Below are 288,358 nucleotides of genomic sequence, written 5' to 3' on the forward strand. Positions count from 1 at the left end.
CCTGCATCTGGGGAGGAACAACCTCAGGCACCAGCACAGCCTGGGGCTGACCTGCTGGGGTGCAACTCTGCAGAGAAGGACCTGGGGGTCCTGGTGGACAACAAGGTGTCCATGAGCCAGCAGTGTGTCCTGGTGGCCAAGAAGGCCAATGGATCTTGTGGGGCATTAGGAAGAGCATTGCCAGCAGGTCATGGAAGGTGATCCTGCCACTCTAATCAGCACTAGTGAGGCCATACCTGGAGTGCTATGTCTAGTTTTGGGCTCCTCAGTATAAAGAGACTGGAACATTTCTCTTACAAAGAAAGTCTTGGGCCTGATCAGCCTGGAAATAACTGAGAGAATTTATTATCAGTGTATGTAAGTGTCTGAAGAGGATGGAGCCAGTCCATCTTTGATATTGCTGAGCAACAGGACAAGAGGCAAAGAGCAGAAATTGATGCACAGGAAGTTCACCTCAACATGAGGAAGAACTTCTTTACTATGCAGGTGACTGAGCCCTGGAACAGATTGTCCAGAGAGCCTGCAGATTCTCTTTCCCTGGAGATGCTCCAAAGCCACCTGAACACAGTCCAGAGTTCTGAGGACCCTGCTTAATTAGGGAGGTTGGACTATATGACCTCCAGTGATCCTTTCCAAGCTTAACCATTCTGTATTTCTGTAATTCTGTGAATGGAAGTTCTAGTCCTTAACCCCTGCCTATCCCATTGGATAGATATCCTTACTCTGTGCCATGTCTCAGCATGCGGCCTTTGGGTTTCTGTTGTTGACTGACACATGTTCTGGTGCCTCACATGGCAGTGCTGCCCACATCTCCCAGAAGTGCTCAACATAATTTCCTAGAAATCATTCAGCAGCAAGACTGTGGGGATCTGCTGAACTGGACTGTCTTCCTCGGTACAGCAGTTTTGAGGATTTGCAGCTGGTGAGGGAGATGTTCACACCCTGTATCTGTCTTTCAGAGATTCCCACTGTGTGCCTGGCTGTTTCCTGCCTTAAGAAAAAACTGCAGTCTTTGAATTCCACTAATTGTCAAAGGCTCAATGTGCTTTATTACATTGTCTGAATCTGCAGAATGATAAAATGGCAGCAATAGGTTTGAAGGTGAGTTTGGCTCCTGCATACTGTCTGTGGATGAGATGTTCCAATGACAGGAAGCCTCGGCATTTGCCTTGAAGAGTTAAGCTTTTAGGAGAGATGTAATGTATGCTTTAGTGTCCCACTGTAAATAATTCACAAAATATCAGCTGATGTCAAGAAATGGAAACTTTTCAACTGAGATGATCAGTCATGTCTTTGCTTCCAAAGCAAGGCTGGTTATGCAGGAACAATGCAAAGTACTTTAAATATGCAGACTGTATAAACTTCTCATCAATGACATTAAATTGAAGAACACTCTCTTCTTTCTTCCCCTACCTCCAAGCAAATCCTTTGGCAGAACCTCTTGCCTTGGTGTCACATACAATTGGCAAAATCCTGGTGCTGTAAAAATTTAATAATGCAGGGAAAAAAATCAAAGGCCATAAAACACTTAAAAGTGACCCTTTAAGCCTTCTGTCTGTTTTTAGAACACTGTCAGGCATTGATTCACTCATCTGCCTTTCACCCAAGTGAAGAAATCTTTTTATTTTAAAAAACCTGGGAGAAGAAATCAGTTCCCAGCTTTCAGGTCTCTGCTTTCTTTCTTGGGTATCATACAGCTGGATCCTCTAGAAGACTTGGGCCTGCAGCAGCAAGAACTGAGGCTCAGTGGTCAAAAACCATGGGGAATGATTCTGCAGTCAGCATAAATACAGAATTGATCTGTTTTGTAATATGGCCACTTAGACTTTTGGCATTTTTTGCCAATCATATCCACACCAATTATTAACTCTTAAGCTTTGTCTTCTCTGCATTTCTCTGCCTCTGAATGTCAGCCCTCCAAATGGCTGGTACTGTAGGGGCTGGGCAGCAGATCTCATTCTGTCTCCTGATATCCCTTAGATAACAAAGTAAAAATATGTTTCAAAAATGTATGTCATTTTCTCCCTTTCAGTACCAAAAGACAGTGGCAATTCTGTGAAGCAAGGATCATAAAGTAAGGCAATTTTAAAATACTGTAGCAAAAACCAATACTTTCAGTCAAGCTCCTGCAATGCCAATTTACAAGTGGGTTTTGTCAAGTCTGTGTTATGTGTCTCCCACCTGCTTTGATAATCTGCTGCTGCATTTAATTTCTATAAAAATTAAAATTCTGCATGTAAATTCTGCAGGAGGCTTTCATATAACTGGAGTTGAGTGCTCATTGATCAAAAGGGCAAAATCGAACTCTCTCAGCTTTGTCTCAGCTTCTGCAGCATGCTCCACGCCAGCTGCTGTGAGACCAGACCAAGGCTGTGCCAGTGTCTGCCCCCAGTCCTCCAGTACCTGCCTTCACCCAGGAATGGTGGCACTGTCTTTGTCCTCTTCCCCTCAAAGGACAGGCTGCATGGGTTTCCCAGCCAGCAGAGAAGCTGTGAGAGCCTTTGCCCCATCTTTCCCCTTGCCTTGTAAATGACTAATTGTAAACGAGCTGCTTGGGAGGAAAAAAGGGCAACTGACTTACTGACCCACTCAAACAGTGTTAGCAAACACTTGCCCCATGGGCAGTGCATAGAGTCATGATTGCCCTGAGACATTGGGCCAATTCTGCTTGTCTGAAAACAAGCATGTTTGAGGTGAGGAGCCTTTATCTAGGCTGTGCCATCAGCACTCAGGAAATAGTCACAGACTGGAGGATCTGTGTGTCCCTCATCCTGACAGGCTGGAGGTGGTGCAGACTCACAGTGTGGAGGACTGGCTCTACAGCCTTCTCCAGGAGCCCTGGGGCAAAAAGGGAGCAATCGAGGCAGAAGCAAAACTCTTCTGGTCGCTGCTAATGTGACTTGAAAGGTGCTATTTCTCAGAAGGAGGTGATTCATAAAACTCCCTGTAGCATCCTACTGCTGAGAGAGGATGAAGATGGTGGCAATGGAAGCCTTGTGAGAAGTCAAGGGGCCAAAGAGGCTATCTAGATCTCACTGTCTACCCCAGGCAGGGAGCAGGAATCTTGCTGTCACCACACACCATGACAGCTTTTTAAGAAAAGCTTGTTTGCTGTGAGCCTGCATACACTGCATCTGCAACAGCAGCTGCAGGGCTAATGGAGTTACTGTACCAGAAGATGTTGCTCAATGATACATAGCATTTTTTATCACTCTGATCAATGGGTATCAAGAGAAACTGCAGAAGCTATTTGAAGGAGAGAAGAAAAAAAAAAAAAAGGCTCTTTGAAGGAGAGAAATAAAAAAAAATAGAAACATATAAATGAAAATGATTGGCCTGACAGTAAATTCAGTAGGGTTTCTGAGAAACTCAATGCTACTGGATTACATTTTTATTATAGTCTTGCAGGGACTGCTAGAGCCAAACCTGATTTCAGAAAATATTTTAAATGTTAAAGTTGTGTATGGATTTAATATTAATAAAGGAGTAGAGAAACAGGTTTTCATTTTCCCTTTGTTTCTATTTATCAGAAAGACACCAAATCCCTAAGAGCTACAGTCTTTGTAAGATCAGTTGCATTTCTGTATCTGTGTGATACATAATTGCCATCTGGAAGACAAATTACCTGCTATGTAGGCACTGTCAAGATAACTGAACAAAAATCAGCTGTGTAATTGTTCTGTATTTTTTTGAAAATGACCTTTTGATATCACTTGAAAATTTGGCTCATTATGTTTAAAATGGAAAATATGAAAGGATATTATTTTTGGATGTTTGGTATGATAGAAGAAAGAACACAATACATGTCATGGACTTGCATTAACAGCATAATAATCTTCCATTTGCAAAGATACATTAGAGCAAAGCAACACTTAGATCACATTTCTATTCTTTGTGGTTTAGGAGGTCGAATAGCTGTTGTGATTTAACATTTGCTTCTAAAACCCTTTACCCTAGTTTGCTCTTTGTGCACTACCTGTGTCTTTTAATAAACGAGTGAGTGGTCTGCAATCTCAAGGTATGGTGGGACCAATATTAAATCCATTACACATCACCTACCTTTTCCAGTTTTTACAGGAGTAATTGCTAATAAATACTGTCTGTAGACTAGAAGAAAGGTGCATCACATTGACTGCAGTAATGAACAAACTGGCATTGAAGGTACTGGGATACTCTTCAGTGCCATATACTGTCTCACCCTTGGGAAGGTACAGAAAAGGCCCTGGAGACCACCCTACCACCATTCCAGTAGGCTTAGTGCTGTGCTTTTACTAGGTTAACATTTAATCTTTACAAAAGCTCAAGCTTTTAAGATTCCCACTTGTCTCAAAGGCTGAAAACAGAAAAACAAGGAAAATTTTTGCTATGCAAAAATTGGAACAGTGGCAATACACTATGGTGCCACAAAATCCCTCTTTTACTTTGCTCTCTCCCTGATGTGCTTTCCTGATTCTTCTCTCTCACACCTGACCAAACTGGTTTCTTTCCCTCAGGCTCTGGTAGTAGTATCTTATTTTCACATTGACTTAAGTCCATAATCACCTTTTATCTTCGCCATTCTAGTGCAGCTTGGTATATTTGGCCTCCTCTGATGTATCTCTTTCTTTTTTCTTGCTGTGGCTCTGCTGGGGACTGGGCTGTCTTGTTTTATCACCTTGCTATACCTGTGGGCAGCCTTCATTGTGTGCTACAGTTGGGGTATGCTGTGGCATACTCCATAAAAGTACAGCAAGCTTATCTGAAGGAGCAGAGTCTTGGGATACATTAACTGATGGCAGCAAGCAGTGCATAGGTGTGTGCCTTCTGTAGGGTAAGTACTTTAATGAATAAATGAGATGAATGAGTACTCATAAAGCATGTATTCCTGTCTGCAGCTTCTCCTGACTGTTTTAGTTTCTTGATTTGCATTCTGTTCATTTATTCTAGCCTAAATCTGTGCAGTAGGTTCATTGGCAAGAACAGCAATGATAATAAATGTTGGCCTTCCGGCTAAGTTTTTTGTCCCAGATTTTTACAGGCTTTTGCTTGATTTCCCACCCAGTTACTCTCTCCTTCTCACTAACTGTTGCCCATATGCCCTGCAACCCTATGGAAAAATCAAGTTAGGGGCTGTTGAGTGGAACAGGGTATGTTCATGGCCAGCACTGGCCACTAGCAATATGGGCTATCTGTGTCCAGATAGCTGAGTCATAGGATTATGCCGTGGAAATCAGCCTGGTAGAGAGCTGGCCTGCAAAGACTGATGGTGGCAAGGCAGAGCATTATGGGCTCATAAAATCAGTTTAGAAGCCAAAAGGTAAACACTTGCTCACAATCAGTTAAAAAAAAATTGGCAGACCTGTGATGATGAAGACAGTCATAAATGTCAGTCAGAAATGGGTCTTAGCTCTCCCCCACCATTTTATAGTGAGGTATAAGACTGGCAATCCGCAAGAAAATGCACGGAGATCACAGATGGTTTCTATATGAGATACCCTTAAAATAGCCTTAGGACTGAAAATGCTCTGTCTTCTCTCAGTGTGTTGATGTTTTGCCTCTAGTCCTGGGGCTTGGTCCAAGAACAAATGTTTTATCAGCACTAAGCAGCAGCAGAAGAGATCTAGAAGGAGGATTCTGCATTTGCTTACTGTATTCTTCCAAGGACAGATGATGATAATTTATCACTTTCTTTACCTTCTTGATACATTAATAGAAGGGACATCAATATTCTATTACTTTTTCCAACAGTGTCACTGTTTTGAATCCATTTCAGTATATATTGTAGCTGGTTGGCCTTGGAATCCTTTTTCTGTCAGTTAAATGCAGAATTTTGGAGTTGCAGTCAGTTTTTACATATGGCTATGGTTTTTGTACAAAGGGCAAAATATGGAACAAATAAGATAAAAATTTATTTCTCTGCCTGAATTATTTTTTAAAATATGTAGATTAAAAGACCTGTAATGCAAGATTTCTATTGCAGATCCTTGTAAAACTAATCCCCTTTCAGAAACAAAGAAATTTGAAATGACTGTGATAACTTGATTAATGAAAACCTAACAGGAAGCTCGAGTTCATGAGGAACATGCTCCATATAGTACAGATCATCTACCATGACAATGCATGACCAGAGACAGTTGGAAATTTCCACCCTTGTATTTTTATTTCTGTTTAATAAGGCTGTAGTTAAATGTTTTTTGTTTGAATGGTGGGGTTTTTTTTATTTTTAAGGAAGATACCATTTTAGGACAATAAAAGAAAATGGAAATAGCACTTGATAATTTGTCATCCTTCACCATTTTTGCATCTGTTTAATGTATTGCTATTAGAATTTATTCATAAGTGAAAAATAGAATTTTAGGATTGCATCAAAAGTGGAAAAAAGATGCAGACTCTGCATGTAGCTTGTATGGGGTCTGGATTGATTGTCAGTGATTGCTTTAATTTCTTTGGTTCTCATAATGTAGACTCATTATTTATGTGCATATCTAATTTAGAAAAGTGAATAATTTAATTTAGAGGACTACTCACACATTTAAAGCTAGTCTTGTGACAGGGTATCATTTAGAACCAAAGAAGTAAATCTGAATGCGTGATCTAGTATTTTTTCTCATTAATAAAATATTTTCAGTATGGGATAAAAAGTACTTCTTTACTTCTATCATTTGAATGGCACATAAAAGTTTGAAACAGAAGGGCTATTTTTATTTACAAAAGCCACCTCCAAGAATTTGTTCTCATCTCATCTTAATACAATGTAGGGAGGCTAGAATGTACCGGGGAAATAAAGCTCCAGTATTTCTGTATTTCCAGAAATAAAGAAAATTAGATATTTAATTAGAAGAAAAGACAATTTTTTGAAGAGTGGTAGACAGAAGGTTTACATAAGTATCCAAACTGACCATCCAAAGTTCCTGAGAAAAAAAATTTGATGGAACGTGTCAAAGTTTCATTTTATGAAGCAAATTAATTATTTTCCTTTGCCTGGTTTCTAAGGGTGTTGAAAGGACAGAACCTAGACCTGGATCCATAGCATGCTGTTCTATTCATTCCCTGGATTACACCCATAATAAATCAAATAATTATTTTGTTAGCTATATTTGTTTTTTTTAAATCACAAAAATTAGCACTTTAGCAATCTATTTCAGTAGTCCCACACTGCAGATTAATATCTATATTTACAGCCATGAGACTTAGAAATGGTCATTCTTCTACTAGCTGCTCAGTTTGCACAGAAACAGTCTGCATGTGTCATGCATAGGCACAAAGTAAATAATATTTTGAATATTCACTACTTCAACAAATTGGTGACACTGTATCTATGACTCACTCCAAACTAAATGACTAAACTATGACCTTGCATTATTTTCCTTATTAAAATAACTGCTATTGCTGACAAAACTGTATTTTTAAATGTTTCTTCATTATTTGCAGATGCTGACAGTTGTCTTCAGGTGGATCTTGAGGTACTCTTCCAAGCTCCTAGCAACTGAGGAAATGTGTGGGATTAGATATAACCCGATGTGTTCAAAGCTGATGGAGTGCCTCCTTTTTAATAACACTGGAACTGCAGACCCACAAGTTACAGATATGCAAATGCATTTATTACAAAATCTCTGTTCAGCAAAACCATCTTGTTTTCTCCAAAAATTTATGCCAAAGATCCTAAAACTTGTATTAGTACATTAATTGAAATTAAATACTGTACATTAATTGAAATTAAATGCTATCAGACACACTGTACATTAATTGAAATTAAATGCTATCAGACACTAAGATTTCTGCCCTATTTTCAATGTTGCCTGCAGTTCTTCCTTGCTCAGTTGGTTTTGCTTTGTCTGCTTTCACAAATTCAAACAGTTGTTTTTAGCTTTATCCCCTTCAGCTCATGTTTGCAGAAAATTATATGGTACATTGACTTATCTTGACTCCCTGACATATTTAAATTACCACTCCTTTGATTTTTCAAATAATGTTTTAATAGTCCCAGTTGCAGGAGGAAAGAGAAACTGTAGTGTGTAGTCCTGCCTGGATCACCTCCTACAGAGTATTTCAGACACTCCCATGCATCTTTGAGAAATGATTGCTCTTTGTGTGTGTTTGGTTTGTATGGAAATGATTTAGTAGTAGGAGGGGGATAAGAGGGGTGGCTTCTTGTGAGAGGATGCCAGAAGCTTTTCCCATGTCCAGCAGAGCCAGTGCCAGCTGACTCTCAGATAGACCTGCTGCTGGCCAAAGAAGAGCACATCAGCAATGGTGCTAGAACCTCCAAAATAATCTATTTGAGGAGGGTAGAACCTTGAGTGAGAGGCAGAGAGAGGAGTGAGAGGAGAGAAACAGCTCTGCAGACACTGAAGTTAGTAAAGTAGGAGGGGGCAGGAGATGCTCCAGGCACCAGAGCTGAGATTCCCGTGCAGCCCCTGGTGCAGACCATGGTGAGGCAGCTGTGACCCTGCAGCCCATGGAGGACCATGGTGGAGCAGAGATCCACCTGCAGCCCATGGATGATCCCATGCCAGAGCCATTTGATGGTGGACTGTGACCCCTTGGGGATAGTGACCAAGGAGACAGGCAAGGGCTAAGACATCTTATCTATGGCCTACACTATGTACCCACAATCTTTGAAGATGGAGATCTGCATAGTTTCCATCAAGAACTATCCAACTGAAATTAATTTCTGTTTCTGATAGTGCTGAATTTTTGAACAGCACTGTTTGAAGTGACTATGTTGATGTCAATGGTGAGTTTTTACACCATCACATGTTGGTATTCATTTTAGATGGAGAACAAAAAAAACACAGTTCAGTGTAGGACTGCTATCCTCTTGCTTGGTATGGATCCAGACTTCATGTAGTCTCTTTCAGCTGGCAGTCAGTAAAGAGGGAAAAATATAATTAATTGTTTTCTAATAGATGTTTTCTAATAGATGTTTTCTAATAGATGTTTTCTAATAGATCTAATAATAATTAATTTCTAATTCTAATATAATAATAGATCTAATAGATTCTAATAGATGTTTTCTAATAGATGGTTTCTTAAACCAGAAAAATGCATTGCCTCCTTTTCCATGTTAAAAAATAAGACAGTAACATGGAGCAAATAGATAATAACTAGGATCTCACATTGTGTCCTAGAAATTTTGATGGCAGGAACACTCTTCAAAGATCAGCTGCTGCTCCTTTTTTTTTTGCCCCCTGCAATCCCTGCTCCTCCCAGGCAGCGGACATCCCAGTGCTTGGTGGGGCTGGGGCTGCTCCCCATCTGGCATTCCTGCTGAGCATCTGGGCACCTTGGGCATTGGCTTGGCAGCTCTGACAAGATGCAGAAACTAGGAGAATTGGCAGTGGAAAGATTGCTGATCTTCAAAATGTAGATGGTGAGCTTTGCAATTGCACTTTCCAGGCTGGGATGCACTGATGAATCAGGAACACAGCAGGGGATGGGAACATGCAGGAAGTGCCCACATCTTTTCCCTTGTGTCCATTGCACTATGAAATATCATCACCTTTGCTACCAACAGTAAAGCCCAGCAGAGCTTTGGGGTTGCCTTTGGGGTCCATTATTTTGATATTTAAGCTGACTATCAGCCATTTTTTTTGGCTACATTTCTAATGACTGAATGACATTAGATCTTTAAAAATCACTGGAAATATATTGTCACAATTGTAGTAGCTATTGTTTATGCCTCAGTGGAGAGTAGTTCTGCATTTGACGACGTAGCACGGCGATGATTTTTGATCTGGTTGTTATAGTCTTTGTAATACAGTATGTGTAATCAACACATCTTTCTTGCCATTTGGTCTCTGAGTCTCTTGTGTGTCTCTTCATCTACAGCATCCCTGTGATGTTTTCTCTTTGATTACTGGGTTACTTATAGCCTACATAAAAGTGAAGATAAGGTTATCTGTGGAAATAATTGCAAGCAAGGAAGGACATAATATTGGTAGCATAGTTCTCAGAAGGAATTGAGCTAGGGGAAGTAAAATATTCCACTCACGTCTTCAGACCACAGGAGTGGTGTGGTTGTTGGATTGCTGGGGAGAATAGCCAGCCTTGACAAGAATATTGCAATTGAAGCCTCACTGTTACAAAAAAGTAAATTCAGTTTGTGTTTATCACAGTTTTACATTAAATCTCCAGATTGAAGCATGTACTTACTGTAAACAGTCTCACCCCATGTCATCTACATGCCAGGCTTTCTTGCTTTTTAACTTGGACGGGCACCTAATTGTCACAGTGGAAATCAATCCTTCATTAGTTTTGTGTCTTCTGGGATTTGTGCCAATCTTCTGTGTGAATAAATCTAGGCAGGGTAAACAAAAGACTACAGAGATTCAGCAGTGCAGTTACACTGATGAGTATTTGAACAAATTAACTGTTAATACTGAACAAATAAATGAAAGGATAGCAAGAAAAGTTGTTAGAAGGTGAAGGCATTAAGATAGCAGTGATACCTGTGCAAAAAAACCCAGCCTACTGGAATTACAAAGGCTTTTGAAAACTGCCTTCAACAGTTTACTATAGGAAACATGTCTGGGAGTGGTTGAGCTTCTGCCTACATCATCTTCTGTCTCGATGCAGATACTGTGCAGGCAAATGAGTCAGCACTACCATAAACTCTGACAAAGGGATGGTGAGTTTGGGTGCCTCAAGCTATCCATCTCCACAGATTGCAGAGATCTGATCTTGCATAGGACAGTGATGACTCAGTTTTGAGGGAGACACCCAAAATGATGCCTACTCCTAGAAGACCGAGGTGTGCGTTCTGTATTTGCTCAGAGGGATCAGATGTGGACTTGATGAGCCCACAAGACAATATCAGTGCCACAAAGGTTCACACAGCTAGGCATGAGGGCCCCTGACACCCTGCCAGGCAGCATCATCCTTCTAAAGCACAAGGCAAAAAAAACTACTGCAGGGGAATGTGGGTGGGGGAAGTCAGATTTCAAAAGATCACAAATGCAAAAGCCAAAAAGCCAGACATTTTCCTGTTGAACCACAATGTATGTCTTATCCTGGGAGCTCTATGCACCCATGTGATTAACAGCTGAGCATTACAGCTAGCATGTCGATTACTTGCATTCCTTCTGTATTGCCATGTAAGAGTGCAGAATGACAGACCTTTGGCACTGGCATATGACCTGCTGTCCAGACAGCTGCTGAGTCAGACAGTCCTGAGTCACATCTGATTGTGCCCAGCCAGCGAGCCTGTGGCAAGCACAGCAGAGATGCCACATTTTCTGAGGAGGGAAATGGGACATCATTGCCATGACACAGCAATTTTTTTGCCCCAGGCTGTACACATGTAAATATCTTGATAGCATCATTTTGAAGATTAATATCTGCAGCAGCAGCTCTGGGCTCTTTCTCTTCAGACACTGGAAACCTTCTCTGTTAGAGAAAATGTGCTAGGATATAGCATCTGAGGTTGGTGGGGATTCCCTCTAGAGCAGCAGGTTGTTGGCTGCTGGTGCACACTGATTGTCCTGATTGTCAGAGTGCCTGGCTTTCAGTGCATGTAGTACGATCATGTGGTGTTAAAGCTTACAGCTCATCCCTCCTCTTTCTAGTGTACCTTACACACTGCATCCAACCTAGCTTGAGAATAGCCTTCTAATTGAAATTGTCTGAAAAATTAGGCACTTAAATAATGATACCGGTGCTCAATTCTAAGAGAGACTGCAGAGTGCTTGCATGTTCTCAGGTGAGAGATTCACTCTCCTTCTCTCAATGCTCTGCTTGCAAATTAAAGCCTAATACATTACTGTACCCTAAGAGGATTAAGAGAGTGCATGTGAGGTACATGGAAGCTATTGTCTCAAAACAAAATTTAAAAAAACTTCCAGCAGCCCATCTGAGACCCAGAATGTTGTAAGCCTTATTGACTTAGAAACAAGAATGCATAAAGGGTACAGCAAGGATTTCCTGGTGGGATCAGGTTGGCAGATCATGCCCTGCAGTCTGTGTCCTGCCATGGTGATGTTTATGAGAGAAGTTTATGAGGCACAAATATAAGCCTCAGCCCTCCCTCTCTTTTCCTTCTGTGGCTCTGGTATGAGATATGTTGGTAAAGATATCTCTGAGCCATCCTGTCCATCTGTCCATATAAAACATTTCCCACCGTGCTGATGCTGTCTATCCCAGACCCCTGTGGCAGCAAATAACAGAAATTACTAATTGTTTGGTAAGGTAGGACTGTATTTCATGTGGTTTAGGCTTACCTCCTACTGATTTTACTGCATGTTTCTTAATTGTCTGACTGCCTGACATCCACAGGGAAAGGTGTTACTTGTCCACCAGAAAATCAGGTACTACAAACTAAGTTCCTTCCAGCTAAGGCACCTCTGGCAACCTGAGTGTGGTTGCAATGTCTTGTTGGCAGTAAATCCCCCTGACCCTCCTGCAGGTGAGCTCAGTCACCTTCTAGGAGATCCAGCAGATGTCTGATCTTCTTGGTGCCTCTCAGACAGTATTTTTGCTCTTAGAACTCTCCTGAAGATGCCTGAGTATGTAGAAAGTAAGAGGGTAAGTTTCGCATGGGCAAGGTGGTTTGGTTGCCTCGTATCTCACATAGAAGAACTGGGAAGGTTGGTGAACACTCATGATCAAGACCCAGATAGGAAATTCTAGACAGCACTTTCATTCTGGGGCTGTCATTTTGACTGATCTTTTTATTTCACCTAGAACAAAGGGATATCTTTAAATGGTTCTCTCTATTTTCTCTTTTGTTTTTATTTTCTTTTTCTATTTTTTTTTTCCTTTTTCTTTTTCTTTTTTCTTTTTTCTTTTTTTTTTCTTCTTTTTTTTTCTTTTTTCTTTTTTCAGTAGTCTTACTGAAGCACATAATGGAAGGGCTTGACAAGACTTTCTAACCTGCTCATTTAGTGTCTTAACCAGAACAAGAAATACAGTTTCCCTAAAGTTCCAGACCATTGCTTGGGCGTAGGTCAAATATGTCTAAGGTGTCTTGAATGCTTTCCTGAGTTTTTTTCTGCTCTGCCTGATACATCTTGTTCATTCCTGAAAACACAAATCTCCTTCTAATCAAATAACTTTTTTTACAGTCAATGGTCTCCTCCATCGTGTAATTTTGCTTGTCAGATGATCTGGTTCTTCTTCACTGCCTCTGGAGTTTTGGAGTAGGGAAACTGCTTTGTGCATCACTGCCACAGGAAACTGGAAGTCCACCAAACCCAGCATGCTGTAGGAGGAGCAGATCTGCAATTTGAAAAGCACAGCATCTGTGCTCCCAGCACTCAGCTAGGAGGTAGGCCAAGAATCACCAGATCACCCCTCTTCTTCCCTCTTCTAATCTGAGCAAATGAAAGGAAACATGAAAGCAAATTTGTCAAGCAACACTGTGTGAATTCTGCAAGCTTTGCAGATACTTGTTCTTCTCACCTCAATTATTTGAGGAAAACCACCTGAACTCAGAAGTGAGACTTGCACAAAGTGTTGGCATTAGTCCAACTGTCACGGAATTTTGCTGACTCCACAGTCCTGGTGACACCAGGGGTTTAATTGCTGCTGTCCAAGAGGGGTTTCCTTGTGTTTTCATATTGTTATACATTTGGCACAGTTTAAGCATGTACTTACTCTTATTTGAAACAGCTGCTTTCATTCTGTTTTGCAAAGAACTCATAGCTGTAGCCGTGGCTTTCTGACTTGTCTTTGCTGCTACAGGGATTTCTATGGCTTGTGGTGACACTACCAAATGAGATCAGCATGACATTAATGTGCAACCTGTATTTATAGGGCTGCTTCAGATTGCCCAGTGCCCTTGCCATGCAATCACCTTGTTACTGGCATTGGAAAACTGCATTTAAAGTACAATAAATTAGTGTAATTTTTTGCAGTACTGAACTCATTAGAAGTCTGAAGAGAAAGTCTTGTTATCCTTGTTTCAGAGTCAAGGGTACTTGTTTGCAAATGTGATCTTTTCTGTTAGGGAAGAAGGTTAAATTTCATGTGCTGACTCATAAAAAAACAACTTATTTTCAAGACTGGGCTTTTACTAGTGTTCTGGTGACTTGGAGTCACCATGGAATCAGTTCCAGCTGGACTCAGACAATGTTTGAAGATGAAAGGCGTAAGTGTGCTTTTGGAGGGTTGCTTTGCTTATGGACATTGATTCTGTGACATGCCTCCATTCTGCAGTAAAAGCACTGGTGTGCTTGACACAAGCAGCTGTAGCTACAGCAAGAGGTGTCATACACTGTAGGAAAAAACTCCTTGAGACATACTGTTTCAATGAGCTCTGCTCCCTCTAAAGAGATGAGAGCAGAGAAGCAAAAAATACTGAAGAGTTTGCTGTGCATCTCCTAAGTGTGAAAAGGTTTTCAGGTCTGAGCAGAGCTTGATATTTTTTTTTGTTTCAATGTGGAAGCAGTTTATAAGAATTCAACAGGCGGTCATGTTACCAATGTTTAATCTCTGACTGTTCTTAGGGCTGAGACTCTTTATACTCCTCGATCCTTATGGATTTCAAGGAAATCATTCTGCTACACTAAGTACCACAGAGTAAGAACTGCTATTTCAAAGCAGTTACCTTTATTGCAGATTGAATAGTGCAAATTCCTCAGTCATGAAGGATTTGCTCCCTTGCATCCCAGAGGGCAGCAGCCAAAACTGTATTAATCAGCTGGATCCTTGACTCAAGCACACAGATGATCAGTGGATTCTGCAATTCTGCTTCTCTTAGAAGTGTGACTGCATCAGCAACAGCTAGATCACATATTAATAGAAAGCAATGTGCAGAAATCTGATCCCATGAAGGCTACAGTTATTTTGGTTGGATTAAGAAATGAACATTATGCATAATTACAGAGCAAACTCTAGCTGTTTTAAAAGATACTGAATTCTGTGAAAGGCCTGACATGGAACAGATGAATAAGGCAATCACAGTAGATGAGAAATGAATGAAACTACAGAGAGCAGTGACAGAAGGGCTTTTGCAAAAAGCTACAGTATTATCTTTTAAACTGTTTTCGCAGTTTAAAACAAGCAGAGCAATAGCCCTGAATGTCTAAAGCAATGAAATTTGCATGAAAATTTTCAGCCACTCAGTAACTGTACCATCTTGCAAATAGACTTTTCATTATATTCAGGTTAGAAATTCTCTCACAACACTGAAGGTCACTGTGTCCTGTTACTGTGTTTGGGTGTCCCAAGGGAGACGTTCATGCACCCTTTTATCTCACCATCAGGCCAATGGCAAAGGCTAGGGAAGAATGCCAGCTATCAGGATTGCTCATGGGGACTGCCAGGACTGAATCCACTTGGATGAAATATATGGGATTCATTGGTGGCAACCACATCTGCACTGACACACAGTGGTGCCAGGGCTGGGCAGCACTGGGAGAGGGCAGATGTGCTTTGTCTCTGCCACTTCTGAACTTCAGGGAGTTTTATACTTTCCTCTTCAGCTCAGAAGCAGGTATCTGGGGTGATCTGGGAATGAACCAAATTGGGATGTCTGATTCCGGTCTATGTGGAGGGCAGTGGTGCTGGCTGTAGACACAGACCTCTCTGCTTTAAATGCTGCTGGTTGCCCACTCCTTCCCTTCAGATGTTAAACGATAATAATTCAAGCTTGAAGCCACAGATGACTGGTAAGATAAGGAAAATGAAAGCTATCCTTTATCAGCCAAATATGAGCCAGGACTACTAATTCAAATAGTGCAAAATGGTATCCCCAAAGTGTTCTTGGAAGTTAAGGACAGCAATCCAGCTTGACGACTTTGTGTGTGATTACCATAACCACAGTAGGCTGAGATGCATACAGAAGAGGCCATGCATGCAGAACTGAGAAATGTTACAAGACCAAGCATCAGTGACATCCATTTGAAAATTCATGCTCAAACATTCCCTATTTCCAGTTCCAGACTTACTGATTAGTTAATAACCTGTTCAAAAGTTTACTCTTCAGCCAGAGAAAGGAAGCCAGGTCCTCTGCCAACATAGTGAGGAAAGAACAACTTGACATTGACTGATCTTGTATCCGGAAGTGAATCTCTGGGACTTCAGAGAAGCGAGATTTGTTGGGGGAGGACAGCTGGATGTTACCACAGGACTGCAATGTGTTAATGACCTTCACTGGTACACTGGGGAGAAATCACAGAAAGGAGATCTCTGGGCTGTTTTCTCCCTTAGAACCAGGGTTTATCATCAATTTTTCAAGTGAATTTTTTTGTTTTGTTTTGTTTTGAAGCACAGTCTCATTTGTTTAATTGCACTAAGAAAAGGTAAAAGACAAATAGAAGTGAATATACAATGTTAGAAAAGGAAAATTTTCAGCTGACCTAGATAAATTTTTTTTCTGGAGTTGCAGTTTGGGGAAGATAATGAGATTTTAATTTTTTGCCTTGGAGAAAGCTATAGCTTCATTAAAAGGTTGAAACTGAAGGAATTACTCCTTGTCCCATTGTTCTAGCATCCCATTCACCCAAGAGCAAAGATGGCCCTGCAACCAAGTAGTGCATCGTGTTCCAAACCTCCTTCTCCACTGAGCAGGAGAAAGAAGCAGCTCAGCCTGCCCTGCCCTGCCCTGCCCTGCCATTTTTGGTGACCTGTTGGTGACCTGGTTAGTAATAATGCCAGCATGCAGACAGGAAAGAAGGGTTGTGCTGGCCTTACCTTTTTCCACAAAGACTCAGAGCAGAATCTAAGAAACTTCTTACAAAACCATATTTGATAGGAAGGTGGCTCATAACTAGCTTTTACAGGACAGAAGACAAGTTAACTGAAATGCAGTTTCTTTCTTGTTTATCACAGGTGGCAGGATTTGTGCTATGTGGGAATGATGAGAACCAGAGCTGTTCCTTTGTATGGTAGATCAGCTTCATGTGGGAAGTGGATTTTTTCTGCACTCAGTTCAACACTGGCAAAACAACAGGGTGTTTGTTTAACAAGACTAAACCCATGTCTGTTCTCCTGCCCAAAAATATCTCTCACAACTTATCTTGTGACTGAGGTCAGCCTCAGATAACTGAGTCCTTGTTTGTGCCTTGCTATGGTGCGAATGAGCAGGCAGGGAGGAAGGTTTGCATTTATTCCCTAAGTTCCCACTGGGGTCTCTGTGGCCTATGCAAAGCAAATGTGTCATGTGCCCTTAAGCTCCAGGGAGAAATTCTTCACTATTCTTATTTATCTAAGACCCCACTTCATTTCAAACATCACTCTCACCAAATTAAATAAAAAACAAACACAGGAAGCCTCAAGCTCTTGCTTTTTAACAGTGCTGCAGTACTGCTGGGGTATATGGCACGACAAAAAATAAGGCACCAGGAAAATACATCAGCTGCTTTAGCTGATAATTTTCAAGAAATTTCACCTTTGAATTTTTACATGGGCTTTTTTATAGATACACTGAGTAGCAAATAACTTCTGAATTAATGCTGCAGAGATTAAAGCACAATTTCTTTCTGAACACAACCTTTCCTTTAGCAGAACACATATGTGGATAGACCTCCCTAATAGAATTCCTCCACTGAGCTACATAAGTAGATAATAACTATACAGTTCTGCAGCCAATATAACCTGAATGGTGATTATCTTCTTTCATTTTGCAGTAAAAACAACAGTATAGAATAAGTCAATGCCTAGGTCTTGGCTCTTGTTTGAAGAAATCATATTGCAGATAGCATGCTGTGCCTAACTACAAAAAGTTTTCCCACTTAGAGGGAGATTGTAAGTAACTTGGTAGAGGGTTGGAAGTCTCTTGAAGCTTGAAAATAGGATGAAATACCACAGAAATTTTGGAACTCCATGCCTTTCTCATCCTTAATACCAGATCCAGTCATCTAGTTGGATGGCAGTCATGTGTTTGCTATGCCTTTGAGACAGACAACTAAGACTGCCTAGTATGCTTTCCTTGCCTGTACATTTTTGCTGGAGGTGACTGTGGAGAAAAGACATCTTGAGGATAGATCAATAAATAGGAAAAGGAAGTAATCAAATCACACCTGGGCATGTAGCCCTAAGTGACAGTGGCTGGAGAGGTCTTTGCCTCTTTGCCTAGCCCTTTCTAGATGCAGAGGGATGTCAAATAGTTGCAACAGAGATGCCCTGACACAATTTAGGCTCCTCTCCTCATTCACTTCTACATGTAGTTTATAGTATCTGCTTTTTGCTCACAGTGAAGGAAACATAACTGCAGCTTACCACCATGATAAATTGGTATGGCATCCTTGGCCAGGATGCAGTCCTCGGGACCTAGACAGTCTGATTTTTCAGTTGAATGTCATCAAAATCCAATTAGTTATTTCACATTTTCTGAAACACTGGTACAGGGCTGAGCTGGGTTCAGTGCTTGATAACAAAAAGTGTGGGGCAGTTCCTATGAATAGCATGCATGCTGATCTTCTGCTAACTAGCACACATGTTCAGGCAATATGTTTGTCGTACTGTACGGATCAGTTTGGTCCGGCTTCTGATGTGCTCATTTCTTTGGATGATATTATGTGCACTGATGGAAATTTCTCTGAGGAGATGGGATTTATCAAAGACAACAAGGTTGTTCCTGGTATTTAAAGGGAGATTTAGAGCTCAGGCAACTCCCCTTCAGTTCAGGGGAAAAAAAGCAATTATTGACTTTTATGAAGTAATTTCTACCTTCTTTTTCAACCAGTGTATCTTTTGCACAGCAAAATGTTATTCTGAACACATAACTTTTAATTCTGCAGAAGATGGATATTGCTCTGAAATTCTTTGAATACCTCTACACCAGAATGTTCTTCCTCATAAGTCTGCTAAAAATGCTGTGAAGGCCTCAGATTTTAAGCCCTCATTTCCTAATGCACTAGAAGTGACCATTTTAATGGACGAGAGGGAATATTTCAAACTTCCCTCATTACAATTCACAGACTTTAATGAAAGCTAAGTACATAGTGGCTTGCTGTCCAGAAGGACACATGTCCTTATTCCCTTGTAAATATGCCCAGGGAGCATTTCACAGGACACCAGCCTGAATTTTATTTCTTCTGACAGTGATGTCAGAATGAGCAAATACTGAGGTCATCGACAAGAAATGCTGTCAGCATGGCACAGCAGTGTTCAGCTTGTAGACCCATGCTTTCCTTGTCTTAAGAAACAATAAAGATAGCAGAATAGCTGCCTTTCAGCTTTATAGTGTAATTGTGTGAGCCTTTGCCTCTGGCTGCAAACAGGCAGGGCTCCCTGGATGCCTGCCTGGGCCTGGGGTTGCTTCCTCTGCTTGCTGCCAAAGGAGTCAGATGCCTGTGGGAACAAATGACAAGGGGTGAGGGCAGCCTATGACTCCTGGCAAGGCTGTCTGCAGTCCTGCTGCCTGCCCTGCCTTCCCTGGGGTTTCCTTCTGATGCTGCTTATGTCTTATGTCTGCAGGAATTGAACCTACAGTGACCTGCTATAGTATTTTCTGTGTTTCCCACGTATTTTTGTTCCCTTGAATTTCAAAGAAATTGAAAAAGAACCTTCTCTGATCTCTCTTTGACATGGGACCCCACTCTGCAAGTGGCCACCGATAAAGGTGAAGTTTGCCCTCCAGGACAGACCTGGATTTAAAGTCTCTTCTCCACAGCAGCATACTACATAAAGTACAGCTAGGTAGCAAACAGCTTCCAAACACTGCACATCCAGATGTTGCTGGGAAGCCTGCAATATTGCAATATTCAAAGCCCAGTGAAGCAAAAGCTAGGTGAGGCTGAACATCTGGGTGGAGAAGTATGGTCTTGGGCATAGAGCAGGCTGCGCACTGATGGGCTGCCATGGAGCGATGGCTGTGCTAAAGAGCAGGGTGCCTTGGTTCTGAGAGAAGTGATTGCCCTGAGGCTAGACACGCCTGCAGTAGGGCTAGGAGCTCAAATGGCATTCTCCTGTCAGTTTCAGGGACAGTAGAGCAATGGAGGGGAGGCAACGTGCAAGAAGAGAGGAATGGGTTTCATCCCTTCTTCCCCTGCCTCTGCCTGGCTTCATTCACAAACAGAGCAAGCATGTTTTCTGCACAGAGTTGGCCTGCTGGTGATGGGTGGATGTGCCTGCTAAATTTGGTTTGGGGTTTTGATCATTATCCCAGCAGGGAGAGAAATTTTCATCATAACTGCAAAGCTCAACTCTCTGCTGCAGATCAGAGAGAGAAGGACCAGTGGACTTTGCAGAAAGCACATGGTAAACACCCCTGGCAGCCAATAACTGGTGAAAATCCTCAGCGTCTCCAACTGAGCTGCTTTGCGTATTTGAGGTTGCATGTCACAAAACCTACTACATGGAAATTTCAACTACCTACTGCAGTGAACCCAGTTATACTGTTTCAAATACTTTTACAGAGCTATTTTTTATACTGGAGACATGTAGCCTATCTCCTGTTGTTCTTTGCTTTCCAACCTTTCCATCATTTCCTTGCTGCTTCTGTGCCATGAGGGCAAAGTTTATCCTTATTTCCCCTAATGTAAAGCTGGACCCTGAGCATCCCTGTGTCTGTCCCTTCTTCTGCTATGTGGTCCTGCTTTACAGCAGGGTACCACTATTTTGATATAGAGGAAAGTTAAAGGCTTTGCCCTCCCTGATGAGTCTGGCACGGCCTGTTATAAGTTTGAGATTGACCTAGGGATGCTCTGAAGGAACAACTCATTCAGGTAACAAAAATTTGCCCTTAATAAAGGGTAAATTTGCAGGTAATAAAAAAAAAAATCACTGTTAGGGAAAATAATTGCTAGAATCTGTAGAAGAAACAAGAGTGGATGTATCTCAAGGTTTGTTTCATGCTCTCAAAGGTGAGGAGGCAAACATAGGTCTGGAAACCAAAGCATACTTTGGCCTGGTGAGATTAAGCATCTCTTGCAGAGAAGGGGGAGCAGCACTTAGCTCGGGACATGCTGTCTGCAGGACTCTGCAGCTGAGAAAGGCTTCTGCTACCTATGCTAAGAAGCATATTGCTGTGACCACTTTAGTAGAAAATTAAGCAATTTATGTGTGTCTATATGGAAGCATTCCTTATGTAGTGGTGGGACTTGCTTTTCTGGAGCTGCAAACTGCTCTGCCACCAGCTATCCCACCAGTGTCCTCTGCCAGAAGCCACTCACTGCCTCTGTCCTTAGGTGAATTAACAAACACAGGCTTGGTAGTATTCTGTTTTACATGGGGATTTTTTTTTTTCTGCCTTTGACAAGAAAACAACATTACATTATTGAATAGCCTCTCTAAATTTAGCACAGGCACCTGGAGTACTAGTGTACAAGTCTTTGAACTGAGACAAATAATGTAATTGAGGAGTCATGCCAAACTGAATCTGCTGTTGAAGCAGAAGAATTGAGTGTAACAGATACCCTCATATGCTGGAGAAGCCAAATCCACTGTCTTCCATTCTCCACATTAGACATAAATTTAGAATGTCATAGAGAAAAACATGCGATCCATGCATATCTAAAGTGTTGTTGAACTGTTTTGTAGATTGTTCCAAATTCTTTAGTGTAGAGATTGAGAATAGAGAAAGATTAGCATTATTTTTGTTTCTGTTGTTTCTGACATCTCTCACAACATAGTGGGACACCTGTGACCTCCAGCCAAGGGGGATCTCTGTCTGCTGCCTTTTGTACAAAAACAGAGTGAGTAACAGCATGTTCTGATTAGTATACAGTGTAAATCAACAAGATCAGTAAAAGATTTAGAATGAGAGCACAATTTTATGGCCAGTTATCTGAGTCACAGATGAGTTACTTGCCCAAGGTCACATTGGACATCATCTGGAAGGTGAAGACAAGTGCAGCTTTCTGCAGTATAAATCCAAATCCTCTGGGGAGCACCCAATGTAGGCAAGTGGCCTGTTTTGTCACATCTGCAGTCCTGACTGTAATTTGTGATTCTACACGTGGAAACTGTTTATCAAACATATCATTTATAAGTACTGTGAACAGTACATCAGTGAATATAAATAATACTGTGAACAGTATTCGGCTGTTTGTGTGTTCTTTATCAGTTTGGGGGTTTGTTTTTGTATTTTCATTCTGAACTGCATGATGTGCAAGCAAAATTCTTGGTTTTGCTTTTAAATCCCAAAGACCATTAGCAATGTAAAATCAGGTTTTACTTCTGTTAGGCAGCTCTGAAGAGTTTGTGGTTATGATCAAGGTCTCCTCAAGATCTCTTTACAGTCTTGGTGTTCAAGGTTAGCAGCTCCCAGGCAGAGCCTGGTTAGCAGACAACTACCCTTAGTCTTCTAAATCACCCTAATCTGTAGGGAGTGCACAGCACTTCACAAGCCATCCACCTCCTTCTGACTTGTTTGACACCTTCTGAGTAGGAGCAGTCTGTATTCAGTTTCCTGGAGTCAAATGAAAGTAAATACTAAGTCTGCTATTTTCTATCAGAGGGTCAAATATTATGCTGGCAATTACAGAGAAAGGTATGAAACCAGAAAATCATCTGTTCTGTTCTTATCAAGAAGGTCTTTCCTGCCACCTTATTTACCCAAGGTGATAAAAGGTGACTCCCAGCCGGAGGAAGTCCAGCGGGCTGGCATCTCCAGGGGGAGGGCGGGCAGAGGTAATGCAACATCATTCATCCTGTGTTGCTTCCAAACAAGCTCCCTTCACTCAAAATGGCATTTTTCATTCCTATTTTCCTTCTCACAGGTTGTGCTGTCTGGATGCTGGGACAGGCATTTCTGCTTCATGTCTTTATATTTGGGTAGTGAACACATCTATTGCTGTGTTTATACATTTTATTTCTCCCTGGCCTCTCCTAGCACTATGATCTGATGCTAGAAGTCCCATTTGTACATATAATAATTTCTTTTATAAACCCTGTAGGTTTCATTCTTATACAAACTTCACATAAACATGTAATGTGAAATACTTCATGGTGAGTTTGGGTAGCTGCTGTATGCAAGGTGCTTATCTTAACAGGGAGGCTTCCTCTGGGGCACTCTCCCAGTGCACTGGGAAGAAACTTTCTAAGGAAACATTTCTGTTCAGTGTGGAAGACTACTTCTGAAGCATACTTAAAGCATGCTGACTGCAAACCATACCCATGAAGTTAATAGCCCTCTCCCTCCTCACCAATGCCACTAATGAGTCTGCTTATCAACAGTGCAGCGAAACCTGGACCAGTGATGGCACAGCTTGGTGATCTTTTCCAAAATGGCATCAATTCAAAGCCAACACTGCCATATAGCCCCAAAGAACCTCGGTCTCCGGGGTACTGAGGTGGGTCGCTAGCACAATTGCTTTCTCTCTCTTCTTGATGACATCTTATTAAAATTAACTGCTTTGTTCTTAGTGTTCAACAGGTGAGACTAAGAGCAATCCTTCTTACTAGTGTTATGCTATAAGTCAATATAACTGGCTACACAAAAGCAGAATCAATCATTGCTCTCCCTTCCAGGATGTGCTGCTTGAAGAAAGGGGGTAAATGATCTGGTTCCATCTGGTGTGAGTGTTGCTTACATTTTTTATTGAGGTTCAGCATGTAAGATCAATACACATTTTTAGACATTAAGTGCAAAAAAATAGACCATTTTAAAATAATTTTGCATTTCATCTTGGCTCTGTAGAGGACTATATGACGTGTGAACAAGTTCCTTTGGATCCAAGGTGAAGACATTTCTTAAAAAATTTTCAGTGTCAGGCCCCATTTCGATGCTCTGTGTACAGATTTTCTTCATCCACTTCACCATTACTGCTGTCTTGCCTGATCTTTTGTACTAGTATATGTCAGGAAGCATTTTACTTAATGGTGTTACTATTATCAGTTTATAGAAACAGTAGGCATTTCCAGACATCTAGCTAGAGCCACTTCAGACCTAGAAAATTTGCCAGGCTAAGGCAAGTAAGTCAATTCTAGGTGAATGATGTCCTCACTGAGCAGATCATACATGTAGTGTTTAAGCTGGCACATTTCATGACTGTGTTCAGCTATACAGAAATACCTGTGTGCTGGATAGCATATACCCATTGGTAAATCAGCTGACACTACCAGAGTGCACATTTCAAAGCGTTTTAAAATTCACAGTCAGGGAGATCTTACTGAAAACTAATTTTGTATTTCAGTCTGAGTTTAGAAAATAAAGTGTCAGTCTGGAAGAAATTTAGCAAAGATGAGTGGACTTCTGCTCTACCATGCATAGGTGTGTATTCAGTGAAGTATATATATTAAGCATACCAGTTAACAGGATAAGTACTGCAATATCAATCCTTTTGGCCCCACAAAGATAATGAAAGAAAGATATTGCTGTCTGTCTCAGTTGATTAGTTTGGACAAAGATGACAAATCAGAGAAAACACAGGTGTCAGAAACATATGTATTACATATGTTTGTAAGAATTGGTAGTATTTTTTTATTCAGTTGGCTTGATATGTACTTACTTAATAAACCATGTCTATTGTATCTCATGTGCCAGACTTCAGAATTGTGTTTAGACATGTTTAAGTACCTGTGTAAGCAGGATCACACTCATGCACATCAATATAAGCACACACACAGATCTACACAGATAAATATAATATAATATTTATATTATTAGAAATTATTACCAAATGTAATATGGCAGAATGATCACAATGGCAGACTATAACAGAAATATCCAATTCCTGTTATGAAACACAGCAAAAACGTAAATGAGACATTATAGGAAAATCACTAATGCTGTCTGTTTCTGTCTTCAGAATATGAATCCTGCCTTGCTCTGGGTCTGTTTTTCCCAATGGTTAGTGAAGTGCTAATTACAAAGTGTGAGGAGCAATCAAATTCCTAACAGATTTTATTTTGAAACCATTTTTCTCTGAGTATCCTATCTACTGTCTCCACAATTTATCCTCTTCAGTATTGTTCCTTCATGGTTTTTTTGGAAACAGTATTTTAAGATTAAGAAACGTTCAGCAAAAAAACCCCATTCTGAATTACTGAAGCAACAAAACATTTCCATCTAAAGAAACACAAAACTGAATCAATTAATGGGCATGGAAAACATAGCATAAATAGCCTAAAAACTAAGTGTTTCAAGTGAAACTTTCAGGGATTGAGCCCATCATTATTTGTTTAAGCAGTAGATTTGGTGACTGAAATAAGAGCTGAAACAGCAATATAAATCAAATCATAAAGATGAATTAAGTAAATGTGTATTTCTAGAGGTCACAAATGAGACATTTTTAGCCAGAAATGAGTTTTCTAACCTAGGAAAGTTCTCCCTCAAAATCTCTAAGTTTAAAAAGTGATAAAAAGAAAAATCAACCTTTTCAAAATTAAGGGCAGCTGGAGGGTGGAGGGTGATGTGGTGTAGTTTATTTTGTTTTGTTTTGTTTTGCTTTTTAATAGGCCATAGAATATGAAGTGAGGTTGATAAATTGGGCTAATCTGGTCCAATGAAGGATGTTACCTATATCGTATGTCACCTGAGCATCAGGGAAGTGATACTCTGCAACACCCAGAGGGGCAGGCTGAATTCTGCAGAGCCAGCAAGGACACGCTCAGTAAAAAAAAAAGGAAGAAACAGCAGGTCTTGAATCTTAATCCCACTTAAAAGGCTGAATGCTGTAATTGTGTTACCTATTGTTGCTAACAGTGGCTACTAGAGGCGGAAGAGGTGACTATTCACATGTGATGTGGAAAATGATGAGTACAGGAGAAGAAAATTCCCACAGCATACAAAGAGTAACACAGAAATGAAAATGCTTGTATAATCATTGTAAATCATGCTATCCCAAGGTTAGTCAAGAAAACTGTTGAAATTACTGAAGATGTGTAACAAAACACATTAGAGAAAAAATAATTGAATTGTTGAAGTCATGTTCTAAAAGAAGGCAGGATAATATCAAAAAGCTTTTGATTATTTACACTTTATTACACTGAGTCTATAAGATATGCATCATGCTTTGTCTCCTAACTGGGCTATGCAGAGAGAGCAACCACCAAAATAACACCCCCAGCAATTTATCTCCCATCAAATGTATGGTTATACAGAACCCATTCCCCATTTACAAGTGACATTTCACAGAGAAGTGACTTACTGAAATGTAACCTCCTGGGAAAATAGCTTCATGATCACTGATCTGAGAGTGCACAGGCACAGCAGGCAGATAAAAGGGTGTTATTCAGAAATACATCTTATTATTTAAAACAAATGAGCTTTATGTCATCTTTGTCATAGTGAAATAGAGCACTGTTTCTCTGACTTTTGTTTTTAAGCAGAATTCTGATAGCTAGTGAGCCACATTCTGTTCTGTAGTATTGGGTTATGACTTATTTGACTCAGAGAAAATGTTTTTTTCACAGATAGCTCTCATACATGCTCTCCCTCCTCATCCCCCACCAGCTGTGAGGTAAACCTTATGTAACTGCAGCATGGCAGTGATGTTTGGCTTTGCACAGAGAATGGCAGTTCTTATGTGTATTAAGGAGACTACATCCACTTTAATCTTCTGCACTTCACTGATGTATTTATGTGTATGTTTAGATTAGACCAGAGAGCATATTTTATTCATTGTGAAGAGATTAGAACCCAGGTGTGATATTTCAGTTCTTGCCTGGAGTTACAGTGTGTCTCTTGGCTATTTGCTTCCAGTAAGGTGGATTCCCCTTGCCTAGGGTAAGTCCTGCTGAAAAGTCAGGACCTGAAGGTATTCTGCCTCCCGTTCTTTGCCCCCAACCACATCTGAGGCCCCAGCCCTTCCATTCCCTGAAAGCATTTTGGGGATCATGCAGCTTCACTGCCCTGATGGAGACAGAGTACACAGAGTGTGCTTCTTGCACCTTTCTCCAGGAACCCCAGATGGGAGTGCTGGTTCTCTCCTTGATGAAACAAAAATTGAAGTTTTTAGTTGAAAGTCTAGCAACAAAAATGTACTCATGCAATAAAATTTAAATCACAATTCTAGCTAAAATTTAAAATTAGTTTTACAGTCTATTAAATAATGCTTGGCAATGCATGGGGGGCTGGATCTTATAGCTGTCTGAGACTACATATTGTTGCTCTTTTATGAGTTCATCAGCAAGCTGCTCCCTGGGCTGACAACATAATGCCTGTCAGAGGTGCTAAAGGCTGCAATTATCCAAACAGATTAGTAAAGACATGATTTCTGAGAGGCAGCCTCTGTGCTACAGAGTCCACAACTGATACATAAATGATGCTAGGGACAGACTGATTAGCAGTGTATTTTGCACTAGCATGTTGCATCTTCTAAGTTTGAAAGATTGTGAATTCAGGATGAAGGTTTCACACAAATAATGCGTGGCTACATGGAATGCTCTTTTAAAAAAGAAAAAATAATTCCTTTTTTTTTAAATTTACCCTACCAGAATCACAAAATCTACAGTGTACTTGTCTATTTCTCTTGAGCCATGAAAATCACAGCCTAAAACTATTTTTAAAACCCCTGGTTATTCTACCCTAATCATGCACTTCTTTCAATCGAACCATCACTTTCACACACCTCTAAGTGTGTCTACAGAGAGGCAAACATATGCTGCCATCCCATGTTCCTAATTTATCACAACAGGTGACAGTGGAAGTTCCTAAGCACTGGCCATGACTTGTGGATGTCTCTTCCTCATTTGCTGCCCCTATTTTCTTTTATTTCATGTTTTTCAGTGTCCTTTCCTTAATGGCAAATGCATTTATTTAATAAGCACTGAATTTAGGGTCTCTGTTGTAGCCTTCTCAAAGGGGATGGAGTCATGATGGATAGAAGCATTGGTAAGCCCTAATACGTCCTCAATAGCAAAGGTACATCAATCTTTTAGAAAGGAAATTACAATCTAAATTTAACTGAAGTCAACAGGAAAAATCATCTGAAGAGACTACTTAAGTATTGCAAACTCATTTTCTGAACTGTGTGAAATCTTACTAACATGTCTGGGGGAAAGAAAACCACTAATGTGAGATTCTGACCATGAAATATTCACAAAATTACATTTCATTCAGAAAGATGAGAATGCACAAAGATGAGTGTTTTGAGTGAAATTGGCTTGCTGGAAACATTTCTGGTGGACTTATAAACTATGATGTGTGCATGTATCCAGCAAAAGTTTGCATATGTGTGCATAAACACACTGCACACACTCACAAATACCTGCTCAAATGAGTACCTGAGAGCCTTTCATTTCTGACAGGCAATATCAAACTGGATACAGAGCAGCTGTGACATGCTCACATCTGGCATGCAAGTGCAGGCAGCTGACATGATATTCACATTCTGCTGGAATGAGGAATGAAGTGATTTTTTTCTGTCTTGAGGAATTGATTTTTTATGGGAAGGCTTTTCTCCACTGGGATCATGTGTGCAGTCTGTAACACCTAGCATGAATTCACACCTGAAAACTACTATCAGGGGGTCCGTATTTTGCTTCTGGTGCTCAGGTTTTCCATAGACACAAATACTGTGGTTATTACCTTTCATTTGAGCAGCACCTTTACTTCAGTCAGGGCTGATACTTCTGCCAAGCAAACACAAAGGTCAATGAGCAGTGTACAGGAACTGCACAATTGTTACAGAAATCTTCATGAGTTCTTGTTGAAGATAAAGAAACACCATGATCTTTTCCTATAATGTGTGCCATATCAGTTGGAAAAATGCTGAGATTTCACAGAGTTGTAATCATGTCCAATGCAATATCCTAGTTACGTCTTTGAGAGCAAGTGTCCTACACCTTCAGCAGCTCTGTGACCTATGCATTTCAAACAGTACTTTCCCAGCTCCCTCTATTCTTCTCCAAAGTTTTTGAAATTGAAGTAATTGATCAGTTAAGGATCAGTCACTAGTAAAATTTTATTAATTGCATAATACCAAGTCTTCAAACCCAATTGTAGATAAAAGCTTTGCTTCAGATGTGGCTCTTGAAATTCCCACACCCATGAAATATGGACTCCCCTGAGCACAGCCTGGCTAAAGAATTTTGGTTTTTAGAAGTCATGTCAAGACATGTTCCATGTTGATTTAAAAATACAAGAGAAAGATAGCTGTGAACTATTTTATCTATATTCCTAACGAGTTTTAGAGGACTATGTACATTCCCACACTCCCAATCACTTCTGCAAAAGCAATTTTTTGTGTTTGCTCTGTGTCAGATGAACTTTAGGAAGAAAGTAACAGCAGCGGTAAACATACTTTTAAGCAAGAACTGCTTGTATGAAAATAACTCACAATTGTGTTAAATAAATTCCATTCTCTCAGATTTTTCCTACTGTCCTCTCCAGTGGGCATTATATGATGAAGGCACATCACATACTGAATATTACAGCACTACGGGGAGTTATGAACTCTGTTTCTGTGGCCCTGGGTGAGGATGCACTCAGGGTGCTGTGTAAGGAGAACAAGAGGCACCTCTGAATGTCTATATGAGACTTCAGGTCCTAAGGAACATGTAAAGATGGAAGGAGATGAGATGGCTTGGTCTGCAAGGAGGAATCTGCAGTACAGTCTAAGAATTGCCTGCAGTTGTGCAAAGGGTGACTGCCAAGGTGATGGGGTAGCAGCAAGCAGTGAGATGAGCCCTCAGTGCTGCAGCTTGCAAACTCAGGAAGAGCATCCTACTCCCTAGGAGGAAATGCAGCACTTCACAGAGGGGTCTCCAAGACCTTAGAGCTTTAGAGGCTCTAAAGGCTTGGCTAGGCAAAGTCCCACCTTGCTGTCCTTTTAAGGCTCTCTGTCTCTCTCTCCGATCTGTAGTAGTTGTGGAGCTGGATTTTAACACTCTGAATGCAGCTGAAGACAAATCATGGTACAGTGTGGGTGTAATTTTTCCTCAGAGCAGTGAGGTATCTGCAGCTAGATGTTTCAGCAGTAGAATTCAGAATTCTGAGAGTTCATCAGGCTGTGACACATGTTTCTCAAATAGGAATGAATCTTTTGTGTGTACTAGGGAAGAAGAGACATTATGAAATTGTGGAGAATTGTGGAGAAGCATGTCTCTAACTTCTCACAAACCACTTTGCACAAAATTTCTGAGATGCAGAAATTAATCTACAGGAAAAGTAATGAAACAAGATCACATGAAGCCGCAGGTGGAAATACCATAAATATGAGCACAGAGAGAATATCTATATGCCTATTTATATCTGTCATTTCTCTATCAATCAAATCACCATGATAATTTCATAGCAACCTCAGAATTACAGTCCATCTAATGTCTGCACCTTGACTGCTAAAAATCACTTTGGTCAATCAGCAACTAGCACCAGCATGAACCCCTTTAATATAAATGAGCCATGGTAGATATCCACACATGAATCTCTAAGTATGCCTTGCTTGTTCATTTATTTTATAATTTTTATTGGTTTTCTTTCCATAGGAGAGTCCTCTGTGAAGACATGCTAGTGAAGTTTACAGTGTTGAGAGAGGGAAAATGACAATAATCACCAGTGAGCAGTATTTCAGTTTCTATAGTTAAAGGGGATTAATTAAATTACATGTAAATATATGTAATTTAAATATATGTATTATTTTGCAGTCAGGGTCAGTGACAGGAACAATGTGATGGGAGATGGTCTCTCATTAGCAAAGCAGTGATGAGAAAGAGGAGAAAATACATCAGCAAAGATAGGAAATAAAAAAGCATCCCTTCAGAGAAGTGTTTGGGTCTAACCTGCCTTTAAGATTGTAACTGTGCAACTTCCTAAAGTCATTTATTATCAGTTAAGGATCCCTAATCTTCCTTAGATTCTATTTTTGATAATGCTTTTCAGTTACTGCCCAAACTGATGTGGGTGTTTGCTGCCGTCCTTGTTCTGTAGTGTTTCCAGTTTATATTTTCTTTATCATGCTTTCTTTTTTAAAATAATTTTAAATAAACACAAAGTTTTCAAACTAAATCCAGGTGACCTATTGCCTTTCATCCTTTCCAGTGGGAGTACATTCAAATCCAATACATTTTCTCTAGGTCTTATCCTGAAAGCAGCAGCCACCTCACAATGGAAGGTAACAATAACCCATCATGATTAATATCTATGCATTTTTCATGCATAACACATGTGAGCTTTTTCAACTCCATCTGCATTCAAACATGTAACTATCATCAGAAATGTCAGCCAGTTCTGAAGGAAATTCCAGAAGAAAGAAAAAAATTCCTTTTTTCCATACTTTATCTCTGTAAAAAGAGATTCTCTTGTCTTTTTCCTCCTTATTATTAGCTCTGAAAGAAAGAAGATTCTAGGCTAATTCTTGGACCTCACACCTTTCTCAGAAAAGTCATCCTATTACCTTTCACAGATTGATACGTGTCTTCACAGCATTTTTCTATAAAATCTACTGCAATTTGTTCCTAAGTAAAAGTACCTCAGACGTGACACAAGGACACCTTAACTTTAACTTTGTTTTTACCCTAAGTTATTCTCTACCACTCCATATTTTTCTCTTTGGCTTTGGTTGCACTTCTTGTGTACCCCAACCTTCACAGCAGGAGTCTGCACAGCTGTTACAGGGGTGTGATTGCAATGAGGCACCTGCATTTTCTGCATAGTGGGTGCTCTTAAGATGGAATTTCAATATGTGCAAAAAACCACCATCTCAGTTGAAGGGTATGGAAAAAACTCTCTTACTTTATAAGTGGATGGCTATTTTAGCTCTGGCTGCTGTCACTAAAAGGGTCCAGCAAATGTGTCTCTAAAAATACAGAGGTTATTTTTCACCTATAAATAGATGCTTTGAGAAATGAATACAAACCTCAGAGAGATTTTAACAGTCGCAGGCACATGTAATGGCTTGCCTGTGGTAGCTGTAGCCACCTTGCACTTAGAGTAAGCAGTAAGAATGTGCAGCTGGGTGATGGATAACCACTGATGAGCTGCCTGCTCAGCCCTTTTGCTCAGTATCATTTGTCTGTCTATCTGGCCTGAGCCCTTTGAGCAAAATGGAGCTACAAGCTCCAATCAAAGACAGAATTTTAGCTCAGCCAGTGAAATGGTGAGGGTTAACTCCACCAGGCCAAGAAGGTTCAGGCAATAGCATACCCAGCCTTTCAAAACCTACATGAAAGTCTGGAATAAGCACAAGGCCCATGCTTGTCTGCTGGTCTATAACATCTGCTTCACAGAAAAGGTCAAATAAATCAACCAGTCACAACCTGAACTGTATTTTTATCTCTTGCTCTGGTATAGAAACATGCACAAATTTTCATAAGCATGTATCTCCAAGGTAATGAGCAGTGTTTTCTCCTGAGCAAGACACAGACTCCAAAAGGCAGATTAGTATTTGGGAATTTCCATTTTATTTCTCAAACAACAACAAAACTGCCAAGGAACTAAAAATGCTGCTCATTACAGGAACTGAAATAATCAAAATCCAAAAAGTGCCCGTGCTTGCTATTTTTACACAAAAATGCAGGTATGCCAGGAACGCCTAAAAGTGTGTGATGCATTTTGCTAAAACTTGTTGATTTATGTGGAAAGAAATGAAATGATAGAGCCTTACAAATCCCTCAGATCGATACCGAGCTTGGCTTCCTGAGGCCTGCAAAGGAAGGTGGGGTTAGAAAAAAACAGGAGCCGCTGAGTCCTCTGTCTGTTGCTAAAGTGCTAGCTCATGTGTTTCTATTAACATCAGTGGTATTTTTAGAAATGTTCCATGTTACTCTTTTCACTTACCCTTTCAAACATATTTGTTTTCTCTTGACCTATTGGATGAACTGTAGTTACTGTTTTCACCTTTTACAGAAAAAGTTATTGACTTGTGAAGAATACTGCAGCTTTCCTTTTGATGTCTCCTGATTGTAAACTCAGGGCAGCCTATCATTAAAACAGTGTCTGCTGTCCTTTCTTCCAATAATCACTGTTTCTTAGTCCTTAACTTTTACTAGGCCAATTAATTTTCAGTGTCTTGTCTGGTGCAGTGTGCTCAGAGAGGATGTTTTGTGCTTATAAATATTTTAATTAAAGGTTAACTCAAATACCAGGGTTTAACAGCCTCTAGAACTCAATTTACAGTATGTCTGACCTGACTAATCATGCTGTGGGCTAATTAGCAACAGGACAGGCATAGTGCTAGCTGGGAGAATGATGGAAGAGGCAGGAGCGGTGCCCTGTGTAGGGAACCCGGTTTGCTCAGTGATGTTGAGAGAAGCACAGCTTTGCTTGGGGTACAAGCCAGGGTTGTGAAAGATCAGGTGCAATGAACCTCATAGTTCAGCCTAGTGTCTGTGAAGGGTTCTGTTCTGAACCAGCTAGGATTTTTCTTCCAGCAAAGCCTCCCCTTCTTTATAATCATCTTCTGGATTTATGAATATCTGAACTTCTTATAGGGAAGAGGCAGTTTCCCTTAGTTTCTGGGCTGAAGATGCTATTGCTATATCCACTTGGAAATGAGATGGTGGTTTTGGATTACATCTTTGAAAGCATAAGAAACCAGAAACAGTCCAGAAAATGTAAATTTGCTTGGGATGAAAATAGAATTACTAGGAAGGAGGACAGGACGTATCTGCTTGTGATGCTGTGTAATTCCTGATGTCCCCACATGCTGGTTGTTCTGTGGAATTCTGTTTCCATGTCTCAATGGGGATATGGCAGAAATTAGAAAAGCCCAACCAGAGGCAGGGGATGACCAGAGGAAGGGCAGCCACTGCCCAAGGAATGAGAGGGTTTTACCTTGGAGATGAGCTGACAGGGTGTTGTTGAGAGGGCTCTGTCGACATGGAAAGACACAGGTATGTGGGCAGAGGAAAAACAGCTCAGTGCCTTTTTCATCACATGTTGTGCCACAGGAATGTGGATCTTCATGTGACCTGCAGCTGAGTGTGGGAATCCTGGACACAGGAGTAGTAGCAGGTAGGTGTTAAATTCCCACAGTAATGTAAAAGGCACTGAGCTTCTCAAAGTAAAAGGCACTGGAAGCTGCTAATGACAAGCCCAGCTGCCCTGGCTGACAACACCCTCTGCTGCCAGTTCTGCCCAGGACAGTGCACAGGGGCAGCTTCTCAGCACACTCACTCTGCCCTGCCCTGAGCAGTGGATTTTGGCATCTGCCAGTGATGGGACACAAGATGAAGGTTTGGTCTAGCCTGGTATACCACTTGCTATTCAGTAACTTCTTGAAATTCTTTACCTGCTTTGTTTTGGTGTTTCTCAGCAGAAAATGTGTTTTCCAGAGAGAAAGTTTTTGTTTCAAAAAACAAGGCTATTTCAAAGGACAAAAATAAATAATAGATGAAACCTCAGTGAAATGTTTAGAATTTACTCTTAGCATATTTTTTGCCCAGCGTCAGGGAGATGCTTTGTAACCCAGTTGAATGGGGCAGTCATTGGGAGAGCCCTCATTGCCTGCTTAGTCAGGCAAGTGGGAGGTTTCTCAATTCCTAAACACTTATGTTGTAAAAGCCTATTAAAAACTGTTCTAAAACTTCTTGGTAAGAAAGGTTTCTCCACAAAGGACCACAGTTTTTTCAATGGGAAATGGAAACCAACCATTCTCCCTTTAAAGAGCTTTTTCAATGCATGTACCTTTTTTCTACAGGCACAGTACTATATGCTACCAGCTGAACTGCCCCTCTCAGACATGCAAGTATAAAATACAACCAGCATTATACCAACAGCTGTGTAAAACATAGAATAAAAGGTCCTTATTGTTCTCAAAAAATTGAACTTACAGGATAGCCAGTCAAGAATTTTGCATTGATTGTAATAGGGAAAATAAATCTGTCAAAATGAAAATCCTGTCTTCCCCATGGAATGAAAACTTTTTTGGAACTCAGTGTACACAGAGAAGGTAAGGCTCTAACTCCTGTTACACTGGAGTGAAGACAGTGTACTATAAAAAATATTAATGAAGCTATCAAACTTGCAGAGTCATAGAGCCATATCAGGCTACATTTGTGGCAATGAGCACAGCTCAGGATCTGACATGAAGTGCAGTCAGGAAAGTTGTTGGGATTAGCTGTGAATACCCAAAAACTGTAACTTCCTAGATTTAGCTAAAACTATCAAATTGATAAGAGACAAGAGATGGGATCAGATGCTCGTATCCTCATCACCATGTTTTCTACAGGCCTGGTTCAAGGAGGCTGCTATTTTCCTTTTGGAAAATTCCTAAGGGAGGGTGAGAATGGTAAACAGCACCTGTTTCAGCACAGGGACAGGCAAGGCAATCCCTGTGGAGTTCAGCCTGCAATTAAAAGCCTCTGTGGCTGTTGAAGTGGAACTGAAATGGCTCTGTAACCTCCCTCCTGTCATCTGACTATACAGAGCACCCTGCTTTCATGGGTGAAACTGTAAGAAACTGAGCCACACATCTTTTAATGGCTGAAGGACACTGCAAGTCTTTTAACTGCAGGCATGGAAACTGCTGAGGCTCTTGTTTCTTACTCAGGTGAGTTGGGCTCTGGCGGGAGTGCATCCCATGCTGACCATAGCAAAGGTCACTTGAGCAGGCATCTTAAGAGCTGACCTAGGAGTCCAAATCTTCTGGGATTTGCTGCAAGTGAGGTGGTCTGTGGATAAGTCTTCCACAAATGCCATCAGGTTTGAATGCACAGATTGATGATGAAAATCTTGCTGGTGCATGACAAAATTCTCTGCTACTGTGAGGGCAGGTGCCCAGCTGTCCACAGAAGCACGAAGCTATAGCCTTGTCACTGAGATTTATGGTCTTAACATGATGTACTTCTAAACCAAAAATAGCTGCCAATGGCAAAGGGCCATCCTTCCTAATGGAAGCAGAATTTTCTTCTTATAACATTTTTGCAAGAATTAATGATGATTTTTTAGCAAGTCTCTGGTGCAGTTACTTGCTCTTTTGGGAGCCATGCAGAGCATTTTGATACTCTACTTGACATCTGCGTACTGATGATGTTTTATGTTTACATGCATATACTCTTTGCTCCAAAGAGCTGATGGGTTTACATGTGAAGAGTGCAAATATTTCGTTTTCCTAGTGAAGAAGGACACTCAGCCATAACATTTCCCAGGTATACTGTGTGACCAGGTCTGTAGTCCTAGTAACTCCTACAGTCTTCTGGCTACCTACAATACCTGTTTTTCTTTTATTGTAAATCCCTCTTTCCTCTTTTGGTGCCTTGTTGAACCTTATATTTTTTTTGCTAGCATAGCACTTGCTTTGAAATTCTTTTTCTCCCCTAAGCTTTTCATTTTTTAAAGCACTGGATAATTTCTAGTTCCTTACCCCTGGCATTGACTACACTTTTCATATATTTCCAGGACATTTTTACCTTAGGTTTTTGTAAGCTTAGTGCTAGATTTTCACCTTTGCCAAAAGCCCCTGTTGGGAAGAGTCTGTTTGGAGACTCCAGCCCTTTGAAGGAATGTGGCTTTTTCCAACAGGTATCACACAGCAGGGACAAACTGTGCTGAGGGATTTGTATGCTGGACCCTTTATTACACTGCACATTGCTCATTGCTAAGAGGTGCGGGGGAAGGAGGAAAACTGGGAAGATAGTGATAATGAGCAGGAGGAGGCCTGATGAAGGAGAGCTGACAGGTGATAATGACTAGTATCATTAGAGTATGGATGAAGGAAGAGGGTGGAAACAAGGGTGCATCTAGAGATGGTCTGACGCTTTTGCATCAGCTGGGTGTCTGGAGCGATGCTAGTGTTTGTTACCTGTAAACAAAGAGGCCTCAAGGGACCACCGCAGCCTTTGCTGGTTTTAAGGACAGGTGGTCTCAGGGGAGGAGGAAAATGGCAATCCAAATGCCATGCCCTTGGCCCAAGGTCCCAGCAGGGAGGGTTCTCTTTCCCAGACTTCTCACTGTCTTCTGAGCTTTCCTTAGGCTTGCTGGTTTGATCTTTCTCCTGGTGGTATTTTCTGTTTAGCCTTGTGCCTCTTCTTGTGGTGCAGAGGCCAGCAGACTGCTCCAGCAATCCAGGTCTCTTCAGGCTGATTCCTGGTGCTGTCAACAGAGGAGGGGAGGCTGTCCTGTGCGAGCACAGTGCTGTGCCCAGCCTCTGTCGCAGCCTTCCAGGCACCCAAACTGGCCTCTCTGAGCAGTGTTTTACATGGACCTGGAAGTCAGATCTGCAGCTGCTGTTGTCATGATTTTTAAGTAGGCCACAGGAATTAACTATGTTATTCCTACCTCAAAAGCTTAACTCCTGACACATCTTTAAAGGAGAAAAAAAAAAGAGTTTTGATATAAAACACTGAAGTGAGAACATTGGCCTAGAAAATTGCTCTATTGGTTACTGTTTTCTAAACAGGAGTTTTTTTTTTTACTGTGAATTCAGCTGGCTTCTGCTTCTAGCCATTTGATCTTGTTAAGTCCCTGCCTGCTGCTTACTCTCTGCTCGTAAGTAATTACCTGCCCATGCAGCAATTCCTGGACAGGGAGCAAGTCACCTCTCAGCCTCTGCTTGGCTAAATTGACTGGACTGTGCTTCTTCAGTAAATAGCTTCTCCTGGACTTCCTGTCATTCTCCTTGTTTTCCTCTGGGCTCTGTTCAATGCTGCAGTGTGTCCATCACAGTGGTTCCCAGCAGAGGTGTGAGATTACAAATGCCACATGTAGCTTTGAAGTAACACATCCCTACTTCTTCTGCTGATAGTCCTGTGCTTGTTGCTGGTTTTGTTAGGTATGCTGGAAGGGCAAGGTCAGTGGGTTAACCTGTTTGACTCTGCACCTTTTTGAATCCCATGTTTCCAAACTATTCCTGTATGTGTGTGTCCTATAGCCTTCAATCTGAGATGTTATCTATAGATATAAGTCATTATGTTAGTATGAAATTGTCTTACCACTGGAATACAGATCTGACAGTAGTCATAACCTCATCTATTCACCAGTCCACCCGTTCTGCTTCAACTTCCAACTTTTCCAGCTGTATGTTTGTCATCGTCTAAATGACAATACATCAAATAGCACTGGACTGTGAAAGGACTATTTTGGCCCCTCGGAAATGCCTCAATTTATCATCTGTCTTTGTAACTTCAAGGTCTAACAGCAGGCAGACATCTGAATATGAATCTGCCAAGCTCGTACACAAAGATATCTAGGGACCGAGTTTATATTGGTGAGTAGGGATTATCCAGTACCTCTGTCAAAACTGGCCTGAAAACTCTGCTGAAGTAATGCTTGGTAGAGATCCAGGATCTGCATATTTCTTAATTCATTCCAGTCTTCAGGCCATGGCCAGTCAGCTATGGTTGATTAACAGTAATTTTCCAGTAGTTAAACAATGAAGTATGTCATGGAGACATTATTTAAAAAAAAAGAAAAAAAAGGAAAAAAAAAAGCAAGCACCCACTCTGTCCTGGGTTTGGTAAAAACAGAGTAAGAGCTGTGGAGTCTCTAGGGAAGGTATGAAGACAAGACAGAACTACTAGCTTCCTAGACTTGCATTTCTGTGCAAGACAGAGACACTGTTTAGGCCAGTGGGTCAAATGCCTTGCTGATCTGAGCTCCTTGCCTAGCTCCTGGGACTGCTCACACCCAAATATCTGAGACCAGCAGTGATGGTTAGTTCTGTCACCTCTGTCCTCCGGCTCCACGGATGGGCATGAACCCAACCTGGCCCCAGGAATGTTTCTTCCTCTGCCTGCCAGTTTCTGCACTGTGCACAGTGTCCAGAAGGCAACCTGCAATTTTGCATGCAAGTAAAGGCTTGGTAGCTCTTACGGAACTAAGGAAGTAAAAGCTTGCTTTGACACAAGAAGGGCATACTGGACAGGCTGAAGATGAAGAGGGGCTGGAAAAGATAAACAAGCAGCAGTACACATGGTGACAGTACCGTTTGAGGATCAGCAAGGATGTTTGAGACTGTGTGGTGGAGCAGTAGGACTTGAGGTTGAGGGAGAAGGTTGGATTGGTGAAAAAGGTTGTTTTGAGCTGGAAGCTTTGTTGAAGGAGCGGAAAACATCCAGAAAATCTCATGAAATAATCCTGTACTGCTGAATACGTAATTCTTTATTCATGCAAATGTCCCAAGAAACACTTGACAAAAAAAAAAAAGGCTTTCACTGTGGGAAAAGAGGGAGCCCAGACAGCATATCAGAAACTTCTGACAAAAGGCCTCCATTCCTTAAAGTAGAGAGAAATAAAAGAAAGACCAGATTCAGGAACTGAGAGGTGAAAATCTGAGCAAAGTCAGAGTTCAGTGGGTTTGTGCCATTGAATGATTTGTGTCTTCTCAGCTCTATCATGATGAAGATAATAAAATAGACATAGGTCAGCATGGATTACAGGGAAATGATCATTGGAAGGTTACGTGCACTCTGTTTTTCTTAATGTATTTACTGAGAGCCTGACTGACTCAAGGGATTTTGCACATATCAGTGCTTTTTCTGATGTTTTGTCTTTTATGTGACAGCTCAATTACCTATATAGTCAATGCAAACAGCTAGTGCTTTTTTTTTTCAGTAGACACTGAGCTTTGAATTACTGGCCATCAAACGGGGACCTGCTGGACTTTCATGCATGTGATCTCTTCACCTCTCCTTCCCAATGAGCTGTGGATGGACAGCTATTTTTGTACTCAGTTTTACGATACCTATCCTTCAATGTGAGTTCTTCCACAGTGATAAGGTGTTGCAACTAAAAATAAAGCTCAAACAGACTGAAATGACTGGTAATTTCTCACTTGTGGAAATCAATTTCCAGATAAACCCTACCCTCATCCTCCATTCAATGGTGAAAAAGCAAACCTGAAGAAATAATGATAATTTAAAAATAGGTAAAACAAAACAAACACACAAAACCAAAACCAAAACAAACAAAAAACCAAACCAAAACCAAAACAAATAAAAAAGCTAAAAAACAACAACAAAAAAAACCCCAAAATAACAAAAACTAAAACACAAAGCAAAATTAAAAAACAACAACAAAAAAAACCCAAAAAAACAAGAAAACCCAACAAACAAAAAGCACAACCCAAAACACACCCACACACAACAAAGCCCGGTCATTTATTGAACAGTGTATTCTAAAGGCAGGAACAAATACAAATGTGTCAAAAAGATAGTCTGTATCTCAGAGGCAACACAAACAGCCATATGATGTAGTTTCTATAGTGACTACTTGCTTTCCTTTGAAAGTTTGCTAAGAAATCAGACAAAACCAGAGCAACTGGCTGTGCTGCTGTGTAATTATTTCCCCTCATCATCCCCCTAAAAATACTGAATACACAGCTTTTCCACCCTTGAATTGGAAATGCCCCTCCCTATAAAATAGTCTTTGTTGCTTGAGAGAAAGGAAGGGGCGGTGTCAGAAACAGCTCAGGGGAGCTGTGGAGAGCAGAAAATTAGTCATGTTGCTGAACTGGCTTCTGGCTGGTGGTCTGGCATCTGTCTGTGTCCAGAGGGACCCTCCGTGGGAGCGCTGCCCGCCAGGCATGCCATCCCTTCCCCCGTCTCAGCCCGCTGCCCTCGGAGGCAGGGTACCGAGCGGAGTGATGCCAGCAGCACCGCGCTGCCTGAAAACCTCCGCGCCCTGCTGCGCACTGACTCGGGACACGGCTACACACCTCGGGGGAGAGATGCGTTCTGGAAGTTTCGAGGAAAAATAAAAGATGGGGGGATTTTTTTCTCTTTTGGTTTTCTCTTTTTTTTTTTAATTTTTTTTTTTTTCCCTCCCTAAGCCCTTTGTTCTCTTCCAGCATGTTTGCCCTAGTTTAATTTGACAGGCATTTAACAGCAGCACTCTTCTGCTTTGCGATATGAGCACTTCTACGGTAGAGCACTTAGCAAAATAACATTCTTGACTCCTTCTGTAAGTTTTCAGCTGACTTTTATGAATGCCTTGTTGAGCACTAATTCCTAGAGAACAGAGAATCAGAGCCAGGCTCAGCAGAAGTTTAATTCTTTCCCCTTCCCAGTGGCTGCTCCTTTATTAGTGGTGCTCCCCTTGATGTTGCCACTCTACACTTCAAGACCCACCAGACATTTCCCTGTGGCTGATTGACAAGAAGCAAGTAATAAGCACTTTATTCATGGGGAAAAAACCCAAACTACTTGGTCTCCAAAGAAATATGACTCACCTGACTGCACAGACTGCAGTAGCACTAAGTTTAACCTCCCTTTTAAAACAATACTGTTCCAAATATGACCTGGGTAGTAGAGTAAATAATTCAGCAGTGCATGATTTATTTTATTTTTTTCAGTGTTCTTTCTTCTTCCAGAATGGTAGTGAGAAAATCCTTATTTCCTATCCTTGAGCTTCTCAGTAAAACTTTCTCCCTTCTTCCTGAATACTGGATTTATGACAAATCTTCAGAGAATTAAGTGCTTAAGACTGAGACCTGTTGACTAGACCATCGACCGTGTGTCCCTGTTCTCTTGTGTTTAGGACTTCATGGCTTTTCTGGACGAATATAGCTTGTGATTAAAAGCTTGGTAGATGATTTCTTTTTGGAGAAGGGTATCAAACCTGCGAATTTGACACTTATTCCCTTCAAATACCATAAAAGTAAAGTGAAATTGCACCAGCAATCACAGAAAATTAACACAAAGGTGAAGAGTGTACTCCAAGGAACAGTAAGAGAAAAACATCCGTGTACCTTTATTAGTGGTACTTTAAAAAATAAGTTGGCACACTGACTGTGAACTGTTCTTGTGATAAGTAGTTTTATTTTTGCTGAATAATGTTCTGGTACTAAAATGGATTACAATTATGCTGTGACTTTGGAAGGACAACCATGGTTTTGACATATAAATATTCTAATATTGAGTAAGACAAAAGCTTTGAAAAGGAAAAAGGGTTATTGCAGGATGAGTTTTTGGCAAGAGAAATATCATCAAAATTGTTGTTCTTAGCATACACTGAACTTAGATAATATTTTTATTAAAAGAAAAAAACATTGTGCTAGCAAAATAACTTTAACTTAACTAAGTCCTAAACACCTTTAAACTGAGAAGGTTTGAGTTTGTGAATGAGATTATGGTCTCAGTATTTCATCTTCAATCTGATGTGATATTTTGCTTCTGCACCTGTGACAAATCCAGCTGCTCTAGACACACTTCATAAAGAAACATAAATTAATGTGGTGTCCACACATAAATACTGAAGAATCAGTGACAAGCTGATAAGAATAGTGGTTGCAGCAGTGCTCCAGAAATTAGGAAAGCCGATTTTAATACCTCATTCTGCCATAGACTGTCTCTGAGACCTTGAACAGGCCCTTTAAACTGGGTCAACATGAAGTGCTCTGTGGTACATGGTCTGAGCTGCAACACTCTCACTGATGTAGCCATCCATAGGGCAAGGTCCAAAGTTAGTCTGGCATAAGGTAATTTATATTTGAATGGCTTATTGCCTTCTCAGTGAGGAATATGGGTAAGAACAATAGTGTTCATGGTTGAGATTCTCAGTACTTGTCAAAGCTGACCTCATTTTCTCCTGTGAGATCAGAATCAAGGTAATGCAAGCTGGCTTCAAAAGTCTAGCTTTGCAATGTCATTTGAACATTACTGCTAGCATCAACTGGTTTGTTTGCAATAGCAACAGAAAATGCCATCCACATTATTTCTATGGTTTCTATATTGTCATTGTAAGAATGTCGAGAGAATAGAGATAAATAATTTCATGGAAAAGTTTATTGGTTTAGTACCTGGCAGGATTTTAGTACCTTACAGATTGTAAGTGGATATGCTAAAGAGGAAGTCAGCTGTGTGATTTATTGAAACGTTTATCACCTCATCTGACTTCACCTGAGCACAGATGTGCTTGTTAGATTTACATGCAGGCTGGATAGGAGCTTGGAGAAATCCTGCAAGCAGCATGTTTGTTTCAGAGACTCCCTTCCTGATACATATCCAGTCTTTTCAGGAGACAAGAGTAGTGACAGACCTCACTGCTGTGACTCATGTGACAGCTCTGTAACCCCATGCTTTCCACAACCTGGGAGCGAGCTGTCACTCCAGCATTGTCTGTGCTTGTAAGGAGCTGAGTTTCCTGGCTTCTTTCCTCCCAAGTCACAGCCTGAGTCCCTCTCATGCAGTGCAGTACTGTCACCTAATAGTCCCAGGCAAATGGTGGATTGTGTTAGTTTTTCTTTTGCTATTTCACCCTGGCTGTGCTGATTACAAATGTATCTACTTGCTTCTAACACGTAAGGGAGGAGTGTCTCCCAAGGTCAAGGGTCCGCTTCATTCCGCCCCAGGATAATGACTCTCCCATTACATTTTCACATCTTTCATGCTTCATTTTGCACATTCAAGTGCTCACTTTCAGTGAAAGCTCAGTTACTTCCCTGTTGTAGAACTGAATTTTAAATTGCTTGCAAGACTTTTTCCATCATCCGATATCAGAAGAAAGAAAAATTATAACAAGATTTTTCAACTTACTAAATACACCTCTGCATGTCACTTGAAGTAAACCAGGGGCAATAACTTCGCAGACACTTTACCAGAAGGTCAGATGGGATGCAAAACAGGCAGTGCTTGCTTCCGGCAAGGGCAGATGAAGGTTGTATACACTCTTGACTGATTTATATCTGGCAGTGGGGAGGAGGATTCATTATAAGAGAGCTTTCCTGAGATGCAGGTGAGCTGCTGGGACCCCTCTGAGGTAATTGCTGTACCATGTTGTATGTCACTAGAAGAAGCCTGAGGGCTAAGAGTCATCAAATGATAAACTGATAAGAGAGAGGAGGCACAGTCACTGCTAGGAATGTGTAGGTTGTAGGATATGGGACTAGCCTGCAGGTACAAGTACCCAAAGGTGTCACGTCCCAGAGCTCTCTTTCCTGCAGGCTCACAAGAAAATCTGACACACCTGCTATTAAAGAGACACCAGGGTTACAAGATACTCTGGCTGCAATTACATTTTCCTCTTGCAAGTGGTTAAAATGCCCATCCAGAAAACAAATTAATTCTTAGCCTCAGAAAACAGGAAAACAGTAGTAATTTTCTTAATTAGATTAGATAGAAAGATACAACTGAAGATATCCTGGTAATGTAAGAGGAAGTTCCCAAATTCTTAACGAGACATTATTTGTCTCAGATGATAACACTACCAAAAATTGTTAACACACATAATTAGTGAGAGTATTTTATAGCTAACTGTTGCTCTCTGTTGATACTTAATTTTTTTTAACAATGATGCAATATTGTTAGGTGTTGTTAAAGATATTAAAAGTTCACCTGAGTTTGCTCCAGGGCAAAATGCTGCCCCTGACTCTGATGGGATCAGGACTAGGGGACCTCCAGAGGTGCCAGCCAGTCCATAGAATTTTGTGATTAAAGCTGCACTTAACTACTGCCATTCCCCTCCCTTCCTTGTCCCCTCTTTCCCAAAATAAGCAGATTTGATAGTCACGTCTATCTTCTGGGTTTAATGAGCAATTATAAATTAAACAGGAATTTTGAAGAGGGATAAATAACATTTTAAACTTAAAAATATAGGGCCTGAAAAGAAAACCAAGGCTGAAAACCGTTGGTTAAAGCAAAAATACTCAAAATGAGATTATTTAATCATTGAAAAATGCATCAGAACATTTGAAAGCTAAGTCAGGGAAAATGAGACAGCCCAAGATGGGTCTGGTTGGTAAAGCTGAGGCCAGAGGTCTGGGTTTTTTAAAGAAAGGCGATGTTCCCATGTAGACAGAGTGAATCCCATCGAGCCCCAACCATCTGCTTTGTTTGTTGCTATCCCAGCCCTTGAGATACTGACCTAACTGCTTTGCTCTTTCTCATCAACTTGTCAGACTGGCTACATCCAGGTATGGGGAAAAACCCTGATGCCATGCCATCAGGCATCCAGGGCAGGTTGACCTGGTTGGTCCTTGAAGCAACAAAACTGCTGTTGGGTGCAGGGGTCTTCCCTCCAGTAAAGGCATCATTGGGATGGCTGGAGAAAGAAAGGGTTAATGCCATCCATTAATGTGAGTTAATTGCATTGCTGCTCTGCTCAGTGCTGCTGACAACGCTGTTAGGATTTGTTGTGACTATATTATGCCATATCTTAGCCCAGGTGATAAAGGCAATCAAGAGTGAAATCAAACATTGCCTTTAACTCAGCATTTTCAGCTGTCAAAAAAAAAGGTATGATTCCTCATGGGTAGGTGCTGGTCATAGGACTTGCAAAGGAACAGATTGCACAGGATTTCTAATGAATTTCCTGATTGCTAGAGAGGCAAATTCTCATGGAACCACTTCTGAAGTTACTGGGACCAAAGGAACTGGGGTTAAATATTTAACATCTTGCTGATGATACTGGTAACATGTGAGAGTTGTTATTTTTCTTGTGCTAAGAATAAAACACAAGTGGCTTTAATAGTCTTGGTTAAAATTCTGCCCAGAAGCAAGTTCAGAGACTTGAATTTGTGATTTCTACCTGTCTAATCTCTCTGAAAGGCCACCCATTCTTTTATCATTTCTCATTTTTCCAGAATACTTTGTCTGTGTTGGCCAAATGAGAAATGTCTTTGGATGAAATCTTCTGTATACTGAAGCAGCTGCAGTAACTGTAGGAAAACTTCATTTCTACTTGTTGGAAATAGATCCATGACCTGGAATAAATGCTGCACAGAATAACATTTCTGTGATAAGCTGTCCACAAACAAACAGACAGTAACAAGTCTAATGTGGCAGCATTCCTTGCAATGAGGTTTTGTTGTGACCAGATGTCCATGATAGTGATTTTACAATGAAGAATATGCAGGAAGAGGACAAAAATCAAAATGGCATTCTGTTCTTGATATTTGCAAGGAAAAAAAAAATATTTGTGGGAATTAAAATAGGAAAATTCATCATTAAATTTTAAAAATCAATGCTAATAAATAGAGGAATGCTAAAAGGGAACACACAAGTGATTGATGGAGGCCTGGCACACCTCAGTTCTATTGAGACAGCAAGATGACTGGTAGACATGAAATGCTCTGCCAACACTACTTTAATTAACTTGCCAAATCCAGCCCTTTTCTTGCTCTGGCATCTGTGCCTAGTCCAATAGCCAGAGAGTGGATGCTGCTGCTGCCATGGGAAGCACAAAGCAGGAGGGTACTGTGAGGACTTGGTTTGTGACCATTCCTCCTACACAGCGAAATGTCCTGCTTCCCTCTGAAGGGGTGGCTGGAAAGTGGAGGGGGGGAAGTGAAAACCCTCATCCATTCTGATAGCAAGATTTATTGATTCTTGAGAATATTGCATTTTACAGTGATCTGCCTATTCCAGTTAATGCAACTTGAATCTGAACCTGGAAAATTTACAATGCTTTTTTAGATCAATACAAGCCTGCCCAGAAGTACATCATTTACGCAGTAACCAAAAAATGGAGAAAATAAACTTAGCTATTTCAACTGCAGAACAAGGAATAATAAATATGTTTTGGAGATGTTTTTGCTATGAAATGATCCAGCTGTTTGAGACATCAGGAAGAAATCACAAAATATGCTGTAGCCTACAAGTAATCTTGTGTAACTGCAGACAAAAATTTTGAATGAGAACTACACCGAAAAATCAACCTTTAAAAAATCTACATTGTTCCTAAGGGAAGACAAGCATTGGTCCTAGTAGCTCAGCTGAGTTCTGAGAAAGAAATTTCTACATAAACATAAAGTTTTCCATAGAAAACATTTTAGAAATCCTGTCCACTACTTTTACCTTAATCATTATTTGCCATTGGGCCAGTGTAGGTCACTTTCCTAGTCTCTGTCATACCTCCCTTCATGCTCAAGGCTGTAGCTCGGGATCTGAGAGGTAAGGACACCTGATCCTTCAGGACAAGTTATATCCTAATTGTCTATTAAGTTTTGTGGTGTTTTCTTTTTTTTGGGAGTGGGGTTTAGATGAGAGCATTGCCTGAGATGTCCTGCAAATTGTTGGACAATGTGTAAGGTGTGCAGTGTTAGGTCACCACACCTGGAGGACACTGAAGGGAGACCTCATTGCAGTTACAGCCTCCTTGTGAGGGGAAGAGCAGGGGCAGGCACTGATTTCTTCTGTGGTGACAGTGACAGCACCTGAGGGAATGGCCTGGAGTGTCGTCAGGGGAGGTTTAGGTTGGATATCAGGAAAAGGTTCTTCACCCAGATGGTGGCTGAGCACTGGTAGAGGCTCCCCAGGGCAATGGTCACAGCACTGAGCCTGACAGAGCTCAAGAAGCATTTGGACAACACTCTCAGGCACATGGTGTAATTCTTGGGGATGGTGCTGTCCAGGACCAGGAGTTGGATTCAACAATCCTTGTGGGTCCCTTCCAATTCAGCATATTCTGTGATTCTGTGAAGAATTGTGTAGATACAGCCCTTCAGTACTTAAAATGGTTTTATAAAAAAAGATGGAGAGGTTTTTTTTCATGGGCTAGTGATAAGACATAGAAGAATTATTTTAAACTAAAAGAATATAGATTTGAATTAGATGTTAGGGGGAAATTCGTTAATGTGAATATGGCGAAGCATGGTAATAGGTTGCCCAGAGACACTGTGAATGATGCATCCCTGGCAGTGTTTAAAGCCAGGCTGGATAGAGCTCTGAGCACTCTGATCTACTGGAAGATGACTCTGCCTGTTGCAGGGGTGCTGGAACTAGATGATCTTAAAGGCCCATTCTAAAAATCTCAAGGGCTCTGTGCTTTTATTTGAGTTCAATTATTTTGTTTCAGAAGGGTTTCCTCTGTCTCCCCACCTCTGCTTAACCTCAACCAGCTGGGTTGCTCAGGGCCTCTAGTAAACTCTGGTAAGCATGGATTGTGTACTTTCCTAGGGTGCCAACTTAACTCTGAGTTGTATGGATAACACATAAATGCCACTGTCACTTCCTTCCCTGTGGTCCTTAACTTTTTGCTCCAGAAATGTGTTCCAAACGTACTGTCAAGCCCTCAAAGCCCTCTAACTTCATGTTTAATAAAGATGCTGTTGTTCTGACCAGTGCCAAGGTCATTAGAACTTGTATGAATTGCCAGTAACTGGCATATAGCTAGCAGGACAACCTAAGTACCAGGTCAGTACCCAGGTATATAAAATAATGCCTGTGCTACTGACTTCTGGCCCATTTTTCATGTTCCAGCCCTTTGCCAGTCTTGAAATCTCAATTTCCCCATTTATTCCCCAAAATGCCCATTTAGGGGAAGCCACCACAAGGTTCCCATTCTGCTGCACCCAGAGGAATGAAGATATCCATTTGTGATCTGTGAGGGGGGCAACTACACATGGCTTTGCTACTACACACTTGCATTACCAGTGGGGTAGTGGGTAGGAAGCAGAAGATTTGCTTAACTGTGGTTGCCTTCCACAAATTACATAATCCAGCTTCAGGTTCCACCTGAAACCCTGAAAAAATGTGGATTCCCCTAAGTGGTGCTCTCAGGTAGAGCTCCACTTCCTTAGCTCCAAGTCTGTGTGTAAAAAGGCCCTCTTAGGAATATCTGCAGCAACAGCATACAAGCAGTCTCATGTTCATCCCATCCTCCTCCTGATAAACCTTTCCCTTTGTCAGAGGCACTGGTGCAAAACTCATCCTGCTCATTTCTGAACACAAGATGCATGCGTTTTTTAGACAATAGCATTCCTTAGGCTGCTGGTAAACAATGCAGATGTAAGATCCTGATTGGCTAGTGCTTAATGAATTGTTGAAATTAAAGCAAAATGAGGTTTTGCCTCTGTTTTCTAACATGCCATGTCCCAGCACTGCAGTATGGACCTTTCTGCCAAACACTGCTGAGTTCTGGAATCCACCCAGACCCCATCTGGCTTCTGAAGCACTTCACGCAAGTAACTAGGGCCCACTGAGGAGAACTGTGAGATACTGACAGCAGTAAAGATATGATGAAAATGATGGAAATGCTTGTCGAAGAAACAACAAAAGATTGTATTAGGGAAGCATCAAGAGAGTCATTCCTAACAGGCGTTTTATTTTTTATTTTGGCAAGTGAAATGTGCTTGGCAATCCAAAGGCAAGTTAGGGTCCTCCAGAATAAACTTCTAATCTCAGGCATTTTATAGTTTTCCATCACTGCTTTCCCAATACAGCTGCAATGGATTGCAAAGCATTTCACAGATGCCAAGCCCCTGTGATTCAACCCCTTCGCCTGACATTCTCCAAACAAATGGTTCATTTTCAACAAAGGTCATAAGTTAAAGGGAAGCAGGAGAGCTATAAAATGAAAATGTATGCTATCTGAAACACTGTGACAGAAGCAATATAGAGCAGATATTGGTAATGCAATGTAAACATTGGATGCAAGTCCAGCAACAAAGCTAGGAAAACAGCATTTCAGCCAGCAAAACCCTGAAAGAAGAACTGGAAGTCTGAAAAGGGGTTTTAAGCTTGTCAGCCTGTTTTGCCCCAATGGCTTGAAATTGCAGCAGCAGGGGCTCTTGTTTACAAAGGACATCTTTCATCTCCATGCTGCCACAGACAGTGAAAGGCACCACACGCTCATTTTTTGTCATGGACAGTTTGAACAGTGAGGCAAATCAGAAGGGAAGGTGTAGCAAGGGCCTTTGTGAAAGTGAGGGTGAGATGCCATGGGATAATAGGTAGTGAGCTGAAAATGAGCTTGCAGGCCACTCTTCACAGAGCCAGACCTGCTGCATTTGTTGCTGTTTTGTGATGAAGTGGCATTTCCCCAGGGAATATCACATGTATGTGTATGTGTATGTGTGTGTGTGTGTGTGCCCTTGCTTTTCTTATTCAGCTTTCTCAGGAGTAGCCCACAGATGAAAGCTGAAAGGCCCTGGTGAAGATCCTGATTAGTGTCCCAATTTTAATAGGGGATGCTCACTTGCCAAGACTAGAGTTTATTTAAAATCTGATTGAGAGGTTAGTTGCTGTTTATTAGCAGTTATTTGCTGTTTTTTAAAGGTTAGACACTATGAAGTGTGCATTTAGACTCAGCTGAAAAGGTTTAGTGTTGAATTATTAGTCGTCCTTGGTTTGTAAAAGAATGTTGGCTAATCTTCAGTATTACTTCTCCAAATGAATGGTAATTGTGTTTGCTGTGTTTCAGTTGGGATTAGTAATACTTCGTGTTTTCGTCCCAAATCAATCTGAATTAGCTTCATTCTCTCAGTGATTAAACAATTGCCCCATTTCAATAGTGTCATTTATTGCTTATATATTGGATGAAAACAGAGACTCCTCCTCTTCTAATTTTTGCACATTTCTGCCTCTGAGTCTGAGCTGGTGAGTGGAAAAGGTCAGAATGCCAGCAAGATTCAAACTGGTGTTTTGAGTTCACATGTACATATGCTGAACCTTCCTTTCTATCTGTTTTCAGAATTAGCATTTCTGTATGTATAAAAAGGCCAGCTAGGAAGAATCTGACAACAAATGTATGAATTTGAACGCATGAATGAATGAATGAATGAATACCCACTTGCATACAAAAAACACGTCTCTGTGTTTCACATACAGATTAGAGGCAGGAGTTCAAAATCTCATAGTAGAATTAGAACCTTAAGGTAGGCAGAAGTAGCAAGAGGATGGAGGCAACCTAATGTGATGACTAAAAAGAACTGCAGAGCTGTCATGAAACAATATCCATGGTACCAAAGCTGACTTGCATCAGGGTAAGTGACAGCAAAATTACCATGGGTGGTTCAGTGTGTAATGAGTTTCAGGTTTTTTATGCTGTGTCAGTGATGGAGTATATTATTACATGGCCAAAGGGGGTTGATAACGAACACTTATTAAGTCTTATGACCCTTCAAGCAAATTCAGTATTAGAGCTGCAATGTGCCAAATCTGTCACTGAGTATTACGCTAATCTTCCATTGACTTTTGTGGCAGTTTCCCTTTCAAAGTGATGGCAAAAGGCCAAGGGCTCTGAGGAAGGTGGCAATGTCCCAAAAAACAGTGTAAATTGAAAAATAAGAACATTTTGTTATCAATGAACTTTAAGTATGTTGGGATTCAAACTGTTCTGCTATCTTTTAATGTGTCTTTGTGAGGCATACTCTTGGAAATACTCCAGTTGTAGGACTCTCCAACAAAGGAAAGTGAGCAAATCAAAGATTCTGGGAGATGACAGGAAATACATTGATGGAAAAAGAAACTAGGACACCAAAAGTTATGTGCAGTGCTTCTGAAACGAGAAGGGACGAGCATCTGAGAAAACTTTAGAGGGTAGGGCAGGAAATAGGAATCATTCTCGTGTGGTTGCATCCAGGCACTGAGTGAACACTGCCTGGCCTGGAAAATGCTGCAGCATCAGGCTTAAGATTTCCTCCCTTTACACTACTTTGTTTTTGAAGCTTGTCCTGAGATACTAGTTATCTATTGGTCTTGTTTCATGCAAGTAGGGCCTCTGTTGCCTTGATTAGCTGGTTCAGTAGCGCTCAGGTGCTCCTCTCACACATCATGCTTGGGTGGAGGGCATTGTTTCATCACAGAACCTCTGTGACTTACAGTTTCCTATTTTCTTACATTGCTTCTGAGGGCTGTGGAGCTGATTATTTAAGTGCCCTCTTATTAGCAACCATTCTCTTGTGTTAAGTAAACAGACATCAGTTTTATTATATATAAATAGCTCTATAAATTTTGGTAATTAGAAAGCCATTAGAAAGCACAGACAGAAAAAAGTATGTTAAAAAGCTCATTTAGCAAAATGGGAATATTATAATAACCATTACAAAATGAGGATAAGAGATTTGATCAATTTTGAAAGTCCCTGATTGACTGAAAACTAATGTTTTTGTGCTCACATTCTCCCTAGGGTAAACATGCAAAGAAATAGATGGTGGATGGAAATTTTGGTGAAGACGCTTAAAAGCGTCTAGTTAGGAAAAAGAACAGAGGAAGGAGAAGAAGGTGGTGCTGAGAGGGTATGAAAGATGGATTGAACAAAATCTAAAAATCAAACACAGCCAGCCAGAAGAAAACAGCAGAGATGAGGAATGTGGCACTCATAAAACCTGAGGCTTTCCTGCAGGCAGAGACCATCTAGGAGGCTGCTGGAGCAGAGGGGGTGGTCCCTGCAACACATCACAGAGTTCACCTATTTATTTATTTATATGCAAGTGATGAATCTGCTCCTCTCTGTTGTTAAGTGATTTTCTTGGTTTGAAAAAAGACTTAGATGTCTGCTAAGGAAGCCAGAAACCTCCCTTGAAATAAATAAAAATTAAAACCATCCCCCACCCTTTCAAAATATTACAATCTTGAAATCAAGGTGCTCTCAGGCAAAGATATGGGACTAGGAATAACAGTTCTTAGTGAGGAAATTAAAATAAAAATGCAGTAGTACAAAAAAGAAAACCAACAAAAAAACAACCCACTGACAGAGTTAGAATACAACTTGACACCCTGTTGGTCAGGGTGTTGGTAGCAGTCTGATTAAATGGTGGCTGCAATCCTCCTGGAGTGACAGATGTGGTTCTGCTCAAGCAATGATCCTACAGAACAGTTTAGTTTTCCTCCAAAGGTCCAGCGGTGATATGGATGAGTCTGGTCTTCCTCTGGGATCCAGTGGAGAAAGGCTGCTTGTGGTATTTTGAGTCTCCAAAGATATCCAGGTAGGGATGCTTGGCTCCTCCCCCTGGGTGGAGCATCTCACAGTGGAATGATGTAATTTATCAGTCATGCAGTGAGACTCAATGGCCCATTAACAGAAGATATCTCCTTGGAGGGAGGATGGGTTGTAGAAGAGATAAAGAACACTGCCCCATCTGGTTTTAACATCTGGCCCATTAACAGAAGATATCTCCCTGGAGTTATGAGGGATGGGTCTTGGAAGAAATAAAGAACACTGCCCCACCTGGTTTTAACAGATGTTAATAGAATACATGCCTTTGGTTACATCTAAGTGATGAACAAGGGGACCAGCTCTCACCTGAAATCCACACAGGCCTGTGCAGATATTGTGTCTCCTATAGTCTTTCAGATCTTAATATTTTTCCCACACAGGATTTTAAATGAGATATTTTTGGGCACAGAAGAATACCTTAGGGAGTGAATACTGTTGGGGGCAGGGCACCTTTGACTGCTTATAAGAGAAAAACTGGAAGCAGTATCTTTGTGACCTCAAGTTTTGGGGGGACCTTTTGTCGTGGTTTTAAATAAATAACTAAGAAAATTACTTATTTCTTGCTGTGAGATATGGATTAGAACAAGAGCAAAACAGGCATAAAACTTAAAAGGAAAAAAAAAAGAAAGTTTATTGACAAACTACAATAATAAGAACACCAGAATAAACTTCCAGAAAAACCTTTTCATCCCCTGTCTACCCACTATTCCCTTGTTCACATGACAAAAGAGACAAAAACTTTGGAACTTTGATGGTTAAAACAGTCCCAATTCTTGCTACAGTCTTTTCACCAGTCTTTATAGAGAAACAGAAGTTTCTTCCTGTTAATTTATGGAGTTTCTCACAAGAAAAACTATTTTTGTTATAGTTTTCCATTGCCCTAATGTTAGCTGCCCAGAGCTGCAATTATTAGAGCCCACTCCTCCCATTTTCACATCACTCTCAAGTGTGTATGGGCCATGAGTCTAGGGATGGGATTTTTAAGGATAAGTTATTCAAAGGCAAAAAGTCTTCTTCATCTGTTTCTGTGAGCTTCACTAGAAAACAGTTTTCTCATTGCCTCTCAAGGCTTCAAATCTTCCAGCACTTCACTGTACCATAATTACTCTACTTTTTACTCAAAATTTACACTTTGAACACTCTATTCCTCCCTATATACTGTCATGAATTAAAGGAGTGTTTTCAAGACCTTATTGTCCATTTCCATAGTTTTAACAGAAAGATATTTCAGCTTAATTAAAGCATCTTCTTAATTCTCTACCTTTTCTGAAGCTTCTTTTCTTTCCTGTCACTGGTAGTTTATAAAGTCTCTTTTCATGTTGATCACTCTCTTTTTCTCTCTCTGGATAAAAAGATTAATCCGCAAGTCTCATCTGGGTAATGAAAGAGTTAAAATCTTGCCCAGGCTGTTGTAGGTAGTTCTGTGGCCTCGGCCGGTGCAGGAGCTGGAGCCATCTGCGATGGAAAGTTCCTCATGGCTGCTCTGGAGAGTGCAGTCGCTGCGCCCAGCCCGCTGCAGGTCTAGAGCCTCTCTCTTTCTTCACTCAGCAGTTTCTAGTGAATTTAGTTACAGCAAAAAAAACCTGCAGCCGAGCCAGAGATCGGCTCGGCCCGGCCCGGCCGGAGCCCGGAGAAAACCCCCTCCACAGGGCCCGCATCCCCCGGCCGGGAGACGCTGGGCCCAGCCCAGTCCCCGCCCGGCCGCATGGCCTGGGCAGGGAACGGGAGGCCTGGAGCTCTGCCACCCTTCCCAGCCAGGAAACAAAGAGAACCAAGAGAGCTCTGATTTTACACTTTAAGGTAGGGTTCACAAGTTGATCCCATTTTTCAATGGCCTAAACTGCTGTCAATTCTCAGCAATGACCGATAATTGGTCAAGAGAAAAGGCAGTTCCCAGCAACTTAAACTTTCTTAAAGGTAAAGTAACTCCATGACACCTTTGTATAGCCAAAAGAGTTCTTGTGGAGTGTAAATTAGTAGTGAAACATATAGATGGGGCCATTTCTGAAAAGTAATAAAAACAGGGGGCCTGAATTATTCAGCTCTGTGTTTTGCTTTTGAAGCTCATTGCAAAGCATCATGTTTGCTTACAAAACCCCTAAAGCTATGAAAATGCAAATGGGGAGCTGGGATACCAGGTGCTCTTGAAGACAATTCACTTTCACTGCTGACCAGCCTATGCAATTGGAAACAAATCTGGGCTACCAAGTTTGGTTATCTCCAGGACTGAGATCCTAACATGCTTGTGATCCTTCCAGCTCCTTAGTGTTTTAGAGTTTAGAGGATGCTTCTCTGTGCTCAGAAAAGAATAGCCTTTATAAAAGCTTAGTGGGATGATAGAGATGTGTGGGTTGGCAGAGGGCAAACTGACTGTTCAGGGTAGGACAAGCCCATTCGTCTGGAAGCCAGCTGCCCAAGAAGCCACCTGCCTAGCTCCTCCTGGGAGAGCAGTGTCAGTCCAGTTCTGAAGTCTGAAAACAGGAGCTGTAGCAATAAGAGGAAAAATGGCATAATCTGTTACGTTTTTAATCACCATTTTATTTTAATCAGGTACTAGCAAATACAATTTGAGGGTTAGTCAATGTATTTGCTTTCTTCTAATACAAATCCAAATAAATAACTCATGAATTAAATATATTAAGACTTTTAAAATTTCCCTTAATTCTGTGAAAATTCTATTTTCCCTATAGACTAGCTGTTTATTATAACAGACGTGCTGAAACCTGAGATTGGATTTCTATTACTCCCTTTCTCTTATGAATGTCCAGATACACCCTTTTAATATACCTCTCAAATACTGTTATTCCTATGAAACTTTTCCTTGTCAATGAATAAACTTAGAAAAATATGTTGTGTGTGTTTATACTTGTGTATACATGTAGAGATAGCACATGCATGCAGATACACATAACAGTTTCTCTACATGGCAGGCATATAAAAATGTACATAAAGAACCACAGTGCAAGTGTACAGTGTTTCTTTTTAGCATGGCTAAAATATAGGCACGCTGACGGGACAGAAAGACAACCATGAATAAAGTACTGTACAGGAAGCAGCAATTTCATCCACATCAATCAGGAAAATTCTTGTTCCTTTGTGAAACGTAGTGCTGTCTTGAACATGCAGGTTAGGAGGAGGCAGATGGTGAGTTGAATTGAGATTAGACACAGCTAATCTACAGGAACACCCTCTCAGGCGAGCCTTGCTTTCTTGTCCTCCTCATGCATCTATTTGTTTGGGACAATTGTTTAATTCTATTATTGGTGGAAATATGTGGGTCTTGAATACTGCACAGGTCATACTTCTGTAGGAAGAGCCAGGACCAAGCCACAGAAGGATATTTTCATCTGTATGAAAAGAGCCACTGTTGTTTTCTTTCAGATTTCTGCCATATCCACCACCAAATTGTTCATCCTGGAAGTGAGCTAGTAGGTAATGAAACAACACAAATGAATAGAGATAGTAATCATAAAGTACATACCTGAATGTAAATGAAGCAAAACTCAAAACTGAATTAATTCAACAAGAACTTTTTTTTTTTTTCCCAAAGGAAGCTACATGCTTCTAGACAGGTGGAAAATAAACAAAGCCTTATGACCTCTGCATGAGAGTTTCCCTGCTCTATATAGCACACTGTGCTTGTTTCTTACATTAGTAAACAGTATCATTTTACCCTGGCAGACTTTCTTGAAGACTGCAAAATTAGAGGTTTATGATTTTTGTGTGGCTATGAACATAGGCTGAATTTCAGAAGAATTTTTTATTCCCAGTTCTTTTGCAATAGATGTATTCTCTGAACTTTACCAGATCACGAGTGGGCAGCATCCCCACAAATATACGTATAGACTAGGAACTGGCTTCATGCCCTCAAAAAAACCCCAGGAAACACTGCCTGGAAGTGTTAGACTTCCAATCTCCCACTGACCCCTGGGTGCACAATCCAGGGAGTCTGCAATATAAGATATATCAGGTATCACCTCATGTCATGCCTGGCACTCTATTATTCATGCTGTTGGAGTTTCAGCATGGGTCAAACTGGGAAGAAGAAACAGGCTGTTGTCCAGCCTGGCTGCAGCAGCAGGATGAAGGGGGCATCCCAAGAGGGATGGACAGGGGGCTGCACAGAGAATGGGGTCTCCCATGCTCCCAGATATGCATGGGGCTTGTGTGTATGGATGCTCTGTGTATGAAACACAGAGCATGTTTCCATACCTTCCCCTCCTCAGTCGGTACAACAAAGGAAAAGCCTGACTTCAGACACATAGCAACTCAGAGGCTGGAGCAAATGGGATAACCTTAAAAGGCTGTAGACCAAAACATGTCCAATATAGAAGATGGACGTGCAGTGGGATAAAAGTGAATATAGGACTGCTATTTTTCTTATCTTTAGAATCACACTGGAACTATTATGAGTAGGTATACTGTGTATAAGATGCAGGCAAAATTATCTCAGTTCTGAAGGGTTTTTTGTTTGGTTTGGGTTTGATTTTTTTGTAAATGAGATGGTTTCTGTGCTACAGAAGCCCCTTTGAAGTTAATCAAACTGTATATAAATAAAGGCTGGCACACATTTCATTTTAATATGTTATGCTATTCTATATTTACAGCACTTCCAAAACAGCAGGGAAGATGCTGATCTCTTCTCTGCCTGTACACATCCAGAATAACTTCACCAGCTCTGATGTCAATACATGGCAATGGCTACCTGACAGTGCAGTGTGTTCATTTATTTACCAGCCATCACCTACTAATTGTTGGCCACTTCTAAAATATTTTTTAGCCTTAAGAGCAGCAGAGCCTCCTAGTCAATTTGTGTCCTTGGCCTGAGGCTTTGCACATGTGCAATGCTGTACACATGCTGTACACCACTGATAGGACCTCTGTGCCTGCACAGAGCTGCTCTGCCAGCTTCTCAGAGACAGCTGCTTCTGGGTACCAACTCAGCCTGAGCTGCTCTACCCATACCAGGCTCACTGGCCCTGCCTGCTCTGGGAGATGCAACTATCATCAACGCAAAAACTAAGCACCTGCTGTAGTGCAACCTCCAGACTGTTGGGTTTTTGGGTGGTAGGCTATGCATGGAAATAAGATGGCACTGAGTAGAAGAGGCTCCTTACCAAATAAGAAGAGATTTTAACATAGCAGACAGCTAAATGCATATTATTTTGGTTCAAGAGGCCATTATTGTCTGAAGCCCTTAAATTCTGAAAGGAATGGATCAGTTAGCTCTTCAGAAAATTCAGAGTCAGTTCAAAGCCTGCAAGACCTCCTTTCTAAAAATTCTGGCAGATGGATTTTCTCTGCCCTGTATCCTAGATTTTTCTGTACCTCTTCTGGCAGCTCAGTGTAGTCTCAGAATAGCATCACAAAGTGGAAACTCAGCACTGTTTCTTATTTCATGAATAAAGTTTTGACAAGTGATGTAAATATTAAGATCAAATCCAGTCTCATCATGATTCTTTCATGAATTTTCTGACACAACTGCTACCAAACTTTGTCTGAGTACACAATTAAATAATGCCTGCTCAAGGGATGGGATTAAGTATATGTCAGTGCAATGTCTTTTGAAAGCAGTGCCCAGTCTCACACTGATGTGATTGGCTGTGGACAATAAGACAGTGGCAGTCTTTTTTTTCCAACAGAAGAAAGACTGGTCTGTAAATTGGTCTCATTCTAGTGCATCCAAATTCTCCCTGCCTCCTCTTGCATCTACTGAAAAGCAAGTTCTTTTACATAACACAATAAATAAAAGATCTGGCCAGTATTTTGGAATCCAAACATTTACTTTATTTTCTATTACTTTAATCCAAACACATGTCACAGAAGCTGTAGTTGCTGTGAATCAGTGTGTTACTACTGAGATATGAAGCATATGTGCCTGTGCCTTGAAAGAAAGCATCACTTCTTTGTAGGTGTTTTCGTTTTGCAAGTAAAAGCATTTTTAAAAAAGAATAATGCATTAAATCTAAAAGGTAAACACCATTTATCAGTAAAACACAATATGATCATCCATTCTGACAGCCAAGTGATATCTCTTATTTATAGGAAGGTCACTGTATGCATCCAACTTTTTTTTTTTGTTACTGCATTTCCATCATTGCCAGCTGAGGCAGGAATGTGAAACCCAGTGAAATGAAGAGCTCTGGGTTTTGGCAAACTACATGAAAGACTTTACTACATTGGTACAGAATAACAAATTGTACCACCAAGGAGTCTTTTAATGGGCTCATTTTCAGTGAAAGAAAACAAGTCCATAAAATAGTGATTAAAGAAATAAGCAAAAAGGAAAAATACTGTGGTCAAATGGTTCATCATGGTATAAAAATCAAAATGGCAAGGAGCATCATGCCACAAACAAGAAAATCCATCATCAGCCTCCTGGGATATCATTACACTGATGGAGGACAAAATCAAAATGGTCTGGATAGGTTTTTTTTGGAGTTGTACTCATGGCATCCATCCAACAGCTCCAGCATTACCCAGGATGCAAGTTAAAGGGGAGATGTCAAATATCTTATGGAATCTTAAATCATCGTTTTGTGTTAAAAGTCTATAACTATATAAAGTAAACGGTATGTCACTTTATTTTTTTCAAATGTTGAATGCCGTTGTACACATATATCAGGCACGCAGGCAGACTTAAATCACATTTTAGCTAGCTCACGCATCACTAGCCTATTTCTTTAAATTTTTTTTTCCTTTTTTGGGGGGAGGGGGTGATGGTGGGCTTGGTTCAGTTGAAAAGAAGGAATAATAATTATAAAGGATTTAAATGAAAGCAAAATGATGTCCACGGCATATGCCCCTTGTTTGTAACAAAAGAAGGAATAGAATATTTCTTCTACATCTATATTGTTACTGTAACATAAAGTCTATGTTGTGTTCTATAAATGCATTAACAACAGAAAGAGGGCTAAGGAGAACCTCCATCCTCTTTTGGATGTGAGGGGAAAGTTACAGCTCAAATCCTGTGTTCAGTTTTGGGCCACTCACCAGAAGAGGTGCTGGAGCATGTCCAGGGAAGGGTAATGGAGCTGGAGAAGAATCCGGAGCACAAGTCCTGTGAGGAGCAGCTGAGGGAGTTGGGGGTGTTTAGCCTGGACAAAAGGAGGCTTATGGCTGGGGTGTGAAATATGGCTTACCACACTCTACAGCTACCGAAAAGGAGGTTGCAGGGACATGAGGGTCAGTGTCTTCTCCTAAGTAACAAGTAATAGGACAAGAGGAAATGGTGTCAAGTTTCACCAGGGGAGGTTTAGATTTCTGCAGGGAAAGGGCTGTCAAGGACTGGAACAGGCTCCCTAGGGTGGTGGATGAGTCATCATCCCTGGGGGTATTTAAAACGTGTAGATATGGCACTTAGAAAGGGATTTGGTTTAGCTGAGGACTTTGGAGCATTGTATTTAATCTACCTAAAGGTCTCTTTCAGCCTAATCTTCTATGATCATTCTATGTATTTTCCAATTTCAGGTGTATTTTTCAGCAATTAGGTGTAGACTACTAAATTGCTATTTTGTACAGCATTTGTCTATATTACCAAACATTATGCTTGGACATATGCTTAGATTATAAATGTACTGGATTACAGATTACACTGGAAAATACAAGTGAGCAAACATGCATTTAAAACAATGTAGAAACCATCTTCATCATTTATCTAATAAAAAACCATTTCAGTAACTGTCCCTTTGCAATGTTCCTGCCAAACCATTTTCCATCTGAAGCAAAATAATTGCATTGATCACCATGGCATCATTCTTATTCTCTAATGGACCTGGAAATAGCTCTGGTCCTCATCTACAGATATGCTTACCCAAGCCTGCAGGAACTGTTTCAGAAACTGAAATCTGTTACTTCACCAAAGCTGATTCTTTGTCGAAAGTTAATTCATGAAAGAGATTGCTGTGCTTTGATTAGGAAAAAATAATACCCAGTAACTGAAATAATCCAGGATAAGAGATCAGAGTTAGAGATATTATCCTCTTTTGGGGATGAAAGAGTCCACGACAATACAAAACAAAACGGCTCTTCCTTTCTTTATGTATTGTCTCTTTTTCCTGATCTTCTGGTGGAGTTTGGCATGTAGTTATGTTTTAAATTCAAGATGCTACAAGAACATTACCAAAAAGAGATAACCAAACAGGGTATTCGTCTGGGACTTTATGCACTTATTTTTTAGATGGGAGTGCACAGATTTGACATTTTTTTAGCATTTTGGGGGAATTGCATGTAACCCAATTCTTTGCCTGAAATATTAACCATTACAGAATGATTTGGTTTGGAAAGGATCTTAAAGATCACACTTAGTTCCAACCCTTCAACTATGGGCAGAGATACTTTTTGCTGAACCAGGTTGCTCAGAGCCCCATCCTGCCTGGCCTTGAACATTTCTTGAGCACATATCTTTATTGCTACTGTAGCAATAAAGATGTAGCACTGCAGTCAGGTCACGTCAAAGCTGAGCTGTGCCTCCTTAGGTACAGAGTGAGAGTCACATCCTACTGTGGGCTGTTCCATTCCAAGACCAATTATATTCTTGTGTGCACCGTACAGGCTGTGTGCTGCATCAAGGAGATCTTGTTATGATTCTTTTTGTTCCAGCTGCAATAATCCAAATAAAAGCATTCAGTCTAAAAGTGTGTGTGAGCTGTGAAGATGCATGATACTTGGTTTTAGGGAAAAATACAACAATATTGGGCTAGAATTTCTAATGTAACTGGGGACTGTTGAAAATTAAAGAGTAAAGTATTGTCAGTGTGCAGCAAATTATGAGAACTGTTCTAGCTACAGAGGAAACAAGGAACAAACTTTACTATCAAATTCTGTCAATGTTCTTTGTCTCTGTGAATGTACTTTGTCAATACTCATGGTTTGAATTACCTCTTTTTATGGTGACCATGATGTCAGGATTGCTTTGATTTTTCTCAGGTGTTGAAATAAACAGACAATATTCCTTTCTGCTAGTAACCAGAGGTAAGCTCTTAGCTCCTTGTATCAGGCTTCTCAAAAATCTCTTTTTCCAAGTTCTGCCATAGAAAGATGACACCGAGTTTTAAAAAGAAAAAAGAAAAAAAAAAAGAAAAAAAAAAAGAAAAAAGTTTAATTTGGTAATATTTACTCTTTCCTGAAAATTTACATTAATTGTTCAGTTTTTGTTATTTCTGCATCACTCTGAATAGAGTGTTTCTGTTCTCAACCTATTGGTGACCTTACCCTTACTCTGTCTTCTATTTTGCCAGCTTGATACTGCTATGTTCAGAAGTAACTGGGTGCTACTGTCCAATCTCAGATCAATACTCTGGTGGAGGCAATAAAATTTACCACTTTTGTAGCACTTCTAGGAGTTTTTTTACCAATCAACTAATAGCACTGAAAAGTTACAACATTTGAAAAATCCAAGAGAAATTGGTAAAGAAATTGGCTCTTGCAGGAAAAAATCTGTAACTCATGGCAAGGTCTTTTTGTCATCCAAAGTATAGGATAACAGGATTTAAATGATCATCTAGGTTACACCTAGATGCATTCACCTTAACAGTTCATTTCACAAGGGTGGACATGCAATCTTTGTATGGACACTGGTTTTAAATTGGTTCCTGTGTGAAAAATACAGTGCAGGAAAAGGAGTTGGGAGACAATGACAGTCTGTAGCTCATCAAATATTTATATTTTTCAAAACGACAAAACCAGTGATTCACCCTATGGTACATCAGAAAAGAGCTGGGGCTTGGCTTGTTCACCTTTCAGGCAGTAAGTGGATGCCAGCAGGAATCAGCAGTGGGGGTGAGCTTCTGAGCATGCCTAGTGGAGAGGCTTATTGTTTTCAAAGCCCAGTTTCTATCTTGAGAGAAGGAGGGAGCTGAGTTGTGCTGCATCACTCTCCTTGCAATCTGTTCTGGCACAACTCCCTGTGCTCTGTGAGGGAGTTCAGCCATCCTCCAGCATTGCCTCCAGATAAGAGATAGGACTAATGGAGTCTGAGGACTCAAAGCACTACAGCAAAAAAAGTGAAAATGCTGGTGAGTTTTTAGGAGGCAAAGAAACGGAATTTTATAATAGATAGTATTCTGTTTCATACAAGACTGATGCTGTAAGAATGCAATACTTACCTATTTTCATAACAAAGCATGCATTAGAAGTCTCAAGGCCCCCCATTTTTCTGGTCCAGAAATAATAATAAAATGCAAGGAAAACAAAAAATGCAAATGAAATCTTGAATGTTGCTGTTTAAGAAAAGCAATTTTCCTTGCCTACATCAAAGAGACTACTCTGTCTAGCTGAGCTGATTGTTAGCTTTGCTTTATCATCACTGCTGACCCTTCAGTTGGATGGGGTCCTAGTGCTAAAAGCCTGAAACTTCCAGAGAAGGAGCACATTTGGCAGCAGTTGCTGATGGTATAGCACCTTTCAAGGCAACTTACTTGTAAGCAATCGAAGTGGAAATTTCTTCAGAGCCAGGTGGTACAGACTATGTTTGTCTTCTGCAGCCAGCTACAGAGCTCTCATTTTAAACCAGCTTTTAAGTCCACCATACCACCAAGGAGAGTAGCACAACAGAAAATCTTCATTTGTCTTTTTTTCCCAACCCATTCTTGTATTATGTTTCATGGAAAACTTCATGGATAGCACTTTCCGTTAGGGTTACAACAGCGATTTAAAACTAGAAAGCAGGGCGTTTTGTCTGTGCTCTCCAGTGTTACACATTGTGGCAAACATTTTGATAACCAAGGAAGTCTCTTTGGGCTGGCAACAGTGTAGTTACAGGCTGCATTTCTTTTAAGCTGTCAGGGAAGCAAGAAGCAGCACAGCTCATGACAGATCTAAAGCTGGGAGAAGGAGAATTGTGATAGGTCCACTTACCTTGTCCAGCTCTGCTCTTGGAAACATGGTTTGTAAACCTCTGGTGACAGTGTTTCTATAGAGATGATGCCCTTTGCCGTTTACCCTTTCACTTTGCTGTCAGCAACTTCCATGAATGAAGTTTGCCCAAAGACTTCTGCTAAGTGTCTTCTTTAAGATGGAGATTTTATGTGGCATTTAAATATACATTCAGACACCTTCCTTACTAAATGTTACACAGAAGTTTTCCAGGTTTATGATTTCCTAAACATCTTCTTTAGGTTTTTCCCTCACATGACTGATTGAAATGACAGATTAATATTGTACACTTCCAACCTGTGTATGGGCTCACAAACCCTATGCCTGCATCACTGACCTATTTTTATTGCAGCCCAGCTATTGATCAGTTATCCCAATTTTTTATTTTTTTATTTTATGATATATGGTCACAGGTGAGAAATCAAATTGCATCTTCTGTTCACCATGTGGTCCCTCTGCCATAATCCACAAGACCAAGGCTTGTGCAAGAGAAAGCCATTGTTAGCCGGCACCTAATCTGGCCTACCAGTCAGCCAGGCAACTGAAATTACCACTGCATGTTACAAATTCCCTTTTGTGTTATAGAAAATGGCAAAGACTTGTGGAATTCGAGCTCTCTTTCCAGATGGGTTTCAAAGAGCGTGGGACTGTCATGATCACAGTGTCTCTCTGAATTTTGTGTTAATGCATTTTCTGAATTTGCATTCTGAAATGTTGAGAACATTCCAGAGGCAACACTCAAGGCAAAACTGCTTAAAGGCCCTTCACTTATTAAGAACAGAAAATCAATTTTCCTTCAAACGCCTCATTGGACAGTTTAGATGAAACGCAGCAGTAAAACCACTGAACAAGTGACAAAGTATTTATGCTCTTCACTTCAGTTACTGCCCTAGTTCCAGCCAGGACAGGGTTAACTTTTGCAGTAGCCAGGAGAGGTCATGTCTAGAACTTGGGGGTTATTCTAGACCACTTCACACCATTGCCAGAGGCAGAGGAAAGAGACTCTCTTCTAAAGAGAAGGGGTTCTTTCCTGCCAAGGAAGCACGGCAGAGGAACAGTGGGGTAACGCTGGCTCTGAGCCAGAGGGAGTAGTTGAGTGGCACTGGTAGAGAGTTGGATGGAGCAGTCAAGGTGGTGTGGCTGTGGTCAGGTCAAGCTCTGCAGTGAGCATTTTGCAACTGAATCACTCTCTCTTTTGTACACTTTTATTATTAATATTGTTGCTGTCGGTGTTTGTTTTCTTATCTCATTTCTGTTTCCAGTAAATTGTTCTTATCTCAACCCTTTACCTATTTTGCCTCCAATTCTCCTCTTCATCCAGTGCAGGGGGAGGAGGAAGGGGAGCAAGCAAGAAGCAAAATGGTTTGGAGAGTCTCAGTGGCAGAACTAAACTGGGGAGTCCCATCAGGACGTGTACCAATGACACTCAGTATTTTCTAAGAAGCAATGAATTGTCATCAACTGAGCAAGCAAAACTACTTCAGGCTTTATGCAAAACTAGTAACTCAATTACTTTCCATATACAACACAAAATTTAACATGATAAGCCTAAATTACTTTTTTTCAAGTAACTTTTTTTTTTTTTGCATCTTATTTAGTGTCCTGAATGGTTCAGCATATTCCGTTCCCACTCTAACAAGAGGAGGAAAAGGGATGCTCCTGCACTGTGCTTCTCACAGCACCCCAGTTAGGCTTTTGCTCTGAACACCACCTCCTTCTCTCCTGAAAACACAGGAAACAGAAATTAGGAAAGATTTATTGTGAGTATATAAAAAAAAATCTTTCCTAATTAGAGACACAGGTTTAGTGTTTTTCTCAGAGAACATGACTACTCCAAATACTCATGGTGTATTTTCAAAGTTAACTTATCATGGCTATGGTTGGGAAATCCCTGTATGTTCATTACCTAATGTACATGTATGCAATGTTAAGTAGCAGTAAAAAAAGGACAGATCGTTTTTTGTGTTCCTAAGGTTGCAATGAAGACAAAGAATGAAGTTATTGTGGTCTGGACTAGAGAAATACTATAAATCTTAACCTGGCAGTATCTTGAAGCTGCAAAACCACCACACAAGAATTATCATCCCAGTAAAACAACTGTGATTTTTTGCTGTGACTTCATCATGCCCCAGGTTAGTCCCAGTGCGAGCAAAGTCTGGGAAAGGTACATAAATAAATTTGAAAATCAAGGCAATAATCGATTAAACTGGACATCAGAGGATGAAGTATCTGGACTGAGGATATCCCATTTTTTGGAAATGTAAGTTTTTACGATAGTTTAAATAATCTGACTGAAAAAAAATTATTTAAAAAAGAGATTAGAAGCTATTCAGATAAATTTACAGGTATTTATAGCTGTGAAATGTTAAGCACACTTGCACATATGGCTCATGCAGACCATATTCCTTAGGTATACCCTATGCCTATATGATGATGCTGCTTTTTTCTTCCCCTTCCTCCTGAAACCTGAAACACCTGCAACCAGTCTTCGCTTATAACAACACCCACAGCTGCATTTGGGGCTCTGCCTGCTGACTAAGAGACTGTTGTTAAGCCTCAGGCCATGTGTTTAGCTCCATCAGTCATTAAGGCAGCAGCAATATTCACCCCTGGTCATTATCACTTAACTCAGTATCAGTTTAGTTACTCAGGAGATGAAATCTTACTAGCACGATTAGTGTGCGATAACTGCAGATCTGCAAGCCCATCAGACCATTTCCTAATGCTATCCACTGTAGGTGTAAAAATAATTCTTCCAGGTGGTTCAAAGCAGTTGGCTGTGTGCCTAACAACTCACAGAAGCATTGTGGGATTGCATAATAAAATACTACTTGTCAGGTAGTATTTTAATTATTGTTATCAGCTTCCAGAATTCAGTAAACTGGGTGTACTGCATAATGACTTTATACTAAGCCAGAGGCATTGTATCACAAGTATAAAGAGAACTCTGCTGCTATATTTTACTGGATATGTACCGACAGAGTAAACCTGTTACTCTCTCAGGAAAACATAAAAACCCTGAGTTTAAGGCAGACTTTTCTTCAACATATCTGGATCTTAAAGACTGTGCGAATGATAAACTCTCAATATGATAAACTCGTTTTGTTAATACTATCACACCCTGCTTATAATTTATCTGGAGAAAGGTAAGATGACCCCTCAGGTTAGGAGAATATAAAAGGAGGATGATTATCCTTTCATTTTTCATAATTTCACATTCACTCCCTTGCATATGGACATCTCCCTGCTTTTTCAATCAATGACATCAAGATAAATAAATGCTTAAGGTAAAGACCCTCAAACAACTGAGTAACACTAGCAGAAAATTCCTTAAATCAAGATATACATGTGGGAAATTGAGCAGAAGAAAATTAATGTAAACAAAAACCCAATGAAGAAACATTTCTTTCTTTGCTGTTCTTGAAGAATTTATATCCACCTTTTCAAATAGCTTTCCAAAGCCAAGAAAGTCTGTGGTTTATAAATGAAAAAACAGAAGAACAGTGAAGGCCAAATATATGGTTTAATATAAATACATCTTTGTGACAAAGGTAAAATACATGGTTTCCCTTGCCAGGTGGGCTCCTTTCATTCTTTGAGAAATATTTAAGCTTACACTGCAGGCTAAAATAATACTTTATTAATTTTTAGTGCCAATAACAGCAGAGAACAAATTCAGTTCTTGGAAGATAAGGCAGTTTTATTCTGGTTTATTTATCATAAAGAGAAGTGTTAATTAAATACTCAGTGAAAAATATCATTATAGATGCATCAACCCAAAATAGCCCAGGTTGGCTTTCAGTATTTATTAGATTCTGGTGTATGTTTTCTGGCTCATGCTCAGGAAAAAAACCAAAACAACAACAAGGAAAACAACAAAACAGAACAAAGCAAAACAAAAAAACCCACAAACCAAATTAAAAAAAAAAAAACCCAACCCAAAAAAACCCAACAAAAACAACAAAATAAACAAATCCCCAAAACCACAACCAACGAACCAAACAACAACAAAAAACCCAAGCAATACAGAACAAAAACCCTAGGACAAAATTTTAAATGGGAATTCATGCTGAAGACACTGAAAAACAATTCTCATGGAATGAAAATATTAGTGGCTACCCTGGTCAGACAGCAAGGCAGCACCAATTTGGAGATGTGCTAGACACCTGTCATTAGTCCTTCTGGACTTGCTGCTGCTGCAATAGTGAATGTACAGGCTAAGCCACCAGTGGCACAATGCAGAGACAGAGGGAGGCAGGGGTCTGCAAGCAATTTTGAGAAATTTCTCCCGAAAGATGTGCAATTCATGAAGACCACAATGCGCTCAGTCCAGAAATGCTTACTCACAAGAGTATCCCCATCAGCTTTTGGCCCTGGACCCAGAGTGTGTTGGCACTGCTAGAGGAGAAGCTGACGGGCAGCATGCTGCACAGCAATCCTGTGACACAATGCCATGCCCTTGCTTTGGACAGCCAGTTCTGTTGGTTACAGCAGGGGCTTCTGTGTCCTTTGTAGGTGCATGGGAATCTTTGGGTGCCCTCTCAGTGCTGACTGCATGGCCAGTGCTCCGCTCCATGGGGAACACAGACAACCACAGTGGGAAGAAATGATTCTGCTTGTTGGAGGGGATGCCAATGCACATCTTGACTTACCTTTTGTGCAATGCCCTGGGTTTTGCAGGGCTGGGGGGGAATTGTGCCAGAACCAACCTTCTTCCTCTTCTTCCCCAAATGATGAATTCCTACACTGTTACTTGCAAGAAATATGCATGGGAAAAGAAGTGATCATATTTCATTTTTGTTCCAATAGCTACTGTATCTGTCCAAGTCTCTCCCTACAACATCTCATCCTTTATTTTTGTAATTTCTTTCCAATTTCATTTGACAATATCATGGCCCTCTTGCTAGTCGCCTCTGCTCATACTCTACTTTTCCTCCAGTGCCAACAGCCTGAAAGGAGGTACTAATTTATGTTTTAACATGAAGTTGCACAGCATCTGGGGCATCTTTTTCAGCCAAAATAAACATGACTCTTTCTTGATTTCATGTTGTTCTTATTTAGAAACTTTTCCTCCTAAAAATATTTCACAGCCTTGATATTTACCCCTGTGGTGGTTTTGGCAGGGATGGAGTTAATTCTTTTTCTCAGTAGCTGCTATGGGGCTGTGTTGTGGATTTGTGCTGAAAATGGTGTTGACAATGTAGAGATATTTCCATTATTGCTGAGTAGTGCTTTCTGCCTTTTCTGCTCCTCTCACAAGATCGCACCAGTGAGGGGGCTGGGATGTACAAGGTGTTGTTGTTTCTTGCTTTTACCCTTCCAGTTCTCTTCCCCATCATGCTGGTGAGGGAGGAAAGAGGAATGAGCAGGTGTGTGGGGCTTTGGCTTTGTTCCCAGCTGGGGCGAAACCTGACATAGAACACTGTGCAAAGAACACTGATGAAATTATAATAAAATGGACAGGGAGTTATTTTCCTCCCAGTAATATTTTCTGAAGTCTAGGTATTGGTTTTCTGCCTGTTTTTTGAGGTTTTTTTAAAGGATGATCAGGGTTGATGGTAAGTTAGGAGGCTAGAATGGCAGTCTGGCTCCAAACGGAATTGCTGTCAGGCAAAGCCCATGTTCTGCAGGCATCCAGCTATAGGTCATAGGGATTTGCTTGAGTGCTTCCTCTCAGTGATGACAAAATCTACTGTGACTGAACCTACTCAACACAAATTCTCCAAAGAAAACATACAGAGCTTGTGGTAAGAATATACCGATAAATAAAACTGTTCCCTCAATTTATTAGTAAACCTATTTCCTATTACATTGTGGTTCACAGAACCGGGATTTTCTCAGGGAAATATGGAAAAACAGTTCTGATCATGTATTGCCAAAATACAGTGTCTTTGTATTACTCAGAAACAGAGATTACATTCTATCTATGCAATTTATATCCATGACTTTGATTGGAAAGGATGTATCATTCATGCCTTCTCACAAAACTGAGTCCAATGGTACTCTGTGTTATCCCAGAAATAGCAACATTTCTGTGCTGCTGCGGAAGAAGATATTCCTGCATGTAAAAAAGTAGTTGTCCTGGGGTTTCCAGTATTTCCAGTATTACTGGGAGGAGAAAGAGATTTTTCTTGTATCATTTATGTGATATACAAGTATATACTATTGTTCCACATAACAATATAATAACTGCTATCTCAAAAGTATGCCTGCAGGATGACTGCAGTAAAGTAAGTCAGGCTAATACAGATCTTGCCTTCCTCGAGCTTTGAAGAATTACTGTACACTTTCAAATTTGGAATTCAAAATGGTTTTGGAACCAGCATAAGGAGAAGTTGGAAAAAACCTCACAATTAAAGTAGTTCAAGCTATCTTAGGGAAAATTGAATGGAATATTGAATAGAATCACAGGATAACCTAACTTGGAAAGGGCCCACAAGAATCATTGAACCCAACTCCTGACCTGCACAGGACAACTCGAAAAACCAGATTACGCATATTTGGAAAAGAACATTTAAAAAAATGCTTCTTTTCTGCATTTTGTAATGTACTTGGTCATGGATATGTATTCTTGCATTGGAAATCATACTTTTCAACAACAGCTCTAACATTGTTGCTCTACTGCTTTTACAAATAATGAGAAAGAACAGAATTTCTCTATATTCCCGAAATATAACAGCACTCTAGAATTACCCAAAGAAGTTATAATACAATTTCTGGCAAGAAAGTTGCATTATAACCTGACAAAAAATCAGGACAACTTTCAGGAGGACATCATGGCAGATCTTGTCTATCCTATAGCACGGTTACAGCTCCACAAGGACTCTTGGGGCACTACCATGGCAGGTCTAAAAGGCACACCCTTGGGCACAAAGCGAACACTGATGGTGAACCCTTAAATCAGCATGCTAAGTGGTTGTGGTTTCTGCCCACTCCTTAAAGAGGGGCCTTTTAGTAAAATGCTCATTTTACTGAGCTCTCTGGGCACCCCTGCTGTATGCCCTCCACTCAGGCCTTTCAGTAAATTCTGCAGTGCAACTCTTAGTCAGCACATCCTAACCAACTGCAAAATACCAATGACTAGGAATGGCTTATTAATTTAAAGAGCACCCTTAAATCATCTTTACTTTGTGTCAGCCTATTGGAGTGCCTGGGGCGGATAAATAAATAAAAACAGAAAAAAAAGGGAAACAAAAATGCAAACAAAAAAGTCAAAATGATGCTGCAAAATTGTACAGATAGTAACACTGCTATTAAGCTGAAATAATAAAGTGCGCAAAAGGGGAAAGGAACCAGATGGTCAGTCATGTAGGTGGTCTGAGTGAACAACTCTGGAATTTGTTTTGAGATACATATAAAATTAAGTTAACCATTTCTATCATTTTATGCTGTTTGTGTATCAAGTTCTATTGAAAAACTATGAGGCTTTGTGGTAATTGAAACACTTAAAAGATGGGATTATTCTAACAGTAAGACTAAAGGCTACATCAGTGGAACGGCTAGTCCTTCAATAGGAATTAAAACCCTGACAAACTCATCTCCCGAAACCCTAACTATATCCCACATCAACAGACCATTCACTCTCTTGTTCAGAAGGGTTGACAACCGAGGCCTTAGCCCAAAGGATGCTCAAACTACTTTGTCTTACCATTGTTTTTGCAGCCGATGATGTTTTAATTATCCATCCAGTCTTGCAGTACAATGGGTACCACTGCCTTCAATGCTTTTATTATCATTTATTGCTGAATTTTAAGCATCATCCTAATTAGTAAACATGATCTAATTACTTAAAACTGCTGTATTTTCCCTCCAACAGTAGAGAAGCAATCATTTTATTTTCATGAAAAGCTACATGTTCTTTTCATAGCAAATGTCAGGATAAAATTATGCAAAATAATTATTTTTAATTTGTCTCTTTTTAATACTCCAGTGGAAAATCTTTTTCTTTTCATTTAATTCTCATTGCAGTTGAATAAAGTACTTTTTTTCTTTTTTTAATTCTAATTTTTTTTTTCCACTAAAGAAAAAGAGGGAAATTACTCTGATAAAAAATAATTAATTTTTCCACTGGGAGCTAAGGCAAAATGTTACATGGTGTTATTTTTCTCTCACTTCAAGACAGAAAGCTAAAAGTGAGAGAAAATGTTATTTTTAAAAGCAACAGTGTTGCTTTCTTCACTTTTTTTTTTTTTTATATTTAAATTCTCCTTTTCTGTGAAGAAAATGGAAAGAGTGGGAAACAGATGAAATACCTATTGAAATGGATATTTCACCTTAAGCAAATAAAAGCTTTCTCTCCTTTGCAATTTAAAAAGTAATTATTAAAATTGAAGTCATATATTTAAAATACCTGAAATGAATGCAGGTCAAGTAATTTTTATTTTCCATGTAGTTAAAGCCTGCCATCCCAAAACATGAAGTATTTCCTGAGATTCTTTCATGGAGTCCAAGTCTGTCTGCTCATGCAGGTATAGTTCTCTGGTGACCCTGGCTATTGCCATGTCACTGCTGCAGCAGGACCTCCACTGACAGTGCCAGCTTGAGGATGCTAAAGATGAAGATGTTTCCTGCCTAAAAAGTGGGGGAAGACAGGAGGAGTTGTCTTCATGAACCACATGACCAAGTGTTGGCAGGGAAGGGCTCATGACTAATCACACCATGGCCAGCAGCTGCAGGCTGACACTTCTGCTCTGCTGGGGTCAGGGTGACATGCTGACTCTCCCGCTGCACCTGTGCTGCTGCTGCATGCTCCGCTGAGTTGGCCCGAAGGAACAACACACTGAGGAGACTCCCTTCCTGGGAGGTAAAGGCTGGACCACAAGGGGATGGTAGAGCTTCTGATTGCAGGAAATGGGAGTGGAGTGGGGGTACTGAGAAGGATGGTCACATTGAGAAGGCATCAGGTAAGGTACAAAATGTTACAGGAATTATCTGCTATAGTATTGGTTGCATATTCTTGACTTCATCATGCATCAGAAGTAGCCCAGAATGATGGTGGTCTCCATCCATGGAGATATCCAAATCCTACTTGAACACAGCTCTCAGAAACCTACTCTAGGTGGCCCTGCTTGAGGAGGGGAATTAGATAAAATTACTTTCAGAGGCCCCTTCCAACCAGCCAGTGAATCTGTCACCTCATGTCTAGGCAGGCAAACCTCTGTCTCTAGAAATTAGGCCTTCCTGTCTATATATCCTTAGGAAATCCTACCTACCTGAGGAACACCCTTCATTGTACAATCCTCTGACTGGCATTTCTCTCAATGAAGACAGCCTTCTGAGACACTTCAGTTTCAGTAAAGTTCTTAAATTCAAAAAAATCACAGCACATCCTGAGTTGGAAGGGATCCACGAGGATCACGGAAGTCCAAATCCTGGCCCTGCCCAGGATACCCCAAGAATCACATCATGTACCTTCTTCAACTCTTTCAGGCTCGATGCTGTGACCACTTCCCTGGGGAGCCTCTACCAGTGCCCAACCACCCTCTGGGTGAAGACCCTTTTTCAAATACCCAGCCTAAACCTCCCCTGACACAACTCCAGGCCATTCCCTCAGGTGCTGTCACTGTCACCACAGAAGAAATCAGTGCCTGCCCCTGCTCTTCCCCTCACATGGAGGCTCTCACTGCAGTAGAGTCTTCCCTCAGTCTCCTCCATGCTGAACAAGCCAAATTGCCTCAGCTGCTCCACGGGGCTTCCCGTTTAGGCCCTTTACCATCCTCATGGCCCTCCTTTGGACACTCCCCAATAGCTTCACATCTCATACTGTGGCACCCAGAGCTGTCCCCAGCACTCGAGGTGAGGCTGCCCCAGAGCAGAGCAGAGCAGGACAATCCCCTCCCTTGCCTGGCTGATGCTGTGCCTGATGTCCCCAGGACACAGGTGACCCTCCTGGCTGCCAGGGCACCGCTGATTCATATGCAACCTCAGGTCCCTCTTCACCGTGCTACTCTCCACCCTTTTGTTGTCAAGTCTATATGTCAATTGCTTCTGTGGTCTGAAGCAATCCACATGGATATGTATTTCTTTTATGCTAGTCATGACACTTGACCTGAGACAAAGGGCCAGCCTAAAGGCCTGAACATCGCTGAAACTTCATTTAAAATCTGAAGTTTGGACTTGAATGAAGCTTGAATATTAGTGGGTAACAAATGGCATTTAAAAAACATAACATCTAAAAAATACAGCTTTACATATAATATTTGACACAATATTTGAATATTTGACATATTCATTTCTGGGACTCCAGTTAGATATTGAACATAATAAAACAACAAAATCAAACCGAAACAACCAAAAGCAGACAGGTGCGTGTCTCAATCATTGTCTCTTTGAAACAGGAAGATGTATTCTATAGTCCATGAATGTTGTTGTTTCTTCCACGGAAGGGGCATATCTATGTGATTTAGCCGGTATCACTCTCAAAAAGAAGTGAGGGTCACAGGACACTAAGTTTTATGCAGCGTATCTCCACATTTCACTCAGCAGTGGACCTGATGCTCCATATTGTAGAATATAAATTAGTTTCCAGATAGGAAAAGATGATGACAAACAAATCTACCTGACTGAGATACTGACAGGGCAAGTCAGAGTGTGAACAGTGGCTATGGAGCTGAGACCCTGCAGCTTCCTCAGAGATAAGGAGGATAAACCACCTTTCTTGTCTACCTTCCATCTCAGATGATGCTGCATATGCTTGTGAATAGACAAGGCCAGAGGTCAGCATCCTTTGCAGAGTTTAGCACAAGACTGTTTTTTTCTAAAGACAACCTCTTGTCCTTAGGGTTTTAATGAGTGACACATCACCTACTACAGGATAGGTGACTGTAACAGTCCATCTTTTATCATACCACGTTCTAACTGCATATTCTTTTACAGGGCAGTATAAAATAGAGGACTACCTGAGCAGTCTGTTTTAAATGTAACTGTATTACCTACCCGTATGTAAGCATTTTATTCTCTGATATAATGCACTCTTTTCAGCTCTTACTTTTCAAATTCACAGGCATCTTTCCAGCTATGGATGTTTCCATTTTTCCTTAAAATAAGAAAGTGCTTAAAAGCACAATGACTTTTGAGTATTGGTGTGCATTTCTCTATCACATTTAACCTGCTGTGCTTGTGAGGCTAGTAATTGTTTTACCTTTATGTCCAGGAACCAGTTTCTGTGTATTCTGCAACCAGTTGATAAGTTGGCAACTTGCCCCTTGGCAAGCCCCTTCCATGCTTGAGAGTCTAGCTGCTTTTGTTGGTGATTGAAATAAAGGCATATCCCAAAACTACAGATTGCAGTCATGGAAGCCTGAAGCTGGCTTTCTCCAGTGGGCACCACGTGACAAGTCTTGAGGGTATCTATAATGATAATAAACTATTAGGAAGGAGGTCATATTGGAGAAAGTCACAGGGCACGGACATTACTTCTAAGTAGGCATCTCTACCATCTCATCAAAACCGACAGGATTAGCAAGGAAACAGCAAAGTCACAGTGGGGCCCAGATGAACAGGAGTATCTGTGGATGCTAAATGCAGAAGCAAGCAGGGAACAGAGCCTGTGTGAAACAAGTCTCACAGGCTTCTCGTTCTGGCCTGAGAAACCATGAGAAAGAATCCAAACAGTCTTTGGTAAAGGACAACAATCTTAGCAGGTGTTTAGGAAACAGTCAAGGGGTAGTGTTCCACTTAACCAATGATGGTGATGTGTTGCTTTAATGACCAATGAGAGTTCTACCTCTTGGGCTTTCTCAAACATGTCTATAAAAGAAGATTAAGAGTAATAGGCCTTGCTCTCTTGAACAATGAAGCTAAGGGAGTCAGTGTCTTGCTTATCGCTGTTCCTAATATAGTGCGACAGGTATCCAAAGAGCAACACTCTGCACCTCTGAATACCTTGCAAACCTTAAAACTGCTCCTAGTTCTTCTGAATCTATGCCATTGTATTTGTTCTATCAGCAGTGTCAGCCCTAGCGAAGAATGAGCACTGCTGCTCTTTACCATTGTGTCATCTCAGCCACCTGACATGGCTGTGAAAACACTTGTCTGCACTCTACAACATTCAGGAAGTCTACTTTGGATGCAACATCCAAACACACCATAGTGTGTAAGCCAAGACTTTGACAGCTGTATTTATGCAGAGGAACTACTCATATCAAGACCACTGGGTGCTATAGACAGATACAACACTATGGACTAGCACTTACAACGATCCTGTTCTAACCTTTATGGTTAGTGAAACTGTAGCCTCTAGGCTAGTAAGACAAAACAAATCTTAGTAGTGACAACTTGAAATACATGAGAATTAGTCCACTGTGCCCTGGAACAAAATACAAAGAAGACAAGGCTGATGTAATGGTTCATCCAGGCAAGTATTCTGTTCCTGGGGAGTAGGCAGAGAATCTGCACACGCAGCAGTGTAGAAAGCTGCAGACAGAGGAAGTATCTTCTCAGTCAGGGACAAGAGGTTATCTTTAAAAACAGGCTATAAAAGTTGGTATCCTTTCCCATGTCACAGTGAAAATTATCCCACATTACTTGAGCCATATAAACAAGAGGTTTAGTGTAAACAAGTGTCTTGCTTATGTCAGAAAAGTGACATAATAAAAGTGAGAGGAACATCTCACACAGATTTGACTTATCTATCCCACATTAGGAAAGACTAATACGATTTTTAGAGGTGGTTATCACTGAGTATCGGGGTGAAGATACTAATATCTATGAAAAGAGAAATGAAACCTTTGGTTCTTTCATTGTGAAAGTTTTCTGCTATCATTGCTCCCTGGATTTCCTTAAGCCTGGTCAACATTACTTACCAAAGCCCTTTGAACTTGTACAGCTTTGAATAAGCTAAGAATACCGGTCTCAGGACATTGTCCAAAACCAGCGTTTTTCTGGTGTCATATATCCATGGGTATTGAATATGTGCAGAAAGGCCATGTGTGAAGTATCTTATTCAATGAACTGCTTTCAAATTAAAAAAGTTAGCAAGAATATTTAGATTGCTGGGTGAGGGTGTGTGCTTTTTTGAGTATGACTCAAATTTTGCTGCAGTGCTACAGCAAAATGTGGGAGAGGACAATTGGCTTTAGGCAGTGGCACTGCTTTTTCATACACGTCTGGAGTGCTGCTAGAGCCCCCATGCCGGCTTTCCCACTTGAGCTCGCCAGGTCTGCCAGGCCATCACCTGCGGCTCCTCATTGCCCTGGTTCAAGGTTCAAGGCTGGGACCCGGGCCTGGCCTCGGGGTGACCGGCCGGCAGGGTGACGCCCCGAATGGGCACGGGGAGCAAGGGACCCGAGGGGCGCGGGCTCTGGGGTCCGGCGGCCGGGCGGGAGCCAGGCGAGGGGCGCACCCCTTGGCGTCCCCTCGGGGCGTTGTTCGCCCCCCGCGTCTTTCCTGCTTCCGGGGGCCGCCGCGGGGAGGATTTGCCGCAGATGACATCAGCTATGGATGCTGGAAAGGCGGCGGCGGCGCGGAGGATGCGCCGGCTCCCCCCCTTCCTCCTCCTCCTCCTCACCAGGTCCCTGCCCTGCACCGTCTCCGTATAAAAGCGCCGCCGCCTCCCCACACGCCCTCACTCCCTCCTTGCCGCCTGCGGAGCCGCCGCCGAGCGGCCCCTCTGCGCTCCGCGCCCCCGAGCCGCGGGGCGGGGGCGAGGGCCACCGTAGTGGTGGAAGTGGACTCGGAGCCCTCCTGCAGCATCCCCAACCCAACCTCCACCTCTCCTAGTCTCTCCCACCGCTTCCTAGACAGCAAGTTTTACCTGCTGGTGGTCGTCGGCGAGCTGGTGACCGAGGAGCACCTGCGGCGGGCCATCGCCAATATCGAGCGAGGTGAGGCGGCGGGAGCCGGGGGGCCGCGGGCAGCGCCGCGACATCCCCGCCGGCGCCCTGCCCCTCCCTGGGCGCGGCCGGGAGCCGGGCTTGTCCCCCGACACCCATCCCGCCGAGCCGCGGTCTGTGGCTCTTTATTCCCCGGGGGGTCCCGCCGCAATCGCCCACGCACTCACCTTCCCCCGGGTGCGGGGCGCGGGCGCTGCGGAGCGGGGCTGCCGAGAGCCGCGGCGAGCCCCCTCCCCGCCATGGCTGGGCGGAGGGGCCGGCTCGGGAGCGCAGCGCCCGCCGCCGAGCCCGTCTGCCCGGAGACACCGGCGGGTGGGCGTGGCACGGTCCGCACTGCGGTCCCGGTGGCAGCCTGGGGCGGACAAAGGGCTGCCGGGGATGGGGTGGATGGGCTGGGCTGCGGCTGCGGGGCGGCTGGCGCCCGCAGGCCCCCACCGCCACGCCGGGCCGGCGGGGGTCGGGGCGTTTTCCCTGTCGGCGGCAGAGGCTGCGCGGGCGGGAGCGCAGCCGCGCCTTTGTGTCTAACTTTGGGCGCTGGGACTTTTTTGTCGTCTGGACAATTTTTCAGAACCCAAGTTCTATATACGCATATATATATATATATTCCAATATATATATGTTCCAATAAAGAAAACCCATATAAGTAACTCTGTTACCCGGGTGCTCAGCCTCCTTATTGTCCGACTGTGGGCTGCTCTGACTCGGCATTTATTTGTCCTTTTCTTAAAACGGCGATGCAGGGTGGTGTTGCAAGTGAAATGACAGTTTTATAAGTTTTCATTGTGGCTTCTGATACAATAGATTGCAGTGTATGTGCGGAGAGGGAAAAAAAAAACCCAAAAAACCAAAACAACAAGCTGTTGCGGTATTAGTGGAATAATGCACAAAAGAAAATTATTGCCGGACCTTACAGTTAGTTAAACTCAGTTGATATCTGATTTTATAACATGTATTTTTTGTTCTGGGCTGGTGAAAACAAAGATTTCAGGAATTGCCATTGTTAAGAGTGGAGAAGAGATCCCGGAACGGGGAATCGGTAGCAGCCTTGTCATGTAGGTGTGGTTCAGCACTCCAGCTAGGACTTCGTCTGTCTCTATTGTTGCTTTCTCAACCATTGTTGCTTTAGTTGGCTATTTCTCTGAATTCTTTTTCATTACTGTTTGAGGTAAAAGGCATCCTCATCTCAGCTAACCAGTTTCATCATAACCTGTTTGTCTTTATTGCTACCATTGTCTCTTGGGGAGAGCTACTGAGGCAGGTGCTTTGTCATTCAGAGCTTCTTCAGCATTGCACGTCCTTAACTCTATCTAATTTTCAGTTGTGTTAGAAGAGAACTGGCTGTATTTTAATTAATTTGGCAAAGGTTATAGAGGAAATTGGTAAGTTTTCTTCCCTCAAGACAGCTAGTACCCTTCCTCTGAAGAAAGGCTCTTCAGTCTCTTCTTGAATGTCCTATTGTACAGTTGCTACTGCATAGCTCAGTTGCTGCTACCTCCTGCCACTAAGCATAACACCCATTTACAGCTTTAGGTGTTCAGAGGAAGTGTTTTGGCCTTTTAATTGATCATTTTGGATTATAAATCACCTTGCTGCTTCTAGTATCAGACCATCTGATTGATGGATTTGCTTGCTAAGAAAACTGCTTGGTGAAATTTTGAGGTGCATTGTTCTGGATGAATACAGTGGGAGTCTGACGCTTTTATCTATGCGAGGCAATTAGGGGCTCAGGTAATATTTTTCTCTTTGGAAAGTCTTCTGTAGTCTGGAAAAAAACACTTCTTGCTGCCTTTATTCTCAATAGAGCTTTAAATGCATTTTGGTTTTTGATAACTCTGTCTCACAGTCTTCTCTGGTACCATCATTGCATCTCCTGGGTACCATCATTAAAAACTGTGGATTCATGCGCCAAACTGCAGAGCAACGTGTCAAAGAAAACATCTGCTGATAACACATCAGTGGCGTGATGCTACGCAACCTGGTGGAATGCAGAGTCATTTCTTAATATATCATGGGGAGGGAATGGTGTGGCAAGATGCATTTTCAGTAATTACATTTTGGATGTGACTTTGCCAAGGGGGCAATCCTCCAACCCACCATCCACCAAAAGAGAAGAGAGGAGTGGAGAGAAAGCTTCAAGATTTTTCCACTGATTTAGCAGATGCTACTGGGTGTGCCCTTCCTGCTGTCTGATTAGTCTTGTGTCTAGTGACATTGCACTCCTAAGACTGCAGAAAGAAAGAAATAGCTCCAGTTCAGCCATGTTTACAGCAGTTATGTCCACACTGCTAATCCATCATTGGATTGACCTTGGATTTTAATTCTACGTTTATCTTTGTTCCGCCCAAAACCTGATTTAGTGATATCATTCATTTAATACATTTTGCTACTCTATAATACACATGCATAATTTTTGCATCCAGATTGCTGAATCATGCAGTTGCAAATTTTGGATAGTCTACCCAAATTCCAGCTTCAGCTTCTAGGACCACTGTGTGCATGTAGGCTTTTTCCCCTTGGCTTTTTTTTTTTTTTTTCCTATTTATTTTGTGTTGAGTCCTGTATTTTGGAGATTGCCTGGCTCAATAAGGCAATGACTGTGCAATCTTGACTACATCTCATCAGAATCTTATCCCTAAGGCAAATTAGGATTGCATCTAAAGCAGCTGGGGACGGTCCAGTAATGACAAGTCCAGTCATTAGCAGCATCGATGAATCATGGTCCATATTGTTTAACCAACCTCCAGAAAGCATTGTAGTTTCTCTGCCCAAGCTTGGTGCCATGGGCCAGGGAGCAGTTTATCTTCAAGCTTGTTCAAGTTCAGCACTCATTCACTCAGTGTACTTCAGCTTTGTGATCAATGTCAATTTTAATATTTACTGTTTTCATATGTGCTCTGTGTGTATGGTATTATATCATCTTGGTGTTCTTGCTCTCAAATACTCCAACACCTGGAAGATATTAAATCCTATTTAGATGTATTTGCCTGCCAAAACTTGTCCCAAAAAATGTACCATATGGCCAAGAGCTTTCTGAGAAAACAAAGTAAGGAGACTTGTAGAAGAGTCTTGCTGCTTGTGCCTCTGAACAATGATGCGTCAGTCAGGAAGTGGAGGTGGCTGGTTATAGCTCAGTTATTTTTCTGAAGTGGTAATGGAGCACACAGGCAATACTGTATTTTCAGATTTTTGTAGAGATTCAAATGGCAGCTACTTAACATGTTGGTAGCATGTTACAATAAGCTTGCTACAACCTTTACTTGGATGCTGACAAGGAAAAGCTATGGATGCATTCTTCTTACAGAGGCTTCCGGCTCTGAAATGCAGATGTTCATATTTGCATGGAGAGCCTACTCAGAGCTGCAATGGGAGACTGGCACTGCAGATCTGGTTTCTCTGCTATTCCCTCTTTTCTCCTCATGCTTCATCTCTGCAACATGGCTTCTTCCAGTCTAAGTTCTGACATTTCTGCTGCCTTGAAACAGAAAATACATAGAGCATGGGAAGTGGCATTGACAGTAACATCCACAACTTGAAATCCTGACAGAGTTACCAGCAGTGTTAATTCTAGACTCGTTCTGAAGGGTTGGACACACACCTCTTCAGGCATCTTGTTGTCAAACCTCAAAGTGGTCTAACCCAATAATTCCATGCAAAGGCATGGTCATGTGGGGAGGGGGCCACCAGACTTTCCTCACCAGCAATCCATTTTATGTTTGCCAGTGCCTGGACTTACTTGCAGTGTTACTGCCAGCTCATTATTTTGAAACAAGAAGATTTTTCAGAACAATTTCAGAATAAAATTATAGAAAAATCTAAAGTGTGATTTGGGTTTTTGGGGGGGTTTTTTCTTTTTTGTTTTTTGTGGTTTTTTTGCTAGTTTGTTTTTTTTCTAAAATTATTCATCAAAATCTTATGGAAGAAAACTAGAAACTTTTCTTTTGGCTGCAATGTTTTGGTTTTTTTTTGTTTGAATTTCAGTCCTTAAAAATCTACTTTGGAATAATATATTTTTTGGTCATATAAGTGTTAAGGGTCTCACTTTATAAGTAGCTGGGGAAAAACAGTAGGGAACAGAAATAGGCAGTTTGGTTCTTAAAAAAAGAGATCAAGCACAGCATTTTCAAATCTCAGAACTAGAGTACTGACACTTCATAAATAAAATATTACTTAAATTTTAATTTAAAATATGGTATGCTTCAAAGATACTGAATGGAGACGTCAGCAATTTAATACTTTGTATTTAAATATTAATTACCAACATGCTAGGTAATGCTGCCTTTTTCTTCTCAAAAAGGCAACATGACTGAAGTGTCCTCTGGGTGATTCACTCCTCCATTTTTGTAAACTTCTATATTGCGATTTTAAAGTCATGTCAGGGACATTGCTAACTTACTGTGAAGTGACTACTACTGCAGTTCTAAAGCTGAGGCCTTAAAAAATGGTCACCCTTTGGAAAGGCAAATTGTCTTTTTCTGATTCCTGTCAGAATCCTTCCAAATGCATTTTAAAAAATAGCTGTGTGCCTTGGAAGAAAGCAAGGCTGGGCTTGGAATTTAGAAGTATGCAAATAGCTTGAATGCAAATAGAAAAATACTTGGTTAAAACTTCCAGTTCTCATGCGTCAAGCTAGATGTGTTTTGTATTTTGAATTTTAGGAATCCGATCATGGGACACAAACTTGGTTGAATGCAACTTGGATCAAGAACTGAAACTTTTCGTGTCTCGCCATTCAGCTCGATTCTCTCCTGAAGTTCGAGGTGAGTTTAAGAGTAGAACTGCTAAATTACACTCTGAAATTGCCTGGCCCATTAGTTTTAGGGCCTTTTTAAAGTTAAGAAAACTCACTGTTTGATTGAACAATTTCTTCACGTAGCACCAATCTAGTAGTCCAGTGACAGAAGCCTATTGTGGTAGGTAGAGAAACAATAACTGGAAAGGTTAGCTCTGTATTTTGACAGAGGCCAGAACTGATGTCACAGCTGTTGCAGAGCTGCAGCTCAGGCCCTGTGATTCTTCCCAAAGAATTTGGATTTGGTTGTCTTTCTTGGTAGAAGCTGAGTTATGGTGAGTCTGCCTTCACATGTGGGAACTGTCTTTGGCTTGTATGAGGAAATCAGAAATGTACAGGGCTAATAAGACTAAATCTCTTTTGCTGCCTTTTTTTCAAGCCCATTCTTCTTTAAGAGGAGTCATTCAATAAAGTGAAACATTTGTTAACCAGTTCTGTGAAGTGTAAAATTTGGGTTTGTTCTGGTTTCATGAGAATCAAGTGTTTGGTAAGTTTTCTAAGATCCCATTACTCTTGATACCATTGCTGACTGAGTGTGGATGAATTTAATCAGGTTTCTCACATGAACATATAAGACCTTTTCAAAGTAGTAGAGGTTTCTGTCATTGGTGAAATCATTGTGGCTATGTGCATGTTGAGTGCTGTCGTACAGTACAACCTATTTCTGATGAGTATTAAAAATTTCAGCTTCTGGAGCATCTCTCATGTGGTGAAAAAGGACTGTGAAATTTTTTATCATGCTACTAAATCACTTTCTTGAGGTCAGTTGCTATACATTGTTGACAAAGAGACACTGATGCCTTGCTAGCATGACAGCAATGACCTGATGGTTTTGAATAATGTACAAAAATGACTTGTGTAACTAATTTTTTCTTCTTGCAGCATATATTAAAACAGTTTTTGCTGTATCTTCCCATACATAGAGAAAGTAAAGCACTGCCAGAGTTAAGAAAAAATTATATATTTCTACAATTCTTCCTGTGGTTTGAAAACCAACATAACTTATAAAACAATACACAGCATGAAGATTTCTGAGTAAAGCCCCTTATTTATGTAGGTGTAAACTGGGGCCTAGAATATTTGTCTTGCATTTCCTTTTAAATGTCATTAAGCCAATTCAACTTCTCAGATGAATTAAAGCTTTGCTTTACAGAGAGGGAATTTATCTTTAAGAAATGCAAAATGCAGTGTATCCCATTTTTGACATATTTGTGTTTTACTTTAAAACTTAAAGATTCTATGTTGCTTCTGTAGCATAAATACTACTGCATGACTAGTATTTTTACTGTCTCTTTTAGATGATCCATTGTAATACCACTGCATGAATTAAAATAAAACAAATACTTTCATATAATAAGTATGATCGTGCACCCCTTTTGCAGCAGAAAGAAAGTAGACTTGTTTAGGAATTTTTCTCTGGGAACTGTGTTTTTGATTGATTTTTTTCCCCCTTGTTTGTCTAGACTTTGCTGTTTAATCTGTTATTGTGTTGAATTCCAGCTTAATTGCATGTGACTGGAATTCATCAACATCTCTGACAAGCATAAATGAATGTGTTTTTCACTACTGCTCAATCTTCAAACAATAAACTGCCGAAATCTGTGTTTAAAGAGCATTAGGGGAAACTTGAATAAAGGCAATATCAAGGGATAAATCTATCTGTTTTGACCAACTTCTTGGCTAAAATTTTATGGAGAAGCGCATTTGTCCCTCCAGAATCCCACTGTACAGATCAGAAAATTATTTTAGCTTCTTTCTGCTGTTCTCTGATGTTGAATGCTGCATGAGGCTCCTTTGTATCCTCTTTGCTGTTTGACAGAGAGAAGGCTTTTCTGTTGCCACATTATAATAAGATTTCAGAGTGTTTAATTTCTGTTACAGCACCCAAATATTAAATTTTGAGTGTTCAACCACTGAAATGATTGAGTTTGATACTAAAGAGATAATTGTAAGTAAGCATTCCTTTATGGTTCCAAACTCAGAAACTGAATTTAGGTAACCAGGTGACCTTTTGTCTAAGGGAAGTATTCATCCAAGGTGATGGGGTTGCCTGTGGAATGTAATTAAAGAACCTTTTCTTTTTTTCAGCCCTTTGAGTCTGAAGTCTCTGTGCAGCTCACATATAGGGACAGTTTACTCTTGAGGAAGGCTTCTGGTTTTGTCAGGTCTGACTGCTGTCTGACTGAAGCCTTTTTAATTAGTTATAGTAATTACAGTGCTGGCTGAGTACATGTTTGTGTGCTTCTCAGAACAGCTTGAGGACATGGACAGCAGCAATGTGAAGGATAGGACTCTTCCCGCAAAAGGAAGCTTGAAGGAAATGGGGCCAATCCTGTCCCCATGCCATACACCTATGATGTCAAGGGAGAGATGTGCAAGAGATTGCCTGTCAAAGTATTTGTGTCTATTCACTTAAAGAATTTAAGGTCTAATCCCCCTCACTGTGTAGCGAATAGCATACTGGTACTGCAGGGAGCATGATTAGATCCCAAGACTTCTTTGTGTTCTTTTCAAGGGGGTGGGTTGTCACAGTGGTATTTGTGCACATTGTATTCAGCTGTTGGGCAATTTATGAGTGATTTATGATTCCTGAAAAATAAGATTCAGGATGGAAATGCCAGGAGATCTTTTCTGCTACCTTGTAAAGCAGCTGAGTTAGCAGACTCCTTAATAATAACAAATCTTGGAGAGGTGATATTGCCAGGTGGTCTTGAAAAATGACTCACACAACTAATTAAGTGGTTGCCATGACAACAGGAACATGACTTTAAAGGGGTGCTCTAGTGGTGCCTCTGTTTTCTTTGTCATGTACTGATAACTTCCATCCTATGGTAGTATGAAAAGGACAAAAAATGCAAACAATGTACAAGATGGAAAAGGAAATGTGCATCTGGTAGTGAGGCAGAACAAGGGGAGAGTCTTGGAAAGAGCTCATTTGAAATTGCAGCTGAACCTACCAATCTTTGCTTAATTAACAAGAAAGTTTCAGCTGCATAAAGCAGTTTCACAAAAGACCATGTTTTTGGGTGGGGGAGGGTGAAGCTGTTGAGGGCCCTTCTGTAAGGCTTGTGCACTCCTATTTTATCCCTCAGTTTCCATCTGGGGACACTTAACTGTTACATTGTTGCATATTCAAGCCCTTGTCTAGATAAAATCTGTTTTATTTAAATAGATTTGGGGGTGAAATAGATTTTACTCCCAACCTTCTAACAAATCCTGCTCAAGCTATGCACTGTGGCTACTTTGTCCTGTGGTTATCAAGAACATCTGTATGTATATCCTATCTTTATAATACCAGGAGGCCTTCTGCTGCCCATTAGCCAGTGCAGACACCAACTGCAGACTTAAGTGAGTCCTCCGTTACCTGTGCCTAAGACTTCTTTATTGCCAGCCTGCCTGCAGCCAGAGGGGATCTTGGCAAAGTGTGGGACATGTTTCACTTCCTCTTGGCAGCTACCTGCAGCAGCAGTGGGCTTGCCTCCTTCAGGCTTCCTAAAAAGTCTTTGCTCTGTGACACTGTCATTACTCCATAAAACCTTAACAACTTCCCTTCTGACAGTTACCATTTCAAAAGTTACTGCTCAGGACTAGCTGTGGAGAATTTTCAGATCTGGGAATTTTGGTCATCAATTTGCACAGCTCCATACTTCAACAAAGTGGTGTATAGTCCCATTTTCTTTGCAGATCTAAAACCAGTTAACATTGCACCTAGTAGCTTGCCATGTGAGCTTGAGGAGTCACTAATAAAATCCTGAGCAGCATGGGTTTTCTGCTGATTTATTTGAAAACTGCAGTTCATCAAAATTCCTCAAGTCAGGACATAGGTACTTGAGCTAAACCTGTCATTTGAGATGGAAGAAAGGAAAAAGAGACGAGAAGTCAAGACGAGATCTTTTCAGGCACTATCAGAGTTCCATAAATGCGTAGGAATTAATTTTGCTTAAGATTTCAGGTAGCCTGGTGTTTAGGTACATGCTTCAAATATGATTCTTCAGGTATTTGGAGGCTGTGATGATAGCTGGAGTACCTATTGAGTGGAATCATTTTAGCTCATTATATGTTTGGAGAAGTTAATTTTAGATGGCTACTAGACTTGCTTTATGTCTCCAAGTATTTGTGCATTGAAAGAAAGAAAATGGAGGCAGACTCAAAAAGGTAATTGAGCTGACTCACACTGCAGTGGCTGCAAATGGTGTCCCTGCAGGGTGACCTGCAGCTGCCAGTGGTCCAGGGCTGCAGCCGGGGAGCTGCCCAGCAGCACAAAGCCAGGAGCCCCTTGGTCCTGTTGGAGCATGTCGATGGGAACATATGCACTGGACTGCTCCTGAGCATTTTGTGGGGAGATGCTAGGATTTTGGTGGTTCAGGAGAGGATTACAAGGTAATAGACTATGTGTTTGGATATAAGAATTGTCAAAGCCTTCTTTTCTTAGTAGTATTTAAAATTCCAGAGATGGGCTAATAAAGTCTCTTTATCATCTTTTTTGCAGTGAGTCAGGTGTTGCACTTACGTGACAATCATTTTGGCATTGACTTCCATTTCTGCTTTTTTTAGGAAAGATCTCAAAGAAAATTAGCATGAATTTGCATTGCTGCCAAAACACTGGTACCTGCTGATGCTAAGCTGTTAGTGTGAATCAGCAAAATTAGTGAGAGGTTGTTTTTAAATGCCTTGTATCAAAAGTAAATACAGTAAGTTCAACAGTCTTAGAATAGCCCATGTTTTATGGGAACAGGTTTTGGCTTGTGTGGGGCAGCTACCAGAGGCATGGGATTAAGTTAGTTATGAATAATGATAGAATTTAAACATTACAAAAAATAGAATAAAAGAAGGATAAAACATTACAAAATTTGAATTCCCATTCCTCTTTAATAGAATGAAAATTAAGCATATCTAATGGTATATTCACAAAGGTTAGTTTTTGAAGAGCTATCTGATAGACAAAATATTACTAAAAAGATTGAGGAATCTCACAAGCAACATATTAAGAATTCTAATTCTTAATTTCTGATTAAGATTTCTTAAACTGAAAAGTCCAACAATATTTTATTTCTGACCTCTGCCCAGTATCATTTGCAGATGACCTACCTCTCATCTCTTTCATCATGGATTGATGATAAATGTGTCACCAGAAAATCACTGTCACTTTTTAAATCTAATTTCTTTTTGTCATGTGCAACATTTTTGTCAGATGTCCATTTTTCTTAGTTTTGTTAAGACTTATGTACTTTTTCTTGTGGAATTTGTTACTTTCTCATCTAATTTATCAGTTACTTGATAGAAACATTAAAGGTTTTAATTTGACTTTATAATGAGAAGAGACTTAATCCAAAGGCCTCTGAAATAATTGGATTGGATTTTGGATTAGAGAAAGCACTATCTAGTATTTTGAAGTTAGAACAAAGGCAAAAATACCCCATAATTAGCAAAAAAGTGAAAATTTAATCTTCTTCCTTGAAAGACAAAAATATTACTTTATTTGAAGTGACTTGCCTACCACTATATTCAGAAATAGAACCAGAAGTAAGAAGAGTTGAGACACTCCCTGTCTCCAGACTGGGTGGAATGGGGAGCTCATGTTTATTCCCACCTCCAGCTGTAGAATGAGAGTTACCACTGTGGCTGCTGATACCAACCTTGCAAGTGCGTGAAGTGCTCCAGCTGCCACCTGCCTTGTCGAGACAGGTACAAGAGCTGCATCTGTGCTGGCTGCAAATCAGTGTGATCCTGACTTCCACAGGACCTCACAGTCCCTATGAGTAGCTGAGTTGAGCACTGCAGACAGTTAATAGTCACAAGTAGAAAGCTGGATATTTCTGTAACAAAGGTACACGTTTTTGCATCAACCCCCCCCCCCCAGATGGTCCCACCAAAAAGACAAGATGATGAGTTTGGGGTTGTAGTTGCTGGTGGTAATCTGTTCCTAGAGCTGAGAAGAAAAGCAGTGCTCCTGGTGACCTGGATTTGCAGATTTTAATCTGTTTATGATTCAAAATCAGTTGCTGATAAAAAAAAAAGTGTAAAAAATTGTATTAAAATAATAACCAATTCATAAACTTGTGTGAATTTCAGTATTATTTTGGTGTTGCAATTTTACATATTTTAGTACTTGAAAGCTTGTCTGTAATGGTGAGATGAGTCACTGTCCTGTGTCCCTCTGCTCCTGTCTCCTGCATCGATGTGTGTGGGACATTATGCCCATCTGTAACTCTGGAAAGCTTGGGGTTTTATTTAAAACAAACCATCAGCCCCACAAAAGAACCCCCCCACCCCACCCCCCCCAAAGCAAAACAAACAAAAAAAAAAAACCTCTTGCAAAAGATAAGCCATGTTCTTAGATTGCATAATCTCTGAGTCATTCTAAGGAACCACACAGACCTCAACTCCCTGCTGTCAGAGGCTGCCTTTGAAAGCTGGACCAGTAGTTCTTCTGGAGAAAACACTGATCCTAGGTTTGGCTCCCATGTCCTGAGTCACAAATAAGCTTTCCTAGGTCTTGTGAACTCTTTATGGTGGATTGAGTATCTCCCCCACACCTGAGAGACTGGAAAGGGCAAAAGAAAGAAAACTCATGGGTCCAGATAAAGGTGAAACAGTAGGTGAAGACAAAACCAAAGAAACAAGCAAAACCAAACCAAGTAGCACAGTGAAGGAAATTGCTCAGCACCTCACACAGGCAAAATAATGCCCAGCCAGTCTCTGGTGACTAAAAACCCCACCTTCCTCCTCTGCTCTAGCTTTTGTTGCTGAGCATGATACTACATGTAGGTATTTGTGTTCTGGTCAGATTGGTTTTTTTTTTAGACACCATTGTTGAACTTCTCAAGGTAAAGGGGATGAAGTTTGACAGAGCCTTAAGAGGGTCCAACTACAGGAGTCTTGTTTCTGATCTTAAGGCTTGGAAGCAGCACACATCCTGTCATGGGTATTATGGTCATCCAGCATGCTTTCTTAATCTCAGACTGTGTCCTGGTCTTCTAGAACTTGCACAGAACTTAGACTTAAAAAAAAAAAAAACTTAAAATTATTTTGTATGTGGCCAGTACATGAAATGGATATAGAAAGCAAGCCTTCAAGAGTGTCTTGGGATAAGATTTAATGCTTGTTGCAAGCTAATAATTAATTGGCATTGCTCATAATAACTTATATAGTGCTGTTGATTTTTTTCTAACCTATCATTGCTAGCTCCAAAGCTCAAATTCTAGAAGTTCATTAGACATGGAAGATTTGAACATTTTTCAATACTAATTAGGCTTTTGTATATTTACTATTTCCAAGCAACTTTACATATTTTAATCTGCTATTAAAAATGCTGGAGTTGACATCTGGCACTTCCAACTCTTTTTGTTTGTCATACTTTTGAGCAGATGGACATCCCTTTGTCAGCAATTGTTAACTTAGTCTAAGCAATAATCAAATTATGTTTAGACCAAAGTCCTTGCTGAACTCCACCAAATCTTACTCCCATGTACTGTCCCATGTTTCTGACTGGCTTGCAAAGATGGGATACTCTCAGAAAACACTAGAGCAATATTAGACTAGTTGTTCTTTGTTAGATGGTTTAGGTAACTTGGTTGTTGGCTGTGGAACTGGGCACAACAGAACACTTCATCAATAATCATTGAGGGGAAAAAAGAAAGAAAATATGTTTTCAGCCCAGCATAGATGTGTCTTCTGTGGATCTGCCTTGCTGTAGTTCTGTAACAGTCACTGCTTTGTAAGTGGAGTTAGCAGACAGGTATTGTCCACTATTTGTGGTCAAATCACTAACTGACCACAGAAAGCTTGTAGTCATAGTTGCTCTAGGTGATGGCACAATAAGAAACAGATTCACTACTGAGTTTGATTTTTTTTTTTTATTTTTACTGTAGAGAATTAGACTTTCAATGTTCTCACCAAATAGTTAATAAAATCTTGAGAATGACTTTTGAGATCCTGTGAAACAGGAGAATCACAGAATCATAGAATCTGATGAGTTGGAAGGGAACTACAAGGATCACTGAGTCCAACTCCTTGGACACCCAAGGAGTCATACATACCATGTGTCCAAGAGGATAATTTCTGAGCTCTGTGAGGCTGGTGCTGTGGTCACATCCCTAGACAGGGGAGCCTGTTCCACCGCTCATCCACCCTCTCTATGAAAACCCTGTTCCTCACATCCATCCTAAACCTCCCCTGACTCAGCTTTGTGCCACTGCCTTGAGTCCTGTCACTGGTCATGAGAGCGAAAAGATCAGTGACTGCTCCTCTACTTCCCTACCACAAGGATTTTGAAGACCGCAGTGAGGTCTCCCCTCAGTCTCACCTTCTCCAGGCTGAACAGCCAACTGTCCTCAGCTGCTCTAAATATGGCTTCCCCTGCAGAAGAACAAGAAAGTAGAAGCAATCTCAGTCTTTCAACTCTGATCGTATTTCCTTGTTATGTATGATGTCTTTGAAATTGTTACTATTTGCAAAAGTTAGTATTTTCCAGTTCAAAATAAAGGTGTAATGCTCTTCTTCTGGTTGAAAGTCCATTCCCAGCAAAGTTTCTATGTAAAATTCATCATATCATGCAGATAAAGCTACTTTATTGGAAAAAAACTTCAAATTAGCAGTAAAAGAAAAACAACAGAAAACCAAACCAAACAAACCCAAACAATTGACAATCCGTCATTATCCACAAAGGTTTCTTAACCTTTCTCATTTTTGGAAGTTGTCTTATAAGGAATTGTGCTCCCTCATGCTGCTTTTACCAGCAGATGGCATTCTCAGTGCCCTTGCTTAATGCTGTACAGTAAATGATCACATTCAAAAGTCAGTATGAATACTTTTGTAATGTTTTTACGTCTTAGTTCTTAATGTGAAACATCTGTTTCTATTTTTCTCTGAGATCTTGCTTGGAGTTTAAATTTTAGAGACTCCAGCTCTGTTGACTGTGAAAGATGACTCCCTCAATGTGAAGTGAGCTCAGCAAACCTCAGTTCTCCCACTGTCAAAGAAGGAAAAGCTCATTCAGGTCAAGAGCCCTCTCAGGTGGAAGACCACACAGATAGTGATCATTTTATGAAAATGCTTAACATTAACTCTGCACAGCTAGTAGGGAAAAAAGCAAGATCATTACCCACAGCTGGATTTGTGCATAAATTAACACATCTCTAGATACAGATAAGAAAATCAGCCTGACAGATCATGTATTCTCTGTATTTTCTGGATATCTCCAGTAGGCCTGAGCTTCTCCTGTTTGGAAGCTGCACTATAAACCACAGTAAGACCTGGAGCAGTGCCTCTCTTTCTCTCAGAGCACAGCATGGAATAAAAGACATAAGCGAGTAGAGTCTGACTCACTTGTCAAGTTTAGTATATCTCAGGTTTTCTCCCTGTCTCAGTCTGTGCTATGACTGTCTGTTAGGAATATAGGAGTACAGTAGCAGGTAGTTTGACAAAGCAAATCAGTATTGTCTGTCTAAAAATACTTGTAAGTGTTCATACAAGTTAAGTCCCAGTGTGGCATTTTTCCTTTCTCAGAGATGGAAAAAAAGAAATCCCAGCTTTCTAAGTGACTGTAGAACACATGGTATGTCATAAACCAAGATACCTGAAGTTTACTTCTTAATTTTGCCCCTGAACTATGTAAAGACTGACTGTGGCGGTAATATTCAGATGCCATGGACAACCCATGATTTGGATTATTCAATTGCAGTAATGTAATGGCATTTAATTCCTTTTGTCTTGCTTCAGCTTTCCATCAAGGCCAAGTGTGCCAGTAGGGAATCTAATGTCAGTGACTTATGAAGTGTAGTCTTCATTAAAATTCAAAATGAGGCCACCAACTCTCTTCAAGTAAGCTAGTAAGATACTAGCCAGATGTTAATGTAAACACTTAAGGGATCACTCAAATTTATTTGAAAATAACTGTTATAGAGATGAAAAGCTGAGATTAGCTATTCATGAAATTGTGTAACTCCTTCAGATTTCTGAGTCGTATTAAAAAAAAAGAACACGTGAGGACCTTTTTATTATACAACACCTGCATACATCTGCATGTGCAAAATCTTTTCATATATGCAAATACTGATCAAATATTTTTCATCTCATTTAATTGTACTGGAATAGCAGGCCTCTCCATGCTTACCGAAAGCTGCTTTGTTACCACTCATTAAAAAAAAAAACACAACCCAAGCAACAAACAAAAAATCAGAAAATGCCCAAAACCACAGACAGCAATTTGTCTTACTGTGATTACTAAAAAACACTTTGACAAATTCTGCTTTGAATGAGTAAATTATGAGGAATTTAACTGAAAACAGACAGGTCTCTCCAGATCTAAGGCAGCATTGGAGTCCTGTTGAAGAATTGCAGTTTGTGGATCCTAGGAATGCTGGTGAAGAACTGCAATTTCCAGATCCCATCTATGGAGAGTTTGAGGGAAATGTCTGTGGGAACTATTGTTTGTAACAAGTTTCTACACACAGTAACATGCAAAACTGCTGGGTTGCTGTGACACTGTGAAATAAAGTATAGCCTTTCTCTTCTATGGTATCCTTGCAAGTTGGCATGGTGCTGGAGCTGGCAATAAATTGACTTCTGTTAGACTTGAACCTCTGTAGGAAGCTGAGTGTCTCTACAAAAAGTGTAAGCCAATCGGGTGAAATACTGCCTGCCATCTTTAACAAAGCTCCTTTTCAATGGGAGTGAAATGCTTTTAAGTGCTGCCACGTGGCTGTAGAAGTGTGTGTATTTTGTGATTGCTGAAACATTTTTGCCAGCCCTAAATCCAGGAATGCTTATAAGGTGAAAGTTAAAATGTCATGTGGAAATTAAGTAAATGACATTTTGATTACCCTTCTGCATCTGGCTTAATGATTGACACAACCTTCAAATCCTGAGGAAAGAGAAGTGACAAGTCTTTTGCCTTTTGTCACCTCTGTTGAGCCATCCCCCCCTCTGCATTGCTGCTTATCTCATGGCTGCGGGTTAATTAGAAGAATTTGAGGCTGAGGATGTGGAAGGGAATTTAAATTGCAATCTGTATGGATTACGATCTGGTGGAGTTCATTAGCATGCAGGCACAGTTCCTGTGCCTTTCTGCTTCTCTGCCCAGAGCTTGCAACTTCCAGGCATTTCCACATTCCCTCAGATCTGTTGTGCCTCATGGGCCTGGCCCACATTTTTGTATTAGCACAGTTTAATTAAGCAGGGAGAGATTGCTGAGACTCCAGAATGATCTATGGTTATGATAGATCAATATTTATTAAAGAGATGTTTTTTTCAAATAAATGTCTGCTCTGTTGGGCAGGTTTGCTCATTCAGAGGCCCTAGAGCCATTTAAGAAACAATTAAATCCTCTCTTGTGTGAAGTAGAATATTACAAAGGATTAGCTCTGACTGACCATGTATTCTCTCTAACGTTTCATCTGCATTCCTCTGCTATTCTCATCTGATACGCAGGTTTTTTATAGCTGGGTTCAGGGACTGCTGCCCTTTCCTTGCAGCAGTGCAGAGCCTACTGGGAGGATGTCAAATGGGTCAAGACATTGGCTAAAAATTACCAAGCCCAAATGTCAATATGTAGCTGTACAGTAATTTGCAAGCACTGTGCTGGGAAGAAGTTTCTATAGCATAATTCCAATAAATTTATTATGATTATTCAAATTTGATGTGAAAGGTGAGTGTGACATAGTCTTGTATTCTAAACACTTCTGTGAGTGGCCAGGTTTACAGAGGCCATCCAACAAATGCCAAATGAGGAGAGCTTGCATGACCAGGTCATTGTTAATTTTCTTTTCATGATTTTTCTTCTCAGATTAATTTTAGTGTTTTCTGCAAGGCAAACAGTTTTCCCTTTTGGGAACATATTAGAACGATAGGCAAATTCTGCTCACTTATAAACATTCACAAAGGTCTTGAAACAGAAGCCATAAATCAAACCTTTTAACAGAAAAGTAAAAGACTTAAAGTTCAGTGCATTTTCCTTATGTATTGCTTTATTTAATGTATGTTTGTAATATTGCATAATAAAAACATTTCTATTTTTAAATTTGCATTTCTGAGGTTAATGAGTTATGAACCATACTGTAATGTAACTTTGTGGAAGTGTAGCCATTTCCAAAAAATACAGTAAAGATCATAATCATAAAGTTAAAGAGTATGCTAAGTCTGGCAGATACATCTTATTTGACTAGTACAGCATACATGAATCTCTCTTCTCTTTTCTGGAGCCTTTAAATATAAACTGAATTGGTAGCAAGTCTTGTGTGTAAAATTTTTCCCTTTGGAAATCAGTCAGAAATTTGCACTTAATCCCAATGAAGGCAGGATCAACCCTTCCATTGTTTGTTTCTCTTATCCATAGGTAAGTACTTTTGTCTTAAGGTAAGAAAAAATACTTGTGCACCTCTGCAACTTAGAACTATTATCAGTCATAGGTCCATTCATTGACATCTAGTTAGTGTTCTCCTTTTAGTGTAATTCCCTTAGAAAATTAAGTGTGCCAAACTTAAAATGTATTGTGGCTCATATGGAAAAAATTAAAATAATACACAAAAGCAGAAGCTTCCAGTGGAAATCTAATGGCAATATCTTTATTTAGTCAAGAGAAAATATTAAAAGTCATGAGATTTCTATTGCCCAAGAAGGAGAAAATAAATTCTGCATTGTTTTAATCTTTGGAGAGAAAAATGCAAGTATGTTGTTACTGCATTCCTTAAGTGTGCCCCTGTGTTGTTTTCTTTTTAAATGATGATGGTACTTCTAAGAGTGTTCTTGAATTGTGTTCATTTAATACTGGGAGGGTTAAATTTCTCACCAATGCCAACAATTTGCCATTGTAATGAAAGTACAGTTCACATGTCCCTGTAATTACATAGCCTGTGTTCGATCAGCAAGATTTCTAAAGGGAGTCTATCACATCTAAATAATGCTTCCTTCATTGCAGTCTTAATTTCACCTGACATTTTGCCAGCCAGGGCACAAACTTTCTGTAGAAAGGACAGTATCCCTGGTCTCCTTTAGACTGAAGAAGGTGGAAAATTAAGTGTTATTATAAATCTGCTTCTAATTATGCTAACGAATTATCACATCATGTAGATGAACATGCTGTAGATCTTAGATGTTTCTTTTATTGTTTTAGCAATTTGCTCTATTTGTTATGCATGAAAAATGTTTTTGATAACCCATGTTGATCATACTTGCTAATGAACCAATGCCTACAATTACTGCACTTAAGCATATATCTTCAGAACATACAATGTTAGAGGGTTGCTAATGAGCTTGACAGTAGTTGAAGACACCAATTAATTTAATCAGGCTTATTTTGCCTGCCAAAGTATAGGAGGATGGATGCTGCCACTGGAAAATGCTGGAGCATTTAACCTGTGGCTGTGTATTTAAGGAAAAAAATTCGTTGTCAGTCTGTTGCAGAAACACTGGTGATGCAGAATGGTTTCTTAGTTATAAAGGCAGTAGATATTTAGTACTTTACTCAGATCAATTTATTATGAAGCAGCATGACACTCTGTGCTGTGAATCTTAATAATGCCCAGAGGCCTTCACATGAAAATTGCTCATTTAATTTTCACTGGATCACTTTTTTCATTTAAACAGCAATAATAATGCGAAGTGCAGAGCTCACATAGATTACAAGGGTTCTTTCCCAATATTCTTAACCTTATTTTGAAATACTAATATTTTTGAAATGCAGATTCACCTTTCAAAGGTAAATTTGATTTTCTTTTTTGTGGGCCTTATGCGGATAGCTGATTGTTATTAGTTTTCTTAGTCCAACCAGAGCAGTGTCCTTACCACCAAAGCATATAGGACAGTTTTTAAAGGAAAACTTCTGCCAATCCAGCAGCTTGAAAGAAAGAGGGCAATAAACACAACTTGCATTATGTCAGTAATTTCCAATGTCAAAAAAAGAGACCCAGAATAACACTTAGATCCATGTGGTTGGAAACCAGACGTGTAAAAGATGTCATTGAGATGGGTGTTGCTAATGGAATTGCCTGTGAGAGTGTTGTCTGTCAGATAATGAATAGATCAGCTCTAGCACAACCTCTCAGGCTGCAGACACCATCCTCGCAGGCAGAGTAGGAGTGATGTGTTAGTGACAGCAGTTCTCAGGGGAGGAACAATAGAGACTGAAGAATATATCAAGGGGGAGATCAGTGGTAAACAGACAGACTAGATGGCTTTTACTTACCTTCTGTGCAATCTCTGGATGTCCCCCATGGCTATAAAATAATAAAATGGCAGGAATTTACTGTCATATCATTCACTTCTACATGGGCTGAAAGAATGGCCTTCAGTTCCTTAAGGTTTAATTATGTCCAATTTTGTGGCTTCTGCTGAAAGAAGCTCTTAAGGAGGGAGGCATTGTTTTTTCCTTTTTTTTCTGCCTGTTGGTGAGCTCTTTCCATCGAAATGCACCCAGGCACCAATCCATGGGGCTGGAGCTGTGGTCAGCTCAGACTTCTTGTGGTACCTGCTCATACTTTCTGAGAGGCTCATGCATTTACTGGGAATGGCCAACCCCCTAAGATGGGGATGGCCAGAGACCCCCTCAGTTTTCTCAGCTACCAGCTGCTTTCTTGCTTGCTCAGTTTTAAATACAGAACACAGAAGCCTCAGTAGATACAGGCATTAAAATGAGAGCCAAGTTTGCCCACTACTTTTCTGGATTTTCTGATTGAAAATCATCAAGGTAAGGCTGCAAGAAAAGAGCTCCAGAATCACTCTGGATGTTGCAAAAAAGGCTTGGATTTGTTTCTTGTGCAACTTTGTTTTGAGACGGCTCTTAAAACGGGACCACCCCAAAGTGCTTGGCTTGGTACATCCACCCACCCTGCAGCCAGCCCTAGAAAAGATTGGGTCTAATGCTGACTGAGAGAAGGAGAAGCAGGTGATGTGGGAGACTAGAGAAAACCTTCTTTTTCCTGGTGTTACTCAAAGGCTCACTGAGTGGGCTTTATTCATTACTAACAAAAATATTTTATTGGTTATATCAAACTGCAGTGTAACTAGTATTGCCTTTATTATTATTATTATTATTATTATTATTATTATTATTATTATTATTATTAACAGTAAAAGAAATCAACCTAGACTTTTAAAAATCCTGTTATTTTCTTATATCAGCCCAAAGGATATCTTGCTATGTCCAAAGTAATGTATTTTTTTTACCCTGGAGACAATACTTATTACTAGCCTACACTGAAATTCAGACTTGGAAATAGCTTTAAAAAGTGCATTATATACTTCATGTTACCTGTGCTCTTCAAACATCATTTTGAGGTTAATCAGTACTAAAGGAGAATTCTTACAAAGCTGAAACCTTAAAAATTTTACCAGGTTAGTGGCTCTTCACTAGTCAGACAACCTGTTCAGATCAGTCATCAGCATAAAAATATTTGAGAATGTAGAGAGGTTCATCATTATTGTGTTTCTTTATAGTTGGGTTTGGGGTTTTTTTTGTTATCTCATTCCTTTGTTAACAGGTCCCTTCTATGATCTGTACCTGATAACTGGAGATAAATTGCAGCAAATCTTGACATGGTCACATACTTCAGAACATTAAATACCCTGTTTAATTACAAAGATATCTGCATTTGTTAACAAAGTATTAAAATGCACAAATATGGAATAAGTCCCCAAGTGGGAGACCATATGTGCACAGGAATGCTTAGTCTGCATGAATAGTTAGCAGTTTATATGTGTACGTATAATTTGCATAAATGATACAGAGGACAAAGTTCACACAAGACCCTTGTGAAAAATTATTTTAGTATTAAATTTTCTTCCTCTTTCATGAAACATAGAAGAGGGGAAGGCATGCCTTTGTTATATTAATATTAATTATATTATACAGATTATTATATTAACAGATTTCCATTCTGAATTTCTGTGGAGAGAAAGCTGATAAAATTTTCATTCATATCAGAGGAACTTGTATAGTCCATGTATTATGAAATATGACTAGTCAGTGCTGCTGCAAGCCATTAGAGCTAAAGGTAATTCTGCCACTGCCACATTGGTTATATGGCCCATATGGGCATGTGGACCACAGTGTAGTGCCCACTAACAGAAATGAGGGCATAGACAAGAGCTAACTTCCCCCATGGAGCATCCAGGTGTGCCCTTGTTCTAGATGCATGGGTCAGGGAGCCAGAGAGTCCCTGGTGTATGTTTGACCTGTTGGAACCCTTGTTCGTTCCCTTGTCACACTTGATTAGACTTGCTCATGTGTTTCCTACGTTAATCCACATCTTCTGAGGGTTTCCCATCTAGTTAGACTCTAAGCCCATCAGCATAGGAAATATATAATTGTCATAAAAGACCACTGGATTACTGTAAAAGCCAGAACTAGATGATTCACAGGAAAATTTTAAGCTGAGAGGGGTAATTTTAAATGAGACTTTGTGTTTTACTGTATTTGTAGAAGAAACAAAAGCAATTCAAGCACTAGAAATGTAACTGAAAACCAATGTTTTTGTGAACTTTACTTATTCATTTCAAAATGGTACTATAGACTTTTAACTTGCCATACTTTTTTCTAGGGGAAACAAATTACTATAGTCAAATATAAAAAATACAAAAATGTAAAAAACACTCAGAACAAGCTTACCAATAAAAACCCTGAAAATATCTTATTTGTGTCTAAACTCCTGAGCCATTCCCATGATATGGTTATGATCCAGCTTTGACAGGTATACTACAAATGATCTTAGAATGTCATATGAATTATGATTAGAAATATAGCCAGATCCCAGGAGGAAATAAAATAAAACAATTCTTTTTAGTCAGGAAATTATGTTTGTATCCATTTTCTTGATTTCCTTTGCTAGACTACTTCATGTATATTGCTATGGATCCAGATGTTGTCTTATACTTGTTCCTGCTCAACACAGAAAGCAGAGATAGCAGCTCATGATAGGCTGATGTGCAAGCCTTACTTAAAATATTTAGTATATTGTTATAGAAGGTACCCAGGATATTTTGAGAAGAATCATGCAGAAATATGATACTGAGTGAATGTGAGATAACAGTGTAAGAAACTCAGTTACTTCTCATCAGACTTGAGCTCCAAATTCTTCACCAGCTCTGTTGCCCTTCTCTGGATCTGCTCCAGCACTTCAGTGTCTTTCTTGTAGTGAGGGGTCCAGATCTGAAAACAGGATTTGAGGTGCAGCCTCACCAGTGCCCAGTACAGGGGACAATCCCTGCCCTGCTTCTGCTGTCCACACTATTGCTGGCACAGGCCAGGATGCCATTGGCCTTCTTGGCCACCTGGGCACTGCTGGCTCCTGTTCAGCTGCTGTCACCAGCACCCCCAGGGCCTTTTATGTCATTCTGCCCCATCCTGTAGCACTTCCTTGAGTTGTTGTGACTGAAAAAGATTATGTGGCAATTTGTCTTGTTGAACTTCACACCACTGGACTCAGACCATCAATCCAGACTGTCCAGATACCTTTGTACAGCTTTCACAGCCTCCAGTGGAGCAAAACTCCCATCCAACCTGGTGTCATCCACAAACGGACTGAGGGTGTACTCAATCCCCTCATCCAGATCAGTTACAGAGACATTAAAGAGGACTGGCCCCAGTACTGAGCCCTGGATACACCACTGGTGACTGGCCACCAGCTGGATGCAGCACCGTGCACCACCACTCCGTGGGTCTGGCCATTCAACTGGTTCTTTACCCAGCAAGCAGTGCACCCATCCAAGCTGCAAGCAGACAGTTTCTCCAGAAGAATTCTGTAGGAAATTGTGTCAGAAGATTTGCTGAAGTCCAGGCAGACGACATCCATGGCCTTTCCCTCATCCACAAAGTAGAACACTTTGTCACAGAAGGAGATCAAGTTAGACAAAGCACATTCCTTGGGGCACATTCCTTAGTTGGCTCCCTCACCAGGTGTGCCAGGATGTTATCTTCCACATTCTCCAGGAGCCTCCTAGGCTGTTTTGTCTCTGTTGTGTTGCATTTCCAGCAGACATCCATTAATTTGATGTTCCCCACAAGAACAAGGATCAGTGATTCTCCTATGTGCTTATAGAATATTTTGTCTGCTTCTTAATCCTGTCTGGGTGGTCTATAACAGTCTCTCACCAGGATATCTGCTGTGTTGGCCTTCTGCCTGATTCTTGCCATAAACATTGAACCCTGTTGTGAACATCATTAAGCTCGAGGTAATCAAAACACTTCCTAACTTGCAGGGCTACCCAAATCCCTCTCCTTCCTTGCCTATCAAGTGTTTATAGCCATCCATTTCAGCATCCCAGTTTTGCAAGTTGATTTTAAGGTAATCTGTAGGACTTGTTGCCTTTTATTCTCTATAGACTCTCAAGGTGTCTGAGAACTAGACTAATCGCTGGTTGCCAGTAGCACTTGAGATGGTTTTGCAAGAACTTGAGAGATGTCAGAAGCAACATTATTCACCCTTAGGGATAAGAGCAGAAGTCTGACCAGGCAGCTTCTTTATATTTAGCAAATCCCTTTGTCTGGTCCTGTAAAATATTTGTTATGCATTTATTTTTGTGTCAGTTGATAAGCTCTGTGTGGTACAAAAGGAGATCACAAAAGACAGGCATGAATAAAATCAGACATGCTAGGAGGTAAGAGAGGGAAGTGAAATAACTTTCCTTTTCATCTTTCACTTGTCCTTAAGTTGTCACTGGATAAGTATCTGATATGATTGGATTTGTCTTCAACAGCAGAAGAGAGCACAAACTAGAAGGTAGTGTTTGTGGCCCAAAGAAGGGTGCAAATCTGGGTTCTGATTTGCACATACACTTAAGAGAAATAAGCTGTGAGGATTTAAAGCTAGTGTTTTAAAATAATTATCACCTACACAAACATTTTGCCTTAAAATGCATTTTCAACATTAACCTAAGGCACAATAAAAATATAATACATGGGATGAATAGGTATGAAATCAAGAGAGACTGTCTTCTGAAATTTATGTAATAGCTTTGGTATTATAAAAATTATAACTATAACTTTAGTGAAGTTCAACTACTACATGGTTGGGTCTACTTCTGAACTTCTTACTCATGTGACTCATTCCATGGTTATAGAAATTTGGTTGGATCCTGTCCTTCAAAGATGTAAACACTTGTATTTTCATGTTTGTTTGTTTTACAGAGATGTAAAAAACACCTCTTTTAAGTGTGCAGTTTTTTAAACTTTCCCTTTGTCTTAGTCTGATTTTGTTGAGAAGAGCTTGAATGAGATGGTTAAAAAGGACATACACATCAGCAGGTGCCTGGACCTACATTAGTAGAATTAGACCTAGGCTTTTAACTTAACTTGGCTTTAAGCATTCTACTGAAATACTGCTTTTTCTATCAGCTGTTTGCAACAGCTCCTAATCCATCTGGTAGTATGGAGAGTTTATGCTGGGACCACCAGTGTACACAGAGGTTGTAGAACTCAGCCCACAGGGGCTGTTCAGTTGCTAAAGACAATCTCAAGCAGAATTTTTTTGGCTTCCTGCTAAGTGCAGGCTAAACATAGGATGTGAACCTGCTGTTGCTGTGCCAGTTTATATGAGATGGAATCTGTGCCATGGGGGCAATTTCCATGTAACTTGCAGTGGGATATTGAAGTATATGAGAGAGGATGTATAATTTATGTCTGAATTCAAAATATAAGACCAAGAACCAAATCACAATTAACTTAATCTTGAAGTCAAAAGAAAATTCATATTGTAGTGCACAGTGAATATATTAATTTAAAATCTGTCAACATTAAGTTTCTTTGGGATTGCTAATGAGCAAGTTAAAATACTTTTGGCAGTGTGGAAAATCCAGTATTTTTATCTTGTAAGACACATTTTCTAGACTATTGTTTTTATTTAATCCAATGAGTTTGTCCACTTCACTGAAGACAGTGAAGGAAATGTCTGTTGTCTAAAGGCCAGTTGGATTTGCCTTTATCTTACAACTTAGGACGTTTCTTTGGTTTCCAGCATGTGATAGATGGTGCAAGAGAAATGTACACAGTAAAATTACTTCTGTATAAATATTGAAGGAGGAGATTCTGCCCCTCTACTCCACTCTGCTGAGATCCCACATGGAGTACTGCATCCAGCTCTGAGGGCCTCGGTACAAGAAGGACATTTTTTGACAATCCTTATTGGAACAGCCTTTTGGAAGCAAGTCCAGAGATCCATCAGGATAATCAGAGGGATAGAACACCTCTTTTGTGAGGAAGGGTTGAGAGAATTTGGTTTGTTCATTGGGAAAAGAGAAGGCTTTAGGATGACATAATTGAGGCCTCCCAGTACCTGCAGGAAAGATGGAGAGGGACTTTTCACAAGAGCATGAGGAGTGCAAGAGCACAAGACAGTGCGGAATGGATTCAAACTAAGGGGGAGTAGGTTTAGGTTAAATATCGGCAGGAAGTTTTTTGCTGTGAGAGGAGGACAGGTTGCCCAGGAAAGGTGTGGGTGCTCCGTCCTTGGAGGTGTTCAAGGCAACACTGGATGGAGCCCTGAACACCTGGTCTGGTGAAAGGTGTCCCTGCCCATGGCAGAGGGATTGGGAAGAAGTGATCCCTAAGGTCCCTTCCAACCCAAACGTATGATTCTATGATTTTATAATCATACATTCTAATATGATTCTGTAATTTTATCTTCTGTAGTACTTCTGTGGTTTTTATTGCAAATCATATACAATAGCTATAACTGGAACAAAGATCCAGTTGCCTAGCAAGTTACAAAATGCAAGTATTTCCCAAATGCTCATTAACTTTACAAACAGAAATGTAAACAGTAAACAGACATTGCCTTGTTGGAAGTGAAGCTGTTTGACAACTTTTTGTCACAGCACCCAGAAAATTATAACAAAAACTAGCAAATATACTAGCCAGGGAGATTCTAAGTAGGCAGAAAAAAAAATGCTTCTGGATAGGAATTAATTTGTGACACACAAACTATTCTGCAAGATGTCAAGAGATGCTCTGTGGACAGAACCTTGATTTTGTGTCTTGCTGAGTCACCACAGCTTCAAGTGCATCCGGACATCTTTGTAAGACATCTATAAAGACATGAGTCCCTGCAGGATCTAGCAATCCTTTGAACTTTTGCTATCAAGGACTGGAAGGTAAAATAGTAACCTTGGTACTGCCACTTTCTGCAAAGATTATTTATCTAGCACTATGTCAGCTCTGAAGATGGGAAAAAAAGGGAAGGAGTCAAGGGAAGGACTAATGCTGAACTATTTGTACTAAGGGTGTGCTGAAGAACCCAGAGGTCCATTAAGGAACAAAGTACTCTTGCTATTAGTGTCTCAGCCATCAGCTTTAGAGGCCTGATGTCATACCCACAGGATCAGTGTAGCCAGATCAAATCCCAGTGCTCCCTCACTGCCTTGCTTACCGGGGAATAGCTGTGGTTTGGGTTTTTTTGTCAGAAATGTTCTTTAGTATTTAGACATGGTATATATAATTTGGAGGTACAGTAGGGCATGGATGACAGTGCTGCTTGGAAGTAGGGGAGAATGAACAAGATTAAATGTTTGACACTTGAGACTGTTAAGGGGTGTTCCCTGTGACTTTCCTGCCTTTTCCATTAACCTGCAGAACCTGGATTTATAACTGCCTGCATTTTCTCCATAATATCTGACACTAGCCTCCTAAGTTTTCAAGTTGTGGATTGATGCAAGTGAGAAGTGACCTAAAGGATATGAAAATAGGGTTGGGATAGGTATTAGTCTGGGAACCGCAAATCAAACTTCCAGCCAGGAAATGCAGACTTTTATAGCATGTGAAACATAGAGCAGCATAAGATATTGGAGGTAGAAAATGGAAAGTGTTATTTAGCCTCAATTTCTTTTCTATTACACTATTTTTGGAATAATATTTTAAAGTATTTAAGCTAGGCTTTAATCACATAGGTGATTACCTATTAAAAACTAGGTTACCACCAGCTGTAGAAGTTTTTAAATTACGGTTTTTGACAGATAACTACTGTTAGTCTCACCTGATACAGTATTCAGTATTAGGGACTATGCAGTCTTACCAAGTTTCCAGTCTTTCAGTATTCCAGCAGCTGATTCAGAATAAAAAAAGGCATTAGTTTTCTCTGTAGAATTTAAGTTTGTTTTGTAGTTCATTGCTTCCACTGATTCTGTTTGAAATGCAAATAATGACAGAAATGATAGGCCAGCAGCTGCAGCTGTGAGACACTCACTCCAAATGTAAATGTGGCACACACTGGGACTAGCCTCCTGTCCTTGTGGCCTGGAGGGGTTTTGTCAGGAACAAAGCAAGCAAGTACTCCCAGGAGCTCAGGGGACAAGCTGGAAGGCACACTTGAAGGAAACCAAAAGTATAATTTTGACATTTGTTACTGAACATAAAGATTGCAAAGCTGCTCAAAGGTTTTAGCTAAACATATTTTAATTGAAAATGACCTTTTAACAGAATTCAGATTTTGATAAAATGTCTTATTTTTCTTTACTTGCAGAATTTTTTCAGATGCAAGCAAACATGTAAAATCTTGCCTCTTTTTCATTGCCCCCACAATTTCCAAATTGAAATGGTGTAAAAAATTAATTCCATATAAAAGCTTTTACCAGAAGAGCTTTGTTTTCCATCTAATGTAAGACTGGCTTTATCAGGGACATTTTCACAAAGGTCTCCTTTCCCTTAGTGTATTCTGGAGCGGGGTTAAAGGAGGAAGGTCTCCACAGCTGAGGCATGAGTACTCATCCTGGCCATAAGTAGTAGTGACAGCTGTGGCCTGTGCTGATACTGCCCATGTCTACTCTGCCGGGGCACTTGAAGACAGAGAAGGTCCTGGACATCTCCTTAGCTTCAACACACCTAATGCATGCTGGGCTCATGGGCAGCTCATGCTGCCTTTGTGTTACTTATTTATGTTGCGTGTTTGTGTCAGTTCACTTACCTCTCATGTGAGTTCTTGCCCCTGAAAATTACAGTTTGGACAGAAAGGAGCCAAGGATCAAGAAGAAAAAGGAATGAGTGAAGAAATGAGGGCAGTTTTGTAATTGATCAGTACAAACATATTCAACATTTTGTGATGCTGGTGGTGCAAAGGAGATAAAATTCCTTGGTGTAAAGTGGGATGGGACACCTCATCCTCACTGTAAGGTCAGAGAGACAAATCTTTCCAGGAGATCTCTTTTCTTACTGCTTTCCTATTTCCTTCCAAGTCACAAGGAGCTGCATGTATCCAGCAGTCAATTTGTCCAAGTGAAGACAAATCAGACTGTACCTCAATGGTACCGTTTGTCTGACTGGTGTTCACATCTTGGGTTTATGAACAGGAAAGATTCAAATGCTGGAATTAAGTTGCTCAGAGCCAGAATTAAGATCTTTTGTGATTCAGAAGGGTTTAGAATTTACTGCCACACAAACTGTGGAGATGTACTGCAACCCATAATTTAAATTTAAGTGAACATATTGTTTCATATATTATCTGATGGAGAGATTAGAAATAAATATTTTTCTTTGAGATGAAAATAGAAGAAAGAAGGGCACTATGGAAACTGTAAGTACGCATATGGATGAAGAATGGCATATACAGTAAGTCAGATAATAGTGGAGTAGATAGTACACAGATACTTGGAATGGATAGGAAAAATGTGAGCATATTAATGTTGGTGTGGACCAACATTCAGAGAAAATGAGAGTGAAGCACCATCTTATAGGTATGTTAAAACATAGGAATGTTAATACACAGAAGTCAAATGAGGGAAAAGAGAACTGCATCAGCATAATTAAAACTTAAGGTCAGAACTACAAATTGATTTTTTGCTCATGAACATGTCCTTCCCATGCAGTTGGTGTGCATATACAATTCATGTGACTTGAAAACTGACATAGGCTCTGAAGATATAAATGAGTCCTTAATATTTTAAGAATATTTCAAGAACTCTCATCTGACTCAGTTGAATATTACAAGGTGTTCCTGCATTTCTTGTATTAAATGAACTACTGCAATGCCAATTGAAGTCTCAGTGTGCCTGAGTAAATTAAAGCAATTAATAGGACTCAAAGGAGAGTTGCATGGGATGTTTTATAAATATTTTGAAATAAGAGCAAACATACTGTGTCTTGTTGATACGAAGTATAAGTCCTCATGCTTTCACCTTGGTGAACAGCAGGGATTTGTTTAAAGTTACAGATCAAGATCTAATACTCATGAACAGCAAATAGATTAAATCTATAAACAATGAGTTCTGTGCCAAAGAACACGTGGTTTTGTTTTATAACAGCCAGTCCAAGGACAGTTTGCAGATAAGTGTGCCAGTTTTCTGGAGCTTCTTTCATATTGTTTTCTTATTCTTTGGCATATTAAAGAGGAACCTTTCCCTCAATTGTAAATATAATTATGAGGGTTTTATTGATGAGCAAATCAAATATTAGTGTCAGGGTCTAATACTAATACCAGCCAATATCTTTGCTTAGAATTTGATTGGACTCTACCCCACGCTCCATTGTCACCTAAATTAAAAACAAAAGCACAGGCCCTCTCTCACATTATTTGGTGAAAAGAGGCCAAAGAAGACCTCTTGGAAGTCCAGCAATCTTGCTGAGACCCTCAAAGTGTGAATTAGGGAGGGGGTCAGAGACATTGTTGTGAAATCTAAATCTGATTTATTCCTACCCTGTTAGTGATTTCCTAAAGCACTGAAAAGCATGGATCTGACCCACCAGGTTTTTCCTGGAAGTGATAAGGAAGTAAATTCTCCTCAGCAGATTTGCTGATTGTCACAGAGGCTGGGTCCCAAAACTGGGGTGCAGCCTCCCTGTGGATTCCTGATATGAACTGTCCTGAGAGTACCAAAGCCCTCTCTTGTCTGGGTGGTACCTGCTCTTGCAGGGTGATCTTAATGTGTTTCTAAAATCCACATGACATGGAGATGAGTGAACTGTCTTCTTTTGGTTCTGTCCTTTTATCTGTGTGTATACAAGCAGCTTTAGAATAGGTACTGAATGTTTCCAGCACTGCAGTCCTACTGAGAGGATAAACATATATATTATTTCATTTTATCTTTCTTAGCTATATGCAGAGAATATATAAACCTTTGTATGGAAATATACAATCTCCTACCCCATACTTACCAGCAGTCATATTCAGTTTTAACTAAAGCATTCATAAAAAATGAATGAAATTTTGCCCAATGACCTACTAAAAACTGAGTAGCAGCATATGGGATTTAGCCACATGGCTAGGCTTATGTGGGGACAGCCACTGTAACCAATGGCTCTTTTTACAATTGCTGGGGATTTACTTTTTCTTAAAAATCAGCTGTTTCAGTGCCAGTTCTTTTCGCAAATGAGGAAAGTACAGGTTATCTGGGTTGAGTGAAGTTTTCATCAGCCTAGGCAGAGCTGCATAGTAGTGAGGGGAGTGGGATATGGAGCACATCCTGTGACAGTGTGTGAGCTAGAGGCTGAATGACAGTAATTTTTTGTATCAGCTGGGGAAAAAACAAAACCTGAATAAAAACATGTACAGGGACTGCACCTTGAAGAAGAGGTCTCCAGAAATGGCCTTTAGGTGAAGAAATGCAGGCAATATAGAATACTCAGATAATACAGTGAAATCTCACCCTTTGAGCAAAGGATGTGTTTCCTTGCACCCTGCCACCTGTGCAGACCTTGTGCATACTCTTCACTGTAAGACAGATAGAGCCTGAGGTATATTCATTCTTGAATTTGTACAGTGCTTGACTGCCCTAATGCTGCTTTTAGACTTGACTTCATTTATTCACCATATCTGTGCTTGGAAAATAAGCAGTGGTACACCATCATATCTGAATCAGGAAGATGTTTTTCTCCTGCTTTTTCTAGAGGTCTCCTTCAAAGTATGTTGAAACGGACCTCCTTTTGTGCATGCTTATCCAAGGGCACACTATTAAAGCCTCTTAATATCCTTATGGAGTATTGCCAAATGCTATAAAATTCCCACTTTAGCCACTTTAGATTCTGCAGCATTTTTTGTGGGGAAAGCAGGAATTTTTAAGACCTAGATAAATCAAAATGTAGACATTGGTTATTGATAGATAATTTATACTTTAAATTTTTCCACAAAACTACCATTTATCTACTGAATTTGCCACATTCCCTTATTCTCAACTGTGTGAGAGCTGAGCATTTTTTCAATGTTATCTGGATTTTCTCCTTTGATAAACTCCCAAGACCTGTTCTTTTTTCTGGCTCTTGTGTTCCCCAATTATTTTTTTTTTATCAGGGGAAATACAGCATTAAGATAATTTCAACAGTATGACCTTTGGGGCTACAGGTGAGAGCCTCCAGGCTTCAGAACTCCAGAAGTATTTCAGGTACAGTCTGTGCCCAGAGGCAATGGCAAGCCTAAAGCTTGCTGGGGAGAGGGGCCAAAATCTCTTCTATATCCTCTGATTTAAATGGAACATTTATATCTCTGGTATTCACTCTGTATTGCACAAGAGATACCACTTAAATAAATTTTCAGTGTCCTTATGAAATTCCTAGGTGGAATATGAATACAAGATATCTTTTAAAACACACAAAATGAAAGAATTATATTTTAATTGTAGTCCTCATTACTGTATGCCTGCATCAGCATATCAGATCTATTAAAAATATTCTCCTAACATTTAGAGATACCAGTTTTGATACTTAGAGATATGTCATCTTGCAGTCCTTTGCTGGAGGCTACTTGATATCAATTGCTAGATGTAATTAGAAACCTGAAATTTGTTTAAAAGGTTGGTGATCACCATTCTTTGTGCTTTAACCCTAAGTTTTCTAGGTTTCAGGTACAGAATTGGGAGTTGCCAGAGGTAATTTTTTTTTCACAGCATGACATGTCATCTTTATGATGAAAAGAGTTTTATTCAATTGGTGCCTGCAAACAGTTGCTTAATGATTGTGTCCTAGCTGTTCAAATCTGCAGTAAAACTCATTTGTTTTCAAGTCTGCTGATTTAATTGGTAAACACCAATGAAAAAAATCGTTGGAAAACCTAGTTAAAAACACATTTCTAATTTTAATACTTACCTTCTATAATACTTACATACAAGACAATGCTGACCGATAAAAGAGATATCTCATATGTTTTTTAGTATCCTAGTTTCTCTTTTATGGATACCTTTATTTTCACGAGTGGTTCTCCCGAAGAGCTCCTTAAAATCAGTCCTGCAGCAATTTTATTTTCGGAAAGGACTAGGTGAAGCTGATCATGTAATCATTTGGTAACTCAAGAAGATAAGCCTATGTGAAGTTTGCCCTGGAAAGCATCACAATATATTAACTCATAACAAAAAAATTTTGTATTTGAACCCATGGTTCTTCTAAAAAAACCCATTTTTTGTCACAAAGCTCTGTCGTTCACTTAAAAATATTCAAACTGAAAATACAGACACCTGTACTTCTCAGTGGGAGAGAAAGTGTCAGGAGACTAGAGCCATAGCAGCTTACAGATTAATCTCCTGGGAAGAGCCTGGTCTGTGTATGTGTTGTGGAAACAGCTTTTTAGTTACCAGGCACCAGGTGGTCACCTATGGTCCATCTAAGAAGCAAACACTGCCACAAATGCTATTAGTACCCTGTAATGAGATTAACTCCCCATAGTATTTGCAGTATCCTTGAGGTTTTTTTCACTGAAGCAGCACAGGGCTGATAGCACCCCTTAGACAATGAAAGAGTTTAATCTTTCATTGTTGTATGCACATAATTCTCATCGGCATTAATAGGAGTTAAGCATGCACAAAAAGGGAAGAATAAAGCTTGGAAGTTTAAGCAGTCATAGTATGCTAGAGGTTTCCAAGAGTTTCACAGAGGACCAGGCCAAAATTGTATGACTATTCCTACTGGGTGATGAGTATTTTCAGAGATTTGTGGTTTTGAGGCATAAAGGGTGATTAGGAGTTCCAAAATAACAATGAAGATTTAGTAAAAGGTAAGAAGACTTAGCTGCAAAAGACAGAACCTAAGGCAGAGCTCATATTTAATTAAACATTTTGCTTTCTGTGACAAGCTAAGATTTCGCTTTCTTTAATTTTAAAGTAACTAGTTTTGATATGTCCTGAGCATTGTCATGGGCTCCCTGGAAGTTTGGTGGATCTTTATCCGGTTAGAGAGGACACAGAAGGTCTTCACAGAAGTTCGTGCATATACAGGAGTAAACTATTACACCAGCTGTGAGTTCTGTTTCCTCCTGTAAAAACTGTGGCTACTTCAGCAAAAAGGATCCTCCCATTTTGGGTCTGCAAGAGCCATCTCCTTGGCTGAGGAGTTGTCATCTCTTCCTCAGCTCAAAGGCTGCCTGAACTATTTCTGGGGGCATCTGCTTCTTCCTAAGAAGAAGATTTAACAAGTTAAACATTTGAAAATTAAAATAGGCGTTTTCGGGACTAGATCTGTTCCTCACTCATCCTTCTCTACAGAAGTTGGTATAGGGAGAGGATACAGGGCCAGTGAAGAAATAAAATCATTCAAGCTGATGCTTGATTGGTGCCTGGAATCACTCCACTTTGTCATTTAGAGGGCCTGTTTTTTGCTGTCACACTTGCTGGTTTATTGATTTCTGGTTTCCAAGTCCTCTGACCCCTGTTGGTGTGTGTTTTTTTCTTGTATCAGTGGATACGGGCTATCATTATTTCTTGTTTATACATTGCTTTTTGTTGTTTCAGTTTTTCAGTTTCAACCACTGATAAGGGTAATTGGTTTGTGAAATTTTAGAGTTTAGGTATTAAAAGACATTGCCTTTGCAACATAATGTTTGAATATGGGGTTGTATTTCCTGAAGATAATGATGTGCTGGTTTTTTCCCCTCTCCCTGTTTTTGATAATCTAATTAAAGCATAGTATTGTCTTTTTCTGATTTATAATACAGTTCAATTGGTTGTACTTGAGTACATCATCTAAAAATTAAAGGTCAAAGACTGGAGGAACTACTTTATGGCTTGTCTAACTTCAGAAATGAAACCCAGAATGTTCTCTTTGTGCTGAAATGTGTGTGCCTTCTCATTTTCCTCTCTGTAAAATCTAGCATTAATTAATAGTATTTGCCTGTATTGTACATAGAGGCAATATTTTTCCTATTGCATTTGTAGTTTGCATAAAACCATCACAGTGAAGAATTGAAAAGAATCAGTAGAGGAAGGTGTTTTGAGGCTTTTAAGAGGCTCTCTCTTGTCTCTGCCTTGGGTGGAACAGTTGCTTTGCTCTTTCAGACCAGGAAAGCATTTGCCACTAGACAGGGACAGTGAATTTAATCAAGAAATTGATTAGCAACACTGCTTATATGTAGAGCAGAATAAAAGATTTGGGCAAGTTTTGTTACGGAGTTGGGAAGCCAGGTGGTTGCCAGGGGAAAAGCTTATACCTGGTTCTCATTAAAGGTTTACAAACAGAGCATCTTGTTCTATTTTGTGTTAGTTGCAGAGACTTGGGGATATTCCACAGCTGGTGAATTAGATGACAGTACTACTACATTCAACAGAATCCCAGTTTCCTAAAATTCACAAAAATAAACCCAAGTATTAAAAAATGCAACTTTCCCACCGTACTACAGCTGTGATGATTCTATGATTTGTTCAGGGAATACCAATAAAGCTGTGATGTTACTTGAGAAAGAAGAACTTCACAGCTCTTCAAAGAGCACCACTAGGTAAATTATGTTTAAGGAAATATTTTGACAAACAACATAGGGGTTTTCTGGTACATAATAAACATTACAGTACAGGGATCAAGGGTGGATTATTAACTGGGTTTTTTTTTTCCAAGAAAATATACTGATTCCCAGACCATAGGAAGATTCAAATACAAATAATTTTAAAATACTGCGAAGTAAAGCATCTAATCTGCAGTGGAAGGCTCGTGGAACAGCCTTAGTGCTTGCAAACAGATCTGTCATTCATTATTCATGGGCTACCAAGGTGAGGAAGTCCTCTCTGATTTGAACTAGGCGGAAGAATAAAAATTGTATCTAAACTGAGAAATTTTAATAAATGCATGGCAAAGAAAACATACTTTAGGGGAAGAATGGATTCCCTATGTGTGAAGCTCTTATAGGCTGTATTGACTTGTCAGATTTTCAACAGGAATGGCAGATGAACTTTAAACTTAATTGCATGTAAGGTAATGACACCAAGACCAGAAATATCCTCCAGAGGATTTTAATTGGAGCTTTGGGTTTGGCTTCAGCTGCCATAGTGACGAAAAAGCATTAGTAAGAAGGCTGCAGCAATTTAGAAACATTAACAGAAACCTTCTGAAGTGATCAAAATTCAGATGCTTCTCCCTAAGGAGATATAAAAGACTGGTAGAGATGTCTGAGAAGAGGAAAGCAAACTTATGAAATTATTTTTTTCTGAAATATTCATTTCAGTATTTATCCCTCTGCAACACATTTTAAATTTACGTCATCATTTCCCTGATGCTGCTGTGCTCCATTTTCCTTATGAAAGTGGGAGTTGCGGTGAAGTGCAAAGAAGCATCTGCAGAGTGTGCTGCAGAGGAAAGGAAAAAAACTTCCCTCCCCTGGCAGTCAGGATGTTGTGGGCTGAACTGCACAGCCAGGCACTGCAGCACAGGGAGGTAAAGTGAAAGGATGTACCAAAAAAAAAAGGTTTTAGCAATGGCAACATTTGAAAAGAAATAATATAAATTTAACTGAGGTTGTTGGGTATTCTTTTGAAATAGAGGAAGGGTCCTGGCTGCTTGGTTAAATACCACTGAGGAGAACCATAATTGCTGATGTTTCTTATCTTGATTTCAAAAGCAGATCTTTATAATCAAAGAACCTTTTCCATTCATCATTGACCTCAGTGGCAATATTCCTATGGAGTACACTTGGATTTGAGGTAGATGCTATCTAGTTAATGGAGATTGGCCCAATCATACTTTGTTTTGAGAAGTAATTAAAATAAATCTGGTAGTTTGGTTGGTTGGGTTTGCTTTTTCCCAGAAAAAGCAGCCCTTGGAAAAAGTGCCAAGCATGTTTGGTGCAAAAATCTGCTTAGCATCTTCAACAGCCCAGTCTGTAACGTGAACATACCAGTCACTTGCCATAACAAAAGAACACTGAGGCTTCTAACCAGGCATGTGAATTATGAAATATGATGTGTTTGATAAACCATAAAGTATGAGATAGGGGTATTGAGACAGAAGTAGCATTTTTCCCCAAATAAGATTTTATTTGGCTATTTGACAGTTGAGATGTGAGAGATACCTTTTCTGAATAGCTGACCAAAGTTAAAATATCACATTGCAGGAACAATTTAAAATAAATTATACTGGGAAGTAGTCTGCTCTGCTCAGGATTATTTTAATTCCTGAGTCCAAGATGTTTTCCAGAAGTAAAAGAGGAAATTGTCCTTCTTTCTAGATAGAGAGGGTTGTGGAAGAGGTATGATGTCGCACAGCTCTCCTTCTCTCCCTGGTTAGTAACCCTCCCAAATGCAGTTTCAGTTGAGGACTTTTACTGACCTTCAGGACTTATGAGTCAGCTCTGCATTACTGCAGTCTCCCATCACAGTGTGTGTTGGCTGCCAGCTTCTATGCAGTACTAGGGCACTGTGCTGTGCTGCTGAAAAATAAATCTCCCGGTCTACAGACCAGTTCTGCAGTGCAGAATCCTAGAGCAATGCCATTGAAATTTAAGGATGGGAGAGAGATCAAGGAGATACAATGAAAACACCTAAAAATATAGGGCTGACCGTGGTATATATGACATTAATTTACAATCTTGCTTTTAAGAAGTTTTTGCAATTATTACTTCTGTAATCTAGAGATATGTTTGCCTAGACAGTCCCAGACAAATTCCTCACAAAGTTTGCTGGCTGTTGTTTTCTGTTGCCATTTAAAGCTAAGGTTTCAAGGTCTGCAGTGATAACATTATTAGTATTAAATTATATCAATATCTTAACAGTCAGGGAAGTAGTTTATGTAAGAATTTCAGCTCTGGGAAGTACCTAATGGGGTCCATTAAAAAAATTTATTATGCATAGCTTAGCTTTTTAAGTATTCAGTATTCTCTAAACCACAAAATTGTGATATACTTGCAGAACCAGAAGGATTGTCTAGCTACAGCACTCTAGTTGGTTTCTAAAAGTTCATGTTGATGTTTCCATATGACCTTGGAAATTGCTTTCCTGTGTGTATTTTATGCAATTAAAATTCTGTCACACTTATCACCAGTTCTAAAGATGAAATAGTGAAAGTAGTTGTTTAGAGATCACACTGTCTGTAGAGTTATATCTACAAAACCAGTATGTGGAAATATTCTACGTCACAATTAAGATGTATATTTCAGGAAGCCACTTTGAAACTGTGAATATTTTGGAGGAAGATCTTTGATTTTAATTATCTGGAGCATTAATAAGTGCTATATGTTGCCTTGAAAATAAAGGAAAATGCTATATAATTCATGCAGAAAGGATCAAAGGGCAAACCAATTGATGAATTGAGCACTAGCATCTCTGAAACTGCGTGTTTCAAGGTTGGAGGAGTGATTCATGAAGGAGATAGTGGCTTCAGGTAAATTAATTATTGGTGAAAGCCCATGTCAGACACTTGAGTTGGAAAGAGGTGTTGTCTTCTCAAAGCTACACTCACTACAGCCATGGTGTTGGTTAAGGCAGTTCTCATGACTAGGAACATTGTATAACCTTCTAGTAAACACCAAGAAGGTCTTTCTTCTCTTTCTGCCTTCATGTTAAATTACTCTGTTCTCTAAACACTCCTTTTTTCCCTCTTTCTGTAATCACAGAAGATGATTTCTTGGAGTAGGATCATAAACTGCACTCTTCTTTTGGAAAGCATAATTCCAGCTATTCCAGTTCAGATTTATGTTCTGTGCTCGCCATCCTCTTGCTGAAATCACAGTGCTCCTAAATACTGGTATACAAGGCTTCTGGGATTTAAGCTTTACTTGTCATGTGAATTGTAAATGATACAGGACAAGGGAAGAACAGATATGACAGAATTCAGAGATAGCCATGCAAGACTTTGGCATCATATGAGAAAGCAAAGACTGTTGCCAGGCATCTGTTGTCTCTACAGCTGGTTAGGATATTGTATCATTTCTTCAGAAAGATGAAATCTTATGTATTGGGAATAACTGGTTGTCATAGCACGGATCAGGAATGTTTGACATCCTAATCCAAAAAGTACTCAAACAATCAAAGACTGGCACTCATTTCACAAAAGGGTTGGTCCTTTTTGGTCCTTTTTCCCATTGGTAGGGAATTTTAGTGCTCCACAGCAATAACTTGTAGCTGAACTCAGTGAACAAATTGACGCTGTTGGCTGACTATTTGGTATATCTTTTCTTAAGCAAAATTGAGGGTGAACCCATTTATTTGGAGCATTAGATTCCATTACTGTTGCAAGTTCAGCATATAAACAGCAAGTAGGGGTTTTGGGGTTTTTGGGGGAGTTTTTTGACTCTGATTTTATTGAGGTCTTCAGAAGTATTGGTTTTAAATTTCACTTCTGTCCAGAGACTCGGTGAAATCAATAATGAAAACACGAGGCTACTTGGTTCAGTTTTTGTAGCATATGCCCTCTTTTGGGAGACAAATCTATTTTAGTAGGCATTAAAATTATAGTATGTAAACTTTCATTGTTTTTTTACTTCTGACTGATTTGCTTCAACTTTTCTTTTCAGGGTAGTCTTTGATTTTTAATGCTTTAGGAGTCCATCATAGCATCCTGAAATTGTAAAATATCAAAAATTATGTGAGAAATACCATTTTCTGAAGGTGAGAAATGAGAGCTGAGAGTACTAATTTGCCCGACACTAACAGATGGGAGTGAAAGGGCAGCAGTTTGCTTCAACTTGATAAATGGCTGTATTTTGACAGAGGATTAGATGTCACACGAAGCTGGCAAACATGCAAGAAATCAATATTTAGTGTGAAAGGATGATACAATTAGTCTGTTGATCAACAGGGTGTGAAAAAGGTGATGTAATGTCTTGAATTAACTTCAGGATATTTCAGGATGAATGGTTGCAGAGCAGTGAGGTCCCTGCAATCACTTGTAGATCTTGCAACAGCTCCTAGCACAGCTCAGTTCATAAATCTGGAGGTCTTAAAGTTTGAGGCAGACAATATGAATACAGCTATGAAAATTAGTGCGAAGAGGTCAACTTGCATTCTCTCACTCCTGTTCAAGAGTCCTGAGCGAGGATTGGTGAACTGGCTTTGTGTACAGTAACTGGAGGCTGAATCTTGCAGTCAGTGTTCAGACCGCATAATCATCTTCTGTCTAGCCTCCCACTTCCAGGGCTCTGTTATTATCCGGAGGTATAAACCCAAATAAGGTCTGACGGATAAGGACTTACCCAAAAACAAAAATGACATTGTATGCAGTGGGCTTTATTTCAGTAAATAAATGTGACCTTAAAAACGAAAATATACAATACAGAACTATGCAGGACATTGCCTCTCAGGATTTGTAGTTAATAAATTGTTCAGTGTCAGATGTGGGTAGGAAAACATTTAACTATCACCAGGCTGGAGCTGAACCAAATGAAACTCAAATACCAATTCTGTTTATGTGGGGAGAGGGAGAAAATGAGCTAGAGATTTATGCTTCCTGGAAAGTCACGACAGTGACAGTTCAGTATTCCAGCTGATCAGATGCAAGAAACATTAACGTAACTGCAGAGATAACGCATAATTCCCTATATAAAGCATGTAACCCTAGATATGAATCTGAACCTACCATCATGACCAGAGGAAGCAGGTTTAAATGATGGCAAGGAGAACAGTCACATTTTGTAGTTAGTGTCATTCTTCCAAATCTTTGTCTCCATCAGAGGGCTCAGATCAGTGTTAACTCATTATTAGATTTGTTCACAGCTGTCACATCAGCTCGGCATTCTAGCAGGATTTTATTTTCACCTGGAAATGTGTAAAATATTCTGATATTTGTACGTATATAGGAGTTATTGCTGGGAAAAATTATTATACATTCCTTGCAGACAGCCTAAATTTAAGAAGCTGTTGGACTGAATTGAGCCCTGGAGGCAGTGAATCCATCTTCTCTGGCATAAATGAAGTTATGCCTGTGTTATGCACGCCCCATTGTGTCAGCTAGTTACAAGACTGAATGATTAGCCTCTACAGTCTGTGGCATCACCAGCAGGACTTTCAGACCATTCCTGGAAGGAGCTTTCTGAAGTCCTGTTCTTGCAGTCCAGTGCCTGGATATTAGACAGCCATTTCTCAATCAGGTGTACAAAGAATTTTCTTCTTACTTGCAGATAAAGAACTTCAGAGTTTTGCAACATCAGAATTTGCTTCGGTGACTCTGTAAAATCACTGCCTTGCTGAACACTTACCTATTTCTCCAGCTTGCAATTTAGTTCAGCAGGAAGCTTAGCATGCTTTGGTACTCCTTTCTCAACAAAGAAGGTGAAGAGGATGGAGTGCTCCATATTATTTATGTGAGATTTCTCCATATAATATAGTCTGCTATAAAAGGGGATCTTGTTCCTTTCTCTATGGTCTGAAATTGTTGTTGCAATGTAGTGCCTCCAGGTAGACAGAATATTTGGGACAGTATTATTTGACAATTTATACCCATAGATATTTGTATTGAAAACAAGGAAATATAGATTTATTCACTTAGGACAAGACATAGCAACCATCAGATGACCAGTCATCCAGACTCTGAGTACTCTGTTGATAATATAGAACAACTACGAAGAGCCCAAAGTTAACACACCTGTTTTTGGAGGAAAGATTTGAAGTCCACACTAGAAATAACAGATGAAGTAGCGAGCAGTTTGAAGTTGCTTAAAATGTATGAGTTATTAGACTGCTGTTGGCTATGCAAAAAGCTGGGGTTTTTTTCCAAAACAGTTTATTGCTTTCAACTTATGGTGTGCAAGGGATATATGATAACCTTTCAATAATCTTCATCAGACATGATAAGTATGAAACAGATTGTAGTTGAGATGATTCTTGAACATAAGTTATTGCTTCCCAGCACAGTGGCTGACAATCTCCAATACTGTCTTTCAATAGTCCAAGCGTCCCTTAGAACTTCAGGGATGGATGTTATATGGTTTATTTTGGAGGATTTCTCCCATCAGCATCTGAAAATTCCTCCACAAGAGACATGGGACAGCTGGGTGTCAAAGCTAGTTACAAGTGCAGGGCAGTGAGGGTTTCTAGCTGCAGAGGTCATTGCATATTCATGGTGTGTGGGAAGTTTCATTAGCCAGCCCTGCAAGCTGTGCCATCTGTTAATACCACCCAGCATGGTGGCTGACGTAACACAGCCGCCACGTCTTCTGGCGGAGAAATGAGACTTTGAAGTCCTTTACAGTGAAAAATGAGAGATGTTTAAAGTTGCCAGAGAAATGTGTTTGCATGCCAGATCAGGTGTTGTTGAACAGTTAGCATTTTCAGGGAGAATACTCCTTTCGCTCTTTCTGCCAGGAATGACCACAGGAAGGATTTGCCTGCCTCCTCTGTGTTTACTTTGTGTAGGAATTGTATTGATAGGGAGCAAGTGAGTATTGCTGTCTGCCGGGAGTGACAGGAGAAGCTGGTGGAAACCCCTCTATTGACTAGCCTGTTACAGCAGGCACACCTATGGGCTGGGTTGCACAGGCATGCCCAGGAAAAAGTGTGACGCTTGGTTAAACAAAACTCAAATGAGGACTTGATTTCTTTCCCTTGCCATTCATTTGCATTTTGTGTTTGCCCAAATTTAATATAGTGACTGTTAAAAGTGCCCCTCATGTTCATGCTGCTTGACTGGCTTGAAAAAATTGACTGTGTAATTTAGGAAAACTGTTCTGTCACTTTTCTAGGAAATGTGACTAACACTATCCCCATCTCAATAATCACACGATAAATGTCATTGTTATTTGGATGGTAGGGGGGCATGAGGATCCTATGGCCATAGAAACTGGGTTGATGGGTGCAATTTTAAGCAATTTTCACATGCTGTTTACTTCTCTCTGTTCTTGTTCTGAGTCAAACAGCTGCCAGACTCTTTGCTCATACCGGTTTTTAATTTGAAGCTTTAATTAATAAATTCAAAAGATGAGCAGATACTTGGATTTCTTCCAAACACATATAATATTCATATATTAGTCTTTGGAAGGGGCTTTGACTTGCTTCCTAGGAACTATAAGCAGGTAAAATCTATCCACCTAACCACTTCTGTGTAATGTGAAGTTTCTTCATTTCTTTCTCTGTCAAGTCATAGAAATGATCTGTCATGTGTAGAGAGAGGCTGCGAAAATTCAGTAAAGCAACCCCAGATGTAAAGTAGTCTCAGGTTCTCCCACTCCCATCTGTAATTTAGTAAATCACAGTCTCTTGCCAGTTTATGAGGTGCTGTTGCTGCTTTCTGCTCCCACACTCTGATAGTTAATTTCTGCCTGATAAAACTGTTCCCATGGGAGACTTTCCCTCATTCCAGCTGAGCATCTCAGGATATCAATCTGGGCAGCAAGCCTGTGTTACTCTTACAAAATTGCAAATTTTTTTTCAAAGTCTTTCCTATTTCCCAAGGGGTGACATGGGACGGTGTTACCGACATCAGCAAGTAGTTGCAAACTTCCCAGGTGTTCCATGGGATGGGAGCCCTCACAGTGACTCACACCCTGCCAGTGCTGGCTCCCCACCCTGTATGGTAATCAGTAACATGCTTAGGCCAAAGGGTTCAAGAGGGAAACAAGTCACACGTGCACCACGTACAACTTGCCTGCCTCTGGAGATCAGCCTCAGGGCCCATGAACCCACACAACCACTGGAGCAGGGTGTCTGCTGGGATGTAACCACCATTGCTGTTGGTCACCAGGAGTTGTGACTCCTCGGGTCAAATCCTTCCCAGCTACACAGACACACAACTTGGGGCAGCTTCAGTTAAGTCCAAAGTATGTGCTTTGAGCCTGATGAAAATTGTGCATCTCTTTGTCTAACTTTGCATGTAAATAACTGCATTTATTTTCTACCTGTGTTTAATGTGTTCGTGTCTAATGATATATGAGGCTTAGTCTAGCCTGAAGCAAAGTATGTGTTCAGTGTCACCAACTGTTAAGCAAGAATTTTCGATGTCTGCTAAAGGGTGAAAATTCCTTTAATGTCCTTATTGATAAAATTCAATAAACTCCACCTAATCTTTTAATTTAAGGGAAAATCTGAAAAACAACTAAAATTTCAGAGCACAGAGCATCTTCTGAAGGAGCCCATGGTAACAGAGCCATCTGGATGTTTTATTGACTGTAGCTTTATATGTGCATTTCTGATAGGCAAGGAAGCAAAACTTTAAAAATAAATGGAATTGCAAAGGGTAATATGAGAACTGCAGAGGGAATGGGACCTGCCCTCTTCTCCTTTCATAATATGTAATCTGTATCTTTCAAGGAAGTATAGCAGAAAGAATATATATATTCTTAATATATATTAAGAAAACTAGGTTTCTTCAAACTAAGTAGATATCCACAAGTTTTTAGGCACTGTCATGCACGAGAGAATAGACTTCAACCCTATCTCACATTTTACTTGAGAACACTATTTTCCTTCTCCATCACTTTCTATCATTTGATTGTAAGCTCACATGCTTATAAATGTAGAGATTCCCCAGAGCAACAGCAACAGACACAGCACAGTGGGAACTCAGGGGGAAGGAGGAGGAAGAAGGCAGGCAGGTCAGTGTGGAAGGAAGAGGGCATCACTGGGGCAGATGGGGCAGCGCTGAGCCTGCCCTAGCCAGGGACACTGTGGGAATGGCTGGCTGCCCTTCCTCTCACACAATGCTCTCAGGCATGTCGAGCTCCTTTCAGCCTGACTGTCCTCAGCCTTGTTAATTTACGTCTCTTTGCAGGGGAGGTTTTCTAAGTTGGCAAATAGGTCTGTGTCCCGTACTCCCTTTCAAGCCTAATTAATTATTTTAATTGATTAATATTGCGCCAAGCAGTTTGCTCAGAAGGACAGCTCTTCTGGTTTTTTAGACTAATTACCAGTCTGGATTTCTGAATGACAGTCCAATGCTAATTAATCTCACTGCAGTTCTCACAGAAAGAGACCCTGATAAGAACTTGCCAATTAACATAAGGAGGAGAAAAAAAAAAAAAATGAAGTCCTGTTTTGTTTTTCTGGCATTCACTCCTGGTCAGATGAATATCACTGTTGAATATAGAGATGGACTAAGTATGAAAGCCAGTAGAGAGATTGCTCCAAAGTTGCCCAGACTTTACTAGTTCAGGATCTAGATGTTATTTGTATGTCCTGTCACTCTTGCTGCTTGACATTGCTTTCTACAGCTTTTATAAGCAGGAGTGAGATAAAGTAAGGCAGCATGGCAAGTGTCTAGCCATCCCCACAGGGAACTTTTTGCAGTGTCCCAATGTTAATCAATGCCATTGGATGTCTGAAAGGGAGCAATTTGGCAGTGTGGGTTCTAGTTTTCACTTGGTTTGTTAGGGCCAGATGCTCAGCTGATGATGGTTACTCCCTTACCTGCACCAGAGCTGTGAGACCAAGATGAGTTATGGGTACTCCTTCAGACAGGTCAGCCAGAGGGCTCTCACGAAGTGAGACATACAGCAAACTCATGGGAAGTCCTGGTTTATACCATGATGGTTGAATTTAATTTTTCGTTTTTCCTCTCTGTGCTTGCAGGTCAGAAGATTCTTCACCACAGAAGTGATGTCTTAGAAACTGTAGTCCTCATAAATCCCTCAGATGAAGCAGTTAGTACAGAGGTAAGTAAGAAATACTCTGTTGGACATGTCATAAAAGCTCCATTAAGTGGACATGATGAGGGCACTGAAGCAGATGTAGTTGAGGTAATTATGGAACATCAGTCGCTGCCTGCCAGTTTAGAGACTGACAAACTGAAATACTATTTTTCAAAATCTTAGCAGACACTGAGAGCAGGCTCTGACTATGAATGAAAGGGTGTATTTGGAATAGATATAATGAAAAAAGTCACCCATCCCTTGATCTCTTCCCTGATTTTCCAGACTCCTGACAAATTGTCAGAAGCATAGGACAGAAACACACCTCTGATCCCATATGGAATCTCTGATTCCTTTCCTCATAATACATCAAATTCTATTCTTGATGCAGTGGGGGCAGTTGTAGTTAACCTGCCTCTGCTTTTCTTTAGCTTTGCCATTGTTTGGTAGCTCTAGATGCCTACTTTACGTAGGAAGAAAGTGTCCGAAGGTGCCCAGGGACAAATTTGGGTCTGAGAGGAATTACCAACTACGTGGTGGTGACACTAGGTTGATCTAGGTGTCCTTCAAAAAGCATGTGACATGATTGGTGAACCTGGAGAGCGCCCATAAGAGCACTGCCAATTCCTTATGAACTAAGTAGAGTCAAAGAACTAATTGTATAGCTCAAAGACAAAATTTATTTATTTATCTAGTGAGACTGAAGGTTGAAATAATAAGGATAATTTCATTGCTAGTCTGTGCTGGGAAGCACTGCCACAGTCTCATTTCTTTTCGGAGATAAAGCCGTTCTGCTGGTGGTCACTGGTGAAAAAACTGTTTTGCAATCAATTGTTAAATGATGTTGAACACAAACAGAAGAAAGGACTCCAAAACAAATGGAATTTCTGAACCTGTAGAAGTTTAAAAGCCACCTTAGTCAATGGGAACTTACTAAAATGTGACATGTGAAAATCTCTTACAAGCCATTAGAGGTGCTTGTTAAGGACAAGAAGGACACCAGGACAGCAGCTCTATACATTCATTCTGAGTAAAAAGCCATATAGTGTGTGCATGTGTGAAGGGGTGGAAGAGACAAAAAACTGCCAGAAGGAGGGAAATGCTATTTCTGTGCCTGTTGCTTGTCATTCCTTTGATGGATGACTACATGGAAGAACATGATCTGACACCCATTAATGATTTCTGAACCCTGGGCTTACTCCTTTGGCTCTGGAAGATGTTCGGCTATGTTACTGTAAATTTCATCTCACAAGACTGTGGGAGGTGATCTTTGCTTTGCTTTCATTCTGCCAAACTGGTCATAGTCAGACAGATGAGATTTAACTTGGCTGGCTAAGCTGGGATCTGAATCGACATATTTCAGAAAGAGATGATTAGGAAGAGGGGTCAGAATTAAATCAGGGCTTGGAGTAGACATTCTCTGTTCACTATGGCAAAGAGAAAACTTAATTTCATATATCAGAGATTTCCAGGGTGCATCTGAGGGAGATAGAGATATACCATGAAGCTCTGACTTCACCAGAAGAGGAACTTAAATCTGTTCACTCAGGAAAAAAAACAAAATGCACAAAGAAACAAAAACCAAACCAAAGTAAAACAAGAGCAAAAAAAAGAAAACCAAGCCAAACAGACAAACACAAATAATAGAAATACAATATATCTGGTAACCTGGCTTTTAATAGCCTTACCTGCTGGTAGTCCACGCATGAATATGCCCGAAGCTCCTGTCATGTTCTGTCGAATGCCAAACACCTCCCCATTAGAAAGAGGCCCAAAGGGAGAAAAATTGTTGTTTCCTGAAGAAAACCCTGATGAACATTTACTTCCTTTCTAGGAAGTCCCCACTCCATTGCTTGAATGTTCCTGTTGACTGTACCATAGGTTTGGGAAACCACTGATCTGCTGATGTGCTGGTCTCTGTTCACACGCCATTTAAACTCTGTTTTGACTGAGCCTACATCTCGCTGTGCACTTCCTTCAGTCAATTTTGAGCTTTTACCAACAGCTGAACTGAATGGAATCATCGCCTTGCAGTATTTCTTCTAAAATTGAGTGGTCTTAAAATTAGGAGACAATTTCTGGTAGTCCTTCAAAAAACCTTATTTACACCCAGACACAGAATTTATGTGTCTCTTAAGGTCTTCCATGTGTACACATTATGAACTGTTATCTGCAAATATTTATTTACTTAGTTTTTTGGCATAACCCTGCAGAATGTACTTTCTTGTCAATTAATAAAATAGGTTGAAGGGAAATTATTTGACAATAACATATCAGTGATTCACAAATCAGGAAGTAGTTTTATTGTTGGAAAACCTGGTGAGTTTACATGAAAGTTATCAGACTGATGAGCACTGCTGGCAACAACAAAAGAAAACGTAGAAGAGGAAGCCAGTTCTGATATGGTTTTAATAGAGTGAAAACAGAAAAGATTTGAGTAATGCGCATCAGACAAATGTTTGCGCTTATCTATATTTTTGTCTGAAATAAAAATAGTTACACTTAATCCCTACATGGTATTTCTGAATTTATCATTATTTAGTGCAACTAGTGGCAGAGCAACATTAATCCTACATTTAATTAAATGAACTTTCTGCTGTCACTTATTTAATAAAGTAACAGTGAACATGTGGTAGAGTTGGGATCTTCTTTGAGATACATACTCTCCAGTTTGTGTTTTCTAGTTTTATGGGAAACATGACTTGTTGAGCAGAGATTCGGGTTAAGCCTTCCTGGCTCAGCCTCCTGGCATTCACAGGAGTTATTTAGAAAAATTGATTGTTTAACAATCAATATAAACCTTGGAAAGAATATCTTGCTAGGAGAGCTGTGTTGATTTGTGTCATCTCCATGGAGACAGAGCTTGGATGCAATATCATGTGGAGTTGTCCCAGATGGACTCTGCTCGTTTGCTCAATTAGTTTAATATGTGGATAGCCTTGTTCTGGAATCACTGTTCTGGTTTGATTTAATTCTTCCTTAATAGAAGAATTAGTGCTTTGTACTTGAAATTCATAGCTTACCATGGACTGGATTGGTTTTTCAGTGTTTGGTAAGACTTTTGAAGTATTTGCAAAGCATTTACTCAACACTATAGAATCTTACACAGGTTTTGTTTAGTTTTGTTCCTAAATTTAGTATATATGGCTTTCTCTTAGCATGTACATTAATCTCCCCCTTGGGAGTGGTAAACAAGAATAATTAGTAGCTGTAGTGAGGGTCAAGTAAAGTAACAAGCATGTGTTCTTAAATAGTTTACCAAAGTTGTATGATGCAATTCTGTAAAAGTGTACCAAGAACTATACTATTAGTAAGTTTGTTGTTAAAAAAATGATTTCTTCATTCAAGCTGTAGTCTTTCCTGCTCCTTGCTGTTTTTTCCATGCCATTAATTTGGTTTGTTCTTCAGACCTTCTTTCTAATAGCATCTTGCACCTCCTTTTTGTTTCACGTTTTCCCCTTTCTCATTGTCTTTTGTAAACAGCACTATAACTCCATGTTTGGGATCCCTGTTCCAGAGACTGGTTTTAAATTAGGAGAGAGAAACCGTATGTTCTCAGTGGACTATTGAAACACATGGTTACTCCCATTATTGATGTTTATTGATGTTATTGATTTCTCTTTTTCACTCTAGGTGCGCTTAATGATCACAGATGCTGCAAGGCACAAGCTCCTCGTTCTAACTGGCCAGTGCTTTGAAAACACAGGAGAGCTCATTCTTCAGTCAGGGTCCTTCTCCTTCCAGAACTTCATTGAGATCTTCACAGATCAAGAGGTATGTTTAGAAAAGTGTCTTCTATGCATTGTTATGTGCTGGCAGAGATTCCTAGAAGCCTAAAAGTGGCTCTCTGTCTTGTTAGAGTTACCACTGGCAGCTTGGTGGTGCTGCTCTTTACTCTCCATTACAGGCTTTCTCACAAAACTTTTATTTATTTTACTTTAGATTTCATGTAAATTGCCTAACAAAGTAATTAAATATTAATTTGGGAAATTAAATTACAGTTTTTGGAAAGAGAAAATCAAGGAACCTTCAACAATGGAACAAGATAGTGCTGTGTTTAAAATACACAGGTTGTTAATCTGAGGTGAACATACAAAACAGTCGAATTGAACTTGACACCAGGCTCTTGCCTGCATTAGCTTACTAATTAGCAAGTGGCACTAATGAGACAGAGGGTGCCTGTTAGAATAATATTTTTTTACACCATCTACCTGCTTAACTTTTTTATAGTAGTGTCTAAAATACAGCAAGTGAATCTGTAAAACTTGTGGGTTTTACATTCCAAAAAGATAAGCATGAAATATACCAGTATTTCATGTAATTTGTTACTTTGCTCTCTTCCTTAATGTACTGTGTCTGAAAGCTCCCATAGGGCAGAAATCCATAGTAAACAAGCTGTCATAATTAATTTGGCTGCCATGTAAAGTATATATTTAAATAAACTGTATGGCTGCATCCATACAAATTTAGTTTCCACTATTAATTAAGAGCATGTCAGTAGACTGAGATTTGAGAGTTCAGCACTGAGGCAGCATAGTTTGAATGAGCTCTAGTTTGACCTTATTGTATCCATATGATCTATTCTCAAAGCCTCTTTGTTCAGCAAATGGCTGGGGAAAGAACTGGATTCCTGCTCTCTGAGACAGTCTTGGCACCTAAAATTCACTGGCACTTGTCAGAGTTACTTTTCTATGAAATTACAGATTCAAGTTCCTTATGTCCCTGTCTAAGTAGCAACACATAATTACTTTATGGCTACTATGCAAAACTAGGGACAAATGCTACCATTACAAAAAAAAAAATATTGCTTGGAAAGTGGAGGGATGGGGGTTGGCCATGAGTTGCAGATGCTGTGGGATTGCTGCAGCAGTGGGTGTTAGGGAACACTCCCATGGGCTATGAGTAAGGCTCATTTGGCTCATCTCTGTGGCTGGCGGTGTGGTCACCAGCCAGCTGGCATGGCTCTCAGCAAGTGTTGGCTTCCAGCCTATTGTTTCTAAAGCCTCGGGGTCTCAGTGTGTCTGCAAGCTTTCACAAAACCAAAGCAAGATCATTTTTGCCATACTGCAGTTCATGCATGCAACATTTTTTAAAAATTAAAAAAAAAAAAGAGAAAAAGGTCTAGAAAAAGCGGCTATTGGTTTTCTAAATGGTGACGAGATGGAAGAATAACTGTGCTGCCGTGATCCTAGTGGACTTGGCAGTGCCAGATTTACAGTTGGACTCTTAATCTTAATCTCTTGACTCTTGATCTTAAGGGTCTTTGGCAACCTAAACAATTCTATGATTCTGTAACCATGTAAGGTAGGAGTAAGTGTTTCTGGCCTCTGCCCATTTTTACTTCACTGGGCCAAACCTGAACTAAGGTCAAGGAATGTCCTTGCAAATAAGTAATTACATTTTGAGAGATATTTGTATAAAGTCTATTCAGAAATCTGTCTCTAGCATGCAGAATTCTCTTCAAGTAAAGCCTGAAAGCAAGATATTAAATTTCTCCTGTGTGGGAAGGTGTAGAATGTCCCACTCTCCTGCTTCTTCAACGACAGCTAGAACAGGAAAATCTTTCTTTGTGCCTTTGTGATTCAGGATAGGAAGTAATAATTATGTTTTCTCTGAGCAGCCAACTTACTGTTTGTCTTCACTAGCTGTGATGCCTTTAAATCTTAAGCATGTCTCTCAATGTTTAAAAAGACATTCAGGTTTACAGCTATATTTATTTGCTCACACAATGGTTATGAATTTGGAGAAGAGGAGCGGCTACATCTTGGTGTTACTGTCTATCCCTACTGTCACCATTTGAAATTCAGATCCATTGATACTTTCTGTGAGGCATGACTGAATTTTCTATTCCTAACAGTTACAATCTGTGCCTGGAATAAACTTCCTTTAATTTTTCATTAGCCTGGGCTTCCAGTGACTTAACACGTCATACATGCCAACTTTAAGGAACAAAAAAGTCAGAATTTAGAAATATGAAGCAGAAATCCAAGTATGGTATAATATAAACTGGAAAGAACTCACCCCAAGACTTATCACAGTATATTCATTAGCCCAGTATGTTGCCATATGATTTTTTTTTAATCTAGAAAAAATCCGCCCTTAATGAGAAACAGTCTGTACTCCAGTTTTATTTCCTTATCTATGCAACAGACTTGGATTTATTTATTCAGAGGAAATGATTTTTTATTACTTTTGGCTCTCCCTAATGTGTTTTCAACCCTTATCAGAGACATATCATAAGGACTACTCTTGAGATTCTAAATCCATTTCAAAGCTATCATCCATGATGCCCCTATTTTCTTAATTCTGCAATAAACAACAGCAGTGATTCCCCTATTGTTCTTATCTTTCAGCCTTTTCATTCTTTTCTCCATTTATTCTTTCTGCTTTGTTTTTTTTAATTTGCTGTCATTCATACAGGGCCATGTCTGACATATGGGTGAGATTTATTTATATTCTTGTCAAATGGCTTAGATACTCAGTAACAATGATACAGGAAGGTGGAAAATATTTATTTTGGGCTTTATTTATCTCTTTGTTGGACTGAGTTTTTTTTATAACAACCACTGCACCTTTGTTGAGTTCTATGTTTGGTAAATGCTAAAAATAAGTTATGTAACACAAAGAAAAAGTGAGACCTACACACAGAGACACCCAAAGAGATCTAACACAATCAAACATCATTAATCTTCTATATATTCATTTCCTCTGTTGATACAGCTTGTGGTCCAAGACTTTCCAATTATTCAGCTGTAGTGTTATCTATATCATCCTTTTGAAAACTGTTCTTAAAGCTTGAGCTGACAACTGAGTCTCTGCAAAGAAAGTTATGGTATTTTGCATGATGATGTGCTGGCTTGTTTTCCACTGACATTTAACATCTGAATTACTTCTTTATAGAAGTTGGGTGATCTCTTTGTTAAGGGCAAATAGAACAGAAATTAGCTACTTTTAACTGAATTGCCAGTTTAAAAACGTCAAAGTATCTGTGGAAGTTGGATAAGGTAAAATATGCCATACTTTTCATGTTTGCTTATCTGAGACCATCAAATACTGGTTTTTTTGTTCAGAAATAATAGAATTGAAAACAGCTCTTTGCACTGTGGCATGGAAATTTGCATTTTCTGTGCCTTTATTGGTAGCAGTTGGTTTTGGTACTAGAATGTTAAGAAATGCTGTCAAAATTAATGAAATTACTTTAGATTTCGAATTTTGTGGTCCATGAATTTTAAATCAAACTACTGACAAGAACATTTTTAACTGTATTTTTTTGTTGTTGTTGAACTTTCTTTGGCTCTGTACTCAGAATCTCAGAAGTACAGAACTTAGAATCATATATTCATAGAATTGTTAAGGTTGGAGATGACAAATTCAAAGAACTGTTTGGGCTGGAAAAGATCTTAAAGATCATCAAGTCCAACTCTCACCCAACACTGCCAAATTCAACACTAAACTATGACTCCAAGCACCACCACATCTACATGTCTTAAATACCTGCAAGGGTTGGTAACTCAACCACTTCCCTGGGTAGCCTGGTTCAGTGTTTGACAACATTTGGGGAAGAAATTTTCCCTCATACCCAGTCTGAACTTCCTGGAGTTTGAGACCATTTCTTGTCATCCTGTCATTTGTTACTTGTGAGAAGAGACCAGGCCCCCACCTGGATACACCCTCCTTTCAGGCAGTTGTAGAGAGCAATAAAATCCCCTGGAGCCTCCTGTTTTCCAGGCTAAACAACCTCAGCTCACTCAGCCACTCATTATCAAACTTGTGCTCCAGGCCCTTCACCTGTTCTGTTGCCTTTCTCTTGACATGCTTGAGCACCTTAGTGTCTTCCTTGGAGAGCAGGCCCAAAATTTTACAGCTGTTTCCATTTCTGAAGTGTTAACTCATTTCTTAATCTCAGAATCACAGAATCATTAGGGTTAGAAGGGACATCTGGAGATTATTCAGTCCAAACCCTCTGCCAGGGCAGGATCACCCAGAGCAGGTGACACAGGAATACATCCAAGCAGATTTTTAATATCTCCAGAAAGGTACTTCACAGCCTCCCTGGGAAGCCTGTTTCAGTGCTCTGCCACCCTCAACATAAAGAAGTTCTTCCCCATTTTGAAGTGGAACTTGTGTTTTTAGCTTATGGTCATTGCTCCTTTTCCTGACACTGGCCACCACCAAAAAGAGTCTGGCACCATCCTCTTGGCACCTGCCTTTGAGATATTTAATATGTATTGATAGAACCCCTCCCAGACTTCTCTGGACTAAACAGGCCCAGCTTCCACATTCTCACCTCCTAAGAGAGGTGTTCCAGTCTCCTCATCATCTCTGTGGTTTCCGCTGGACCCTCTGTAAAACGAATTGTGATACCAGGTTACTTTAGCATCTTTACCCTCTGTAGCTCTGTCTTCCACGATCTGTGGAGATCAGAACTGAACACAGCACTTCAGATGTGGTCTCACTAAGGCTGAGTAGAGATCATTTCTCTCAGCCTGCTGGCTATACTCTTCCCAATGGAAGGAATGGTGCTGGCTTTTCAGGAATGGTATCCCTTAAGGATACAATTGATCATCTTGGCCACAGGCACATGTTGCTGGGATATAGTCAGCTTGTCATCCACCTTGGTCATTCTCTGCAGAGCTGCTTCTGAAGTCTGAGGGCTGGCCTGAGCAGTAAAGACTGAGGTAAAGAGGACATTCAGTAATTCCACCTTCTCTGTTTTCCATGACCAGGACACCAGCCTGATTTATCAGTGACCCCACATTTTCCTTAATCTTCCCTTTGCTGCTGATGTGCTTGTAAGAGTTCTTATTGTTGTTCTTGATAGCCCTTACTAGACTCAATTCTAGGAGGGCCTTGACCTTCCTTGTTACATCCCTGAATAATCTGACAATATTCCTATAGTTCTGCCATGTGGTCTGTGGCTTTTTCCCATATTTCTTCCATTTGAGATTTACTAGGAGCTCCCTGCTTATCCATGCACGTCTCCTGACCCCTTTGGCTGATTTGTTGCTCATGGGAATACACTGACCAGCTCTGTTGGACCCCCATATTTTCTAGGACCCTAAACCATTGGATTCCTCTAAATAGTCTTTGAAGACATCTAAGTTCAGGATTCTAGTAATGCTTACTGCTTTTCTTCCAGCTCATAGGATTCTGAGTTCCATCATCTCATGGTCACTGTCCTGAAAAACTCTCCTGCTGAGATTTATCTCTTGATAAATCTGGGAGCAATACTGGCTTTTCAGGAGCCAGCCCACAGAAAGACCTGCACAAACAGTGGTGTGGTGGAATACACCCCATGACAGAAGGAGAAAGGATAGTTAATACCCCTGGGAGGATGCTGACCTCCTCTGTGTTGCAGTCGTTCTCTGCCTGTTAAGAGGTTGTTCTTTGTCCTTCAGATACTTGGCTGTTTCTTCTGGGTGGACTGGACCAGCAGGGAGGCTCATGAGTCCATGGTAGACATACCATGCATAATGCAGCTCAGGCTGCATTATCCCCACAGCCCTTATACCCTGTCAGTGTAAAGGTTAGAACCATCTTTCTATAAAATATGTAGGAGGGAAGGTCAAACCTTGGATCCTGTTGTCCTTTGGGCCGTACTGACCAGAAATAAGGTCCTCCTTTGTATTTTAAAAAATACGGCAGTAAATGAATTGTGATACCAGGTTACTTTAGCATCTAGGATGGGGACTCAGCAGTGCAGAACCAAATGAAAAAGGTTTTATTAATCTGATCAGAAAATATTATGTGTTGACATTAACTGTGATTAAAAAATGAATTTGTGTGCATCTTCTTGTGTTTTTGTTTTATAACCCTAGATTGGTGAACTGTTGAGCACCACACATCCTGCCAACAAAGCCAGCCTAACTCTTTTCTGCCCTGAGGAGGGCGACTGGAAAAATTCCAACCTTGACAGACACAACCTTCAAGACTTCATTAACATTAAACTCAACTCAGCTTCCATATTGCCTGAGATGGAAGGACTCTCTGAATTCACAGAGTATCTGTCAGAATCAGTAGAGGTGCCATCACCTTTTGACATTTTGGAACCTCCAACCTCAGGAGGTTTCTTGAAGCTCTCCAAACCCTGCTGTTACATTTTCCCAGGGGGAAGAGGGGATTCTGCATTATTCGCAGTGAATGGATTCAATATGCTTATCAATGGAGGATCTGAAAGAAAATCTTGTTTTTGGAAACTTATTAGGCACTTGGACAGGGTAGATTCCATTCTGCTCACTCACATCGGAGATGACAATCTGCCAGGAATCAATAGCATGCTTCAGCGAAAGATAGCTGAACTAGAAGAGGAACAGTCTCAAGGGTCTACTACCAACAGTGACTGGATGAAAAATCTGATCTCACCTGATTTAGGAGTTGTGTTCCTTAATGTACCTGAAAACCTGAAGAACCTGGATCCTAATTTTCGAGTAAAAAGGAGTGTAGAAGAAGCTTGTTTTACTCTTCAGTATTTAAATAAATTGTCTATGAAACCAGAACCTCTTTTCAGAAATACAGGAAATACCATTGATCCTATAATTTTATTTCAGAAAATGGGAGTTGGCAAACTTGAGATGTATGTGCTTAATCCTGTCAAAAGCAGCAAAGAGATGCAATATTTTATGCAGCAGTGGAGTGGTACTAACAAAGATAAAGCTGAATTCCTGCTACCAAATGGCCAAGAATTAGACATTCCATTATCCTATTTCACCTCTGTCTCGTCCCTGATTGTGTGGCATCCAGCTAATCCTGCAGAAAAAATAATCCGAGTTCTCTTTCCTGGAAACAGCACCCAGTATAATATTCTAGAGGGACTAGAAAAACTCAAACACTTAGACTTCCTTAAACAACCAATGGTTACACAAAAAGACCTAACTGGGAACATTGCTAGTCCAGCTGTGAAGCAAGCAAAATTGAAACAACGAACAGATAGCAAGGAGAGTCTGAAGCCTGCTGCAAAGACACCACCAAATAAGCCTGTCAGAAAGGAATCTAAAGAAGAAACACCAGAACCTGTGAAGCCTAGTCCAGTACCAGAAAAGCCTCAGAAGCTGGAAAGCAAAGAGAAAGTTCCAGTTAAAAAAGAAAAACCAGCAAAAATAGAGACCAAACCAATAGTGGTGGAAAAAGACATACCAAGTAAGGAAGAACAACTAGTAAAATCTGAAATTCCGGAAAAACAAAGTACAGATGTAAAACCGAAAATATCCAAGGAGAAGACAGTGAAAAAGGAGGTCAAAGCAAAACCTGAGGAAAAGAAAGAGGACAAAGAAAAGCCAAAGAAAGAGGTTTCTAAAAGAGAGGAGAAAACACCCATCAAAAAAGAGGAAAAACCCAAAAAAGAAGAGATCAAGAAAGAAGTTAAAAAAGAGGTGAAAAAGGAAGAGAAGAAGGAAACTAAGAAGGAGATAAAGAAAGAAACTTCAACAAAAGAAGCTAAAAAAGAAGTTAAAAAAGAAGAGAAGAAGGAAATCAAGAAGGAAGACAAAGAAGCCAAAAAGGAAATCAAGAAGGTTCCTAAAGAAACAAAGAAGACATCTACTCCATCAAATGAAGCCAAAAAGCCAGCAGCAAAACCTAAACCACAAAAGAAGGAGGAACCTGGTAAAAAAGAAGCAATACCTGCTGGAAAGCCAAAAGAAAAAGGAAAAGTTAAAAGTGTGAAGAAGGACCTCAAAGTCAGTGGAACACAAGCTGCCCTTGCAGCAGTTGGAGCCACAACTATAGCAGCTGCAGAAATTGCAGCCGGTGGAAAGGAGCTTGAAGCAGAGAGATCCCTTATGTCTTCACCAGAGGATTTAACAAAGGATTTTGAAGAATTAAAAGCTGAAGAAGTAGAAACAATAAAAGAAACAAAATCCCAAGTTGCACTTATAAAGGATGATCTGAAACTCACTGGCACAGTGCAAAAAGACACCTTTGAAGTACAAAAAGAAAAATTGGATAATGAAGGACCTGCTGAGTCATCTGATGAAGGCATAACTACCACAGAGGCTGAGGGTGAGTGTGAACAGACACCTGAAGAATTGGAACCTGCGGAGAAACACAAGGTTGATGACAATGAAAAATTTGAAGATGAGGGAACTGGCTTGGAAGAATCATCTGAAGCAGATTATGAAGAAAAGGCAGAGACAGAAGAAGCTGAAGAACGAGATGAAAATGAAGTAGAAAAGGCAGGACTGGATGCCACAAAACCATATATGGAAGAATCAAGAAAAATTGCAGGTGGTTTAGAAAAAGTAATAACTCAAGTAGATGCTAACATTAAAGATGAAAAGTATATTGAAAAGGCAGATTATGAGGCATCCGATGAACGAGCTGAAGAGGACAGGGAAGAAGCAATAGAAAAAGCAGAAACTGAAGAGACTGAAGAAGATGAGGAAGACAAAGCAGAAGACATCCGAGATGAAGAGGAAACTGAAAAAGCAGAAGCCGAAGAAGATTATGTGATGGCTGTGGTAGACAAAGCTGCAGAATCTGGTGTAGCCGAAGATAAGTATGGCTTACTCATAATTACACCAACTAAATGCTCAGAGTCTCAGTCTCCAGTAATTGAACCAGCTTCTTCCATCCATGATGAAACACTACCTGGTGGTTCAGAAAGTGAAGCCACTGTTTCTGATGAGGAAAATAGAGAAGATCAACCAGAGGAATTCACTGCTACTTCAGGTTACACACAGTCCACCATTGAAATATCCAGTGAACCAACTCCAATGGATGAAATGTCAACACCCCGAGATGTCATGAGTGATGAAACTAACAATGAGGAAAGTGAGTCACCCTCTCAGGAGTATGTGAACATTACCAAGTATGAGACATCACTGTACTCTCAAGAGTTCAGCAGAGCTAAACTTTCTCCACTTCCAGATGCTTTTAATGGGTTATCTGAAGGATCAAAAACAGAGGCCACAGAAGGTAAGGATTATAATGCCTCAGCTTCCACCATCTCACCACCCTCCTCATTAGAGGAAGACAAATTCTGCAAATCTGCATTCCAAGATGTATACCGGCAAAGAGAAAGTGAAATCCAAGGCACTGACAAATTAGAAATCAAAGAACCCTATCAAGAAGATGGTGGAAAACATAGTTCAGCCAAGAGTCCAGCTGACAGTTTGTCTCCTCCATCACCTGTTGCCAAAACACCACTGAGTGAACGTAGTGTAAACTTTTCACTCACTCACAATGAGATCAAAGTTCCTTCTGAGTCTGTCCCCACTGCTAAATTGCCTGATGTACACCAAGAAGTTGCTGAAGAGCACTGTGCAAGCCCTGAAGATAAAACATTAGAAGTAGCGTCTCCCTCACAGTCTGCTGCTGGTAGTGCTGGCCACACACCTTATTATCAGTCTCCCACTGATGAAAAGTCCAGTCAGCTTCCCTCTGAAACCAGTGAAAAGTCAACAGAAGCTATTAGCTTTGAGTTCAGTGAAGTCAAAGATGAGTCTGCAAAATGCAGAATAAGCCCTATGGATGAGCCTGTGCCAGATTCAGAATCTCCTATTGAAAAGGTTCTTTCACCTCTGCGGAGTCCTCCACTGATAGGTTCAGAGATGACTTATGATACATTTTTAAGTGCTGATTTAAAGTCTCCCAGCAGAGATTATGGAAGTCCTTCTGAGGGGAAACCTGAAAAAGACAAATCACCTGTTCAAATGAGCCCAGCTTCTGAAGCAAGCTCTGTGGGCCTCTTCCAAGAAAAACAAGACGAGAAAAGCATGGAATTTATGGTAATTAAGGAAGGCTTCAGCCTGGAGAGGAAAATGGAGGATACAGAACCCAGCAGCTCCCAGTCTTCACTGGTCTTGGATGAGCGGAAGTTAGCAGGTGATCTCTCACCGACTCAAATAGATATCAGTCAGTTTGGTTCTTTAAAAGAAGATACCAAAATGTCAATTTCTGAAGGCACTGTCTCTGACAAGTCTGCAACTCCTGTTGATGAGGTTGTTGCAGAAGACACCTATTCCCATATAGAAGGAGTAGCTTCTGTCTCTACAGCATCTGTTGCTACTAGTTCATTTCCAGAACCAACTACTGATGATGTATCTCCCTCTTTGCATGCTGAGGTTGGCTCTCCCCACTCTACTGAAGTCGATGATTCTCTTTCAGTGTCAGTTGTACAAACACCAACAACTTTTCAGGAAACAGAAATGTCTCCATCTAAAGAAGAGTGCCCAAGGCCTATGTCAATTTCTCCACCAGATTTCTCACCTAAAACTGCAAAATCAAGAACACCAGTGCTTGATCACAGATCTCCTGAGCAGTCAGCTATGTCAGTAGAATATGGTCGGGAGTCACCTGAGCAATCTTTAGCAATGGATTTTAGTAGGCAGTCTCCAGAATATCCTGCTGTAAGCACTAGTATACACCATATATCTGAAAATGGACCAACGGAAGTAGATTATAGTCCTTCAGATATACACGAGTCTCCTTTTGCACGGAAGATTTCACCTGTGGAACAGTTATCCTACTCTCAAGAGAAAGATATTTCAGAAATTATTTCAGTTTCTCAAATTGAAGCTTCATCCTCAACTTCATCAGCTCATACACCTTCCCAGGTAGCTTCACCACTGCCAGAGGAAACTTTTTCAGGTGGTGTTCCACCCAGAGAGATGTCGCTGCATTCTTCTTTTACCTCAGAAAAGGTGCAGAGCCTAGGAGAAAAGCTGTCACCAAAATCTGACCTGTCTCCGTTAACTCCAAGGGAATCTTCTCCCCTGTATTCTCCTACTTTTCCAGATTCACCTCCTGCAATCACAGAAGCAGTATCAGCTAGCCACACACCTTTGTTGTCACACCGAGTGTCTTCTGTCAAAGCCTTTGGTTATGAGGAACCCCTATCAAAGCACAGTCCAGAACCTTTACTCAGCCCAGATAAAGAAGATTCAGAAAAAAGCAGCAGGTCACCAGAAGAACTTAGTTATTCATATGAGGACAGAGAGAAAACTACCAGGTCACCAGAGAATATTGGCTATTCCTATGAGGCAGTAGGAAAATCTACTAGATCACCTCAAGCCATGGATTATTCCTATGAGACAAGCAGAAAAACTACTAGGTCTCCTGACACCACAGATTATTCCTACGAGATAACCAGGAACACTACTAGGTCACCTGAGGGTACAGACTACTCATATGAGATAACTGCAAAAAATATGAGGTCATCTGAGGTCACAGATTATTCTTATCAGATAACAGGGAAAACCACCAGGTCACCAGGGGCCACAGATTATTCCTATGAGACAGCTGGGAAAACCACCAAATCACCTGAAGCCACAGATTATTCTTATGAGTTAACTGGGAAAGCTACCAGGTCACCCGATACTATGGATTACTCCTATGAGACAACAAGGAAAACCTCTAAGTCACCTGAAGCTGTTGGCTACTGCTATGAGACAATTGGGAGAACCACCAGGTCATCAGAGGCCATGACTTACTCTTATGAGACAACTGGGAAAGCTTCCAGTTCACCTGAAGCCACAGATTACTCGTTTGAGACAACTGGGAGAGCCGCCAGTGGGAGGTCTTCCGAAGCTACCAGCTACTCCTGTGAAGCAAGTGCGCATTTTACACCAGGTAAATCGCTAGCAGAATCCCGTCAAGATGTTGACTTATGCCTTGTGTCCTCTTGTGAATATAAACATCCCAAAACTGAACTTTCACCTTCATTTATCAATCCGAATCCCCTTGAGTGGTTTGCAAGTGAAGAACAGTCTCAAGATCAAGAGAAGCCACTAACTCAGTCTGGGGGAGCTCAGCCTCCTTCTGGGGGAAAGCAGCAAGGGCGGCAGTGTGATGAAACCCCTCCCACATCTGTGAGCGAGTCTGCCCCATCTCAGACCGATTCGGATGTTCCCCCGGAGACTGAGGAATGCCCTTCCATCACCGCAGATGCTAACATTGACTCAGAAGATGAGTCAGAAACCATTCCAACGGACAAGACAATTACGTACAAGCACATTGACCCACCACCTGTCCCAATGCAGGATCGCAGCCCTTCCCCCAGGCACCCTGATGTTACCATGGTTGACCCAGAGGCTCTGCCAGTTGAACAGAATTTAGGTAAACCTTTGAAGAAGGACCTCAAAGAAAAGACAAAGACAAAAAAGCAGGGTACGAAGACCAAGTCATCTTCTCCTGTTAAAAAAAGTGATGGTAAATCAAAACAAGTGGCTTCCCCAAAGCCAGCTACAAAAGAATCTTTAGACAAAATTTCCAGAACAGCCTCTCCGAAAAAGAAGGAATCTGTGGAGAAGGCAACCAAAAATATCTCTAATCCAGAGGTAAAGTCTCGAATGGAAGAGAAAGATAAGGATACCAAGAATGCAGCAAATACAACAACATCCAAGTCAGCAAAGACTGCTACCACAGGTAAAGACAAATAGCAATGCCCTGGTGTTATGATTTTCTTAGTTGTTGCAGTATAGTTAGTTTGCATTGCATCAGCTGAGAATATGGTTTGTTGCATATCCTCAAAGAAAGTTCAGGTTTTATGTATAAAGCTATCATGTAAATGCCACATTTAAATGCATTAAATTCACTAGTTTTACTTCTATGATCTGAGAAAATTGATGTCAGTTTTGCCCAGAGAGTTCATAAAATAGAAAGAATTTCATACAAGCTGTCTTAACAGCTAACTACCTAATAGAATTGAAAGTACCATTTTTGTAGGTGAAATAAAATCAGTAGCAAAGATTCATTGATTCATTGTGAGAAATAAGTAGATACAATTCTCCTTAACATAAATTAATACAATTTAATATTGTGGGAGGAAAACTCACTATCTTTCTTTGGCTGGTCTTATTACTTTGCTGGATTGATTTTAGAAGCAGCATATAAAAAAATTAACATTAGTAAAAGCATTTTGAGTGAACGAAGCATGTACATGATGTATTCCAGTCTTATGCCGTCAGTGATGACCAAACATACACAAAGTTAGTGCAGTTTTGGATGTCTGTTGTATGTTCCAAGTAGCAATAAAATACAAATTAGATTACTGAAGGGGAGGTATTGCACTAATCTGTTGATTCCGGCAAACCTTGTTGGGGACTATTTGGGGGATACTTTGATTATTCTGCTGTGAGGACTGATCCTTCATTGAAAGCTTCTTTATAAGGAGCCGTTCTAGGATTCAGCACAAACAAACCAGCATTCAACTATCCTTAGCTTCCCCATTTTTGGCAGTCCACTGTTCCTTTCTCACACCATCATTTGCATCTCTCTGTTAGAATATACATTTCAAAGCAGCAATGTGGTTATTCATGCTGTGTACTGGCGCAGCACTTCAGCTCTACATTAAAGTCATTAGGCATACCTCTCAGGTATGCGCTGGAATAATTACTAATGACATAAAATCGTAAAAATGTAGCAACAAGTATCTTAATCAGTGTTGGTATGCACAATTAAATAATCAGAATTTTTTTTTTATCATCAAAGATGATAAAATATTTTGTAACAAAACCAATAGCAAACTCTCTAAATCTGGAAATCTTATCTCTTCATTTGGCATTTTGCCCTATGGTATGTGTCAGGACAGACAACTGTAAGGGAGTTTGCTGACCTTACAATTTTTGACCCTAAATTGATCGTATTGCTCAGAAAATTGTTTACTAAGCTTAATCAACATAAGAAAGGTAGTAAATCATAAGTGTTGATTATCTGGGTAAAATTACTGGCTGAAGCCAAATATTTAGTTTGCACCATGATTCAGTTTAGAGCAAAGGATGTTAATTTTTTACATGTTGCTCTTGATTTTGACTGAAGCTCTTCTTCGAACAACCACTATATATACTATGTACAGCAGCAAAGAAACACTCCCCCCTACTTTTTGTGATAAATGGCTGTTTGTGTATGCAAATAAGGATACAGCAGGCAGACAAATACTTGACTCTGTTCCCTGGATTGCTTTGCAACTTCCTTCTTCCAAGTTCTTCCTTGACCCTCTTTGAGCTCACATGTCGTAGGTTCCTGATGCATCTGTAAGGCAACCTGCGCATACCAATTGCTATCATTTCTTGCTATGTACCTCAGATTCCAGGACTGCTTTAAATTTTCATGGCTTCCTGTTTAATACTAGGTTTTATAATCATTCATACCATAGACTTTCAAAAAGCTGCACTTCTTCATCAGGAAAATAATACCACCATTTACTGAATGGTAATTCAGTAATCACAGCCCTGCATAGTAATTGTTGAATAATAGTAGTATTTTAGTGGAAAAGGTTCAGCCAAATTTTTTTTTACATGGTAATGATTTTTTATTGTATTGTATAGTTCAAATTTCACAGGTTTTTCCTCCCATTGGGATACAACAAAGCTGTAACATGTCATTATATGTAGGAGGGCAATTCCATAATGGGACACATCTCACCTCAGTGGTTATAACAGTAATTAATAAATGCATGCTTTTAACTAGCCTGTGATACATGCTTTTGTTGTTTGGTTTCCAAAGGACCTGGGAATACTAAGGTGGCAAAATCTACAGCAGTGCCTCCGGGACCCCCAGTGTATTTGGATCTGGTGTACATTCCCAACCACAGCAATAGCAAGAATGTTGATGTTGAGTTTTTCAAGAGGGTGCGGTCGTCCTACTATGTGGTGAGCGGGAATGATGCTGCAGCTGAGGAGCCAAGCAGGGCTGTTCTGGACTCCCTGCTGGAGGGCAAGGCGCAGTGGGAAAGCAACATGCAGGTAGGCTCTTCACTTCTATCTCAACCCGGAAATCTAAACTTTCTCAGCTGTGAGAAACTACAGCACCTCTGGGGTGGATGGCAGCTACCAGAAAATGGGGCCCTGTCTTGATTTGAAAGACAGGTGTCTGCCAAGGAAGGCAGGAACCTCCCTTGGAATGGAGACTATGACGCCCCCCTCTGAATTACTATCACTTTGAAATTAAGGGGCTTTCAGGCAAAGATATGGGAAAAGGAATAACTGTTCTTTATTAGTATGTATAACAAGGCAAACAAACAACAATCATGGCAGCAATAACAAACAAAAGAAGATAACCCCAGAAAACCCAATTAGCAGTGTCTTCCCTGCTCTTTAAGCAATTTCCCTGTTGGTCACGGCCGGCAGGGGGCGCTGCTGCTCCCGCCGGAAGGGGCGGGGCGGGGATTCCGCCAGGCCGGCAGGGGGCGCTGTGGCGCGGGCCGGGGCCACACGCGGTGGTGGCGGCTCGGCCCCGGCGGGAAGGGACGGGAGAGAGGCTTTGCTTCACAAACCCCCTGGGACAGCCGAGCCCGGTGCCCCTGCAGGACTCTGAGGGGCAGCCCCAGAGACTGCAGGAATGAGCAAAATCCTGAGGTGGTAATGAAATGTATCAGAAGCTCCAGGTAAGCAGGCAGACGGTGCTGAGCTACAGTGTAGCAGGAAAAACTGAAGCAGAAGCCAAGGAACGGAGGGGGCTGTGCCGTGGCAGCTCACTAACACTGCAGAGAAAGTATCCCTTGGAGGGGAAAGAGGCTCAGAGATCCCAGGGTTTCCCCTGAGGCACCTCAGCAGATGGTGAAGGTCCCTGTCTGGTGAGGCAGGGTGTTAATAAGGCCCCAGTGCAATGGCCACTCTTACAAAGAGAGCTCCACTCATGGTAGAAGGCAGCAGAAAACAACCCTGTAGTGGTGGTGAACTCCTCCCACAGCGACTGCAGCCTTTCTCCCATCCAAATGATGAGAGGGAGGAGAAAGCTAGGACCTGCACCTAACACCTGTTCCCCAGACCAAGTCTCCCCATATCTCTGCCCTTCCCAAAGAATGCCCCAGGTAAAAAGAGAGAGTAACTAGCTGCACTCCTTCCCTGAGGTGTGGCAACTTCTTTTGCCTCTTGTAAGTATCTGGGTGTTAGGTGTAGCAACACACATGAGAGAAAATTCCCATCAGAAGAATCCTAAACCCCAGCAGGCCCCCAGGCTGGGCACCAATGAAACCACTGCTGATGAGTGAAGCACTCAGCTGCTCCCACATCTCTGGCCCTTCAGACCAGTTCCTGTTTTTTAAAACAGTTGAGTACTGGTTTAAAGGGGCAGTTAGCTGTTTCATAATTTTACTACACCACCTATATGATCTGAGTTTGGTATTGTTGCAGTTTTAAGTAGGGAAGAAATTTTTCACACTTCACAGAGTGTTTTTGCTTTTGGAAATTTTATGTGCCTTTCCGTTATGATGAATAAGTAAACAAAATATTTGTCTATAATCTGAATAGTTATCAGTGCAGATTACAACCTGATACTTCTCTTGAAAGCTGTATCTCAGCACCTTACAAAACCAACATTTTATTTTGATAAACTACTTATTTGCAGTCATTCTACCTTATCTATGTGTTGATTTCCTTTTATCCATCCATTTATTCCAAGTATTTATTGCATAAAAATCCACTCTTTCCAAAACATACTTGTTGGCTGGGGCTTCTTGAAAAGACATTTTGCGTATCAACGGTTTCTCTGGTCCATTCAACACAACTTTCATTTTGTGTTGCAGGTGACTTTAATCCCAACCCATGACTCAGAAGTGATGAGGGAATGGTATCAAGAGACCCATGAGAAGCAGCAGGATCTCAACATCATGGTTTTGGCAAGCAGCAGCACTGTTGTTATGCAAGATGAATCTTTTCCTGCATGCAAGATTGAACTGTAAGAACAAGACCGTGCGTCACACGACTAAACTTCGTTTCCAGAAATTCTTCAGTTTGAAAACACCTTTTCTGAAAATTCGACTTACCTATTTCAACTGCTGAACTATATATCTGCCAAATGCTATACTGTGTCACATGATGCAATTCACTAATATTTTTCAGTCCTTGTTGGTTGCTAAGGGAAATAAGTCTTCCCGTAGTAGAGTACAAATTACTGCGAAAATACAGATCCAGTTGCATCTCCACTGAACATTTTGAAACCATGCACTAGCAACCCCAACTGACTTTTGCCAGGTAGAGGCATTTGCCCTCTAAAGAAACACAAAGAGAGAAAGAGAGGGGTAGGAGGAGAAAGTAGTATATTAGTAGTATTAGGTCTGCATTAGTCTCATGGCAATAGATGTATCGCTTAGTACAGTCTGCTTATGTTCTCACACGAGAAGAAAGTTTTAAATTTTTATCAATATGAGCTATCACTATGGGGATCCTTTTTTTAAAGAATTAAGTTAGCTCAAAAATAAAAAGAAAAGAGAACATGGCTAGGAAGGGATGTATGACCTAATCACTCATCAGCAGCTTTCCACTTTAATTTGAACTCTGCATACTGACACACCGTAACAATCATAGGCCAAATATGCATGTAGTCTGCACCCCATCCAGAAGTCTAAAACCTTTCTTACAACATGCAGAATTGTTGGTCTAAGGCATGCTTCCATGAAAAACCCACTCGCCCCAGCCAGAACTGACCAGTCCACATGCTTGAACACCCATGTTCACTGTCGATTAACTGAAGCAAAATACCAAAGCAGTCGGGAGTACATACAGTAGACAATTTGCCTTAGAAAGTGACTTGAATGTACAAAGAAACTTGATGCACTTATTTTTTAATGCTGAGACAGCAAATTTATAAAACATCTGTGTAGGATCATAGTTACACCAGTAAAGAAGCGTGAGTGTGCATGTGTGGTATTAGGAACTTATCTGACTGGTCAAATGGTTTGGTGCTATGAATTACATATATTAGTTATGTGAACACTTCATTGATGCACCTGGACAGCTCAACAAGGCAAGATGAGCTTTGTTTTGAAGGCTCCTTTCGTACTGTGGAAGCAAGATTGAAGTGGTGTCCAGTATCAGAGTTACAAAACTAAGTGAAACATTCAGAATGATGGAAAAGGTTACCTGTGAGCCTGTACAGTATTCAATCTTCCTTTGTCTTACCTGATTTTATTTGTTTAATTTAAGAGACATGGAACATGGGAACAAATGTACAGAAGCCTTTCTTTTTAGTGCTGCATGAACTTTTAATACATGACTTGTAACAAACATTTTCATTTCAGGTAAATGCAAAGAAAAGTTTTTCAGGTGAAGGTATTCTTCTTAGTAGTTTTGTAAGATAAATGAGTAGTGTTGCTTAAGATTCTAGTGAGAATGGATATTGAGGTAAAATTTATTGAAAACAGTCAACTCTCAATATCTTTTTGGGGAGAGGGGGTATGGAAGGATACCCTCGTAAAATTACTCTGTTGATGATGACAGAGAATGGAATTTGAGAAGCTGACTGCCCAATACTTAAAAGGTTGTAACCTACATTCTCAACCCTCACAAGATCTTGAAAAAGGATAGAACAAGCAATAAGCTAAAATAAGTTCCTTCTCTTTCCTTTTCCTTCCCTTTCTTTCCCTTCTCTTCCCCTTTCCTCTTTCCTCTATCCTTTCCTTTTCTCCTTTCCTTCTCTTTCCTTTACTCCTCTCTCCTCTCATTTCCTCTTTTTTTACTCTTTCACTTCCTTTCCCCTTCCTTTCCTTGCCTCTTCCGTTACTATTCTTTTTTTTTCTTCCTTCTTCATGTCTCTCTCCTTTTCTTTCTCTAGACTGCTTGCTGAAGAACAGCACCACTGCTCTGTGATTTAAGACAGTTTGGATTTTTCAGTCTCAGAAGTTTTACCCCAATTTAAAAAATCTTGTTGCATTGCAGAAGGCCTGCAAATCTGAATTTTAGAAGGTGTAAAGGCCTCCAGCACAGAGTTATGTGCTGGTTGTATGACTCACTATTATGGCTGGTATTAAGTTTTACAATGTAGTGAACTATGACCTCATTTTTTCTCTACTTATAATTTATTTCAATTTTACATTGTTAGGATATTTTTGTTTAATAGGTGTATGTTTGCACTCCTAATTTTTATGAGGGTTTTTTAATACTGGTTTAGGGTATTGTAAATGTGGGCTTCTTATGCCCATTTAATGCTGTGAATTACTGTTTGTCAGTGGTTGGGGTTTTGATTTATTTTTAATGTCTTCTCTTTTTTTAGGTTTCTCTAGCAATGCTGTTTTATTTATTGCTATACCTTTTAAGTAGTTAAGAATAACTCAGAGTGACTATGGCACAAAAGGCAGATGGAAATGTATTGTGAAAACAAGCATGTTTGCTGGGCTCATGTCATTCACTTAAAAATGCTTTTGTAATACATAATCTACAAAGATATGGGCAAAAATTTTGGCAGAATAGTTGTACTATTTCTACAGTTCTTTCTCATTTGTCCACTTTATTATATAGGTCAGAATTCAAACCTTTTGAGTGGGTGGGAACAGATTTTCTGATTTTCTGACAACACCTGAAATGCTTTGTATCTCTGCTTTGGTAGAAAGCTGGTTTAAGTACAGCAGTGGTCTTGTGACTAATCTCACTTGTGCCACTTACTCCTGTGAATCAGGAGCAATTTCATTACTGTCAGGGAAGTTACAGTCATCTGATCCTACTGTAAATTAAATTTGAATCAATCCTTAAATATGCCCAAGCAAGTTAATGATGGCTGAAGCATTTGTTTTACTTCTGAAATAATAATGATAATTAGACAGTTACAGTTAACCTTAACATGTACATTTGCTTTATTTGCTGCTACAAGAATATTAAAACCCTGGTCTGGCTATTCTGAGGTATTGTAATGCCTTCCATCTGCTCCCTTCCAAATGGCAATGGCACCTAGATTCAACACAGCAATGAGCTCCTCCATTGGCTCCTCTTGCCCTTAATGACTTTCCTGCCTGTGGAACTAATCTACCTGTGCTAATCCTAGTACTACACAACTAGTTTAGTGTAACAGTCATCAAAATGTACTGTGTACATTAACGATGAGTGCTGTTGATCAGCATAGATTTCTAGGAGCATGGTTTGTTATTGATTACTCTAATTGTAAAGATTCAATATCTTGAGTGCAAAGAACACTCCATTTCAATGATGGTATTACCCATAACAGCATTCCCAGTCATGATCTTTATGCTATTAATATAATGCTTCATATAATTCAATGAAGAATTAACTTTGGGGATCCCATCCCACTCTTGAACTTCGACAGGGCCTCTCTTGCATGCCTTTTCAAAGTCCTGTGGTGGGCCTGACTCATTGACCTCTATTTTCACCCCATCTTTCATAAAAATCACTTTTGATTTTTTTTTTACTTATTTTACATACTGTGGTGAATGGAGATAACTGTGTATATGAATGTTGGGGTTTTTTTAATTGTCTATGATAGCTTATGCATTTTAGGAGAGTTCTGGTACTCTTTTACTAAGATTTAATAAATTTGTTAATTGACTTTTCAGTCCCTCCCAACACAAGCAAATGAGCTCCAAAGAGCACTTGCTGTGCATTTGGAACATCTCCGTCATGCGCTTCTCTTTGTTCATCTGTCGCCAGAGGTTCTTGCTCAGTAATGATGTTTTTGAGAGAAATAATAATTTTCTTGATCTGATTTGCTAAAACAATATGAAAAAATATAATGTTTACACTTGAAAGAAAAGCTTTCATCTTTTCACTTAATAATTGAACAAAACACTAAAATTAACTAGGGGTAAGCATTTCTTAGAATGCAATTATATTATTCACCTGGTTTAAAAATGTTTGCTATTAAAAAAAAAGAAAAATCTCTTGTTTGTTGTGACTTTACAAAAAAAACCAAAAAAAACCTCCAAGTAACTAAATAAATCAATGGCATTAAATATAGAAAGAAAAAAAATTAAAAAGCAGCTTCTCTCTACTAGGCTAACTAAGAGCTCCAGATGGCAAGGAGCTACCTCTTCAAGACTGGGCTGTAATCTCAATGTAAAAGACGAAATCTGAAATATGCTTTCACGCATTTGCATGCAGCCATTATCTTCCAAACTATGGAAAGAAAGTCTTGTGGCTGGCTGAGAAGCACCTCACACACCTCCTCTCTCTTGTTCTGAATGGTGTTTGTGTCAGTCTGCAGCTGTGTATGGTATTATGTCTTATAATCCTGCATCACTTCTATTCTATCCAGTCATATCTAATGTAGAAAATTAGTTTCCAGTGAAAGTAATATGTAGTGCTTTTATGATATTTGTGTGCAATATCCCCTCTTCCATTGAGGATATTTGATGTAAAGGAATCAAACTCAATTCCACAATAAAATACAAAAGTGGTAAAGTGGTGTTGACATGTTTCTTGTCTTTGTGTATGTATGTATTTTTAAGTTCTCCCTTTCTCTTAGTCATGATTACCTAGTATATGGGGGTTTTTTTCTGAAGATAAATGATTATTTGAATGCCAGACAAACCCCAGTCACTCCTCAGAAACTGGAAGATAAATATGGAAGGATACTTTTATCTTGTGGTGTAAAGCATTACCATGAGATACCATGACATGGCTTCTTTTGTTGTTCTCATTTCTGTAGTCCTCAGCAGAATGAGAAAACACCTAATTTTCAGTAAGTACACAATCAGATGATGTCAAATAAAGTTACATCAAACTGAGCCCACCCTGAGGTCTTTTCCAAAGTTGTAGCAGTTCCACAAGAATGTGCAGCTTGTCTGCAGTAGTTATGGACACTTCCTGACCATCACTGCCCATTCATCTTGGTTAGAGGGGACAGAGCATTTGGGGAAGCTGAGCTCTCACTTCAGTTTTTTTACTCTATGAAAGTTAGAATTCCTCTACTGCTGTTGAGGGATGCTCTAAGATCAGGCTTTCTGCCTTCATAGTTGCTTGCTTTTGCAATGCCTGCTGTACTGAGGTACACCAGTCAATGGTGATAGCATGAAAGCAGGTAAAAGCTGGGGCAGCAAAATGCAAGGAGAAGCAGAGGTCCTGTGGAATTTCCTTCATCCTCAGACAGCCATCTTCTTTTGCAGGCCCTTATTCATCTACAAAGTCCATCTACAAAGTGTAGCTTCTTATGACAACAAGAAACGCTGCACTTGGCTTCAATTGGGCTGAGCATGGTGAAATAGAGAAAAAAGATGACTAGATGAGGGAAGTGCTGCAAATCTTATATCCTAAGTATAGTTCTGCATATGTGTACATCAACATTTTCTAAGCTGTTGTGGCAGAGTAACTGGTGCTATGTAAAATATATTAAAATGATTTTGCAAAGGAGACCAGGTCAAGCTTCAATCCCAGTCATTTGCTTGCTGATGCCTAGCTCAATTCTGGACTTACATAGGTGTAACAGGTGCCAGGTCAGCCTGGTGTGTAGTGTTTGGCTTGTTACCTCTAGGTGCCACATGAAAGCTCCTTTCTTCAACACAGCTTAACAAATTCAACACAGCTTAACAAATTTAACAGTTTATGAGATTCTGGGGCACTTACAATTTGGAATGGGTAGAGTTTAAGAGTAGTAAGACTCAGTACTGTGCAATTGCTAGCTGAGTTCAGTGACAACTTTGATTTCCATAGGGACACTGATCTAGAGTAGGTGGCACAGTTTTCTGCCATGTTTAGCATCAAAAATTACTTTTGAATTCATGTTTTGTCAGTAATTTTTGACCTATACTTCATTCTTCACTGTTTTATTTTGAAAGAGTCACTGTCCCAAGTTCAGGCTGTCAGTAGTATAGCAGTAGCTTCTCTTCTACAGTTGAAAAGCCTTTTCCTCATCTCAACAGTTCCCATCACTAAATTTCTGGAAAGGTAAATTTAACTTTACTCTCCAAAGATGTGCTCAAATATTCACATCTACTTTGCAGAGCTGAATTGTAGTTTGTGCATAAACTGACCCAGGAACCTCAGCAAATGGAGGTGGATAATGTTTATTGGATGCAGTGGATGCTGTTTAGTGGACCACACCTGAGCAGTGATGACTTTGCAGGTCAGAAATCCCTTTGTACCAGCCAACCTTCACCCAAAGTGTCAAGCATCATCGTCCTAGTTGTACAGTTTAAGGGTGACCAGAGAACCTTGGGATAGGCAGACAAGCAGCTGGGACAGGCCACTTCAAGAGAAAACAGGTGCTTGACAGCAGCACTGTGTGTAGGACACAGCATATGACCAGGTCTGAAAGTATCCTGTAACCTTATCTTGGCAAGGTCAGGTGTTACCATAAATAGGGCCCATCTGTGCAAGGCTTCTGGCAACATTTATTTGAGCTGCAAGGGTATAAATATGTAATTTTCTTGTGAATAATGGATAATGACCTTCAGTGCTTTGCTGGAACTGTTCTGCCAGTAACGCTCCAGGGTGAAAGTTGCGTATTCGCTTGCCTCAGCAGCAGCTTATTTGGTGTCTGCCATGGGTTTGAACTGGGATGCTGCTTTTTTTCATTTAAGAGCAACCGAATTCTTACCAACATACCAAGCAGAATTTGCATTTTTTGGCCTTTCTTTTGGCAAGTATTGTTGCAGGGTCCCTCCCAGACTTGGGAAAACATGGGAGAGCTGTTAACATTGTTTGGCATGTAAAAGTCTAGCAATGCTGTACCACACACACTACCACAGTCAGGTATTATTTGGGCTGCTCATCACAGCTCAGGGACTATGCATGCCAATGTACTACTGCTTATAGCAATGGGAGATTTTCTCCTGTCTTCAGCTATAAAAACACTGAGACTGGGAGAGTAAGTAGGGAAATTATTCAAAAATTTGCACAAAGAAAGATGCACTCCTGTGATTTAGAAATATACTGACAAGAGAGAAACTGCAATAGCTTTAATCTTCATCACAGCTGTAGTCAAACGAAAACAGGATGTGAAGGAACATTTCTAGGAGAGGTGTTCCAAAAATAAGAGCTAGTGTTACTACTAAGAAAGATTTTGGTCTGTCCCCTCCAGGAAATATTTAGCCTATCTATATTAGTCCTATCCACGTATAGAAAGGTCTAGACAGCTGTCTGAAACAGGACAGCCAAGAACCAGAAATGCTTCAGAAAGCTTGAGAGCATCCTAGTGAGAAACTGCTCACTGGGTTGGGAGCTTGCACCAAACATCAAATCAAGTACCAGGGAGCAAGGCTAGATGAACTCAGAGCTTTTTGTGTTTGTAGAGCACAAAGCTGTTTTTTTTTTTATACGCAGATTATATGCATCCACATTCTTCCCTTAGCATCAGAGCTCACATTTAAGCAGCAGCAGATCAAAAGCGACTGTTTGACTTCCCTGCCCCTCCTCCCTCTAAACGTGGACAGCTGCATCACAGCAGGCGATGGCGAACACAGCAGAGCACTCATGGTTGCAGGCATCTGGACTAGGAAAGGCTTTTGACTACTTGGGGCCCAGTTTCACTCCTAGGTGCTGCTTCAAACTTCTTTTTTAAGAGCAATTCAGCAAGCAGGTAAAAAACACGTTCTGTGTCCAACATGATTTGTGCATGGGGGGCAAATAATCAAGTCTTAGACTTCCTGGAGTGGGAAGGAGAAAAGCGGGTAAGTTAAGCCAAGTTAGTTGACGTTCTGTTGATTTTTCATGCTGTTGCATTCAGTACAGAGCTACTATGTGTGTCCTCCTAGGGAAGATGAGCATATGCCTGAACAGCACTGGTCTCTGAATTAGCCTGTCTCACAATTTGTCTTACTGCTGGCCTTGCTCAAAGCCAGCAGGTAGGATAGAACACCAAAGAGGAGAGTACCTTCCTCCCCTCCCTCAAGCTTCATTTGCCAATACATTTTTTGAGCATCTTGAGATTCAGCTGTACCCATGGTCCTCAAACCTCAGGGTACTCAAGCACTTGGTACCCAAGCTGCTTGCACAACTGAGATGTGCATGCAGGGCAGAGACATGGCTAGCCTACTTGGAGAAGGAGAACAAAAAAATGTGAGATGATACATAGGAGGAACTTGAAGGGAATCACAGGTGAGATCAAAAAGGAAGCAGCAATGAGAATTGCTGGAGAATTCAGGAGGGTGCAGTTACAAGTATTGAACATGTAAGGATTTGCTAGGTGCGAAAATAGTTTGGCTAGACAAAACATTAGAAACTGGTTGCTGTTGAGACCATGGTGAAACCTGTGATGGGAAGGAGCAGGACAGTAGCTACTGGACCATGGAGAAATACTTAGCTGGGCCCTAAGGAGAAGAAGGTCTCTGGTGTGCAGTTGGTCCAGCTGGTTGAAGTGTCAAATGTGGTTTCTCACTCAGGTTGATACCAAGGGGACAGATAAATGAGAGGACTTGGCTTTTGGTTTATATCATAAATAATCTGGATCCTCTGCTGTATGTCTTGGGTTTGGTGTCCTTCATCTGGCCCCATGAATCTGATTTGCTGCCTGCAAAGCATTTTGCAAAGAAACCCCTTCTCCCAAGGGCAGAGGGGGATTTGGAAGAAGACTGGGGAAAAGGCAGAGGAAAGTTGTATCTACTGGTTTAAGTTTATGCTTTGAACTGCAGTCAGAGGACTCCAACCCGCATGCCTGGAGTAAAACAAAGAGGCAACCTATAATATTCATTAGCAGGCTACTCAGAGCTCACATGAGGATTTTTTTCTCCTATTGCTGTAATAGTTAAATCTAAATAGATGGAAAAGAAAGGTAGTTGTGGGGGAAGTGAAGCCAACCCTGTGAGACAGCAGGGACACAGCAGCTGGCAGCTTGCTGGAGCTCAATTAGCATTAGCAGCCTGGTGTATCTACCAGCAGGCTGAGGAAGGGAGGGTGGAGGTGCCCTTCACCACTCCACCCTGCCAGAAACAGGCTCCTTGTGCTGCCAAGAGGCCAACAATAACCAAGGAGAAACGTTTAAAACCATAGTATAGAGAAGATCCCAAGAGCTGATGCCTATATAGAGAAGTTCATACGGAAATTTGGATGCAGGAGTGATTGTGAAATCTTTGGAGCTACAGCCCATGTTCTGAAACTAAAGAACTGAAATATGTGGTCAGGGAAGGGAAGGGACACTACATTCTCCTGTGTCTCAATTAGGATTGACTATGAGTTCTTTAAAGCCACTAGTTTTATAGAAATTGTTCTTAACTGTGTATTTGGCCTTCTACCCTTCCTCAAGGCTCCCAAGATTCTCCTAGTAATCAGAAAGCATTTAGACCAAGAAAGAAAAAAAAAAAATAAAAATTCAGGGGACTTGTGGCAGCGGTCTCAGGGAGACAAAGAGTTACATTGTCCCACCCCAAACCCCTTGAGAAGGGCGGCCCAGGGGTTCTGATTGGGTTTGAGTCCCTGGGGGTTCTCCCTTGGTGTGCTTCTACTGGTCCCTGACCCTGAACTCCACCCTCAAAGGTGGAAACCCTTAAGAGTTCTGTCCCTCAAAAACCCCTGCTGTGCCTCTGTTTGGGGCTCTCTGTTCTGGACCTGAGTTTGTTCTCATACTGAATAAATGGTTTCATGAACCGGGAGCCCGTCTTGTTGGTGTTCCATGCTGGTCCCCAGAACCCTGCTGCTTCCCTGGACGAGATCCTGAGGTTGCTGACTGCAACAAATGGTGGAGAATGCATGGCATCCAGTGAAGCAAGAGAACAGCAGGACCCAGCTCCATGGACACCCTGTAAATCCCCGGCTGATGGCTTGAGAGCCGGCGAGACCCCCGCCTGAGAAATGAGGACTCGAGAGCACCTGGCAGGGATACTGGGTTGAGAGTGCCTCGGGCATGGGGAAGAAAAGGGCTTATGGAGGTGTGGGAGCTGAGACCAGACGCTGGGAAACCTTACATCACCCAACGAGACGTATTATGGTCGATATTAACGTTATGGACGATTATATTAACATTATGGACGATATCAACATTATGGACGATTGTATTAACATTATGGATGATTATGGATGGTATCGCTCTTCCCATGGGCTGTTTTTTGTCTTCTGTGAAGTTCCTTTTTTTTTTTTTTTGTGTATACCTCCCTGTACCTTCCCCTTTCCTCTGTTCCTAAGGGTAGGACAAAGGGTGAAAAAAGCCAAGATGGCTCGGGGTTGCTGCCGTCTCCCCGTCATCCCGGTGTCTTTCTGCCATCCCATCCCCTGTTTTCCTGGAGGCAGGCAAGGAACGGAGAACATCCAGAGTGATGTGGGTCTGCTGCCGTCTGCCCGCCGTTCCGTGTCCTCCACCCCCTGTCTTTCCATATTCCCGTTCCCTGGCTGGGAAAGTCCGTCCCGGACCGCCCCCCCCATCCCAAGATGGCGCTGGCCACGCGGTCTGGGATCCCTTGTTTCCCGCCTTGCTCCTTCTTTTCCGCTCCCGAACCTTCCCTTCCCCCAGTAACTCCTGCTTCGCTCCCACCCCTTTGTTCGGCTGCTCCACCCCTGGGGGCTCTGCCTTTTCCATCGTGAGCAACACCTCCTCCAGGGAAATCGAAACTGTAACCTGAGCTCCCAAAGCCAGTGTTTCACCGAGATCATCTAAAGGGACGACGCCCACATGGGAGCCGGAGCCAAAGCTACAGAGATAGAAGAATTCTGCCCCTCGTGAGAGGAGATCTAAGAGCTGCACCCTTCCTAAAAGAGAATCCTAAACTGGAAGAGACTGAACAAAAAAAACCATTATGTTTGTATTAAGTACCATCACTGTTTCATTTGCCCAGCGTGGTCCGAGATTTAAGTGTTCGTTTTTAATTCTGTTTTTTTTCCTGTTTGCTTAATGTGTTTTGTTACTGAGTTTTTGGTGTCCCACAAAGCAAAGCGGGTGCTCTGTGGAGGAGGTGAGATTTTAAGGTGTACATTTAGAAACATTTTAAGCTCCTAATTAAAATTTGAAAGAAAAAAAAAATAAAAATAAAAAAGGAGCAGATGTGGCAGTGGCCTCAGGGAGACAAAGAGTTACATTGTCCCACCCCAAACCCCTTGAGAAGGGCGGCCCAGGGGTTCTGATTGGGTTTGAGTCCCTGGGGGTTCTCCCTTGGTGTGCTTCTACTGGTCCCTGACCCTGAACTCCACCCTCAAAGGTGGAAACCCTTAAGAGTTCTGTCCCTCAAAAACCCCTGCTGTGCCTCTATTTGGGGCTCTCTGTTCTGGATCTGAGTTTGTTCCCAGGCTGAATAAATGGTTTCATGAACCAGGAACCCGTTTTGTTGGTGTTTGATGCTGGTCCCCAGAACCCTGCTGCTTCCTGGACGAGATCCTGAGGTTGCTGACGGCAACAGGGACTTTTCTCAAAAGTTTTCCAGGAAACTCCACTGCTAGACAAGCCACAAAGTCATCCACTTACCTGGCTGAAGACAGCACTCTCTTATTCCTCTATGGGAGAAACTATGGGACTTGCTAACAAGATGGGGTCAAGGACCTTAGTATCAAGTTTCTTGGACATGAAAGAGCAATCAGGGTCTGAGTATGTTTGCTGGGAATTCTAAGAAAGGTATCTGGTGGTATTTCATCTATGCTTTCCTACACTTAAGTTCACAGGTCTGCAGCATATTCCCATTGGATTCACAGTGGGTTTGTGGTATGAGTTTTATAACTGCAAAGCTAGACAGATGCACAGTAAAACTCGAAATGCTTATTCAGACCCTGTGGTAGAGTAAGACAACAGTGCTGTTGCTCCGGTCTCCCTGTTTTAAAGGACCTTGTCCCACTATGCACTCCAAAAACTCCTGGCTGCAGCTGACAAGATTCAGTGGGAATGTATGAAGGGATGGATGCTGATGCATCACAAACACAATCAATGCACTATGATTCTTCCCTCCCTTGCCACTTCCTTGTGCTCTTGTGAATAGCTACATTGTTTTACTGATCTGAAGAATGGGGCATGGGACCGTGAAGGGAATTAGGTCAAAAACCTCATGAAACAGTGTCCAGAATATAAAAAGAAAGTGCACTGCAGTATGAGGCTCCTTGGTGTGTGCAGAGGTGACTGTGTGTTTCTCTAGTGACTAGAAGTGGAGCAAAGCAGCACCAGTAAATGCAGAAATTTCTAACAGCATTACAGTAAAGACACATCTGAATGCGTGTACAATTGCTAACTCACCAGGCTGAAACTCTCCATAGTTCTAAGAACAGACTGAAATTAGGCTCCAACTCTGTGCTTAGTAGCTTGAGTTTTCCAAATGGGTTGGGAAAAATAAAAAAACCCAATCAATATACGTTAATCCTCTTAGTGTCTGCAGTTCAGAGTAGCAAAGGCATTCTTTCCTGTGAGAAAATCCTACTGAAACAACTTGTGTTTGAAATTCTTCCCTTTTCTTTTGCTGCTTCCACCCTCTAGACCTTCCGTCACAGGCAAGCTACTCCTTATGCCTTTGTTTCTTTGTGTTGTCTCTATCCTCTCTTGCCTGGCTGACAGTAGAAGGAAAACACATCATATACAGGACCAAGATTTCTAAACCACATGTGCTTTACTTCAAGAAACAGACAAAGCAGGATGCTTAATTTGCATACAGCAGTCATACCTGCAGCATGATTGAAGTGAAATGTTAATAATGGTGAGTACTTCAGTTCATTGGCAGAGGAGTGCATAGCACTGCATTCCCAGTTCCAGTACTAAGCAGATGCTTTAGCTAGCTTCCTAGCTTCCATTTCCTGCTTAGCCTGTTCTCTCATCTCTCTTTCTCTCTCAATGAGAAGTACTTGTAGTTCTTCCCACTTCTTCAGGTTCTGCTCATGTTTCGCAATGTCTTCTGCTTCACATTCTGGCAGTTTTTCCTTGACAAGCTGGGTGGTCAGGGTTAACAGGCTTTCAGATTCAACCTTGCCAAGTGAATGCAGTTTGGAGTACAGCTCCTGTCAGAAAAAGAGATTTGGTAGGGAGTTGTCAAGAAGAAAGCCAGTCAATCACAAAACAATCAGACACAAATCACTTTTCTACAACCAACATAACACTAAATTATATTATAATTATTATTATTATTATTATTGCTATTGCTATTGCTGCTGCTGCTGCTGCTGCTATACAGGCCAGGTAACTATAACAGAAAAGTGTTTTAACTCTGGTAGTTTCTACTATTTATTGGAATAATAACCCCTTGTGTATTTGTCTTTTTAGCAATAAAACTGAACGAATAAAATTTCATTTTTGTTAACTACTCAGATTCTCTTCTTTTTCCAAGTTCAATTATCTGGTATTAACAAAGATCAGCTGACCAGTCAGCCACAACAAATATAATTCAGACACTTTGGTTTTGTGTCTTCCCTCAAAACCAGCTGCATGATTTCATCCAAACTGCCTGCATCAGCATCCCTCCCAACAGGCGCAAGTCACTTCAAATATTCTTTTTCTAACAGCATACTAAGTAACTCCCATAATTTTTTTTCCCAACTTACCCTGTCTGAGGTGTGACTAGACTTACACAGATTATACAGCAATGTTAAAGCAAGGGGTATTTTTTCAGGGATATTCTACACTGAAACAGAGCAAAACCTCAGTAAGGAACTCTAGTTTTCTTTCTTAAGCTTTACTTATCTAGATTTCCCTGCAGCATAAAATGTTAATTCGCTTAAGATGATGAATCATCCAGTGATACTATTTCTGGCTTTCTGTAATCTTCAGCCCGATGGCTCCTTAACATTCTGACTAATTGCCTTGAAAGTACAGATACACAACCAAAGAGAGGATGATACAGCACTGGAAAATCCTTTATCCCTTGTTCACTCATTAGGTAAAAACACACTTTCCCAGCTCTTCTTTCAAATAGAACATTTTACTCAGCCGAGCACTTGCAAGAATGTTTAAAGGATGTGTTCTAAGGAAAGCTACACCCATATTTCCTTCATTTGAATGAAACTTGTTTTGCATTGCAGTACAAGGGAAAGAAGATGTGGGGATATGCTGCTCCGAACAAAATGGCAGTTCTAGAGCCATGCAGATATCCAGAGTTCCAGTTATCACTCAAAGTTTACACACTGTGCAGCATTCCTCTTACCCAAGCTCTCACTAGCAATAAACTGCAAATGCATGTCCCCCCAGCTCCTATCTGGAGGCTCTGCCTTGTTCTTAGATAGAAAACTATTATGTCTCCTCTGAGGCCTCTCCCCTTCTCTCTCCCTCAGCCAATACAACTGTGGGCTTTGTTGTGTTTTACCTTGGAGGTCTGAATTGGACGGACACCAGATTAAAGACTCTTTAAAATTCTAGACATGCAGGTCTGAGGGGCTTACATATTTGGTTCTGTCTCTTTTTTGATTTTATCATAAAGAATGAAGATAAAGCCAACGTCTTCAAAGGTAATGGAATTAAACCAAACTCAATAAATTTATTTAGGTGTATTCGTCTCTATTTTGTTTGAGATGTCAGCAAGTACACAAGGCATCAGTGAGAAAACTGAAGAGACTGTACAGCTTGGGTCTGGGAAAGAAACTTGACAATTATGCTCACAGATTAGTTATGCAGTTTAAATGTAACTAGTTTAGATCATTCACACTCTTCCTACTAAACTCTACCAAGGATGTGCTGGAAAGAGGCTGAACTTAAACACAGGAAATTGAACTACAGAAAGGCAATAAACTGTTTAAATAAAAAAGCAGGTCTTGTCTCCTAAGCCATTACTGGCATCACTGGTATCCTGGAATACTTCCTCTTCTTCTCTTATACATGTATACTATACATCAGTAATACTGATTTAAGAAAGCCGCAGGCTGTATATCCAGGTACCAAAAAGACACATTCTTAAATGGCTAAATCATGATTTTTATGAGCAGTCTCCAGGGCTCTGCATGCAGACAAGTTAGGGAAGAAGGTGCACTGCTTTTGGAGAAGGTGCTCCCAGCATTTATGTGATAAGATTTTTGCCACCTACTGATCATTGACATAGATGGAATGAATTGCCTGAAGAACACTATAGAGAGCAGTGAGCCTCAGCATATGGGATCTGAAAACAGGTAATTACAACAGAAATGAGTGTCAGAGTCTAGATTACAGCTCTAACAGCTTTTTCTGGAAAGAGCCCAATGCCCTCAGGTCCTCTTTGTTTTAGTGGAAGCAAAGGACAAGTATCCCTATCAGTTAGACTTCCATGCCTTTTTCAGGTACTTTACAAGTGGTTGTTCCGAAGGTTGGTAAGAGACACAGAGGCCATTCCCATGGAGGAGCATGTGTATGTCTGAAGCAAATCCATATGTTTTTCCTTGCATTCTAAGGTGTTATTTGTCTAATTGTAATTCTGATTTGTGAAACAGAATTGGGAGTGCAGGAGGCAGAAGCAATTGGTTTTGTCTCAAGGAGAAAGACTGGGACATACTGGCAAATTAATGCAGGGCTAAACAAAGTGCAACTGAATTGTTTTCAGCAGCGGAAGTGAAAACCCTCTGCTGGGGTTACACAGAAGGCACAGATGATCTGTACTGGGACAGCAGCTGGGAATGCATCACCAGGTTGACTCAGAGCTGCCACCTTCCCCCACACTTGCATGGATTTCTAGTGCACTACTCTGTCCTGTGAACTATACCTGTAGGTGTCCCAGGGCTCAGCTGATAAGAGCCACTACTGCTGGCCTAATGGAATTGAGAGAAGAATCCAGGAATTCCTTCAGGCATAGCTGAAATGGCATGCTAACTTAAGACCTCCTTTTCTCATTCACACGACCAGAAATTTTGGCTTGTTACTGTTGGATGCCTAGATGTTACAGATGCCTTTCTCATATTCAGACTTTTCTGGTCAGATTTTAAACATTGGGACTAATTTTTTGGCCAAAAGTCACTCCACACTACAGAATGCCTGAACTGGGATTAATTATGGAACCCATGGAAAGACTGAGCTTAGAAGAAAACTACATTCTTGACACTAGTCCCCAGTTTGATATTAAGAGCTCATTTTGAGCACCCTGCATTATTTTCTTCAAGGCCAGACAACTGGTAGACAGTAAGAGACACATAAAAATGTCCCACTCCCTTCTTCAAAGGTCACTTGTGTTTACCTAATTCACTGTAATTCATCCAGGCATTAATTACCATATGCTGCACACCCACAGATTCTCAAACACCTCAATTAAAAAGTTTTAACTGCCTACAACACAAGTTTAGTATCTAAAGATTAGTGGCAAAGTTATGTGAGTAAAAATTAAAGCAAAGAAAAGAGTGTGTGTGCATATGTGTGTGTGTGTGTGTGTGTGTGAGCTGAAACCATAGCATACTAGTCTTTTAACTTTTGAAATTTCTTTAGAACAGTCTGTATCCAGCACAACTGTCCAAGGTCACAGCCATCCAGCAGAGACAACGGAAACTGATGGGCTATGGAAAGAGTACGGCTCCTGGAACTGTAAGCCAGGTAACTTTGAATCTGACGTACTTGATTTTTATCACAGCACAAATCAGAGATGATAAAGTAAAATTAGGTCATTTAAGCTCATTTATAGCTATGAGATGATTAAATAAAACGCACTTATTATATGGATGTGCCCTAATGAACAGCTTTCTGTGCTTGTTAATATTATCAGCATGACAGTCTAAAGATAAAAGGAAGGTGGTATGAACCTGACTTAATTCTCCAGTCTGAAAGTACAAGATACAACATTCCTACATAATTACAATGTACACAACTGGACAACAAATTCAGGGTAGTTTCATATCCATTACAATTTATTTTAATGAGCAAGAGCCCACACAAGGTCAGATAATGGGTCTCTAATGACATACCACTTTTGAAAACAGGACTGGAGTTATCATTTTGATGTATGAAAAGTGAAGATAAAATTCCAGCAGACAGACAAAAGACAAGTGGCCTTGAGCATTTATGTCTTTGTAGGCTGCTGCTTCTTATTTGAAGTAGTGAAAATATAAGGTGACATTAGTTTCAAAAATGCCGAAGAGAACTCCTGATGCACTGAAGAGGTGCTGGTCTACCAGCCACAGTAAGTCAGCATCTCTGTTTTCTAGTAGGGATCACAGAGATCTACCACAGCTTAGAATATTTAGATAAATTGAACTGTCTTACCTTAAATCGGCTGTAGTACTCAGGTACTTTAGACTGCTCTGTTTCTTCTGACTCTGCACATTGTGACTCCTGCTCTAATTTCTTGGCTTCTTCAGCAGATTCTGGATCAGGTTTGGCTTCAAGGACAGACTGCAAAATGGTCTCCAAGGCATCAATCTGAACAATCACATTTGTCATGGTCAGCATCAAGTGTTTGGAAATAAATTAACACAACTGTCATGTATTCAAACAACTTAATGAATTACCTTGTATTTTGAGATGACTTCTGTATATGCTAAACAGAAAACTAAATTCTAAAAGGAAATGAGACAATCTTGGAAGAATTCTGTACTGTGCTTAGGATCTTGGAATGTGTGGCTCTCACTCACAGTCAATGCTTTACTTTTTGGGCTCTACTACTGCATATTTAGAGATGCAGCATTAGTAAAGAATCAGCAAGAACCTTCTTTTACAAGTTCTTAGCTATTCACTGAACAAAGTAAAAATACCTCTATACAGATAGTACTTTTAAGTATTAATAGCATTTACTATTTTCAGAGTATCAGTATGCAGACAGAAAGAATCTTCTATGGACTTACTGTATCAGAGACAGATACAACACCAGAATGTTACTCTACAACCCAAAGCAAGATGAGCAGATCCTTAATTTGTCTAGGGTTTGTAGTCAGAAAAAAATCACAAGTGTATTAGGCTGAGTTCTTCAGATTTGAAGTAGGAAAGATCCCTCCAAAACCACACACCTGAAGAGGTAACTCAAAATGGTGGAAGTTGCAGATATGACCTGTCTTGGACTTTCCAGTATTATACTGAGAAGCTTCAGAAATAGAGCAATAGGTAGGAGTACCTGCTGAGCAGTGCCCTGGACTTTTGTTTGTCAGGAGAGGCTGCAAGTCTAGTAGTAACATGAGCGAAAGACAGGCTCCCATCATCAGGGACACCTTCAGGAATAAGTACCAAAAAAAGGAGGAGACACCTCAATGACATTTCTATGCTCCAGCCCATGTGGTAGTGACATACTATGTTACTCCTAAACTGTCTGATTCCAGGATCAGCCTGATTCCCCACAGCACTCCTAAGCCCCGAGTCCCTTATTTAGTGCTGACCTCATAAATGGCTTGAATCTATCCATCCTCCCTGATTGAGGGCAGTAAAAACCTTCTGGAAATCACTCTGTCAGCTTTTTGGACTAGCACCACTCAGGTTATCATCTGAGGGCACAGAACATATACAATTAGCCATGAGAGCAAGAAGATGTGATAGTTCATCCTTACTGCTAAGAAATATGTCTCTGAGTAGTTTCAAAAACTTGAGAAACAAAGGTGTCTTGCCATACCCACAGACATGTGTTTCCTCTGACACAGATGCAGGTGTCTCTAAAGGGAGGGCAAGGCTTAGAAAACAAACTTAAATGGTCTGTGGCAGTAACACACACTCATTGCCAAGGACATGCCAGTAGACATTATCACTGGCTCATCAGCTTAAGCAGTGATTCGGTTCTAAACATTACTTCTCCTGTCTTGTAAAGGCCTCTGAAGTTTGCAGGGCATCTTTTCATTAACAAGGCACAGAATTCACAGGTCTTACTGAAGTTTGTTTTATATAAAATCCCCCTTGTTCAGTGGGCTATAGCCTTTATACTTACAGCCTCTTTACAGATTTTGATGTCCCCTGACAATGAAGCCACATTCTCCATCACTTGCAAGGCTCTATTAAAATATCCAGGTGTCCACATCAGTGGCATTAGATTGTACACAGCTCTTAATCCTTTTGTCAACTCCACCTTCCCTGTGATAAAAACACACTTTATTGTTAGTGCTTCAACATGTGAATCTTAATGGAACCTGTATAGGTTGGCTCTGGTTTCTAGCAGTGACAACAAGTGTCTTGGCTCTAGTGGTAAAAACAACACACTTTTACAAAGTTGCTCTAATAGAACTTCCATTGCCTTATTTTATTAAGGTGCCTTCTCTTTGCTCAACTTCATCTAATTATGTGCATGTTTCTGCTACCACCCCACTCCCCACCACCCAGACATTTTGCCCAGATGGAAATCAGAGTAAGTGGCCAGGTTTTCTGATTGTTTGGCTTTCTAACAGCAGCTTATAGAAGGATGCCTGAAGATCTCAGACAAATGTCTCCTTAACTTTCAGCTGACTGTTGAGCATGTGCACACTAAATCTGTTTCTCCAGATTTACCTCTGCAGCCTCTAGGGTTTACTCACACAGAACAGCACATGTTTTGGCTAAGTACTCAGCTCCCTACCCCTGTTTCTACTGAGGCTTCCTAAGAGAAAATATGGGACACCCAACAAAAAAGAAATTTTGGTTCTTGATATAAGACAATCTATGGAACAAGGTGTTCATTGATTTTAGCAGGACTTATGATGTACTGCACCACTTACAATGTGGCTTTTCTTCTGACAGTAATTACTTGAGACCATGAAACTCCTGCATAATAGAGGAAATGCACATCACATTGTAGTTGATGCAATTTACAATGGTTGTCACTCATGGGCTTTGATTTTGTTATTGTCAATATAGCAGATAATAACTCTTCAAATGTAGCTTACAGGAGTTGTGTCCAAGCTCTCAATCCAATCTGCACCCTGGCTATAATGACACAAAACTATCAAAGACAGCCTCTTCACAAGGAATAGAACAGTTTAGGAAAAGCAAGGTAGTAAGAGCACAAAGCCTATGAACCATGGCTAAATTAAAACAGGTGAGGTGCTTTACGCCACTCTGTGCCCATAGACATCTTTTACTCTCAGAGAGGTCAGTTCCATTAGCGGTGGCATGACTTTGGAATATGTGACACAGAAGTAAATAGCTTTTGATCCACTGAATGTCCATATTATGGACCAAGCACTATTGCTCTCAGACAAGACTGAAGTGCATTTTTGAAATACAGCCACTACTCCACCAATCTATATGACATTTAAAACTCTCCAAACTGAATGCCAACTGGACAGCAAAGTCTCTGTTTGTACCAGTATCTCCACTGGATTATAAACTACAGTGCTAAGAAAAATCCTGCTTTCAAATTAGTTTTCACATTTATCCCCCTTTTTGACTAAAAATGAGCTTTTTGTTTTATAATCATGATAAATACAAATCAGCATCCTAACTCTGCCACCACACATTGTATTTTGAGGTGACATTTGAAGAACAAATTCACTTTTTGTTGCCCTCAGTAATGCAGTAATGAAACAAAAAATTACATAAATTGTTGACTACTTACTTAGTTTCTAGTAAATAATCATTTTGTAGAGAAGAACAAAACCTATCTGTACTATACTCCACTAAAGACTCAGAGGAAATTCAAGAATTGTTTGCCCATTTCCCTTCCCTTCAATTCTGAATATACTCTGATCTAACTTCTCTTTAATACTATATAGCAAGTTATTAACAGTGAAGACCTTCTAACAGGATAAAGGCAGATACAGATAAAGGCACTGCTATCTGCTGTTCACAACCCCAACATTCACTTCACACTGACTAGTAAAAGTTCTAAACATACATAGTGCTTTCTAGGCTGCACTTTCCTATCTCCTAAGGTTTAAAGATTATTTTAAGACGCTCATTATCGGGAAGAGACTGTTGTCCATAACCTTACAATGTGTGTCACAGAAATCTGTATTTTAGTGTAATTTTTTTTAATTTGTTTGTCAACCAAATTCACCAATTCAACTGTTATTCAATAATATCTTCCCTCTTTCAGCATCTAACCCAAACTTGAAAGGAGCCCTAAAATTGCTTCTGAAGCTGTCTGATGAATCAAATTCAAATCAGTTCTACCATTCAGGCTGACAAAATAAGTTCACTCGTACCTGTGAAATTGTCCTTCCACTATTTTTTTTTCCTTGCTTTCTCATTGACTACATTTTAGTAAAGCAAAGATGCCAATTTAGTTCAGCCACTGAAGACAAGAAAGGAAAGCTGAAAATGAGGGAGGTAAAACTTACCAAGGAATGCATAACCATAGAGTTGGGAACTAAAACCCACAGTGTTACTTTGCTTTAGACCCGTAAGCAGTAGTGATGCTCCAATATTTCTCTCTTCTTCCCACTGCAAATAATTTATCAACTGAGTAAGTGTTCCTTAACAAACACAAATACAAAATGGCAGCTAAGACAGCATGCATGGCTTTCATCACATCTTAGCAATAAAGAATCATTAAACGTGTCCAGTGTTCAGTTATATTATTATCTGTCCTAAGGAACAGTACAAATTGTACTGAGGAACAACTCTCTTTGCAGAAGACTATAAAATGTGAGTAGCTGAAATTTTTCAAGGAAGTTCTCCTTACTATATCTATCCCTACCTCTTAAACCAAACACAGAAAACTGGTGCTGAGCATTATGAAGCACTGAATGGTACTTTGAATGGTGTATACAGATAAAAATATTATTTAATTGCTGACTCTGGATGGGATTACTTCAAAATGCATATTAAGTCACAGCTATATAAATAAGCTTGTCTTAAACATGTCTTATGTTCACACCACCCCTGCTTGCACATTCAGCTTTCATGAAACACTAAACAGATTGAACAAATGCTTATCTTCACATTACGGATATGCAAATATGGACAAACACAATGGAAAAATGAGATTTTCATCCCTTTGCTTTTCATATACAAGTGACAAAGAATACTTAATTTCTAGGGAACGAAGAATATATCCAAAAGGGTAAATATGCTTTTCTTTTCTTTGATGAAAGCTCAAATTACAACCAGTTGGGTAAAACCTGAAGGCAACTGTAAAATGTATTTTAGAAGATGCTTCATGTACCACAGATGGAGGCTTCAGGCATCTGCCATACAGATGACATCATGCTATTGAAGGCTTGTGCCAAACTGCATTGAAAATAGCTTCCTACAGAGATCATGGTAGAGCCCTTTACTGACTGTGCCCCTTCTGCAAAGGTAGAATAATGCAACTTCCAAGACCCTGAACTGTCACTTTGGCCTTAAGCAAGCAAGCTGTAAATAATAAACTTGTAATCCTTGGAGACAGGACAAATGTAACAAATTTAATTTTAAAACAGGTAAATAATAAGAAGCAATACACCCAAAGCCAAATGGGATACAAAAAAAACCTACTAAAAATGCTTTATAATTTTGCAACATCACCATCATCAAGCTCTAATGGTGAGCAATACTCAGCTTGATGGGGTCCTGTACAAAAGGTGGTAACTCATAGAGGCTGCTGTGAACAGAAGTATCAATTCATATCCTTCCAATGGGCATACATTACATCAGAAAATCACTACACACCCTCCCTCTTTCAGAGAAAGGAGAAAAAGGGGTGACAAGTAATTTAATGGTTTTCATACTTGGTTGTTTCTTTTTTCCTTTCTTTCTTTCTTCTGCAGTTGCAAAAATAATGAGAAAATGGAGTATTTTTTTCCCCAGATAAAGTTAGGGAAAATAAAATATATTCATGATTGAATCTCTAACTGACTGCACCACAGCACTTGGAAGCAGAGGCTCTGTGTATCATTCTGAGTGTGGTCAGCTTACCGTATGTTCAGACTTGGTTGCCAGGTACTGGTATAGAACATAGAGAGAAAGAAGCTGTGTTGATACTTCATCAAAACTTTCTTGGAGCATGATCTCTGTTACTACTGACATAGCATCTGTGGAGGAAAATGATACTTAACCAGCATAACTTCCAATACATTATCTTCCTTTTGCACCCACTCATGTTCACTGACACTTTATTGCTGTAGTATGCTATGAAATAGTTAAGGAGAAAGTTAAACATTTCTTTCCACTAGAACACACCTACAGAATTAGTCTTACTTCTTTGGGTTGCTCAAACACACTGCAAGAAGGAAGAATAGGTTGAACAGCACAAAACTCTTAAGGACAAAACTCAAGGAGCTCTTAAAATCATCTTAGCTCTATACACTTCAGTTGGCTCTTTCTTCCTCAGCTCTTCAATAATTTAAAAAATCATTTAAAAATCTTCCTTTGTTCTTGTGTTTTGATTAAAAACAAAGAAGACTGGCTTAATTTCATTAGCCTTAGGATAACAGGAGTCTACAAAGGAGCAGAAGTGTTGTCACGGATCATCCCACAGTAGTCTGTGGTCTCCATTCAGCAAACAACACTCAAGAGGAGCTCTACACAGAGTTCCAGTGACACTCCCTGTCAGGAAGGACAGTTTGGAAAAAGGCCTTCAGTTTCACACAGAAAAGAAATACAGATAAACAAGGAGGAATTCAAAGATGGAGGGGGTGTGCCTCAAAATAAAAATATACATGTACTGATTTTCTGTTTAGCAAAATCTTTCAGTTCCTTTCAGTTACCTGTTTTATAAAGCTTTATGCAAAGGAAAGCTTACTGCAAGTTTACAGTACTAGAAAATTGTAAGTGAAAAGTAAAAATCGGTCATCAAAATTAGCATCTGTCATCAAACATGAGAGAATTACTCATCCAAACACTTAAACAGTCAATAATGAAAGGTAGCCCCACTATGGCAATCCAGCATAGCTGGCTTGCTCCAGTGACAGAAAGCCTACACAAATAGTTTAGATACATAAGCTTTTTGAATAGCTAAATGTATGGAAGATGAATATCAACACACATTTTGATTCTGGTAACGCTCTAATTAATAGTCACTAATAAGTCCTGTGATATCATTAGCACATACGTCAGACTTGTAACTGAAGATGGTTTACACTTGCGATAGGATTAATAACAGTAGAAACTGCGAATCACACAAGCTTCAAAACTATGAAATTAATAAAATCCCAACAAAAACGAGACAAAGCCATGCAAAAAATATTTCAAAGGAAGGCTGTGTTTTACGATGAATTCAGAAAAAATATGGGGTACAAGTTTTTAGTTCAAAGAAAAGATCTGTAAATATAAGACCATACAACTAAGGATGTAAGCATTAGTAAGCATTGGTAAGCATTTTCTTACCTTCATATTTCTTCTGCTTTATAAAGCAATCCAACAAAATATTGAATGTAAAATTATCTGGAAAAATTCCATACTGAACCTGAAGAAAAGAAGGAAAAAAAAAGTTCAGTGTGCAAATGTGCTGTTCAAGGCACAGTGTTGCAAAACCACGACACTGCACACTGATGCAATGTACAGTCAAGCATCAAAAGAGATTAGCACGGCTCCTGTAATCCTCCAACTTCTGATGCACTGGATTTGTTTTAGCATTTGATCTGAGCCTTTTGGACCAGGAATTGCACTGCCTCTTACATTATGCCTTCCCTGCATTTAACATGTTTTGGACACCAACACTATTTTAAACCAAAAAGCTTTCTGAGAAAAGAGAGGATTTAAAAGCTATAAAAAGGTTGTCGCTAAAATTCAGGTGCAACAGTAATTTTTACTTTGATGAAGAAATCTGATCTTAAAACCACAGTCTGCAGGACCTGGCTGCAACAGGAGTTCCTGTCAAGCCACACTTGAATCAAAAAGCTGATCAGATACACTCATGTATATTTGGTAAAACTTACCTTGTTTTGTATTGTGTATAAGGCTTTATCTTGAGCGCCGTATTTTAAGCACTGTCTGATCCAGCTGTGAATGGTCCAGTCTCTCAAGTACCAGGAATTTGGGCTATGCCGAAACCTAAAGATGGAAAAAAGGTCTGGTGACAATATGACTTTGCTATCACAGAAAGGAATTCTGTAATCAACCAACTGTGAGTTTCAAAACCTCACCATTCACCAACTCAGTTGTTTCTCCATGTTTCACTTTGCAGTCAATCACTGATCTCTAAAGAGCTCCAGGCAGCCCTTTCAAGTAAGAGAAACAAAACTTTGACACATTATTAGTATGTACAAAGAGTAATCTGACCTTTTCACAAATGCATAATATTTAAACTTCCCACTTTCCAGAAAGCCTACTGCTTTTTTCCTGAGAATAATGTGATAAATGTAACCTTGGATAAAAATTCGTGAAAGAATAAATAAGTATATAACTAGATTTGTAACAATGTAAAAATTATATAAAATATAGTGTGGCCGAAGAATTTCCCCAAACCCAGCAGTAACTACCCATTCAGGTGGTAACGACCCTAGGCAAGACGTTCATCAGCCTGAAAGAAAGAGCAGGACACGAACAATTAAGCCAAAGAAAGAAAGGAGCCAGGCCGAGATGCCCATCGACTCCACACCGAACAATTAAGCCAAAGAAAGAAAGGAGCCAGGCCGAGATGCCCATCGACTCCACACCGCACTGGGGCACCCCTTCCTGCAAGCCCCGACTGAAGATGCAATCAGGCCGGACAATAAGAAGAGCCCAGCCGAGATATCCATCGACTCCACACCGGACTTGGATACTTCACCCTGAGAGCCCAACCGAAGATACAATCAAGAAGCACTCAGAACCTTTCACATGCGAGCGGACTCTGCCCAGTCGTCTATTGATTCAGTTCCACGGTTCCAGGAAATTCATTCAACCAGCCATCTAAACTCTTTGTTGAACAGTAACTGCTCAGAGTTTTGGCCTCAGGACACAAAATCCCTATAAAAACCCCGGACAGTCTACCCTCCTTCGTGGATTTGGGTAAATCTGTACCTCCGGGTATAGACGTCTCCCTGTCCACCCAGCACTGCGCTGATTTATTGTGGTTTTTTCTCTCATTGTTTGTGATTAAAATTGTTTTATAATAAATTGCTTTTTGTATTAACCCTATTTTGCCATTGCATTTATAACAATAAGAATACTAAAAAATAACAGTTTGGTATATTTATGAAGATTGGTATAAATACTGTAGTATTTTTTTACCTTGTCCTTGTGATTGTGTAAGATTGTATTTTATTTTGTATTGTATTGTAACATTTTGATGATTTGATATTGCTGTTTTTGTCAAAGAGCTACAACTGATGACATCAGCAAGTACCAGAATTACATCAAAGTATAACTGCATCTGAAACTTCAGAGCTTGTGTAATCTGGTGCTTCTCACCCTCTCTAAATCATGCCTCACCTCACCAGTTAAGAATTTATTATGCCTCAGCACAGGTCATCCCTGGGCTGCTGCATGCTCCATTTGCCTTAGAAATACTTCACCGGTGAGGCATACCTCATGCATGGGGAAACTGCTGAAAAGCCTTTCCCTGCCCCTCTGCGCTGATTTACATCTATTCTGAGACACCTCATGCCATGACTTCAGCAGTCGTCCAAGGCAACCCACTCCAGTGCTCAAACAGTTTGTAAAATTAAATACTTCTAATTTCATTTCATCCTTATTCAGCCACATGCACCTCACTCCATATTTGAAGAAACGGTGACAAAAAGCACATGGAACTTCAGCTTTGGCACACATTCAAACATCAGTTAAAAATTCAGTGGTAGGAGCTGTTGCCTTGGTCCTGAGCTGAATTTCACACCCCCATGTGAAGAGATGCATACAGTCTTTCTCAACTCAAACGAAAACTGATCTTAGTCCCCAGCACAGAAGTGACTGCCACTTTCTGTAAAGAACACCAATGACTGAGCTGGGTTCATCTGCAGATGCTTGCAGCCCCAAGGCAAGCTGCAGCACCATTTAGAGGCAGGGTTGACTCTTCCATCTGAGTGAGCATGCTTTCCAGAACGTTTATCAGGCTAATGTGGCCACCAACCCTCTTTCCCCCTCAGTGAATTTCTTGTCTATCACTGAGGGCTACACAGATGACCAAGCCTGGAAAAGCATGGCAGCCTAGAGAGCCTTCAGAATGAAGAATATAGCCATGCCAAAAGTGAAGCTGAACAACTACAGAATCTAAAGATATGTATTTATAAGTGGCATATGAAACCTCCCCATTAAATTAGAATTTAATAGGAAAAGAAAAGCCTGCTTTGAATATTAAATTACAAGCATCCATTCTGTTGCTATAATTGCTTTCCATTTTCTTCTCTCAGAATTTCAAATACTGAGAGTAGCAAGAAAGTGTATCTGCTTTCATTAAAGTCCTGTGTCATGGACATATGTTTTCAGGCAGTATCAACTACAGGAATTTGGATTTCATCATATTTTGATGAAAAAATTACCTAATTGCTACAGACTCTTTCACCAGCCATTTAAGAAGAACACCAGCACCCAGCAATAATGCTGCCAACGTCTTTTAAAGCTTCATTAAATGGTTAAAATAGTTTCACAAGTGGAAAACAACAGTTCTGTCTTTCAAAAAGCATGATGCTGATGCTCTCAAATACTCAGGCTTTCTACTGACACAATCTTTGGAAATGAAAAGCAAGTGCTCAAAAAACAACAACAAAAAATCCCAACCAGCTGTTTTTAATGAATTTGAAAATTCAACTTTTTTCACAGCTCAATTTATTCTCTTGAGTACAGCACAGTGAGAGAGAGCACTCCAATACTTATTGCACCTTGGGATTGCTAAAGCATACTGTAATGAAAGCTTCTAGGATTCAAAGTAATATTGGACTTGAACAGCAAAAGGCCTAACAGGGATACAATATGGCCTAGAAACAGAATTAAGCTGATCCTCAATCAACACTCATTGCTGGAATCAATATGCACAAAATCCAGAGGCATGTTATAAAAATTTGCAAAAAACCAGAACACTTGTAAAAAAAGCACATCAGCTTTTACAGGGCTGGGACTGATTTTTGCGTGCGTGCATGCGTGTGTGTGTGTGTGTGTGTGTGTGTGTGTGTGTGTGACAACCACAGGATCTTTCAGATATAATTACTGTATAGTATAGTTATATGTAATATAACTATTAAGAATTATATGCTAACCTTTATGCTCAGATCAGGTCTTGCCTGCCCTAGATGCTATGTAAATGGAAAGCAAACAGTTTCTCAAGGAAGTAATTTTCTAGTTAATTCTAACAATTAATTATAAATCAGTTGCATGGGAATGAAGAGAGGGGACTGGTGCAGGAATGCAATACATATATGCATGTACAAGATCCCTCAACACTAGACATTTCAGCTAATCCATGATGTGGTAGGAGAATTGGAAGTGAAAGGGAAACAACTACACTACAATCTTTAATTGTTTCTGATCCATAGAAGAGAAACCAACAGGGTATGTGTTTTTTTAAAGTTAACATACACAAATCAACCAAATGTTGTGGCAGGCACTTGTATTTGAAATAGAATCAGGAAAAAGAGGAGACTGCTCATCATTTTGACAAGCATTAACATCCTCCTCCTTCTCTTTGTCCACCAAACAGGATATAATTAAGCAAGGCAATATGTTCAAAGACAGATGAAAAGACAGAAGGAAGTTAAAACTACAGAAAAAAGAGGATTCAGAATGAATTAAACAAAGGAAGCCTTTAGCAACTGCTATGTGTTTAATGGAAGGTTATCTTGCAGATACCTGGTGCTGAAACTAAAAACCTGAGAAGCCCAAGACTCCTATCAGAAAAGACAAGAAGCAACTGTAATAGTATTAGAGAAGCTCTCTGTTGGTACACTTTAATGTTAATGGCTAAAGAACCAATATGGTCATCCTTCCAGTCATTGAACTGAGAACATCTGCCTCTACAGGGAATAAGAACAGAAATATCTTTAATACAGGGAGATCCTGAAATATCAAGATCATTGTGAATCTAACAGCACACAACACAATACTCTATAATTCTCTTTACTTTTAAAATGCATTCAAATTATGCAGCCCACAAACTTTATTTTCACTAACAGTTGCTTTGTACATGCAAAATGATAATAACTTGGAAGAGATACAAGGAGTGCACAGCCTCAGTACAAGGCAACCAGAACATTTTCACCCAAGCTAGTACACTCTCTTGCTCACAAATAGGCCAGCACACTGGGCTACACTGTAAGTTTACTAAGTCACTGCATAAAGCCCTACTTCTCATTATTTTCAACAGTGCTGGGGTATTCATGCTGTGTGAAAGAAACCAAACAATAAAGAAGTTTAACGGATGCTGAGAGTGCTTCATGTACTACTACAGCAAGCATGACTTACTTATACTGGTGCCCTCACACACTGCAGAAAAGCTGAATTCCTGCTCTACTCATTTCTTTCAGTCTTGCAATTTTTTTGTGCCATCAAATGGTCATGCACTCTATCTACTTTCACACACCCTGTCTTCTGAACAGAAGTAATGCAGCAAACCTGACAGCAAACAGAACCACTCCTTGCTGGTCTGCATTCTTTTCTCTATGTTGATAAAGGGGGTTTCGTTGCTTTGGGGACAGCCACAAATGAGAAAAATGGCGAATGAAGATTTGCAGTATTACAGAAAAGAAAGTGCACACAGAAGTAGAAGTAACATACCATGAGGAAGAGCTCTGCTCTTCCTGGTAATATAGAGGGAAAGCCAGCTCAGCATATCAGTTTGCATTCTTTGTTGATCACAAGTTCCATTTTGTACTCTGTGGCTTTCTTAAAGGCCAGTCCAATTCCTGGTACTCCCATAAGCTATCCTTGTGCAAGACACTATTTTTTCCCTTCTTCATTCTCCCATGATCTGTGAAACAGAAAGAAGAGACCCTTCCTTTCTCCACCTTTACCTGACCTAATGAGAAAGCATCTAGTAATGATCCACACATCCTATGCTTCCTATCTCTCTTCTTTTAGAACTAGAGAGAAACCTGTGTCTGCACATACTTTTAACAGGAAGGGAAAGCACCAGATTTCTTCTCATCCACTTAAAATTCTATGAAGTCCCCACACAAAATGTAAAGAGACTTAAAATTAATAAATATAGTAGGAAATATCTCTGCAAACCAGGAAGAAGCCATCTCAGTGGAATAAATCCAAAGCAGCTCCACATTTTATAAGAGTCATACAGGGCTGAGAAGCATCTCAGCAATGCCATGTTTTCTTCTTCCCAGGCACATTTTTTCAGCTCCAGTGCATAATGATCAAATGGATTCCAGGCAGGCTTAGCTTGGAAACTGGAAGGCTGTCACCCAAAACTCTCCCTTTGTTTGTCATTTCAAGCCACAACCCTTGGGGAAAATCATCTACATTTTAAATGGACCCAGTGGCATTGCTCATACATCAGTGTCAAAGAAAACAATCCTGGAAAAGCAATCATTATTAACAGAAATTTCCTTTTAAACATGAACAGAACTTTATTTTCCCATCTCTTCTCTGCCTGCCACTTTCGCCTCCACCTTTTTTGTAAAAATCCCTTAAAAATTTCACATGCAAACCTACCAGTCCTATAGGAAATACCTCGTGCATTAACTGCCTACACTCAAAAACAGAGGAAATACATCATTTTTGTGTTAAGTAATGAACTCAAGGAGTACATGCGCTATAAGAAATCAATTACCCAAAGCAGTAATAGGACAGGTTGAAAAATTAGACATGGCAACTGTAACACAGCATAGTCTAAGGATAAGGCAGAATCTTACACAAGCAGAAAACTGGTTTGCAGACTGACTCCCTGAAAAAAAAACCACATTCAGCCCCTATTGTATTTTAATTTTTATTGACTTTCCCCCATCATTTATTTTGAACTAATTTAAGTTGATTGCTTTGATGCTAAAATTATTTCTTCTAAATTAAGCTCTCTCCACCTCCACATAAATTTTTATTTCATGGACAATATTTTTTATTCAAGATTTGCTCTTACACTGCTGATGCATGTCTGGTCTGGATCATGGTCCCAAAACAGACCTAAATGATCAGATATGGAGAAACTATAGTACAGAAGCACAGTCAAACATCAAGGCTGAGCAGGAGACTAAGGATATTTTTAGTATTATGTCTTATTTCATGTTTTACCACATTCAGCTTTTAGTTCTGTTCACTTCAATGTTGCAAGTTCATATTTTTCTTAACCCTTAAGCTTAGTAGTAAGACTAGATTTGGAAATGGAGTTATTTTACCTAGAAATCATTACACATGTATTTAGGAAAACTCAGGCTATCACCTGGGTAATCTCTCTTTTCCAACAACTTAAGGGAGAAAATCCACTATTCAGTAGTTTCAGGGTAGCTATTGCATTGCTCAAAATTACATTCATGCAGAGAAAGCTCAGCTTCACAAAGTCTTTTTCTAACAATAACTATCATAACAGCATTCACCATATAGCAGGTAGGATGCAGTTTATTCTTCACTGACCCAGCTATTTTGACAGTTTTTACCTGAGTAACAAATTCTCAAATTTTTCTCAAGAAAAAGCTGAATTTCTGATAAAACAAGCATTTCTGCCCATTGTTGTCAGCCTCTTATCACTAAACACTCTTCCTCCTTTTGATGAATTTAAGGCATCTTCAAGAGTAAAACTTAAGAAACAAGCCTTATTACAGTAAAAGAAAAACCAGCATCATCGAAGAGTTGCAAAATCCTAGATAAATTTTGTAAATTTCAAAATAATATATTAATGGAAAAACAGTTTACCACAGCATGAAAGAAATGCTTTGCTTATACATAAACAGACGTAAGAGTCATCACAAAAGAAATAGCATTACAACAGATAAGGAGTCTATGGCAAAGTTTGAAGCAATTTATTCGTACTCCTGGTATTGCAAGATTTTAAACAACTACTGGTATTCCTGAATTTATCATTTATCAATCTTTCCATCCAGAGGCAGTCAACATAACAGAACTGCAGCAGAGTTGCTCTTCCAACCTTCTGCCACCAGGTTACACCAAGCAGCCTTGAGCCCCCTAGAAATATTTGCAAAGCACAAAGCAGCAATCTTTCAGACAACCTGATAGGCCCACCTCAAATGCCTCAAACCTTTATTCTAATTAGTTCAGACTAAAAAAGCAAAGCCAAGGCTCAAACAACATACACTCAGCACACTCGTCATCCCTGGGAAAACTCTTTGAGGCTGCTAAATATGTGTCTTAAAATGTTCCTCTAGCCATGTAGATTCAAAGTACTTCAGAATGATGCACTCCCTGGCAGAACTCCAATGGAAGTTCAGTTCTAAGAAGAAAGTGAACTAGTCTGTGTCAGTTTGGCTGAACATGCTCTGTATGCTTAACCTAAAATAGGGTGACATAAGTCGCAGGTCTTACCTAGTTAGAAACAAAAGACATTAACATTTGAAAATCCAGTATCAACACGATTCCTTGTTCTAGGTTAAAAGGAAGGTCACCCAGCTCTCTAGAAATGGACATTTGGGGATCCTCAGCATGACTTGCAGGTGAAAGAACATTGCTATCAAGAAAAGGTGGTGATGCCTGCTACAGTTTCATGAAGAAAGTAAATTTATCACATTCAGTTTTATTTCAAATGCAAAGCAACCCCCCTTTTTGACTTAACAAAATGATGAGGTGAACTGCAATGAAGGAAACCAAATAAACAGGTTTTTGAATACAGTACTTGTATTTTTCTTCTCTTCCCAGGATAATAGTTATTCACCACCCTTCACTTCTCCCAGTCCTTTTAAAAAATTACAATCAGGAGAAACACAGTTTTCTTCTCACACACATGAAGAATCTATACTATTTTCACCATAAAGATGACATTCACTCAAAAAGCAACAATTAAGAAGAAAAGGTTGTGTCATAATAATAATAATAAAAAGCCAAACTATTGACTGCAAAAGACAAAGCTCTCTGTGACAAATACTTCTGGACTTACAATTGAGATGATTGATTTTGAATATAAATGTCACTAATACTGTATACAAAGTACCACAGGCTGAGAAAATACATAAGGAATGAGAAAATGAACTGTTGCTATAGTGATATATAAGATTCTCTCAAGTGCCTTTTCTTGTCCCCATGCAACCATAATAAAGTCTAATTTAAAACCAACTCTTCCACTAATTATATCTTTTTCAGTATCCTGGCATACAAAAACAGACAAATTAAGAACCATACAAGATACTGCATTTCTTGCTTCAGGGAATTTTTTTTTTAATCTCATCAATTTCAAAATGCATCAGGATAAAACTTCTTGTTTCAAAGCTCAACAGAGGGTCAGTTCTGCTGGATTCTTTTACTTGGATCTCTGAAAACCGTAAAAAAAGGTACAGATGAGTAAAGCATTGATTTGATTGTTACCATTTTACTAACTCAGCTAGGCCTATCATTACTTCAACAAATTAACTTGTCTGAAAGCTAGTACACAAATTATCAACTCATTTCTCAAGATGAAAAATAAATGTTTGCAAAACCCTACTTGCAGTTTCTATTTACTGTTACCACCTGTTCACTATGCCACGTGACTGCCCACTAAAAGGCTGCCAGAAAGTCAATTTCCAGCAGAAAGGTAGTTCCCAATTAGCTGTATTTCAAAAGTAAGTTTAAAATCTTTTGTGTACCAAATAGTACTTATGTTATGGACTTTCTTCAACCAGAGATAACTTTTTGTCATTTGAGGGACTAGACTGTTTTAAAGCTCATTAGACTTAATTTTTGAAAAATAAATTACTGCAGATGTTTTACCATCTCTTAGCTACCAACTACAGCAGGGATGTCACAGTGAAGGTTTGCTTTCCAGTAACCATTAACCCAGCTGGACAGAAATGTAGCACCAAGGGCTTTCCATGCAGACAAAACAGTGACTAAGTTCTGTGACAGTTCAGTGTCAGAGGGAAGTGCATCACACATTAAGGTGTTTCTGCCTTTTAGCACTAAGCCTAAACAATGACAGAATACCCCTTTCACACCATATTTAATGGGCATACTTCATGTGTATGCATAAAACGTGCTGTCAAGAAAAGCAAATAATGACTTCTTGATTTTATGTCAGGAAAAAAAATCTCAGCCTTTAACTAGATGTTGATATTATTGTATTTGCATACAGCAACTTTTTAATAATTGCTAATGTAAGTGTAAATTCAACCCGGGGTAAAATTAACAGGATTTTGTTAGAGACCTAATTCCTAAGAGCTGCAGTCTACATTGTAACCATGTTGCATTTCCATTTATTTGACTCAAATTCTTTATGGGTCACAAAATAGCTCCCAGAAATACATCACACATTAGCTTCAAACTACTGCAACATTACACCAACTGACATAACCCTTGACACTTTTCGGTTTGATCACAATTGAACTTGCACATATCATAAATGATGTATTCTTGTCTTGAGTATGTCAAAGGTTGCAATGCAGAAGTGCACAAGCCAAACCATTTATTCTGCAGAGTTACTCAGTTTTATACTACATGCAATCAGAGCATAGAAGAGGTGTTGGGAAGACAATATGCTTCAGGAATACAAATACTGAATGGATCTCAGTAACCAATTTAAGCAGAAGAGTCAAATCTTGCATTTGCTGCCAAACACTTAACAAATTGGATTTGCACAGTCCAGGTTTCACCTTTTCAGATTTGCTGCCAGAGGCATACAATCCAAGTTAGCCTAATTTTGACCTAAAATCTGTGCTCTTTAAAATTTTCACTGCTACAGTCTGATGTCCTTGTCTATTGCTCTCCTTCTGCACCCCCTGAGTGAAGGAGAGGCAGACAAGAAGACTTTCATATTAAACGTAAGTACCGAAAAAGAGGACAAAACCCCTGCTACCTGCAGTTTCAGCCACAACCACTGTCAAAAAGGCAACCATTTCCAAAAGGTTGGCCACTGATGAATAGGCAGATCTTGGCTACCAGACAGTTAGTTATTCTGCTTACTTTCAATGCCATGTCTCAACGAGCAAAGCTTACTGGTATTTCTTTTTTCTTCCAACCACGCATTTTCCCAATAAAAATACTTTTAGTAATAAGTAACAAGAAATACTCAAGTCCTTTACATGTTTTTAACTGTTTTCTAACCACAGTACCCAATCACAGTATTTCTGAGGCATCTAGTTAGCATACCTCTTAGTATACCTAATTTCTGAGACTAGTAAGACCGAAATGTCCTTTGCCTCACTGCATATGTCAATCCAAAGGAACAAGTGCATCAAAGATAAACATAGCAAACCGGACTCAAGCATTTTGTAAGGCAGTTTGAAATTTGTAGGTTCTCATCAGCTACATGATTGTTTTAGTCTTTTTCTTTTAAGAAAAACACTGTGCCATCAGATCGGTTATTTAGAGACAGCAGGTACCTCTCTTCAAGTACTACACATACTGTAGGACAAATGCTCCCTTGCGTAGGTAGCTGAAAGCTGCACAGTAAAATGAGGTCATGCTACCCAGAACAGGCAGAGGATTTCATAATGCAAAAAGGTATTTTGTAGTTTCTCCCATTTTGAGACAGGAACACATCCAAGATTGCTAGTTATAAATATACTGATCACAGCACCAAGCGTGCCAGAGTCCAGTACGCATTTGGACAATGCTCTCTGGCACACAGTGTGATTCTTGGGATGTCCTGTGAAGAGCCAGGAGCTGGGCTCACGAGCCTGATTGGTCCCTTCAAACTCAGCATATTCTATGATAACTCACTAACACTTTTGGTTCTGCTAATGACTGGCCCACAACAGAAGGCCAGGATGACTTGCTACTTTGCCCTTTTACAGCAGCTTACTCAGACCTTGTATTCAGGCTCCAAACTGACATTTACAGCAGCAGTTCCCCATGACATGCTATAGAGCCCTTTTCCATGTCATGTTACCCGCTGCACAGGAGAACAGAAGAGACAGAAGAGCAGGAGAAATGCTATAGCTATCTGCATTTATGTACTGCATGCCCTTCAGTCTGGCTTTATTTCTTCAATGCATCATGACTTTCAAAACAACAATACAATAGTATCTTACATAAGATGAACTTGCTGCTTTATGACTTAATCTGGGCAAGAAAAACTGCAAGTCATCACTGTACCACTCCTGATGCACATGCGCTGCTGTCATGCTCTCAGTAGCTGCTGCACCTTGTCCACCCCCAGTCAGACATACAAGCAACCAGTCTGGTTTGTTGACTTTGGCACAGTTGTCTTGTAGACAAGGGGAAGGGAGATGGTGTCCATTTCACACCCAGCTGTCTGCTGCCAGAGGCCATCTATTTAGTGTGTAGCTCAATTTAGTCCAGCTCAGCTCACTCCCTAGTGGAACTTCAAAGAAAGGAGTATTTTTCCCCTTTATTACATCAAAACAGTATAGTATAGTTACAGAGGAGAGACTAGAATAAATATCAACATAAAGGGGATCATCATAAAGTTGACTCTGGTGATTAAAGGCAGCTTTATATCCACACCAATTCTTGAGAAGAGATACTGCTCATAAAGGTGAAAATCTGCATGCAAATCCAGATGCCAAAATTTGTGTGCTTTCAGCTTGAAAAGTTCTAGACTGAAGGGAGGGAGGTGGAGGGGGTGGGAAATAACCAAAATCCCCATTCACTTTTCAGCATGAGAAAGGAATTATTACTGGGTCTACATTTACAGCTGCATGTACAGGCATTTCTATAAGCTGCTCTCTTGTACATCTCTTTTCCAGTTTTAACAGTAATTCCAAGAAAGCATTCTTTGCTGCTGCTTAAATGCTCCCTAAACCAGATCCTGGGTCTATCCTCAACCCAGTTGAAAGAGAAAACACACAGTTTCTCCAAGCTACCAGGGACATGCCTCATCAGCTGAAGACCTGGCACACCACACATGCACATGATCATTAATTAGATGAAAGCTGAGAGGCAGGGACAACCCCAGCACCTTTCAAGAATGTGCAGTCCAGCATCCCACAGAGATTTATCAGTGGTGAAGATGGAAACCAATTGTTGAAAGCAGCCATAGTGTTATTTCTGAAATTACTATCTCCACATTTAATTGAGTCCTCAGGCTTTCAAACTGATGTAGCAAAGGGGAGACAGAGCAGCAGCTGAAAAGCCTAGGGACATTCTTCTTCAGGGATGGGCACATCAGGACTTTAGGAAATAGGTAAGGGGGAAAAATCAGCTGACAAGAGAGGCTTGGATTTCTATCTAAGCTTTTTCCAAACCCGTATTGTTCTTCCATTCCACAATGCCCTCCACAACAAAACACAAAATAAAGGTAAAAAAGGGACTACTTAGGGATTAGTCAACCTAATTAGGAACCAAGGAGTTACCAAGTAAATCCCAGAAACAGAAAGAGGTAACAGAAACAATGGCAGAAGGAACAGTTGCAGGTAGCTCAGCATAGTGCTTAGTACAGAGAGGCACAGAAAATGCATTTGGACTCATTCCAGCAGACAATATAGATACATTATCTGGAGCATGCAGCTTTAAAAATAGCTATTAAAGCAGCATTTAAACAACAAAAAATCCCCCAACTAACCAAGCAAACAGCCAACCAACCAACAAAAAATTAAGTACGCTGAATGACTGTTTTGTTATTTTGCTACAGAGCATCTTATATTCAGCAATTTGCACCTTAACTTCCCTTTTCTGCTAAACAATGAGTAATAACTATGACCTTTGTTTATCTACTCATTCAATACTCCTCGATTCAATTACAGCAAAGCACTGTTTTGTGGGTCTGTCTGCAATCAAGCTTCCGCCCTTAGGGAGAAAACTTTTTCACAGGCACAAATGTATATGCAGAAATAAGCAGACACACAAGCTAAATAAATGTACCTACTTACTTTCATTTTTGTTCTGCACTCAAGTCTTTTTGGACATTTCTGAAGATGGAATTATTTAGAAAAAAATGGAGCCACTGGAATAGACTAACATAATAGACTTCCCAAATTTATTACTGGGGTGAAAAAGAAATCTAGTCTGTTGGAAATAATTTTCTAGATGTCTTGATAAGTAAATGTTGATGTAACATTTTCAAGTCATACAAAAGCATAAACATATTTTATTTTTTTTTAGTAAAAAAGCAGCTACTTGAGAATTAACATGCCAAAGAATTTACAAGATAAAGATGCATGCTAATGTAAACCTACCTCCTCCCCATCATAGTAATTTTCCTTTGGTTATAAAACTATTTTGCTAAAATGGAGTATAACAGAACAAAGTAAGATCAGATCTATAACTGTGGTGCATCACTCCACCTCTTAACATGGTCATCTTAAATGTTCTATCTCCAAAGGCTTTCACCTTCTGGAACTGGTAACCCTGCACACTGTGCAGCAACGTGCATCAAAACCATAGAGTCTGAGCACAATAGATTGTACTGGATCCACTCTACTGTATCATATTACTAAGTTGAACATCTTCACTGTTACCAACAAAGCACAGAACACTTTTCTTGACTGTGAAGTCCAGTTAAATGGTGTAGTCCCTTTTTTATGTATTTGATCAGACCACACCCATCTTAAAAGCCTGTGAAATAAATCAAGATTTTATGTAACAATGATTTAAAACTAAGATTATATGGACTTCTCATTACATATAGTAAAATGAAGGGATGTCTTCACTGAATTACTGCAAAGCCTTGTATTTCATACGCTGGCTGAGGTGTGACAGGAAAAAATATCTTAATGCCTTTGTCCTTCCCACCATCAGTCTACCCTGCAAACTAGCACGACTTGCCATCATTCAACCATACTGAACCATACTGGCAGTTTTCTTAACAAGTGTGGTGCAGAATAGGAATTTTCAGGCAGGAATGTTAGAAATACTTTGGTCCCAGGCCTGTTTCCACGCCACCTGCAAGAGCATATACTGTTACCATGGCAGAAAACCAAAAATGTCGTGACACTGCTTGTATAGCTCTTACCAGCACTCACGTTAGTCTCCTGAAAAAATCTTTCCTCCAACATTGTAAAGAAAAAAAAAGGAATATAGGAAACCAGATAGATATCATTTCCCGTGTTAAACTACCATGTGATATGCCCAGGCATGTTTCAAAACATTTCACATTCTTACTGGATGTCCAGTCCCACTTTCTTATAAGCCTTCCTTTAGTTACAAGTCAGAGAAAACAATTATAAGAAAAAATACAAAGTAAATCCTGGTAAGAGGGCCAACTTAACAGCATGTACCTTTAACCCAAGATGTATTTGCAACACAACAGATGCAGCAAGCTATGCAACTCCTATTTCCCAGATTGAGGACATTTGAAAGCTGATACTATTTACTGCATATCTTCACTCTCCAGCTCCTAACTTAATTTTTTCCATAATAAAATTAACACAAGACAGACTCTAAATACTCATGCTGTTCTTAAAAATTGATTTCCAATAAAATTATTGTTCTCATCAGAAGCTCATCCACAGCTGTTTGCAGAGTCCATTTAAGCCAGGAACATCTTGATTCACCCCTTGGAATATCACCTTTAAGGACAACAAAGTAACATCTCAACTTACCTCAAAAACTACCTTTATTCTTTTACTGACTACAGTAAAAGAATCTTGTTCCTGACTTTCATAAGACCTTTTCCGCCTGGTCTGGAAGCCTTTTGACTTTTTACTTGGCCCTCTGTTTATGACATTTAAACTGTACAGCATTTTGAATATACTGGCTGCAGTAGCACAAAAACTTGAATTTCCAAAAGTATGGGATAAACACTCTCCCATTTTTAGCTGATTTTATTATTTCATATGTGTTGTGTAAGAATAGATGAAGTTAAAATGGCCTAATACTTTCATTTGAATAGCTACCCCACAACTCAGTGCTACTCAGCACTACAGTTTTGTAAATTAAAGCTAACCAAAAAATCAACATAATTCCTATTTGAAAAAAATAAATCAGCTCACATGCCCTGCAAATAAAAATCAGTACTAAATGTATTTGTTTCCCCAAGAAACATATATTGTACAGCTAGCTTTACAAGCAGCATAAAACAAACTAGAGAAAGTTACTAGTTAAGCAACTGCAAACAGAATTTTTAATAACTGTTGCCCTTTCTACAGCTGCAGACATAATATACTCCTTACTCTTCTATGTTGTATTTATTTCAGCTCAAAAATGAGTAATACGTGACTCAAAACAGCAGGAATGCATACTTACCACACCTAAATTAAAACAGGAATAAAAACTAGCACCTACAAATACAAAAATCCTGACATCTTGAGAATCTTATCTAACCAAATAAAAATAAGATTTCCTAAATTGCTACTCTAAATAGAAAACATGTTCTAAATGTCTTCTATGTTATATTTAATATAATTAATATTTACATACTCATTAAAATGTGAATATTTGCAGAAAAGTAATACTTTCATTTAAGGCTCCTTCTCAAAGCCAGCTGTCCACATCAGGAAAAATAGCATTTTGGTAAACATTTATTTCTTATTTTAAAAGAAAATCAGATATATAAAACAAAGCTGCAAAGAAATACCTGTAAACCATAGAAGTATCTAGACAAGACTGTCTCTTTGCTCAGTAAGAAGATGGATTCAAATTAAGTACAATCCTTCCAAAGAAATGAAACTGGTTTAAAGAACTTGTTTCTTGCTGCCATAAAACAGTAATAATGCTTTCTTTAAAAATATAATTTAAATTATAAAGATGAAACATTATTAAAATGTTTTATTTGAATTAAGGTTTCTTGCTTGCTGATCTAAACTAAGATAAAGTCAACAGTTCAAATAATGCTAATTCTAATCAACCTACCTGCAATAAGACAGCTCTGGTCTACAGCATGTCAAGATTATTCCATAATAAGCTGATAGGAATGAGTAGTTCATAGTTATTTTTTTCTACTGCATTTATTTTGATTCAAAAAGGAAGTACTTACTTACACCACCTAGAAGAATGATTTAGGTTGATGGATACAAAAATCACAAAATTAACAGTTCCTAAGGAAGGGACCATGGCAGCTCTAGCAATGGTTGCAAGCCAAATAAAAATTCATGGGTTTATGCTGGTAGCTGCCACTTTCAACATAACTGAAAGAGAAAAGATTGCTGTAGCATTTAACACTATTTAGGAAAGCTAAAGGACAAGGGACTCAATAAAAACATTAACTTCATATGCTTTTTTCTTCTGTTTACATGGAACTGGAGACTGTCTTCAACTGCTGTTGCTGCTTGGGGGCTGTAGCAGAACCAGGAAATCCTTGCAGGGGAAGCCAGATGGAGTTAATTGTCCAGTATATCTTTACAATTACTAGTCATATTAGTCATTCACTAAAGCTAGCAAAGGAACAGATCTTCATGGTTGTTTTAAATTCTGAAGCTTATAAGAGGTTTTAGTCTGTCCTGGCTATTTGCATTCATACAAATGCACATACAAATGCTCTCTACATTTTTGGCTGCATTTAACCTCTGTCAGGACTTTCAGTATTTCCAAAATATAATGCAAGATCTGCTTCCTGACAGGCTTTTTGATGATGCAAGGGTTCATGAAACAACTTCTGGAATGCCACTGGATATAGCAAAATTGACCTTTAAGGATAAGTATGGGACAAACTGAGAGAAAACTGCCCCTTCTCCTTCAACATATGAAGCCGAGATTTGGTCACAGTGTACTTTAGACTATTTCCATTAGAAGCTACTAGACAGAAAGCTTTGAGCTGTTGGCAAGAAAGATGGTGGGTGAAAGATATGGAAATTCTGCTAATACTCTTTTCTTCCACAAATTGTAATGAAAGCCCATCTTTCAATACTAAATAAAAAATGTATCCATATGGAGCGTGGACCAAGTAATTTCTGTCAATTTCTAAATCTGTCTTTGTCTTTCTATTGACTCCAGAAATATTGTGGATGAGTAGGACAGATTACCCCCAATACTGATATTGCATTCTGTTTGTAGAAGAATCCTTCTTTTCCTCTTGTTTTAAATATAAAGCTTTTAAAATCCAAATGCTTATCCTTCTAGCATTGGCAACACACACACAAAAATTAGCATCAATGAAAAGCCTTCCAACTTTTTGTGCTTTTACATGCCATGCCTAGAAAATTCTTGACCAGTTTCTGCCAAGTTTAAAGAAAACTACATATACAAAAGGACAGATGAACTATGAAAAGCAGACGACTAAAAAGGCATGTATTACAGATAAAGATCCTTCTGAATGCTCTTCCATGTTTTATCTTTATTGATGGTTCTTCCACACTTCACAGCATGTTACACTGAGCACACTGAAATTTTGATGTGGTTACAGGATAAGGCTTGCTGAAATTTGGCTCTGGGTTCTGAAACGTAGCTACTAATGTTTTTTTTCCAAAGATTCCAACAGTTCAGCCTGTGACAAACCACAGACAGACAAACACAACAGAGAAACTGTGAAAGATGAGAGGGAAAGTAAGAACATGTGCCCCTCTGTGCAGAAATGAGTGAATGGTGGAGCCAGAAACACAGTGAAGTCTTTACATCCAGAACACCTACATCTGACAGCACTGGCTTGGATAGTGACCAATATTTCTTCACATAAAGCAGCATCACACACTGGCAACCATAGTGAACAGCACTAAACACTGGTATTTCTGTCATTCACATGAAAATAAGTAAATATTCTAATGAGGTACAGCTCTCTGGTGTTTCCCTTCCTTGTGCCCCCCTACCTCCTGAAGAGCTGTCCAAATCTTTTGCAAATGAACTTATTTTAGAACACTCAGCCTAGGCAGATGTCCGAACTGGTAAAATATACCATTCTGCCAACAAAGTGTATTTTTCTCTTCAGATGCTTCCACCACTTCTCAATATAATTTCAAAATATAACTGCTGCATAGCTTGAATAACAGGCAGCTTTTTCTGACCCATTTATTTTTGTACCTTTTTTTTTCAACTCATATACTTCTCTGGAAGCATTGAAACCCAAGATTTGATTAGTTAATGACGTCTATTTCACCTACAGCCTTAAGAGAATGAAAATATCTCAAAGAAAGAATTAAATATGTTATAGGACTGTGTCTACATCTCTTCTACTTGTGCCAGAATAGGTTAATGGTATTCATTATTTCTGTAGATTTACATACAGAAACAAAGTACCATGCTAGTGAGAATGAATGCCAGGCAAATATCATTCAGAAATACTTTTTTTTTTGGTCCATTGTGAAAATTTATTATAAACTACACTTTAGAGTAACTACATTCTCAGACACTAAGCTGTTTGACTCGTATGAAAGTAAAAATGCAATTCTTGCACCCACAGAACAGACATGCAAATATAGAGAGTGCAGGTGAAACTTACTTTGCATGTAATGTTGCCCTAAGCAATGACACACAGGTATTAGTAGGGAAAAGTACAATTTAATATGTACAGAGATCACAGGCCCAAAGTGATTTAAAGGCTGGAATCAGGCCTCAAATCTGTAACTTATTACCATCCAAATTAAACAATTCTATGATTTTATAAAATATAGTACATTTAAGAATAACTTCTAATAATTTGCTATTGTCCTGTTTTGCAGTTATCAAAGTACCGACTATGGACCCCAGGTAATAAATCTTGAAGTCTGCAGAAACATCCCTGTTTTGAAAAAAAAATTGCCAATCACAGAAAGGTAATAGGAAGATCTAGTCAGGTTGTGCAAGAATTTGCAGACATGCACATACAAACACAAATTCTCCAGACATTGTGTATACTTTTTTCTACATGGTGGGTCACGGGTTTAATGCAATTAAAAATTCTCTTGAGGAGTCTCAACATAAAAAAAAACTTCACCAATTCTTTTCACACTCATTGAAAAATCTTTGTTGGCATAAAACCTACATAAAAAATCAGCAGTTACCTCATCACAAAACCTCTCTTCATTATGCTAATGTTTCAATCATATGAAAAACACCCTGATGTGTGAAATAGTGACATCTCAGTGAGACAGGACAAAGTACAGCGAACTACAGATCTTTGATCTGGCTCAAAGTGCTCTGCATTCTGATGAGAATTTTTGTTGGGATCCTAGGAGATGAAAAGATTTTTTAGAAGCCTAACAGTTAACAAAGGGGGGGAGGTATTCAGAAGAGAACAAAAAGAGGAGCACTGAAAGCACATGACATCATGCCTCAAACTGGCCTTTACCATCTTACTGACATGTTCCACAATGTAGCATAGCAGTTTCCACACAGCTATTCTTGAAAGCTCAAGATCCTCTGTGGAGACAATATGGCTGGAGATCCACCGATTTAAAAGGATGGAAAATTGAAACAGGTCTAAATATAGCACATATATTTTATTTGGGATCCTAAATGCATTATAAGTGCTCCAGAATACTACTTTTTGAAACTATGTTCTGCCTCACATTATAGATGGAAAGTCTCCAATCTACACAGCTAACAATTTTAAGATCTGTCACTCCCACGTCCAGGAAAACCCCACACTGAAAGCATGGAAATGCCATTACCTCCCTCTGATTCTTCCCACAGGCAGTTTGCGTTTTGTACCAGAAACAACTTCCAACCTTGTAGGGGCCTTGGAACGGATTACCCTTCCCCTCAGGTTGCCAGAGAGGTATTAAATTCCCCTCTTTATACTCTACAAGCAGCTAAGGGGAAAACCACTGGACTTTGGGAGCATTCTGATTAATTATGTTCAGGCAAATGCACATATAGTCAACTTATCAGGCCATGTACACAACATTTGTTTGCAATGGACTTGTATACCTCAGAAGACACAAAACATAAGAAACAGACATAAAACCAGTTCTTCTCTGATACTGCCTTTCTCCTATTCAGAAGTTTCATCTCCTTAAATAAAAGAAAAATCGTACTTGGAACTTTCATATTAAGGCAGAAAAAGAGAGATTTCTTGTCAAAGCTTCTCTGCTTCTTAATTTTCCCTCCCTACTCCCCTCATTTCATGGTGTGGCCATTTATATGGGACATTTTTCTGTCAAACATCCTCACAGCTGGAAAGACCTACCTTTATAAAAATGGCTTTCATTTTACTTCCAGCCAAATGTAAAACATGAAGACCAACTAGAGGGTCTTGCAAATACCCACACCTCCTATATCCCAAAGCTAGAACACTTATTTTTGCTTGAAAGAGAAAATGCTGTTATAACTAGGATTTTTACATGAATTACAGACCCCTCTACACTGTTTCACTACCTGCATACAGGCCAGTTTTAAGAATAGTTTCATGGATCAATGCTGGAATGAAGTCTCCTTGAAAACTGGTATCACCAAAAGATAGCATTTTGCAACACCAAAACAAAGCAGCATCACAGGGACACACAGAAAAAAAATTCCAGCCAGAGCATGTCTGACAAACCATGTGACACATCAACACTTTTCTATTCTCTTCATATGGACAACTAAAATCTGCATGAATGACAAATGATAATACTTGATATGCACAGAGCTATACTCTCACCAGCCATACTGGAATTTTATCTTAGGAAAATAGTAAATAATCATGATTGGCTTTGAACTGTAGCTCTCTCTACTAGAATATGTTCTTAAGGATAGTAATCCTGTGTTTTTACCTGAGGTACTAACCAGGCATATATTAAGACTATGAAGGATATTTACATGTCAGAAATCCCCATAATATTCTCTTCCTCTTACAATGGATCATTTTTTATGTTTCTAACTTTTTTTCACTATTTCTGAACTTTTTTCAAGAAGAAAAAACCTGTAAAATACATTATAGACACCTCACTATCTGGATTTTATCTGTACCATTTTGAGACTTAGAAACTACCCCACTTTCCTCTGCATGTCAGGGAAGTCAAAGGTTTCTTGGAATCCCTGACCCTGGAGGGCCTCCATCAGAGAGGACTTAAGGACATGTGGCATAACGTAACGCATACAAGAATATTACTAAAAGGTATGAGAGAGCTTGCATTAAACTGGCTTTACCTTCTTCTGTTTTCATCTCTGCTGTTGCAGGATGGAAAACTGATTTCTGACCACAGATTCTGCAAAGACTAGTGAAATCTTGATCAAAAGGAATGGAATTCCACTACGCTCACCTCTGTGAGAGATTCTTCTTCCCACTTTTATTTTTAAACTACAGGATATTGCTTGTATTAACCCATTCCTATTGTTTCCATCTTGAAGTTCTGAGGTTTGGATACTGTCTCAATAGTACCACAGAATCAGGGACATCTGAAGTCCAATGCAGTCACATATTTAAAACTGCGCATATACTTAACCAGCTATCCAGAAAACACCTTAACTAAAAAAACCAAATCATTACTATTTACAAATAACAACCTTACGTTATTTGTAAGGATGCTGTCTCACACACATTAACAGGATGATGTTACTGTCTCCATCATAAAACTTAGTTTTCAAAATGTGTGCACAATTGTCATGAAAGAACTAATTTATTCTAGTGATCAGCAACAATTGCTACCCTCTTAAAAGTCAATATTGAGAAGTACTGACATGAAGCAAGCAAGCATTCAAACTGACACTATTGGTCAGTCAGATACTACAGGTACCCTGTATACTTGACTTGATCATTACCCACAGGATGCCCATTTTCATTCTTCTGTGTTCTAAGTAAACAAGCTTCCTTGAGTCCCACACTTAGACATCCAAATATCACCTAGCAAATTAAGACAAATAATGACTCAGAGAATAAAAAAAGTATCAGAAGGAAAAACTGTGAACAAACATGACTCCTTCTAATTTCAGCATCTCTAACATAAACCACAGCTGGAGGCTGCACTAGCTGCTAGTTCAGTATCTCATATTAACATGCTTGACAGGAGACAACGCTAGAGAAGGGCAGCCATAACCACGGAGAAGTTGGCAAGAAAGCCCTTGACTGTGAATTGCAAGACAAGTAGATGTGCATACTTTGCAAGAGGAAAACCAAAGCCAAGAAGCTGGAAAGCATCTGTCTTCAAAGAATAAGACTTTGTGGTATTTACTTGTGTGACTCAAAGTTTGTGCTGGGGGCAAAAGATGCTTACTTGTAAAGGTAGTATTCAGCTTGATCCACTTCTTCTCGTGAAGAAACGTTGTCAATGAACTGATTAAAAAAAAAGAAATAAAAGCTTAAAAAGGGAACACTCACATGAAGCATATTAGAAGAAAATGCAGTGGCAATATACATTTGTCAGGCATATTTAGATGTCTGACAGTACAGTAATTCTTCACATCTTTGCTTGCTCCTAATTCTGGTTTCTTGTAGACTGCCAAAACTCAAATCTTTTTAAACTGAGACAACCCCCTTCCTTAATTCTGAGAAAATGTATGCATCTTGAAAGCTATCTGAGAATTAAACACCTATAGCTCAATATCCTGTATTTTTGCTGTTTCTCTAAATCTTTTGCTCTTTAACCATACCCTTTATTCTATGCATATATTCAGTTACTTACATTTTTTGCCACAATTTTGACATGTCTCATTGCTTTTTCCAATAAATATTCTTTTTCCTATAGTTTGCCTTTTGTGCCTATTCATACTATATATTCAGAAGCACAAGGACAGAAATTTTGTATTTCACTATACTTACAAATAATAGTAAGAAAAAATCATCCCTCCCCATGCTCAACTGTCTTCTCATTTACAATCCTGTCTTCTCACACAACTCCCAGAGCTACCAATTACTTAAATACAAGACAAGTTTTCAGTCAGACTTTGTCTTATGGTAACAGTGAATCCTGTTTTCCTGTATGTTTTACTAACATAAGCAAAAAGGCAACGGAATACTCCAGCATCTTTATAATATAATACCTTTAGTTCAGAATAAACAAACATGTTCTCAAAGTCAGTACTTCTCTTTACCTTAGGCCTAAGCTGAAAACAATAATTTCAGCTGACTGGTATTTGGTCTCCCATTTCTTCTCTTTGCATGCTGTATACCTAGAGATCCCATCTTCTGAGCAAGACAATGGCACATCTGTGTGCTTTCTTTACATTTCAGAAAATAATAATCTGATGTTAGCTCCAGGTATTGGAAAGCGGGGCTGTTTGACAATCTGAAAATGCCATTTCTCCAGGGAGGTCAGCCCAAGGCAGGAAAAGAATAAATCTGATTCATAAAAAGGAGAGGAACACCCTCATGGACACTGTCTCAGAAGCAATGGTCAAGAATGCTTGATCTGTATAAATGATTCCTCTTGTAACCAAACAAAGCATTCTGTGACTCCTCAGCTGGTGGTGCAAATTATCCTATTTAGTGATATTACTAATTAGGGATATTATTGAGATAACTAATCTTCTCTGGATAATTTTGAAGACTGATTATTAGTTTGTTGTTTTGTTTTTTAAACAAATGATGTATTTATTCTCCTTCTTCATTAGTCATTTACACATGGAATTTAAAAACACATATCTCTGCTTTTGCTGCCCTTTTCCAGATTAACCCATCCAGAGGATGGAACTGGTTACTAATGCCAGTAAAAATAATGGCTTTGCTTAACCCATGTCAGCATTTGCTCTGTCTCAGTCTGCTGCAACAAAAGAAAGCTATAAAAGCAAAATATGTCCACCTCTGCCTCACTCTGAAAGAAGCCTGGAACTGGAGGAAGACAGACAGTAAAGTGTACTCATTCAGTGCATTCCCTTAGTAGGCTGGGTTCTTACACAGTGCCTGAGGAGGTTTTAAAACTCTCACAAAGACAGAAACCATAGGAAACATATTAGGGAAATACATAACCCAGTGACAGTGAGGCCTGATTTTAAAAAAAAATCTGTTTTGAAGACCCTATGGTCTGGGTACTAACTAATGAGTACAAAGTATCAATAAAACATCTTTACACAGCAATTTAATAGTATAACAAGACATTTACAATCCTGGAACTTCTAACAGAGGTGGTATCATTTATTGCCCTCTCAGCTCACTTGACTACACAAGCATTCCACAGTCACTTCTACCAGTTTATGAGTGAGATTTATTTCCTTACCCGAGCTACTGTCAAAGAGCTGACAGGCAGTTTTCTTTCATAGGTTCTGTCCATTAAGTAGGCTAAGTCGGCTGGAGAAAGCAGAAAAAGCACGTGTTTAATCAACTAACACTACAAGAAAATCTGCAGAGCTACCATGTAACCTAGAATAGAACCTATGTCCATGAAATCAAATTCTGGGTTCTTAACATCCCATTTTAAAATTGTATGAAAACAGTACATTCAATTATTGTTGAACTCTTTAACAGAAAATGAGACATGATCAAGTTCTCAACATGATGATCCTAATTTACTAGAAAAAAAGGGTAAAAAAACCTACTCTCTAAAGTGCTGGATGAAGTTAGTATAACTAATATAAATCACTTAAAACAAAAAATTAGCAGATGTCCTCACAATTCCCACTTGCTTTTAAGCCTAGCTTATGCCGGACAGTGCTTTAGGCATGGATTTTTATTTTATGATAAAACAATGAGACACAGAAACATGTGGTACCATACTGATAAACCTTACAGTCACAAACAGCAATTCAAAGAAATCCTGTTAATCAAATGGGGCACTGTGCCAGTAACTAAGTAGCTTTATAGCATTCTGGTCCAGCAGTCATATAACAATATTAACCTGACCATGCAGGAACTTCAACTTCTGACTGTCGAACAGGTAGCCAACCATTGCATTTAATGAATTAATTGGAGCTTAAATGAATTTAATTTGGAGTTTTACCTTTGTACTGTTCCTGGAAAATAAAGATTACCCAGAAAGAGTAAGCTGCTCAACATATGCTTAATGTTATCTATTTGACCATGAATGGATGATATCAAATCCATAAGCTTTAAAGACTTCAGTCATACTCTTTCTTGCTATTCTCCTCCATCCTGAGGACCAGAAATCTAACACATTCCCTCTGTAACATTTAGAACTCCCTTCCTCCTTTGCAACTGTTACTCCGTGAGTCACTCCTTTGACGCCTCTCACTATGGCGGGCTGGCCATCCCTGGTGAGCTGATGGGTTGGCTAATTTTACAATCAATTTTCCAAAAAGGTCAACCTGCCTCCACACCTGTCAGTGGAATGTGAGGTAAGCAGGAACTGCAGCACTACATCAGAACAGACTCATCCTTCTACTCCTGCAAAGTTGTCAGGGGCAGGAAACAGCTCTGCATCAGTAACATGCTCTATCTCTGAGGGATGCTGTCAACGAAACAAGTGACATCACATTTTATTACTTTAAAAACACATGTACCACAGTGAACACTGGAAAGTACAGTTTTAACAGAACAAATGGCATTCCTTGCTACTCTGACCTTATAAGTAATCTGTCAAATTACAGTACATGGATGAAGTTTTCAGTAAAATGATAGAGCCCTGACTTAGAATAAAACAGCTGACTCCTGTACAATGCTGCTGTCTGCCACATAGCAAGTACTCCTTGTTTACTTAACAACTCTCCTCCTGAGAAGTCTTCAAAAAACAAAATGAGCATTTATCCTCTGGCTAAGGAAAGGCAAACTTTTCATGACCATGAGAAAGCAAAGAGAAATTTGTGGCAAAGTCAGTAAGGCCAGTAGAAGCTCCTACAAAAGACAGCGTAAAATGCTGAGATGATGTGGGCTATCAAGGCCATGCTATACAAGATAACCACTAAAACAACAGATGCAATTTTCTAGTGGTAAAGAAATTCATATGGGAATATCCTTACAAGAAGTGCCTGTAAGAGCCTTTGACTTTTTACTGCCCATAATGTCTCCAGAAGTCACAAAGGTCATGATAAAGCACATGGGTAAAGGCACAGGGAGCATTCCCAGTAGTGCTAGAAGTTAGAGAAAAGGGATGCTGAAACCAACTCAGCTCATCCAGATCAAAGCACCAGCTAGGTTCTTGCCTAAATGAAGTAAACTTCATATCAGTAAACCTGGTCTCTTTGATGATACAGCAATGTGGACCTGAGACTCAAGAGTTGATTCACCTATTCCAGAACTGTTTTTATTATGCATCACCCTCCTGAAATTAGGTGATCCCTATGACCATTCTGGGCCACACTCAAGCCCTGAGCTTGGCATTTCTTTTCTCTAGGTGCTCATGAAAATGAAGAGGTCACTCTAGGAAACACTGACTACTTTAGCAGAATATAAATCAAATTAATACAATGCCAGAAATACAAGATCACAACTGTTACCCACTTTACAACAGCATCCTCTGAGAGATTTCACACATAGAATTTTAATGACTGGCCTTTATTGCTGTCTACAAAGCTGAAACTCTTCATCAGATCTACAGTATGGAAAGCATTTACCTATGAACTCCATGTAAACATTAAACACTTATCTATCATCTCCATTGTTAGAGTCACAACAAAATGAGGGCTGAATAAATCTAAAGGAATAGCAGACAATGAAGATAATGGGAAATTTAGCTTTGTTTTCAGACAAGCTTCTGTTTCTGCAGTAACAGTATTACAGGAATTAATAACAATGAGTAATTATTTGCTAGCTTGTTTTCTGGAGAACACCTAAAACCAGACTTTTTTTCTCAAATTTATTATTAGCAATAATTCAGCTACCTTTTGTAAATCAAGTCTGCTCCATAAACTGCTATTCAATAATCAAAATTAACATTTCTTCTAAGTTAAAGCATCATTACTAGAATGCAAGCTTGTGAATGCACAAGTCTCCTAGCATTGTTGGTGGTAAAATCTGAGCGCTTACAAGCCATGAACCAAACCAATACTTTAATGACCAAATCAAAATTCTATGTACATTTTAACAGATATATACTGCAAATGCTGTTATCTGACTCATCAAAAAAAAACACTACTCTACACAATCTCTCATATATGCTGCCTAAAAATACATTTCTATAAGATTAACTCCATGAATTTAATTTCTCTAAAAATGTATTACTGCATATTCAAGAAATAATTAAATTAATGAAACAAACGATAAATATAAGCTTAGGTGATTTAATTTCATGCCGTAACTTCACAGAAGTCTCTATAACACTGGTATATGAGATATGGCATTCACTTTTATCTTCATTTGTTCATAGAAACTCAACGCCTTGCTGCCTGCAACAGGGTAGTTCAGGACAATGACTTGGAAAATACTGACCCTCACCTCCCAAGTCAGTGGTTATGACTTCTAATACTAGCTTGGTAGCCTAGGAAATCATCACAGTTTCAGTTCGATTCACAGTGTGTACGTATCCACAGAATGTAGCCACATCAACAAGAAGCACATTTGGCCACCATACACGGTCACTTTTATTCTACTTATATCCTTGTATTCTTAGAAGCACTGCATTCAAGAGAGAGTTCTGATCCAGTAGCGGGAAATGACAATACAACTGAGATGCAAAGTTTACCTGTCCAGGGAGTGTTAGGCAGAGATAATACCTTAATTCACAGGCTACCGGTGCTATATAAAAAAAGCCTTGTTTTATTTTAAAGACCCAACTAAAATCTAAAGGCCAATGCAAGTATTCTGCCTTACAAACTTATTTGCTCCACATTTATCTCTATTTCCACATGACTGGAAAGAACAGGTTTGTACTGAACAAGGCTTTGAATGGAAATTATTCGTGTCTGTAAGGGCAGCAACGCCACCTGGTGTTGCAGATGAGCCAATTTAGGTACTGTGAATCTCTCTAACAAAAAAAGAAATTTCCTATCTCATCTGGGTTCTGCCATCCCCTGGGATTCTGGTTTCCTTCATACTTCATTTTTAGTAAGTGGAATCCCAATTACTTCTAGGCAGGTATCTTCCTACCAACAAGCAATTTTCAAATTCCAAATTAACACATTTTCAATTCCTATCTTTTTGAACAAAAGCATTTCAGTACACGAAACACAGTCTTGCTCCTTCCCACACATTTTTCAGTAGTGAAGTTTGCTAAACTCATTCATTCCTGGATTCTAAAATGAGGTTACAGAGAAGACAATAAAGCATGTCTTACATGGATGCAGCAAATGAGTTTGTGTCTGGGATAGCACATCACTGCAGCACAGAAATGGAACTCACTTTAAATCAAAAAATACTTCTTTTTCCTTTAAAAGCATCCTCACAACATAGTTTTGTGTAACAACAGTTCTGAAACAATGTTTGAAAAACACAAATAAAAGAGCATTTCCTCACCACAAGGAGCTCACTCTAGCTATGATCACCAGTTAGTACAAACAAGATTGTATGTGCAACCATACAATTGACAGCTACAGAGCAGACGTCTGCAGGGCTGTCTCCTCTCTGAAAATGCTAATACAGTTGACACAGTGTTAACTTGTTTTCTCTTTTCTGTGAACACAAAATGAAAATGCAAAGCAGTTCTTTGAAAATCATGGAACAGACATCTGCTTTGGCTCAAGACCATCAGCAGAGGAGCAGCAAGAACTGTGCCTGCCAAATAGTTACAGAAAGTCTTGCCAGGCCTGGAGAAAGCCGAACATGGATTGTACCAGCACCAGCACGTTTTTTTCTACAATGGATTCCTATTGGCTATGACGTTTGTCAAAATAAGAACCTTCACCTGAAGGTGACTAGTTCAAATGCATCCCAGGGCAAAAAATCTGCGGCTCCAGCTCAAAATACACTACACACTACTGAAAGCAAAGTGCAACAAAGTATTAACAGTCTCTGCAGGATCCAAGCTGCAGACATGAGGACCCACTGGCTGTTCCTCATCCATGCACAGTACTTGTTGACAATTCCCACCTAAATGCTCATAAGCAAATAAAAGAAACAAATTAGTGCATAAAAACATCCGTCTGATATTGTCTGTCCTTCTGGCCTACAAAAGCCCCAGAATTTCACCTGATGATTCTTCTTTCAGCCTCATGATCTGTGTTGCAAGTAACAACTACAGTTCAGGGACCCAGTAATGAAAACAGACTATGAAATAAGGCATCTCCAAAACACTTGTGGTACAAAATATAAAAAAAACCCATCTATCTTCAGCATGGAAAAATGCTTTGCAAGATGCTTCGTATTTAACGTAGTCACCAAAAAGAGAGTGGAATGTCATTTCAAGTGTAATCCAGACAAATAATTTAGCTATAAAATCTGCACAGGAGATTTCAGTACCATGTGCAGATACAGTTTAGCATGTAACTTACTGAAAATAAAGTTTAGCTTTATTCCCCACCCCATCTGAAAAACATTTATAATTCAAGAAGAAACTGAAAATCCCTGAGGAAAATTTCCTCTTTAAAAAATGTCTATAAATATGATTGTCCTCTAATACTTATACAATAGCTTTTTTTCACCCTGCAGTACTATTAAAACAATGCCAATGAAGACATCAGTCAGAAACAGTCACTGAATTTTGTGAAACAAAAAAATCAGCTTGTAGAAACTGAACATTAAGTAAACAGGCAAATTCTAACTTCTTTCTGCATTACAGCTTTGAATACGTAAGACAAAATTTTAACATATTGGGCGCTTTTTGACATAGAAGCTCAGAAGCATTTTGTTTCGCACCCGTTTTTATTTTGAAGGATTTACAGATGGTAAGGTAACCAAAAATAAGCTCAGGCTGCAATTAATTTTACAAAGTGGAGACAAGAAACAAACTTTTCTCACCTAGGCTATGATCCTCTTTTTTTCTCTTTTCCCATTTTGAGCTATCCACATAGGCTGAGGAAAGAAGAGATCTTCGACCTAATGAAGAGAGAAATCACTATGTAATCTGGGTTGCTTACACAGCTCTGAACAAACATTTTATAAGGTACCACCTTTTTCTGTCATATTTACCAAGTGGGATGCGTTAAACTGCCTTTATATCAGTAGCTACTAATGCAAAAATTCAGATTCTTTATATGTTGATCAGCTATTACATTGTAATATTTAAAACCGAAAGGCTTTCCCTAAAGTTTTTTTTCAGTATGAAACAAGTATTTCCAAACCTAAATTCTGTATTTAAGAAAATAGCAAATTTGTAAATGTAGGAAAACTCCCCAACAATAAAAGCAATTTCTTTGTGCACAGAGACCTTTTTCATCAAATATTACCAATTAACTAAATGTAGGTTAAAAACATAAGAAAAAAAAATCTACAAACAAGCAGGCTTTTCTGTTGTTGCTGAATGGTTATTATTTTCACCTATAAAGGTACATCTAACTGAAAATACTTTCATTTTAGTAATCTCCATTCTTCCATCTCCTATGAACTACGGACTTACTGAAATATTTTTGAAAGCTTTTTCCAAACACTCTTTGTACCACCGAAACTGCTCAAGATGCTGTGCTAGCTTTTGAAACGAAACAGAAAATGCTTCAGCTAGAAGAATTTGTGTATCAGTCACGGATGATGAGGTCTTGAAAATGCATGAGGAACACCTGGATAAAATTTATTGAAGGAAGCTACAAAGACATGCAGAAGGTTGCAGGAAGTTTATGTTATGAAATAAGACTTTTAAAAACAGACACTACAATCCTACACAGAAGTCTTAGCAACTACTTCAAAGCCTTTATCTAAATATCTATCTGCTAGCACTAGAAGTTTGTTTTGGTTGTGAAACAATTCTTCCTTCTCATCATCCTTCTGAAACGCAATTATACCAACACATCCAGCACTAAACACCTCAGGAAAATATCGTCAAAAATATTCAGAACACAGAATTCCGCAGTCAGACTTCAGAACCGTGTACAACCTTTACCAAACAGTTAGAAAATTAAAAACAAAACAAAACGGTAATTCTGGTTGTTTGGTGGTGTTTCCTTTAGTAGTCTTTTTCGTTGATAAAAGAGGCACACAAAAGATTCGGGAGGTTTGGTGTGGCGGGTTTTGGGTCTTTTATTGTCGGTATTTTCCTTCAGCATAAACAAAAAGTCGTTCTCTCATTTATTCATCATTCACAGCTAAGAAGGCCACTAGCAAGCACAGGGCTTTCCAGGAGCACAGGCCCGGCGTGTGCGAGCGCGGCGCTGAGGGCCGCCGAGGCCAGGCCCAGAGCCAGGGCGGCACGGTCGGGCCGCGCGTCTCCAGCTACCCGGAGGCAGCACAGAGAAACGCGCACTGGGCGAGGGCAGAAGGCGCAGCAGCCACCCATCGCCACCACACTGTATCTAACGTTACTGGGCTGTTCTTCCCAAAGGTCAGATCTTGGCTTTTCCAAAACATCAGCCTTGGTGGCGACTCCGTCACCGCCGGTACCAGGGTTGCCGAACACGCACTGCCGCGGTTTGGCGGCCTCCAGTAAAATTCCGCGTGGCTTCCCCTGACCCAAAAAGGCAGGTCCTACCATGTCGACCTATGAAATCGGCACGGGGGACTACCTACTAAAAAAAACAAATTGCGAGCTGTCTCCTGCAGTACATATTAGCCATTAAAGGTCTTTTGAGCTATCTCCTATTCCACACATGCACACAGGAAAGGAAGAGGGAAAGCTGAATGAAGTCCCTACGCAGCATCCCGTCCCTGCTCATAATCCCCATCGCAGCCGGCGACAACCACGACGACGAGCGGCGCACCCCCCGCCCCGCCAGCAGCGCACCGACCTGGGGCTGCGCCGAGTGCGCTCCCGCTGCAGAGCACGGCGCGCCGGAGCACAGGGACGGCCATGGCGCCGAGGCCTGAGGAGGCGGGCGGCGGCGCGGGGGAGGCTGCGATCGCCCCGCCCCGCGGGCCCGGCCGTGAGATGGCGACGGTGCTGGCGGGCGGCTCTGGGCGGGAGGTGCGGGAGGCAGCGCGCCGCCCGGGGGTCGGCCGGTCCGCCCGCCCGCCCCGGGGGGCTGGGGCGGCGTGCCCGCAGGTACCGCGGATTGTGCGGCGGGGGTGGGCGCCGGGATACCCGCTGGCTGGGGAGCTACGGTAGTACTGTGGCTCCCAGCAGGCCCGGCCGCTGGTGCCGGCTGTGTGCCTGACGGGAGCTGTAGTTCTGCGCGGATGCCTCTCTCGGCGCAGGGAGCGCCGTGGTTTGCGCTGCGGTGGACAGGCCGAGCTGGCGCGGCAGAGGTGCCCCACGAGAAAAGTCGGCGTTACAGAATCGGTGATGCAATCACCTAATGCCCTGGGTTGGAAGGGACCTTGAATATCCGCTTCGAACTCCGTGCCAAGGAGACACCTTCCACTAGTCCATACTGCTTGGAGCCCCATCCAGCCTAGCCCTGACCGTGTCCAGGAATGCTAGATCCACAGTTTCTTTGAGCAGCTTATTCCACTGTCTCACCACCCCCACAGCAAAGAATGTCTTCCTCCTATCTTACCTAAACCTATTCTCTAATCAAAGCCTGTGACTCTAGTTGAAGACCATTCCACGTGTCTTAGCACTACATGCCCTGGTGCATGTTCCACTCCAGCTCTCTTGTAGGCCCCACTGAAAAATAAGGTCACCCCTGAGATCAGTGTTAGTCAGCGTATCCCCTGCTTGCTGCTGTCAGGGTATGACACTTTAAAAAAAACCAAACAAACAAATAAACATGCAGCTTCATAACTGTGTATTTATTCTGGGAGGATGACAAACTTCTCCAGCGCCTGAGATTCAGAGATTAGGAAAAAGAGGCATATGGAAAAGAGGTGTATGGCAGAGGGCTCCCCAGCCTAGGCCCTGGCTGGGCTCCTGGCCCACTGTGCCAGCAGTGCTGAGAGTTTTGCTCAGGTTGCACCTCTGTTATAACCCCTCAGAGACATGGAGACCCCTCCCTCTGAGTGGTGCTCTGCCCATCACCTTCAGGGCCTGGCCAGGTAGATGGCTGCAGTTTGCCTGATGCTAAGCAGGTTGGTTGGTTAAGATCCCTGGGGTAGCCTGTACCACCTGCACATGCCAGCTCTCATATCCATCTCATTTTTCCTTGGTGGTCCCTTTGGTTTTGAAATATTTCTGTAACACTGTAAGTAAGGTATGAATCTAAGGATTCTAAACTGTGTAGTTCAGCAAATTGAATTCAAGAAGGATAAAATTCTGCTGCCCTACTCTCTGTTGACACTGTGACCACTGACTGTCCATGATGTGTGGTGCACTAGTCCCACCCCAGGCACCAGAATGATTTGTACACCAAGTTTGGAAAGGCCCATGACAAGGACGGGTCTTTCAGTGCTAGACCAGCAGAGGTCTGTGGGAAGGAAATGGCAGGGTAATACAGGTCAATTTCATGCTGAATAAAATATATTTGTTTATCCATTGAAACTGTTTCTATTAAATTTAATGGATAAATGTGCCATTTAATGGCTTTCTTCAGGTTTTATGAAGCGTGTCATTATCATGCTTCACTTGCTTAGAAAATAAGAGTTTTTATTTATGTGGCCAGTTACATTTTCCCAGGGATATGCAGAATGAGAATAAACAATCTAACTCAGTTCAATACTTGGTCCTTTCATGGTTAGAAGAGTTTTTTATAAGCCAAAACCTTAGAATATTAGAGTGTAACAGTGTAAGCTGTTACTCTCTGTTACAAAGTCAGTAGTAGCAAATAAAAATCCTCTGGACACCTGTTTTTGTGACAGCAAAAGCTTGTCAAATAGTTTTATGCATGATGCTGTTTTAAAGCAGCTTGCAACACAGTGCAAGTAAAGTCAGCACCCAAAGTTAATTTTGACATTCTAGACTCAGTGACTGTCTTACCTCTGGTGTCTGTACTACAGCAGAACATTACTAGGTCTCCCAAGTGTTACTACAATCCAGATAATATACTTGTCTTTATAAACTAAAAAAATAAGCTTTTTGTGTCTTCCTACTGCATTTGGAGCTTCCAGACTGTTTCATTTTATAGCAGCAAGAACAGCATCTGTGGGGCAAGCAAGCTGTGCCACAAGTGAATTGTGGAAAACAAAGGAAAACAAGATAAATCCTTACAAAAGTACAAAGGAGGGGGCAGGAATTTTGTGCAGAACCTTCTTGTACCTTAGCTTAGTGGAGAGGAATGGAGCCTCTAGTCTTTCTTTTGCACATCCAATAACTAGATACTTCTTCAACTTTGTACAAACAAGCTCTGGAAAGCTCTGACATATTATTTGGGTTCTTTTGTCAGTGTTGTGAGTAACTGCAGTTTTTGCAGTCTGTTTTTTAGTGTCATAGCCCAATGGTCTAGCATCACACCGTTGTCAGTAATTCATACATGCCAGGTTCCATACTATCAAATCATACAGTGTAACATAAAACTCAACCTTTCTCTTTTTTTCTTATGACAGGGAAGCGGTATCTGCTAACAGAAGAAGATATAAAGCTACAAGAATTTCAGCAGATGAAGGTGGCAATTAGAAATGAGTTTCATGGCAATAAAGGTATACCATTTGTTTTGCAGTCACTACTTTTGCATAAGTCTTAGAAAACAAAAAATCAAAGCCATAATAATATGACCAATTGACCTGATTTAAAGAAACAAATTATGTTTTCCTCTTGCAAATATTTTGTACTTAACATTATTGGAAGATCTGAGGCTTTGTAGAATGAAATGTAATATTAGTTATGGTGTGTTGAGAATACGTGTTGAGAAGCTTTCATGTATGTAAGGTGTTTACATAAGACCTGAAATGTTTGTGCCCTCGCTTTTCCAACTTCATTAGGTAGTCTAATAGAAAAAATTGTTTCAGTCTACAAATCTTCCTTCAAGTATAGTATCAGCACAGAAAGTTAACACAAAGCTAAACAGTAACCCTACTATCCAGAAAAGGGCTTTCACAGTAATTTATTTTTTAAAATTTGCTCCCTAAATTTTGTTAGCATATTTTTTTAGATTTTTTTTGCTTAATGTGATTTCTCAGTTGTACACCCAAATCCAAATGATACATGCTACTCAGAATAGGAAAACCAAATTCATGTTTTCTAACTAAATGTAGGAGCAGGATCAGTGGATTTTTTTCTAATTTTGTCATGCTATTTAAAATGTATACAAATTCTTTTCTTTAAGAAAAAATAAATATAACATAAACATAAATATAAACATAAAGCTGCCCTTATTATTTAAGAAGAGCAAGGTAAAATTCCTGGTTTATCATGCATGTGTGTGCTAGTGATACAAATTGACAACTATTCCAAAGGTTGTAGTTAATTTTAAGGCAAGAAGAGACAAATAATCAAATCTAGTTTAATATAAAGCACTCTTCTGGGACAGTAAGGGAAGTAAAATCATCCTGATGTTTTTTCTATATTAAGCAGAATTTAAATTGTGCAGTTGTAAGCCATAATATCATTATATTTTGCTGGGATAATGATATATTGTAGTTTATTCATCCTGTACTTGAGGAATGTTGAATTTACTGCTGAAGGTCAATCATTCGTGCTAAAGCAGGTTAGTAGAAGCCAAATATTTCACCCTATAGATGACAGTTGACCTTCTGGTTTTGGCAAACTGTATCCTTTGAAAACAAATGAAAGCATTGTTCCAAGCCCCTATTTGTCTGTATGTGTGCATGGTTTCTGTATTGAATGTTTAATGTTGTACTTTAAAGATGAAAAGAAGTAATTATGGCTAGTAATAAACTTGATTTAGAAAGTTTAGGGAAAAGCAGTAATAACTGTTATACAGAATATAAAATAGCTAATATTTATTGTTGTCATGAGGCCAAGTATTTACAATTATTTTAGAGTAGTTACAATAGTTATACTACTAGCTACAGCAGTTATATAGTTAGCTAGAATTATGTAAATACAGTTCAGATCCCAAATATTTTTTAATTTCTGAAATTCTGAAATTCCTTTGAACGCATCACAGCCATTATATATGCATACTTGTACATATGCGTTCATCTGGCTTCACAGGCTTTAATTCTGTACCTCAGTCTTGAGTAAGGATTCATATTTGCATGTTGCAACAGATTTAAGTAACTGTATTAAGTAACTGTACACTGTTGTTTTTTGGGATGCCTACTTTGCATCCCTTGTGCAGGTTACTAGCTTGGGAAGAGCAGTGACCCAGCAACTGCTACAAAAATTTCATTTCCCAGCCCAAGACAGTGGCAGCACCATGAGAGGAATGGAGCTGCCAGATGGTATATGTGATTTTAATCGTGTGCATATCTGAGTCGGAGGCTTGAAATTACCAACTGAAGGACTAGTCTCTGTGCTTGCTTTGTCATAGGAAAATGTGCTGAATAGAGAATCTTCTCTTCTGAAGCAGAAGGATAGCATCTCCAAGTTTATGGCTATTTAAGAAAAAGGTAGATTATGTATGAAAATCTTTGTGTGTTCATCAGCTGTGAAGGAATTTGAGTCTTCTGTATGAGCAGTATAGAATAGGAGTTCTTACCGTCATTTGAATGCTGAGTGGAAATGGTTTTGTTTGCTTGCTTGCTTTTTAGAAAAAGAACATAAACACAAAACTTTGTTCCTTGTTAAAACTTGCATTTCCTGATAGGCTCCATAACATATGTAGTGAAATTAAGTTCACAGTAAGCATCTCCTTGGTTTTCTAAGTCTGACATGACTTCATGGCAACACATTGGCATGCTTGTCTGTCAGAAGTTTTATGCAGTTTTCTTTGTGAAAAAAGCAAGAGTTCTTCTTCATTGAGTCTTCATGTCTCAGGTACCAAGTATGTAACTCAGCGAATAGAATTGCCTATAGACTGCTGCTGTATGTGTTTTATTTTGAGATCAATATTTTAAAAACATTAAAAAAATACTAAGGAAAAATGGAATAATTCTCAGAAATTAATTAAAAAACTTGCTGCATTTATGTCAGACTTCATCTGAAGTGGAACTAGCCAGAAAAGTTATTTACAGGTATTTTTAACAATCCAGGTAATACTCTTTTTTGTCTTTATCTTTTTACTTTAATTAAATCATCCCAGGTTATATCTGCAGTTGAGGTCTTGTCCTGGTTGAGTTGCAATATGCACAGTTAATACCTTAATTTAAGGCTCTATTTTTGTTTAAATACTTTGGCTCTCCCAACCCTTTAGAGACTTTCAGGTCAAAGGAGAGTTAAGCTATGAGGGCAAAGTGGTGTCCTACGGTACAGTGAACCAGAGAGAAAAATTATCCCACAGTGAGGCAGAGGTTTGGGGACATGTTTTGGACATTCCATGTTTTGGGACATTCCAGCCAAGACATGCCTGGTTGTAAAGTAGCCTGCAACCAGTAGTCAATAACAGGAGGTTTTGTGAATGGAAACTTTCCCAGCAAATACAATATAGGACTATAGAGAAGAAAATTAAATGCTTTATCTTTTTGTTGAGGTATTTTAGCAGGTACTGCTGCTAAAATAAATGTCTGCAACTTCCTTTGTTGTTGTTCCATGAACAGAAGATAAAATAGCTTGGGATTTTCAAGGCAGAGGCACATTCTAGTATTTATCCATTGAAGGTTACTTTATTGGTAATAAAAGAGATTACTTTTTACCAGTTAACTTACTTGTTTGATCAAAACAATAATTTTCCTTAAAATTAATTTCATGTTATCTATATATCTTTGGCTGGTTCATCCAGGAAAGTGTGCCTCTATCATTGCACCTACAGATCTTGCTGTAAAAAAAGCTTGGTAAATTCCCTGCCCTGTGTGATTAATTTTCTAATCTTTCCCATAGATACCATGAACAGAATGGAGTCACAGCCTTATATAATTTTAAATTTGGACCACTCTTTATGAGGCTGTGTTATGAGCTAGACCTTGAAAGACCTGCAGTAGAATTTAGCAAAGATCAGGTAATTCCCCTATATATATTAAAAATATTATTGTTCTTATTGTTAGTCAAATATGAGTAATGGTATGCTACACACGAGCCTTACATGAGCTGATAGACTTGAAGATGCGTTGCAGTAACAAGGATGTCTATGACATTAGTGTACACATGCAGATTACATGGTTTTTATTTTAATACACTAATTAAAAGGAAATTAAATGTTAGTTTGATTGGTGACTTTATTTCTGTATGATTGCATCATTTGAATAAGAAGTGAATAAAAAGTATTGATGAAAGAATAATGACTTAAACTAATACAGCTGATGCATGTTTTCCTGCATCCTATGTTGCATTATATCATTCTTGGAAATGAGCACTTGCGAGTTTTTCTTTGTTAGTCCTCTGCAATTCCTTGGATTACTTGCACCAACAGATTTACCTGTTGCTCTGTACGTCAGTATCTCTCTGAACCCTGTAGAGGTGGTATGGTACTCATCAGCTCAGGAATTTGGCCATTTTAGTACTGAAGAAACTGAAGGACTTGTTTCTGAACATCTCTAAAATTCTGTGTGCACTTCAAAAATCTCTCACAGACAGTGAAAATCTTGCTGATATTAATTCATTAAGGCATGACATATATGTAGCCAGAAATGGTAGAAGTCTTGCTACTATTCTTAACCTAGGCATGTGTTAGAAAGAGTGTATGTAGTTTCTATATCAGTTTGAGGGGTTTTTTTTTTTATTGAGATCTGTATCATTAAGACAGGAGCTGCTGTCCTTACAGTATATAGTAACTGGTGGATAGTAAGGTATAGTAACACTTCTCCAGATTCTCCTTCGGAGGCTCAATACCTCTGATATTTTACTTGTCTATTCCCAACATACAGTGTAGTTGAAGAGAAACATAAAATTTAATTCCCCTCTCTTCTGCTACTCTTACCATCATCACTCAAGGTCTTGTATTGATCGTTTGATATTGTGATTAGCAAAAAATCATTCAATTTCATGGTTCCGTTGACTTAGAGGTCATTAAGAAAAAATGGTAGTGGGACTCTCCAGGAAATTTCTGTTGAATTTTAGTGAGCTTTTGACCACAATGAGTTACTAGTATTTTAGATGTCATTTGACAGAGATAGACAGTCAGGGAATCCAGAGAGTTAAATGCTGAACTTGTAAAGATGAGACTTATTCCAGTAAGAAGACCTGCTAAATGCTGTTCACAGTAAGATTCTTCACTGTCCTGACTTTTTTTATGCTTGCTCTATTTCCTCTCCAGAAATTGCATGTTTTTTTCTCAGACAGTACATCGTTCCATATTTTGATGACTATGTTGTTTAAAAAGGGCCATTTTGAAAGCAAGTTTGCTAAAACAAATTAATTTTGGGGAGGATGCTTCTCACTGTAAGTGGGGGGTGTGTGTGTGTGTGTGTGGGCGTGTGTGTATTTGCTGATGGGCTGTGGTTTTAGATGGCCAAACATCGTATAAATAACTGTAGATGTGAATGAGTTGCAGTGTAGTGTGTAATAAAAAATTGAAGGATCAATTTGTTTCATACTTCCCATAGAATTCTTGCCGTCCAAGTTCCACAGAATGGTTGTTATCCAAGAGAGCCTTTCCCCAAACCCTCTTCACTAAAGTGTTACTTTTCTTTGCTTCATAATTTCCCATAGCATTTTTTCTTCTCAATTCAAAATCTGGTTTATGTGAGCTTTGGAATGTTAATTTCCTCAACAATTTTTTTCTCCATTCTGCATTTGTGTCAGAGCAAGGAAGAGTACCTTTCTTCCAAAACCACACTATATCCTTTTTTTGGTTTGTCTTACTTGTATCCTTACACAGAGTGGCTACTGCAATGTAAAAGTCCACTGCTTCAAATCAGTTTGGCCCTTTGTGAAGACAAGAAGAAGTCATCTGACCTAACTTAAAAGACTTTCCATAAGAAAACCTTAAAGCTTTGCAAGCGAATCCCTTTATTTGATATCTGTTGAACTTGTCTGGTCTGTTAACATTTGGCAAATTTAAGTCCAGCAGTTGTCCTAAAAGTTTAGACTGAGCCACTGTAAAAGAAACCTAGATCACCACCTAAATCCAGCATTGTGACCATGTGAGTTAATGAGGAGATTGTATGTAGTTTCCCTACAGTGGTGGAAGCTTTCTGGGCAATTAGGAACAATGAGGGTGGCTTTTTCAAGTATATAGAATTTAGTTTTAGATTTTCATATAAAAATAATAGAAGAATAAGGCCATATGCTAGTGTGATCTGAAAACCTCCTTGCTAAGTTGAAAGTGATCCAAATGACCCTGCATTAAAAGTTTTGAATTTTTCAAATAACAGATTTTGGTTTGCATTCATATTTTCAAATAAACTTATTGAACTTACATGTTATTGAATTGTTTCTTCACTTATGAGAGGTATAGCCTTATATTTATGAAGGGAGTAACACTAATGTATTTTTGAAAGGTGCTTTGGAAGTTTTGGTAGAAATTAAAAAACAAGGTATAGCTTTCAACAAAGAAACCTATCTACTTGCAGTTGCAATATGCTATAAACTGGTAAGCGTTATAAATGAAAAAGTGTTTGAAATGCCTTCTCTATCACTTCCTTTTTTTTTGGATTTTAAATTTTGGATTTTGTTTGGATTTCCATATTTTCCGTGTCATGATTTTGTATCTAGTGCAAGTATTTTAAACATATGTAAGTCCTAAGGTGCTTCATGGTACATATCGTGCACATACATTGTTTCCCATACAAACTATTGTCACAAAGCAAATATCTAAAAAGTTGCATGGACATTAGCATTAAGGAACAAATTTAATACAGCCTTTGATTACCTTAGAATATTATTTCTCTGTGATGTTTGCATCTCTTCAAACAATAAATACTATGTGCTTCAGCCTCAGTATTGGTTTTATAGGCTCATTTCCTTAAGGCATATACATGATATATTCTGTTTGCCAAACATCCCCTAGCATTTCTCCCCTCTCCCTACAAGCAGTCTTGAACCATTTCTGTAATTGTACACAAATTGGACAAGGAATAGAATTGTAATCTATTCCCTACATGTCTGATGAAGATGGACAGCTGAGCAGAGAAAAGAAACATAAATGAATGCCTTTAGGTAAACAGGCAGCTCCTTGAGCTTTATGTTTAACTCAAAGAAAAAGAGCATGAGCATGGTAAGAAACTAAAATACAGCAGTTCTGTGAGTGTTTTTTTAGAACTGTTCCCTTTTCATAGCAAAGTAAGATCCTAGAACTTTTTTATTTTTATCTTCCTCTCCAGATTTGAGTCAGTTCTGCAGCTTGAAATTTTAATATGAAACTTTCCCCAACTAATTTGGAAACTCTTCTTCCATTTCCTCATCTTTTATAAAGACACTAGCTGGGGAAAAAAATTATACCACTAGAGTAAACTTCCTCAGGCTTCTCAGTTAACCATACAACGAAACTGAGTGCATATGTGATAATAAGGAGTTAGTCTAACCCGCAGTAGTTAATGTGGTTTTTCTGAAATCCCCAATTTTTATGGATTAAGCTGCCTTTAGGTCTGCTTTAGGTAGCTTCTTTCTTAAAATCTTTCCGTGTTTTTTTTAACATGGCCTGCAGCCAGAACGCTGGGATACAATGCATGTGCAACAGGAATAGGTTAACAAGGCTTCTTTTCTGTCTACATATGTTTTCAATAGAGAACCCAGCCCGTTATTACTATTGATAAAAAGAGAGGGAGAGATGATTCTGCACTCGTTGGGTTAAATAGTCACAATGAATTTGTGGGGCTTTTTCACTAAGATAAATATTATCAATGGGGGAATAAACTGTAGTAACCCTTTATGCACTAAAGAGGATTAGGTGGAGCTCTTTTAAAATCCTAATCTCTTAAAATCCTAATCTGTTGACTCGTCACTCGTCACAGGAGGAGGAGAAAATGTGAAGCTCAAACTTGCTTTTTCTCATGATGCAAGATAAAATATGTCAGAAAAAATGATTAATTTTTGAAATGAAGTATCTTCAAGATGCAGTACTCAAATAATAGAAATAACGGTACTGGTATCATTAAAAGCTTTGCTGGATTTTTACCATTCTTGGTATCATTTGAATAACCTTGCCAGAGACCAATACAGAAAAATGTACAAGGCTTAAAACTCAAATTATTTGCAGTGTATAAACAAAGGCATTAATTAATCTTTGCATAGAGGTATTTTTGAGGTCAACTCTGCTGTGGTGGCCCAGGTGGCAGGAGTGCCACGAGACACAGGAATGTCCCTCTCTTAGCCTGGTGAGTGGTGTCTAGCTGGGCAGCAGCTTCTCGCAGACAATGCAGGGAAGAAAGGACTGGGTTTCTGGCCAGCAATTCCACAGAGAAATCAGCCTCCATTACAGCACACCCCTCTGTGAAGGGAGCCAGCACAGAGACTCCCTGAAACTAGGAAAAAAATGGGGTCGATATAGGGAAGGTGAGGGGTGGGGAGAAACCAGTAGCCAATAGGATGCAGACACAGGGGTGGAGAGTAAAGGGAAGAACCAATGGTGAACCAGAGATTAGCATTAGGTTGCAAAGGTCTCTGGGGGAGAAATTTTGCTTTCCATAAAAATAGGGTCTGTGGATTATGGATGAGTTCTCCATGGGAGAGCAGTGTGCTTCAGCTTGACTGGTTCTTTGGCCTCCACACAATTCTAAAACACTTCTGGGATGGTTTGAGTCACTGTAAGGCACTGCCATAAGGCATGGTAACAAATGGTCTTTCTTTTAGTGCAGGAAAGAACTATAGGCCTTTTGATGATGACAAAGTATTTATATAATAATAATCAATCTTCTGGTGGTGAAAATATTTCTAAATTTTCAAGGAACATATTTTAAACCATATTTTGCAGGAATGACACTTTGAATACTAGGATTAGAAATCAACACCAAATCTGAGGATTCTTATCTGTATTGGTAGTACCAATCGTTACAAAACCTTCCTGCTGCCAGATTTTAGGTTTGACAGATACTATTTTGTTTGGTGTCCAGTCAGTTCCACTCATAATTTCCAGTGTGAGCAGCATTGGTTTGGAGAGTTGCTAGTTTGAGAGGTAGCATACAGCTAAAATCATTCCCTTTTATTGTTGTCTGTTGAAAATTCTAAACAATAATGGAAGCCTTCTGTGTTGGAAAAAGGCAAATGTCTAAGCTGTAATATTAGAATGTATGCTTTAGAAACGTTTTTTAAGAGTTAAAAATGGCTGAATGTTCAAATTCACACATACACAGATTTCTTTAGTGGAATGATACTTAATAGTTCCAAGCTTAGAAAATGTTGATTTTCAGTAACTATCTAATATAGCTTTTAGAATAAAATAACAACAAAAATTAATCTTCCTCCTGATTTAGAAATTATTTGAAAGTGCAAATGAAAATTTTTATTTGTTTAGTATACTGCTGGGACTATTTCATCTGCTGCAGAAGCCCAAGTAGTTAGGGAAGGTGTAGTTGTTAAAATAATAGAAATTATTTTTACCCTTCTGTGACCTCTGTCACTGCGAGTATCATATTTTGATGTTGTGTTTCTCAAAAAGCAGAGAATCTGCTTGGTTGGGTTCAGATACATACTGACTTTGTGATTGTACAATATGTTGACTTCTGAATACTTTCTGAATATGGTTGCTGGTGCTTATAGTCCTTTCAGGTAACCAGAATAATAAGCACAACTTTCTCTGCTATTTCTATGCAGGGCAACCTGGAGTCTTCCAAAACCTCTGTGAGACTGCTTGAAGGAGCACAGCTTAAAGGGGACACGTTGTCACTGAGAGCATACTGCTTTGCAATGGCAACTGCTCTCAAGCAGGTACAGTCTCTGTTTTTGTTTTTGTCTTTGCCTGGGTCTCTGTAGAGAGAGATATGCTTTAGTTTTGTTGTAGAGAGATAGTGAAAGGAAGAAACCATAACTATGTAATAGCTTCAAGTATTGGAACTTTTAGGCTCTTGAAGGAGTAGGATTATAGACAGCACTCACACAAATTGATATGGAAGTTTCTAAATCTAAACATACGTCTTGAGTCTAATGTACACATATTTTTTGACAGTAACATGTAGAAAATTTAAAAATTACAGAGTTAGGCCAACACGTTAAGTGTCACCGTGGATCTAGTCCTGCGGATACTGCTATTTAGTGGCAATTTCCTTGAAATAGAATTAAAATGATAGTTTAAAGTGTATGCACAATCATCTCTTTTAAATGTTTGTCTTGGGAAGAAGACTCAAAGGCTTTGATGTGTATTTCCTTATTGCTGGAGAGGTGGACTTTCTCCACAACATGTTTCTGCCCAGGAAGGTTTGAGGATGAGGATATACCTCACATGCCTAAGGACTGATATGAAAAGGCACTGAGGCAGCACAGGGTGAAAAATGGAGCAGAAGAATTACTATTAGGGAATTCTGAAGTTTGGAATCAAGTTTGGATTTCTCTGCCATTTATTTGTGTATACAGGTTGAGTATGTCTTGAACCTTCTCTGTTCCATGTTGAAACAGAGGTTAGGGACACTGGAAGTGCTATAAATTTGGTCTTACTCACAAATTTAAATGAATGGACTAGAATTGTTAAAAGTTTCTATGCAGTCTGCGGGTTTTTTTGCTCTATCTCTGTGAATGGAGAGTCTGAAAAATAGCATCACTGAAGTACAATGACATGATAAAATTATTGTTTTGTAAATGGAATAATGTTCCGCATTACATTTAATTGTTCCTTAAGCTGAATGAATTTTGACTTCTTACTTGCTGTAAATAAGATTTTTCTTGATCCCAAGTAGCATTGTTTGCTCTAGTAAATGTCAGTGTAACATTTACTGTCTATAAAAATCAATTGATGACATAGATACAGTACTGTAAATGTGTATGTCCAAAAGGTTAGATGGGCTGGGCAGGATAAATATACAGAGTAACATATGCTGCACTTCATCACTCTGGCATGTGTTGAACTGAGCATGTGTGTAAACCTTCCATCTTTTAGATGATCTCATGCTTAATAGTGGGACATTTACATGTGATGGACATACAGTACTAAAGAGCCTGATGACATGGGAACTCTGGCATGGGGTATTCCTTTTGCAGGCTGGGTGCTGTTTGGTGTCTATAGTCTTGGTAAAGGCATTCTCGATGCTGCTTTTTGATTTATTGAAAAGTTGTGAAGGACTCTTGTTTTTCTTTTATTGTGCATGGTTTTGACACATGTATGACTAATTTTTTATTTTTTATGATTCCTTCCCAGAATGATATAGCACAAGCCAAATTTTATTGATCCCAGATAATGAGAACAGAGAACAAACTATACAATAATCTTAAAGTAAGTATGCTTGCCTTGTATTAAAATCTTGCAAAGTATGCTGCACTTGCCAATTAACTCCCATGTGAAAAGTAACAGAAGACTAGTCTCTGGTACAGGCATGTGTTGTAGTATTGCTGAGCTTGTTTCTGAGCCAACAGGCAATTTCTGTCAGTTGGATGACTTACATTCTGAACTGGTAACAATCTCCACCTACTTTTAAAATCACTTTCTACCTCAGGTGGGAATGTAAAGTAGACCAATCCTACATCTGTGAGCATGGAACCATGAACAGTATCTAGTTATGATTTTTGCCTTCTAGAGCCAAAAGATTTTAAAAACCCAGCTCCAAGTAAATGCTCTGCCCATTTCAGGCCTCCTTCAGCACTACAAACCATATCCACATGTGTACATAAACCAATTTTTTTTAGTTATACAGTCTACAATCTGAAAGAAAGTATGCATGTGTAATATAAATGACCTCTAAACTATGGTAAAAAACACTTTGTAAAAGAGCAGATAGTGCAGCTCCATCAGAGGAGCTGTACCTCAAGCTTCACCCTTCCTGTCTAGGTCCCAGCTGGTAAAAAACCCCAAACATTTGAGGAAATTGATCATTCCATCTCTTTCCTTGCAATGGATAGATTTTTCTCAGGGCACCATCTGGAGGTGTATTTTGCCTTGCTTTGCTTCCCAGCTTCCTCTAACTCTTCCGTAAAAATTTGCATTATGATATGTACTATTTGTGTGGTGCATTTTTATTTTATTTTTAAGGTCCTTGTCCAGCTCAGATCTGGTTTGCTAAAAGAGGTAATAAATGCATTAGAGGCAGCGGTGGAAGTAGATACTCCTCCCTTTGTGAAAAGAACAGAGTTTTCTGAGCAGGTGGTACATATACAGTGATGAGAGAATGTTCGTGGTACTGGGCTGACAGTGGTGGCTCAGCTACAGAACTGCAGGTAACTGTGTTTGCCCTGCTAGTAGTTTTGCCCTTTGTAGTAGTTTGGGTTCTGATGCATTCCACTGCCAAAGCAGCTGGCTGGCTTCCTGTACTCTTGGACAAAACACTTAGCTGAGAACTTCATTTTTTATTGTGGATCTTGCTTCTAGAAGCTCATATTTCATCTGAATGTAGATGACACTTTCCCTAGTGGCATTAAATTATTTAATTCCTTTCCTCCCCTGCTATTTTCATTTAATATGAAATCAGAATAAAGTTTCTGGTAACAGCAGTATTATTAGATTGGTAATATATGAAAGACCTATGATGCTATATAGGGAAGTGTGATATGGAAAATAGTAGCTTTTGCTATTTAACTGTATTTTACTGTGAAAAATGTTTTTTACAGTCTTGAACAGTAAGAAGGCTTCCTTCAGAGCACATATATAGCCCCTCTCAGTTTGTCAGCATTGCTGCTGTTTTTCCTGAAGCTTATGTAGTACATTAATTTTGGATGTGCCTACAGTACAAGATATTTAGGACTGTGTTAATAATTAAATACTTAGCCTTTCATTGCTGCCTGTTAAACAAAATTAATAACTAATATGCAAAATAATAAATATGAGGAAAAGGGGAGGGCCAGCCTTTCCAAACATAGCCCATATATATTAACTGCTATATTGAAAAATTCTTTAAGCAGCATTTCATCCTGTAAAGTCATTGCAATAAGTGTTACATGCATTAGTGTTGTATTTTGACTGTTTGGGAAATTTTAGCTGCTAATAACAGACTAAGCTTTAGTCCTAACTGTCCCTTTTCACAAATGCTTATTGATAATAATATTTTTAAAGGGATTTACTTAATACTTGAGCTCATAATCTTGTGTATGGCAAACAGACCTTCTCAGTCTTCTGTAGTCTGAATTTTATGGATTTGTACTGTACTGTGCATTTACAACGATACATAATAATAATTAGAATTGATCTGGAAAGTATATTCCAGGAAGCAATTGTGTTTCCTGGCTTTAAATAGAAAATAATTGTGTTTGTCTGTACTAGGACTGAAAATAGGATTGTACAACTCTGAGGAAGTTTTAAATCTAATAAACTCCCTTTAGTAGATAACCAGTGCCTTTCCACCATTTTTGTGGTAATACATAATGTACTCTTCATAAAATCCTCATCTTATGAGTCATTGCCTTAGCCACCTATCTTATACTGTGTACTTTTTTTACTGTGAGTTATTGCTTTTCTTCAGTCTGGTGGTAAAATGAGAGCTCCACTTGCTGAACTGCAACAATCTGTCACCTTCTCTTTCTTAGTTGGCTACAGTCAGGGAAAAGATGGAAGAGAACCCTGACCTTTCTGTCAAATTAGGAAATATTTATACAAAACTACAGGCAGATAATCATGCTTTTTCAGATTTCTAGTTCAAAGAAGACCACTGCAAAGCTTTTAAATCAGAAACAGTTGGGCTATCAGGGTGCTAATCCACTTTGGTCAAATCTGTTGTTTGAATAATTCAGTATTTGATGACAAGCTGAACTGCTGATAGCATCTCTTATAACCGAGGCTCAAATAATGTCTTTTCCCTTTTTACACAGTGAACATTTTGAAGTTGTTTGTATAAAATTTCATTTTAAATACAGATCATATAACTGCCATGTTTCAATTTTGATCCTAAGAAAAAGCTGTGACAGCGGGTATTTGTGCATTGTTTAGAAATGGGAGTGATAGAAAGGTTTGACTTTTTCCTTAGGCTCTTGTATCAGGATTTGTGAATGGATGGAAGTGAGCAAAGTGGTATGAGTATCTGAGCTAACTTCTGTGGTTCAGGAGAAGAAAATAAATGTGGTCTTCATCAGATGTAATGTTCTGAGTGAAAGGATAGAGGCAGGCAGAAGTCCAGATAAAAGGGCATGGAAGTGCTTGAACTACTAATTCAAAGTCTGTAGATGTCAAGAGAATCAGAGGGAAGGCAAGCATCTTTTGTTCACTTCAATATCTTTTTCTTTTAAAGAAATATATTAGTATTTTTTTTCATATAAGCTGGGATCATGGGAATTCCATGGGAATTAGCATGGTAACCAAGTGGTTGCTTTCTTGCTTGAAGGAGATTCTTGATCAAAGTCACTTTCAGAGTGAGTGACTTCACAAATTGCTTCCTTCTAATTTTCTGGTATTAAGATTCCTAGGATAAGCCAATCTTGATGCAAATTTGCAAGTAATAGGAAGTTTTTTAGAGCAATTATGATCACATTTTTAGCTATAATTACACCATCTGCATAGTTTACCCTATGTTTTGTTCAAAGAAAAAGTACAAAGAAGCTTCATTTTGTCCAGCTTTAATGACTCTAGATCAAATGTGCTTGACTCGAGCAATAAAAAACTGTTTGTGTCTGTGAGTCCTGTATACCCAAGAATCTGAACCCCCTCACCATCCAGAATAGAAGGAATTGGAAACACATACCTTGGCTAGCATTCCTGTTCCTTTGGATGCCTTTGCATGTGAAATGATGAACATGGTGGTAAGAGAACTTGGCAATCTTTTAAGCACAAGACTAGGTGGAACTCAGCTTGGTACTTGCCAAATTGGGCCGCATTATCTCTCCTCTCCCTTCTGCTTATTTATTTTGTCTCTGCACCCTCTGTCTGTCTTGACTCTGTCAACCAGATGATAGAACTCAGAGTATATTTTCTGTGAATAAATATCTGCATCAATATCACTGAAACCAGTGAGACGCCAAAGAAACAAGAACCCATCCATGCTTCAAAACAGATGAGGCTACAGCCGGCAGGATGTTTCCTTCTGAGGCTCTAACTCTGTAACTTATGTCTTTTGTCACAGTGTGTTCTGTTAATATTTAAAATGTACAAAAACTACTACAAAGTAGATGGAATTTCATGCAAGTGAAGAATAATTTGAAGTGTGTATCACACTTCTGTGAATCCTGTATACCCTTTTTATGATTGGTGGCATAGACTAAAGCACTACATACATTAATCTAAGAACATAGCTATTACCTTCTCTGTAATATAGTCTAGTATGTAATTCTAATTTCCCTTCACTGAAAATTCTTTCAACATTTCCAGTACTATGTGGACCACTGAGAAGTTCCCAGTCTCTTCTCCACAAATAAATTTGACATGAGATTTGTAAAGGCTGCTTGCAGCGTGGCAAGGATTAGTGGCAAAAATACAATTCAGTTTACTCTGTTTGTGTGAACAGGAAAACCATCTGGTCTCATCCAGTACGATTGGGACAACTTTGGTGTTTGGTGTTAAAAGTGTATACATACCACATTTTTAAAGGCCATTAAAGACAGTTTGACCCATTTAGCCTTGCATAGCAAATACATAAACTCACTTCTGTTTAATTTCCTGTCATGGCACTTTAAAAATTGTATTATTTGCCAGAAGTTGTTGCATTCTTGGACTGTGCATGTGTGCTTGCATGCATTCTAATCAGAATTGTTTAGGTCCCTAACTAAGGCTGTATCCTACCTGCAACTGAAGTAGTCATAACTTCTATTAAAATTGTCAAAATACTTGATGTTTGCCATTCTTTTTTTCTCTTGACTACTTGTTTTCTTGAAGTTTGTTTACTCAAAAGTATTAAGTTGATTTTTTTTTAAGAAATAAGATCTTTGTCTTGAGAAAGAAAGGAGATGCACTTAACTAATAGTACTTCCATAGAAGTGGAAAGCAGAGGCTTAAGATTAAAGGATAGGTTCAAAGAAACACACACAAAATTCAGACAATTAAAATTAGAATATTAACTCTTGCTTATAAGTGTTGTAGAAGACTGCTAACATTTTCCCTTAGGAAGAAAAGCTGGGAGAAATAAGCAAGTTCTGATATTTACGCAGCTAATTTCCAGCTAAGTCTAATTTGTGTCATGTAAGTCCCAGAGGCTGTTACTTGGGTAATCTTGGATTTGGGTGATTATTTATGGTTTCATCTTTTGGTGTATCACGATTCTTAGCACACTGGATTTTGTGTTGAAGAATCTCCAGTCTGATGCTTAGTTGAGTGTACTTAGGTGGTGTTGACTCTTGGTATCCCAGCACCCAAGATCAGGAACCCAAACTTGTCTAAAGATAAGCAAATACTTACGGGTTTCACTGGATTAGAGTGGCTGGAATGTCAAGGGCTGAGATGCTAGACAGCTCTCTCTGGAGACAGCTTCAGAGAATAGGATATGCGCTGTTACTGCAGTTGATACTCAGTTTTTATCAATGATGAACTTTGAACTCAAAAAGAAGTCAACATTCTTAAGATCAATTAATGTTTTTTAACAATCTGGAAAAAACCAAAGGCGTTTACATTTCAAAGTGAATTGCTGCACTTTTTCTCTAAGTTTTACAGAAAGAGATTCTGTAGGAAGTGCTGCTTAAAATTTTATGTGTTGTAAGTAGCTATGGTGAGGATTTGAGAACTCTTTGGGGTATTCTTGTGTGGGAAAGGATTGCTCTTTATCATACTCAAATGTTCTTCCTCCAGTAAAATGAAGCATGAGTTTTGTGCATCTCCTTGCATTGCAGCAGGCTTTTGAAAGAGTGATCCAGGAGACAGCAGGTGGCGTTTCTTGACTGTACTCTCCGGCCAACATTATTTCCAGGCATGGCCTGCAGTGTCACTTATGTAAGGGCAGGGCAGAATTAATGGTTTGCCCTTTGTTTAATGTGTGCCATCTTAGAATGGAAAATCCAGGCAACTGAAAGCTGTCTCAAATTGTTAGTAATGGTTGGCAATGACTGCAAACCTAGAGATATACAGCACTTACTTTGAAATTTACAGCATTTTTTGAAACACCATTTTTGTCAATGATCACCATACAGTGTTTACAGTATTCTGTGGAAATCCTAATCAATGACCTAGATGACAGGCTGTTGATGTTGCTCTTTGTACACAGATGACAATTATAAATTCTTGCATTGCTATGCCTTTAAGAGAAAGTTGGGCCCCTTTTCTGACTTGAATTTTAAAAGCATTAATTTCTATGTTCAGAGAGGGTCTGTATTGTGTTCAGTCTTCAAAGGACTGACATTCCTCTGCTCTAGATGCTTCTGCTTTTCTCCATGAATTAATACTTGTCTTTTTTTAATATTTCTGTCTACAAACATCTTGAGTCTTGTGAGTAATGTTCACCTTTTTTTGTGCTTCTCTCAAGTTAATTTTCTTCTTCAGCACAATAAAAAAGGAAGGTGAAAGGCTTAGTCATTGCAGGAGAGCTCAGGAATGCTTTCAGGCCTCAAGAAGAGTATTCATATATTTGATGAACCTTCTAAACAAGTTCAAATAATATGAAACAAAGATTTGTTAGAAGTTTGCAGCAGTATAGAAAGGAGGCAAACCTACCACACATAGGTCTAAGGATATACAACTTTGTTTTTCTTTTGGACTTTTTTTCAAAGTTGCTTCAGGTTTGCATCCTTCTAAAAATTTTTGATTGTGAAAGAGACTTGTTTATTTGTTTTTAAACTACATCTGTTGTGGCTCCTTTCATGTCCTTCTACTGTCACATTCTCCTTAGAAGAAGTTTTTAAAAGATGTCATTCACCACCTTCATCTTCTGTTTCTTTTAACTTGCTGCTTATGAACAACATTTTGAACTCAACAAATGTCTAGCTGCCTACTCACAGACTCCTTTTTAAGTAGTTTCATTTTTATCTGAATGATAAATTTAAATAGCAACATGAACTAGGGACGCTTAAAACTGCTGTTGGTACTACTGGTCCCATGTTTTCTAATGTGAAATAAAGTGCTATTTTCTTACCTATCTTTGCTTGTGCTATTGAAGATACCTGGCTGTAGACCTTCAGGGGCTTTTATTGTGTCTTTATGCAGTTGTCTGGATTTCCTAATGATTCCACCAGCATGTGCAGTAAAAACTGAGATAGTCTGACTTCAACTCCCCAAGCAGAGATGCTGTTTTTTCCAAGTACAGATGCTCTAGTTACAAACCCTTGTGTATAGTGCCCTTGTGTACCATCAAGTAAAGTCAGCTTCGAAGTTCTTGTGCCAAGCAGCAGCTCAAAATAAATGCAGGAGCACTGATGTTAGAAGGAAGTTGAGTTAGGGACCATGTGCACAGATCACATGTATGGGATCAAAGTCAGCTGGGCCTGAACCGTGTGTCTGCATGAAGGGTAAAAGCCCTCTGTTAGTTAAAGGAGACTCCTTCCTATGGAGATGAAGGCAGTAATCCAGGAGCTAGTCTGGGATGTGTGAAGGTTTGTTTATTCTTTTCATTTTTACCCTTTGCTGATCTTCCATGTGGGTATTTGCAATGCTTCTGAAAGCAACCTGGAGTGCATTAAGGATGACTGCAATTGAGAGGAGGGTAAAGGGCAAGTGGAACAGATGATGTCTGTCCGATGCCGACCAGGAGAGAGGGAAAAGTGTAAGTGGACTGAGTGTGACTGCCAAAGTTTGGCTGCATGGCTGGTCTCACAGACGGCCCTTTGGCTTCTGTGACCACAGTCACAGTGAGAACTGGTGGGTGGGTTGGGGTGTGCTTGACAAAGAGAGTGCTTAGGAAGCTTTGCAAACAAGCTTTCTAACCTAGTGAAGATACCTTTGCATGAGGTATGCCAGGAGGGTTACCACAACATGGGGAGAACCAAAGGCACAAGAGAGAAAGTGCAGCTAAATGTGGCAAACAGCATGGCAGGGAAGGTTCGCTCACTTCCCTGTAAAAGCAGTGCAATTTGGGACCCATCTCGAATGCTTGTACACAAATCTGAGAGCATAAGGGATAAGCAGGAGGATTGTGACACACAACTGGAGATATAAGACCTCGTTAGGATTATGGTGATGTGGTAGGATAGTTCTCATGACTATAGTGCTGCAGTGGAGGTATGCAGAATAGACTGGGTGGGTAAGGATAGCAAAGAGGAGAGGTTGAGCTTTGTATGAAGCAGGTGCATGGATTTTGCCTTGGGACAGGTGATGAGTGAATAGTGAGCTTTTGGGTAAGGATCAGATGACAGACGAGGACAGGGATGCTTCAGTGGTTATCTGCTACATCCTGCCTGATAAAGACGGTGTGAATGCACACACAAACACAGGTGAGGCATTCTCGAAGCAGCTGGAGAATGTCACAGACTCAAGTTCCTGACTGGGCCTTAGTCACCCTGATGGAAGGACAGCATAGCTGGACACAATCAGCCTAGGAGATTTCTGGAATGTACTGAGGGTGTTATCTTGGTGCACGTGACAGAGGAACAGGTAAAGGAAGGTGCCCTCTTGGACCTGTGACTCATAAATGTACAACAGTTGCGGATAGTCTAAAGGGCAGCATTGCTTGCTGCAGTAACAGTGATTCTTTTGGAGTCAAGAGTGTGAAGTTTAAGATCCTGAGAGAAGTAATCTAGATCCAAAACTTCAGAAGAGTAGGTTTTGGTATGTTCAGGGACAAGTTCCTGTAGGAAACTACCCTGGAAGGAAAATGTCTGGGATGATCTGGTTGATTTTTAGAGGCAATGTTCTCAGGGCACCAGAAGGATCTGTCTCAATGTGTATAAAGTCTTAACAGGCTGGCAAAGGGCCATAATGAATACAGAGCTCATGACTGAGCTCAAAGACAAAAAAAAAAGGTGGGAGCAGGGTAGACTACTGAGAAGGAATGCAAAGACATTGCCTGTACATTCAGAAATTAAGTCAGGGAAAACAAAGCTTAGTTGAACTTGAAATTAGCAAAGAATGTGAAGGATGGCAAGAAAGGTCTTTTCTGAGGATATTGGCAACAAAATAAAGTATGAGGAGAATGTGGCCCTACTGGTCAGTGAGACAGGGGAACTGGTGACAAGTGACAGGGAGAAGACTAAAGCACTCTGCCTTTTTGCCACCAAGATTGTCAGAGGAAAAGAGGCTGAAAGAAATGGTTTTGCTCAGCCTTAAGAATAGCAGGCTTAGAGAAAACCTTATTTCTGTCTACAGCATCCTGATCAGATGACAAAGAGATGGTGGAGCTACGCTATTCTCAGAAATGTATGACGATAAGATTGGGCACAATGGCCACAAGTTGAAACTTGGGACATTTTGGTCAGGTACTGACAAAAAAGAAATTATCATGAGGGAGATCAAATAATGAAAGAATTTACCCAAAGAGGATGTAAAATCTGTATTCTTGGAGGCCTTCAAGACTCACCTGGAGCCTGGACAAGGCCCTAAGAAACTTAACCTGATAAGACCTGCTCTGAGCTGTGGTTTGGAGGTCCATTCAAACTGAATTGTTCTGTTATACACCTGAATGATCTACTCACAATCTGGTCTTGTGAGAAACAAAGATTTAATATTCCCAGAACACCATGATGTAGCTGTCTTCTACACAATTTTACAGAAGAACTTCTCTTTTTAGTCTCTGTGATACTAAGACTGGTGATTACCTATGCTGTCCCCAATGCTCACTTGAGACATGAGGGTTATGAGTTACAATGGAAGTTCTGGACTCAAACCTGGAATCTCTGTTACCCCTTTTCTATACAGAATATAGCAGTGCAAATTCTCAAATCATGACAACCATGTGCTTTACAAATAGTCATGATAATAGCTAGTCTGGCTAAATCTATTTCAAGGGCATGTATGCTTGCAGGAGCCAGCCCCTGTATCCAGTCCAGCACCTGGTCCAGAAAAGAAATTGCCGTCTTGGTTTACATGAAGGTGTTTTTTTCAAGGTTTTTATTCTAGATAGACTGTAAGTTAGACGTTTTGTGTCCAGTTTCCTAAGTGGTAAGCTAGTCCTTGTTTTCAGTTTCTGTGCAGTTGAGGGAAGTTTGTGGAGTCTCACTCCTGCTGAGCTGTGTGTGGTGCTTGAAGAGAGATTAGCGCTTTACCCATATCCAGAAAAAACTGCAACATCAAAATGAAATATAAAATCACCACTCTTGTGGCCGTTAGGCAATTCAGGCTAGCAAATTATCCCATTTACTTTAGGAACTGGACATGTCTTGTAGTAGGAGACTTGGTAGCACCAACGGAAGATTTTAGAAAAGAATATTGGAAAAGATAACTTAATAATAACACTTGAAACAGCTGAGTAAGAATTCCCATAGTTTAACCCCAGACAGCAGTCAAGCCCCACACAGCTGCTCACTCACTCCCCCTCCAGAGAGAACAAGGAGAGAATTGGAAGGGTGAAAGCGGGAGAACTCATGGGCTGAGAAAAAGTTTAATAGGTTTAAATGTTTAAAAGTTTAATTGCAAAGGCAAGGCACACAAGCAAAGCAAAACAAGGAATCCACTCACTGCTTCTCATGGGTGTGCAATACTATGGCAGTTCTCTAGGAGAGCAGGGCCCCATCATGCAAAATGGTTACTGGGGAAGGCAAATTCCATCCCTCCAGGTGTGCCCCCACTCCTCCTTCTTGTCCCCACTTCAGACACTGAGCTTGGTGCCACATGGTCCGGAATCTCCCTTTGGTCAGTTTGGGTCACCTGTCCTGGCTCTGTCTCCTCCTAACCTCACAAGCACCCCCAGTCCCCTCACCAGTGTGGCAGTACCAAAAGCAGAAAAGGTCTTGGCTCTGTGCAAGCTCTGCTCAGCAATAACAAAAACATCTCTGTATTATCAACCCTGAGTTCAGCACAAATCCAAGTGACAGCCCCATGCCAGCCACTGAGAAGAAAATTAATTCTACTTCAACCCAAACCAGCACACCAAGTAACAACTCCCTTTCAATTATTGCATCCATAAGTACTTACAAGTGCTCTAACAATTCTTTCAGCTTTACGACAGTAAATGAATCTTGCTCTGGATGGCAAGATTTTAACAATTTTTTTTTTGTTGCTGACTTCAGTGTTAGAAGGAGAGGTCCTGCAGTCCTTTCAGCCACCATGTGCTGCAGAACTGGAGACAGAGAATCCAGCATCCCTTATTAGAACAGAATCTGTTCACAAATTCACTTTACATGATTAAAGAAGTCCTAAGTTTGTGCTTAAACATGAGCAAAATAATTTGGGAAACTTATCATCCTCCTTCTCTAGAATGTCATCACTTGGGAGAGGTAAAGGGAAGGGAGGAATAAAAAGGAGAAATAAAAGGCAGAGACATTGTTGAGAACTTCTTCTTTATGTTTGAAGCTTTATCAGTTCTCACATCAGAATGACAGAAAAAGAGAACTGTGATGGAGAATGGATGATACATCTACAGAATTGCCATAGTGGTTAGGGACTTTCAGGGGAAATTCAGACCACAAAATTTACTCTTCTGCACTTTTACTACCCTTTGGAATGGGTTTAAGATTTGTGAGTATTGGCAAATAAAAGCTTTGAAAACTTTCTCACAAAAAGCTAAGAAAAGCATATGCTTGAATTTATGAAAGAACCTGAAGTGTCTGTTACCTTAGTGCAGCTCTTTATGGATGGTCACACAGATGAAAACACAAGCATGTCAAATTTCAGGCCTGAGAGTTTTCATCACATGCACCTTCGCATGGGCTCAACTGGACTGCAGGGCATTTCTTCTTTGAGTTGTCATGTATCTGTCTTTTGTGCATTTACAGACAAACTAGATTACTACCTTGAAGAATGTGATGGGAAAAGTCTGGTACCTTGTAATATTTACATTATCAAAAACAGTTTCAGCGTTTTACTTTTTTTACATGTGTCTGTAACTGTCTTAGTGACACCCCTATTTTGGGTTGATTTTTTTTTATTATTTCTTACAAACAAAGCACTGAACTATAGAGTAACTTATAATGGGAGAGATTTCTGGAAGGTCACCCTGTCCCATCCCCATTACATATCGGCAGAGACTTGGATGAAACATCATCAGAGAATGGAAATAAAAAGCCATCCCTGTGCAATTGTAGCCATGTGCAAGTAGCTCCATTTTTTTCCAGTGAAATCAACCTTGTTCTTTAATTTTTTATTCCTTTTAATAAACACTTAACTGTCTTGCTTGCACATTTCTCTTCACACAGGTAGCTCCTGTTCTTGCCTACTCCTAAAATGACTTGGAGTATTTTAAGTATGGGCTGAGAACCACTCCAAATTAGGGCTTGTAATAGTAACTAACTTTTACTGTTTTGTCCCTGAGTTAGGGTGCCTAAAATATCCTGTGATCTCCAGAGAGTGGAGTGAAGAGCTGTTCTTGCACTGACAGGTGATTTTAGGTAGCTTACTGCCACTCCATTCTGTTCTACCTACGGACTATTTCTTGCCTACTGGGTAGATATAATCAGTCACCTTCTGCTACAGGTGAATCTCTACAAAAAATAGTACACAGTAAGTCCCATATACTTCATTAATGTTCTTTTTATATTTACACTATTATTTGAAAATATCTTTTCCTTAGGGTCAGAGTATATGTACAACTTCCTGAACCAAGTTAATACTTCCCATGTCCATCATCTAATGGAATATTTACATAGTTAACCACTTTTTCTTTAAAAACCCTTTTCTAGGGGTTGGAGTGTCCATGGTGTTTTTCCCAAGGATATTTGTCTGATGAACTTTTTCCAGATCCTGATGACATATCTAGAAATAGTCAGATCAAGAAAAGGCTTTTCACACTGCCAAAATAGCTGCAATAAGAAGCAATATTCCAGTATGGCTCTGATTATTCCTGTGTGAGAGTACGTTACAAGGCTTATAAATAATATTGGTCTTGCTGTGCTGTCTCTTCTCTTTCACCCAGGTTTGGATGTCCAAACAACAAGCTGCTTTCTCTCCCAATCTGAGCAGTCAGATGTTTGCTCCAGTCCCAAGGTGACATGTCAGTGTGTTTCTTTTCTTTTGTACTCATATATAAAGCCAGGTGTGTTTTTTTTTTCCTCCGTTGTGCTGTTTGGTCCTATTCCTGCCCTATAGCTTATTAAGAGGTCTAAAACTGTGTTCAATTTGCCAATTATCATGCATGTTTTGTTCACCTACATGCTTAAAAGCTGAAAGTCTTCCTGTTAGCTGCAGGGAATAATTTACACGTGTGGTTTTTGTCTTTCAGATATTCAAGGTCATTTCTATAAATAGTGAGGCAGACCATTAGTGTGTGTTTTGAGCAAGACTGCTCCTGTAATTAGTCTAGACATTTATGCAGGCAGCCTAGGAGTGGCAAGTTAGAGTCATACTGTTCTGTTCTACTGTTTGGTTTCTTAATTTTATTCTTAAAATTGCATGCTCAGAAAGGACACCCATGAAAACAGGGTGTTGGGGGAGAGGAAACAAGAGCTGCTTCTCCATGGCATAAGAAAAGCACATCACTGTGTGTGTACTTCAGTAGAGCTGCCCTGGCTGCAGTCACAATCACAATTTGCCCTGTGAATCAGGGCAAATAAAAGAAATGAGGAAGGGTAATAGCAAATCATCTGGTTTGTATTTATGCCAAAAATGTTTCCCATTTCTTTCAGCACCCATGATACCCTACTAAATAGCCCAGTATACTTCCAATAAATATACACATCTAAAAGGAAACACATTGAAAAATATTGTAATGGTGAATAATAGAATCAGGTCTTCTCTGCAATACCTTAGAAAATTTCCTGTAAATAGCATGAGAGACTGGCATCTCTCTCTGATTCTGAGTGCAAGACAAGGTGTATTCTCAAAATGGTGCTATGACCATAACGAAAAACTCATGTGAGAACTGAAATATGTTCCGTAGAAACAGCTGAGATAATTTAGCCATCCTGATTCCTCAGCTTCTAGCCAGAAACGCCAAGGGTCTAAGAAATATTCATATAAAGGGATTATTCCATGTATTTTATGTACAAATATGTACTTAAAGCCAAAATGTTGATATTTGCCTCAGTTTTAAAGAGACCATCCCTGGAAATTTAGGAACAGAATGTCAGATGCTGTTTCACATGGGTTTTCTGTGCTGCTTGGTAGTTCAGAAAATTGAACAAGGTAAGGTGTCCCAGAAAGAGGCACTTGAGACTGGATGCCTTCCTTAAAATTGTTGTTGGCAGTTTTGGCTGGCAGCTATATGGTATCTTGGTGACTTCCTGATGTGAACTTAATTAAAAGCTCTTGGCAGTCAAGTCACTCTAAGTGTACTTAACCAGGGTGGTTTACTTCACAAGATGTTCCTTGTGCCAGAATTATATTTGTGTAAGGATGATGGGAAGCAGTGTGATCTTGTATTTTTTCCTACATGCCTTGTAAATTCAAAGATCCTGAAATCTTGACAATAAATCTTAAAATTTCCATAAAACATACATTATCTAGAAATAGAGCTAATTTTGTATTACGGTATCTCAGATGACTTCATTCAAATACAAGAAGCACCTGGAGTTTTGTAGAAGCTCAGGAAAATATAAAAGTCAGACCCACTGGTGTAAATTACTGTGTGCCACTTAATTTCAGCTCTGACTGCTTCTGCTGTAAGAGAATTTTTCACTGGGTTCCAACACCCAGCACCCAGTCTGTAAACCTTGTAAATTTGTTTAGAAGGCCAGCTCAGCAAATGCTATTGTTTAAACAATAAGCAAAAACTTAATACATGAAAAATGCTTCCTGTTTCTCTAAATGACCTTGAGGGGACAAATGAAAGTATAAAACTGAGAATATCAGACATTCTTTAAAACAGTCTTTTTGAGTAATAGAGACAAATTCAGTCCAGAAGCATAGAAAAGTGCACAGCAGATTTTCAATTTATTGCACAAACCTAATTTTGGCCTGGTCTAATCTCACTTATTTTCCTTACAATGTGAGTCAATAAATACTTTTTTTTTTTTTTTTTTTAAGATTCATGCCTCATCATTGGCAAGGTTATTTTGGTATGCCCTGACCTTCAAGGAAGCAGTTCTCCCTGTATTGATCTTTATCTCCACACATAGATTTGTCTCTCTCTATGGGGGCAGTATTATTGCTCAGCAACGCCTCCTGCTTTGCCAGGTCAAAGAGGCAGAGACTTTTACCTTTGCTACAGAGGGATCTTTCTTCATGCATTTCACAACTGCAGCTGCTGCTACTCTTAATTATTTCTTGTTCCTTTACATGTATGGACTAAACTGAGACTCTGAATTCACCATCTTTACAGCAAAACAATGGTAAAGGTGTCTTGCTACATCTGGACTCATCTATGTCTTTTTCTGCAAAGCTAGGGTGAGACTAATTAAGTTTACTGATGGATTCAAATGTTTGAAAACTAGTAAGGCCAAAGGGCTTTCTGAGAAAAAAAATGTTCTGCTTGCATACTCCGCTGAAGCCAGCTGGTACTTTGTGCACTTCCTCTCCTTAATGATGAATGTGACACTGCTCTTCTGGCATAGAACATCTTTTTGTCTGCATAAACTTTACACTGTGGTCGTAGGCCATAAATTTTGTCAGCATGGACAGAAACTGGGCAAATCCACAGAATGGTATTTTGCTGTTTCATGGGACCAAGTAATTGCATGTGCATTTTGAAATATGGTAAATGAAATAATGTGAGATCAGCTCACAGTATTACAAAGCATTTACATCTGGAATCAGACCTGGCAATACAGATATCATCATCATGCTGAAACAGCAACAGCAGAAGGCAAGACAGCAAGAACTTTTCGGGCAATGAAAAAAGAGCTGTATCTCAAAATCCTCTATGTCACATGCAGAGTGGCCAGTTAGAGCATACTATATCTGCACAGGATAAACTTTCTTCAGCTGGGGACCCAGAGAGCAAGTGCTAGTTATACTGGTTATTCCACAGAACAAAATCTGTTTGCACAGTGAAAAAAAACTAAACCAAGACAACCTACCCCCCTGAAAAATAAACAAAACAATAAACCAAAACCAAAAAACAGACTAAACAAAAAAACCCAAACAACAGACAAACAAACAAACAAAAACAACCCCCCAAAACCAGACCAAACAAAAAACCCCAACAAATAAACAAACATACCAAAAAACAAACAAACAAAAATAAGCCCCACAAAAACATAACAAAACAACTAGGAAACAATGTTTCATCTGGGCAATAGTTACTTAAAATTTACTGTGTCTATTGTATGACATATAAATAAGATTAATTCTTTACCTAATTTAGATGTAAGGAGGAATGTATTTAATATTTCTGATGTGTTAGAAGAACAACTGCAAGTTTTTCATTGACCCAGTAAGCATGGCTTGCCTAAGTCCAATTACTTGCCATATTTTAGGTGATGTATTGTATTTGCACAGCTTGGTTTTTGGTAGCAGGTGGGCCACAGAGGTGGCTTCTGTGAGAAGCTGCCAGAAGCTTCCACCATATCAAGCAGAGCCAATCCCTGGTCTCTCCAAAGATAGACATGTTGCTCGCCAGACCTGGGCCAACCAGAAATGGTGGTAATGCCTCTGTGATAACATATTCAAGAAGAAATCAAAACCAAAGTTATTGTGCAGTTGTAATTGCAGCCAGAGAAGAGCAGAGTGAGAAGATGTGAGAAGAACCCTGTGGACACCAGGGCCTGTGAAGAAGGAGGGGCAGGAGATGTTCCAGGTGCCGAGATTCCCCTGCAGCCCATGGTGAGACAGCCCTGCCCCTGCAGCCCATGGAGATCCATGGGGAATGCAGAGATCCACCTGCAGCCCATGGAGGACCCCATGCTGGAGCAGGTGGATGCCTGAGAGGAGGCTGTGACCCCATGGGAGACCCATGGAGAGAGGGGCCCTGCTCCCAGGCTGGAGCAACCTGTCCTTGGAGGACTGCACCCCGTGGAAGTGTGAGCCACGCTGCAGCACTCTGGGGAGGACTGCTGCCCGTGGGATGGACTCACACTGCAGAAGTTCATGGAGATCTGTCTCCCGTGGGAGGGGACCCCACAGTGCAGCAGGGGAAGGACTCCTCTCCCTGAGCAGTGGGAGAAGCCACAGGTCCTGAGCTGACCTTAACCCCTGTTCCCTGCCTCTGTGCCACTGGGGGAGGAGGTGGAGGTGGGAAGGAGGGAGGGGTGGGGGGAAGGTGTTTTTAAGGGTTTCTTTTACTTCTCATTGTCCTGCTCTGATATTTTTTAGTAATGAATTCACTTCACATCTCTAAGGTGAGCCTGTTTTGCCTGTGATGGTATTTGGTGGGGGATCTTTCCCAGTCCCTTATCTCAACCCATGAGCCCTGTGTTAAATTTTCTCTCCTCTGGACAGTTTGCAGAGGGGAGTGAGTGAGCAGCTTTGGTGGGTGCCTGGAACCAGTGTCAACCCACAAGAGGTATTTTCACCATGATTCTTCTCTCTGTTCAACAGGTGCTGTTATGGATACTTTGCAGGTAAATACGTGCTTTGGTTTGTATTGCATACCTGCTGAATTCTGTACTTCATTTTCTAACAGAACAGGCATCTACTGGCTACAATAAACCTGTAAGTATTTAGAAGATGGTCTGCTTAAACCCCACTTCTGCTTTTTTAACTTCAGGGGATTATGACCTTAGTTTCAGGTATCAGAAGACAGAACATTGAGGAAACATGTTTACACATCGTGTGTAAAAGCTTTTGTTCAAAAAAGACAAAATTAATTGTCTTACTGTGACACTGATAAAATAAAAATATACCCTCTATCATTTAGAGCATGAGATGTTTACTCTAAAGAATGTAATAAACTGTTATTCCAGAAAAGTGATTGCATTTTTTGAATCATTTCAAGCAGTAATGGAAATACAGAATAATGCTAGAAATAATTTATATATGGTTTTAAAGATGCCCCAGAGGTTATAGTGACTTTCATCCATCCACCCCTACCCATAAAAGAGCAATTAGAAGAATTTTGTGATTAAAGATATTTACTCCTCTTGACTCAGTACACACTTTACCAAAATGCTAAATAAAAAAACTAAAAAAATAAAAAAAAAAATTTAAAAATCCCATCATATGTACAAAACATGATGGGGTTTTCTGTTCTGAATATATGTTACACTGTTTTGTATTGGTGCCCCAAGTTGGATGTCCATGATTCTCAGCAGCCAGGAGTCAAATATTATGTGAGCAATATTTTACCGTGAAAAACTCCTGAAATGTCTGAAAAATGCTCACATGCTGTACAAATATATTCCAGTGAACAAAACTGAAACTTGTCTTCACTCAACGCAAATTCAGAAAGTCAGAGTTCCCTGTTCTTGAAACTTGTCTCTCCAGCAGGACTAAAATATACCTTCATACATCACCTTAGTTACAAAAGTTTCATCACTGAAGGAATTATGTCCTTAATGCTCTCCCCAAGGCTCTATATCATTGTATGAAAATGGGTTTCTTTCCAACATATTTAGGATGCTCAACTATGAAGGCTGGTATCATATGGAATCTGCAGCTTGTCCAGAGAGGTACTGATGTTCTCCCTCACATTTGCTACAGGGGTGACTAGAGATGCTTTAGACTGCACGTTAAACCTAAAAAATCTTAACCATTCCAATAGCTTTCTACTAATACTTTAAAAACAAATTTTTTGGAACCTGTACTCTAAAAATTATTCCTATGTTGTATGTGATTGGAGGGAATGTGGTTTCCCTGAGAATAAGCATCTATGCAATATAAATAGTCATCCTTAAGAGGATATAACTGACACCAAGACACGTTGACAACTCCTTGCTAAGTCATTTATTATTAATGCAGTTTTCCAATGTACATTAATGTAATTTCCTTTACAAGGTACCCACTGTGGATCGTCTTACTTTTCCTATATGGGAGAACAATAGCAGGAAGGAGAAATATGTGTGCATTATTTAAACTGAGGAAGGGACAGGTGCAAAATGAAGTGATTTTTAGCTGAATAGCACAAAACGTTTATACAAATTCAAATGGGAACTACTTAGATATGTGTTAATAAGGGATCTGCAAGAACTGATGTCATACAATGATGACACAGGAGCTAGAATTCTTTTGCTGCAAAGTTCAAGGAAGTAAGTAGAACATCCTGAGAAAGAATGCAATGGAGATTTGTTAGAGCACATCAGTCATTTATGAGGTCACATGGATGTTGGACATAATGCACAACAATGTAAACTTTTGCAAATCTGTGTTGGTCTCCTACATTATAGAGATTTGTAAAGAAATAAATGGACCATCCACACTGTTTGATGTGTTTTACCACAACAACTATGAAAATAATAATAATTATTATATTATATAAAAAGAATACCATTAAATACTATTATATTGCTATATAATAAATATATAGTAATAAATTAGTGTACTTATATAATGAATATATAATAATATAATATTTCATAATTATATTTTATAATTATCTGATAATTATATTATTATAGGTTGGCAGTAGTAGCAGTAGTAGTAGTAGTAGTAGTAGTAGTAGTGGGTATTCATACAAATACTTGAAATATTTATTTAAATAACTGCAACAAAAGTTTCAATAGTGGTTTGCAAGCAGACATTTTATTAGGAGTGCCTTGGGGCATTACAAAAAGGGTACATAAAGGTCATCAGTTCTATCTTTTAAAGGACATGACTTAATTTTCAGCTAGGTTCTAGGGACTCAACACACCTAGCCTCAGCCAACAGATTGCACATATTTTCTGGCTAAACTGGTCTTTGGCAGAAAACTAAATTTTTTAATGAATATTTTCCCCAAGTACGTTCTGTCTTCCATGACGAAAAACTAACCCTTGTTTTAACCAAATAATGGAATCCCTAGAAATCAGTAAAGGTTTTAATTGTGGTTGAAGTTTACTATATTGTAGCTGAAATGAAAGACCTCTCTTCTGAACAGCGTATTTGTCTATCAGCAATGATTAAACAGATTCTTCTATCACATGGCTTTGCAAGTGCAAAAAAATTTCTTTCCAGAAGAGAACACACAGTGCCTTCCCAGAGGCTTCAGGCAGCCAGGGAACCTGGCCAGTAAAGAAAAATAGCATTCTGACTGAAAAATATATTTCATATGCGTGTTGTGCCAACTAGCAGGAGCCATAAAATAGTACAGGTCTCCTTCCATGGGCTCCTGTGCTTCCATTTACCCTTTTCACGTGACTTTTGAGATTTCAGTCAGTACTGTGTCAATGGACAACAGAAACCAGAAGTTTTAATTGCATGTAAATATCAGGGTAAAAACTAGAAATGAAATGAAAAGAAACAGGTGAAAATCAAGAAATCAAAATAAATCAAAATGACCAGCTCAAACGTCCCTGCTCCCAAACCTACTGACTCCTATAATGAGATAGCTGCACCACACTTTGCAAAGCTTTTGACATGATCTCCAGTAGTGTCCTAGCACCCAAGGTGCTGGTGAGCTAGAGATTGGATATGCAGATGGTCAAGTATGTGGAAAAGTAGCGCGATTGCAGGACTCCAGGGTTGTGTGACCATGAGTACAGAGAGTGCTGTCTGGTTCCTCACTGTGTCACCTCAGGGAACCTATATGAGACCTGTCTGCTAAATGTCTCTGTTAATGATTGGAAGTTCACTCACAGTAAGCCTGCCAGTGATATCAAGCCAGGGGATGGCACATATGCTGGGGGGCATACAGAGAGGAGGCTGAAATTCTTGAGGGCCTGTAGAAACGATGTGTCAGGAGCCTCAGAGAGTTTAACAAGGATAAGTCCAATGTCCTGGGGCAACACTACAGAGGAGATGAGTGGTTGGGAGTTATCTTTGATAGAGCCAAAGCCAAACCCTTCATGGAAGTTCATAGTGACAGAACTGGAGGAACAGGAACAAATCAGAACACAGGAATAAGAAACTCTTTTCATGGGAGAATTTCCACTGCATTGGAACAGATTTCCTTGAAATATGGTGTTTTCATCCCTGGGAGGTAGTCAAAACTCAACTGACATCTTCAGCCACCTGATCTGGTTGGATCCATTCTGAGCAAGATATTGGACTAGATGACCCCCAGAGGTCCCTTTCAACCTCACTTAACCTGTGATTCTCCAACTCCATAAATATTATATTCTTTTCAGATGCTGAAGTTATTAATACAACAAATCTATTTTCCTTTGTCAGTCAGACAACTGGCAGTTTCCATGGCAACAAGGGGAATTCCTATATCTCAATTTTTCCCACTTGTTAGATTAATTAACATAGTTTAGGAAGACCTAAGTGAAGGTGAAGAAATTCCTGATTACCATAGGATTATCTTTTATTTCACCATGCTGTTTCTTTATCAGATGGGGATTTTGGAAGACAATGTTCAGCAAATTGTCTGCACAAGGCTTTTAGTGCCAGTAAAACACGTGGAGAGACATTTTATCATCTGCTTATTGCACAAAAGTAGCTAGAGAAAAGGAAACTACTCATCTCTTTTACTGGAGTTTCATTAACAACCTCTCATGTAAGAAAAACTCATCATAAAATTATTATTCCTGGTTTATACCATAAAAAAGGCAATGAAGTTATATTCCTGAATTTAAAGGTATTATTAAGAACCAGCAAATAGTTAAATGTTTTACATTACTTGCTTTGGAAAGGAGCAATTAGTTTTCATATATCCACTGAAATCCCTTATTCTGTTTCTCTGATTTTGTGTTGTTTTTCAGGTAATTTACAAACATAGTTTCAGCAGTGTTTGCAGTGCTGTAAAACTAAGTCTTTTTGCTATTTACCTTAATAGTTCTCAGATTGCATCCCAAATTGTTACAAAAAGGGAAACATCAGCTATATTTACAATGTCAAGAAAGACAACTTTTTTTCCCTTAAGCTTTCATCTTGTTTGCTCCCTTAAAAGCACTAAAAATGAATAGAAAAGAATTTCCTGGGGAAAACCCTGAAACACTTAGATAAAATAGAAGGAAATGACAGTGAAAGAGAATGACAGACCTGTGTGTCATGGATGGGGGTGGGAGACTCCAAGTTATGAAGCAGAGGGTAAGAAGAAAAGTCTTTCTTCATAGTCAGTGGCTAAAATGTCATGACATTATTAATCATTTGTATAGGACAAGAAATGTGCATGGCTCTGTGCTGTGAAAGATAAACAAATAGAAGGATGTGTCATGGGTTTACATTTTAAAGGAAGGGGAAAAGTCAAAGGAATACAGTACTGTACATGTAACCATCACAGCTTTCAAGTCTTAGAGAACAGTTAAGTTTTTATAAGGTCAGGAGTAGCTACGATTGAAAATCGCTTTCTGAGTAAATTCTGTCCAAAAAAGTTGTTTCAAATCAACCTGTTTCTCTCCTGCAAAGTTGTACTGGCTTCAGTGTAAATTTCTGCAGTCAGAAAGGTTTTTAATTCAGAAAATCTTCAGACTGCGTTTTGGAATCTATTCTGAAAAAAGAAAATATTACTTGATGTAATTATATTACATAAGTAGCATAAATTGTACTTACAGATGTTTCTGGGCACTGAATAGAAACATCAGTAGCTCTTTATTTGTAGCATGTGTGGCTTAGATTTGCATTATACTGAAACATTTTGTGGAGAAGAAGTTGGTATATTTGCTACAAACTTTTATCCAGGTAAGCTGGGTGCTCACTAAGAGTCTCCTTACACAACCAGCAGAGAATATAATATGTGTGTCTGTTTTCTCTGAGGATGAATCACAGGAACAGGGAGAGTAGATCTGGAGGCTAAGACAATTACTGACATCCATTTGCTGAAAGGGAATCTTAGAAAAGTTTGAGCTCAAAAAGCATTTTTCTGTGGCAATGTTTCAATTTACTCTTCAGTTACACTAATGATTTCAGCTGGCTTTAGGACCAACACACCAGCTTACTCATACCCTTTTCCTTGTGTTGAATTCAGTAACTCTCCTGTTTGATTACTAGACTGGGCTAGCTAGGGATATGCCACACTTCCAAGCAGACAAACATTTACTAAATCAGAGTGGGTTTGACTCTCAGCTAATAGCCATTGCTGCTAAGAGCAATATTGGCAGAGAGGTTACATTGTTATACCTTCTGGTTTGTGTATCATCAGCTGGAGTAATTTTTCAGAACAATGCTGAATGCTTATTACATACTGCTTCAAGTATGTCAGTATATATTAAGGTTACACTGAGCAGACATTTCATTTCACAGGAGTCAGAGAGGTTTAGATGCAAAAGATGACACTCAAAGATGTGAAACATAATTAATTTTAAAGTACCTAAGGCAAGTTGCATTTAACCTTGTTGTGTAGTCTTTTCAAGAATCAATTTTTTATCTAGTTTAGTTTATATTTAAAGGGAATTTAATCAAGTCCTGTTCACAGTACTGTAGCATTTGACTATCTAAATCTATAAGAATGCTCCTCTTTACATATGTACTTGTATATAGTTAATATTCATCTCCTCAATGGCCACCTTACGAGTTGAACTCCTGCATACATAGATTTGTTTTCTTTTAACAAATACAATACTTTTAGGCTAAAAGATGCTAGTAACTATCAGGGTTCATAATTTGACATATTGGTGGTTCTCAAACCTCAGTATAACTGGCTAGAAGACTCTCATATAAATCTCACTAAGAAAATTATCAGATACCCTTTCTGTTTAGCAAGAGATGGAACAGTAGAAACTGCTATCCAAGTCACAGAGAGCAAGATTCTGAAGAAAACCTTGTCTGTACCAGTCAAAAAGCTTTTGTTGAGACATTCTGCAGACAGATGACTGGTTGAGACCAGATCATGAGGTGTGAGTGTGACACGAATTTTAAAAAAATGCAGTCAAAAAAGAGCCAGAACGAGCCAAGGAAGTACCAGCAGGATGGATGGTCCTGGAAAAGATCCAGAGTGGGAGAGAGAGTTCTAATTTTGGACAGAATGCTGGCTTAAAACAGATTTGATTTTCGGAACAAAGAAACTGCCTCCTGTTGCTTGTCCCTACTGTATTCAAAGAGAGAGAATTTTGTGTACTTTCTTTGTAAACAGAGTGCAACACACACCCCACATTGCAAACTTTCCAGATTTAGCATGTTTTATGTAAAGTCTCTTGGCTGAAAGCAGATATACGCACCTCAGGGTACTTGATGTTTGATTCAAATCTACTGCTTTTCTAAAATCCACTGCCTTTCTCAAACTCTCCTCTGCTTTTTTTACACAGTTACAAGTGAGTATTTATCCTAGGCAGAAAAAAGTAGGCAATTCAAGGAACGAAATGGAACTTGTTTTTTTCTCCATGCATACTGTGCATTGACATAAATAACAGAACACGTCACTCTATCTTTCTCTCCCTGCAGTGCTCCCTGGTGATGTCAAGCACGCCTCCAGAAAGGCATACAATCGTAGAATCTATATTGGAAAAGACCTTTAAGATCATCCATCTTAACACTTCCAAGTCCATCACTAAAATGAGTGCCTCAGTACTATGTCTACATATATTTTAAACACCTCCACGGGCAGTGACTCAACCACTTCCTGTGCAGACTCATCTATACTTGACAATCCTTTCTGTGAAGAAATTTTTCATAATATCCAATCTAAACCTTCCCTGGATCAACCTGAGTACTTCTTCTTTTATTCTATTATTTGGAAGAAGAAGCTGATCCCCATCTGGCTACAGCCTTCTTTCAGGTAATTACAGAGAGTAATAATGTTCTCCAGAGCTTCCTTTTCTCCAGTTTAAGCAGCCCCAGCTCCCTCAACCACTCTTTATAGGACTTGTGCTCCAGACCTTTCAACAGCTTTATTGACCTTCTCTGCACACTCTCCATCGTCTCAACATTTTCCTTGTCATGAAGGGCCCAAAATTGAAAACAGGATTCGAGGTGTGGCTTCACCAGTGCCCAGTACACGGGCACAATCCCTGCCCTGCTCCTGCTGGCCACACTATTGCTGGCACAGGCCAGGATGCCATTGGCCTCCTTGGCCACCTGGGCACTGCTGGCTCCTGTTCAGCTGCTGTCACCAGCACCCCCAGGGCCTTTTCCTCTGGGCAGCTTTCCAGCCACTCTGCCCCAGCCTGTGGCACTGCCTGGGGCTGTTGTGACCCAAGGGCAGGACCCAGCTCTGGGCCTTGTTGAACCTCACAGCACGGCCTTGGCCCATGATCCAGCCTGTCCAGATCCCTCTGCAGAGCCTGCCTGCCCTCCAGCAGATCAACACTCCCACACAGCTTGGTGTTGTCTGTGAATCTACTGAGGAGATTGCCTAACAGTCTTCATTCCTGTTGAAGCTTCCTAGGTGCTGGCCTGGGCTGTTTTAAGCCAGTGTGGACCCACATCCTACTGTGCAACTTTGTGAGAATGTACTTTGCCTTCATTCACCTCTGACTTTTCTGGGAAACTGGTAGAAACTGGTGGAAATGATCGGCAAGGGGTAAAAGATTCTTATGGGGTCTTGACTCAAAAATGTCACAGTCACCATGATGAAGCAGCTTAGAGGAAAAATTATTCTGCCAAAAGTATTATATTCTTCTATGAATACTCTTAGTTCTTTCCTGTTGTGGATTTCTTATCTCTCTCTGGCTTAGGCAAATAGAGAGTACACTACAGAGCCTATTATTGGGTATTACAAACTTAAAATTATTCTAATTTCTTTAAACTCTTTCTGATCAGTGACTTTAATTTCCAGCTGCTCAATTGAATAGTTAAAAATATAAGTGTTAGGGTGTAGGCTGTATTGTTTTTTTTCTTGTTCCAGTTGGAGACTAGAATAAAGGCTCCCCATTTCTTTCCTGCTGCTGTTCTAAGCTTCTCCTTCCCCTTCAGGTAAGGACCTAAGGAGACCTTTATTCGAACACATGGTTTATATTAATGTCATGATGTTCTTAGATGGAACAGATACTCCTTCTAACTTGCTGTTCTCCAGGAAGAATACTGTGTATCAGCTCAAGTGACAAGACCAGTGAAACCCATTCATGAAACCCACTGCAGACTTTTCTTTAATTGGATTAGGAGCTTCCATGAGGACAGAGAAGAGGAAGAAAGTGATCTCGTATAACCAATTTAACCAACAAGTGATGAAGCCCTTCCTACTGGGTTAGTATTCCTAGCCAGCAGTATAAATGTAATCAAACTCTGCAGTGGCACCTTGAATTCCTGTTTTGATTACCACCTTTCATGGTCCAAACTTCCCCAGGGATTTGCAAGTCACAAATTTACATTTGAATGTGGAGTAAGTACTTCTGTAGGAGCTGTAACAGTGATTCTCTATTGCAAGAACTCATTTTTGTCTTTTCTAGTTTGCCATGGGTAATGATAGTTTTATCTGCTGGCTAGCACAAAAAAGCTGAAGTAAACCCCTGGGTCGAGACTCATATTTTATAGGGTCAAATTGTTCTTTATCTAGCTCAGCATCTTTGACTGCAGTGTTGCTCAGGCAGAAGAAGAAGGAAGTTTGCATGTCAGGAAGATTGCTTCCTATTGCAGCATGAATAGCCTAACTGGTAGCAAGTTGGCTGTATGCCATTAAAAATTGAACAGCCAAGTCAAACTGGGTCAGGTTTGCACTTTACCAGGGTAATGCTGTGTAGTCAGATACCAGCAAAGGAGCATTTTCAGATCAGTCTGCTCAGCCATGGGAGAAGGAAGAGAGGGCAAAGGAAACTTGGCTGTCAGAAACCTTATTTTATCTTCTATTGTAAATACACAACTGGCAGCTGGTCAGGCATTCAAAGTTGAAAGGTCTACTGGCACCTGTTTTAGGTACATCCCTTCCTCAGTAATGGGCTGAAAATGTAAGCTGCAGACAGCAGCCTCAACTGAGAGCTAAAACCATTTTCCATCTGAGCTGTGGGGTGGGCTATATTGTCTTGTAAGTTCTGCCTGCATGCCTTGCCTAAGGACAAACAGCTCAGGTCGGTATCATCATTGCCATTGGATGAGGTGACCACAGCTCTGGATATCAGGCCCAATCTGCTGCCCATTAAAGACAGGAGACAGACCTAAGATGCTGTTCAGGTATGCTGAATTGTGTCCATGAAGTCCTCTTTGCTCTCACATGAGTAAGAACTTGAGTTAAACTTGGCTAGTAGTAAAGCAAGTCAGTTCTGAAAATCAATTCAACTTTCTCATAGATCATGGTTTTAAAATTTACCCTTTAAAAAGTAACATTAATAGAATGGCTGAAGACAAGAGAATTAAAATTTTCATTTAGACATTGAGAGTGCAATCCCTTCCACCACATATATCAAGCTACTCTTGCTTTCTTACACAGTGAACCTTAACACACTGGAGCAGCATGCAGTTTTGCTCTATATTTGGTCTTATAGTCTGACTAACATAACCGCCTACGGCTTCCCACTTGTTAAGAGGATGTGCCAGTAGCAGCTGCCTAGATTACAGAATAACCAAAAGGAAGATAGAGCAGAAGGGGAAAAAAGATTGTTAGAAAAGATAGCTCTTGGCACTTGAGGGAAGTGATGCTATTCCCCCTCTCACAAAGGAGAGCTCCATAACAACTAAATGTATACCCAAAAAGAACATTATTCAGGTTGTAAAGTCAAACACAAAAATGCTAGCAGAAATAAAGGTTTGAGGAGATGGGCAAGAAATAGGTTAAAATTTCTCTGTCAGTATGAAAAACAAGAGAGCTCACATACTCAGTGAGGGAGATCAGTCAGTCACCTTGCTGAGGGAGCAGCAAGATGGAGAGAGGTATTCAGGAGGGCAGAAGGGAAGAACTGCTGTTTCCCCAGAGCTTGGAGCTAAAGCTGAGGGTGTGGTATGTTTGTTTTACACATGTTGGAAACTCGTAACAGTAAGATGAGAAAAGGAGCACAAGGACTGGATATCCTTGTCAGATGGTTGCTGAAGGTGTTGAGAAACGCCTGTAGCCTGCAGTGGTGAAGGACCTGAGAAAATGGAGGTAGAGCTTAGTGAAGGGAGGAGCTAGAGGTGAAATACACAGCTGTGTCTCAGTTATGACTGCATTTTTCTCCCCTGATTGAGCTATAGGGCTGGTTTTCAGCCTAATTGACTGCTCCTGAGTGTATTCATGCTCTCCTGAAAGGGTCCTTTCCTAAAATAATTCCAGCGACTGTACAGAGTGGGTCTAATCAAGACACTGCCTTTCGCATCCACTCAGTCTGAGATTTATGGGAGAAATTACAAGTGCTGACTCACGGTAGTCATGGCATACAGATGTAGCTGTCTTTTGTACGCTTTTTCAACCCTTTTTTTTCTCTACGGCAAGGCTGACCCCAATTTTTCTGCGTGCCACAGGGCAACCCTGACCACTTTCTCCCTGGGAGCCACAGAATCTGAAGCTTGTGACCATCTGTCACAGTGGGGAAAAGCCTCACATCTCTGCCACAAACTTGACTGCAAAGGCTTATATCCCACAAGACCAAGATGAAAAGGTTTTGCTCCATAACCAGCTTGTAAAGTGCAGGAAACACCTTGGCTGAAAAGGATAGGGCTACAGGGCAGGGGAGATGTGGTTCTTCTGAAGGCCTTGTCTCCCGGCATCCTCCTGTGTAACTGAATCAGAAAGTGGCAGGGGAGACTGAACTGAGAAAGTACAATATAGAAAAGAAAAAATGCAGAACAAGTCTTGAAAAGCCACATATTTAATTAATGGTTTTGGGGGGTTTTCAGGTTTGAACAGTGTAGGTAGGTAGGTAGGTAGGTAGCTTTCTACTTGCTGGGTCTTGTCTTTGTGTCTTCACAACATAAAGCAGCTCTAAACAAAGAAAGTTTAGGGATGTTTACTCTACAGTTTGGAAGGCATTTAATATTGGTAAGATTATCTATTTTATTAATCAAATAGACCTCCAAAATGATTATGCTATCTTTCTCTGCTCCCCTAACTCTTTTTGTATGACTCATGGCTATTTGGGACAAGATTTTAAGGTGAAAAGTTGAAGATGCTTGAAAACAAGAAATCTAAATGAGGAAATTTTCTGATGTACAAGCAATTGCTCCTCTCCTTTAGATAACATTGTAACTGAGGTGCTTGAGGTGCAGAAAAGAGAATCACAGAATCACTAGGATGGAAGAGACCTTTAAGATCATCAAGTCCAACCAGAAATGGCTCTGCAGCAATTTTCTCAGAGATCATCCTGACCACTTAGAATCCTTTGTAGAAAGGTGATTGGTGGTCTAAGCACTAGGGTCCTAAGGAGTTAACAAGAACAAGTAAAATGAAAAAAGAATATTTTTTTTAAAACAAAGCAGAAGAATAAGAAAATGTATTTTGCTATTTTGCCACTATCTGTCAAAAATATATGCAAATAATCTTTCACTCTCCTCTACATGCATAATAGGATCTGCACAAAAATTCTCCCTACATGAAAGACTAAAAATGCACAATTAAAGTCCTAGAATAAAATAAATCTGTAAATATCCAACAGGAATGAGTGGTGGCATGGTTTCATGCTGTACAGGTATTGGATCTGCTAGTACAAGTCTACAAATCAGGTAGGAAGACCACTGACATCACTACTGAAATCAGGAATGCTAGTGCATCAGATGTTCATTAGTGAAATGGGTCCAACTATTTAAAATGTTTGTCTTACAGCTGCATTTTACAAAAGAGTGGGTTGAACAGGCAGCACAAGCATGCTTCATCCCCTTCAGAGTGAAATTAGGCAGGTTTGCTTAACCTGGGGATAATGTATTTAAAACAAAGTAGCTGCAATGTAATGGGTGACATTTGCACAATGATCCATTCTGCCAGCTAGCTGAGGGTGGCTCCTCCCACAGAGCGCTGGTAACAAACATGTATGAGCCACTGTAGTCATGAGCAAACCCAGGCATTTCTGTAGGAAATATTCCAGTGGAAATTGTTTTGCTAGTGTCTGGTCTTGACTGTTCATGTGAAGTCTGCCTCATAAAACCCTGAAAATTAAGCCTTCTGATAATGTTTTCAGAGTTTTAGTTACTTTCCTATGGAAGTCCTGTAAACATAAGTTGTTTATCACATTCCTTCTAAGAAATGTCTTTTGATGGACGTTTCACATGACCAGTGTGCTTGGGAAGGTGGTAACTTAATTATCCAATCCCAGGTCATTGTTGAGAATCTATAAATACTGGAGTCAAAGAATAAAGAGACAGGTTTTTGTTCTGACACTGAGAACGGTTGTGTGAATCATTTAGTGTCTTTCAGCGACACAATCCTTTTAGAACCTGCTACATAGTAGTTTAATAAAAACTCTCATTAGGGAATGACTTTTAATGCTTCCCAACAAAGTAAGTTCAAGATTCAGGCAGTGTCTGCACGTGTGTTTATCAGACCTATGTAATTTTTGGACCTGTCTGATCTTGGTGCTGCTCTCATGGGCCTCCAGAATAGATTGTACTAGGCACAATACTGTTTCAATTTTACTGTAACTTTCCTCACAGCAAGACTGCATCCCTGTTGTTAGTTGTCATTATATTTATGTTGCTGTCTAGATTTATAACCTCATTTTGAAAAATCACCTTGGCCATTGAAACAAATAGAAAAGCTCATAATTTACTGTTTCTAGAAAAGTCCTATAATTTGTAGTAGAAATTCTGTAAACAATAAAGCAACTTGGAGATTTCCCCTGCAACATATCACTCTGTATTGATAAATATTCTTGTGGATTTATATCTGCTCCTTATCTTTTATAACTGTATTTTTTAAGACATATAAATGTGACACCTTCTCTGACATATTTAGACAGTTCCAATTTCCATTAATTTCATAATAGTTCTCCACAAAGTAGAAATACCTTTCTAGATTTCACACAACCCCATCACTGTCAGTTTTACTGCAACCCATTTTTTTAGTTGGGTAATTAGTATCTTGAACATAATTTATTCCTCAGTGATTTTCCATTCAGAAGTGTAAGGGTATATGATCAGAGAATCCCAACTCCAAAAACGCAAGCTGACATTCTCTATTGATATAAATTGATTAAGGTCTTTTGAATAAAATGTGCCCACTACAAGAAATATGTCAGTGCAGGAAATAATTCAGTAAAAGGGAAAGTCTGGCTTTACCCAAATTAAATACACTTCTCTGATGGGATAGATGTATATTATCAGAGAGGGTAATTGAAATGATAGGACACCAGAAGACTTATTCATAAGGTATCTGTTCTCTGTTCAGCTCTCTGAACAGATCTCTGTTTCATTACAGGCAATCATTAGGAAAATTTATGCTGTATGATTCATCATATAACATACACCATCATATCGCACATTATCATATATAGAAGCAGCATTAGCAGCGTGTTTCATCATTTGCAAATGCTGAAATTACTGACATCCTGCATGTGTTTTTAGACCAGACTTTTGCTTTATGAACCAGTAGGCAAATACATTTAGCTATATCACACTACATGAGCCTAAGAGCGTATTAATGGGACAAATTTGATAAGAGGTTGTGTATTAATTTGGCTGTCTCCATACCTTTAGATACTCTGAGGCTTTCAACATGTCACTACTGTCTCAGAAATGCCCCCCTGGCAGCATTTGAGAGGCTCTCTTTCTCTTCTACTTAATTTCTGATATTTTGAAAATGTAAGTGAAAACTTAAGTGAACATGGCTCAGCTTTGAACTAAATTGAAGTTTGTGAAAAATACTAAACCTATATATTTCTAAATCCTATTTTTGTGACTGAGAAAGGAGAAGCTTTGAGATTCACTGATACTGAATGGGAATGCACATGGGAATGAGCTAGATCACTCTCCAACACATCCTCATCCTCCTCATTTAGAGGTAGTCTATAATCCTCATAGTGGTTTTATCTACCATCAAAGCAACCAGGAAAACAAAAGAAAACAGGGAAGAAATTAAGTTCTGGGGAGTTTTTTAGCCTCCTGCATGTATTTCTAGTGTTTGCGTAAGCCTTCCTCCACTTTTTAAGGAGTATGCCTCTCAGAATTAGAAACAGAATATCTATCTTTGTTACTGAGTTGTCTTTATTTATGGCAAACATTCCTGTTGCTTTCTCTATGCTTAAAAAGTTTGAAGTGCTCTCTGTGAAGTCTGATAATGCCAATTCAATCAGGATCTCATTCAAACAAACAAATTCAAGAGTTTAATTAAAATTTAAAAGTGACCCTTTCCTTTAGAAAAAGTAACATTAGGTCTCTTATTCCAATCTTCTGCTTATTCCTTAGGCTATAATGGTACATCTGCTTTCTTGACTTCAATCTTACAATACTTCTGGTTGCTTTTTCCTCTTTTTTCACATGATGCAGTTCTTTGAAAAGTCTCTATGAGAAAAACCTTTCTCTTTTAGCTTGTATGAAGCCCAGTTGACAAATACTGGAATCACTCCAGAGCATTTTTTTTATGTCCTCTGTGTAGTCTGTAATAATAAAATGATCTCTCTGGCAGTTCTTCTCTTCTTGCCTTCCAACTAGTCCTCCATCACTGATTTCACCTCCCCTTTACAAGAACCACTCTTCAGTGGTGCTCAGTGAAGAATGACCTTGTCAGACCAAACCCATGCATTTGCCATATAAAATACCTAGAATGCCAAGAACTCCACACCCACTTCAATACAAAGTACAGCAGCTTCTCCGGTACATATTTATTTGCTTAAATTAATACAATACATCATGCATGCTTTTACTATTGAGATAGAAAGCTGGAAACGAAAGATTCACAAATATAGTTGGTTCACTTCATGAGCAGTGGCTTTAAATAGGAACTCAATGTTCTAAGTGAAATAAATATGCAACACAGTATTTGCAAAATCTGTTAGGAGTACAAAATGTTAGCTCTGTTACATCTTGTTCAGCTAAGCAGACATGACATTTTTCAAAACTGTTAATTATTAAAACTTCTAGGAATAATAAATACAGTACTTATATTACCTCTTAACTGTACACTCAAAACAGCAGAGTCCAGCAGCACCATATGAAGAAAGAAGTCAAAGAATAGGTAGTAGACAAACACAGAGTTGTAAAAACATGGGGTGCAGTAGCATTACTTGGTCTTTCCAGTATCTTTTTTTACAGGAAACAGCACAGGATAAACTTTAATTATGATATTATTGTAAAGTATTTTACCCTTTGAGTTTCTGAACACAGAGCACATGTCTTTGCTGTCACAAACTGAAGGCTGTCTGTCAGCCAGGAAAACTCAGTTTCACAAGGAGACAGCTGAGTCCTTGTGGCCAGACTGAAAACACCTTGATCCAAGGTCACTTACAACTTTGCTTTCCCTGTAAATATGTTGTCTATCTTCACCCTTAAACTTTACTAGCCCAGATTTTGGCTTTTCCTCCACCTCCTCTGTACTCCAAAGTGTCTTGCAGAACTCTTCCTGCTACCCTTAACATCAGAAAAGCCTCAACTTAACAAACCGCATGCCTTCACTTGCCCAGATACATTATGGTAGGACAAATTTATATTTTCTCGGCCTGACTTCTGGAAGCATCTCAGCCATGCAAGTTTGTAGTCACTCTTATTTGCTGTAATGCTCTCCAAAAGGATGAAACAAGGCTGCATAAACAATGCAGGGAAATGGTATAGATGTGCTGTTATACAGAGGTGGTGGAGACTGGGCTTTAGTTTCATATGTCCCCATAAATTGAAGACCCAAATAACAATGAATAATAGTAAGATAAATACTTTTTGTTCCACAACATAGCTAGAAGACGATAGATAAACTCACATTAGGAATGAGAAAAAGAAGAAAATATCCCCCAATGTCCAGGACACAGGCAATGCCTCTATTGGACTTCTGAGCCTCTACACAAGGCAAAATAAGGAAGCTAATCCCATGAAAATTACAAATGGGAAATAGCTTCATAATGAGAGCAAATTTCTATAAAGCATTTTCAAAGCTATTAAAAAGCAAAGGCTGTTACTGTCTGTTCTCAAAGTGGTGCCAATGTAAATAGTGTGAAAATAACTTATGTTTGAAAAGCAAGGTGCTTCACAATGAAGGCTGTTATTTCACTTTTAATTTGTCTATTGAGGCCTCTTTGTAACAAGTATCTTAGACCTATTTGCATTATGTTCTACTGTAGGGAGGACTGTCATCTTCTAATCACTTTGCTTGGGTCACTTGGCACTGTCTTCTTACCTCACTAATAATTTTGTTTGTAATTTCTCCTATTGACAGTTTACAGTTTTAAATTAGTTTTTTTTTACTATTTCAAAATGAATTAGACTTCTGTGTTTTAGAATTAGCTTAGTATGACTTTGTGACTGGGCAGAATCTCGAAGTCTCATTGTGAAGAAATATTCTGCTTTCTATAAAAATGCAACAAAAAGGGGTTCACATTATGAATTACTTGCAAATAGTATTGCCATTCTGGGACTCTTTTCCATCTGCCTGTATGTGGTTGTCAGGTGCTTCTGCTCCACTGAGAGCTGCAACTGTAGAAGTGGTTAAAGGGACTGCAGTGAGTGTGGTTGAAAGAATTTGGATTAACTGTTTAGACAACCCAGAACTGTCTGCAGTGATTTCCTTTCCTAAGGACACATCTGGCACATGCTCTTACAAGGTCAGTGAGGAAACTCTGGACTGCATGCTTCCAGCAGACATGGTTTTTGCAGTGACAGAATCACATAATCACAGAAGAATTTAGGTAAGAAAAGACTTCTAAAATCATTAAGTCCAACCTTTGACCAATCTCCACCTGGTCAGCTAGACTAAGTGCCAGTCATTTCTTGAACACCTCCAAGGATGTTGTCTGGCTTGTTGTCCTTCTCTGGACATGCCCCAGCACTTCAATGTCTTTCTTAGAGTGAAGGACCCAAAATTGAACACATGATTTGAGATGCAGCCTCACCAGTGCCCAGTACACGGGCACAATCCCTGCCCTGCTCCTGCTGGCCACACTATTGCTGGCACAGGCCAGGATGCCATTGGCCTCCTTGGCCACCTGGGCACTGCTGGCTCCTGTTCAGCTGCTGTCACCAGCACCCCCAGGGCCTTTTCCTCTGGGCAGCTTTCCAGCCACTCTGCCCCAGCCTGTGGCACTGCCTGGGGCTGTTGTGACCCCAGGGCAGGACCCAGCTCTGGGCCTTGTTGAACCTCACAGCACGGCCTTGGCCCATAATCCAGCCTGTCCAGATCCCTCTGCAGAGCCTTCCTGCCCTCCAGCAGATCAACACTCCCACACAGCTTGGTGTCATCTGCAAAATGACTGAAGGGGCTCTCCATCCCCTCATCCAGATGATTAATAAGGATATTAAACAGGGCTAGGCCCAGTACTGACCCCTGGGGTACACCACTGGTGACTCTCTGCCAACTGTAGTTAACTCTATTACCCACCACTCTCTAGCTCAGCCATACAGCCAGGTTTTTACCCAAGTGAAGGGCTCATCTGCCCAAGCCATGAGCTGCCAGCTTTTCCAGGAGAATGCCATGGGAGATAGTATCAGAGGCTTTGCTGAAGCCCAGATAGAATACGTTCATTGATATTAGTGGCTGGGAGTGGAACTCTGCTGAAAATGTCTCCTTTGCTCTATTTGTCTGGACTGCAAATGATATGTAATATTTTGCTTCTTTCTTGGTAAGGATTGTCTAGCTGTCCTATAGCACTCTCCAATTAATAGACAAGACTTTGCAATAGAAGTGCTGTATACTTTCCTGCTTTATACACCACAGGAGTGAAGGACTTTCTAAATTCCACCCACCTGCATGATCACTTTTCTGGAAATTGCAAAGAGATTCCTGATTCCTTGTTTGTTCTTCTTATCATGGGAACCAATATATCTGAAAAGGTTGAGTCGACTGATCTTGAACTGTGCACAGCTGGAAACCACACCACAAGGAGGGAGAGAATTCTAAGAATTAACTACTCACAGCTTTTGGCTGTATACATGCTCAAATGGGAGCTTTTGTCTGTCAGAGACAAGCTAGAGCCAAGAATATAACTGAAGGAGTTGCTCCCATTTCTGACAGACCATCTACTAGACCATGCTGAATTTCTACCTGATCATTTCCCCTATAGTCTAAGAAAGAATACAGTTACACTCATTACTCTAAAAATTTTCTAATTTTTTTGCTTGTCCTCAATATCTACCCTGAAAGAAAGATGGTTCTTTTTTTCAATAGGCATCATCTTACAGCTAAAGCAAGGAAGAGGAATGTTTATGATAGAACAGTTTATCCCTGAAGAAACATGACTATGTACCTCTAAAATACACCTCACTTTCAAAGACTTTTTAAATTCTAGGCTGAAAGTGACCTACCTTCCAGTTCAATTTGGCATAACATTTTTATTTTTAAAAATATACACATCAGACATAGAGTTAATTTAGAAGAATCACCTGGATGTTACTCTGTCTTTTATCAACAGCTTTTTCTGCATAAATTTCTGTGTGTGTTATGCCACATTTGAGCCTTAAAAAAGGAAAGCACTGCCTGCAGCCTTGGACTACACAAATCCAGTTTTATGTGAGGAATAAGGACGTTGCCCTGTGAATGCTGATTAACTGGTAGGCATGAAGTTCATTAATTTGAAAGGTATGTGTTTTTTTATAGGGGCAGAGAGCTGAAGCTAAATTACTTGTCTTAGCAAGCCATAAGTAGACAACTATATTTAATTATAACTTGCTACATAGAGAGCATGATTGCAATGACTTCAAATCAAGAACTTGGCAGGTAAGTGAAGAAGGTAGTAATATTTGGAAGACATGCACCATATATATTTTGAGCTGGGATGTCTGAAGGACATAAGACAAATTTCGTGATTAATAGGATGGTGCATGGCTGTTTTTCATCTTTCTTGAAGTTGCAGGAACTGATACATTGTTCAAAGTATTCATGCAATTAATGAAGTTTAATGGATATGCTTTTTCCATGTTTGTTATAAACATATTATTTTTGGGAATCAGAGGATGAAAATCTGAGTTTTACTCTGCAAAAACAGCATGAGTGAAATTTGTCTGAAAGGCCTGCAGCTTACTGCTCAAGATGTGTTTAATAAGAGAATATTTTTGATCCCAATAAGAAGAAGGTTTTCCTCTGTGAGGTACTGCTTGTTCTATAAGGGTGATTTTTGCCTTCTGAAACAAACTTTTATGAGATCTGTGTATTTCAACATTATCCTTACTAGTCATGATAAACTGAAGAAATAAATGGCAAAGCTGCTTAATTTTTCTATTAAATGACTGTGTTATGTGTAAGTATGGCAAGATTGTGAATGCTGCATGCTGATGCTGCCCTGTAAATGTATTGGTCAAAGCAGGCAGTAGAGCAAAATGTCAATACAATCTATGCTATTTCACTTCAAGAATTTCTGAATGCTCCCATACTGGTTGAAACACAGCAAAGCACAAACATTCCTCATGCCAGAGGACTAGCCTTTGTAATAAATTCCAGTCCTTTCAAACTCTTACAGAACTGTCATTTACTGCCTCCCAAGACAATATTATTTCTTATTAATTGGTTTCCCGTTTCTCATTGTAAGTAGTTGAACTAAAAGTCACTTCAGTAAATCAAAGTATTTGGACTGCGTTAGTTTTGAATGTTGACAGCATTTTCATGCATGCCATGTTTAATAATACGCTGGCTTATAATGTGAAATACTTTGTATTTTCAGATATTTTTGAGGCATATGATTAGAAGCGTTCATATATATTTAGTCAGATAATAAATCAGATGCTAGAGTATGTTGCTTTCTGCTAAGTAGAAAATTGCATGTAATTATCTATCCCCATATAATAGGAAGTAAACTTCTGTACCCAACCCATTGTCTGTTATACATTAAATGGATAAATACAAAAGTGTTATTTTTCAGTATCTATTGCAATTCTTGGTGACCTCAAGCTGCTTTATTATTGTAATGTATGTCTTTTACCCTAAATTATTTTTAATAATTTGGCTTATTTATTTCTACATACTACAGACTTCCAGGCTTTAGTAGCTTACAATTCATGTTAAAATCTATCTGGTTACCATTTTCAAGCTGTTTTAAGATGTCCATTTTAAATGCCTATAAGCATTGTTTGTTTTTCCATTTTTCTTTCCAGCAATTCTTTCAAACTCTTATTCCTGTGCTTGAAATACAAGTAATCAGAGAGAGACTGATCAAGTCTGGCCTTTTCAAAGGATCGAAAGCTGAGATGTTCTTTGTTGTTTGCAAGTTCTCCCTCTCCATGTCTCTCCTCTTTGTCTGAATTTCCTATTCTCTTCCCCAGTCCTCCCTCACTTAACACCTCTTCCTTCTCCTTGCAGTAGGACTCTCTGAAGTCCTTCATCATGCACTCAGGTTTGCCAGAGAGATCTTGAGCCATGTACAGCTTGTTGTCATCATCATGGTACGTGGCAGGGCTGTACCGCTCTGCCTCATAGCAGTTGTCTTCCTCTTCTTCCTGGCATGAGCTTCCCTTGGCACTCTCACCATCAGAATGAAATGAGACTCCCTTCCCTTGGCTTTTCTGGGAAAGATCAAATGGCTCTTCCTGTTCCAAGCTTCTCAAGACATTTGTCTGGGACAGAGCAATCCTTCCTCTTCCAAGACCTTGTAGTGGTTTGAGGGGAAGAGAAAAGGAAAAAATTATATATAGGAAATTTTACTACTTGGCTAATGGCTAAAACCAAAATCTGAGGTGTCTCTGTATTTCATATTTTACCATTGACTTCCATCCAGTTATCTCCAAGTACTTAATCTCTTACATGAGTTTACATCTCATGGCATCTCTTTTGAGGTGCTGCAAAAAGGAGTGCTATTGTATACACTTTACAGGCAGGTTAGGACACAAAAAGCAATGTTTTATACAGCCAGACTCTGAATGATGCAGCTGGGAAGAAAAGTTAAATGGTCTGGCCTTTTGTAAACTGAATTTTGCCAATCAACCTACTCACTTCCTCCTTCCTAGTCTTTTTTAAAAAGAAAACTTGAATCTAAAGCATCACAGTCCATAATCCAAGTCCCAGGTTTTGTATCTTATTTTTCAGAGGAGTGGAAGAGACTAAAAACCTGGTAATGTATTTGTTCTGTGGATGCTCTAGTTCAAAGTTAACACTTTAAAAATGAAAGGACAACAGTCTCAGCGGTCTATGATTCTCCTTATTTTTTCCCCTTTCATCTACTGAGAAACAATCAACTGAAAAGATCTATGCATTAGATAGTGCTTCAGTTTGAGGAAATCATTATAAACAAATGATGATTTTGAGCAGGGTACATAAATAAGCATCTAATCCTGGATCTGCTTTGTCTTAGTATTTGTCAGTGTCTTCCCTCTTGCTGGAAATACAGATTATCCAAGAGGCATCTGTGGACTCAAATATGCCCCAAACATCGTCAGGATATTTTCAAAAGAATTTAGATACTGCAGGCATCTTCATTATACTTATATAGATTCATTATATAGATACTGCAAGCCAGCTTCATTAAAGACTAGTGACAATACAAGGTGAGGATTTCACCCAATAGCAAATTCCTATGAAAGTCAATATTTTGCTTGCTTTTGTTTTTTTGGTGGGTTTTTTTTTTGTTTGTTTGTTTTTGGGGTTTTTTTTGGTAGGTTTTTTTTTATTTTCCCCTCAGTAATTGAATCCAGTTTCTGAAGGATCTACGTAGTCTCACTGGATAGCAGATGTTATTTTGCAACAAGATGTATTTGGTAAAAGGATTTGTATGCAGTTATCAGGCCTCACAAATTTTCTCGTATCTGGCGAGCCTCAAGGGCCACAGAATCTCTGTACAATGAAAAGATCTTAGGTAATCTCCAATTACAAGCAATTGTCTAACTAGCATGATGCTGTAGGAGATTTACAGAAAAAACACTTACTTTCTTAACCATTAGGATCTTCAAACATTTTATACCAAATGTCGCTAGAGAGTTTTACACATGTGCTAAGCTGCCCTAAAGCTTGAATATGAGGAACACCAAGAAGTCTTTATAATATACATTAAATAAACAATTATTTATCTGCAAAATCTTAAAAAACATACCTTGAATACCCAAGTCCTCAAAATATTCTAATATTCCCCCACTTCTTTAGATAGCATTAATCTGTGTACACCATGAGGATGACTTTAGGAAGTATATGTGGTAGGTGGCAGACAGGAAATGCTTTGCAGGATGGTCTCGATAGTCAAAAATTGTTATACTGTGGGACTTATACTTTGAGGAATATCCCCTTCTGTTCATCTGCTTCCTTGTAAATAGGATCTTGATCCTATGGCCTTCATCTTACACCAGCTGTGTCAAAACAGCACAGAATGACAAAGGCTCCTGGATGTAGACCCATTGAGTAGTCCATCCCTGTTCCAGACTGGAATCCAATAAGCAGTGAGAAAGGACCATAAGTGTTCCAGATTTTCTTTTTCTGTCAATTTAGGATTAATTTATGATTTATTTGGGACATGTAACACTATAGTAATATAGCTAATAGCACCTATGGGGTTCTATCTCTAGGAATAGTGTTGGATCTATGGTACAAGTTTGTGGCTCTGTAGTACAAAGGCCATTTGTGTTTACTGCTATGCATATTCGTATCTCACAAAGAATAATCTTGCTGAAAATTATTACCTTGAGAATGAAATCCTCTTTCCATGACCCCATGTTTGACTTTCATGTGCCTGGTTAGGTTCCCCTTCAAGGTGAATTTGCTGGGGCAGTAGAGGCACTTAAATGGCTTGCTATCTGAGTGCAAGTGCATGTGTCCCATTAAATTGTGCATTCTGTTAAACTCCTTTCCACACAGCTGTAAAAATGATAAAAATGAAAATTATTAATTTGAAGCAGTTTTTTCAAGGACAACATTTTTAAGGGAAATAAGAACTACACTTCTCAGCTTGAACTCTGGCAGTTTTTGGCTGCAATATGTTTTTAAAATTCCAGGCAAAAATCCTCCAGGAAAAAATATATGATTGAAAATATGTGGTTGAGTATCTAAGGCATTCTGAACTGCTGATATTTTTTAATATTGGTGACCAGCACACATAGTCAAGGATTCCCAAAAAAACAGTCAATGTTGTTATAAGGAGGGGAAAGACTAAAGGGAGCAATTTGGAAGGCTCTTAACTTGAATGAGATTCAAAGTACAGGTTTCTCCCTGGTGAACCATTCCATTTTAGTTTATACATCTAGCCTTTAGTCAAGAACAATGTCAAGCAGAAATGGAATTATACAATAAAACAAATTAATGGTCTCTGTGAAACAGTCAAGCAGAATATTACTTCTCTTTAAATGGAAATTAAATGGCTGCACATTCTGCTTAAAGTTAGAAAAAGCAATTCCTTGTTTTTCTGTGTTTCTTGCTCACCCTTTTTTTCCCCGATTCTTTCATCATTTGTTTATCCACTGCTGTGTTTCAGTGTCTCTGGTGAACAAGCTACAATTTAAACAGTCATGAGGCTGCAAGAATGACTCAGCTTTCCCTGAAGCATGTTCCTGCCAGCTCAAGCCACTGATCGTGAAATTTTCCTTTTGATGGAACAATAAGGGTGGGTTTTATTCATTTTTGTTTATTTAGATGGGTCCTTTTGTTGTCTGGACTCTTATGTATTCTTAAGACATGAGAGTTTGACATCACTATTACAGTCATCCAGTCTTATTTGTCTTCTGTTCTTTCCTTATAATTTTATTCACATTCAAGTGGCTATTTCCATCCTCTGCAAACTTCTGTTTGGTTTCTTTTTTTCTTTTTTTTTTTCTTCCTGACTTGCCATTGGATTTTAATTTTTAAAAATTATTCTTATTACTATATGAACCAGAGTCACCATTACTGAGTAACTGAAACCTTCATCTAACAGGGTAACCATCTGGCATAAAATTACTAAATAGAAATTACTAAGACTCCATCAGATTTTTACCAGACTTTTTTGTAAAACCTGGATTCCAATCTTATTTATTTGGGTATTACAGAAGAACTGATACAGAACTTGCAGAAGCAAATTCAAAAAGTCATTAGCAGGAATATCTGGATGAAATGTAGATAGTGAAAGGATCCTTGGAGAGACAGTACCACGTGCTTTGTGTTTTAAGCCCTCTCTTGAGGGAAAATTGAATCAGTTCATTAATAAAAAAAATAGCAGGTGTATTGTTTTAAAACAAAAACTATAGCTGAGTCAGTGCTGCAAAAGAAAGAGTCTCAAAACATTCACTTGTTTTTCAAAAAATTATTTGCTTCATCTGCATATGTACCCTTTTGTGTTTTTCTGTCTGTAATTTTGCTAAAATTAAAACTCTAGCAAATAAATTTATCAGCAAAGTGTAAGACAAGATGGTTGGTGATAAAAAAGAATAGCCACTGAAAGTGAATAACTAATTTTAGAAGTTAGCTGTTTCCAAGGGTCATCCATCTAGTGAGGAAAGAATACTGTCTTCTTTATACTCAGGGAAAGTTCATATGCAGGATTATTTACACTCAGAGAAATGATGGAACCACAATATAGCTCAGAAAGTGCTGGGAGGAAACAGATTCTTGTTTACTATTGAGAGTACTAATGAGAAGAGAAAATTTGCAAGGAGTAACAGCAGTAGTGGCAGCTGATTGTATCTTGACAGCTGCTGGAACAACCTGTAACATGTCAATATTACTCTTGCTACAAGTATGTCAACAATAATATCTCGCTCTAACACCTCTTTGCTGAAGGCTTCTGGTTATCTGCTTGCATTTTGGCTGATATGTTTTCACCAGAACTTGCTTTCCTATAGCTAGGTCTTCTCTGTCATAACTGGTAGCCAAGGAAAATCATGTTGCGTAGGGGAGTGGCTTCAGTACTGCATTCAAACCCTTATCTTTATAAGGTCTTGAGTATTTAAATTTATTTAGGAGGAGCATTTAGTTGCTTTCTCTCAAGGCAATACAATATTTGTTTCTCTTTCTTCATACTGAAAAGACAGGGACTTGGTAAAGGATAGTTCTTTACAGCATAAAAGTTCTGTGTCTCTGAATAAAATGGATAGGTTTTCCATTTCCCAGGGTCAGGCACATCTTAGAGATGTGTAATGTGTTCTTGTCCTGAAATGTTCTCTGGGGACATGAGGAAATGGCACTAGAGTGCAGAGGTGTGGCAGGAAAATTAAAGAAATGCAGATAGGGAAATTTTTTTTTGAAATGATGGGTCTCTGTGGCATTATTTGTTTTACTGGTCATTTCAAAAAGGCATGAGACACCTTTCGGATGAATATCTAAGATCCAACTGTAAAAGGAAATATGTTTCTCACTTGTATGCTGGAAAACTGCAATTTAATCTGGTTAACGCTCAGTTAAGAGCCTGAGTCTGCAGATCATACTAGAAGATTGTGCAAGATTTTCTTTCTCTCTGACATGACAGGCTTGTGAACACTGATGAGCAGAGTGTGAAAGATGACCCTGAGACAGTTGCATGGGAGGAGTTCCAGCAGAACCCACAACAGTGCAACATAGCACTCGGGGAGATGAGAAGTTTATATAAGAGAACTTGGGATATCAGGAACAACATGGTTTCCTTGTAGACTTTATGTTAGACTGTCTAATTTAGACCAAAAAAAAATAAATTTAAGTCTTGACGAGAACACCTCCGTGCAAGTCTGTTGAACAGACTTCATTGCACTGGCTGGTGAAATGGACTTCAGTATAGTTGGCTAGAAAAGTCTACATTAGCTCAACCCTAGATTTTGTCCTAAGCCAGGACGTGAAGTATTGTCCCTCTAGATTTGTCACTTGTTTCTTCTCAAAGTACTTCTCTCTCACATTTTCTTTGATTTTGACTCCTGTTTAAAAAACGCATTTTTTAGATGGAGAAAAAAGTGATGTTCAAAACATCTGTTGCAGATATTTGTCTGGGCTGAAGAGAAAGTCATTGCATCATTTATTTGAGGTCTGATACATTGATTACTTCAGCACCAAAAGCTACAGTAAATTTCATGGAATTTTTCTCTACAAATCCGAATTAGTACTGTTGAACCAGCTGGTGGAATACCTTCATAACGCCTCAAGTTTTTTTCGTGAGCACAAATAAACAAGGCAACTTAGGCTCAGGTCTGTAAATGCTACAGACAAGTTCACTCTTCAGAGGATAATCAAACTGAGATCCAGGCTGCAGCTGGACGAGGAAACAGAAGGGACAACTATTTGCTACTTGGTCACTTCTGATAGTATGTGCTTAGCTGTGATTAGACACATAGGAAAGATCATGTTTTCTTTTGCTGTGAGAAAAAGGTAAAGAAAACCATTGCATGTGGTGAAGTATAAAGGCTACTGCTGTGCTCTCTTTCCCTTGCATTCTTCTTCTTTTTTTTTTTTTTCTTCCTAAGAAGGGTGTTCCTTTCCTCAAAGAAAGAAGGAGAGGGAGAATGACTGTAAACTGTCCAAAAGGACCGTGAGAAAACAGGAAGCTTTGAAAAGTACAAGAGAAAGCAAGATGAAATCTATTTGCAGGCGGTTCCCCAGGGACATGTGAGCCATTGTTAAGCAGGCTGTTCATACAGCTATATCCTTCCTTCTGCTGAGGAGGAGCTTGGTGCCAAAAGGCTGCTATCTGGTCATTGCCTTAACCCTGCAAGTACCAGTCAGAAATATTTGCTTTCAAGAGACTTTGAGGGTTCTGTCAGAGAGGTAATGTTAGGATGTTCCTAATGCAAAAAAGCAACTCCAGATTCTGCTTCTGCTTATTGTTGCAGTCTTCACTGTCAGGGCCACTGATGTTGATTCATACCCCTCCAGCCATATGAGAAATAGATTCACTGTGCTTGTTTCTTTCCTCATAGGAACACTGGGTGGGGACAGAAAAGTAAAAAAATAAGAAAAACAGGTGTTCCTGTAGAGCTTTTGTTACTGTCTGGAAAACATACTAGTGATACTCTGTTTCCCAGTTCCAACTATTGCCCTCTCTAAGTTTCAATAGTCTGTCATCATCAAACACTGAGCTGAACACAGCCTTCCAGCTAATCTGCACGTACCCAAAAAAGTCATATGGATCTACATACTGCACCTACAAAATCTGATCCAAAAAATTTAATTTATTTTCTGAAGTTTGAGGATTCAGAGGAGGACTTCAACCAAACACAAACAAAAAGGCAGGTTTGCAGATGTTATGAAAGAATGAAAACCTCCTGCAGACCTGACATGTTACACCGTAAGAATTTCAGTGAAAGAAATTATTTTATCAATATAGAATAATGAAAGCTATATAATATATAATAATGTACTATACAAAATACTATTCTCATGAGACATAAATTAAAATAAAACAAAATACTGAAGTTGAATGTCTTTGCTGTTAATTTTTCAAAGAAATTTTTTTTAGTTAAGAAAGCAAAATGATGAAGTCAGAAAGATTCATTTTGACATTTTCTTACTAAAACTAGGACTGAATATCATATATTCCTATGACATTTTGAACTTCTACATTTTTTCAAGAAATATAATTCCATTTAAAATTTTTCATCCATCTCTGCTTCTTCATGAAATGTTCCTTTTAAGAAAATATTCAGTACTATGAAGATGTAGGATGAAAGAGTTCTAGAAATTGCTTTCAAATCATTCTGCTGTTACATATGCATAAGCTCCACTCTGTATTTACAGCCAGCTTAGAACAAATTAAAGTGGGAAAGAAATCTACAGTCCTTGACTTCACAAGGTATGACTACAGGAATGAACCAGATAGGCAGAAAAAGGACTGATGTAGCATCCAATGCTGAGTAAGAATATAGCTACAAATAATTAATAAGGAAAATATTAGAAGTAAATGGGTCAATAGAGCCTTAAAGTTTTATGGGGAGGGAGGAGAAGAGAGGATGGAAAGGGAACGTTAGCCTCCAGTGCTGGGGGGAAGCAAACTGGAATTTGCACAAGACTGTAGAAAGGCCAGGTGGTCTCAGTGGTGGTTTTGTTAGCATACTGATACCCTGCCCTGAACTTCAGTCTGGTAATTACACTTGGCCCATTCAAAGCCCTTCTGTAGCTTTATTTTGCTGTGGCTTTTTCTGACTTCTTTCTTGAGAGCATCACTCTGTGAAGTTGTGGCTGCTGTTTTTCCATGATCCTCTGTAGGGTGCGTGACTTGATTTATGCTTTTTGCCAGTGTTTCAAGCTATTAAGCACTTAAATGTCTGTTTGGATGGCTGTACTAAGCAAATGTCAGATATGTTTATTGTCCTCAAACTTAAATGATCACAGAAAAAAAAGACCCCAAAACTATGTGAGGATGAATGATACTGAAGGGAAAGGGAGTAAACCACTGCTATTTACCTCCATTATTTTGTGCTACATAAGCAGAACCTGGATAAAGAAAGAAAATCAGATTGGTTTATGCTAATTTTTGAATGCAACTGCAGTATGTGTTAGCAAGTTTTGTTTTTCTAATTCTGCCATATCATAAGTGGCAATATCAGAGAAATATACCTACGTTATTTATATATATATTACATATATACATTAATGCCTCTGCCAACAAATGCACTTACCTTGCATTTAAAGGGTTTGACATCAGAGTGAACAATCATGTGGGCCTTGAGAGTCTGCTTTTGCACAAAGCTCTTGAAGCACAAATGGCATTGATATGCTCTGATATTGGTGTGGATCAGGACATGTCGCTTCATGTTGGCCAGCAGGGTAAATTCCCGGCCGCAAATTCCACATTTGTGCTCTTTCACACCCTGAAAGACATGAAAAATTCTGTAGACGGAAAATTTTCTAGGTAATTTAATCATCAGTACACCAACTTATGAATTATTCATTCTGCATTAGCAAAGTTGATGATAAATTATTTCACTTTTAACATTTTTCAAGATACCTATGTATTTTCTCCTGAGAAATTCTTACAAGCTTCTGAGAAGCAGAGAAGTAAAACAAAATGTAAGCTAAATGAAATAATGAAGTCTGTTTACAAATCAGTCAAACACAGTCAGTGTCAGAGCTTCCCTTTCCTGCTCTGCTGCTTAAGTATTGATCAAATGTATACAATTACTGACCAAGAATAAAAGCCCACAACTTAAAAGACTAAAGTAGTGCCTGCCTTTAATAGATGAATGTGACTGGATTATGAAAAAGGCACAGACCTATTTTGAAGAAAGTTATAGAAAATAATCTGAGAGTAGTCAAACAGTATCACTAAGTAAGATTAGACATATTTATTGCAAAGAGAAAAACCTGTTCTTAGTGTTATTTTCTGTTACCATAATGGAATGATTTCATTTTATATGAGGTCTATAGAACATTTCTATCACTTTTTATGCTATCCACTCAATTTACTACTGCATAATTCAATATTCTTGACCACCCATGTGGTCTGTCAGCTTCTCACAGTGATTTAGATACCATGAAAATCGAAGAATTTTTTACCAAACGGCTTAAGAGTTTAACTTGCTGAAGGTAATAAGGATTTGCTAGTGAGGTGCTGAGAGCAATTACTCCTTCTGCAGGCCTTCTTTAAAGAGATGTGAAATGACTGTCAGTGGTTTTCACAGTTAATTACTAAGCTAAAACTGAACATCACTAGCAGTTTCAACTGTCTGCTCATCTGATATGAGGCTGCATTTAGTCAGCTAAGTACTATAAATTATATTCACAGCTGAAACCACCTGCGGCTGTGGACAAAGAAGCAGAAGCTCTCTAAGGGCTCAGGGGCATTTCATTTCCTGTGACAAAAAAACCTACCGAGTCTTCAATTAGTGGAGTCTTGCGTGGTAAGTCCGAAGACCAGGGAATCTCCAGAACGAACAGAAATTATAAGCATGAAGCAGAAAAGAAAAAGCAAATGTGGAAGTAGAGGTCCGGTTTTCAAAGAATACATGACTAAAAGGCTCAAGTGCTGTAGCTTTCTGTATTTTTTAAGGTTTTTCATGTAAAAGCCAGAATTCAAATGTTAAAGGAAAAATATGCAAATCCAGGAGAAAACTTTTTTTAAACTGAGATGTTTTGACTTGTCTTATTATTTTTGTAAAAGTGGATAGTCAATTTCAGAGCTTCTTGAATAGAACAATTACATTTTTCTTATTTTTGAAAGCAATCTTTTCAGAAATGTTCCAAAGCTTTCTCCTATCCTAAGTTGACTCTGTTGTCACCACTGTCAACAGTGGCAAGACTGCCGCTTGATATGAATTGGCTATGATTATGATCCTGCTTGTCCATTTCTATTAACTGCTATTCTGGATAACATATGCACAAAGGGGAAATTTTCTTAGGGTTGTTTTGTTTTTTAAATGTCTCATTATAATGATTCTTCAAAATCTGATGAATAATAACATACTTTTTTTTTATTATTTCCTGCAGTCCACTACAAACCCATGTTTCTTTTAAATTAACTTAATTCTTCAAAATTTCAGTACTGGGGAGGTGTTTATATATACAGTATATATATATATATATATATATATATATATATATATATATATATATACAGTAGATATAAAATTTTGCAGTAGGTCATTCCAAAAAAAAAACCCAAGAAACAGAGAGATGTGAATCCAGTTTGGGGAAGTGATACAGGGGGTTTAATTGAATTCCTGCTTATAACAAACTTGGATTTGCATGTACTTTCTTAAGCCTGACAGACACCCGGTTGGTACGACTGCCACCAATGCTGGGGCTTCTGTGTAAGCCTCTGCAGCTGGCAAGAGACACATTTCCGAGGAAGTACCTATATGTATCTCTATTAGTAGCCTGTAATCCTCATACTGCCTTCAGATGCAAGTGAGAGTTGGCTTACCTTATGAGTCAGGGAGTGTTGCTTCAGGTGGTGGGGCTGCACAAACTCCATGCCGCATTCTGTACAGATGTATGGGCGGATGTCTTTGTGCTTCATCATGTGGTTTTGCAGCTGACTTGGGTACTGGAAGGTCTTATCACACTCAGTGCAATTGTACTGTATAGGGCCACGGTGGGTGGTTAGGTGTCTCTTCAGCTGGGCCAGAGTTGGAAAGTCCAGGCCACACTCGACACAAATGTTCTCTCTTCCACTCTCATGCTTAGACTCATGTGCTTTCAGCTCACTGGGGTAGGCAAAACCCCTGCCACAGATCCTGCAGTTGTAAGGTTTGATGTCACTGTGTTGCATCATGTGTCTCTTAAGGTGACTTGTTTGAGTGAAAGCCTTGTGACACACCTGGCACTTATGTGGCCGAGTGCCTTGGTGTGTCAACATATGTGTGTGCAAGTGGCTCAGCTGCTTGAAAAGCTTGCCACACCGGGTGCAAGCATGTGGCTTAATGCCGCTGTGACCCAAGATATGAGTGACTAAATTGTACTTGGATGTGTAGGACTTCTCACACATGGGACATTGCCAGCGTTTCTGTTCTCCCCCCACATCAACATAGTAGCTGTCATCTATCTGAAGGTTGACATCTACTCTTTCCACTTTCTGTTTGTTTTCACCATTTTCTCTTACTTCAGCCCTCCTGAAGGGTGGTTCTGGAGGTCTTTTCATTTGAAAAGGGTTTCTGAAATGAAAGTTTGGTGGTACAATGAAGGGAAACATTAAGCCAGGGTGGACTTTAGGATAATAAGGGTAAGGAGCCTGCATGAATGCTGGGCTACTGGGCCATGCCATGTTAGGCTTCACTGGTTCTTGCTTAATGGGCTTGGCTCCAAAATGCTCCAGTGTTCTGTAGAATTGAAAACCAAAGTTGCAGAGGTCAATCATCTGGGAACTGTACTTGGGTTGAGTGGGCTGTTGGAACACCAAGGGGAGACTGGAAGAGCCTATATCATTGTGATCTTCAGGTCTATCTGGTGACAATGAGGAATCCCCAAGGGTGATGGGAGGAGGCATTTTTGTTGGCATACTCTTGCGTTTACGAGACCCTCCTTCCAAGGACCCTTGGAATGTTTCCATGGTTTCAAGAGAAGGAGGACCATAGTGGAAATGTGAGAGGTGCGTTCTGAATTCATCATCAAATTGAGTTGTTCTGTGTGGCTTTATAACAGGGCTGAGTGGCTGCAGGCAGCGGGAGAAGGGAGAGGCTCGGGTATTGTCCACATTAAAACTTGATTCTTCATTCTTCATCATATTCAATTTTCTTCTCTGTGGCCCAAATTCCTTAAAGTAAGCAAAAGAAACTACATATCTGTTTATTTCTTCATGTTTTTCTGGATTTAACATTCTACTGACCTTTTTATTGTTTTGAAGTCTGTTGGGTTTTTTAAATAAATACAACTAATGATTTCTTAGGTCTATATAAGACAAAGGCCTTTTAAAGCAGAATTAAATTGTAAAGTGAAAAGCAAAAAAGCTTTGGTCTTCCTGCAGCAGATTTGACCCACACTACATTTTTACAACATAAACTTTCTGTACTGTGACACACTACTTCATGGCAATGTTTCTGCCCAATTTAATTCACTCAGTCTGGTTGTGGGCAAAATTCTGTCCTTGGCTGCACATGAGCAGGCTCTAGAAATTGGCGGTGCATCTAAAGGATATGGTAATACAAACAATAATATGCACATTTATTATGGTTGTGACATGAAAAGCCAAAGCCAAAAAATGTTAAACTTCTTTGTATAATTAACATGTGCTGCTGTGAGAGAAAACAATGGCCAAGTGATCTAAGGACACTGTGTACCATCAGGTTTTGCGCCATGTTTCCTGGCTACTCGCACTTTGTATTGTAATAAGAAGGCGGAGATTAATTTATTTTCTTTGTTTTAATCACAGAGATATTTGCCTGGCAGATCTGGGGGAGGAAAGACATTTGACAACTCTCCAAATTACATTCAGTTTAATAGGCTTTATCTATCACTTTTTTGTTGTTGTTTGTTTGTTTCTAAACAGGTGGGCAAAATCACCACTATAAAAATAATGTAGAACTGATGTCAACAAAACCCCTGGGACTCCAGAGTAACTGACACCTAAAAATGCTCTGAGCCTATCTGATGATACAATGTGATCAGGCAGATTAATAATTTTCTCCTGGCAAAATTTTATGTCCATGCGGGGAACGTGTTTATGGTCATACCGGGAACTTCATCTGAATTTGTGGTTCATCTAAAGCATTAGTTATGTATTTTGGTTCATCTTAAATAACACTGCTACCTTTTCCCTTGTCCTTCTAGAGTCATAGAATCAGAAAACTTTTGTTAGAAAAGACCTTTAAGATTATCAATTCCTGCCATTAACTGCTGAATCCACCACAAAAACATGTCTCTAAGTACCACATCTATACGTCTTTTAAATACCTCCAAGGATGGTGACTCAATCACTTCTGTGGACAGCCTGCTTCAGTTCTTGACCACCTTTTCTGTGAAGAGGTTTTTTCCTGGAACAACTTGAGGCCATTTCTTCTTGTCCTGTCACTTGTTACCTGGGAGAAGAGGCAAATACCCATCTGGTTATAACCTCCTTTCAGGCAGTTGTAGAGAGTGATAATGTTACCCTGAGGCTCCTTTTCTCCAGTGAAACAACCACAGCTCCCTCAACCACTCTTTACAGGACTCGTGCTCCAGACCTCTCAACAGCTTTGTTGACCTTCTCTGGACACACTCCATCGTCTCAACATTTTCCTTGTCATGAAGGGCCCAAAACTGAACACATGATTTGAGGCCTCACCAATGCCCAGTACAAGGGGACAACCAGCTCCTGCTGGCCACACTATTGCTGGCACAGGCCAGGATGCCATTGGCCTCCTTGGCCACCTGGGCACTGCTGGCTCCTGTTCAGCTGCTGTCACCAGCACCCCCAGGGCCTTTTCCTCTGGGCAGCTTTCCAGCCACTCTGCCCCAGCCTGTGGCACTGCCTGGGGCTGTTGTGACCCAAGGGCAGGACCCAGCTCTGGGCCTTGCTGAACCTCACAGCACGGCCTTGGCCCATGATCCAGCCTGTCCAGATCCCTCTGCAGAGCCTGCCTGCCCTCCAGCAGATCAACACTCCCACACAGCTTGGTGTTGTCCACAAACTTAGCAAGGGTACACTTGATCCTCACATTCATCAATAAAGATATTAAACAGGACTTGCCCCAGAACTGAGTTGAGCCCTGGGGAACACCACTGGTGCCCATCTGCCAGCTGGATATAACTCCATTCACTACCACTCTCTGAGCCAAGGCATCCTGACATTTTTTACATGGGAAACAATGCACCCATGAGGCCATGAACTGTCTGTTTCTCCAGGAGAATGTTGTGGGAAATGCTGTGAGAAGCTTTGCTGAAGCCCAGGAAGACAGAATACATAGCTTTTCCCTCTTCCACTGAGGCATAGAAGGAGTTCCCGTTGGGAAAGTAGGCCTTGCCTTTCATGAGCCCATGCTGGCTGAGCCAGATCCTCTGCTGAGCTGTTCTGTAAATGCTGTGTGATGGCACTCAGGAGCTGCTCTACAACCCTCCTTCCAACCCTACTTGTAGGTAGGAGTCATATTTGCCAACATCCACTCAGCTGGGACCTCCTCAGACACCCAGGAGTGCTGGTAAATTATGGAAAGTAGCTCGGTGAGCACTAGCTCCCTTGGTACCCTTGGGTAGATCCCATTAGTCCCACAGACTTGCAGCAGGTTGCTGACTATTTCCCCTTGGATTATGGGGGCTTCATTTGGTTCCCTGTCTGTCTTCCAGCTCAGAGGCATGAGCACCCTGAGAACAACTGATCTGACTACGCAAGACTGAAGCAAAGAAGGCAGGAAGTACCTCAGACTTTTCTTCACTGTTTGATGCTAAGTTTCACCCCACATCCAACAAAGAATGAAGATTCTCTTTGGCCCACTTTTTGATGTGAATGGATATATAGAAGCTGTTATTTTCTGTGGCAATAGCTGGACTAAATTCGAATTGGGCTTTGGTCTCTCCAGTTTTCTCTCTGATAAATTCGTGACATCCTTGTAGCCCTCTTGAGGGATGCACTTACATGAATGTGTGTGTTTGTGTGCTTGTATCTAGCCAGCCAGGCAGAAGTTACGCTGGAAAACTAGACACATTTTCCCTCTATCATCTGTGACATGTTGATTCTATTTATACCATCATTCTTGGAAATGCTGGTGGAGAGCATGAAGGTGAGTGGAGCACTAAATACACTCCTATTTCTATTTCAGGAAGCTCCATGCTGGATAAGTTTTCTTCTAAAGATAGATGAAAGCAAATCTCTGTGACCTAGTTAGACCATGGGCAAGAGAAGGCATCTTAAAAAACATCTTGCAAACAGATTGTTTCCTTCTAATAGTGTAGAGTGTAGGATAATTATCTTTGAGATAAAAGTGTGAAGCTAAAGACTCAGTGAAAAAACACTAAGATGGAAAGTTTTGACAAAAGGATCAAACAATTTACAAAGAAGGAGGACCAACTGAAGGAAAAATTGAAGGATATCTAAACTTATGACTCAAAAACCACATTGGATAGAGGGGAAAAAGATAAAATAATTGCTTACAACTTGGACAAATATCTCATAATTATACCACAGTATTACTTTCAGTTGTTAGCATACTGATTAGAAACAGTGCACATATATATACACAATATCAGTTCAGGTAATCATGGAATATCCTGATTTGGAAGGGACCCACACAAGTCCAGCTTCTGGCCCTGCACCAGACACCCTCATGTATTACACCATGTACCTGAGACTGTTGTCCAAATGCTTCTTGAACTCTGTCAGGCTTGGTGCTGTGACTGCTTCCCTTGGAAGCCTCTTCCAGGGCCAAACCACCATCTGAATGAAACACCTTTTCTTGATACTCCAACCAAACTTCCCCTGACTCTCTGTCAGGCTGTTTCCTCAGTTCCTGTCACTGGTCACCAAAGTGAAGAGATTGGTACCTTCCCTGCCTCTTCCCCTCATGAGGAAGTTGTAGACTGCAATGAGGTCTTCCCTCAATCTTTTCTTCTCCAGGCTGAAGAGGACAAGTGGCCTTAGCTGCTCCTTATATGGTGTCCCCTCAAGGCCCTACACCATCTTCATCTATATCCTTCATAAAATGTGGTACCCAAAACCGCACACTATGTCTGTGTGCATGCACACATATATATGTAATATATGTATGTATGTTCCATTAGAGGGAAATTTTACTGGGTATTTATCCTAATGTTTACTTGTCACCCTAGCTCCCTGGTCAAAATAAGGAAAAGTTAGATCCTGAAAACTCTTTGGGTACAAAGGTTTGGCTTATTAAAAATGGAGAAGGGGAAGGGAATCTCCCAAATACTGAAAAATTCTCAACCTCTTTCCAAAAGAAAAAAAATTGTTTTTAAAAATCCTTTTTAATAAAGTAAACTCGCACAATTTGAACATAATACTTATAGACCAAAATCTTTCCTACAAAGTATATGCCTCAAACATCTTTCAACTTTGTGTCTCATTTTTCTCCAGCAATAAGGGTATAAAATTATTTAGAAAGCCTATAAAAATTGAGGACCCAGCTATGTTATTTACTGCTTCTGTTGGATTATTGAAATGCTGCCAAAAATACACAGAAATGACAGTGAGTTGTTTCTAATTGTTTCACTTGTTTCCTGGCTGCCAGTTCCTCCCTTCACATTTGTGCAAAGTTTTACTCTTTCTGGAGCACAGACCTGTAGAACTCCTTGAAATTACTAGAAATAAACATTTTCCTTGCACTACTAACCTTTGGCTGCTTTCACTGAGCCTGTGGGCTTATTCCACTGGCCACAGCTACAGGCATCACAGGACCGATCCTACAAGGGAAAGTGTTTATAGTCAGTGACCAGCACAATCAGGGACATGCTGTATAATCCAACACAAGAGGACTTAAAAGGAAAGGGGAAGTCTAATTATGGATCACCATACTTGTTGGTTTTTCTTCCCCTGAAATTGCCATGATATATACATTAATTATTTCTTCTTTCATTCTGGTAGCAAAACCTTGCTAATTTGAATGGAGGTATGATTTTAACTACGCTCAGAACTTAATTCCACAAAGTCATGAGCAATGCAAAATATACTTAGGGAGCAGTCCCTTGTTCTTTAAATAATTCCAGCAGGGAACTTTAAGGTTTTAGTACATTCCACAGTACTATATTTCTACCTAGATCTGGAGTAGCAGAAGTCATTTTAATACTCAACAACAAACAAGGCAGGGAAGAAATTTGAAATTTTTTTTACATTATTTTAATATTTATTTTTATTTAAATATATTTATATTCAGATATCCCCTGGGGACCTTTTGTGTTTCCTATTTCAGGACTTTAAAACTTCTTTCTTTCTGCAGAACTCATTATTTAAAATGTAGTGCTATGTAGTATGATTCTAAATATTGGATGGTCATTGAAAATTCTAGCTTTTATCAGTAATATATAAGGTATTAGGTTTTGGATGGTATTAGGTTTTGGATGGTATTAGGTTTTTGAAAGCTTGGATGGAAACTCACTGAGAGAGATTTCCATGCTGTATTGGTCCATAAACATAAGACCTCGCACTAAACTGAGCACTCCCAAACCAAATCAATTTCTGTAGAAGAGACAAGCATCCTCAATTTTTTTTTTTCTTTATGTAAATGGAAAGACAGTATTTTAAAGAATAGAACCACAAATTAACTCTTCCTGCCCTTTCGAAGCAAGAAATGTTACAGTGAGTTGAGACAGTTCTTGAGGAATTTCTGAAATACAATATCTATGCGGTAGCTAATAATCTTGTTAATTTCCATGGAAAAGGAAGAGTTTAATACAGAATATAAAATCACCATTTACTTTCCCATGTCCACTCATTTCTAAGACAAAGGATTAAAGAAAGTATATAAATGATGCTATTCATTCTACAAGGAGATATGTTACAGTCTCCAGTTAATACCCATTACAGGAGTCAACAGCAAATTTTCTTGAGAATTCAGTAGAATCAAGATTCTGGTTCCTGAATGGATGAAAGTGCTTTCTGTCTATAGAAATGTCCAGCCATAAAAAATGTGAGGTTATGGAGTTTCTCAAATTTAAACACTGGCTACAACTGTTCTGATTTTGCTCCTGGGCAACACAATCTTAAAGCCAGAAATAAAGCTAAGATGAATGAAAGGGATATGACAAAGTTAAATGGGTTACTTTATTAGGAGATTTGCACTTATGTTTTCTCCTTCAGAAGAAGATGAAGCAGACAAAAGTGAGGGAATCTGAAGGGGACCAAATTGGCTGAACAGCTTATCTTCTCTGGAAGAGAAATCCATATTTAATTGAACATGTAGGACTGAAGAGACCATGCCCTGTAAGAGTGCAATTCTGCTCTCCTTTTGAGGCCTGAAATATGGGTATCTACAAGCGAAGAATTAAAGCTAACAGATGTTTCTGTTGGATGTGGGAAGGATTACTGGCATATTTAACACTATTTTGTTTCTTGAGCTAAAGTTGAGCAGTTGGTGAGCTTCAGCTTTATTGAACAACCAGCTGGGTTTTTTCAATCACTGATTCTTGTCAACTGTTATTATGGAGATAATTATCATTATTTTAATGGGTTTAATGAGCTCTCAGTCTCCTCTTCCAAATATGTTTTGGTTTTAAATGTATTCAGTCATACAGCTGTTGAACTAAGCAGCAAATTATTTACACAGTTTTCTCTCATTTGCTATTTATGCAAAACTTGCATCTGTCTCAGGATCTGACTGAGGGATTTTATTACACTGAATTAACTTCATTTCAGCAGTGAAGTGCTCCCTACTGAATCTAGACTGCTTTAACTTATTTGCCATAGTTTGGAAATGCCAAGAACACCTGAACTAAGGTGAAAATTTCCATTACTGGTAACCAAGAATTTTCAGGTAGTACACATCTGATGCCTCCTTACAATTTTCCTGGCTATTTTCCTTCAGTGAAGGCATGGATCCTTCTAGGCCAAAGGTAATAAAACATGTCCAAACCCACATCAGAATTTCCTTAAAATCAGTGTCAAACCAACCATGTTCTCCAGGCATAAATATCCACATTTCAAGCAGAATATTTTGAAAAATGGACCCCATTATCATATATGGAGTGTATGCTAATAAATTCATAATTCATAAATAATCTGATTGTATGAACTGTGTGCATATCATACATAAATTAAGTATATATTAAGACACCCATATCAGCCTTCAAGTTTCTATGCTACAATATTTGAAGCTAACTTAAAAGATTATTTATATTATAAATTAAAAGAGCACTTTTTCTGCCATAGTTTGGAGCTGTGAGAAGACAAAAATTTGGACTACCTTGTGAAATTTGGACTACCTTGTAAAAATAAGTATGGATTTACAGAAAGTATCAAAAATCAATGAGTGCAGATTTTGATGAGGAGACACAAATATAATGGAAGTTTTTAGAAAAACAAACCTGAGCTGGGAATAATAGTAATTGAGTTTAGTCAAATCCTTTTCCATACCACTTCTACAAACACTAGTTTTCTCAGTCTCACATGCATGTAGATTCAGTGTCAAATGAAGTCAATGATTTAACCATTAGCTTAATTGTCTGTGGAGATAAGGTTTCTTGTCCCATGCATTTTTCAAGAGATATGTCTGCTTTATTGGACAGTACAATCAAGATAAAGATACTGCCATAAACATTCCTCTTCCCTTTTTGGATTACCATCACTAATAGAACAGGAATTGGAAATAAGTAAACAATTGTTCATGAACATGATCTGGAATAACTGAAAATGAGAAGCGGACCAGATCAGGTTTTTTCTTCCTGCATCAGTGTGATAGTAATAAGAAGATCACTGTCTTTTCACTTCTCCCTGGGAAATTACCTTCATCTGCTGGTAGTAGGCTTCAGGATAAAACTTCTTCTTTCTATCAACATATGTGGGGTTTTTTCCTCAGTGAATACTTGGTAAAAGAAAAGTGATAACCTTTGTAATTCTCCTTAGGACATAATCAGACCTCACTAAGGCCTGTGGGAAAACTTCCAATGATATCTGAAAGTACTTTTCAGTTTGCCTTATTATTTGTTATGGGTTCTGTTGCCCAGTGAGATAGGAACCCATCTATTCCTCAACCAAATGAAAAAAAATATATTCAGAACATATGTCAGCAGGTGGCAACCTTTTCAGACAAGCTTAATGAAAATCAAAGAAAGTTAATTGATTAAAAATCTGGCTGCTTGATATGACACAGTAAACATACAACAAGTAATGAACTTTCAAGGATATCTTTTTCTTAAATTATTTCCCCTTCATTTGCTATTTTAGTATCATCCTAGCTTCATGTTTAAAGTTCAGTCATTTTAGATATTCCTTCTGGTCTAAGGGCTTCTTATCCAGCATTGCTGCATTAATATTGTCTGGAAGGTGTCACCAATACAAAGAAATGTGTCTTCTCACAGAAAACTGTGAAATAGAAATAGTCTCCCTGCGTTGTCTTTGCTTCTCCCAAATTTCAACTGTTTAAGTTGCATAATTTTTTGTATATTAGCTGAGAAATGCAGAAGTTTAACATACCCATTTGCCTGCACTGACTATAGTCTTTGAAATCATCTTGGATTTGTGTGTAACTTGTATTCATTTGTTTCATTGGTTGTATTCATTTTCAGAGAGCAAGGCACTATGAGCACTTTCACAGGAGTATAGTTACTTTGGTATTCATTATAATAGATAAAATGCCTTAAAATACTATCAAAATTATACACATTCACTTTTCCATAACTTACAGATAATTTTTATTTTGATAATTACTGAAAGTAATCTAAACTAGATTTTCAGATTTCCTCTGCCAAAAGTCTGTGGCAGTCCCACCATGCAGCCTGCCAAAGCTGGGGTACTGTTTGTGGCATCACATGTGTTTATAGGGTTTATGTCATAATTTACTTTTCCATATTTACACTAATCAAATTTAAACTAAAAATAAGTTGACAGATTCTGTAATGAGGTAGCTGCAGATATGTTTCTTTTTTCTCTCTTGTGTGAGAGCTTAGTTGTCAGTTTAGCAAAATGGTTTGCTGTCCCTCTTGTTGTTCTTATGTGTGCTCTGTCCTTATTCTAAGGGACACCTTTGCTATCATTCTCTCTATTCCTCCCTCACCTAACAAGGGAGTGGTTGAGGGTAACAAAACAGTATGTTTGTGTTATCCACAGATTATCTACCCTAGGGGCTTACTGGCAATGCCTCTAGCAGTGCTTAGCCCTGTGGACCTCTCCAATCATTTCAGGTTATGAACAAAGTAATTTTTGAGTATTGTTTAGGACACTGGTTTTGTTCTTTGTTTTTCTTTATCTTATCCTCCTTTCTCCTTTTTTCTTTTTCTTCCTGTTTATGAGTTTTCTTAATTCTTCTCTTACATGTTCTTTGCTCTTCACTTCTGTATTCTATCTGTTGTTCACTCCCTCTCTACTTCTCTATTCTGTTTGCTAAAATGATCAGCAACACAGACACAACCTGCATAATGAAATGAACATTAAGTCAACAAACTCTGAAGAGTTAGCTGCTTACACAAAGTCACCACAAACCACAAGCTACACATGGTGGGAGCCTGCAAGGCACAGCAAATTGTACCGTCTAAAAGTGTGTAAAGGGGCCAAGATTTTATATCTTCAGCTGAGCAACTGCATCTGCCTGATTTGCTGGTACTAACATGGAATTCAAAGCTGCTTTGGAGTGCAAGGGAAAGGGAACAGCTGTTTGCTGGCAGACCTCTGGGTTCACAGTGTAGCTCTGCCCCATTCCTACCCACAGCAGGGTGGGCTCTGGTCTAACCTCTTGCCTTCTGCTGTTCCTCCCCAAAAACCTGCTAAGTGTAGCTTCAAGGAAACTGAGGTCACCTCTGGTGAGGCACAGGAGGATGTAAAACCAGGTATATCAGCTCAGGCTAGCAGTATAGCTAACCCAAGACACTGGTCTCATGAAGAAACAAGAAACCAGATGGCATATTATGTCAGCTTTCCACCTGGTCTTCAGGCAACTTAGAAAACTTCCTGCAAACAGATCGTAACCTGAAGTTACACCTTGGAGGGTCCAGGCTCCAGAAGGTTGGAGTCTACAAGCCCCTAACAATCACATCTGACTTCCCGCTGCTCCCTGCCCCTTGGCAATTGCACTTTTACTAGTCTAAAGGTCTAGCCCCAGCCAAAGGAGTCCAAAGTCACCAGCACGAGCCTTAGCTACAGCGCTCCCCTGAGAGGTTAGTGATGTGAGTCCAAACTCCTTGGGAGGGAAATTAATCAGTCTCCCATCTTGTGACTCTTGTATTTTTCCCCAAATCTGATGTTGTCAGTGTATATTCAGTTACATGTAAGTATTCTTACAGGACTAGATCAGGTTGGCCATAAGGGTAACATTTTGCAGCACATGTAGTAAAAGAATTTCAAATGTGCAAAGTGTAACTGGTACCAGTGACAGACTGCAAATGCAATTTGGTCCTGCCCTCACTAGGCATTGGAATTAATGATGGATTGGCCAGCTCAATTAATTACTCAGTTAAACAACTCTCATCTTAAGCAGCCAACTTAATTCTCTCTCTGACATCATCTGTGTTGTAGTGAAATAATTATGGAATATCTGGGGTGTAGCTGAGAACAAGATTGGGGATTAGACTGCTGTGAGGTGATGACCATTAGACAAATTTCTTCCCTTTCTTAAGTGGATAAGGCAATCTCATGCCACAGGCTGGAACCAAGGATGTGTCCTTTAAAAAGTATGTGGAGTCACTTTAATCACTGTTTATAGAAGAGCTATCACTCCATCCCTGTTTCCTGTCTATCCCATATCTGCCACTGCCAATTTAAATAATACATTTTTAGCCCTGTAGGAATACTATGTGTTAAATAGTTTTTCCACTGGAAAATTATCAAATAACATCCATGGAACGTTAGGACTTTTTTTTCTCTCCATACAGCTGCAAAAAGAGACAGGGTAAACAGAAGAACAAATTAATAATATAAATATTAGGAAGGATTTTGTAGTAAAATAGTGATGTTGATAGAGTGTAGAGTGTAAATAACACTTTGGATATAATCTTTCAACCTAAAATGCACAGTCATTAAACACTATAAACAGAATGGAGAGAGTTTGAGCTGTTATTTTAAGAAAAATAACAGAGCTATGAAGAACATCCAAAATTAGAATGATCAAAAAAGCATGCCCTTCCATAACCCTTGTTCTGTCCTACTTGAGCTGTTATTTTGAAAGCAAACCTTTAACTGGCATTCATGACCTTTAAAAAGGAAATACATTGAGCTTTTCTTCCTACTGTAATCCCAGTGTCCTTATCATCTACATGGAGGCCAGAGAGATGGTCTATTCTCCTCCCATCTCTTTGTTGTCTTAAAGGGTAGCTAAGGGCCACCTTCAGCTTGTTCAGCTTGGTTCTTTAAGCCAGCCAGCTGGCTCCTCCATCAGCAGTTAATGGCACCTTATGGGCATCGCATGCATCTCAAAAAAGAAAGGACCAGATAAAATGTGCACACATAATTGGAAAAGGGCCACGGGAGAAGAAGATTGTATGGAAGAGATTTTGTAAAAAGTTTCCAAAACAGCTTAAGTTTTAATGAAAGGCTAGGTTTCTTTAAACATGGAAGGGTATTATTAGTCATCAGCAAGACCACTGCTTTTGGTATTTCATTTGTGCTCAATTCCTTGTTTCACACAATACAAAACTCATAGTGAAACTGAAGGTTGCTAAAGAGGTAGGTACCATGTGTTTCAGTAAGACATGTTATATCCTACAAGAACTGAAAGAAGAGGATTTCACCCACAAAGTAACAGAAGTGAGTATATATTTATGTGGGTGTATGTGTATGTGTGTGTGTATTTATAAAAACATATCTGCTACCAAACACTCCTCTTGGTGTCCAGTTATTAAAAGTAATTACGAGATAATGCTTTCCTTTCCACTTAGGAAAGATGAATAAATTTTATTTCAGCTGAAGACTGAGCAGATTTCTTGCTGGAAAAGCTGCTTGGCTGTAAAGACTGATTAATCCTTATTAGCCTCTATTATTCACTTGTCATTAAGCTGGCTTAGTAATGACTTAGATATTTCCCTTTGAACCTAAGTACAACAGAAAACACAGTAAAGGAATTAGAACATATCAGTGCTGTTCTTAGGATACCACTGTGTTTTTCTTGTTGAGATCCAACAAGAAAAAAACAGGAATCAAATCAATAAGACAGAGTTTAAAAAGGCTCTTAAGGCAAATTGCTGAGGCACTGGAAGGAACTTCTTTTGATGTATTTATATTGTTATTAGGGAGTTCTGCTTTCCAAACTGCCAGAGCATAAAACCTCTGTTAAAGCTTTGAAACTGCGCTGAATATGTATTCATTGTCCAGAAAAACTGTAGCTTGCACATACACCTCAAAATTTCATTCAAAGAGGGTTCATTTTTATAAAATTATTTTATTTAATTTGAAGAGAAATGTGTTTACTTCTTCAGTTCCAGCACAAAATGTCATTTTTGTCTAATCCTATGAAGTGCGTGCAACAAGTAATTTAAGATACCTTCCTCTCTGCCTTTGCCCTTCATTGTGGTGCCAAATTTGAATCTTGTCCTTGCCTGAACAACAAAGATACCTTCCCCCTCTGATACCCAAAACACATCCTGTGTATTGCTGTTAATGATTTTGCTAACTTGTAGAAAGTTTTAAAAATAAGTACAAGTTTGTTCCCGAAACTGCAGAAAATCTGAAATTCAAAACTAATTTTATCTTGCTTCTGCAATTTCCATCAATTAGAAAACAAATTCCTTTGGTCAATATGGGGAGAAATTATAGAGGTTAATTACTTTAAACTGAAACAGATTTCAAATACTAATTGTACTGAATTCAATAAGCTAGCATATTGAATTGGTAAGACAGCTCAGATGTAGCCAAGTATCACCAGCAGATACTGGAACAGAGATTAGAATCACAAATAAATAAGCAATTACTTTTTGCCAAAAAAAAAAAAAAAGTGAGAAGAAAATCAACATAGTTTGAAACCTGAAATTCTGAACATTTCACAACCACTCTAGTACTAATCTTTCACCATAAGTGATGACAAAGACTTGCTCTGGATACTAACTCAGTTAAGATTTTCATCACAAAGAAAAGGAAACAAAGAAACCCTATCAAACCACTGTGACTCTACAGCATGACTAAGAATGGCCAACTAGCATCATAAAATGAAGTTTTGTGAGAAGTCACAGCATGTATTAACATAACTGTGTCTACCAATCCCTGCCCACACCTCCACAACCCCACCCACAATCATTCTACCTAGGACCTTTTCCCTGGAACAAACAAGCACCACATACAAATCCTGGGAAAATTAATAGGAATTATTGCTGTATTTTAGGAGATAAAACAGGTGAAGTTCTGGTCTGAGCATGGGAACATTACCCAGTAAATTCTGTCATGACTTACTGTCCTAACCAGATTCACCATCTTCCAGTGGGAGCCTGTTCATTATTTTTTAGCAGGAAACAAACTATTCAGAATTCTTGCAGCAAGTCATTAGGATGAACCTGAGTCCTGATCATTGGCCTGCAGAATCCAGTCACAACCATTCAACTGCATTCTTTACCTGTGGTTGAAGTTTAGGTGGGGTTCACTTTCTGTGGGATGTGAAAAAGTCAATTAATGTGTTTGGAATGAGAGACTGATATTTCCATTTTTCTGGCAGAGGAAAGAGGAGTTGGTGAGCACCATTTCTCTGGCATATGTGACTCTTTCTGTGACATCCTGACAAAATGCTGCCTACAGACACAAAATTCTTCCAGAAATCTTGGTGACTTCATATTGTGAGTGCAACATTATGCAAGAAATAATATAGCACTGATATAGCATTCATACTGGTGTGATTCCTTGCTCTATGGTTCTATAGAAAAAAAAAATTTCCTGCTCATTTATAAATGGATGGGCTTAATTTCTGGTGAACTTATGAACAAATTGTTAGCTTGATCTTTGAGGAGGTCCTCTACAGTTTTCTGGAATTCTTATCACAGGACAATGGTTTTGGACAAATACAGGATGATCTTCACAGCTTCAGAAATCTGTACTAAGGAACTGACCCAGCATGGGCTGGTGCCTACCAGATGCTTCAAACAACTTCTGCTGTTCCTTAGAAGCTGACAGATTCTCTAAAAACAGGTCATTCCTTCCCTTTCCACCTCCTGATATTGTTTTCATTACACATGTACTCTAAATACTTTTAAGAAAAAGCAGACTAGTAGAAAAATATTATGCTAACTGGAAATATTGTATAACAGAAGCCCCCTTTTAAATAATGTTCTCAATTTTTTTTCTGGAGCTGAAACACCAAGCTGAAACACTACATGCTTTAGAAAGCAGCTCAGAGAAACAACTAAACCTGAAACAGTCACTAAATTCCAACACATCCATCCTGGATACCTTTTGATTTGGTTTAAATCCAGTGTATTGCGTAAGAGCACATTGTAAGAGCACATACTCTTTCCAGCTTACAAAGTCTTTAGTAGCAGATCCAGCATAGAGCCCACCACGAAACAGGAAGGCTTTCATCACTGCAAAAAGGGTCTAACAGTTACATTGCAACCCTAAAAAGGGAAGACTGAAGTATAAGTTCTTTCACAACCAGGAATAGCAACAAATGAATTAAAAGGAAGACCAGAAGTCATCTTGTTCTTCCCAGCCAACACACTTGTGGCTTATCAGAGGGGCTGGTGTCAGAACAGGAGGGGGCAAAGCCACATGCTTCTCTCTCAGAGCCATCACATCTGGTCCTCCTTTGTGGGAAGACCAAGATTCTTCCATGCAGGGAAATCAGGTGGTGTCTATTCTTCATCAGGCCTCCAGACAGAGGACTGTCTGTGGGTGATGCCTACTTGCTGTGCATTATCATCCCTTCTACTACAACATCATTGGAGAAAAACAGATAAAAAGGCATGCTCCTTCTCACAGCCTTGCTTTCAATTTCAAATTGGTTGTACCTGTCTCAAGTTCTTAGCAAAAGGTGATGTTATCAGTGTAGGAGACTCAAGTTACCTTGTAGCTTTTAGTAGTTAAACCAATCTCCAACTTTGTATTTTTCAGTGTTCTCTGAATTCTACTTCTTCTAATGGGCATATTCAGATGAAAAGTAGAGTATTTCCAGGTTTACTTTTTGAAGAATGAAAGGGGAAAATAGGTTTCCAGGGAACACACTTTTCACGCTAAGATTTTTCCTTTACATCAAATTAATTCCTGCACATCCACAAAATAGAAGGAAAATGTGTTAGTGTTTTAGCTTTTGTGGTAGAAGAGGGAGGAAGGGATTAGAAATTAAAAATAGGGTGGTATTTTCATCCTACATTTAAATAATTAATAACAGTTTTTTCTAACATGAAAAGCAGGAAATTAGAAATTAAATTTTTTAAAAAAAGCAATTATTCACATAATTTCTTCCCATAATCTCCAGAGCACAAAAATATTTTTTTTTACTACATGATTACTTAGCTTAATTGCTACCAATGACATTACAAGTTTTTACAGTACATTAAGAATTGTTAGTTGAGAAACATGAGAAACAAAATGCTGTGTTTCACTTATCAAGAGCAGAGTAATATGTATAAAACCACCTGTTTTACAGAAGAAAGTCAAAAAATTTTTACATTTGGAAGGAGCTAAACCAAACATTAAGTAATATTTTTCATTGGATCATAAGTATTTTAGAAGTCAAGCAAGAAGGACTAGTCCCTGTCAGGTATATGTAAACAAAAAATACACAATCAACATACAATTCAATGCATGTTTTAAATAACTGCTGCGGATTAACTTGGGCCTTTTCTTTGGATAAAAATCTGAATATAATTTATAAAATGCTACTGCATTTTTACGGCAATGGAAAGCTGCAATCTCAATTTCAGAATAGAAAATTTACGGAAAAAGAAGAATAATCCAAACCAAATTTTAGTCTCTTTGCCTCCCCTCCCCCCTCCCCCCCAATTTGTTTCTTTCTTTTCAAAGGCTTTGCATTATTTGTGTCTCTATAATTATTTCTTCTCCAAGATGACATTCCTTTCTTTTTTGTGATCTTCTGAGATTGCAAGGTAGATCATGGAAAACTACTGGACTTAAAAAGAAAATAACTATTAAAATAACTATTTGGTTTTAATTGGTGGTTTATTTTTAAGAATTTGTTGGGTTATAAAATTAATCTAACAACGGAATAATTTGACAACAGCCTGTAGCAGTCTCACAGCATTTATAAGGTCTGTTTTGAGGAGCAGTCTGATTGGATCCATTGGTACTGAAGAACATACATTGGTGCTCAGAAACTATGGATCATTTCATATCAAATAGTATGCAAGATGTTGCCTTACACACCGTTGTTTTGTGTCCCTTAACCACAGCCACAGAAAATCCCCATTACCTTATGCAGCCTTTACTGCTTTTTTTTCTTTTGATGCCATTCTGCTGACATGTCCAGAAGAGTGGAGCAGGCCACTCAGAAATCTCTCTGCACCTTTGAGTCTTTGCAATTTCAAAGATTGAAAACAACGTAAGTGTTGTCTGAGATACATACTCTTCTGTCTCAGTGTATGGGCTTGTCTTGGATTGCTTCCATGATTCATCCCTTCATGCTTAACCTGTTCTAAACCCTGTGTATCTCTCTGGGACTACTTGGAACAGCACCTTAAAGACACAACACTATGTTTATCTGTGAAATGCACAGTGTTTGTCAAACCCCTACCATCTGCTCTGCACCCAGATAGTCCTAAGACAAGGCTCTTGTTGATGCACTTGTTGGTAAAAATGAAAGACTATAAAAAAAAAAAAAACTTCCTTGATATTCAAAGCTTCAAATTACCTTCTAGTCAAAAATGTACATTAGACATGACAAAATGTTACTAGGAATGTAACTCAGTGCTACTAGTCTGTACTGACAAAAAGTCTCAGTAGTCTACACCATTAAAGAAGCTGGTCTTAAACATAAAAGTGCAAATGACATTTACAGAAAGACTTCACTTAGCTTCTATGCTGTTTGAACCAGACCTGTAAACTTGGGATTTCCACAGGGTACAAACTGTTTCTGTAACCTCTCTGCCATTACTGGTATAGCTTTTTTTTTTCTATTTCCAAACAAAAGCAATATTCTTCTATACTTTATTTCATTATAATTGAGAACACATCAAATGGAAATAATGGTTTTAAATAATTCTCTGAAGAAATACATACACTGACCATTTACTTATTTATGTTATACACAAAAATATGGCTATTAGCAGCAGAAGCAGTAAGACTTTAAGCAAAATAAAAACAAACTGCCTCTTTTTATTCTTGGCTTCTTGTGTGAATATTTTTATAATTTTAAGAGTTGAGTCATTAACCATTAACAGTCCAGTGTCTCACAAACATTGGGGTAAATAACTGAAAGTTCATTGCACAGGTATTTATTTTGTGCAGCAAACTAGTAGCAAATCTGTACCAAATACAGACTCAGATTATACCTTTCTCTTCTGTAAATATCTCAGGGATGTAGGAATAACATGTCAGCCAAAAAAAATCATCCTCCTGACACCTCAAGAAAGATCCTAGTTCTGTTACAAGCTTCTGTTGTGCTAAATCATGTTACAGTGCTTGTGGCAATAAGTTATACAAAGTGAAAATAAATAAACTCCAAATGATTGCAAAGATGTATTTTTTAAAGGAAAGTAAACCTAATAGGTAAAATATAAGAATGAAACTCAAAATTCAAAGTCTGTTTTTTACTAAGCATTTTACTACGCAAATTACTAAGCATTCCTTTAAAAAACTCTTTCTCTGTGCTTATTATTGGGGACTGGGTTTTAAAACAGTATGTACTGCTTTTGCTCACCTACTATGATTTGAGCAAATTTTCTTCATATTTATGTATTTCAGACAATGTCTCAGAGAAAGCATTTATTGTATATATGGTTTAAATCAAGAATACACTAATGCATAACATCTTCAGAAATAAAATCTGTACCTAAAGGCTGCAGCTTGCTTTTATCTACATGGCAAACTGAACTTCTGAGCCAACCAGAACAAAGACTTACAAGTGATTGCAATCCAGACTAATACCCTGCAGTTTGAACAAGATACCACCACGAACACAGAACTTATGTAATTTTCTGTGTGTGTTTGGAAGACTTCTATACATCACACTTGACGTAAAAACTGGTATTCCAGGTGTTTGTCATGTAACTATCAAAATAACTGTCCAAATAATTTCTTTAATTTCAATCAGTATATCTGTATCTATCACATAAAAATAAACCCAGATATCCCAAGGTCAAGATGTGGTAAATGGTTTTCACAGCAAGACCTGGCATACATTTTTTATTAGCAGATAACAAATTGTTTGTGAGTTAAGTATAACCGAATAAACTATTAACTTGTACCAAACTAGAGTGGGTGGCAACATTAAGCTAAGGAGTTCAAGAAACAAGTTATTTCCATCTCCTTTGGCAGAGCCCCCTTTGGCTGCTCCCAAAGCATAAAGAATCTACAACTTACCCAGAAACTGGGCTGAATCTGTGGTACACCATTTCTTCCTATGGAAAAACCTGAGAAAGACACCAGATGGAGGGAGGCAGAAAGTCCTTTCCACTAGTTGCTTCAGTGAGGGGTGGAAGCAGGAGGCTGTCCCAGGGTGGAAGCGCAGCCCAGGTGCCCTGGCGGGAGCAGGATTCAAAGCAGGGCAGCTGGAGCTGCCTGCCAGCCCTCTGCAATATCTGCCCACCATTTGTAGTTTCTCTGTTTGATTTGTGGGCATCCTGCAGAGGACCCTGCACTTCAGAGAGCAGCAGCTTGAAGAAATACTTAATCATAAAATGAGCAAATTCTCCTTCTGCAGGGAAATGGATACCTGTCCTATTTCTTGCCCCACCTCTGCATTCTGCTTCTTCAGAAGCGTGCAGGGGGGGATTTTTCTCATACAGTATTTGAAACATACTCTTGCATTAACTCATTTCACATGGCAGTTCTGATCATTCTGATGCATTTATGATCAACATGAAAAAACATTATTGAGGTCTACAAAAATGCAAACAAGAGATATGCAGTTGAGTCCATCCTATTACTGATATGAGTGATCAGCCTCAGTGTTGTTATGTACTGCACAACATGAACTTTTTCTTTTGTTCTGTTTTTTTCCAAGTGAGATCCAGGAACCAGCTTACCACCTCTTAAATGTCATTGTTCCTAGACTAATCATATACACAGATGAGTAGAGATAAACATGTGGAATCCTAAACACAATGCAGTTTGAAGAGAAAAAAAACAGCCCCAGTAATTCTTCTCCCAGTACAGCACAGCTTGGTGTGTTGGAGCAGACTTCAGTACTGGCAGATGATAAATGAAATACATTGATTCCTGTATGACACAGCTCCTCTCTATGTTTTTAGCAATGGCCCATTGAATCTTGCTGGAACTGTTGTGATAAAGTTAGTGAAGCCTTTAACAAGATTCCAGTAGCAGGACTTACATACGCAAAATTCACAGCCGATTATATTGTGAATATTATCAGCCTAATTGGAAAATATTTTCCTATCTGCATAGGTTAGACCATATGGTAATAGCACCAGTATCTAAAAACCAGACTATAGGTATCTCTAGCGTAAATAGACTGCTTGTTAATGCATATGGTTATTATTCTTTTATCAGTTAAATGTGTATCTGATTAACACTTTTTCTTAATACAAAAGCAGATAAATATATTGCATTTCTAAAGAGTTAACCATAAAAGCATTTTACTTAACTTACCAGTTGTTGAAGCTGGAAGGAGTCTTGCCCTAAACACTACCTGCTCTCATGTTTGTAATATCTGTTTCTGTCTCCCACTGTCTCCCTCCCCCCTGTGCAGAGATTGCAGTAAACTTAGAAAACTAGCAGGGACAATGTTTCAAATGACTTAAGAAGGAGAACAGGAACAATCATTTCGTTCTGGGTTTTTTTTTTTTTTTCAGATGAGTACAGTACCTTCAGAAAGAAGGAAGGAAGGGAGGGGAGAGGAAGTCAACAACCCTTTGCTTTCCTGCAAAAAATAAGGAAACAGCAGATAGCAATCTCATTTTCTCTCAAACAAAATGTTTGGAAAAATAAATATATCCAATCCAAAAGGAATTCCTCAAGTATTATATCTGCATTATTGGCTTCATAAAACCTTCTTTACAGCTTGTTATGTGCAAGTACATGAAATGAATTTCCGAAGTGGTAGGTAGGAATAAGACACCCGTATCTTATGCAGAACAATTAGCCGTAAGCTTGCATAGATAATGAAGGCCTCTAGAGAAAGACTAATCTTAGATGTATACACAGATCTAGTTTCCATGGTGATATAGGTAAAAAGATGTCTAAAACCCCTGTTTACAGTGATCACAAGAAAATAGCACATTGGCTATTTATAGAACGCTGTGGGGGAAAAAGAAGGGTGATGAAAGGGGTCAGAAAAATGGCAAGGATCATATCTTGATACTGGTGGTACAGTAATGAGCAATTGATCTCAAAGAATGTCATTACAGAAGGCATACTGATTCATCCAAACAGAACCAATGTACTATGTTTTAGAACAGATTTTAGACTTTCTTTCTTTCTTTCTTTCTTTCTTTCTTTCTTTCTTTCTTTCTTTCTTTCTTTCTTTCTCTTTCTTTCTTTCTTTCTTTCTTTCTTTCTTTCTTTCTTTCTTTTTCTTTCTTTCTTTCTTTCTTCTTTCTTTCTTTCTTTCTTTCTTTCTTTCTTTCTTTCTTTCTTTCTTTCTTTCTTTCTTTCTTTCTTTCTTTCTTTTTCTTTCTTTCTTTCTTTCTTTCTTTCTTTCTTTCTTTCTTTCTTTCTTTCTTTCTTTCTTTCTTTCTTTCTTTCTTTCTTTCTTTCTTTCTTTCTTTCTTTCTTTCTTTCTTTCTTTCTTTCTTTCTTTCTTTCTTTCTTTCTTTCTTTCTTTCTTTCTTTCTTTTCTTTCTTTCTTTCTTTCTTTTTCTTTCTTTCTTTCTTTCTTTCTTTCTTTCTTTCTTTCTTTCTTTTCTTTCTTTCTTTCTTTCTTTCTTTCTTTCTTTCTTTCTTTCTTTCTTTCTTTTCTTTCTTTCTTTCTTTCTTTCTTTCTTTCTTTCTTTCTTTCTTTCTTTCTTTCTTTCTTTCTTTCTTTCTTTCTTTCTTTCTTTCTTTCTTTCTTTCCCCATTAAACATATTTTGACAACCAGATACTGGCCAGCTGGCTGGAGTTATACTTGGGATAAGTTTAGCCTATTGTGCTCCACTGTGTTTTTTTTTGCTTGTATCTTTCCCCCTAACTTTATCTATCATCTGAAGGTCACTTGCAGTGATTAGATGCTCCCTTTTTTTTCCCATTAATTTTTTTCATTCTAACATACTTGCCAGTAAACACCTTCACACTGTCATGAAGCTATGTGTTTAGTTTGTCTGCTATTGCAGCAGTGAATATGGAGCTGCTTCTCAACAAGCAATTCAGGTTGATTTCTGTGAAAGAGTTTTTAAAAAAAGCCTTTTCAAAAGGCCTTCTCCTACATACTCTGCACCCAGACTTTGCTCTGCAAGCAATTATCTAGATCAATGCTGCTGTAATAATTTAGATTACTACTGTAAATCCAGTTTTAATGGAAGGATGAGTTGTTATGTTATCTCATAGAGATTACTGTTTCATTCATTGTACAATAACAAGAATTGATAGGCTTTAAACCAACATAGGAAGTAGTTCTTCAGCACCTGTGTTCCTTCACGTGATTCCTGGTTCTATTGCCTGAAGATATCTAGCCATTATTTGGTTGGAGAGGCTTTCATCTTAATATTCAGAAAACTAAATCTTTTATAATGGACCTCAGCATTTGACAGCAGTGCAGGTGTTATCAGTGATCTCTGGCCTTACAACACCACCAGAGTTTTCTGAAATGAGCAAAACCATAACATAAGGGTGAATTTTAAAAGCAGAAGTATGCAATGTACTTAGATTATAAACTGCAAGTGAAGTCTTTTGGAAATGGAGGTCCTAATCGAAAGTATCTCCTCTGCATACTGAGCACAAGGAAAGTAAGGCCACAAGCCTTACGAAAGCACATGGAAGGCCACAAAAGTAATGTGTTGTCCTGCAGGGTCAGCCTAATAGCACAAAACCTGTAATTTTGTTTTGAAATTGTTTTTCGTGATCTTGAAGACAGTAGCAGCTTCCAGGCCATTCCAGATAGTTTTATATTTTTTTATTTCCAGGTGAAACCCCGTACACTGTCATTATGTAGCATCTTTATTTCTCTCCATCAGAAACCCTATGCAGAAGCATATTTGAAAACCTATACTGATGAAGTTAGGATCATTATTAAGTAAATCTGTGAGCATATGTGATAGTCTGTGTAGTCCTCTGTGAAGGACTTGTCACAGCTATCCTATACTTCTTCTAAGAGCAGATTCCCTTTCTATGAGGACTGCAAAGCTGAGGAGCTGGACACAGATATCTACAAAGTACCTTCAACAGGTTATGAAGCTTTGCTATCCTGATTAAAGGGGACTGTGAGACCCCTACTTCAGCAAGGACAGCAGGAGATGGGAGGTCTTCTTTCACTTACTTCTACCTCATGTTCCATTGTCAGCAGCTCTTCCACCATTCAAGAGGTCACGACTTTGTTGCCCCAGCCAAATCCCAGCATGCAGCCACTGAAGTACTTGACCTGCTCTTACTTTTTCAAATTTCTCCCAACTGCTGCAAGAAAATCACAATCCATGAGGAAAAGGCACTAAAACTGTGATTTTCATGCCAGAAAAATACCTTGCAAGGTTATGTCTTTTGCAATGCATGTCTTTTGTATGTCAGGTCAATTTGCAATTACTGACTGTAGGGAAAAGAAAAAAAGCACTACAACATCATTAGTATCTACAGTTGTGCAAATCAAGTAGCAAAGCATGACACTATGATATATACCCAAGTTTTAAGGGACAAGTTGGTGTGCTTTTCAGAACATTTCTGTTCTGAAAATTGCCTGGAAATTGCCTGGTTTATTGTTATTTTTACTTTAACCTTTTCTCACTCTGCTGTTATCAAAATGAAGGCACTGACACAAGTTCAGAGAGATACAGGGTCAGCGTCAATGCAGTTAGATGAACACTAGTGAGTGTAAATACTTCCTGGGTCCAATACATAATGTCCTGTAAGGAGTGGTGGCAAAAAAAAGCCAGTATTGTGTTCATAGTCAAGGTAAGTCCTGAAGACCAAGAAGATTCCTCTAGTACCAGTTTGTATGATTAGACTAGACCTTTAATTCGATTAGCATATATGGAGTTAATTACTTATTAGCTTTTCTTATTTATTTCCTTTTTTATTTTTTTCTCTTTTGCTTCATTAAGGAATAAATTGTGCTTCACAGTCTCTTTCCAATGACAACAGGGATACTTTCCTATATGTTCAAAATAAGAATGGAATAAACAAGCTCAGCCTCTATCCAGCACAATAGGAGAGAAAAAAGAGGTAACTGCACCAGTGAAAATATCCCACTTCATCCTGAGAAAATGAAACCAAAGGCAAAGCTTAGACAAATTTACTGGTTTTCTTCATTGCTTTAGGACAATAATCATATATATCTGAACTGCCTGTGAAAAAAAAAGATTAATATCTTCTTTCTGGTCTACAACATACCTGTGGCATTTTAGCTCAGTAAATACAATACAGTTCTCATTCAGAGAAAAAAGTACTGAAGGACACCAAATTGTTTTGCATAATCCCTCTCTTCTGTGCTTTCCTGGTCTCTTTTCTGCATTGCATGTTCAAGAGATTGTTCAGGAACAGTCTGGCAGAAGGCTAATGGAACCAGAGACAGGTACAGGCTGTCTCTGTCTCATCTAAAGAACTCCTGTGCTGCAGCATGTGGAGGACTTAACTCTAGTTACCAATATTAGATAATGTTTTGCAAATTATTGTATTGTGACACAATAAACCTGCATACACTTGTATGAATTTAATTTAGTTTCTCAGCTTATAATATATTAGAATTTTAGGAGATATTCCAAAGGTTTTATGCTACTACCTATTTTTCATTATTATAGTATGACCAGAGTATTCTCATGAGTATGTGTTTGCAGAGTCTAACTTATTACTGTTTTATCAATGTATTATTTACTTTTGAGACAGGTAACACCCAATTGCCACTTTAAAGAACAATTAACATTTGCACATTATAACCTGTGGACCAACCACTTACATGTCAATTGTTCTGGGGAGAGAAATGTGGAAATTTGTATCAAAGAGAGTCTTCCTGGCAATAAATACCTTACTACAATTTAAGGTGGCCTTTACAACTTATCCTGGGCCAAGATAATTTCTGGTAAATGACATTGGCTGCAGTCTTTTAAAAGCATGCTTTTCCTGTACCCTGTATGCAACCATCACAACTACCTTTACTAAAACAATATGATCAAAAGCTATTTTAAAATTTGATGGTCTGATTAAGAGGATGTGTTTTCATCTTTTAGCACGCATGAAGTTATGAGAGCAGGATTGTGAGCCTTATTCTTTTAGTGCACAAGCACTTGGCTTTGGGCAGTATGTTTGAATTTGGTCTCACACTGAAGATCTGTAACATGGGGAAATTGACAAAGTATCCACCAAGGTTTTTGGTGGTTTCTCAAAATGGCCATTTGACAGCAGTTTTACCTCTACTTAGATATCCAGTATCTGTTCTGGTCTTTCTTCGTTATCTTGCTCGATTAAGTATGCAATGGGACTCTGATGTCCAATTACCGTACTGTAGTACAGAAATGACTTAATATGTTTACAGGTGAAGGCTGGGCATCTGATGTTGTAAAATGTGTGACTCTTCACTAAATATGAAGAGAAGGCATGTTTGCATATCCTTCCCTGTATAATGACGTTTCTTACCTTGTTAGGTCTTATAACAACTTCTTCTGGGAGCCCAATATTCTATCTCAAGATTAATTTGAACAAAGTACAAATTTATCTGTTGGTTTTTTTCAGTCAGTCTCCAGCTGTTGTAGTCTGTTTGTCCTTTAGTTTCTGACACATCTTCCAAAGTATTCAGTGGTTGTGCTACAGCTGAAGTTCTGTGGGCACTTTACAAAGGCCCTTTCTGAGAGCAAAATGAAGAATTACTGCCTAGTGATGCACCTCTGGTTTATGCTTTCTGGATTGTAGAGACAAAATAATGTAGGAACGTCTGTACCCCATACCAGTGTGAATGCTGATAAATTGTTTCTCCAAAGCTTTTTAATACAGAGTGTGGGAGGGAGAGGCAGGCGGGCAGGAAGGCAGGAAGGAAGTGCGTCAAGCAGGAAATGAGGCGGGAGGGAGGGAGGGAGGGAAGGGAGGAAGGGAGGAAGGGAGGAAGGAAGTGGCGGAAGTGGCGGAAGTGGCGGAAGCAAGGAAGTGTCGGAAGGAAGGAAGTGGCGGAAGGAAGTGGCGGAAGGAAGTGGCGGAAGGAAGTGGCGGAAGGAAAGAAGTGGCGGAAGGAAGGAAGGAAGGAAGTAAGGAAGTAAGGAAGGAAGTAAGGAAGGGGCGGAAGGAAGGAAGTGGCGGAAGGAAGGAAGTGGCGGAAGTGGCGGAAGGAAGTGGCGGAAGGAAGTGGCGGAAGGAAGGAAGTGGCGGAAGGAAGGAAGTGGCGGAAGGAAGTGGCGGAAGGAAGGGAAGGAAGGAAGGAAGGAAGTAAGGAAGTGGCGGAAGGAAGGAAGTGGCGGAAGGAAGGAAGTGGCGGAAGGAAGGAAGTGGCGGAAGGAAGTGGCGGAAGGAAGTGGCGGAAGGAAGGAAGTGGCGGAAGGAAGGAAGTGGCGGAAGGAAGTGGCGGAAGGAAGTGGCGGAAGGAAGGAAGGAAGGAAGGAAGGAAGGAAGGAAGGAAGGAAGGAAGGAAGGAAGGAAGTGGCGGAAGGAAGTGGCGGAAGGAAGTGGCGGAAGGAAGTGGCGGAAGGAAGGAAGGAAGGAAGGAAGGAAGGAAGGAAGGAAGGAAGGAAGGAAGTGGCGGAAGGAAGGAAGGAAGGAAGGAAGGAAGGAAGGAAGGAAGGAAGGAAGGAAGGAAGGAAGGAAGGAAGGAAGGAAGGAAGGAAGGAAGGAAGGAAGGAAGGAAGGAAGGAAGGAAGGAAGGAAGGAAGGAAGGAAGGAAGGAAGGAAGGAAGGAAGGAAGGAAGGAAGGAAGGAAGGAAGGAAGGAAGGAAGATTTAAGTAGTAAATTAAATATATAAATATATATAGATGCACAGTTAATTAGTATCATAAAATAAAGCAGGAGTTGTTCAACAGTATGCAGTTTACATACTTTGGAAGCATTATATATGAAGACAAAGTAAGATGATAATCTTGGCCAAGACCTTGTCACTCACTAAATGTGAGAAATACATGATTAGCTAGCATAGCTAGTCAGACAGAAATAACACAGATTGCTTAATTGATTTCATAGTTGTGATTAATTAGTTTCATACACATTATCTTTCCTTTCCTTTCCTTTCCTTTCCTTTCCTTTCCTTTCCTTTCCTTTCCTTTCCTTTCCTTTCCTTTCCTTTCCTTTCCTTTCCTTTCCTTTCCTTTCCTTTCCTTTCCTTTCCTTTCCTTTCCTTTCCTTTCCTTTCCTTTCCTTTCCTTTCCTTTCCTTTCCTTTCCTTTCCTTTCCTTTCCTTTCCTTTCCTTTCCTTTCCTTTCCTTTCCTTTCCTTTCCTTTCCTTTCCTTTCCTTTCCTTTCCTTTCCTTTCCTTTCCTTTCCTTTCCTTTCCTTTCCTTTCCTTTCCTTTCCTTTCCTTTCCTTTCCTTTCCTTTCCTTTCCTTTCCTTTCCTTTCCTTTCCTTTCCTTTCCTTTCCTTTCCGCTCCTTTCCGCTCCTTTCCTTTCCGCTCCTTTCCTTTCCGCTCCTTTCCTTTCCTTTCCGCTCCTTTCCGCTCCTTTCCTTTCCGCTCCTTTCCGCTCCTTTCCACTCCTTTCCTTTCCGCTCCTTTCCGCTCCTTTCCTTTCCTTTCCGCTCCTTTCCTTTCCGCTCCTTTCCCATTCTCCTCTGTCTGCTTTTAATGTGGATTTCCTTTTTATCTTTCTTGCCAACAGCTGTCACTGAACCAGATACATGGAGAGATAATCACACAAAGATCATCTGTGTGTTATCAATAACAATTATTGCTTCTATAACCCACTAAGCAAACAGTCTTCAGTCTCTGGTGCATCTCATTTTCATATCAACACAATGTCACTGAAGGATAAGATTTGAAGCACTTTGCAATTGCAAGACATGACAACCTATTCAAGGATAAAGTGGGAAACAAACACTTCATAAAAGTATCACCCATTCTTGGAAAAGACAAGAAATGTCCATTTTTTAGGCTTTTTCTTGCATCTTGTATAGCTTTGATATAACAATCTCAGCCTCACGAGTCCCTTTGACATTTCCTTGGAAGTCAGAAGAAGCTCAGGCATGGCTATTTATGTTAAAGGGGTCTCTTCAGATGAGTACCACAAAGAACACACAGGTGCAAGCACACAGCAGTGCTTACAAACAGGGATACGTCCTCATGCCCCAGTCATACCCCACCACAGGGGTTGGTCCATGCCTGGTGCTGGGGGATTTTTCTTCCTACACCAGCTAGCAGACCCTGCTGCTGGAGTTCAAGAGAGTGGAGCTTCTGCAAAGGTATGGTCTCAATATTTTGGATCACTTTGGACTTTTAATTGCAGGAGGCAATGCAGAAGAGCCTGGGGAGAGCCTGAATGTCTGAGCTCCCACAGAATTAATGGAGAAAGAGACAGGACTGTCAGAAGACTACTCAGAGCACATACATTAGGTATCAAAAATTAGACAGTGTGAACAC

At 39.5% G+C, this 288,358-nt stretch overlaps 4 protein-coding genes across 11 annotated transcripts; 2 read left to right on the plus strand and 2 right to left on the minus strand.

Annotated features, from left to right (window-relative positions):
• The first annotated feature begins 76,739 nt into the window (after positions 1-76,739).
• Positions 76,740-146,475, plus strand: MAP1B (microtubule associated protein 1B). Its single transcript, XM_014252375.2, has 7 exons — positions 76,740-76,977; positions 81,642-81,743; positions 121,367-121,449; positions 125,059-125,199; positions 131,244-137,787; positions 139,867-140,105; positions 141,887-146,475. Exons 4-7 carry the CDS (start codon positions 125,068-125,070, stop codon positions 142,040-142,042), a joined length of 7,071 nt encoding a protein of 2,356 aa, XP_014107850.2. The 5' UTR covers positions 76,740-76,977; positions 81,642-81,743; positions 121,367-121,449; positions 125,059-125,067; the 3' UTR covers positions 142,043-146,475.
• Positions 146,476-154,512: 8,037 nt separating this feature from the next.
• MRPS27 (mitochondrial ribosomal protein S27) lies at positions 154,513-198,086 on the minus strand. The gene is made up of 11 exons (XM_005522711.3): positions 197,968-198,086; positions 196,052-196,129; positions 190,485-190,555; positions 188,547-188,605; positions 166,545-166,659; positions 165,994-166,072; positions 164,584-164,699; positions 163,026-163,128; positions 160,703-160,845; positions 159,061-159,216; positions 154,513-154,916 (listed from the first exon to the last, which is right to left on the minus strand). The coding sequence occupies exons 1-11, from the start codon at positions 198,029-198,031 to the stop codon at positions 154,677-154,679; spliced, it is 1,224 nt and encodes a 407-aa protein (XP_005522768.2). The 5' UTR covers positions 198,032-198,086; the 3' UTR covers positions 154,513-154,676.
• Positions 198,087-198,107: 21 nt separating this feature from the next.
• Positions 198,108-213,786, plus strand: PTCD2 (pentatricopeptide repeat domain 2). The gene is given in 12 exon segments (XM_005522766.2): positions 198,108-198,221; positions 198,303-198,483; positions 200,597-200,689; positions 202,999-203,128; positions 203,931-204,048; positions 205,303-205,381; positions 206,489-206,580; positions 209,739-209,852; positions 211,273-211,347; positions 212,101-212,214; positions 213,588-213,673; positions 213,675-213,786. Coding segments are annotated over 12 exon segments (1,308 nt in total).
• A 29,663-nt stretch (positions 213,787-243,449) lies between these two features.
• ZNF366 (zinc finger protein 366) lies at positions 243,450-280,471 on the minus strand. Of its 8 annotated transcripts, none has more exons than XM_005522713.3 (7): positions 280,338-280,471; positions 265,327-265,396; positions 261,959-262,083; positions 259,494-260,822; positions 257,251-257,442; positions 251,386-251,560; positions 243,450-249,368 (listed from the first exon to the last, which is right to left on the minus strand). In XM_005522713.3, the coding sequence occupies exons 4-7, from the start codon at positions 260,790-260,792 to the stop codon at positions 248,833-248,835; spliced, it is 2,202 nt and encodes a 733-aa protein (XP_005522770.1). In that variant the 5' UTR covers positions 260,793-260,822; positions 261,959-262,083; positions 265,327-265,396; positions 280,338-280,471; the 3' UTR covers positions 243,450-248,832. The 8 variants fall into 8 exon arrangements, with proteins under 8 accessions (XP_005522770.1, XP_014107841.1, XP_087910368.1 ...); XM_014252366.2 differs by lacking the exon at positions 280,338-280,471 and adding an exon at positions 279,090-279,272; XM_088054242.1 differs by lacking the exon at positions 280,338-280,471 and adding an exon at positions 276,982-277,094.
• Between the last annotated feature and the right edge of the window lie 7,887 nt (positions 280,472-288,358).

Source organism: Pseudopodoces humilis, chromosome 4, assembly GCF_049639895.1.
Source record: "Pseudopodoces humilis isolate 2021_Gansu_Grassland_sample_001 chromosome 4, ASM4963989v1, whole genome shotgun sequence".
Lineage (NCBI taxonomy): Eukaryota > Metazoa > Chordata > Aves > Passeriformes > Paridae > Pseudopodoces > Pseudopodoces humilis.

Excerpts from the sequence above, each read along its gene's own strand:
- MAP1B (XM_014252375.2), top strand. The coding sequence starts at position 125,068 with ATGATCACAGATGCTGCAAGGCACAAGCTCCTCGTTCTAACTGGCCAG. Across the intron at positions 125,200-131,243 it reads AGATCTTCACAGATCAAGAG|ATTGGTGAACTGTTGAGCAC; the intron begins GTATGTTTAGAA and ends TTATAACCCTAG. Across the intron at positions 140,106-141,886 it reads AGTGGGAAAGCAACATGCAG|GTGACTTTAATCCCAACCCA; the intron begins GTAGGCTCTTCA and ends TTTGTGTTGCAG.
- MRPS27 (XM_005522711.3), bottom strand. The coding sequence starts at position 198,031 with ATGGCCGTCCCTGTGCTCCGGCGCGCCGTGCTCTGCAGCGGGAGCGCA. Across the intron at positions 159,217-160,702 it reads TCAAAATCTGTAAAGAGGCT|ATTGATGCCTTGGAGACCAT; the intron begins GTAAGTATAAAG and ends GTGATTGTTCAG. Across the intron at positions 154,917-159,060 it reads AGTACTACAGCCGATTTAAG|GAGCTGTACTCCAAACTGCA; the intron begins GTAAGACAGTTC and ends TTTTTCTGACAG.
- ZNF366 (XM_088054241.1), bottom strand. The coding sequence starts at position 260,885 with ATGTTAAATCCAGAAAAACATGAAGAAATAAACAGATATGTAGTTTCT. Across the intron at positions 257,443-259,493 it reads AACACTCCCTGACTCATAAG|GGTGTGAAAGAGCACAAATG; the intron begins GTAAGCCAACTC and ends CATGTCTTTCAG. Across the intron at positions 249,369-251,385 it reads AAGAGGATTTCATTCTCAAG|GTCTTGGAAGAGGAAGGATT; the intron begins GTAATAATTTTC and ends AACCACTACAAG.